The sequence below is a fragment of the Lagopus muta genome, chromosome 36 (genome assembly GCF_023343835.1).
Source record: "Lagopus muta isolate bLagMut1 chromosome 36, bLagMut1 primary, whole genome shotgun sequence".
Lineage (NCBI taxonomy): Eukaryota > Metazoa > Chordata > Aves > Galliformes > Phasianidae > Lagopus > Lagopus muta.
In genome coordinates this window covers 82,715-364,680 of record NC_064468.1, presented here as the reverse complement: position 1 = coordinate 364,680, position 281,966 = coordinate 82,715, and the positions used below count along the sequence as shown (strand labels likewise).

At 57.8% G+C, this 281,966-nt stretch overlaps 10 protein-coding genes across 21 annotated transcripts; 8 read left to right on the top strand and 2 right to left on the bottom strand.

The window, feature by feature from the left end:
• Positions 1-38,780: 38,780 nt before the first annotated feature.
• Positions 38,781-41,540, top strand: LOC125686364 (zinc finger CCCH domain-containing protein 11A-like). Its single transcript, XM_048930268.1, has 7 exons — positions 38,781-38,954; positions 39,229-39,352; positions 39,831-39,893; positions 40,143-40,226; positions 40,509-40,847; positions 41,181-41,257; positions 41,381-41,540. Exons 1-7 carry the CDS (start codon positions 38,901-38,903, stop codon positions 41,435-41,437), a joined length of 798 nt encoding a protein of 265 aa, XP_048786225.1. The 5' UTR covers positions 38,781-38,900; the 3' UTR covers positions 41,438-41,540.
• A 3,319-nt stretch (positions 41,541-44,859) lies between these two features.
• On the bottom strand, positions 44,860-52,578 carry LOC125686363 (uncharacterized). The gene is made up of 9 exons (XM_048930266.1): positions 52,451-52,578; positions 48,336-48,625; positions 48,121-48,182; positions 47,554-47,707; positions 47,097-47,353; positions 46,814-46,899; positions 46,183-46,316; positions 45,727-45,838; positions 44,860-45,454 (listed from the first exon to the last, which is right to left on the bottom strand). The coding sequence occupies exons 1-9, from the start codon at positions 52,576-52,578 to the stop codon at positions 44,860-44,862; spliced, it is 1,818 nt and encodes a 605-aa protein (XP_048786223.1).
• A 14,237-nt stretch (positions 52,579-66,815) lies between these two features.
• LOC125686360 (zinc finger CCCH domain-containing protein 11A-like) lies at positions 66,816-69,546 on the top strand. The gene is made up of 7 exons (XM_048930263.1): positions 66,816-66,962; positions 67,237-67,360; positions 67,839-67,901; positions 68,151-68,234; positions 68,517-68,855; positions 69,187-69,263; positions 69,387-69,546. Exons 1-7 carry the CDS (start codon positions 66,909-66,911, stop codon positions 69,441-69,443), a joined length of 798 nt encoding a protein of 265 aa, XP_048786220.1. The 5' UTR covers positions 66,816-66,908; the 3' UTR covers positions 69,444-69,546.
• A 2,776-nt stretch (positions 69,547-72,322) lies between these two features.
• On the bottom strand, positions 72,323-266,608 carry LOC125686352 (uncharacterized). Of its 2 annotated transcripts, XM_048930243.1 has the most exons (10): positions 266,525-266,608; positions 265,828-266,070; positions 76,086-76,207; positions 75,871-75,932; positions 75,304-75,457; positions 74,847-75,103; positions 74,564-74,649; positions 73,933-74,066; positions 73,477-73,588; positions 72,323-73,204 (listed from the first exon to the last, which is right to left on the bottom strand). In XM_048930243.1, the coding sequence occupies exons 2-10, from the start codon at positions 265,890-265,892 to the stop codon at positions 72,610-72,612; spliced, it is 1,587 nt and encodes a 528-aa protein (XP_048786200.1). In that variant the 5' UTR covers positions 265,893-266,070; positions 266,525-266,608; the 3' UTR covers positions 72,323-72,609. The 2 variants fall into 2 exon arrangements, with proteins under 2 accessions (XP_048786200.1, XP_048786201.1); XM_048930244.1 differs by lacking the exons at positions 73,933-74,066; positions 74,564-74,649; positions 74,847-75,103; ... (3 more) ...; positions 265,828-266,070; positions 266,525-266,608 and adding exons at positions 260,241-260,374; positions 260,872-260,957; positions 261,155-261,411; ... (1 more) ...; positions 262,179-262,240; positions 262,394-262,472.
• Positions 92,682-95,439, top strand: LOC125686359 (zinc finger CCCH domain-containing protein 11A-like). The gene is made up of 7 exons (XM_048930262.1): positions 92,682-92,855; positions 93,130-93,253; positions 93,732-93,794; positions 94,044-94,127; positions 94,410-94,748; positions 95,080-95,156; positions 95,280-95,439. Exons 1-7 carry the CDS (start codon positions 92,802-92,804, stop codon positions 95,334-95,336), a joined length of 798 nt encoding a protein of 265 aa, XP_048786219.1. The 5' UTR covers positions 92,682-92,801; the 3' UTR covers positions 95,337-95,439.
• On the top strand, positions 118,557-121,314 carry LOC125686358 (zinc finger CCCH domain-containing protein 11A-like). Its single transcript, XM_048930261.1, has 7 exons — positions 118,557-118,730; positions 119,005-119,128; positions 119,607-119,669; positions 119,919-120,002; positions 120,285-120,623; positions 120,955-121,031; positions 121,155-121,314. The coding sequence occupies exons 1-7, from the start codon at positions 118,677-118,679 to the stop codon at positions 121,209-121,211; spliced, it is 798 nt and encodes a 265-aa protein (XP_048786218.1). The 5' UTR covers positions 118,557-118,676; the 3' UTR covers positions 121,212-121,314.
• On the top strand, positions 140,326-143,083 carry LOC125686357 (zinc finger CCCH domain-containing protein 11A-like). The gene is made up of 7 exons (XM_048930260.1): positions 140,326-140,499; positions 140,774-140,897; positions 141,376-141,438; positions 141,688-141,771; positions 142,054-142,392; positions 142,724-142,800; positions 142,924-143,083. The coding sequence occupies exons 1-7, from the start codon at positions 140,446-140,448 to the stop codon at positions 142,978-142,980; spliced, it is 798 nt and encodes a 265-aa protein (XP_048786217.1). The 5' UTR covers positions 140,326-140,445; the 3' UTR covers positions 142,981-143,083.
• LOC125686356 (zinc finger CCCH domain-containing protein 11A-like) lies at positions 166,678-169,436 on the top strand. Its single transcript, XM_048930258.1, has 7 exons — positions 166,678-166,852; positions 167,127-167,250; positions 167,729-167,791; positions 168,041-168,124; positions 168,407-168,745; positions 169,077-169,153; positions 169,277-169,436. Exons 1-7 carry the CDS (start codon positions 166,799-166,801, stop codon positions 169,331-169,333), a joined length of 798 nt encoding a protein of 265 aa, XP_048786215.1. The 5' UTR covers positions 166,678-166,798; the 3' UTR covers positions 169,334-169,436.
• LOC125686353 (zinc finger CCCH domain-containing protein 11A-like) lies at positions 182,771-224,795 on the top strand. 11 transcript variants are annotated; one of them, XM_048930254.1, is made up of 9 exons: positions 182,771-182,820; positions 195,087-195,684; positions 198,907-199,088; positions 199,363-199,486; positions 199,965-200,027; positions 200,277-200,360; positions 200,643-200,981; positions 201,313-201,389; positions 201,513-201,672. In XM_048930254.1, exons 3-9 carry the CDS (start codon positions 199,035-199,037, stop codon positions 201,567-201,569), a joined length of 798 nt encoding a protein of 265 aa, XP_048786211.1. In that variant the 5' UTR covers positions 182,771-182,820; positions 195,087-195,684; positions 198,907-199,034; the 3' UTR covers positions 201,570-201,672. The 11 variants fall into 11 exon arrangements, with proteins under 11 accessions (XP_048786211.1, XP_048786213.1, XP_048786212.1 ...); XM_048930256.1 differs by lacking the exon at positions 195,087-195,684 and adding an exon at positions 183,695-184,251; XM_048930250.1 differs by lacking the exons at positions 182,771-182,820; positions 198,907-199,088; positions 199,363-199,486; ... (3 more) ...; positions 201,313-201,389; positions 201,513-201,672 and adding exons at positions 194,095-194,208; positions 222,030-222,211; positions 222,486-222,609; ... (3 more) ...; positions 224,436-224,512; positions 224,636-224,795 and having other exon boundaries at positions 194,955-195,643.
• On the top strand, positions 241,194-255,855 carry LOC125686355 (zinc finger CCCH domain-containing protein 11A-like). Its single transcript, XM_048930257.1, has 8 exons — positions 241,194-241,240; positions 253,090-253,271; positions 253,546-253,669; positions 254,148-254,210; positions 254,460-254,543; positions 254,826-255,164; positions 255,496-255,572; positions 255,696-255,855. Exons 2-8 carry the CDS (start codon positions 253,218-253,220, stop codon positions 255,750-255,752), a joined length of 798 nt encoding a protein of 265 aa, XP_048786214.1. The 5' UTR covers positions 241,194-241,240; positions 253,090-253,217; the 3' UTR covers positions 255,753-255,855.
• Positions 266,609-281,966: the final 15,358 nt, after the last annotated feature.

The window sequence follows — 281,966 nt, the reverse complement described above, 5'->3', positions numbered from 1 at the left end:
AAGTCACCCGGACCAAATGACGTCCGGCGCACCAAATGACGGAGAACGCCCCAAATCATGTAAAAAACCCCATATGACCTCATACAGACCTCATATGAGGTCATAGCGACCAAATGAAGTCACCCGGACCAAATGACGTCCGGCGCACCAAAGGACGGAGAACGCCCCAAATCATGTAAAAAACCCCATATGACCTCATACAGACGTCATATGAGGACATACCGACCAAATGAAGTCACCCGGACCAAATGACGTCCGGCGCACCAAATGACGGAGAACGCCCCAAATCATGTAAAAAACCCCATATGACCTCATACAGACCTCATATGAGGTCATAGCGACCAAATGAAGTCACCCGGACCAAATGACGTCCGGCGCACCAAATGACGGAGAACGCCCCAAATCATGTAAAAAACCCCATATGACCTCATACAGACATCATATGAGGTCATAGCGACCAAATTAACTCACCCGGACCAAATGACGTCCGGCGCACCAAAGGACGGAGAACGCCCCAAATCATGTAAAAAACCCCATATGACCTCATACAGACGTCATATGAGGTCATAGCGACCAAATGAAGTCACCCGGACCAAATGACGTCCGGCGCACCAAAGGACGGAGAACGCCCCAAATCATGTAAAAAACCCCATATGACCTCATACAGACGTCATATGAGGTCATAGCGACCAATTGAAGTCACCCGGAACAAATGACGTCCGGCGCACCGAATGACGGAGAACGCCCCAAATCATGTAAAAAACCCCATATGACCTCATACAGACCTCATATGAGGTCATAGCGACCAAATGAAGTCACCCGGAACAAATGACGTCCGGCGCACCAAATGACGGAGAACGCCCCAAATCATGTAAAAAACCCCATATGACCTCATACAGACCTCATATGGGGACATACCGACCAAATGAAGTCACCCGGACCAAATGACGTCCGGCGCACCAAATGACGGAGAACGCCCCAAATCATGTAAAAAAACCCCATATGACCTCATACAGACGTCATATGAGGTCATAGCGACCAAATGAAGTCACCCGGACCAAATGACGTCCGGCGCACCAAAGGACGGAGAACGCCCCAAATCATGTAAAAAACCCCATATGACCTCATACAGACCTCATATGAGGTCATGGCGACCAAATGAAGTCACCCGGACCAAATGACGTCCGGCGCACCAAATGACGGAGAACGCCCCAAATCATGTAAAAAACCCCATATGACCTCATACAGACGTCATATGATGTCATAGCGAACAAATGAAGTCACCGGGACCAAATGACGTCCGGCGCACCAAATGACGGAGAACGCCCCAAATCATGTAAAAAACCCCATATGACCTCATACAGACCTCATATGAGGTCATAGCGACCAAATGAACTCACCCGGACCAAATGACGTCCGGCGCACCAAAGGACGGAGAACGCCCCAAATCATGTAAAAAACCCCATATGACCTCATACAGACGTCATATGAGCTCATCGCGACCAAATGAAGTCACCCGGACCAAATGACGTCCGGCGCACCAAATGACGGAGAACGCCCCAAATCATGTAAACAACCCCATATGACATCATACAGACCTCATATGAGGTCATAGCGACCAAATGAAGTCACCCGGACCAAATGACGTCCGGCGCACCAAAGGACGGAGAACGCCCCAAATCATGTAAAAAACCCCATATGACCTCATACAGACCTCATATGAGGTCATAGCGACCAAATGAAGTCACCCGGAACAAATGACGTCCGGCGCACCAAATGACGGAGAACGCCCCAAATCATGTAAAAAACCCCATATGACCTCATACAGACGTCATATGGGGACATACCGACCAAATGAAGTCACCCGGACCAAATGACGTCCGGCGCACCAAATGACGGAGAACGCCCCAAATCATGTAAAAAACCCCATATGACCTCATACAGACCTCATATGAGGTCATGGAGACCAAATGAAGTCACCCGGACCAAATGACGTCCGGCGCACCAAATGACGGAGAACGCCCCAAATCATGTAAAAAACCCCATATGACCTCATACAGACGTCATATGAGGTCATAGCGACCAAATGAAGTCACCCGGAACAAATGACGTCCGGCGCACCAAATGACGGAGAACGCCCCAAATCATGTAAAAAACCCCATATGACCTCATACAGACCTCATATGGGGACATACCGACCAAATGAAGTCACCCGGACCAAATGACGTCCGGCGCACCAAATGACGGAGAACGCCCCAAATCATGTAAAAAACCCCATATGACCTCATACAGACCTCATATGAGGTCATAGCGACCAAATGAAGTCACCCGGACCAAATGACGTCCGGTGCACCAAAGGATAGAGAACGCCCCAAATCATGTAAAAAACCCCATATGACCTCATACAGACGTCATATGGGGTCATAGCGACCAAATGAAGTCACCCGGAACAAATGACGTCCGGCGCACCAAATGACGGAGAACTCCCCAAATCATGTAAAAAACCCCATATGACCTCATACAGACCTCATATGAGGTCATAGCGACCAAATGAAGTCACCCGGAACAAATGACGTCCGGCGCACCAAATGACGGAGAACGCCCCAAATCATGTAAAAAACCCCATATGACCTCATACAGACGTTATATGAGGTCATAGCGACCAAATGAAGTCACCCGGACCAAATGACGTCCGGCGCACCAAAGGACGGAGAACGCCCCAAATCATGTAAAAAACCCCATATGACCTCATACAGACGTCATATGAGGTCATAGCGACCAAATGAAGTCACCCGGACCAAATGACGTCCGGCGCACCAAAGGACGGAGAACGCCCCAAATCATGTAAAAAACCCCATATGACCTCATACAGACGTCATATGAGGTCATAGCGACCAATTGAAGTCACCCGGAACAAATGACGTCCGGCGCACCGAATGACGGTGAACGCCCCAAATCATGTAAAAAACCCCATATGACCTCATACAGACCTCATATGAGGTCATAGCGACCAAATGAACTCACCCGGACCAAATGACGTCCGGCGCACCAAATGACGGAGAACGCCCCAAGTCATGTAAAAAACCCCATATGACCTCATACAGACGTCATATGAGGTCATAGCGACCAAATGAAGTCACCCGGACCAAATGACGTCCGGCGCACCAAAGGACGGAGAACGCCCCAAATCATGTAAAAAACCCCATAAGACCTCATACAGACCTCATATGAGGTCATAGCGACCAAATGAAGTCACCCGGAACAAATGACGTCCGGCGCACCAAATGACGGAGAACGCCCCAAATCATGTAAAAAACCCCATATGACCTCATACAGACCTCATATGGGGACATACCGACCAAATGAAGTCACCCGGACCAAATGACGTCCGGCGCACCAAATGACAGAGAACGCCCCAAATCATGTAAAAAACCCCATATGACCTCATACAGACCTCATATGAAGTCATAGCGACCAAATGAAGTCACCCGGACCAAATGACGTCCGGCGCACCAAATGACGGAGAACGCCCCAAATCATGTAAAAAACCCCATATGACCTCATACAGACCTCATATGAGGTCATAGCGACCAAATGAAATCACCCGGACCAAATGACGTCCGGCGCACAAAATGACGGAGAACGCCCCAAATCATGTAAAAAACCCCATATGACCTCATACAGACCTCATATGAGGTCATAGCGACCAAATGAAGTCACCCGGACCAAATGACGTCCGGCGCACAAAATGACGGAGAACGCCCCAAATCATGTAAAAAACCCCATATGACCTCATACAGACCTCATATGAGGTCATAGCGACCAAATGAAGTCACCCGGACCAAATGACGTCCGGCGCACCAAATGACGGAGAACGCCCCAAATCATGTAAAAAACCCCATATGACCTCATACAGACGTCATATGAGGCCATAGCGACCAAATGAAGTCACCCGGACCAAATGACGTCCGGCGCACCAAAGGACGGAGAACGCCCCAAATCATGTAAAAAACCCCATATGACCTCATACAGACCTCATATGAGGTCATAGCGACCAAATGAAGTCACCCGGAACAAATGACGTCCGGCGCACCAAAGGACGGAGAACGCCCCAAATCATGTAAAAAACCCCATATGACCTCATACAGACCTCATATGAGGTCATAGCGACCAAATGAAGTCACCCGGACCAAATGACGTCCGGCGCACCAAATGACGGAGAACGCCCCAAATCATGTAAAAAACCCCATATGACCTCATACAGACCTCATATGAGGTCATAGCGACCAAATGAAGTCACCCGGACCAAATGACGTCCGGCGCACCAAAGGACGGAGAACGCCCCAAATCATGTAAAAAACCCCATATGACCTCATACAGACCTCATATGAGGTCATAGCGACCAAATGAAGTCACCCGGACCAAATGACGTCCGGCGCACCAAATGACGGAGAACGCCCCAAATCATGTAAAAAACCCCATATGACCTCATACAGACGTCATATGGGGACATACCGACCAAATGAAGTCACCCGGACCAAATGACGTCCGGCGTACCAAATGACGGAGAACGCCCCAAATCATGTAAAAAACCCCATATGACCTCATACAGACCTCATATGAGGTCATAGCGACCAAATGAAGTCACCCGGACCAAATGACGTCCGGCGCACCAAAGGACGGAGAACGCCCCAAATCATGTAAAAAACCACATATGACCTCATACAGACCTCATATGAGGTCATAGCGACCAAATGAAGTCACCCGGAACAAATGACGTCCGGCGCACCAAATGACGGAGAACGCCCCAAATCATGTAAAAAACCCCATATGACCTCATACAGACGTCATATGGGGACATACCGACCAAATGAAGTCACCCGGACCAAATGACGTCCGGCGCACCAAATGACGGAGAACGCCCCAAATCATGTAAAAAACCCCATATGACCTCATACAGACGTCATATGGGGACATACCGACCAAATGAAGTCACCCGGACCAAATGACGTCCGGCGCACCAAATGACGGAGAACGCCCCAAATCATGTAAAAAACCCCATATGACCTCATACAGACGTCATATGAGGTCATAGCGACCAAATGAAGTCACCCGGACCAAATGACGTCCGGCGCACCAAAGGACGGAGAACGCCCCAAATCATGTAAAAAACCCCATATGACCTCATACAGACCTCATATGAGGTCATAGCGACCAAATGAAGTCACCCGGACCAAATGACGTCCGGCGCACCAAAGGACGGAGAAAGCCCCAAATCATGTAAAAAACCCCATATGACCTCATACAGACCTCATATGAGGTCATAGCGACCAAATGAAGTCACCCGGAACAAATGACGTCCGGCGCACCAAATGACGGAGAACGCCCCAAATCATGTAAAAAACCCCATATGACCTCATACAGACGTCATATGGGGACATACCGACCAAATGAAGTCACCCGGACCAAATGACGTCCGGCGCACCAAAGGACGGAGAACGCCCCAAATCATGTAAAAAACCCCATATGACCTCATAAAGACGTCATATGAGGTCATAGCGACCAAATGAAGTCACCCGGACCAAATGACGTCCGGCGCACCAAATGACGGAGAACGCCCCAAATCATGTAAAAAACCCCATATGACCTCATACAGACGTCATATGAGGTCATAGCGACCAAATGAAGTCACCCGGAACAAATGACGTCCGGCGCACCAAATGACGGAGAACGCCCCAAATCATGTACAAAACCCCATATGACCTCATACAGACCTCATATGAGGTCATAGCGACCAAATGAAGTCACCCGGAACAAATGACGTCCGGCGCACCAAATGACGGAGAACGCCCCAAATCATGTAAAAAACCCCATATGACCTCATACAGACGTCATATGAGGTCATAGCGACCAAATGAAGTCACCCGGACCAAATGACGTCCGGCGCACCAAAGGACGGAGAACGCCCCAAATCATGTAAAAAACCCCATATGACCTCATACAGACGTCATATGAGGTCATAGCGACCAAATGAAGTCACCCGGACCAAATGACGTCCGGCGCACCAAAGGACGGAGAACGCCCCAAATCATGTAAAAAACCCCATATGACCTCATACAGACCTCATATGAGGTCATAGCGACCAATTGAAGTCACCCGGACCAAATGACGTCCGGCGCACCGAATGACGGAGAACGCCCCAAATCATGTAAAAAACCCCATATGACCTCATACAGACCTCATATGAGGTCATAGCGACCAAATGAAGTCACCCGGACCAAATGACGTCCGGCGCACCAAATGACGGAGAACGCCCCAAATCATGTAAAAAACCCCATATGACCTCATACAGACCTCATATGAGGTCATAGCGACCAAATGAAGTCACCCGGACCAAATGACGTCCGGTGCACCAAAGGACGGAGAACGCCCCAAATCATGTAAAAAACCCCATATGACCTCATACAGACGTCATATGAGGTCATAGCGACCAAATGAAGTCACCCGGACCAAATGATGTCCGGCGCACCAAAGGACGGAGAACGCCCCAAATCATGTAAAAAACCCCATATGACCTCATACAGACGTCATATGAGGTCATAGCGACCAATTGAAGTCACCCGGACCAAATGACGTCCGGCGCACCGAATGACGGAGAACGCCCCAAATCATGTAAAAAACCCCATATGACCTCATACAGACCTCATATGAGGTCATAGCGACCAAATGAACTCACCCGGACCAAATGACGTCCGGCGCACCAAATGACGGAGAACGCCCCAAATCATGTAAAAAAACCCCATATGACCTCATACAGACCTCATATGAGGTCATAGCGACCAAATGAAGTCACCGGGACCAAATGACGTCCGGCGCACCAAATGATGGAGAACGCCCCAAATCATGTAAAAAACCCCATATGACCTCATACAGACGTCATATGGGGACATACCGACCAAATGAAGTCACCCGGACCAAATGACGTCCGGCGCACCAAATGATGGAGAACGCCCCAAATCATGTAAAAAACCCCATATGACCTCATACAGACCTCATATGAGGTCATAGCGACCAAATGAAGTCACCCGGACCAAATGACGTCCGGCGCACCAAATGACGGAGAACGCCCCAATTCATGTAAAAAACCCCATATGACCTCATACAGACCTCATATGAGGTCATAGCGACCAAATGAAGTCACCCGGACCAAATGACGTCCGGCGCACCAAATGACGGAGAACGCCCCAAATCATGTAAACAACCCCATTTGACCTCATACAGACGTCATATGAGGTCATACCGACCAAATGAAGTCACCCGGACCAAATGACGTCCGGCGCACCAAAGGACGGAGAACGCCCCAAATCATGTAAAAAACCCCATATGACCTCATACAGACCTCATATGAGGTCATAGCGACCAAATGAACTCACCCGGACCAAATGACGTCCGGCGCACCAAATGACGGAGAACGCCCCAAATCATGTAAAAAACCCCATATGACCTCATACAGACGTCATATGGGGACATACCGACCAAATGAAGTCACCCGGAACAAATGACGTCCGGCGCACCAAATGACGGAGAACGCCCCAAATCATGTAAAAAACCCCATATGACCTCATACAGACGTCATATGGGGACATACCGACCAAATGAAGTCACCCGGACCAAATGACGTCCGGCGCACCAAAGGACGGAGAACGCCCCAAATCATGTAAAAAAACCCCATATGACCTCATACAGACGTCATATGAGGTCATAGCGACCAAATGAAGTCACCCGGACCAAATGACGTCCGGCGCACCAAATGACGGAGAACGCCCCAAATCATGTAAAAAACCCCATATGACCTCATACAGACGTCATATGAGGTCATAGCGACCAAATGAAGTCACCCGGACCAAATGACGTCCGGCCGCACCAAAGGACGGAGAACGCCCCAAATCATGTAAAAAACCCCATATGACCTCATACAGACCTCATATGAGGTCATAGCGACCAATTGAAGTCACCCGGACCAAATGACGTCCGGCGCACCGAATGACGGAGAACGCCCCAAATCATGTAAAAAACCCCATATGACCTCATACAGACCTCATATGAGGTCATAGCGACCAAATGAAGTCACCCGGACCAAATGACGTCCGGCGCACCAAATGACGGAGAACGCCCCAAATCATGTAAAAAACCCCATATGACCTCATACAGACGTCATATGAGGTCATAGCGACCAAATGAAGTCACCCGGACCAAATGACGTCCGGTGCACCAAAGGACGGAGAACGCCCCAAATCATGTAAAAAACCCCATATGACCTCATACAGACGTCATATGAGGTCATAGCGACCAAATGAAGTCACCCGGACCAAATGACGTCCGGCGCACCAAAGGACGGAGAACGCCCCAAATCATGTAAAAAACCCCATATGACCTCATACAGACGTCATATGAGGTCATAGCGACCAATTGAAGTCACCCGGACCAAATGACGTCCGGCGCACCGAATGACGGAGAACGCCCCAAATCATGTAAAAAACCCCATATGACCTCATACAGACCTCATATGAGGTCATAGCGACCAAATGAACTCACCCGGACCAAATGACGTCCGGCGCACCAAATGACGGAGAACGCCCCAAATCATGTAAAAAACCCCATATGACCTCATACAGACGTCATATGGGGACATACCGACCAAATGAAGTCACCCGGACCAAATGACGTCCGGCGCACCAAATGACGGAGAACGCCCCAAATCATGTAAAAAACCCCATATGACCTCATACAGACGTCATATGAGGTCATAGCGACCAAATGAAGTCACCCGGACCAAATGACGTCCGGCGCACCAAAGGACGGAGAACGCCCCAAATCATGTAAAAAACCCGATAAGACCTCATACAGACCTCATATGAGGTCATAGCGACCAAATGAAGTCACCCGGAACAAATGACGTCCGGCGCACCAAATGACGGAGAACGCCCCAAATCATGTAAAAAACCCCATATGACCTCATACAGACGTCATATGAGGTCATAGCGAGCAAATGAAGTCACCCGGACCAAATGACGTCCGGCGCACCAAATGATGGAGAACGCCCCAAATCATGTAAAAAACCCCATATGACCTCATACAGACGTCATATGGGGACATACCGACCAAATGAAGTCACCCGGACCAAATGACGTCCGGCGCACCAAATGATGGAGAACGCCCCAAATCATGTAAAAAACCCCATATGACCTCATACAGACCTCATATGAGGTCATAGCGACCAAATGAACTCACCCGGACCAAATGACGTCCGGCGCACCAAATGACGGAGAACGCCCCAAATCATGTAAAAAACCCCATATGACCTCATACAGACGTCATATGGGGACATACCGACCAAATGAAGTCACCCGGACCAAATGACGTCCGGCGCACCAAAGGACGGAGAACGCCCCAAATCATGTAAAAAACCCCATATGACCTCATACAGACCTCATATGAGGTCATAGCGACCAAATGAACTCACCCGGACCAAATGACGTCCGGCGCACCAAATGACGGAGAACGCCCCAAATCATGTAAAAAACCCCATATGACCTCATACAGACGTCATATGGGGACATACCGACCAAATGAAGTCACCCGGACCAAATGACGTCCGGCGCACCAAAGGACGGAGAACGCCCCAAATCATGTAAAAAACCCCATATGACCTCATACAGACGTCATATGAGGTCATAGCGACCAATTGAAGTCACCCGGACCAAATGACGTCCGGCGCACCGAATGACGGAGAACGCCCCAAATCATGTAAAAAACCCCATATGACCTCATACAGACCTCATATGAGGTCATAGCGACCAAATGAAGTCACCCGGACCAAATGACGTCCGGCGCACCAAAGGACGGAGAACGCCCCAAATCATGTAAAAAACCCGATAAGACCTCATACAGACCTCATATGAGGTCATAGCGACCAAATGAAGTCACCCGGAACAAATGACGTCCGGCGCACCAAATGACGGAGAACGCCCCAAATCATGTAAAAAACCCCATATGACCTCATACAGACGTCATATGAGGTCATAGCGAGCAAATGAAGTCACCGGGACCAAATGACGTCCGGTTCACCAAATGATGGAGAACGCCCCAAATCATGTAAAAAACCCCATATGACCTCATACAGACGTCATATGGGGACATAACGACCAAATGAAGTCACCCGGACCAAATGACGTCCGGCGCACCAAATGATGGAGAACGCCCCAAATCATGTAAAAAACCCCATATGACCTCATACAGACCTCATATGAGGTCATAGCGACCAAATGAAGTCACCCGGACCAAATGACGTCCGGCGCACCAAATGACGGAGAACGCCCCAATTCATGTAAAAAACCCCATATGACCTCATACAGACCTCATATGAGGTCATAGCGACCAAATGAAGTCACCCGGACCAAATGACGTCCGGCGCACCAAATGACGGAGAACGCCCCAAATCATGTAAACAACCCCATATGACCTCATACAGACGTCATATGAGGTCATACCGACCAAATGAAGTCACCCGGACCAAATGACGTCCGGCGCACCAAAGGACGGAGAACGCCCCAAATCATGTAAAAAACCCCATATGACCTCATACAGACCTCATATGAGGTCATAGCGACCAAATGAAGTCACCCGGAACAAATGACGTCCGGCGCACCAAATGACGGAGAACGCCCAAATCATGTAAAAAACCCCATATGACCTCATACAGACCTCATATGAGGTCATAGCGACCAAATGAAGTCACCCGGAACAAATGACGTCCGGCGCACCAAAGGACGGAGAACGCCCCAAATCATGTAAAAAACCCCATATGACCTCATACAGACCTCATATGAGGTCATAGCGACCAAATGAAGTCACCCGGACCAAATGACGTCCGGCGCACCAAATGACGGAGAACGCCCCAAATCATGTAAAAAACCCCATATGACCTCATACAGACCTCATATGAGGTCATAGCGACCAAATGAAGTCACCCGGAACAAATGACGTCCGGCGCACCAAATGACGGAGAACGCCCCAAATCATGTAAAAAACCCCATATGACCTCATACAGACCTCATATGGGGACATAACGACCAAATGAAGTCACCCGGACCAAATGACGTCCGGCGCACCAAATGACGGAGAACGCCCCAAATCATGTAAAAAACCCCATATGACCTCATACAGACGTCATATGGGGACATACCGACCAAATGAAGTCACCCGGACCAAATAACGTCCGGCGCACCAAATGACGGAGAACGCCCCAAATCATGTAAAAAACCCCATATGACCTCATACAGACCTCATATGAGGTCATAGCGACCAAATGAAGTCACCCGGAACAAATGACGTCCGGCGCACCAAATGACGGAGAACGCCCCAAATCATGTAAAAAACCCCATATGACCTCATACAGACGTCATATGAGGTCATAGCGACCAAATGAAGTCACCCGGACCAAATGACGTCCGGCGCACCAAAGGACGGAGAACGCCCCAAATCATGTAAAAAACCCCATATGACCTCATACAGACGTCATATGAGGTCATAGCGACCAAATGAAGTCACCCGGACCAAATGACGTCCGGCGCACCAAAGGACGGAGAACGCCCCAAATCATGTAAAAAACCCCATATGACCTCATACAGACGTCATATGAGGTCATAGCGACCAATTGAAGTCACCCGGACCAAATGACGTCCGGCGCACCGAATGACGGAGAACGCCCCAAATCATGTAAAAAACCCCATATGACCTCATACAGACCTCATATGAGGTCATAGCGACCAAATGAACTCACCCGGACCAAATGACGTCCGGCGCACCAAATGACGGAGAACGCCCCAAATCATGTAAAAAACCCCATATGACCTCATACAGACGTCATATGAGGTCATACCGACCAAATGAAGTCACCCGGACCAAATGACGTCCGGCGCACCAAATGACGGAGAACGCCCCAAGTCATGTAAAAAACCCCATATGACCTCATACAGACGTCATATGAGGTCATAGCGACCAAATGAAGTCACCCGGACCAAATGACGTCCGGCGCACCAAAGGACGGAGAACGCCCCAAATCATGTAAAAAACCCCATAAGACCTCATACAGACCTCATATGAGGTCATAGCGACCACATGAAGTCACCCGGAACAAATGACGTCCGGCGCACCAAAGGACGGAGAACGCCCCAAATCATGTAAAAAACCCCATATGACCTCATACAGACCTCATATGGGGACATACCGACCAAATGAAGTCACCCGGACCAAATGACGTCCGGCGCACCAAATGATGGAGAACGCCCCAAATCATGTAAAAAACCCCATATGACCTCATACAGACCTCATATGAGGTCATAGCGACCAAATGAACTCACCCGGACCAAATGACGTCCGGCGCACCAAAGGACGGAGAACGCCCCAAATCATGTACAAAACCCCATATGACCTCATACAGACCTCATATGAGGTCATACCGACCAAATGAAGTCACCCGGAACAAATGACGTCCGGCGCACCAAAGGACGGAGAACGCCCCAAATCATGTAAAAAACCCCATATGACCTCATACAGACCTCATATGAGGTCATAGCGACCAAATGAAGTCACCCGGACCAAATGACGTCCGGCGCACCAAATGACGGAGAACGCCCCAAATCATGTAAAAAACCCCATATGACCTCATACAGACCTCATATGAGGTCATAGCGACCAAATGAAGTCACCCGGACCAAATGACGTCCGGCGCAACAAATGACGGAGAACGCCCCAAATCATGTAAAAAACCCCATATGACCTCATACAGACCTCATATGAGGTCATGGCGACCAAATGAAGTCACCCGGACCAAATGACGTCCGGCGCACCAAATGACGGAGAACGCCCCAAATCATGTAAAAAACCCCATATGACCTCATACAGACCTCATATGAGGTCATAGCGACCAAATGAAGTCACCCGGACCAAATGACGTCCGGCGCACCAAATGACGGAGAACGCCCATATTCATGTAAAAAACCCCATATGACCTCATACAGACCTCATATGAGGTCATAGCGACCAAATGAAGTCACCCGGACCAAATGACGTCCGGCGCACCAAATGACGGAGAACGCCCCAAATCATGTACAAAACCCCATATGACCTCATACAGACCTCATATGAGGTCATACCGACCAAATGAAGTCACCCGGACCAAATGACGTCCGGCGCACCAAAGGACGGAGAACGCCCCAAATCATGTAAAAAACCCCATATGACCTCATACAGACCTCATATGAGGTCATAGCGACCAAATGAACTCACCCGGACCAAATGACGTCCGGCGCACCAAATGACGGAGAACGCCCCAAATCATGTAAAAAACCCCATATGACCTCATACAGACCTCATATGAGGTCATAGCGACCAAATGAAGTCACCCGGACCAAATGACGTCCGGCGCACCAAATGACGGAGAACGCCCAAATCATGTAAAAAACCCCATATGACCTCATACAGACGTCATATGAGGTCATAGCGACCAAATGAAGTCACCCGGACCAAATGAGGTCCGGCGCACCAAAGGACGGAGAACGCCCCAAATCATGTAAAAAACCCCATATGACCTCATACAGACCTCATATGAGGTCATAGCGACCAAATGAAGTCACCCGGACCAAATGACGTCCGGCGCACCAAATGACGGAGAACGCCCCAAATCATGTAAAAAACCCCATATGACCTCATACAGACCTCATATGAGGTCATAGCGACCAAATGAAGTCACCCGGAACAAATGACGTCCGGCGCACCAAATGACGGAGAACGCCCCAAATCATGTAAAAAACCCCATATGACCTCATACAGACCTCATATGAGGTCATAGCGACCAAATGAAGTCACCCGGACCAAATGACGTCCGGCGCACCAAATGACGGAGAACGCCCCAAATCATGTAAAAAACCCCATATGACCTCATACAGACCTCATATGAGGTCATAGCGACCAAATGAAGTCACCCGGACCAAATGACGTCCGGCGCACCAAAGGACGGAGAACGCCCCAAATCATGTAAAAAACCCCATATGACCTCATACAGACCTCATATGAGGTCATAGCGACCAAATGAAGTCACCCGGAACAAATGACGTCCGGCGCACCAAATGACGGAGAACGCCCCAAATCATGTAAAAAACCCCATATGACCTCATACAGACCTCATATGGGGACATACCGACCAAATGAAGTCACCCGGACCAAATGACGTCCGGCGCACCAAATGACGGAGAACGCCCCAAATCATGTAAAAAACCCCATATGACCTCATACAGACGTCATATGAGGTCATAGCGACCAAATGAAGTCACCCGGACCAAATGACGTCCGGCGCACCAAAGGACGGAGAACGCCCCAAATCATGTAAAAAACCCCATATGACCTCATACAGACCTCATATGAGGTCATAGCGACCAAATGAAGTCACCCGGAACAAATGACGTCCGGCGCACCAAATGACGGAGAACGCCCAAATCATGTAAAAAACCCCATATGACCTCATACAGACGTCATATGAGGTCATAGCGACCAAATGAAGTCACCCGGAACAAATGACGTCCGGCGCACCAAAGGACGGAGAACGCCCCAAATCATGTAAAAAACCCCATATGACCTCATACAGACCTCATATGAGGTCATAGCGACCAAATGAAGTCACCCGGAACAAATGACGTCCGGCGCACCAAAGGACGGAGAACGCCCCAAATCATGTAAAAAACCCCATATGACCTCATACAGACGTCATATGAGGTCATAGCGACCAAATGAAGTCACCCGGACCAAATGACGTCCGGCGCACCAAATGACGGAGAACGCCCCAAATCATGTAAAAAACCCCATATGACCTCATACAGACCTCATATGAGGTCATAGCGACCAAATGAAGTCACCCGGACCAAATGACGTCCGGCGCACCAAATGACGGAGAACGCCCCAAATCATGTAAAAAACCCCATATGACCTCATACAGACCTCATATGAGGTCATAGCGACCAAATGAACTCACCCGGACCAAATGACGTCCGGCGCACCAAATGACGGAGAACGCCCCAAATCATGTAAAAAACCCCATATGACCTCATACAGACCTCATATGAGGTCATAGCGACCAAATGAAGTCACCCGGACCAAATGACGTCCGGCGCACCAAAGGACGGAGAACGCCCCAAATCATGTAAAAAACCCCATATGACCTCATACAGACCTCATATGAGGTCATAGCGACCAAATGAAGTCACCCGGAACAAATGACGTCCGGCGCACCAAATGACGGAGAACGCCCAAATCATGTAAAAAACCCCATATGACCTCATACAGACGTCATATGAGGTCATAGCGACCAAATGAAGTCACCCGGAACAAATGACGTCCGGCGCACCAAAGGACGGAGAACGCCCCAAATCATGTAAAAAACCCCATATGACCTCATACAGACCTCATATGAGGTCATAGCGACCAAATGAAGTCACCCGGAACAAATGACGTCCGGCGCACCAAAGGACGGAGAACGCCCCAAATCATGTAAAAAACCCCATATGACCTCATACAGACCTCATATGAGGTCATAGCGACCAAATGAAGTCACCCGGACCAAATGACGTCCGGCGCACCAAATGACGGAGAACGCCCCAAATCATGTAAAAAACCCCATATGACCTCATACAGACCTCATATGGGGACATACCGACCAAATGAAGTCACCCGGACCAAATGACGTCCGGCGCACCAAATGACGGAGAACGCCCCAAATCATGTAAAAAACCCCATATGACCTCATACAGACCTCATATGAGGTCATAGCGACCAAATGAAGTCACCCGGACCAAATGACGTCCGGCGCACCAAATGACGGAGAACGCCCCAAATCATGTAAAAAACCCCATATGACCTCATACAGACGTCATATGAGGTCATAGCGACCAAATGAAGTCACCCGGACCAAATGACGTCCGGCGCACCAAAGGACGGAGAACGCCCCAAATCATGTAAAAAACCCCATATGACCTCATACAGACGTCATATGAGGTCATAGCGACCAAATGAAGTCACCCGGACCAAATGACGTCCGGCGCACCAAAGGACGGAGAACGCCCCAAATCATGTAAAAAACCCCATATGACCTCATACAGACGTCATATGAGGTCATAGCGACCAATTGAAGTCACCCGGACCAAATGACGTCCGGCGCACCGAATGACGGAGAACGCCCCAAATCATGTAAAAAACCCCATATGACCTCATACAGACCTCATATGAGGTCATAGCGACCAAATGAACTCACCCGGACCAAATGACGTCCGGCGCACCAAATGACGGAGAACGCCCCAAATCATGTAAAAAACCCCATATGACCTCATACAGACGTCATATGAGGTCATAGCGACCAAATGAAGTCACCCGGACCAAATGACGTCCGGCGCACCAAATGACGGAGAACGCCCCAAGTCATGTAAAAAAACCCCATATGACCTCATACAGACCTCATATGAGGTCATAGCGACCAAATGAAGTCACCCGGACCAAATGACGTCCGGCGCACCAAAGGACGGAGAACGCCCCAAATCATGTAAAAAACCCCATAAGACCTCATACAGACCTCATATGAGGTCATAGCGACCAAATGAAGTCACCCGGACCAAATGACGTCCGGCGCACCAAAGGACGGAGAACGCCCCAAATCATGTAAAAAACCCCATATGACCTCATACAGACCTCATATGGGGACATACCGACCAAATGAAGTCACCCGGACCAAATGACGTCCGGCGCACCAAATGACGGAGAACGCCCCAAATCATGTAAAAAACCCCATATGACCTCATACAGACATCATATGAGGTCATAGCGACCAAATGAAGTCACCCGGACCAAATGACGTCCGGCGCACCAAAGGACGGAGAACGCCCCAAATCATGTAAAAAACCCCATATGACCTCATACAGACGTCATATGAGGTCATAGCGACCAAATGAAGTCACCCGGACCAAATGACGTCCGGCGCACCAAAGGACGGAGAACGCCCCAAATCATGTAAAAAACCCCATATGACCTCATACAGACGTCATATGAGGTCATAGCGACCAATTGAAGTCACCCGGACCAAATGACGTCCGGCGCACCGAATGACGGAGAACGCCCCAAATCATGTAAAAAACCCCATATGACCTCATACAGACGTCATATGAGGTCATAGCGACCAAATGAACTCACCCGGACCAAATGACGTCCGGCGCACCAAATGACGGAGAACGCCCCAAATCATGTAAAAAACCCCATATGACCTCATACAGACGTCATATGAGGTCATAGCGACCAAATGAAGTCACCCGGACCAAATGACGTCCGGCGCACCAAATGACGGAGAACGCCCCAAGTCATGTAAAAAACCCCATATGACCTCATACAGACGTCATATGAGGTCATAGCGACCAAATGAAGTCACCCGGACCAAATGACGTCCGGCGCACCAAAGGACGGAGAACGCCCCAAATCATGTAAAAAACCCCATAAGACCTCATACAGACCTCATATGAGGTCATAGCGACCACATGAAGTCACCCGGAACAAATGACGTCCGGCGCACCAAAGGACGGAGAACGCCCCAAATCATGTAAAAAACCCCATATGACCTCATACAGACCTCATATGGGGACATACCGACCAAATGAAGTCACCCGGACCAAATGACGTCCGGCGCACCAAATGATGGAGAACGCCCCAAATCATGTAAAAAACCCCATATGACCTCATACAGACCTCATATGAGGTCATAGCGACCAAATGAACTCACCCGGACCAAATGACGTCCGGCGCACCAAAGGACGGAGAACGCCCCAAATCATGTACAAAACCCCATATGACCTCATACAGACCTCATATGAGGTCATACCGACCAAATGAAGTCACCCGGACCAAATGACGTCCGGCGCACCAAAGGACGGAGAACGCCCCAAATCATGTAAAAAACCCCATATGACCTCATACAGACCTCATATGAGGTCATAGCGACCAAATGAAGTCACCCGGAACAAATGACGTCCGGCGCACCAAATGACGGAGAACGCCCCAAATCATGTAAAAAACCCCATATGACCTCATACAGACCTCATATGAGGTCATAGCGACCAAATGAACTCACCCGGACCAAATGACGTCTGGCGCAACAAATGACGGAGAACGCCCCAAATCATGTAAAAAACCCCATATGACCTCATACAGACCTCATATGAGGTCATGGCGACCAAATGAAGTCACCCGGACCAAATGACGTCCGGCGCACCAAATGACGGAGAACGCCCCAAATCATGTAAAAAACCCCATATGACCTCATACAGACCTCATATGAGGTCATAGCGACCAAATGAAGTCACCCGGACCAAATGACGTCCGGCGCACCAAAGGACGGAGAACGCCCCAAATCATGCAAACAACCCCATATGACCTCATACAGACGTCATATGGGGACATAGCGACCAAATGAAGTCACCCGGACCAAATGACGTCCGGCGCACCAAATGACGGAGAACGCCCCAAATCATATAAAAAACCCCATATGACCTCATACAGACCTCATATGAGGTCATACCGACCAAATGAAGTCACCCGGACCAAATGACGTCCGGCGCACCAAAGGACGGAGAACGCCCCAAATCATGTAAAAAACCCCATATGACCTCATACAGACCTCATATGAGGTCATAGCGACCAAATGAAGTCACCCGGAACAAATGACGTCCGGCGCACCAAATGACGGAGAACACCCCAAATCATGTAAAAAACCCCATATGACCTCATACAGACGTCATATGGGGACATACCGACCAAATGAAGTCACCCGGACCAAATGACGTCCGGCGCACCAAATGACGGAGAACGCCCCAAATCATGTAAAAAACCCCATATGACCTCATACAGACCTCATATGAGGTCATAGCGACCAAATGAAGTCACCCGGACCAAATGTCGTCCGGCGCACCAAATGACGGAGAACGCCCCAAATCATGTAAAAAACCCCATATGACCTCATACAGACCTCATATGAGGACATACCGACCAAATGAAGTCACCCGGACCAAATGAAGTCACCCGGACCAAATGACGTCCGGCGCACCAAATGACGGAGAACGCCCCAAATCATGTAAAAAACCCCATATGACCTCATACAGACCTCATATGAGGTCATAGCAACCAAATGAAGTCACCCGGACCAAATGACGTCCGGCGCACCAAATGACGGAGAACGCCCCAAATCATGTAAAAAACCCCATATGACCTCATACAGACGTCATATGAGGTCATAGCGACCAAATGAAGTCACCCGGACCAAATGACGTCCGGCGCACCAAAGGACGGAGAACGCCCCAAATCATGTAAAAAACCCCATATGACCTCATACAGACGTCATATGAGGTCATGGCGACCAAATGAAGTCACCCGGACCAAATGACGTCCGGCGCACCAAATGACGGAGAACGCCCCAAATCATGTAAAAAACCCCATATGAATTCATACAGACCTCATATGAGGTCATAGCGAGCAAATGAAGTCACCGGGACCAAATGACGTCCGGCGCACCAAAGGACGGAGAACGCCCCAAATCATGTAAAAAACCCCATATGACCTCATACAGACCTCATATGAGGTCATAGCGACCAAATGAAGTCACCCGGACCAAATGACGTCCGGCGCACCAAATGACGGAGAACGCCCCAAACCATGTAAAAAACCCCATATGACCTCATACAGACCTCATATGAGGTCATAGCGACCAAATGAAGTCACCCGGACCAAATGACATCCGGCGCACCAAAGGACGGAGAACGCCCCAAATCATGTAAAAAACCCCATATGACCTCATACAGACGTCATATGGGGACATACCGACCAAATGAAGTCACCCGGACCAAATGACGTCCGGCGCACCAAATGATGGAGAACGCCCCAATTCATGTAAAAAACCGCATATGACCTCATGCATACCTCATATGGGGACATAGCGACCAAATGAAGTCACCCGGACCAAATGACGTCCGGCGCACCAAAGGACGGAGAACGCCCCAAATCATGTAAAAAACCGCATATGACCTCATGCATACCTCATATGGGGACATAGCGACCAAATGAAGTCACCCGGACCAAATGACGTCCGGCGCACCAAATGACGGAGAACGCCCCAAATCATGTAAAAAACCCCATATGACCTCGTACAGACCTCATATGAGGTCATGGCGACCAAATGAAGTCACCCGGAACAAATGACGTCCGGCGCACCAAATGACGGAGAACGCCCCAAATCATGTAAAAAACCCCATATGACCTCATACAGACGTCATATGAGGTCATAGCGAGCAAATGAAGTCACCGGGACCAAATGACGTCCGGCGCACCAAATGACGGAGAACGCCCCAAATCATGTAAAAAACCCCATATGACCTCATACAGACGTCATATGAGGACATAGCGACCAAATGAAGTCACCCGGAACAAATGACGTCCGGCGCACCAAATGACGGAGAACGCCCCAAATCATGTAAAAAACCCCATATGACCTCATACAGACCTCAGATGAGGTCATGGCGACCAAATGAAGTCACCCGGACCAAATGACGTCCGGCGCACCAAATGACGGAGAACGCCCCAAATCATGTAAAAAACCCCATATGACCTCATACAGACCTCATATGAGGACATACTGACCAAATGAAGTCACCCGGACCAAATGAAGTCACCCGGAACAAATGACGTCCGGCGCACCAAATGACGAAGAACGCCCCAAATCATGTAAAAAACCCCATATGACCTCATACAGACCTCATATGAGGTCATAGCGACCAAATGAAGTCACCCGGACCAAATGACGTCCGGCGCACCAAATGACGGAGAACGCCCCAAATCATGTAAACAACCCCATATGAGCTCATACAGACGTCATATGAGGTCATAGCGACCAAATGAGGTCACCCGGACCAAATGACGTCCGGCGCACCAAATGACGGAGAACGCCCCAAATCATGTAAAAAACCCCATATGACCTCATGCAGACCTCATATGAGGACATACTGACCAAATGAAGTCACCCGGACCAAATGAAGTCACCCGGAACAAATGACGTCCGGCGCACCAAATGACGGAGAACGCCCCAAATCATGTAAAAAACCCCATATGACCTCATACAGACCTCATATGAGGTCATAGCGACCAAATGAAGTCACCCGGAACAAATGACGTCCGACGCACCAAATGACGGAGAACGCCCCAAATCATGTAAAAAACCCCATATGACCTCATACAGACCTCATATGAGGACATACCGACCAAATGAAGTCACCCGGACCAAATGACGTCCGGCGCACCAAATGACTGAGAACGCCCCAAATCATGTAATAAACCCCATATGACCTCATACAGACCTCATATGAGGTCATGGCGACCAATTGAAGTCACCCGGACCAAATGACGTCCGGCGCACCAAATGACGGAGAACGCCCCAAATCATGTAAAAAACCCCATATGACCTCATACAGACCTCATATGTGGACTTACCGACCAAATGAAGTCACCCGGACCAAATGACGTCCGGCGCACCAAATGACGGAGAACGCCCCAAATCATGTAAAAAACCCCATATGACCTCATACAGACCTCATATGAGGACATACCGACCAAATGAAGTCACCCGGACCAAATGACGTCCGGCGCACCAAATGACGGAGAACGCCCCAAATCATGTAAAATACCCCATATGACCTCATACTGACATCATATGAGGTCATAGCGACCAAATGAAGTCACCCAGACCAAATGACGTCCGGCGCACCAAATGACCTAAAACACACCAAAGGACGTCAATCACCCCATATGACCTCATGGGGAGGCCATTGGGAGCCACAGGGAATCACTGGGACCGCATAGTGAAACATAATGCAACACAGAGACCCAAGAGGGATACAGAGAGACCCCAAAGTGGCCCCATAGGGACCCCATAGATAGAGACAGGGACCATATACAGAGAGAGACCCGATAGAGATTCCATAGAGGCACGTGGGGACCCCATAGGGACCCCATAGGGACACATAGAGACCCCATAGAGACCCATTGGGGACCTATTAGCGACCCGACCGGGACCAATATGGACACGTAGACACCCAATAGGGACAGAGTGAGAGCCATTAGAGACCCTACAGTGACCCCTTAGAGGTAAACAGGAACATATGGAAATCCCATAGGGAAACATAGAGACCCCATAGGGACACATAGAGACCCCACAGGGACAGCACAGGGACACATAGAGACAAAGAGGGTCCCCATATGGAACACTCTGAGATCCCATATAGAACCCATTGAGATCCCATACAGAAACCATTGAGATCCAATACAGACCCCAAAAGGACCAATGAGGGACACAGAGGGACCTCACAGGGACACACAGGGACCTCACAGGAACACATAGGGAAACACAGAGACCGAAAACAGACACAGAGAAACCCCATAGAGACACCATAGGAACACAGAGAGTCCCCATAGGGACACAGATAAACCCATTGGAGTTGCCATGGAGGCCCCATAGGAACACAAAAGCCAGAGAGACCCCATCGGGACCCCACAGATTTCCTATAGGGACCCCACAGGGACAAATAGGGACACCATTGGGACACAGAGGGACCCAATAGGGACACAGAGGGACACACAGAGACCCCATAGAGACCCATAGGGACACAGAGAAACCCCATAAAGACCCCATAGGGGCCCCACAGGGACAGATGGAGACGTGATAGGGAACACACAGAGCCCCATAGAGATGCATAGAGACCCCACAGGGAACCACAGGGATTCATAGGGAGAGCATAGTGACACATAAAAAAACACAGAGACCCAAAAGGGACATAGAGAGACCCCAAAGAGAACCCATAGGGACAGACAGAGACCATTCCCGGACAGAGAGAGACCCCATAGAGATTCCAAAGAGACACACAGGGCCTCCATAGGGACACATAGGAACCCCATCGGGATACATAAAGACCCCATAGGGACCCCTCATAGAACACATTGAGACCCCATAGGGACCCCACAGGGAGAAATAGGGACATGGAAGGACACAGAGGGACCGCATAGGGACACAGAGAGCCCCCATTGGGGCACAGAGGGACACATGGGTATCCCATAGGAACACATCGGGACCCCACAGGGAAACACAGAGACCCAAACGGGACACAGAGAAACCCCATAGAGATACCATAGGAACACAGAGAGTCCCCATAGGGACACATAGGGACCCCACAGGGACATGCAGAGACACGCAGGGAGACCCCATAGAGGCCCCATAGGAACACATATGGACCCCATAGGGACAGACAGAGACCATATACAGAGAGAGACCCCATAAAGATTCCATAGAGACACGTGGGGACCCCATAGGGACCCCATGGGGACAGATGCAGACATGACAGGGATCACACAGAGCCCCATAGAGATGCAGAGACCCCACAGAGATGCATAGAGACCCCACAGGGAACCACAGGAACTCATAGGGACCACATAGGAACACAAAGGGAAACACAGAGACCCAAAAGGGACACAGAGAGACCCCAAAGAGACCCCATAAAGAAACAGAGATCCAAAAGGGACCCCATAGAGACCCCATAGGAATACATAGGGACACATAGGGAACCCTTAGGGAATCACCGGGATTCATAGGGAGCGCATAGTGACACATAAGGAAACACAGAGACCCGAAAAGGACACAGAGAGATCGAATGAGACCCCATAGGGACCCAGAGAGGGACCCCATAGGGAACCCATAGGGACAGACAGAGACCATATACAGACAGAGAGAGACCCCATAGAGATTCCACAGAGACACGAGTACTGTGTCCAGTTTTGGGCCCCTCACTGCAAGAAAGACATGGAGGCCCTGGAACGTGTTCAAAGGAGGGCAACAAAGCTGGTGAGGGGTCTGGAACACAGGGCTGCTGAGGAGAGGCTGAAGGAGCTGGGAATGTTCAGCCTGGAGAAGAGGAGGCTCAGGGGAGACCTCACTGCTCTCTATAACTTCTGAAGGGAGGCTGTGGTGAGCTGGGGGTCGGCCTCTGCTCTCGTGTCATTAGTGATGGGAGCAGAGGGAATGGTTTCAAGCTGCGGCAGGGGAGATTCAGGCTGGACATGAGGACGTATTACTTTTCCGAAAGGGTGGTCAGGCACTGGAATGGATGCCCAGGGAGGTGGTGGAGTCACCGACCCTGGGGTGTTCAAGGAAAGGCTGGATGTTGTGTTGAGGGACATGGTTTGGTAGGAGCTATTGGGAATGGGTGAACAGTTGGACTGGGTGATCTTTTAGGTCTTTTCCAACCTTAGTGATTCTATGATTCTATGTAGGGACCCCATAGGGACCCCACAAGGACCAATAGGGACCCGACAGGGACACAGACGAACAGAGTGACACCCCATAGAGACCCCACAGAGATAAACAGGGACACATTGAGACCCCACAGGGACCCCACAGGGACACATAGAGACCCCACAGGAACACATAGGGACACATAGGGAACACAGAGAGTCCGCATAGAGACCCAAAAGGGACACATTGGAGACTCCATAGTGGCCCCATTAGGAACACAGAGAGACCCCATAGGGAACCCACAGGGACCAATAGGAACACATAAGGACTCGATAGGGACACAGAGGGAACCCACAGGGACACAGAGTCCCCATAGGGATACATAAAGACCCCATAGGGACCCCTCATAGAACACAGTGAGACCCCATAGGGACCCCACAGGGTGAAATAGGAACTCGGAAGGACACAAAGGGACCCCATAGGGACATAGAGAGCCCCCATAGGGACACAGAGGGACACATGGGTATCCCATAGGAACACATAGGGACCCCACAGGGAAACATAGAGACCCAAAAGGGACACAGAGAAACCCCATAGAGACACCATAGGAACACAGAGAGTCCCCATAGGGACACATAGGGACCCCACAGGGACATGCAGAGACATGCAAGGAGACCCCATAGAGGTTCCATAGGAACACAAAGAGACCCCATAGAAGCCCCATTGGAACACATGCAGACACAGAGAGACCCCATAGAGACCCATGAGGGACCCATTAGGGACCGCATATAGAGCCCATTGAGACTCCACAGGAACAAATTGGGACCCGACAGGGACACAGAGGGACCATTAAGGGACAAAGACAGAACCCATAGGGACCCCATAGGGACACACAGAGACCCCATAGGGACCACTTTCCCTAAACTTTCCCGTATCCTGGGCTCACTTACGGAACTGCAGCAGAGAGGATCTCTGCCCTTCTGCCTCTCTCTCCTCCCCTCTCTCCTTCTTCCTTTCCTTTCCTTCTTTGCCCGTTGTTCCCCTTTTCCATTTCCCTCCCTCCCTATCACCCTGGCTCTCACTGCTGCCCACATCCCCGCCGTCCTTTGCCCACATCTCCCCTCCTGCCCACCTCCCGCCGTTTCGCCACATCTCCCTGCGGATCTGCCCCCCGCAGCCCCACTCCCCGGCCGCCATCCCCGGAGCTCCGCCCTGCCCCGCTCGCTCCCGCACCTCCGCACCCCATCCCTGACGGCTCTCCGTTGGCCCCCGCTCTTCGCCCCCCTGCGGGCTTCAGGCCGTGCGTGCGGGCCGCGGGCGTCCCTCATTGTGGCGCCTCCGTTGCCGTGGCGCCGCGCCGCACCGCCCCGCTCAGTGACGTCATCACGCCGCGACCCGAGCAGGCGGCCGCGCACGAGCGGAGCGGCGCGGCGCCGGGGCTCCGAGCGCCGCCTCGGCTCCACGCTGAGTGTTGGCGGGCGGCGGGGGCACCGGCGCTGGGCCGTCCCAGCCCTGATGGAATGCATGGCCTCCTGTAAACTGATGGCCGTTGGCTGCTTGTCACAGCCTGCTCCTGTACAGCAGGAGACCCAAATGGGATGGGAGACCCTCCTAAAGAGGGAGAGGAGCCCCCCCACACTGGGAGGAAAGACCCCATAGGGACGCACAGGGACACACAGGGAGACCCCATAGAGACCCCATAGGGGCACATAGGGACCCCATAGGGACAAAGTGTGAGACATAGAGACCCCCTAGGGACCCCCTAGGGATTCCCAGGGATTAATAGAGACACCATAGGGAAACAGAGACACCTCGTATGGACCCCAAAGGGACACACAGGGACAAAGAGAGACCCCATAGGGACACAGAGAGACCCCATAGGGACACAGGGAGATGCCATAAAGACCCCACAGGGACCCATAGGGACACAGAGAGACCCCATAGAATAGGGACCCCATACAGATACATAGGGACCCACAGGAAGACCCCATAGGGAGACATGGGGACCCCATAGGGACCCCATAGGGACACATCGAGCCCCATAGAGATGAATAAAGAACCCATAGAGACCCCAGAGGGACCCCAGGGGGATCCTGTAGGGACACAGAGAGACCCCATAGAATCACAGAATCACCAGGGTTGGAAAAGACCTAAAAGATCATCCAGCCCAAACGTTCACCCATTACCAACAGCTCCCACCAAACCATGTCCCTCAACACAACATCCAGCCTTTCCTTGAACACCCCAGGGTCGGTGACTCCACCACCTCCCTGGGCATCCATTCCAGTGCCTGACCACCCTTTCGGAAAAGTAATACGTCCTCATGTCCAGCCTGAATCTCCCCTGCCGCAGCTTGAAACCATTCCCTCTGCTCCCATCACTAATGACACGAGAGCAGAGGCCGACCCCCAGCTCACCACAGCCTCCCTTCAGAAGTTATAGAGAGCAGTGAGGTCTCCCCTGAGCTGCTCTTCTCCAGGCTGAACATTCCCAGCTCCTTCAGCCTCTCCTCAGCAGCCCTGTGTTCCAGACCCCTCACCAGCTTTGTTGCCCTCCTTTGAACACGTTCCAGGGCCTCCATGTCTTTCTTGCAGTGAGGGGCCCAAAACTGGACACAGCACTCGAGGTGCGGCCTCACCAGTGCTGAATATAGGGGAACAATCACCTCTCTGCTCCTGCTGGCAGCACTGTTTCTGATGCAGGCCAGGATGCCGCTGGCCTTCCTGGCTGCCTGGGCACACTGTGGGCTCCCGTTCAGCCCAGCATTCATCCATACCCCCAGGGCCATTTACGGCATCCTCCAGCCACACCGCCCCAAGCCTGTAGCGTCGCCTGGGGTTGTTGTGGCCAAAGTGCAGGACCCGGCATTTGGCCTTGTTGAAACTCATCCCATTGGCTTCAGCCCAGCTCTCCAGCCTGTCCAGATCCCTCTGCATGGCCTCGCCACCCCCAGGCAGATCCACACTTCCAGCCCATTTGGTACCATCTGCGAATTTACTGAGGGTGCACTCAATGCCCTCCTCCAGGCCATCAATCAAGATCTTGAGCAGGACAGGCCCAGCACCGACCCCTGGGGAACACCGCTCACGACCGGTCGCCAGCTGGATTTCACTCCATTCACCACCACTCTCTGTGCCCGGCCCTCCAGCCAGCTCCTTACCCAGCCAAGAGTGCACCCATCCAAGCCTCGGGCTGCCAGCTTCTGCAGGAGAATGCTGTGGGAGACAGTGCCAAAGGCTTTGCTGGAGTCTAGGTAGAGCACATCAACAGCCTTTCCCTCATCCAGCAGACGGGTCACTAGATCGTAGAAGGAGATCAGGTTGGCCAAACAGAACCTGCCCTTCACGAACCCATGCTGCTGGGCCTGATCCCCTGCTCATCCCGCACGTTCTGCATGATCTCCCTCAAGACAATCTGCTCCATCACCTTCCCTGGCACCGAGGTCAGGCTAACAGGCCTGTAGTTCCCCGGATCCTCCTTACGATCTCTCTTGTCAATGGATGTATGTCAATTATGTGTCACTATGCGCTCCCTATGAGTGCCTGTGGTTCCCTATGGTATACCTCTGTGACCCTATGGGGTCTCTATGCGGTCTCTCTGTGTACCCTATGTGTCTCTGTGTGTTCCTATGGGGTCCCTGTGGGATGTCTCTGTGTCCCTGTGGGGTCTCTATGTGTCCCTATGGTGTCCCTATGGGGTCCCTATATGCCCCTATGGGGTCCCTATGTGCCCCTATGGGGTCTCTGTGTGTCCCTATGGGGTCTTTATGGGGTCCCTATGGGGTCCCTCTGTGTCCTGATGGTGTCCCTATTTGTCCCTGTGGGGTCTCTATGGGGTCTCACTCTGTCCTTATCAAGTCCCTCTGTGTCTCTGTGTCACTATTGGTCCTTGCCGGGTCCCTATGGGGTCTCTCTGTGTGCCTTTTGGGTCTCTGTGTTTCCCTGTGTGCCCCTGTGGGGTCCCTATGTGTTCCTATGGGATACCTACATGTCCCTCTGTGTCCCTATGGGGACTATGTCCCTATGGGGTCCATATGTGTCCCTATGTGGTCCCTACATAGTCTGTCTCCAGGGTCTGTCTGTCTCATTATGGGGTCCCTATCGGGTCCCTCTGTGTCCCTGTCGGTCCCTCTGTGTCTCTATGTGAACCCATTGGTCCCTGTATGGTCCCTATGGGGTCTCTATGTGGTCTCTCTGTGTTCCCTATGTGCTCCTATGTGTTCCTATGGGGTTGCTGTGGGGTCCCTAAGTGTCCCTGTGGGGTCCCTCTGTGACCCAATGGGGTCCCTATGTGTCCATGTGGGGTCCCTATGGGGTCTCTCTGCCGTCTGTGTTCCTATGGGGCCTCCATGGCATCTCCAATGGGTTTCTCTGAGTCCCTGTGGTCCGAATGAGGTCCCTACATGTCCCCATGGGGTCCCTATGGGGTCTCCCTCTGTCTCTATGTGGCCTCTGTGTGTCCATACGTGTCCCTCTGGGGTCCCTAATGGGTCCCTGCGTGTCCCTATGGGGCCTCTACGGAGTCTCCAATGGGTCTCTCTGTGTCCCAGTGGGGTCCATATGTGCCCCTGTGTGTCCCTATGGGGTCCCTATGGAGTCGCTCTGTGACCCTTTTGGGTCTCTGTGGGGTCTCTCTGTGTCCCTCTGTGTCCCTATCGGGTCCCTATGTGTCCCTCTTGGTCCCTGTGGGGTCCCTATGGGGTCCCTGCGTGTCCCTATGGGGTCCCTATGTGCCTGTGTGTGTCTCTATGAGGTGCCTGTGGCGTCTCTGTGTGTCCCTGTGGGGTCCCTGCAAGCAGCAGAGCGCAGAGAGAACCGCGCTCCCTGTTTTCCCCTCTTGCCGACGCTGCTCTCTTTCTCCCCCGGCTCCTCACCGGCTCAGTGCTGCAGGTTCGCCGTCCTTCGCGACGCTTCGCTCCTCGCACGAACGCCAAGTCAACCCGCCCCGAGCCGGCGCTCCGAGTCCCGGGGCCGCGCCACAGGGCCCCGCTCCTCTCCCGCGTCGCCGCCTCCAGGCGTCGCGACGCGATGACGTCACTCGACGGGGACGGCGCCGTCGCTATGGAGACGCCGCCGCGCAAGCGCCGTCGCCGCGGGGGCGGCTTCCCGCGCCGCAACGAGGGAGGCTCGCCGTCGCCACGGCAACGCGGCCGCACGAAGCCCCCGGGGGCGAACGGAGAGCCGTCAGGGATGGGGTGCGGAGGCGCGGGAGCGAGCGGGGCAGGGCGGAGCTCCGGGGATGGCGGCCGGGAGTGGGGCTGCGGGGGGGAGATCCGCAGGGAGATGCGGCGAGGGGAAGGTGGGGGAGGTGCGGGGTGGGAGGGAGGGAAGGGGTGCAGAGAGGTGGGGGGAGGGAGGGGGGAGAAGGGAGGGCTGGTGGTGACAGGACAAGGGGAACGGCTTAAACTGAGCCAGGGGAGGTTGAGGTCAGATGGGAGGGAGGAGGAAGTTTTTCCTCCCGAGGGCGGTGAGGCACTGGCACAGGCTGCCCAAGGAGGCTGTGGGTGCCGCAGCCCTGCAGGCGGTGGAGGCCAGGCTGGATGTGGCTCTGGGCAGCCTGGGCTGCTGGTTGGCGACCTGCACGCAGCAGGGGCTTGGAAGCAGGTGAGCGGTGCGGGGCTTTGCAGCTGGTCGGGGGGCTGCAAAGGCAGGCTGAGGGAGCTGGGCTTGTTCAGCCTGGAGGAAAGAAGGCTGCGGGGTGAACTCGCTGCAGCCTGCAGCAGCTCAAGGGAGCCTGCAGACAGGAGGGGAGGGAAGTCTGGGGAAGGGGAGATGGCAGCAGGACGAGGGGAAATGGTTTGGAGTGGAGGGAGGGGAGATGGAGGTTGGACGTCAGGGGGAAGTTCTGCACCGAGAGATGGAGAGGGGCTGGAACAGCTGCCCAGAGAGGCTGTGGATGCAGAGCAACGGTCCTGTGATGTTGGGTGGTTTCCTTTCAGCTGTGTGTGTGCATCGGTGCCAGGCTGTCTGTGCGGAATCCTTCTCTTGTGGCCTCAGGCAGAATTCCGGGGGGCCCAAGTTTCAGCGCTGAAGGGAAGCGGTGAGCAGCTCAGTTCCTTCTGTCCTCGCAGGCCGTGCCTTCTGCCAGCTGCTTTCTCCTTTTGTGGCCTTCTGGGGTTTGATCGATGGCTGGAAGTGGGAGCCGAGTGGGAATTCTGAGAGGGGATCCTTGGGACGATGGCTGCCAGCACCAGGTATGGCGTGCAGAACTCAGGAGGGCGGTGAAGGTTTGCAAGGCTTCCTTTCGTATTCAGTTCTGGCCGAGGACTTGCTGCGTTGTTCCGGACGCCTTCTTCTCCGTTAAACTCCCAAAGGAACCTGGTGGCACGGATGCTGTGTGTGTTCCTGCTGGAAGCCGGCTGCTGCCTTGAGGATGGCGTCGTATCTGACCCATCTGCCGTGCTCCCGAGGCTCCTCGTGTCCTCAGAGAGCCCCAGTGCATCCATTCCGTCCGGGCTGCTTTATTCCCTGCTGAGACTGGAAGGGGCTTCAGAAAGCTCAGCACAACGGGCTGCTGCTCCAGCGTGGAAAGCAGAGAGCCCCCTGTGTGGGAATGGAACTGGATGATCTCGGGGGTCCCCTCCAACCCAAACCGTTCTACGATGCTGTGCTTTACAGACCCAGCCAGGTGAGAGAGCTGGGTGCCTGCGTTGGAAATGGGGCAGGGAGGTAAGCGTCCCCCTCTGCTCGGCATTAGAGACCACTGGGATCCGCAGGGTGACATGGGGACCGGTAGGGTGCCTTAGGGAGCCATTAGGATCCAAAGGGAGCTATGGGGATCCATTAGAATCCATAGGGTGCCTTAGGAACCCATGAGGATATATAGGGTGCCACGGGGACCCACAGTGTGCCTTAGGGACTCATTAGGATTTGTAGGGTGCCAGGGGGAACCATTAGGATCCATTGGGTGCCAGGAGGACCCATAGGGTGCCTTAGGGAGCCATTAGGATCCTTAGGGTGCCATGAAGACTCCTAGGGTGCCTGAGGGAACCATTAGGATTCATAGGGTGCCATGGGGACCTTTAGGGAGCTTTAGAGACCCATTAGGATCTATAGAATGCCATGGGGTTCCATTAGGATGAATAATGTGCCAGGGAGACCCATTAGGATCCATGGGGTGCCATGGGGATCCCTAGGGTGCTTGAGGGACGCACTAGAATTGTAGGGTGCCATGCGTACCCAAAGTGTGCTTTAGGGACCCATTAGGATTCATAGGGTGCCACAAGGACCCGTAGACTGCCTGAGGGACCTGTTAGGATCCATAAGGTGCAAGGGGGATCCACAGGGTGCCTTAGGAACTCATTAGGATTTGTAGGGTGCTATAGGGACCCATTAGGATCCATAGGGTGCCATGGGGACCCCTAGGGTGCCTTAGGAGCCATTAGGATTCATAGGGTGCCATGGGGACCTGTAGGGTGCCTTAGGGACCCATTAGAATCCGTAGGGTGCCATGGGGACCCATAGAGTGTTATGGGGACCCCTAGGGTGCCTTAGGGACCCACTAGAATTTTAGGATGCCTTGGGGATTCATAGGGTGCCTTAGGGACACTTTAGGAGCCATAGGGTGCCATGGAAACATATAGGGTGCCTTAGGGACCCATTAGAATCCATAGGGTGCTATGGGGACTCATAGGGTGTATTAGGGACCCATTAGGATCCATAGGGTGCCATGAGGACACAGAGGGTGCCTTAGGGACACGTTAGGAGCCATACGGTGCCTTGGAAACATATAGGTTGCCTTAGAGACCCATTAGAATCCATAGGGTGCTATGGGGACCCATAGGGTGTATTAGGGACTCGTTAAGATGCATAGGATTCCATGGGGACACACAGAGTGCCTTAGGGACCCATTAGGATCCATCGGGTGCCATGGGGACCCACAGGGTGCCTTAGGGACTCATTAGGATTTGTAGGGTGCCATGGGGACCCATTAGGATCCATAAGGTGCCATGGGGACCCCTAGGGTGCCTTAGGGAGCCATTAGGATCCGTAGGGTGCCATGGGGACCCATTAGGATCCATATGGTGCCATGGAGACCCGTAGGGTGCCTTATGGACCCACTAGGATTTGTAGGGTGCCAGGGGGACCCATAGGGTGCCTTAGGGACACATGAGGATCCATAGGGTGCCAGGAGGTCCCATAGGTTGCCACGAGAACACACAGGGTGCCTTAGGGACACGTTAGGAACCATAGGGTGCCATGTAAACATATAGGGTGCCTTAGGGATCCATTAGAATCCATAGGGTGCTATTGGGACGTATAGGGTGCCTTAGGGACTTGTTAGGATGCATAGGGTTCCACGGGGACACACAGAGTGCCTTAGGGAGCCATTAGGATGCATCGGGTGCCATGAGGACCCATAGGGTGCCTTAGGGACTCATTCGGATCCGTAGGGTGCCACGGGGACACACAGAGTGCCTTAGGGAGCCATTAGGATCCATCGGGTGCCATGGGGACCCATAGGGTGCCTTAGGGACTCATTAGGATCCATAGGGTGCCACGGGGACACACAGTGTGCCTTAGGGAGCCATTAGGATTCATAGGGTGCCATGGGGACACATTAGGATCCATATGGTGCCATGGGGACCCATGGGGTGCCTTATGGACCCATTAGGAATTGTAGGGTGCCATGGGGACCCATAGGGTGCCTTAGGGACCCATTAGGATCCATAGGGTGCCATGAGGACACAGAGGGTGCCTTAGGGACACGTTAGGAGCCATACGGTGCCTTGGAAACATATAGGGTGCCTTAGAGACCCATTAGAATCCATAGGGTGCTATGGGGACCCATAGGGTGCCTTAGGGACTCGTTCGGATGCATAGGATTCCACGGGGACACACAGAGTGCCTTAGGGACCCATTTGGATCCATAAGGTGCCATGGGGACCCATAGGGTGCCTTAGGGACCCATTAGGATCAATAGGGTGCCACGGGGACCCACAGGGTGCCTTAGTGACTCATTAGGATTAGTAGGGTGCTATGGGGTCCCGTTAGGATCCATATGGTGCAATGGGGACCCCTAGGGTGCCTTAGGGACCCACTAGAATTTTAGGATGCCTTGGGGATTCATAGGGTGCCTTAGGGACACTTTAGGAGCCATAGGGTGCCATGGAAACATATAGGGTGCCTTAGGGACCCATTAGAATCCATAGGGTGCTATGGGGACCCATAGGGTGCCTTAGGGATCAGTTAGGATGCATAGGATTCCATGGGGACACACAGAGTGCCTTAGGGACCCATTAGGATCCATAGGGTGCCATGAGGACACAGAGGGTGCCTTAGGGACACGTTAGGAGCCATACAGTGCCTTGGAAACATATAGGGTGCCTTAGAGACCCATTAGAATCCATAGGGTGCTATGGGGACCCATAGGGTGTATTAGGGACTCGTTAAGATGCATAGGATTCCATGGGGACACACAGAGTGCCTTAGGGACCCATTAGGATCCATCGGGTGCCATGGGGACCCATAGGGCGCCTTAGGGACCAGTTAGGATCCATCGGGTGCCATGGGGACCCACAGGGTGCCTTAGGGACTCATTAGGATTTGTAGGATGCCATGGGGACCCATTAGGATCCATAAGGTGCCATGGGGACCCCTAGGGTGCCTTAGGGAGCCATTAGGATCCGTAGGGTGCCATGGGGACCCATTAGGATCCATATGGTGCCATGGAGACCCGTAGGGTGCCTTATGGACCCACTAGGATTTGTAGGGTTCCAGGGGGACCCATAGGGTGCCTTAGGGACACATGAGGATCCATAGGGTGCCAGGAGGTCCCATAGGTTGCCACGAGAACACATAGGGTGCCTTAGGGACACGTTAGGAACCATAGGGTGCCATGTAAACATATAGGGTGCCTTAGGGATCCATTAGAATCCATAGGGTGCTATTGGGACGTATAGGGTGCCTTAGGGACTTGTTAGGATGCATAGGGTTCCACGGGGACACACAGAGTGCCTTAGGGAGCCATTAGGATGCATCGGGTGCCATGAGGACCCATAGGGTGCCTTAGGGACTCATTCGGATCCATAGGGTGCCACGGGGACACACAGGGTGCCTTAGGGAGCCATTAGGATCCATAGGGTGCCATGGGGACCCCTAGGGTGCCTTATGGACCCATTAGGAATTGTAGGGTGCCATGGGGACCCATAGGGTGCCTTAGGGACCCATTAGGATCCATAGGGTGCCATGAAGACACACAGGGTGCCTTAGGGACACGTTAGGAGCCATACGGTGCCTTGGAATCATATAGGGAGCCTTAGAGACCCATTAGAATCCATAGGGTGCTATGGGGACCCATAGGGTGCCTGAGGGACTCGTTAGGATGCATAGGATTCCACGGGGACACACAGAGTGCCTTAGGGACCCATTTGGATCCATAAGGTGCCATGGGGGACCCATAGGATGCCTTAGAAACCCATTAGGATCAATAGGGTGCCACGGGGACACACAGGGTGCCTTAGTGACTCATTAGGATTTGTAGGGTGCCATGGGGACCCATTAGGATCCATATGGTGCCATGGGGACCCCTAGGGTGCCTTAGGGAGCCATTAGGATTTGTAGGGTGCCAGGGGGACCCATAGGATGCCACAAGAACACACAGGGTGCCTTAGGGACACGTTAGGAGCCACAGGGTGCCATGGGGATCCATTAGAGTCCATATGGTGCCATGGGGACCCCTAGGCTGCCTTATGGACCCATTAGGAATTGTAGGGTGCCATGGGGACCCATAGGGTGCCTTAGGGACCCATTAGGATCTATAGGGTGCCAGGAAGACACACAGGGTGCCTTAGGGACACGTTAGGAGCCATACGGTGCCATGGAAACATATAGGGTGCCTTAGAGAGCCATTAGAATCCATAGGGTGCTATGGGGACCCATAGGGTGCCTTAGGGACCCATTAGGATCAATAGGGTGCCATGGGGACACACAGGGTGCCTTAGTGACTCATTAGAATTTGTAGGGTGCTATGGGGACCCGTTAGGATCCATATGGTGCCATGGGGACCCTTAGGGACCCACTAGAATTTTAGGATGCCTTGGGGATTCATAGGGTGCCTTAGGGACACTTTAGGAGCCATAGGATGCCATGGAAACATATAGGGTGCCTTAGGGACCCATTAGAATCCATAGGGTGCTATGGGGACATATAGGGTGCCTTAGGGACTTGTTAGGATGCATAGGGTTCCACGGGGACACACAGAGTGCCTTAGGGACCCATTTGGATCCATAAGGTGCCATGGGGACCCATAGGGTGCCTTAGGGACCCGTTAGGATCAATAGGGTGCCACGGGGACACACAGGGTGCCTTAGTGACTCATTAGGATTTGTAGGGTGCTATGGGGACCCGTTGGGATCCATATGGTGCCATGGGGACCCCTAGGGTGCCTTAGGGAGCCATTAGGATGCATAGGGTGCCATGGGGACCAATTAGGATCCATATGGTTCCATGGGGACCCGTAGGGTGCCTTATGGACCCATTAGAATGTGTAGGGTTCCAGGGGCACCATAGCATGCCACGAGAACACACAGAGTGCCTTAGGGACACGTTAGGAGCCATAGGGTGCCATGTAAACATATAGGGTGCCTTAGGGACCCATTAGAATCCATAGGGTGCTATGGGGACCCATAGGGTGCCTTAGGGACTTGTTTGGATGCATAGGGTTCCATGGGGACACACAGAGTGCCTTAGGGAGCCATTAGGATCCATAGGGTGCCATGGGGACCCCTAGGGTGCCTTAAGGACCCTTTAAGATCCATAGGGTTCAAGGGGGACCCATAGGGTGCCTTAGGGACACTTTAGGAGCCATAGGGTGCCAGGGGGATTCATAGGGTGCCTCAGGGAGCCATTAGGATCCGTAGGGTGCCATGGGAACCCATTAGAGTCCATATGGTGCCATAGGGACCACTAGCGTGCCTTATGGACCCATTAGGATTTGTAGGGTGCCATGGGGACACATAGGGTGCCCTAGGGACCCATTAGGATTCATTGTGTGCATTCGGAACCCATTAGGATCCCTAGGGTGCCACGGGTACCCAAAGGGTGCCTTAGTGACTCATTAGGATTTGTAGGGTGCCAGGAGGGCCAATCGGGTGCCTTAGGGACACATTAGGATACATAGGGTGTCAGGGGGATTCATAGGGTGCCTCAGGGAGCCATTAGGATACGTAGGGTGCCATGGGGACCCATTAGGATCCATATGGTGCCATGGGGACCCCTAGCGTGCCTTATGGACCCATTAGGAATTGTAGGGTGCCAGGGGGACCCATAGGGTGCCTCAGGGAGCCATTAGGATCCATAGGGTGCCATGAGAACACACAGGGTGCCTTAGGGACACGTTAGGAGCCATACGGTGCCATGGAAACATATATGGTGCCTTAGGGACCCATTAGAATCCATAGGGTGCTATGGGGACCCATAGGGTGCCTTAGGGACTCGTTAGGATGCATAGGATTCCACGGGGACACACAGAGTGCCTTAGGGAGCCATTAGGATCTATAGGGTTCAAGGAGGACCCATAGGGTGCCTTAGGGACCCATTAGGATACATAGGGTGCCACGGGGACACCCAGGGTGACTTAGGGACTCATTAGGAATTGTAGGGTGCTATGGGCACCCATTGGGATCCATATGGTGCCATGGGGACCCCTAGGGTGCCTTATGGACCCATTAGGATTTGTAGGGTGCCAGGGGGACCCATAGGGTGCCTTAGGGACCCATTAGGATCAATAGGGTGCCACGGGGACCCACAGGGTGCCTTAGGGACTCATTAGGATTTGTAGGGTGCCTTAGGGAGCTATTAGGATCCATAGGGTGCCAGGGGGACCCCTAGGGTTCCTTAGGGACACATTAGGATACATAGGGTGCCAGGGGGACCCATAGGGTGCCACGAGGACTCACAGGGAGCCTTAGGGACACGTTAGGAGCCATTGCGTTCCATGTAAACATATAGGGTGCCTTAGGGACCCATTAGAATCTATAGGGTGCTATGGGGACATATAGGGTGCCTTAGGAACCGGTTAGGATGCATAGGGTTCCACGGGGACACACAGAGTGACTTAGGGAGCCATTAGGATCCATCGGGTGCCATGGGGATCAGTTAGGATCCATGGGTGCTTTAGGGACCCGTTAGGATGCATAGGGTTCACTGGGGAAATGCAGAGTGACATAGGGACCCATTAGGATTCATAGGGTGCCATGGGGACTCATTAGGATCTATCGTGTGCCATGGGGACCCACAGCGTGCCTTAGGGACCCACTAGAATTTTAGGGTGGCATTGGGACCCATAGGGTGCCACGAGGACGCACAGGGTGGCTTAGGGACACTTTAGGAGCCATACGGTGCCATGGAAACATATAGGGTGCCTTAGGGCAACATTAGAATCCATAGGGTGCTATGGGGACCCATAGGGTGCCTTAGGGACCCGTTAGGATCCATAGGTTTCCACGGGGATACGCAAAGTTCCTTAGGGAGCCATTAGGATCCATAGTGTGCCATCGGGACCATAGGGTGCTTTAGGGATCTGTTGGGATCCATAGAGTGACATGGGGACCCATTAGGATTCATAGGGTGCCTTAGGAACCCATTAGGATATATAGAGTGCCATGGGGATCCCTAGGGTGCCTGAGAGACCCAATAGAATTTTGGGGTGGCATTGGGACCTATAGGGTGCCACGAGGACACACAGGGTGCCTTAGGGACACGTTAGGAGCCATAGGGTTCCATGAAAACATATAGGGTGCCTTAGGGAGCCATTAGGATCCATAGGGAGCCATGGGGACCCATAGGGTGCCTTAGGGACCCATTAGGATTTGTAGTGTGCCTTAGGGAACCATAGGGTGCCTTAGGGAGCCATTAGGATCCATATGTTGCCTGGGTTACCAGGTGAGCTGGGTTGGTGCCGGCTGGGTGCCGGGAGGTGTCTCAGCAGAAAAGCTGGGCTGGGGAGCAGTTGCCAGCTCCGGCGGTGCCCCTCAGCACGGCTGTTTGCAGGGGAAATGGTTCTTGTTCAGCTTCCATCCCACGTTTCAGTGAGGATGATGAGACGTCCTTCCTCCCCTGGAAATTCACGGCTGAGCCCCGCCTTCACGTTGCACATTGAAAAGCAGGGAGAGCACAAGCTTCTCAGAGCACAGCTCGTGCCCCCTGCCCCACGGGTGGCTGGGTGCAGAGCTGTTGAGGAGATGGAGAAGGGCGCTTGCTGGCACAAGCCGTGGCAGTCAGACCCAAACTGGACGTGGTGGCAGGCAGCTCTGGCAGCCAGCTGACGTCCAGACGCTGCCCTCCTCGAGAGACGCAGAAGAAAGCTGGGAAGATGCTTCTTCCTCCTGATGTTTCACTGGTGGATCCTTTCTGCAGGGTTCCTGTCCAAAAGGAGATTTTGAGAGACCGAGGCAATCAAAGACAGAGGGAAGCAGCTCGATCCAAGAGCAGAGAAGTTCCTGCGCGCAGCCCTCGGAACTTCAGCTTCCCCAGAGACAGCGGCCATGTCTCAGGCAGGGGACGACCGCAGTTCCGCTTCCTGCTCTGGGAGAGGAAAGGTAGGGCTGGGTTTCCTTGGCTTGGCTCTTCTTCCTTTTTCTCATGTTGAAGGGAACGGCTGGAGCAGGGGGAGCCCTGCAGGTGCTTTGGGACCTCAGGAACCAGTTGGATGCTGCGCGCGCTGCTGATGGCGTGGGCACGGCTCAGGCCGTATTTTCCCTTAGTGATGAAGAAGGTGTCAGCACTCTGCCGTCCCAGCTCTGGCCCGACCTGGAAGCTGTCTGCAAACCTTGGCTGCCCGTTCCCTCCAACGTTTCTTCTTTCTCTCCTCAGAAGCAGCGCGGCGCGGTTCCCCGCGTTGGGGAGCAGCAGCCAGCAGGCTGCCAGAGATCCCACGGCGCCTGGCAGCGCACAGAGGGACGCGATGGGGACGGGCCGTCCTCAGTGCCGCGCAAAAGTGAGTTTCTGCAGTCCTCTGTCGTGAAGGATGGAGGGATGAATGTGGAGTGTTACTTCTGAGCGGGTGCAGTGCTGTAGGGATGTCCAGTAACCACGGTGGAAGCATGAGAAAGGCCGACAGCGACAGCCGATGGCAGCAGCGAGACAGAAGTCTGTGTGCAAGTGGTGCTGCTGAGAGCTGAGCGCATTCCCTCTAGGGACAAGAGATCCGTGTCTCGACGTTTGCAGCCGGTAGCGTTTTGTTTGCTGGTGCAGCTTTGCTCTGCATTCTGCAGAGCTGTCAGGCAGTCCGGGGTTCCTCTGCTGCCATCTGACAGGAAGGAGAGCAGTAGTGCTTAGTGTAAGCGCAGTGCAGTTTGAACATCAGTTTCTGCTCTGGCTGTAGAACAGCGTCTTTTGGATTTGGGGGGGGTGTGGGCTGACAGGACAGCGCTGCTCCTGGTGTCTGTGCAGTCAGACTGGATCTGTTGTTGCAGGGACGGAGCCTGCGTGTCCGTGGGATGGTGCTGGGCACGGGGGGAAGCGGAAAGCCTCCGCAGGTAAGGAGCTGCTGTGAGCTGTGCTGCGGGTGCTGCCTCTAAGGAGGGCTGCGTGCAGGGCTGTGTGTGATGGAGGAGAGAGGAAAGGGCGCTGCAGATCTGTGCTGACTGCACAAGTGGCACAACGCTGTAGCAGTGGAAAGGAAATTGAAGAAACTGCGCTTGAAGAGCAGCAGTTTGTGTCTGACTGTGCCCAAGTCTTCCTCCAAGGAGCTGCTCTTCATGTCTTTCCTGCTTTCTTTCTGTCAGAAGCTGAGGCCAGCCTCCCTCTGAAGCGCAGCCATGCGGAAAGGCAGGGCAGGAGCACAGAATGGGACGTGGCAGCCAAGAGAGGTACAGACACCCAGCAGGCATCGGGGCTTGGTGCACTGCCTTTCTAATCAGGCTTTGTGCCTGTTCTTTCCTGGGACTGTTGTCACTGTGTGCTGGCTGTGGTCATAAGCACAGTGAGCATTCCTGCACTGATTAGAAATGGGAGCCCACAGTTCACCTGAGATCCCAAGCTCCGTGACTGTGAACACTCCAGATGAGATGTCCCAGCATCGCGGCCCATTCTGCAGACTGAAAGCAGCAGTGCGCCCTGGTTCAATCTCGTTGCTTCTTGTCTTTTCACAGAGATCGGTGCTGAGCCAAACGGCCATCTCCACGTGAAGGTGGTGCAGCAGGGGCGTTCCGAGAGAGCTTGTCTCCCTGAGAGAGCTCCAGCTCCTCTCCAGGCTGGAGGGCTTCCTGGCAGAGCAGGTCCCAGCACAGGGGGAAGAGCTTCCCCTGCCGCGTGCCCCCGCTCCGTCGGCAAGGCCCAGGCTGGATGCAAACGCAAGGCCTTGGAGGAAGGGACACCAGCAGCAGCGCAGCTGCCTGCCCACAAGAGAGCGAGGGCTGAGAGCGGAGGCAGCGTGCCGGCTCCAGCAGCGCAGCCTGGGCCTGCCGCAGCGCGGAGCTCCGGGCGCAGAGGTGAGCAGGGCTGTGTACCGCTGTGCTGAGCTGCTGCCCTTTGCCAGCACGCTGAGTTTGCTCAGGGTCTGCTTTGCCTTTTCCTTTTGTGTCGAGGGGAAATGGGTTGAAGGCTGCCAAGTCTGAAGGCAGCCAGGTGCCAGAATGTGCAACCCCGTCTCTTTAACTGCATGGTGGTCTTCTGCACGTCCCACTGGAAAGGTCATTCACTGGGGGGTTCCTCGTCCAATTTCCTTTGTCTTTTTTTTCTGCCGTCTGCTTTTACGGTACCCACGTTTCTGCAGTTTTGCTGTTGACAAAAGAAATTCCTCTTTTTTTTTTCTTGCCTGATAGCAAGAAGACAACGCCAGAAACAAAGGAGAGCAGAACTGAAGAAGGCTTCTCTGAGAGCCGCAGCTGCACGTGCAGAGGTGAGTCCTCGGTGAGCACAGACGCGGCTCTTGTTGTTGTCAGGGCCTCCGTCTGTCAGACATGGAAGAGATTTCCCAAGGGAAGCGCTGTCCTGTTTCTACACTCGCTCTGTTTCTTTCCAGTCCTCCGCCATGAACAGCCTGGTGGAGATGATGCAGAAGCTGCAGCTGCACGACTGAGAGGAGGAGCATCAGCAGGCAGCGCTGCAGTGCGCGGCGTTGCAGGGCAGCGCTCCGAGTGCCGCCCAACTCGGCACTCCAACTTTGGTTGTAGTCAATAAAAACATGGCATGCTAACTCAGAGAACGATGCCGTAGAGATTGCTGAGTTTCCCAGGGCAGCGCTGAGTACTTTTTGCTTTATGCTGAGTGTACAATGAGCCAAGTTCCCCAAAAGGACGGCGTTTCCTCTGGGCTGTTGGTCCAGAGCAGCATCTCTGCACTTAGGACCGCCACGCTGCCATCCCGGCACTGCTCTGCCCACAGACAGCGCTCCAGGTCGTGGCGCTCAGAAGGCGCCCCTCTGTCGTGCAGCCCTCCCCAGCGCCTGCCTGCCTGTCCCTGTGTGGGCTGCGATGGAGCTTTTCCTTTGCAGCGCCTGGTGTGACGCCATGTCCTGGTTCCGTCGGTGCCATCCTGCAGGCTGCTGTGCACAGCGCAGTGCTGCGGAGCTGTGCTTCCCGGCCCTGTGCTCTCCGGCACTCTGGTGTGAGTTCTGCCTCTCCCAGGCATCTCCTGTTCCCAGGAACCTCCGCTGCTCCCTTGCACGCAGCTCTGTGTGCACAGCCCTGTGCAGAACCGCACACCCACGTGCAAGGACTTCCCTGCACACACCGCTGTGCATCCACACGCACAAGCACATCCTCGCACGGCCCTGTGTGCACACTCCATCCGTGTGCACACAACCGTGTGCAAAACCACACAGCCTTGTGCAAAGACCTCGATGCACAGCCCCGTGTTCGCGCACACACACACCCGTGTGCAAACCCACCCCTTTGCACAGCAACACGCATGAAGACACGAGCGCAGCTGCAGCCCTGCACACAGCCGTGCGCACACACACACACGTGCAAAAGTGACATTCACGTGCAAACACCCTGCACACACCCTCGTGCAATGCACACTGATATGCAGCATCACCTCTAAGATGATCGGAGGGCTGGAGCACCTCTGCTATGAGGAAAGGCTGAGGGAGCTGGGCTTGTTTAGCTTGGAGCAGACAAGGCTCCAGGGAGACCTCATGGTGGCCTTGCAGTGCTTGAAGGAAGTGTATAAACAGGAGGGGCAACGGCTGTCTGTGAGGGAGGAGAGACCCCATAGGAACACAGAGAGACCCAATAGGGACACACGGACAACCCATAGGGACCCCATAGAGTTCCCATAGGGACACCTAGGGACAAATAGGGACCCCAAAGGTACACATAGGGACACATGGAGCCCCAAAGAGACGCATAGATACCCCATAGGGAACCCATAGGGACCCCATAGGGACGCTGTAGGGACAGAGAGAGACCCTATAGGGACACATAGGGACAAATAGGGACCCCATAGGGTCCCCAGGGGGACACATCGTGCCCCATAGAGATGCATAAAGACCCCTTAGATACCCCATAGGGACCCCATAGGGACACAGAGAGACCTCATAGGGAGCCAGCCGATAGAGATACATGGAGACACATAGGGACAAAGAGAGACCCCATAGAGACCCAATAGGGACCCATAGGGACACACAGTGACACATAGGGATCCCAGAGGGACAAAGGGACAAACCTTAGGGGTCCCATAGAGTCCCCATAGGGACCCCATAGGGACCCCAAGGGACACATAGGGACACAGACAGACCCCATAGCATAGGGACCCCATAGGAAAATACAGGGACCCACAGGAGGACCCCATAGGGAAACATGGGGACCCCATAGGGACACAGAGAGACCCCATAGGGACCCCATAGGGACACATCGAGCCCCATAGAGACACATAAAGAACCCATAGAGACCCCATAGGGACCCCAGAGAGACCCCATAGGGTTCCTGTAGGGACACAGAGAGACCCCATAGTGACAAACAGACAACCCACAGGGACCCCATAGAGATCCGATAGGGACCCACAGGGACCCATAGGGACACAGGGAGCCCCATAGAGATGCATAAAGACCCCCGAGATCCCCCATCGGGACCCCAGAGGAGAAGCAGAGCTGCAGAGCAGGAGCAGAGCTGCGTTCCCAGGGCACTCTGTGCTCACGGAGGCAGCAGAGCTCCTGCAGGTCACCCCGTGCTCTTCTTCGCCCGCTCTTCTTCGTCGGCTCTTCTTCGTCTCCCTGCTGCTCAGCTGCGCTGCGCCTCATGGTGAGGCCTGTCCTGTCGGACGTTCTCCCGTTCCATTGGACTCGCGGCTGCCAATTCTCATGACGCTGCATGGCGACGTGTTACCTGGCGTTCTGAGCAATCCCTTGGCTTCTCCTCAGGCCGTTGCCGCTGCTTTTCATTCTGTTGGGGTCCCCTTTTTCCAGAGGCGCGGATTCTGCGACGTCCCTCCGCCCCGCAGGTCGCAGAACCGGGCCGAAGCAGCCCTCAAAGCGCTGACCTGGGGAACCCTTAGGAGGCCCGAAGCCTCCTGGCAGCCAGCTGGGCCAGGCCGGAAGCCGGCGGGCCGCTCAGGGCAGCGCAGCCAGGCGAAAGGCGGTGGCTGGCCGGCCCGTGTAGCTCTGCTCTTCTGGAGCCCTCCGGGCCGGCCGGGGGACTGTGGCAGGCAAGAGCCGGCTGGCCTGGGTAGCCCGGACAGGCCAGCAGCCACCCGTCCAGGCTAGGAGCCGGCTGCCCGCTCAGGAAGGCAGTGCGAGGCCCAGGCCGCCCTGCCGGAGCAGATCCCGCCTGGCTGCCGTGCCCGAAGCGGCAGCCTGGTTGTCTGCCTATGGGGTCTCTATGGGTGTCTTTCCCTATGGGGGCTCTCTGTGTCCCTGTGTGTCCCTGTGGGGTCTCCATATGATTTCTCTGTGTCCCTACTGGGTCCCTATGTGTCCCTTTGATGTCTCTATGTATCCCTATGGGGTCCCTATGGGGTCCCTGTCTGTCCCTATGCTGTCCCTGTGGGGTCTCTCTGTGTCCCTGTTGGGTCTCTATGTCTCCCTCTTTGTCCCTAGGGGGTCTCTGTGGGGTCCCATGTCTGCCCACAGGCTCTGATGGACGCTCTGATGCCCTCCCGCAATGCTTTCTCCCTCCACCGGCGCAAACAGACGCAGTGACGCCATCGCAGGCAGTGTGGGGATGTTGAAAGGATGTTTATTGATGGTTCTGCCCCTCGACATTTTGCTCCAGGTCTCCTCGGTTGGTCTGCAGAAGGGAAGGCTGCGGGGGTGACGGCGTCGCAGCCTTCCATCCCGAAAGGGAGCCTGCGGACGGGAGGGGAGTCGGCTCTGATGGCGTGGCTGATGGTCAGCCAAGGGAAGTGGTGCCGAGTGGAAGATGGGATGTCGGGTCGGATCGCTGTGCGCAGAGCTGCGGGAACCGAACGCCCAGAGAGGCTGCGGGTGCCCCGTCCCTGGAGGCCGGGTCGGACGGAGCCCTGGGCAGCCCGCTTGCGTCGGAGATGCGCTGCGGCTGGGATTCACGCCTCTGTTCTGCGGCCTCTGCACTGGGCGCACCATGCCTGCATCAGCATGGCCAGCGTGGGGCACCTCCTGTGGGGGGGGGCCTCGCTCTGCGCAGCCTGACTCTCGGGAGCCTCCGTTTCTTCCCGTATGGGCGGCAGCGATCCAGAGCGGCGGACGGGAGGCTCCTCGGGCAGCCTGGGCTCCGCACGAGGCGCTGATGCTGCCGCCCGCTCCAGCGCTTCCTGCGCCGCCCTCTTCTTCATCACCCTCTGCCTGAGGAGCCACACCGAGTCACACGTCAGCGGGAGCCTGGATGCTCTGCCGTGCGGCTCTGTGAACGCAGCCCTGGAGGCAGATCTTCGGGAACCTCCTTGGAACGCTGCTGTCCTCAAGGTGATCTGAGAGGGCGAGTGCTTGGCCACCGGCAGGATTCGCGCCGCACCCGCACGATGGGCTTTTCCTGCTTCCAGTTCCTCGGGGAATCTCACGTGTTTGCCTCCCGGTGCTCGGCGCAGCTCTTCCTGGCTCCACGTTTCTGCCTCCCCCTGCGGCTGGCAGCTCACCGGCTGCTCCTGGGCTTCGGGCAGCGGCCGGATCGGTGGCAGCAGACTGGAAGGACAGAGCGGGAGGGGGCCGCGTGAGTGGCCGATGGCTTTGGGCCGCACGCCGCCAGCCTGAGCCGGGAGCCTGGGCCGCAACATAGCCCTGCCCACAGGCTGCTCGCCGGCTGCCCTGCGGCTCCCGAGACGCGCAGAGGGGCGGCCCTGTGAGCCGGGGGGTCCCGGTCCTCATCCCCACCAACAGGGACCCTTTGGGGCTGGGGAATGGGCTCTCGTCGGGTCGCCCCTGTGCGCACGGCAGCCCGGAGCCTCCAGCCTCACCTGGCCTTGGAGCTCTTCTTCAGCAGCAAGCTCCTGATCCGCCGGAGCCGTTCTCCATCCATGCTGTCCGAGCTCAGCCGCTTGATGAAGGTCGGCCGGGCAGCAAATCTCACTGCAATGGGGAAGGGGAGGCGTCGGCTTTGGGAAAGAGGAGCCGGGGGGCGACGACGAGGTGGCGGGGTGACTTTTGGGGGCCGGATCCTTCCGTCGGGGGAGGGCAGGGCCTGAGATCCGCCCGGGCCAAGCCGGGGCAGGGGGCACGGCACAGCCAGCACCTTCGTTTGGGAGAGGCCGGCAGTCACTGATGGGAAGGGGCCGGGGGCCGATGGCTTCGGGGCCGTGCTGAGCTGGCGGGAAGCTGTGCCGCCATCAGAGCCCTGGGCTGATGGTCAGCGGGGCGTTTCCCAGCTCCGCTTGGCTGCCCGTGCCGCGGGAAGGAGCCGGTGGCTGCTTTACCTGTCTTGCCCTGGTCGCGAGGTGGGAGAGGTGGCAAAGCGTCGTCTTGCTTTGTTTTCTCCCGACCAGAGAGGCTCGCTGAGGCCTTGCGGCGCGTTGTGGGCGGTGCTTTGGGCACCAACTCCATGTGACACCTGCGCGAGAGGAGAAGACGGAGCGGTGTGACGCAGCGCTCCAGCGCTCCTTGCTGCTCTCTGGCCGTCTGCTCCCAGGCATGTTGTCACGCTGCGTGCAGCACGCTGCTTTCTAAAGCCTCGAGCAGGGTTCATCGGGACGGGGGCAGGGGAAATAGCTTCCAAGGGCAGGAGGGAAGGTTTGGGTCGGACGTAAGGAAGGAGCGCTGGACAGAAGGGCGGCGAGGCACCGCAGCATCTTGCCCAGAGAGCTGGTGGACACCCAGACGGGCAGTCGAGGCCTGCTGGACCAGGCTCAGAGCAACCTCCTCTGGGGTCCCTGTTCCCCGCAGGGGGGTGGGCAAAGTGTCCTTCGGGGTTCCGTCCAGCCCAGCTCAGTCTGCGATCCCACGACACACGCTCACGGGCAGGACGGGCACGGACACGAGGAACAAGTGCTGCGCAACGAGAGCTGAGCGGCCGCACCAGGCAGCAGCCACCGCCACCAACGCACTCACATGGGAAAGACGACGAGGCAGCCGGAGAGCGCCAGGGAGGCCACCGGTGCCGCCGGGGACACCACCGCGTTCAGCAGCCAGGGGGCCTGCGGGGGAGAAACAGGGAGGAGGTGGGACGTCCTGGTCACGGCTGAGGCGCCGGGGACGCGGGGAGCCCGAGGCAGGGAGAACCGGCAGCAGCTCGGCACTCGCACGGCCCGAGCGGCCGGCAGCTCCTGGTGGGCCGCATGCGGGCACCGCGAGGTCGCGGCTCCGCCTGGGCCGCGCAGAAACGGCGGCTCACCTTGAGAGCAGCTCTGCTGAGCTCCTCTTTCCCAGACAGCTGCTCCAGGAAGCTGTAGTAGAATCTCATGTGGAACGTCAGCCCGTCTATGAGCAGCACGCCGATGTCCTTCAGCACGACGGCCACGTTCTGCCCGTCCCGCAGGCAGCCGGAGAGCATGGACACGGTGCTCTGGATGCCGGTCTTCACGCTCTCCCAGCTCACGGCGGCGCCTGCGGCCGCTCTGCTGTATCTCAGCGGCTCCAACTTCCTGTGCACTGAAAGATGTGAGGGACAGAATTGACGGCAGGGTTGGTTTCCCACAGGCGCTTCCCTAGAAGAGCTGCTGGTGGACCTCAGCCGGAACGGCCCCGCGTTTGGACAGGCTCCTCAGAGGGGGAGCTTTGCTGGTGGGCACAGAGGTGGTGGCCATCGGCCCCGTCCACGCAGCCGGAAGCAGCGGAATCCCCCCTCCTACCTGGCAGGGGCTCCCTGCGGGCCTTGAGGTGGTGCGTGGCCATGAGGTTGGCGGCCAGGTGGAACACGGGCCACCGCAGAGTCACGGTCCCGTCCTCGGTCCAGACGTCTTTGGAGACGGTGTCAAAGGAGCCGAAGGTGGGAATCCAGACCCCCTGTGGGCGGAAGAGAAAAGCAGGGCAGAAGGGTTACGGGCCGGCCAGGGGGAAGAGCCGCAGGGGCTCCGACGCAGGGACAGAGCTCAGGAGCCTCTGCCGCCGCTCAGAGGCACGAGCCGGGGCGTGGGAACGGCTTTGGGAAGGGCCGCACGGCGCTCTCCTGCCCCTCGCCCTCCCAGATGCGGCACAGCAGGCGGGGTGGAAGCGGCCTCGCGGGATCCAGAGGCTTCCAGAGAGTGGCATCGGCCCCGAGATCCGACAGCGCCCGGCACGAGGGATCGTGCGTCTGCAGGGAGCCCGTGGGACGCCCAGGAGAGAAGTGCGGGGGGAGTCTCCCGCTGCGTATGCAGGGGAAGCCTCAGAGGAAGCCCAGGCCGGACGGGGAGAGGAGGAACCGCCGGCCAACGCACCTTGTGTGCCACGAGCTGCTCCCGGACGTAGGCGGCCACCGCGTCCCAGACGGCGACTCGCACTGCAGGACAGAGGAAAAGCAGGTCACGCTCCGATCCGCCGCTGCCCGGCGCCCCTCCGGCTGCCAGGCGGGAGCGAGGCGGCAGAGCGATGCGCCGTCTCTGCACCAAGGGCGGCCGCAGCCCCGCTCCAAGCTGGCCGCAGCCCTGCACACCTTTGCTGTTCGTGTCCATGGGTCTGGAGGCGCGCCCCGCTGCGGGGCCGGCCTCGCTCCTCCTGTTCCGCCTCGTGCCGGCGGCTCGCTCCTCGTTCGCGCCAGCCATGCTGGAGCTCCTCCTGCAGACGCGTCTGCTCTCGGACAGATGCTCCTCCAGGATGCGGGACCCGCTGCCGCGCTCCGCCTTTATACCCCCCTGGGCGCCCGTGTCACAAACGTCGTCGCGGCGACGCCATGACGGCGCGGCTGGTGCTGGCCGCTGCCCATTGTGATGCTGGCGGTGGCAGCTGCTGCCCGGCCCGGCTGGGAGTGCCGGCCCCCCTCTGCCTGCTCTCCCTTCGTTCCTCTGCTCGCCATGCCATCGGCATCCTCAGCAGCCCTGTGCTCCAGACCCCTCACCACTTTCGTTGCCCTTCTCTGCACACTGGGGCCTCAACATCTTTCCTGCAGTCAGGGGCCCAAAACTGAACACAGCATTTGAGGTGCGGCCTCTACGGGTCCCCATGGCACCCTATGGATACTTATGGCACCCAAGGGTGGACTAGGGAGCCTCGTAGGTCCGCATGGCACCCTATAAATCCTAATGCATCCCTAAGGCACCCTACAGGTCCCCATAGCACTCTATGGATCCTAATGGGTCCCCCTGGTACCCTAAGGATCCTAATGGGTCCCTAAAGCACCCTACAGGTCCCCATGTCACCCTGTGGATCCCAAAGGGTCTCTAAAGCACCCTATGGGTTTCCCTGGCACCCTATGGATCCTAATGGTTCTCTAAAACACCCAATGGGTCCCCGTGGCACCCTATGGGTCCTAACAGGTTCCCCTGGCACCCTATGGATGCTAAAGGGTCCCTAAGACACCCTATGGATCCCTATGGGTCCCCATGGCACCCTAAGGGTCCTAATAGGTCTCTAAGTCACCCTACGGTCCCCATAGCACCCTACGGATTCTAATGGTCCATAAGGCACCCTGAGGATCCTAATGGGACCCTATGGCACCCTATGGATCCTAGTGGGTCCCCATGGCACCCCATGGATTCTAATGAGTCCCCATGGCACCCTATGAATCCTAGTGGGTCCCTAAGACACCCTATGGGTCACCATGGCACCATATTGATCCTAACCGGTTCCCCTGGAACCGTATGAATCCTAATGGGTCCCCATGGCACCCTATGAATCCTAATGGGTCCCTAAGGCACCCTATGGGTCCTAATGGGTCCCTGAGGCACACTACTGTCCCCATAGCACCCTATGGATCCTAATGGGTTTCTAAGACACCCTATAAGTCCTAATGGGTCCCTAAGGCACCCTACGGTCCCCATAGCACCCTACGGATCCTAATGGTTCATGAGGCACCCTGAGGATCCTAATGTGTCCCTAAGGCACCCTATGGATCCTAATGTGTCCCTAAGGTACCCTATGAATCGTAATAGGTCCCTAAGGCACTGAATGGGTCCCCATGGCACCCTATGGATCTTAATGGGTCCCTAAAGCACCCTAAGGGTCCCCATGACACCCTATGCATCCTAATGGGTCCCTAAGGCACTCTGTTGGTCTCTGTTGCACCCTATAAATCCTAACAGGTCCCTAAAGCACCCTAGGGGTGCTGAAGCACCCTAGGGATCCTAATGGTCCTGTGGGTCCCAGTGGGTCCCTAAGGCACCCTATGGATCCTAAAGGGTCCCCATGGCACCCTATGGAACCTAATGGGTCCCTAAAGCACCCTGTGTGTTCCTATGGCACCCTATGAATCCTAAGGGGTCCCTGAGGCACCCTACGAGTCCCCGTGGCACCCTATGGATCCTAATGGGTCCCTAAGGCATCCTACGGATCCCTAAGGCACCCTATGGATCCTAATGGGCCTCCATGGCACCCTATGGTATGCTAGTGGCTGCCTAAGGCACCCTATGTGTCCCCATGGCATCCTACGGATCCTAATGGGTTGCGAACGCCCCCTTCGGGTCCCCATGGCAGCCTACGGATGCTAATAGGTCCCCAAGGCATTCTATGGGTTCCTATGCACCCTAAGGATCCTAATAGGTTCCCTTGGCACCCCATGGATCCTAATGGCTCCCTAAGGCACCCTACAGGTCCCCATGGCACCCTATGGATCCTAATGGGACCCTAAAGCACCCTAAGGGTCCCCATTACACCCTATGGATCCTAGTGGTTCCCTAAGGCACCCTACATTTCCCTGTGGCACCCTATAAATCCAAACAATTCCCTAAGGCACCCTAGAGGTCCTAAGGCGCCTGATGGGTCCTAATGCTCCTAAGGCACCCTGAGGATCCTTATGGGACCTTATGGCACCCTGTGGATCATAGTGGGTCCCTAAGGCATCCAATGGATACTATTGGGTACCTAAGGCACCCTAGAGTCCCCGTGGCACCCTATGGATCCTAATGGGTCTCCATGGCAACCTATGGTATGCTAGTGGCTCCTTAAGGCACCCTATGGGTCCCCATGGCACCCTATGTATCCTAATGGGTTGCGAACGCCCCCTACGGGTCCCCATGTGTTGCAGTATGCGCCCGTTCTGCTCCCCGGGGAGACTGCAGCTTGGCCAGTTACTGAGGTGACACCACTGTGATGAGCAGCAAATGGCGTTTATTACACGTATTCACTAGCTTATATAGCCTAAGTGCTTCGTTTATGCCCCTAAGGGCACGAACCACCCATCTATCATAGAGCAGGGAGAGGGCCTAACGCGTCACACCCCGCGGGGGGGTCTCGCAGCCTCGCAGTTGCTGACAACATCTCCCCCCTCTCCATGCTCAAGAAAGTCTACTACAACTCAAGAGGACCCTAACCCGTACACCCCAAAATCCCCGCACTGCGCCTATACATGCCATTGTCCTCTCGGTTAAGCTTTGCCCCGTTACATCCCGATTCGCAAAATAATCCTACCCTAATAACTCTATAACCTATTAACCTAATGACAACCTCCTAACTTAATTATCCTAATGTCTTCAACCATACTTATATATGTAATATACCCATAAGTATGAAGCGTGTTAATATTAGACTTAGTGCAACTATAACCGAATATAGAATAGAGTTAAGCAGAGTTAAACATTCCCGTCGCTTTGATGGACCATCTCAGAAGCACTTCCCGTCAGTGGTGTTCTCCGTCCTTCTTTGCTCTCAGATGTGATGTCTCTCTCTTGTGTCGTGGTGAACAGTGATCAAGGTTTTCTGTCCATTATCTCTGACGCGTTTTAGCAGTTGGTACAAACCCTCATGTTGCAGAAGCTTCCTTACCAAAGCGAAATTCATTCCACTTGGAGTAGGTGATAGGTCTTGAATCACCGTGTAGGTAGCCTGCAAGAACTGATGTGATGTTACCGACACTTAACAATTAAAGCCTACGATACTGGTGAAGTTATAGACAAAGAGATTAGAGATTACTGATTAGAGTGATTGCTGATAGCTCTAGTGGCACTACCTATGCCCAATATATACCAACATTGTCTCAGGTTCCTGTTGGAACGTACTTCAAAAATAACAAACGTCTGTTCAATATCAAGGCAGACGTCTCAAGCCTTGAGAGCATTGCTCTCACAAACCCGCTGTATGGAATTGCTTGTTCTCCAGGCCTCAATCTGGCCACCTGTCCATGAAGGGAACCCATTCTAATGCCTACACTTAAAGCACGGGCCTTTATCCCTTTCTTCCCCGACCCGAGTAGCTGACATCACCGTGGTCTTAACCGCAGAACTAACCGAAGCGGCCATTCCCTGCATGGCGGCTGCTAGTCCCTCATAAGTTAATGGTGTGGCCCTCTGATGATCTAACACATACTTAATAAGCTCCCCTGGGGTAGTTAGAGTTCCCGGCGCTGCTCTGATGATTTGCTGGATGTCTGGCAACGATTTCTGCTTAAGACAATCCATTATGACTGGGGATTGGACCTCCCGTGGGAGATCAGATCCCTCCACTGCACGGATTCGCAAAGTCAGAAAATGACTCAGAGGGGCCCTGCTTGATGTCTGCCCACGGAAGCACAGGTTCCGCAACCTTAGCCAATTCTCGCAGGGCTTGAAGGGCCGCAGTTGTAACGGCTGCCAGCTCTCCTGCTCTAAGCAATGTTGCTTTGCCCTCCGGGGATCCCACCATTCCATCTGCCAGGCCCTGAAGACGTGCAAGATTAGTTCTATCGCCTCTGCGCTGGCCGTTGGCTGGATGGTGGGGGTCACGGGTGGCAGCAGCCACCACAGCTTGAAGTAGTCTATTCCATTCATCATACCACAGGGTGTATTGTACAGGCTCAAGAATAACATGCATAAGGTTCACCACATCGTGTGGCAAGAGACTAGAAGCCATGAGAGCTTCCACCGCTGCCATGGTAACAGGGGAATGCAGACCTTTGCTTTTAACTAAATCCGAGAGGCGAGTAATCGCTTTGGAATCCAAAGGAGTCCAAGCTGCACCCTCTGGTTTTACCACCACCGGGAGAGTAAGCGCGGTACCTGCCGGATCTGCAGCCCGTATGTCTTCTCTCACACGAGCCCAATCAGTGAGGGTAGGCGGGCCCCATGGAGCTGTCGATATGGGACCACGCCCCTCCTGAGCGGACCCCGGGGCCATCCCCGTCGGAACGCCCCCCCCACAGCAAAGCGGCGCGGGACAATCCACGCCCCTCGGGGGGTGGCCGCCGTAGCAAGCGGAATCGGGCAGTAGGTGAGTCCCGCCCCCGCTGCCGCATTCCACAGGTCGCACCACAACTCCTCCAGACATCTCTCCCTCTCCAAGGACCCTCTTATCAGCTGTGCCAGAAGTTATACCGCATTCCTCCGCAGGCCCCCCTCCCCCTTTATCTTTGAAGGGCTTAAGTGAAGGATATAAGCTGCAAGCCGGGTAAGGAGGTGGGTCCTCCTCTTTATGGTGTGATTGTTCCTGCTCCGCTTCGTTCTTCTTTATCCCCAGGCTCGTTGTTTCTGGTGGGGCCGAAGGAGTCAGCGCCATCTTGCCCTCCAGCGAACCTGTAGGGGAGACAAGACCCCCCCCGGCCCTAACCCCAGCAGATCCCTAGCACGGTCACCTGCAATCTTCTCCTCTTTCGCTTTCCTAAGAGCTGTCAAAATTAATCCCCACACTTTAAACTCCGCAACTTTTTGAGTGGACATTGCCCTCTGTGAGAGCACAGCAGTAAATGAATCCCAATTATCAGGATCATATAAGTCAGAAGGGGATGATAATAGCCCCTCCTTCTCCAGCAACGAGAGTGTCGCTGAAACCTCCTTCTTAGAAGGAACATTTTTCCCGCAATAAATTTTGCATGCATGAACAATCACCTTTATGACGGCTTCCATAACGCCTCTGGCCGAACGTATGTCTGGCCTTCTCCTGCCGTTTCCCCTAGTGCCAGAGGGATCCTGGCTCCTTTTCCCGAGCCTCCTGCCTGACAAGGAGTAATGCGCACTCCTCCCCGTCCCTGGGCTTCCACCACTCCGCGGATTTGAATTTACCGCTCTGCAGTGGGATCCTACAGAACAGCTGACTCACCCCCAGGTATCACGGCGGTCGGGGTCAACACTTGTTGCAGTAAACGCCCGTTCCGCTTCCCTGGGAGACCGTAGCTGGGCCAACTACTGAGGTGACACCAATGTGATGAGCAGCAAATGGCGTTTATTACACGTATACACTAGCTTATATAGCCTAAGTGCTTCGTTTACGCCCCTAAGGGCACGAACCACCCATCTATCATAGAGCAGGGAGAGGGCCTAACGCGTCACACCCCGCGGGGGGGGGGTCTCGCAGTCTCACAGTTGCTGACAACAACGGTGTCCCTATGTGTCCATGTGGGGTCCCTATGGGGTCTCTCTGCCGTCTGTGTTCCTATGGGGCCTCCATGGCGTCTCCAATGGGTTTCTCTGTGTCCCTGTGGTCCGAATGAGGTCCCTACATGTCCCCATGGGGTCCCTATGGGGTCTCCCTCTGTCTCTATGTGGCCTCTGTGTGTCCATACGTGTCCCTCTGGGGTCCCTAATGGGTCCCTGCGTGTCCCTATGGGGCCTCTATGGAGTCTCCAATGGGTCTCTCTGTGTCCCAGTGGGGTCCATATGTGCCCCTGTGTGTCCCTATGGGGTCCCTATAGAGTCGCTCTGTGTCCCTTTAGGGTCTCTGTGGGGTCTCTCTGTGTCCCTCTGTGTCCCTATCGGGTCCCTATGTGTCCCTCTTGGTCCCTGTGGGGTCCCTACGGGGTCCCTGCGTGTCTCTATGGGGTCCCTATGTGCCTGTGTGTGTCTCTATGAGGTGCCTGTGGCATCTCTGTGTGTCCCTGTGGGGTCCCTGCAAGCAGCAGAGCGCAGAGAGAACCGCGCTCCCTGTTTTCCCCTCTTGCCGACGCTGCTCTCTTTCTCCCCCGGCTCCTCACCGGCTCAGTGCTGCAGGTTCGCCGTCCTTCGCGACGCTTCGCTCCTCGCACGAACGCCAAGTCAACCCGCCCCGAGCCGGCGCTCCGAGTCCCGGGGCCGCGCCACAGGGCCCCGCTCCTCTCCCGCGTCGCCGCCTCCAGGCGTCGCGACGCGATGACGTCACTCGACGGGGACGGCGCCGTCGCTATGGAGACGCCGCCGCGCAAGCGCCGTCGCCGCGGGGGCGGCTTCCCGCGCCGCAACGAGGGAGGCTCGCCGTCGCCACGGCAACGCGGCCGCACGAAGCCCCCGGGGGCGAACGGAGAGCCGTCAGGGATGGGGTGCGGAGGCGCGGGAGCGAGCGGGGCAGGGCGGAGCTCCGGGGATGGCGGCCGGGAGTGGGGCTGCGGGGGGGAGATCCGCAGGGAGATGCGGCGAGGGGAAGGTGGGGGAGGGGCGGGGAGGGAGGGAGGGAGGAAGGGAAGGGGTGCAGAGAGGTGGGGGGAGGGAGGGGAGAAGGGAGGGCTGGTGGTGACAGGACAAGGGGAACGGCTTAAACTGAGCCAGGGGAGGTTGAGGTCAGATGGGAGGGAGGAGGAAGTTTTTCCCCCCGAGGGCGGTGAGGCACTGGCACAGGCTGCCCAAGGAGGCTGTGGGTGCCGCAGCCCTGCAGGCGGTGGAGGCCAGGCTGGATGTGGCTCTGGGCAGCCTGGGCTGCTGGTTGGCGACCTGCACGCAGCAGGGGGTTGGAAGCAGGTGAGCGGTGCGGGGCTTTGCAGCTGGTCGGGGGGCTGCAAAGGCAGGCTGAGGGAGCTGGGCTTGTTCAGCCTGGAGGAAAGAAGGCTGCGGGGTGAGCTCCCTGCAGCCTGCAGCAGCTCAAGGGAGCCTGCAGACAGGAGGGGAGGGAAGTCTGGGGAAGGGGAGATGGCAGCAGGACGAGGGGAAACGGTTTGGAGTGGAGGGAGGGGAGATGGAGGTTGGACGTCAGGGGGAAGTTCTGCACCGAGAGATGGAGAGGGGCTGGAACAGCTGCCCAGAGAGGCTGTGGATGCAGAGCAACGGTCCTGTGATGTTGGGTGGTTTCCTTTCAGCTGTGTGTGTGCATCGGTGCCAGACTGTCTGTGCGGAATCCTTCTCTTGTGGCCTCAGGCAGAATTCCGGGGGGCCCAAGTTTCAGCGCTGAAGGGAAGCGGTGAGCAGCTCAGTTCCTTCTGTCCTCGCAGGCCGTGCCTTCTGCCAGCTGCTTTCTCCTTTTGTGGCCTTCTGGGGTTTGATCGATGGCTGGAAGTGGGAGCCGAGTGGGAATTCTGAGAGGGGATCCTTGGGACGATGGCTGCCAGCACCAGGTATGGCGTGCAGAACTCAGGAGGGCGGTGAAGGTTTGCAAGGCTTCCTTTCGTATTCAGTTCTGGCCGAGGACTTGCTGCGTTGTTCCGGACGCCTTCTTCTCCGTTAAACTCCCAAAGGAACCTGGTGGCACGGATGCTGTGTGTGTTCCTGCTGGAAGCCGGCTGCTGCCTTGAGGATGGCGTCGTATCTGACCCATCTGCCGTGCTCCCGAGGCTCCTCGTGTCCTCAGAGAGCCGCAGTGCATCCATTCCGTCCGGGCTGCTTTATTCCCTGCTGAGACTGGAAGGGGCTTCAGAAAGCTCAGCACAACGGGCTGCTGCTCCAGCGTGGAAAGCAGAGAGCCCCCTGTGCGGGAATGGAACTCGATGATCTCGAGGGTCCCCTCCAACCCAAACCATTCTACGATGCTGTGCTTTACAGACCCAGCCAGGTGAGAGAGCTTGACGCCTGTGTTGGAAATGGGGCAGGGAGGTAAGCGTCCCCCTCTGCTCGGCATTAGAGACCACTGGGATCCGCAGGGTGACATGGGGACCGGTAGGGTGCCTTAGGGAGCCATTAGGATCCAAAGGAGCTATGGGGATCCATTAGAATCCATAGGGTGCCTTAGGAACCCATGAGGATATATAGGGTGCCACGGGGACCCACAGTGTGCCTTAGGGACTCATTAGGATTTGTAGGGTGCCAGGGGGAACCATTAGGATCCATTGGGTGCCAGGAGGACCCATAGGGTGCCTTAGGGAGCCATTAGGATCCTTAGGGTGCCATGAAGACTCCTAGGGTGCCTGAGGGAACCATTAGGATTCATAGGGTGCCATGGGGACCTTTAGGGAGCTTTAGAGACCCATTAGGATCTATAGAATGCCATTAGGTTCCATTAGGATGAATAGTGTGCCAGGGAGACCCATTAGGATCCATGGGGTGCCATGGGGATCCCTAGGGTGCTTGAGGGACGCACTAGAATTGTAGGGTGCCATGCGTACCCAAAGTGTGCTTTAGGGACCCATTAGGATTCATAGGGTGCCACAAGGACCCGTAGACTGCCTGAGGGACCTGTTAGGATCCATAAGGTGCAAGGGGGATCCACAGGGTGCCTTAGGAACTCATTAGGATTTGTAGGGTGCTATAGGGACCCATTAGGATCCATAGGGTGCCATGGGGACCCCTAGGGTGCCTTAGGAGCCATTAGGATTCATAGGGTGCCATGGGGACCTGTAGGGTGCCTTAGGGACCATTAGAATCCGTAGGGTGCCTTGGGGACCCATAGAGTGTTATGGGGACCCCTAGGGTGCCTTAGGGACCCACTAGAATTTTAGGATGCCTTGGGGATTCATAGGGTGCCTTAGGGACACTTTAGGAGCCATAGGGTGCCATGGAAACATATAGGGTGCCTTAGGGACCCATTAGAATCCATAGGGTGCTATGGGGACCCATAGGGTGTATTAGCGACTCGTTAGGATGCATAGGATTCCATGGGGACACATACAGTGCCTTAGGGACCCATTAGGATCCATCGGGTGCCATGGGGACCCATAGGGTGCCTTAGGGACCAGTTAGGATCCATCGGGTGCTATGGGGACCCACAGGGTGCCTTAGGGAGCCATTAGGATCCATATGGTGCCATGGGAACCAATTAGAGTCCATATGGTGCCATGGAGACCCGTAGGGTGCCTTATGGACCCCCTAGGATTTGTAGGGTGCCAGGGGGACCCATAGGGTGCCTTAGGGACACATGAGGATCCATAGGGTGCCAGGGGGTCCCATAGGTTGCCACGAGAACACACAGGGTGCCTTAGGGACACGTTAGGAACCATAGGGTGCCATGTAAACATATAGGGTGCCTTAGGGACTTGTTAGGATGCATAGGGTTCCACGGGGACACACAGAGTGCCTTAGGGAGCCATTAGGATGCATCGGGTGCCATGAGGACCCATAGGGTGCCTTAGGGACTCATTCGGATCCATAGGGTGCCATGGGGACACACAGGGTGCCTTAGGGAGCCATTAGGATCCATAGGGTTCCATGAGGACACAGAGGGTGCCTTAGGGACACGTTAGGAGCCATACGGTGCCTTGGAAACATATAGGGTGCCTTAGAGACCCATTAGAATCCATAGGGTGCTATGGGGACCCATAGGGTGCCTGAGGGACTCGTTAGGATGCATAGGATTCCACGGGGACACACAGAGTGCCTTAGGGACCCATTTGGATCCATAAGGTGCCATGGGGGACCCATAGGATGCCTTAGAAACCCATTAGGATCAATAGGGTGCCACGGGGACCCACAGGGTGCCTTAGTGACTCATTAGGATTTGTAGGGTGCCATGGGGACCCATTAGGATCCATATGGTGCCATGGGAACCCCTAGGGTGCCTTAGGGAGCCATTAGGATTTGTAGGGTGCCAGGGGGGCCCATAGGATGCCACAAGAATTCATAGGGATTCATAGGGTGCCTTACGGACACTTTAGGAGCCATAGGGTGCTATGGGGACTTATATAGTGCCTTAGGGACCCATTAGAATCCATAGGGTGCTATGGGGACCCATAGGGTGCCTTAGGGACCAGTTAGGATGCATAGGATTCCATGGGGACACACAGAGTGCCTTAGGGACCCATTAGGATCCATCGGGTGCCATGGGGACCCACAGGGTGCCTTAGGGACACATTAGGATTTGTAGGGTGCTATGGGGACCCATTAGGATCCATAGGGTGCCATGGGGACCCCTAGGGTGCCTTAGGGAGCCATTAGGATCCATCGGGTGCCATGGGGACCCATAGGGTGCCTTAGGGACTCATTAGGATCCATAGGGTGCCACGGGGACACACAGGGTGCCTTAGGGAGCCATTAGGATTCATAGGGTGCCATGGGGACCCATTAGGATCCATATGGTGCCATGGGGACCCATGGGGTGCCTTATGGACCCATTAGGAATTGTAGGGTGCCATGGGGACCCATAGGGTGCCTTTGGGACTCATTAGGATCCATAGGGTGCCATGAGGACACACAGGGTGCCTTAGGGACACGTTAGGAGCCATACGGTGTCATGGAAACATATAGAGTGCCTTAGAGACCCATTAGAATCCATAGGGTGCTATGGGGACCCATAGGGTGCCTTAGGGACTCGTTAGGATGCATAGGATTCCACAGGGACACACAGAGTGCCTTAGGGACCCATTTGGATCCATAAGGTGCCATGGGTACCCATAGGGTGCCTTAGGGACCCATTAGGATCAATAGGGTGCCACGGGGACCCACAGGGTGCCTTAGTGACTCATTAGGATTAGTAGGGTGCTATGGGGTCCCGTTAGGATCCATATGGTGCAATGGGGACCCCTAGGGTGCCCTAGGGACCCACTAGAATTTTAGGATGCCTTGGGGATTCATAGGGTGCCTTAGGGACACTTTAGGAGCCATAGGGTGCCATGGAAACATATAGGGTGCCTTAGGGACCCATTAGAATCCATAGGGTGCTATGGGGACCCATAGGGTGCCTTAGGGACCAGTTAGGATGCATAGGATTCCATGGGGACACACAGAGTGCCTTAGGGACCCATTAGGATCCATAGGGTGCAAGGGGGATCCACAGGGTGCCTTAGTGACTCATTCGGATCCATAGGGTGCCATGGGGACACACAGGGTGCCTTAGGGAGCCATTAGGATCCATAGGGTGCCATGGGGACCCCTAGGGTGCGTTATGGACCCATTAGGAATTGTAGGGTGCCATGGGGACCCATAGGGTGCCTTAGGGACCCATTAGGATCCATAGGGTGCCATGAGGACACACAGGGTGCCTTAGGGACACGTTAGGAGCCATACGGTGCCTTGGAAACATATAGGGTGCCTTAGAGACCCATTAGAATCCATAGGGTGCTATGGGGACCCATAGGGTGTATTAGGGACTCGTTAAGATGCATAGGATTCCATGGGGACACACAGAGTGCCTTAGGGACCCATTAGGATCCATCGGGTGCCATGGGGACCCATAGGGTGCCTTAGGGACCAGTTAGGATCCATCGGGTGCCATGGGAACCCACAGGGTGCCTTAGGGACTCATTAGGATTTGTAGGGTGCCATGGGGACCCATTAGGATCCATAAGGTGCCATGGGGACCCCTAGGGTGCCTTAGGGAGCCATTAGGATCCGTAGGGTGCCATGGGGACCCATTAGGATCCATATGGTGCCATGGAGACCCGTAGGGTGCCTTATGGACCCACTAGGATTTGTAGGGTGCCAGGGGGACCGATAGGGTGCCTTAGGGACACATGAGGATCCATAGGGTGCCAGGAGGTCCCATAGGTTGCCACGAGAACACACAGGGTGCTTTAGGGACACGTTAGGAACCATAGGGTGCCATGTAAACATATAGGGTGCCTTAGGGACCCATTAGAATCCATAGGGTGCTATGGGGACATATAGGGTGCCTTAGGGACTTGTTAGGATGCATAGGGTTCCACGGGGACACATAGAGTGCCTTAGGGAGCCATTAGGATGCATCGGGTGCCATGAGGACCCATAGGGTGCCTTAGGGACTCATTCGGATCCATAGGGTGCCACGGGGACACACAGGGTGCCTTAGGGAGCCATTAGGATCCATAGGGTGCCATGGGGACCCATAGGGTGCCTTAGGGACCCATTAGGATCCATAGGGTGCCATGAGGACACACAGGGTGCCTTAGGGACACGTTAGGAGCCGTACGGTGCCTTGGAAACATATAGGGTGCCTTAGAGACCCATTAGAATCCATAGGGTGCTATGGGGACCCATAGGGTGTATTAGGGACTCGTTAAGATGCATAGGATTCCATGGGGACACACAGAGTGCCTTAGGGACCCATTAGGATCCATCGGGTGCCATGGGGACCCATAGGGTGCCTTAGGGACCAGTTAGGATCCATCGGGTGCCATGGGGACCCACAGGGTGCCTTAGGGACTCATTAGGATTTGTAGGGTGCCATGGGGACCCATTAGGATCCATAGGGTGCCATGGGGACCCCTAGGGTGCCTTAGGGAGCCATTAGGATCCATCGGGTGCCATGGGGACCCATAGGGTGCCTTAGGGACACATGAGGATCCATAGGGTGCCACGGGGACACACAGTGTGCCTTAGGGAGCCATTAGGATTCATAGGGTGCCATGGGGACCCATTAGGATCCATATGGTGCCATGGGGACCCATGGGGTGCCTTATGGACCCATTAGGAATTGTAGGGTGCCATGGGGACCCATAGGGTGCCTTTGGGACTCATTAGGATCCATAGGGTGCCATGAGGACACACAGGGTGCCTTAGGGACACGTTAGGAGCCATACGGTGTCATGGAAACGTATAGAGTGCCTTAGAGACCCATTAGAATCCATAGGGTGCTATGGGGACCCATAGGGTGCCTTAGGGACTCGTTAGGATGCATAGGATTCCACGGGGACACACAGAGTGCCTTAGGGACCCTTTTGGATCCATAAGGTGCCATGGGGACCCATAGGGTGCCTTGGGGACCCATTAGGATCAATAGGGTGCCACGGGGACCCACAGGGTGCCTTAGTGACTCATTAGAATTTGTAGGGTGCTATGGGGACCCGTTAGGATCCATATGGTGCCATGGGGACCCCTAGGGTGCCTTAGGGACCCACTAGAATTTTAGGATGCCTTGGGGATTCATAGGGTGCCTTAGGGACACTTTAGGAGCCATAGGGTGCCATGGAAACATATAGGGTGCCTTAGGGACCCATTAGAATCCATAGGGTGCTATGGGGACCCATAGGGTGCCTTAGGGACCAGTTAGGATGCATAGGATTCCATGGGGACACACAGAGTGCCTTAGGGACCCATTAGGATCCATAGGGTGCAAGGGGGATCCACAGGGTGCCTTAGTGACTCATTAGGATTTGTAGGGTGCTATGGGGACACATTAGGATCCATAGGGTGCCTTGGGGACCCCTAGGGTGCCTTAGGGAGCCATTAGGATCCGTAGGGTGCCATGGGGACCCATTAGGATCCATATGGTGCCATGGAGACCCGTAGGGTGCCTTATGGACCCACTAGGATTTGTAGGGTGCCAGGGGGACCCATAGGGTGCCTTAGGGACACATGAGGATCCATAAAGTGCCAGGGGGTCCCATAGGTTGCCACGAGAACACACAGGGTGCCTTAGGGACACGTTAGGAACCATAGGGTGCCATGTAAACATATAGGGTGCCTTAGGGACCCATTAGAATCCATAGGGTGCTATGGGGACCCATAGGGTGCCTTAGGGACTTGTTAGGATGCATAGGGTTCCACGGGGACACACAGAGTGCCTTAGGGACCCATTAGGATGCATCGGGTGCCATGAGGACCCATAGGGTGCCTTAGGGACTCATTCGGATCCATAGGGTGCCACGGGGACACACAGGGTGCCTTAGGGAGCCATTAGGATCCATAGGGTGCCATGGGGACCCCTAGGGTGCCTTATGGACCCATTAGGAATTGTAGGGTGCCATGGGGACCCATAGGGTGCCTTAGGGACCCATTAGGATCCATAGGGTGCCATGAGGACACACAGGGTGCCTTAGGGACACGTTAGGAGCCATACGGTGACTTGGAATCATATAGGGAGCCTTAGAGACCCATTAGAATCCATAGGGTGCTATGGGGACCCATAGGGTGCCTGAGTGACTCGTTAGGATGCATAGGATTCAACGGGGACACACAGAGTGCCTTAGGGACCCTTTTGGATCCATAAGGTGCCATGGGGACCCATAGGGTGCCTTAGGGACCCATTAGGATCAATAGGGTGCCACGGGGACACACAGGGTGCCTTAGTGACTCATTAGAATTTGTAGGGTGCTATGGGGACCCGTTAGGATCCATATGGTGCCATGGGGACCCCTAGGGTGCCTTAGGGACTCACTAGAATTTTAGGATGCCTTGGGGATTCATAGGGTGCCTTAGGGACACTTTAGGAGCCATAGGATGCCATGGAAACATATAGGGTGCCTTAGGGACCCATTAGAATCCATAGGGTGCTATGGGGACCCATAGGGTGTATTAGGGACTCGTTAGGATGCATAGGATTCCATGGGGACACACAGAGTGCCTTAGGGAGCCATTAGGATCCATCGGGTGCCATGGGGACCCATAGGGTGCCTTAGGGACCAGTTAGGATCCATCGGGTGCCATGGGGACCCACAGGGTGCCTTAGGGACTCATTAGGATTTGTAGGGTGCCATGGGGACCCATTAGGATCCATAAGGTGCCATGGGGACCCCTAGGGTGCCTTAGGGAGCCATTAGGATCCGTAGGGTACCATGGGGACCCATTAGGATCCATATGGTGCCATGGAGACACGTAGGGTGCCTTATGGACCCACTAGGATTTGTAGGGTGCCAGGGGGACCCATAGGGTGCGTTAGGGACACGTTAGGAACCATAGGGTGCCATGTAAACATATAGGGTGCCTTAGGGACCCATTAGAATCCATAGGGTGCTATGGGGACATATAGGGTGCCTTAGGGACTTGTTAGGATGCATAGGGTTCCACGGGGACACACAGAGTGCCTTAGGGAGCCATTAGGATCCATATGGTGCCATGGGGACCCCTAGGGTGCCTTATGGACCCATTAGGAATTGTAGGGTGCCATGAGGACCCATAGGGTGCCTTAGGGACCCATTAGGATCCATAGGGTGCCATGAGGACACACAGGGTGCCTTAGGGACACGTTAGGAGCCATACGGTGCCATGGAAACATATATGGTGCCTTAGAGAGCCAGTAGAATCCATAGGGTGCTATGGGGACCCCTAGGGTGCCTGAGGGACTCATTAGGATGCATAGGGTTCCACGGGGACACACAGAGTGCCTTAGGGACCCATTTGGATCCATAAGGTGCCATGGGGACCCATAGGGTGCCTTAGGGACCCGTTAGGATCAATAGGGTGCCACGGGGACCCACAGGGTGCCTTAGTGACTCATTAGGATTTGTAGTGTGCTATGGGGACCCGTTGGGATCCATATGGTGCCATGGGGACCCCTAGGGTGCCTTGGGGAGCCATTAGGATGCATAGGGTGCCATGGGGACCAATTAGGATCCATATGGTTCCATGGGGACCCGTAGGGTGCCTTATGGACCCATTAGAATGTGTAGGATGCCAGGGGCACCATAGCAGGCCACGAGAACACACAGGGTGCCTTAGGGACACGTTAGGAGCCATAGGGTGCCATGTAAACATATTGGGTGCCTTAGGGACCCATTAGAATCCATAGGGTGCTATGGGGACCCATAGGGTGCCTTAGGGACTTGTTTGGATGCATAGGGTTCCATGGGGACACACAGAGTGCCTTAGGGAGCCATTAGGATCCATAGGGTGCCATGGGGACCCCTAGGGTGCCTTAAGGACCCGTTAGGATCCATAGGGTTCAAGGGGGACCCATAGGGTGCCTTAGGGACACTTTAGGAGCCATAGGGTGCCAGGGGGACCCATAGGGTGCCTCAGGGAGCCATTAGGATCCATAGGGTGCCATGAGGACACACAGGGTGCCTTAGGGAAACGTTAGGAGCCATACGGTGCCATGGAAACATATAGGGTGCCTTAGGGACCCATTAGAATCCATAGGGTGCTATGGGGACCCATAGGGTGCCTTAGGGACCCATTAGGATGCATAGGATTCCACGGGGACACACAGAGTGCCTTAGGGAGCCATTAGGATCTATAGGGTTCAAGGAGGACCCATAGGGTGCCTTAGGGACCCATTAGGATACATAGGGTGCCACGGGGACACACAGGGTGACTTAGGGACTCATTAGGAATTGTAGGGTGCTATGGGCACCCATTGGGATCCATATGGTGCCATGGGGACCCCTAGGGTGCCTTATGGACCCATTAGGATTTCTAGGGTGCCAGGGGGACCCATAGGGTGCCTTAGGGACCAGTTAGGATCAATAGGGTGCCACTGGGACCCACAGGGTGCCTTAGGGACTCATTAGGATTTGTAGGGTGCCTTAGGGAGCTATTAGGATCCATAGGGTGCCAGGGGGACCCATAGGGTTCCTTAGGGACACATTAGGATACATAGGGTGCCAGGGGGACCCATAGGGTGCCACGAGGACTCACTGGGAGCCTTAGGGACACGTTAGGAGCCATTGCGTTCCATGGAAACATATAGGGTGCCTTAGGGACCCATTAGAATCTATAGGGTGCTATGGGGACATATAGGGTGCCTTAGGAACCGGTTAGGATGCATAGGGTTCCACGGGGACACACAGAGTGACTTAGGGAGCCATTAGGATCCATCAGGTGCCATGGGGACCCATAGGGTGCCTTAGGGACCCGTTAGGATCCATAGGGTGCCACGGGGACACACAGGGTGCCTTAGGGAGCCATTAGGATCCATAGGATGCCATGGGGATCAGTTAGGATCCATGGGTGCTTTAGGGATCTCTTAGGATGCATAGGGTTCACCGGGGAAATGCAGAGTGACATGGGGACCCATTAGGATTCATAGGGTGCCATGGGGACTCATTAGGATCTATCGGGTGCCATGGGGACCCACAGTGTGCCTTAGGGACCCACTAGAATTTTAGGGTGGCATTGGGACCCATAGGGTGCCACGAGGACGCACGGGGTGGCTTAGGGACACTTTAGGAGCCATACGGTGCCATGGAAACATATAGGGTGCCTTAGGGCAACATTAGAATCCATAGGGTGCTATGGGGACCCATAGGGTGCCTTAGGGACCCGTTAGGATCCATAGGTTTCCACGGGGATACGCAAAGTTCCTTAGGGAGCCATTAGGATCCATAGTGTGCCATGGGGACCATAGGGTGCTTTAGGGATCTGTTAGGATCCATAGAGTGACATGGGGACCCATTAGGATTCATAGGGTGCCTTAGGAACCCATTAGGATATATAGAGTGCCATGGGGATCCCTAGGGTGCCTGAGAGACCCAATAGAATTTTGGGGTGGCATTGGGACCTATAGGGTGCCACGAGGACACACAGGGTGCCTTAGGGACACGTTAGGAGCCATAGGGTTCCATGAAAACATATAGGGTGCCTTAGGGACCCATTAGAATCCATAGGGTGCTATGGGGACACATAGGGTGCCTTAGGGACTTGTTAGGATGCATAGGGTTCCACGGGGAAATACAGAGTGCCTTAGGGAGCCATTAGGATCCATAGGGAGCCATGGGGACCCATAGGGTGCCTTAGGGACCCATTAGGATTTGTAGTGTGCCTTAGGGAACCATAGGGTGCCTTAGGGAGCCATTAGGATCCATATGTTGCCTGGGTTACCAGGTGAGCTGGGTTGGTGCCGGCTGGGTGCCGGGAGGTGTCTCAGCAGAAAAGCTGGGCTGGGGAGCAGTTGCCAGCTCCGGCGGTGCCCCTCAGCACGGCTGTTTGCAGGGGAAATGGTTCTTGTTCAGCTTCCATCCCACGTTTCAGTGAGGATGATGAGACGTCCTTCCTCCCCTGGAAATTCACGGCTGAGCCCCGCCTTCACGTTGCACATTGAAAAGCAGGGAGAGCACAAGCTTCTCAGAGCACAGCTCGTGCCCCCTGCCCCACGGGTGGCTGGGTGCAGAGCTGTTGAGGAGATGGAGAAGGGCGCTTGCTGGCTCAAGCCGTGGCAGTCAGACCCAAACTGGACGTGGTGGCAGGCAGCTCTGGCAGCCAGCTGACGTCCAGACGCTGCCCTCCTCGAGAGACGCAGAAGAAAGCTGGGAAGATGCTTCTTCCTCCTGATGTTTCACTGGTGGATCCTTTCTGCAGGGTTCCTGTCCAAAAGGAGATTTTGAGAGACCGAGGCAATCAAAGACAGAGGGAAGCAGCTCGATCCAAGAGCAGAGAAGTTCCTGCGCGCAGCCCTCGGAACTTCAGCTTCCCCAGAGACAGCGGCCATGTCTCAGGCAGGGGACGACCGCAGTTCCGCTTCCTGCTCTGGGAGAGGAAAGGTAGGGCTGGGTTTCCTTGGCTTGGCTCTTCTTCCTTTTTCTCATGTTGAAGGGAACGGCTGGAGCAGGGGGAGCCCTGCAGGTGCTTTGGGACCTCAGGAACCAGTTGGATGCTGCGCGCGCTGCTGATGGCGTGGGCACGGCTCAGGCCGTATTTTCCCTTAGTGATGAAGAAGGTGTCAGCACTCTGCCGTCCCAGCTCTGGCCCGACCTGGAAGCTGTCTGCAAACCTTGGCTGCCCGTTCCCTCCAACGTTTCTTCTTTCTCTCCTCAGAAGCAGCGCGGCGCGGTTCCCCGCGTTGGGGAGCAGCAGCCAGCAGGCTGCCAGAGATCCCACGGCGCCTGGCAGCGCACAGAGGGACGCGATGGGGACGGGCCGTCCTCAGTGCCGCGCAAAAGTGAGTTTCTGCAGTCCTCTGTCGTGAAGGATGGAGGGATGAATGTGGAGTGTTACTTCTGAGCGGGTGCAGTGCTGTAGGGATGTCCAGTAACCACGGTGGAAGCATGAGAAAGGCCGACAGCGACAGCCGATGGCAGCAGCGAGACAGAAGTCTGTGTGCAAGTGGTGCTGCTGAGAGCTGAGCGCATTCCCTCTAGGGACAAGAGATCCGTGTCTCGACGTTTGCAGCCGGTAGCGTTTTGTTTGCTGGTGCAGCTTTGCTCTGCATTCTGCAGAGCTGTCAGGCAGTCCGGGGTTCCTCTGCTGCCATCTGACAGGAAGGAGAGCAGTAGTGCTTAGTGTAAGCGCAGTGCAGTTTGAACATCAGTTTCTGCTCTGGCTGTAGAACAGCGTCTTTTGGATTTGGGGGGGGTGTGGGCTGACAGGACAGCGCTGCTCCTGGTGTCTGTGCAGTCAGACTGGATCTGTTGTTGCAGGGACGGAGCCTGCGTGTCCGTGGGATGGTGCTGGGCACGGGGGGAAGCGGAAAGCCTCCGCAGGTAAGGAGCTGCTGTGAGCTGTGCTGCGGGTGCTGCCTCTAAGGAGGGCTGCGTGCAGGGCTGTGTGTGATGGAGGAGAGAGGAAAGGGCGCTGCAGATCTGTGCTGACTGCACAAGTGGCACAACGCTGTAGCAGTGGAAAGGAAATTGAAGAAACTGCGCTTGAAGAGCAGCAGTTTGTGTCTGACTGTGCCCAAGTCTTCCTCCAAGGAGCTGCTCTTCATGTCTTTCCTGCTTTCTTTCTGTCAGAAGCTGAGGCCAGCCTCCCTCTGAAGCGCAGCCATGCGGAAAGGCAGGGCAGGAGCACAGAATGGGACGTGGCAGCCAAGAGAGGTACAGACACCCAGCAGGCATCGGGGCTTGGTGCACTGCCTTTCTAATCAGGCTTTGTGCCTGTTCTTTCCTGGGACTGTTGTCACTGTGTGCTGGCTGTGGTCATAAGCACAGTGAGCATTCCTGCACTGATTAGAAATGGGAGCCCACAGTTCACCTGAGATCCCAAGCTCCGTGACTGTGAACACTCCAGATGAGATGTCCCAGCATCGCGGCCCATTCTGCAGACTGAAAGCAGCAGTGCGCCCTGGTTCAATCTCGTTGCTTCTTGTCTTTTCACAGAGATCGGTGCTGAGCCAAACGGCCATCTCCACGTGAAGGTGGTGCAGCAGGGGCGTTCCGAGAGAGCTTGTCTCCCTGAGAGAGCTCCAGCTCCTCTCCAGGCTGGAGGGCTTCCTGGCAGAGCAGGTCCCAGCACAGGGGGAAGAGCTTCCCCTGCCGCGTGCCCCCGCTCCGTCGGCAAGGCCCAGGCTGGATGCAAACGCAAGGCCTTGGAGGAAGGGACACCAGCAGCAGCGCAGCTGCCTGCCCACAAGAGAGCGAGGGCTGAGAGCGGAGGCAGCGTGCCGGCTCCAGCAGCGCAGCCTGGGCCTGCCGCAGCGCGGAGCTCCGGGCGCAGAGGTGAGCAGGGCTGTGTACCGCTGTGCTGAGCTGCTGCCCTTTGCCAGCACGCTGAGTTTGCTCAGGGTCTGCTTTGCCTTTTCCTTTTGTGTCGAGGGGAAATGGGTTGAAGGCTGCCAAGTCTGAAGGCAGCCAGGTGCCAGAATGTGCAACCCCGTCTCTTTAACTGCATGGTGGTCTTCTGCACGTCCCACTGGAAAGGTCATTCACTGGGGGGTTCCTCGTCCAATTTCCTTTGTCTTTTTTCTGCCGTCTGCTTTTACGGTACCCACGTTTCTGCAGTTTTGCTGTTGACAAAAGAAATTCCTCTTTTTTTTTTCTTGCCTGATAGCAAGAAGACAACGCCAGAAACAAAGGAGAGCAGAACTGAAGAAGGCTTCTCTGAGAGCCGCAGCTGCACGTGCAGAGGTGAGTCCTCGGTGAGCACAGACGCGGCTCTTGTTGTTGTCAGGGCCTCCGTCTGTCAGACATGGAAGAGATTTCCCAAGGGAAGCGCTGTCCTGTTTCTACACTCGCTCTGTTTCTTTCCAGTCCTCCGCCATGAACAGCCTGGTGGAGATGATGCAGAAGCTGCAGCTGCACGACTGAGAGGAGGAGCATCAGCAGGCAGCGCTGCAGTGCGCGGCGTTGCAGGGCAGCGCTCCGAGTGCCGCCCAACTCGGCACTCCAACTTTGGTTGTAGTCAATAAAAACATGGCATGCTAACTCAGAGAACGATGCCGTAGAGATTGCTGAGTTTCCCAGGGCAGCGCTGAGTACTTTTTGCTTTATGCTGAGTGTACAATGAGCCAAGTTCCCCAAAAGGACGGCGTTTCCTCTGGGCTGTTGGTCCAGAGCAGCATCTCTGCACTTAGGACCGCCACGCTGCCATCCCGGCACTGCTCTGCTCACAGACAGCGCTCCAGGTCGTGGCGCTCAGAAGGCGCCCCTCTGTCGTGCAGCCCTCCCCAGCGCCTGCCTGCCTGTCCCTGTGTGGGCTGCGATGGAGCTTTTCCTTTGCAGCGCCTGGTGTGACGCCGTGTCCTGGTTCCGTCGGTGCCATCCTGCAGGCTGCTGTGCACAGCGCAGTGCTGCGGAGCTGTGCTTCCCGGCCCTGTGCTCTCCGGCACTCTGGTGTGAGTTCTGCCTCTCCCAGGCATCTCCTGTTCCCAGGAACCTCCGCTGCTCCCTTGCACGCAGCTCTGTGTGCACAGCCCTGTGCAGAACCGCACACCCACGTGCAAGGACTTCCCTGCACACACCGCTGTGCATCCACACGCACAAGCACATCCTCGCACGGCCCTGTGTGCACACTCCATCCGTGTGCACACAACCGTGTGCAAAACCACACAGCCTTGTGCAAAGACCTCGATGCACAGCCCCGTGTTTGCGCACACACACACCCGTGTGCAAACCCACCCCTTTGCACAGCAACACGCATGAAGACAGGAGCGCAGCTGCAGCCCTGCACACAGCCGTGCACACACACACAAACACGTGCAAAAGTGACATTCACGTGCAAACACCCTGCACACACCCTCGTGCAATGCACACTGATATGCAGCATCACCTCTAAGATGATAGGAGGGCTGAAGCACCTCTGCTACGAGGAAAGGCTGAGGGAGCTGGGCTTGTTTAGCTTGGAGAAGACAAGGCTCCAGGGAGACCTCATGGTGGCCTTGCAGTGGTTGAAGGAAGTGTATAAACAGGAGGGGGAACGGCTGCCTGTGAGGGAGGAGAGACCCCATAGGAACACAGAGAGACCCAATAGGGACACACGGACAACCCATAGGGACCCCATAGAGTTCCCATAGGGACACCTAGGGACAAATAGGGACCCCAAAGGTACACATAGGGACACATGGAGCCCCATAGAGACCCAATAGGGACCCAAAGGGACACACAGTGACACATAGGGATCCCAGAGGGACAAAGGGACAAACCTTAGGGGTCCCATAGAGTCCCCATAGGGACCCCATAGGGACCCCAAGGGACACACAGGGACACAGACAGACCCCATAGCATAGGGACCCCATAGGAAAATACAGGGACCCACAGGAGGACCCCATAGGGAAACATGGGGACCCCATAGGGACACAGAGAGACCCCATAGGGACCCCATAGGGACACATCGAGCCCCATAGAGACACATAAAGAACCCATAGAGACCCCATAGGGACCCCAGAGAGACCCCATAGGGTTCCTGTAGGGACACAGAGAGACCCCATAGTGACAAACAGACAACCCACAGGGACCCCATAGAGATCCGATAGGGACCCACAGGGACCCATAGGGACACAGGGAGCCCCATAGAGACGCATAAAGACCCCCTAGATCCCCCATCGGGACCCCAGAGGAGAAGCAGAGCTGCAGAGCAGGAGCAGAGCTGCGTTCCCAGGGCACTCTGTGCTCACGGAGGCAGCAGAGCTCCTGCAGGTCACCCCGTGCTCTTCTTCGCCCGCTCTTCTTCGTCGGCTCTTCTTCGTCTCCCTGCTGCTCAGCTGCGCTGTGCCTCATGGTGAGGCCTGTCCTGTCGGACGTTCTCCCGTTCCATTGGACTCGCGGCTGCCAATTCTCATGACGCTGCATGGCGGCGTGTTACCTGGCGTTCTGAGCAATCCCTTGGCTTCTCCTCAGGCCGTTGCCGCTGCTTTTCATTCTGTTGGGGTCCCCTTTTTCCGGAGGCGCGGATTCTGCGACGTCCCTCCGCCCCGCAGGTCGCAGAACCGGGCCGAAGCAGCCCTCAAAGCGCTGACCTGGGGAACCCTTAGGAGGCCCGAAGCCTCCTGGCAGCCAGCTGGGCCAGGCCGGAAGCCGGCGGGCCGCTCAGGGCAGCGCAGCCAGGCGAAAGGCGGTGGCCGGCCGGCCCGTGTAGCTCTGCTCTTCTGGAGCCCTCCGGGCCGGCCGGGGGACCGTGGCAGGCAAGAGCCGGCTGGCCTGGGTAGCCCGGACAGGCCAGCAGCCACCCGGCCAGGCTAGGAGCCGGCTGCCCGCTCAGGAAGGCAGTGCGAGGCCCAGGCCGCCCTGCCGGAGCAGATCCCGCCTGGCTGCCGTGCCCGAAGCGGCAGCCTGGTTGTCTGCCTATGGGGTCTCTATGGGTGTCTTTCCCTATGGGGGCTCTCTGTGTCCCTGTGTGTCCCTGTGGGGTCTCCATATGATTTCTCTGTGTCCCTACTGGGTCCCTATGTGTCCCTTTGATGTCTCTATGTATCCCTATGGGGTCCCTATGGGGTCCCTGTCTGTCCCTATGCTGTCCCTGTGGGGTCTCTCTGTGTCCCTGTTGGGTCTCTATGTCTCCCTCTTTGTCCCTAGGGGGTCTCTGTGGGGTCCCATGTCTGCCCACAGGCTCTGATGGACGCTCTGATGCCCTCCCGCAATGCTTTCTCCCTCCACCGGCGCAAACAGACGCAGTGACGCCATCGCAGGCAGTGTGGGGATGTTGAAAGGATGTTTATTGATGGTTCTGCCCCTCGACATTTCGCTCCAGGTCTCCTCGGTTGGTCTGCAGAAGGGAAGGCTGCGGGGTGACGGCGTCGCAGCCTTCCATCCCGAAAGGGAGCCTGCGGACGGGAGGGGAGTCGGCTCTGATGGCGTGGCTGATGGTCAGCCAAGGGAAGTGGTGCCGAGTGGAAGATGGGATGTCGGGTCGGATCGCTGTGCGCAGAGCTGCGGGAACCGAACGCCCAGAGAGGCTGCGGGTGCCCCGTCCCTGGAGGCCGGGTCGGACGGGGCCCTGGGCAGCCCGCTTGCGTCGGAGATGCGCTGCGGCTGGGATTCACGCCTCTGTTCTGCGGCCTCTGCACTGGGCGCACCATGCCCGCATCAGCATGGCCAGCGTGGGGCACCTCCTGTGGGGGGGGGCCTCGCTCTGCGCAGCCTGACTCTCGGGAGCCTCCGTTTCTTCCCGTATGGGCGGCAGCGATCCAGAGCGGCGGACGGGAGGCTCCTCGGGCAGCCTGGGCTCCGCACGAGGCGCTGATGCTGCCGCCCGCTCCAGCGCTTCCTGCGCCGCCCTCTTCTTCCTCACCCTCTGCCTGAGGAGCCACACCGAGTCACACGTCAGCGGGAGCCTGGATGCTCTGCCGTGCGGCTCTGTGAACGCAGCCCTGGAGGCAGATCTTCGGGAACCTCCTTGGAACGCTGCTGTCCTCAAGGTGATCTGAGAGGGCGAGTGCTTGGCCACCGGCAGGATTCGCGCCGCACCCGCACGATGGGCTTTTCCTGCTTCCAGTTCCTCGGGGAATCTCACGTGTTTGCCTCCCGGTGCTCGGCGCAGCTCTTCCTGGCTCCACGTTTCTGCCTCCCCCTGCGGCTGGCAGCTCACCGGCTGCTCCTGGGCTTCGGGCAGCGGCCGGATCGGTGGCAGCAGACTGGAAGGACAGAGCGGGAGGGGGCCGCGTGAGTGGTCGATGGCTTTGGGCCGCACGCCGCCAGCCTGAGCCGGGAGCCTGGGCCGCAACATAGCCCTGCCCACAGGCTGCTCGCCGGCTGCCCTGTGGCTCCCGAGACGCGCAGAGGGGCGGCCCTGTGAGCCGGGGGGTCCCGGTCCTCATCCCCACCAACAGGGACCCTTTGGGGCTGGGGAATGGGCTCTCGTCGGGTCGCCCCTGTGCGCACGGCAGCCCGGAGCCTCCAGCCTCACCTGGCCTTGGAGCTCTTCTTCAGCAGCAAGCTCCTGATCCGCCGGAGCCGTTCTCCATCCATGCTGTCCGAGCTCAGCCGCTTGATGAAGGTCGGCCGGGCAGCAAATCTCACTGCAATGGGGAAGGGGAGGCGTCGGCTTTGGGAAAGAGGAGCCGGGGGGCGACGACGAGGTGGCGGGGTGACTTTTGGGGGCCGGATCCTTCCGTCGGGGGAGGGCAGGGCCTGAGATCCGCCCGGGCCAAGCCGGGGCAGGGGGCACGGCACAGCCAGCGCCTTCGTTTGGGAGAGGCCGGCAGTCACTGATGGGAAGGGGCCGGGGGCCGATGGCTTCGGGGCCGTGCTGAGCTGGCGGGAAGCTGTGCCGCCATCAGAGCCCTGGGCTGATGGTCAGCGGGGCATTTCCCAGCTCCGCTTGGCTGCCCGTGCCACGGGAAGGAGCCGGTGGCTGCTTTACCTGTCTTGCCCTGGTCGAGAGGTGGGAGAGGTGGCAAAGCGTCGTCTTGCTTTGTTTTCTCCCGACCAGAGAGGCTCGCTGAGGCCTTGCGGCGCGTTGTGGGCGGTGCTTTGGGCACCAACTCCATGTGACACCTGCGCGAGAGGAGAAGACGGAGCGGTGTGACGCAGCGCTCCAGCGCTCCTTGCTGCTCTCTGGCCGTCTGCTCCCAGGCATGTTGTCACGCTGCGTGCAGCACGCTGCTTTCTAAAGCCTCGAGCAGGGTTCATCGGGATGGGGGCAGGGGAAATAGCTTCCAAGGGCAGGAGGGAAGGTTTGGGTCGGACGTAAGGAAGGAGCGCTGGACAGAAGGGCGGCGAGGCACCGCAGCATCTTGCCCAGAGAGCTGGTGGACGCCCAGACGGGCAGTCGAGGCCTGCTGGACCAGGCTCAGAGCAACCTCCTCTGGGGTCCCTGTTCCCCGCAGGGGGGTGGGCGAAGTGCCTTTTGGGGTTCCGCCCAGCCCAGCTCAGTCTGCGATCCCACGACACACGCTCACGGGCAGGATGGGCACGGACATGAGGAACAAGCGCTGCGCAACGAGAGCCGAGCGGCCGCACCAGGCAGCAGCCACAGCCACCAATGCACTCACATGGGAAAGACGACGAGGCAGCCGGAGAGCGCCAGGGAGGCCACCGGTGCCGCCGGGGACACCACCGCGTTCAGCAGCCAGGGGGCCTGTGGGGGAGAAACAGGGAGGAGGTGGGACGTCCTGGTCACGGCTGAGGCGCCGGGGATGCGGGGAGCCCGAGGCAGGGAGAGCCGGCAGCAGCTCGGCACTCGCACGGCCCGAGCGGCCGGCAGCTCCTGGTGGGCCGCATGCGGGCACCGCGAGGTCGCGGCTCCGCCTGGGCCGCGCAGAAACGGCGGCTCACCTTGAGAGCAGCTCTGCTGAGCTCCTCTTTCCCAGACAGCTGCTCCAGGAAGCTGTAGTAGAATCTCATGTGGAACGTCAGCCCGTCTATGAGCAGCACGCCGATGTCCTTCAGCACGACGGCCACGTTCTGCCCGTCCCGCAGGCAGCCGGAGAGCATGGACACGGTGCTCTGGATGCCGGTCTTCACGCTCTCCCAGCTCACGGCGGCGCCTGCGGCCACTCTGCTGTATCTCAGCGGCTCCAACTTCCTGTGCACTGAAAGATGTGAGGGACAGAATTGACGGCAGGGTTGGTTTCCCACAGGCGCTTCCCTAGAAGAGCTGCTGGTGGACCTCAGCCGGAACGGCCCCGCGTTTGGACAGGCTCCTCAGAGGGGGAGCTTTGCTGGTGGGCACAGAGGTGGTGGCCGTCGGCCCCGTCCACGCAGCCGGAAGCAGCGGAATCCCCCCTCCTACCTGGCAGGGGCTCCCTGCGGGCCTTGAGGTGGTGCGTGGCCATGAGGTTGGCGGCCAGGTGGAACACGGGCCACCGCAGAGTCACGGTCCCGTCCTCGGTCCAGACGTCTTTGGAGACGGTGTCAAAGGAGCCGAAGGTGGGAATCCAGACCCCCTGTGGGCGGAAGAGAAAAGCAGGGCAGAAGGGTTACGGGCCGGCCAGGGGGAAGAGGCGCAGGGGCTCCGACGCAGGGACAGAGCTCAGGAGCCTCTGCCGCCGCTCAGAGGCACGAGCCGGGGCGTGGGAACGGCTTTGGGAAGGGCCGCACGGCGCTCTCCTGCCCCTCGCCCTCCCAGATGCGGCACAGCAGGCGGGGTGGAAGCGGCCTCGCGGGATCCAGAGGCTTCCAGAGAGTGGCATCGGCCCCAAGATCCGACAGCGCCCGGCACGAGGGATCGTGCGTCTGCAGGGAGCCCGTGGGACGCCCAGGAGAGAAGTGCGGGGGGAGTCTCCCACTGCGTATGCAGGGGAAGCCTCAGAGGAAGCCCAGGCCGGACGGGGAGAGGAGGAACCGCCGGCCAACGCACCCTGTGTGCCACGAGCTGCTCCCGGACGTAGGCGGCCACCGCGTCCCAGACGGCGACTCGCACTGCAGGACAGAGGAAAAGCAGGTCACGCTCCGATCCGCCGCTGCCCGGCGCCCCTCCGGCTGCCAGGCGGGAGCGAGGCGGCAGAGCGATGCGCCGTCTCTGCACCAAGGGCGGCCGCAGCCCCGCTCCAAGCTGGCCGCGGCCCTGCACACCTTTGCTGTTCGTGTCCATGGGTCTGGAGGCGCGCCCCGCTGCGGGGCCGGCCTCGCTCCTCCTGTTCCGCCTCGTGCCGGCGGCTCGCTCCTCGTTCGCGCCAGCCATGCTGGAGCTCCTCCTGCGGACGCGTCTGCTCTCGGACAGATGCTCCTCCAGGATGCGGGACCCGCTGCCGCGCTCCGCCTTTATACCCCCCTGGGCGCCTGTGTCACAAACGTTGTCGCGGCGACGCCATGACGGCGCGGCTGGTGCTGGCCGCTGCCCATTGTGATGCTGGCGGCGGCAGCTGCTGCCCGGCCCGGCTGGGAGTGCCGGCCCCCCTCTGCCTGCTCTCCCTTCGTTCCTCTGCTCGCCATGCCATCGGCATCCTCAGCAGCCCTGTGCTCCAGACCCCTCACCACTTTCGTTGCCCTTCTCTGCACACTGGGGCCTCAACATCTTTCCTGCAGTCAGGGGCCCAAAACTGAACACAGCGTTCGAGGTGCGGCCTCTACGGGTCCCCATGGCACCCTATGGATACTTATGGCACCCAAGCAAGAGTGGACTAGGGAGCCTCGTAGGTCCGCATGGCACCCTATAAATCCTAATGCATCCCTAAGGCACCCTACAGGTCCCCATAGCACTCTATGGATCCTAATGGGTCCCCCTGGTACCCTAAGGATCCTAATGGGTCCCTAAAGCACCCTATGGGTTTCCCTGGCACCCTATGGATCCTAATGGTTCTCTAAAACACCCAATGGGCCCCCGTGGCACCCTATGGGTCCTAACAGGTTCCCCTGGCACCCTATGGATGCTAAAGGGTCCCTAAGACACCCTATGGATCCCTATGGGTCCCCATGGCACCCTAAGGGTCCTAATAGGTCTCTAAGTCACCCTACGGTCCCCATAGCACCCTACGGATTCTAATGGTCCATACGGCACCCTGAGGATCCTAATGGGACCCTATGGCACCCTATGGATCCTAGTGGGTCCCCATGGCACCCTATGGATCCGAATGGGTCCCTATGGCACCCTATGGATCCTAGTGGGTCCCTATGGCACCCTATGGATCGTAATAGTTCCCTAAGGCACCCTAGAAGTCCCCATGGCACCCCATGGATTCTAATGGATCCCCATGGCACCCTATGAATCCTAGTGGGTCCCTAAGACACCCTATGGGTCACCATGGCACCATATTGATCCTAACCGGTTCCCCTGGAACCGTATGAATCCTAATGGGTCACCATAGCACCCTATGAATCCTAATGGGTCCCTAAGGCACCCTAGGGGTCCTGAAGCACCCTAGGGATCCTAATGGTCCCTAGCGCACCCTGTGGGTCCCAGTGGGTCCCTAAGGCACCCTATGGATCCTAAAGGGTCCCCATGGCACCCTATGGAACCTAATGGGTCCCTAAAGCACCCTGTGTGTTCCTATGGCACCCTATGAATCCTAAGGGGTCCCTGAGGCACCCTACGAGTCCCCGTGGCACCCTATGGATCCTAATGGGTCCCTAAGGCATCCTACGGATCCCTAAGGCACCCTATGGATCCTAATGGGCCTCCATGGCACCCTATGGTATGCTAGTGGCTGCCTAAGGCACCCTATGTGTCCCCATGGCATCCTATGGATCCTAATGGGTTGCGAACGCCCCCTTCGGGTCCCCATGGCAGCCTACGGATGCTAATAGGTCCCCAAGGCATTCTATGGGTTCCTATGCACCCTAAGGATCCTAATAGGTTCCCTTGGCACCCCATGGATCCTAATGGCTCCCTAAGGCACCCTACAGGTCCCCATGGCACCCTGTGGATCCTAATGGGACCCTAAAGCACCCTAAGGGTCCCCATTACACCCTATGGATCCTAGTGGTTCCCTAAGGCACCCTACATTTCCCTGTGGCACCCTATAAATCCAAACAATTCCCTAAGGCACCCTAGAGGTCCTAAGGCGCCTGATGGGTCCTAATGCTCCTAAGGCACCCTGAGGATCCTTATGGGACCTTATGGCACCCTGTGGATCATAGTGGGTCCCTAAGGCATCCAATGGATACTATTGGGTACCTAAGGCACCCTAGAGTCCCCGTGGCACCCTATGGATCCTAATGGGTCTCCATGGCAACCTATGGTATGCTAGTGGCTCCTTAAGGCACCCTATGGGTCCCCATGGCGCCCTATGTATCCTAATGGGTTGCGAACGCCCCCTACGGGTCCCCATGTGTTGCAGTATGCGCCCGTTCTGCTCCCCGGGGAGACTGCAGCTTGGCCAGTTACTGAGGTGACACCACTGTGATGAGCAGCAAATGGCGTTTATTACACGTATTCACTAGCTTATATAGCCTAAGTGCTTCGTTTATGCCCCTAAGGGCACGAACCACCCATCTATCATAGAGCAGGGAGAGGGCCTAACGCGTCACACCCCGCGGGGGGGTCTCGCAGCCTCGCAGTTGCTGACAACATCTCCCCCCTCTCCATGCTCAAGAAAGTCTACTACAACTCAAGAGGACCCTAACCCGTACACCCCAAAATCCCCGCACTGCGCCTATACATGCCATTGTCCTCTCGGTTAAGCTTTGCCCCGTTACATCCCGATTCGCAAAATAATCCTACCCTAATAACTCTATAACCTATTAACCTAATGACAACCTCCTAACTTAATTATCCTAATGTCTTCAACCATACTTATATATGTAATATACCCATAAGTATGAAGCGTGTTAATATTAGACTTAGTGCAACTATAACCGAATATAGAATAGTTAAGCAGAGTTAAACATTCCCGTCGCTTTGATGGACCATCTCAGAAGCACTTCCCGTCAGTGGTGTTCTCCGTCCTTCTTTGCTCTCAGATGTGATGTCTCCCTCTTGTGTCGTGGTGAACAGTGATCAAGGTTTTCTGTCCATTATCTCTGACGCGTTTTAGCAGTTGGTACAAACCCTCATGTTGCAGAAGCTTCCTTACCAAAGCGAAATTCATTCCACTTGGAGTAGGTGATAGGTCTTGAATCACCGTGTAGTTAGCCTGCAAGAACTGATGTGATGTTACCGACACTTAACAATTAAAGCCTACGATACTGGTGAAGTTATAGACAAAGAGATTAGAGATTACTGATTAGAGTGATTGCTGATAGCTCTAGTGGCACTACCTATGCCCAATATATACCAACATTGTCTCAGGTACCTGTTGGAACGTACTTCAAAAATAACAAACGTCTGTTCAGTATCAAGGCAGATGTCTCAAGCCTTGAGAGCATTGCTCTCACAAACCCGCTGTATGGAATTGCTTGTTCTCCAGGCCTCAATCTGGCCACCTGTCCATGAAGGGAACCCATTCTAATGCCTACACTTAAAGCACGGGCCTTTATCCCTTTCTTCCCCGACCCGAGTAGCTGACATCACCGTGGTCTTAACCGCAGAACTAACCGAAGCGGCCATTCCCTGCATGGCGGCTGCTAGTCCCTCATAAGTTAATGGTGTGGCCCTCTGATGATCTAACACATACTTAATAAGCTCCCCTGGGGTAGTTAGAGTTCCCGGCGCTGCTCTGATGATTTGCTGGATGTCTGGCAACGATTTCTGCTTAAGACAATCCATTATGACTGGGGATTGGACCTCCCGTGGGAGATCAGATCCCTCCACTGCACGGATTCGCAAAGTCAGAAAATGACTCAGAGGGGCCCTGCTTGATGTCTGCCCACGGAAGCACAGGTTCCGCAACCTTAGCCAATTCTCGCAGGGCTTGAAGGGCCGCAGTTGTAACGGCTGCCAGCTCTCCTGCTCTAAGCAATGTTGCTTTGCCCTCCGGGGATCCCACCATTCCATCTGCCAGGCCCTGAAGACGTGCAAGATTAGTTCTATCGCCTCTGCGCTGGCCGTTGGCTGGATGGTGGGGGTCACGGGTGGCAGCAGCCACCACAGCTTGAAGTAGTCTATTCCATTCATCATACCACAGGGTGTATTGTACAGGCTCAAGAATAACATGCATAAGGTTCACCACATCGTGTGGCAAGAGACTAGAAGCCATGAGAGCTTCCACCGCTGCCATGGTAACAGGGGAATGCAGACCTTTGCTTTTAACTAAATCCGAGAGGCGAGTAATCGCTTTGGAATCCAAAGGAGTCCAAGCTGCACCCTCTGGTTTTACCACCACCGGGAGAGTAAGCGCGGTACCTGCCGGATCTGCAGCCCGTATGTCTTCTCTCACACGAGCCCAATCAGTGAGGGTAGGCGGGCCCCATGGAGCTGTCGATATGGGACCACGCCCCTCCTGAGCGGACCCCGGGGCCATCCCCGTCGGAACGCCCCCCCCACAGCAAAGCGGCGCGGGACAATCCACGCCCCTCGGGGGGTGGCCGCCGTAGCAAGCGGAATCGGGCAGTAGGTGAGTCCCGCCCCCGCTGCCGCATTCCACAGGTCGCACCACAACTCCTCCAGACATCTCTCCCTCTCCAAGGACCCTCTTATCAACTGTGCCAGAAGTTATACCGCATTCCTCCGCAGGCCCCCCTCCCCCTTTATCTTTGAAGGGCTTAAGTGAAGGATATAAGCTGCAAGCCGGGTAAGGAGGTGGGTCCTCCTCTTTATGGTGTGATTGTTCCTGCTCCGCTTCGTTCTTCTTTATCCCCAGGCTCGTTGTTTCTGGTGGGGCCGAAGGAGTCAGCGCCATCTTGCCCTCCAGCGAACCTGTAGGGGAGACAAGACCCCCCCCGGCCCTAACCCCAGCAGATCCCTAGCACGGTCACCTGCAATCTTCTCCTCTTTCGCTTTCCTAAGAGCTGTCAAAATTAATCCCCACACTTTAAACTCCGCAACTTTTTGAGTGGACATTGCCCTCTGTGAGAGCACAGCAGTAAATGAATCCCAATTATCAGGATCATGTAAGTCAGAAGGGGATGATAATAGCCCCTCCTTCTCCAGCAACGAGAGTGTCGCTGAAACCTCCTTCTTAGAAGGAACATTTTTCCCGCAATAAATTTTGCATGCATGAACAATCACCTTTATGACGGCTTCCATAACGCCTCTGGCCGAACGTATGTCTGGCCTTCTCCTGCCGTTTCCCCTAGTGCCAGAGGGATCCTGGCTCCTTTTCCCGAGCCTCCTGCCTGACAAGGAGTAATGCGCACTCCTCCCCGTCCCTGGGCTTCCACCACTCCGCGGATTTGAATTTACCGCTCTGCAGTGGGATCCTACAGAACAGCTGACTCACCCCCAGGTATCACGGCGGTCGGGGTCAACACTTGTTGCAGTAAACGCCCGTTCCGCTTCCCTGGGAGACCGTAGCTGGGCCAACTACTGAGGTGACACCAATGTGATGAGCAGCAAATGGCGTTTATTACACGTATACACTAGCTTATATAGCCTAAGTGCTTCGTTTACGCCCCTAAGGGCACGAACCACCCATCTATCATAGAGCAGGGAGAGGGCCTAACGCGTCACACCCCGCGGGGGGGGTCTCGCAGTCTCACAGTTGCTGACAACAATGGTGTCCCTATGTGTCCATGTGGGGTCCCTATGGGGTCTCTCTGCCGTCTGTGTTCCTATGGGGCCTCCATGGCGTCTCCAATGGGTTTCTCTGTGTCCCTGTGGTCCCTATGAGGTCCCTACGTGTCCCTATGGGGTCTTGCGGGGTCTCTTTCTGTCCCCATGGGGTCCCTATGGGGTCTCCCTCTGTCTCTATGTGGCCTCTGTGTGTCCATACGTGTCCCTCTGGGGTCCCTAATGGGTCTCTATGGGGTCCCTGCGTGTCCCTATGGGGCCTCTATGGAGTCTCCAATGGGTCTCTCTGAGTCCCAGTGGGGTCCCTATGTGCCCCTTTGTGTCCCTATGGGTCCCTATGGAGTCTCTCTGTGTCCCTTTTGGGTCTCTGTGGGGTCTCTCTGTGTCCCTCTGTGTCCCTATCGGGTCCCTATGTGTCCCTCTTGGTCCCTGTGGGGTCCCTATGGGGTCCCTGCGTGTCCCTATGGGGTCCCTATGTGCCTGTGTGTGTCTCTATGAGGTGCCTGTGGCGTCTCTGTGTGCCCCTGTGGGGTCCCTGCAAGCAGCAGAGCGCAGAGAGAACCGCGCTCCCTGTTTTCCCCTCTTGCCGACGCTGCTCTCTTTCTCCCCCGGCTCCTCACCGGCTCAGTGCTGCAGGTTCGCCGTCCTTCGCGACGCTTCGCTCCTCGCACGAACGCCAAGTCAACCCGCTCCGAGTCCCGGGGCCGCGCCACAGGGCCCCGCTCCGCTCCCGCGCCACCGCCTCCTGGCGTCGCGACGCGATGACGTCACTCGGCGGGGACGGCGCCGTCGCTATGGAGACGCCGCCGCGCAAGCGCCGTCGCCGCGGGGGCGGCTTCCCGCGCAGCAACGAGGGAGGCTCGCCGTCGCCACGGCAACGCGGCCGCACGAAGCCCCCGGGGGCGAACGGAGAGCCGTCAGGGATGGGGTGCGGAGGCGCGGGAGCGAGCGGGGCAGGGCGGAGCTCCGGGGATGGCGGCCGGGAGTGGGGCTGCGGGGGGGAGATCCGCAGGGAGATGCGGCGAGGGGAAGGTGGGGGAGGTGCGGGGAGGGAGGGAGGGAGGAAGGGAAGGGGTGCAGAGAGGTGGGGGGAGGGAGGGGAGAAGGGAGGGCTGGTGGTGACAGGACAAGGGGAACGGCTTAAACTGAGCCAGGGGAGGTTGAGGTCAGATGGGGGGGAGGAGGAAGTTTTTCCCCCCGAGGGCGGTGAGGCACTGGCACAGGCTGCCCAAGGAGGCTGTGGGTGCCGCAGCCCTGCAGGCGGTGGAGGCCAGGCTGGATGTGGCTCTGGGCAGCCTGGGCTGCTGGTTGGCGACCTGCACGCAGCAGGGGGTTGGAAGCAGGTGAGCGGTGCGGGGCTTTGCAGCTGGTCGGGGGGCTGCAAAGGCAGGCTGAGGGAGCTGGGCTTGTTCAGCCTGGAGGAAAGAAGGCTGCGGGGTGAGCTCCCTGCCGCCTGCAGCAGCTCAAGGGAGCCTGCAGACAGGAGGGGAGGGAAGTCTGGGGAAGGGGAGATGGCAGCAGGACGAGGGGAAACGGTTTGGAGTGGAGGGAGGGGAGATGGAGGTTGGACGTCAGGGGGAAGTTCTGCACCGAGAGATGGAGAGGGACTGGAACAGCTGCCCAGAGAGGCTGTGGATGCAGAGCAACAGTCCTGTGATGTTGGGTGGTTTCCTTTCAGCTGTGTGTGTGCATCGGTGCCAGGCTGTCTGTGCGGAATCCTTCTCTTGTGGCCTCAGGCAGCAATCCGGGGGGCCCAAGTTTCAGCGCTGAAGGGAAGCGGTGAGCAGCTCAGTTCCTTCTGTCCTCGCAGGCCGTGCCTTCTGCCAGCTGCTTTCTCCTTTTGTGGCCTTCTGGGGTTTGATCGATGGCTGGAAGTGGGAGCCGAGTGGGAATTCTGAGAGGGGATCCTTGGGACGATGGCTGCCAGCACCAGGTATGGCGTGCAGAACTCAGGAGGGCGGTGAAGGTTTGCAAGGCTTCCTTTCGTATTCAGTTCTGGCCGAGGACTTGCTGCGTTGTTCCGGACGCCTTCTTCTCCGTTAAACTCCCAAAGGAACCTGGTGGCACGGATGCTGTGTGTGTTCCTGCTGGAAGCCAGCTGCTGCCTTGAGGATGGCGTCGTATCTGACCCATCTGCCGTGCTCCCGAGTCTCCTCGTGTCCTCAGAGAGCCCCAGTGCATCCATTCCGTCCGGGCTGCTTTATTCCCTGCTGAGACTGGAAGGGGCTTCAGAAAGCTCAGCACAACGGGCTGCTGCTCCAGCGTGGAAAGCAGAGAGCCCCCTCTGCGGGAATGGAACTCGATGATCTCGGGGGTCCCCTCCAACCCAAACCGTTCTATGATGCTGTGCTTTACAGACCCAGCCAGGTGAGAGAGCTGGGTGCCTGCGTTGGAAATGGGGCAGGGAGGTAAGCGTCCCCCTCTGCTCGGCATTAGAGACCACTGGGATCCGCAGGGTGACATGGGGACCGGTAGGGTGCCTTAGGGAGCCATTAGGATCCAAAGGGAGCTATGGGGATCCATTAGAATCCATAGGGTGCCTTAGGAACCCATGAGGATATATAGGGTGCCACGGGGACCCACAGTGTGCCTTAGGGACTCATTAGGATTTGTAGGGTGCCAGGGGGAACCATTAGGATCCATTGGGTGCCAGGAGGACCCATAGGGTGCCTTAGGGAGCCATTAGGATCCTTAGGGTGCCATGAAGACTCCTAGGGTGCCTGAGGGAACCATTAGGATTCATAGGGTGCCATGGGGACCTTTAGAGAGCTTTAGAGACCCATTAGGATCTATAGAATGCCATTAGGTTTCATTAGGATGAATAGTGTGCCAGGGAGACCCATTAGGATCCATGGGGTGCCATGGGGATCCCTAGGGTGCTTGAGGGACGCACAAGAATTGTAGGGTGCTGTGGGTACCCAAAGTGTGCTTTAGGGACCCATTAGGATTCATAGGGTGCCACAAGGACCCGTAGAGTGCCTGAGGGACCTGTTAGGATCCATAAGGTGCAAGGGGGATCCACAGGGTGCCTTAGGAACTCATTAGGATTTGTAGGGTGCTATGGGGACCCATTAGAATCCATTGGGTGCCATGGGGACCCCTAGGGTGCCTTAGGAGCCATTAGGATTCATAGGGTGCCATGGGGACCTGTAGGGTGCCTTAGGGACCCATTAGAATCCGTAGGGTGCCTTGGGGACCCATAGAGTGTTATGGGGACCCCTAGGGTGCCTTAGGGACCCACTAGAATTTTAGGATGCCTTGGGGATTCATAGGGTGCCTTAGGGACACTTTAGGAGCCATAGGGTGCCATGGAAACATATAGGGTGCCTTAGGGACCCATTAGAATCCATAGGGTGCTATGGGGACCCATAGGGTGTATTAGGGACTCGTTAGGATGCATAGGATTCCATGGGGACACACAGAGTGCTTTAGGGACCCATTAGGATCCATCGGGTGCCATGGGGACCCATAGGGTGCCTTAGGGACCAGTTAGGATCCATCGGGTGCCATGGGGACCCACAGGGTGCCGTAGGGACTCATTAGGATTTGTAGGGTGCCATGGGGACCCATTAGGATCCATATGGTGCCATGGAGACCCGTAGGGTGCCTTAGGGACCCACTAGGATTTGTAGGGTGCCAGGGGGACCCATAGGGTGCCTTAGGGACACATGAGGATCCATAGGGTGCCAGGGGGTCCCATAGGTTGCCACGAGAACACACAGGGTGCCTTAGGGACACGTTAGGAACCATAGGGTGCCATGTAAACATATAGGGTGCCTTAGGGACCCATTAGAATCCATAGGGTGCTATGGGGACATATAGGGTGCCTTAGGGACTCATTCGGATCTATAGGGTGCCACGGGGACACACAGGGTGCCTTAGGGAGCCATTAGGATCCATAGGGTGCCATGGGGACCCATAGGGTGCCTTATGGACCCATTAGGAATTGTAGGGTGCCATGGGGACCCATAGGGTGCCTTAGGGACCCATTAGGATCCATAGGGTGCCATGAGGACACAGAAGGTGCCTTAGGGACACGTTAGGAGCCATACGGTGCCTTGGAAACATATAGGGTGCCTTAGAGACCCATTAGAATCCATAGGGTGCTATGGGGACCCATAGGGTGCATGAGGGACTTGTTAGGATGCATAGGATTCCACGGGGACACACAGAGTGCCTTAGGGACCCATTTGGATCCATAAGGTGCCATGGGGGACCCATAGGATGCCTTAGAAACCCATTAGGATCAATAGGGTGCCACGAGGACCCACAGGGTGCCTTAGTGACTCATTAGAATTTGTAGGGTGCTATGGGGACCCGTTAGGATCCATATGGTGCCATGGGGACCCCTAGGGTGCCTTAGGGACCCACTAGAATTTTAGGATGCCTTGGGGATTCATAGGGTGCCTTAGGGACACTTTAGGAGCCATGGGATGCCATGGAAACATATAGGGTGCCTTAGGGACCCATTAGAATCCATAGGGTGCTATGGGGACCCATAGGGTGCCTTAGGGACCAGTTAGGATGCATAGGATTCCATGGGGACACACAGAGTGCCTTAGGGAGCCATTAGGATCCATCGGGTGCCATGGGGACCCATAGGGTGCCTTAGGGACCAGTTAGGATCCATCGGGTGCCATGGGGACCCACAGGGTGCCTTAGGGACTCATTAGGATATGTAGGGTGCCATGGGGACCCATTAGGATCCATATGGTGCCATGGAGACCCGTAGGGTGCCTTAGGGACCCACTAGGATTTGTAGGGTGCCAGGGGGACCCATAGGGTGCCTTAGGGACACATGAGGATCCATAGGGTGCCAGGGGGTCCCATAGGTTGCCACGAGAACACACAGGGTGCCTTAGGGACACGTTAGGAACCATAGGGTGCCATGTAAACATATAGGGTGCCTTAGGGACCCATTAGAATCCATAGGGTGCTATGGGGACATATAGGGTGCCTTAGGGACTTGTTAGGATGCATAGGGTTCCACGGGGACACACAGAGTGCCTTAGGGAGCCATTAGGATGCATCGAGTGCCAAGAGGACCCATAGGGTGCCTTAGGGACTCATTCGGATCCATAGGGTGCCACGGGGACACACAGGGTGCCTTAGGGAGCCATTAGGATCCATAGGGTGCCATGGGGACCCCTAGGGTGCCTTATGGACCCATTAGGAATTGTAGGGTGCCATGGGGACCCATTAGGATCCATATGGTGCCATGGGGACCCATTAGGATCCATATGGTGTCATGGAGACTCGTAGGGTGCCTTAGGGACCCACTAGGATTTGTAGGGTGCCAGGGGGACCCATAGGGTGCCTTACGGACACATTGGGATCCATAGGGTGCCAGGGGGTCCCATAGGTTGCCACGAGAACACACAGGGTGCCTTAGGGACACGTTAGGAACCATAGGGTGCCATGTAAACATATAGGGTGCCTTAGGGACCCATTAGAATCCATAGGGTGCTATGGGGACATATAGGGTGCCTTAGGGACTTGTTAGGATGCATAGGGTTCCACGGGGACACACAGAGTGCCTTAGGGAGCCATTAGGATGCATCGGGTGCCATGAGGACCCATAGGGTGCCTTAGGGACTCATTCGGATCCATAGGGTGCCACGGGGACACACAGGGTGCCTTATGGAGCCATTAGGATCCATCGGGTGCCATGGGGACCCCTAGGGTGCCTTATGGACCCATTAGGAATTGTAGGGTGCCATGGGGACCCATAGGGTGCCTTAGGGACCCATTAGGATCCATAGGGTGCCATGAGGACACAGAGGGTGCCTTAGGGACACATTAGGAGCCATACGGTGCCTTGGAAACATAGGGTTCCTTAGAGACCCATTAGAATCCATAGGGTGCTATGGGGACCCATAGGGTGCCTGAGGGACTCGTTAGGATGCATAGGATTCCACGGGGACACACAGAGTGCCTTAGGGACCCGTTTGGATCCATAAGGTGCCATGGGGACCCATAGGATGCCTTAGAAACCCATTAGGATCCATCGGGTGCCACGGGGACCCACAGGGTGCCTTAGGGACTCATTAGGATTTGTAGGGTGCCATGGGGACCCATTAGGATCCATATGGTGCCATGGGGACCCCTAGGGTGCCTTAGGGAGCCTTTAGGATTTGTAGGGTGCCAGGGGGGCCCATAGTATGCCACAAGAATTCATAGGGATTCATAGGGTGCCTTAGGGACACTTTAGGAGCCATAGGGTGCTATGGGGACTTATATAGTGCCTTAGGGACCCATTAGAATCCATAGGGTGCTATGGGGACCCATAGGGTGCCTTAGGGACCAGTTAGGATGCATAGGATTCCATGGGGACACACAGAGTGCCTTAGGGACCCATTAGGATCCATCGGGTGCCATGGGGACCCAAAGGGTGCCTTAGGGACACATTAGGATTTGTAGGGTGCTATGGGGACCCATTAGGATCCATAGGGTGCCATGGGGACCCCTAGGGTGCCTTAGGGAGCCATTAGGATCCGTAGGGTGCCATGGGGACCCATTAGGATCCATATGGTGCCATGGAGACCCGTAGGGTGCCTTATGGACCCACTAGGATTTGTAGGGTGCCAGGGGGACCCATAGGGTGCCTTACGGACCCATGAGGATCCATAGGGTGCCATGGGGACCCCTAGGGTGCCTTAGGGAGCCATTAGGATTTGTAGGGTGCCAGGGGGGCCCATAGGATGCCACAAGAACACACAGGGTGCCTTAGGGACACGTTAGGAGCCACAGGGTGCCATGGGGATCCATTAGAGTCCATATGGTGCCATGGGGACCCGTAGGGTGCCTTATGGACCCATTAGGAATTGTCGGGTGCCATGGGGACCCATAGGGTGCCTTAGGGACCCATTAGGATCTATAGGGTGCCAGGAAGACACACAGGGTGCCTTAGGGACACGTTAGGAGCCATACGGTGCCATGGAAACATATAGGGTGCCTTAGAGAGCCATTAGAATCCATAGGGTGCTATGGGGACCCATAGGGTGCCTGAGTGACTCGTTAGGATGCATAGGATTCCACGGGGACACACAGAGTGCCTTAGGGACCCATTTGGATCCATAAGGTGCCATGGGGACCCATAGGGTGCCTTAGGGACCCATTAGGATCAATAGGGTGCCATGGGGACACACAGGGTGCCTTAGTGACTCATTAGAATTTGTAGGGTGCTATGGGGACCCGTTAGGATCCATATGGTGCCATGGGGACCCCTAGGGTGCCTTAGGGACCCACTAGAATTTTAGGATGCCTTGGGGATTCATAGGGTGCCTTAGGGACACTTTAGGAGCCATGGGATGCCATGGAAACATATAGGGTGCCTTAGGGACCCATTAGAATCCATAGGGTGCTATGGGGACCCATAGGGTGTATTAGGGACTCGTTAGGATGCATAGGATTCCATGGGGACACACAGAGTGCCTTAGGGAGCCATTAGGATCCATCGGGTGCCATGGGGACCCATAGGGTGCCTTAGGGACCAGTTAGGATCCATCGGGTGCCATGGGGACCCACAGGGTGCCTTAGGGACTCATTAGGATTTGTAGGGTGCCATGGGGACCCATTAGGATCCATAAGGTGCCATGGAGACCCGTAGGGTGCCTTAGGGACCCACTAGGATTTGTAGGGTGCCAGGGGGACCCATAGGGTGCCTTACGGACACATTAGGATCCATAGGGTGCCAGGGGGTCCCATAGGTTGCCACGAGAACACACAGGTTGCCTTAGGGACACGTTAGGAACCATAGGGTGCCATGTAAACATATAGGGTGCCTTAGGGACCCATTAGAATCCATAGGGTGCTATGGGGACATATAGGGTGCCTTAGGGACTTGTTAGGATGCATAGGGTTCCACGGGGACACACAGAGTGCCTTAGGGAGCCATTAGGATCCATAGGGTGCCATGAGGACACACAGGGTGCCTTAGGGACACGTTAGGAGCCATACGGTGCCATGGAAACATATACGGTGCCTTAGAGAGCCATTAGAATCCATAGGGTGCTATGGGGACCCATAGGGTGCCTGAGGGACTCGTTAGGATGCATAGGATTCCACGGGGACACACAGAGTGCCTTAGGGACCCATTTGGATCCATAAGGTGCCATGGGGACCCATAGGGTGCCTTAGGGACCCGTTAGGATCAATAGGGTGCCACGGGGACACACAGGGTGCCTTAGTGACTCATTAGGATTTGTAGGGTGCTATGGGGACCCGTTGGGATCCATATGGTGCCATGGGGACCCCTAGGGTGCCTTAGGGAGCCATTAGGATGCATAGGGTGCCATGGGGACCAATTAGGATCCATATGGTTCCATGGGGACCCGTAGGGTGCCTTATGGACCCATTAGAATGTGTAGGGTGTCAGGGGGACCATAGCGTGCCACAAGAACACACAGGGTGCCTTAGGGACACGTTAGGAGCCATAGGGTGCCATGTAAACATATAGGGTGCCTTAGCGACCCATTAGAATCCATAGGGTGCTATGGGGACCCATAGGGTGCCTTAGGGACTTGTTTGGATGCATAGGGTTCCATGGGGACACACAGAGTGCCTTAGGGAGCCATTAGGATCCATAGGGTGCCATGGGGACCCCTAGGGTGCCTTAAGGACCCGTTAGGATCCATGGGGTTCAAGGGGTACCCATAGGGTGCCTTAGGGACACTTTAGGAGCCATAGGGTGCCAGGGGGATTCATAGGGTGCCTCAGGGAGCCATTAGGATACGTAGGGTGCCATGGGGACCCATTAGGATCCATATGGTGCCATGGGGACCCCTAGCGTGCCTTATGGACCCATTAGTAATTGTAGGGTGCCAGGGGGACCCATAGGGTGCCTCAGGGAGCCATTAGGATCCATAGGGTGCCATGAGAACACATAGGGTGCCTTAGGGACACGTTAGGAGCCATACGGTGCCATGGAAACATATATGGTGCCTTAGGGACCCATTAGAATCCATAGGGTGCTATGGGGACCCATAGGGTGCCTTAGGGACCCATTAGGATGCATAGGATTCCACGGGGACACACAGAGTGCCTTAGGGAGCCATTAGGATCTATAGGGTTCAAGGAGGACCCATAGGGTGCCTTAGGGACCCATTAGGATACATAGGGTGCCACGGGGACACCCAGGGTGACTTAGGGACTCATTAGGAATTGTAGGGTGCTATGGGCACCCATTGGGATCCATATGGTGCCATGGGGACCCCTAGGGTGCCTTATGGACCCATTAGGATTTGTAGGGTGCCAGGGGGACCCATAGGGTGCCTTAGGGACCCATTAGGATCAATAGGGTGCCACGGGGACCCACAGGGTGCCTTAGGGACTCATTAGGATTTGTAGGGTGCCTTAGGGAGCTATTAGGATCCATAGGGTGTCAGGGGGACCCATAGGGTTCCTTAGGGACACATTAGGATACATAGGGTGCCAGGGGGACCCATAGGGTGCCACGAGGACTCACAGGGAGCCTTAGGGACACGTTAGGAGCCATTGCGTTCCATGTAAACATATAGGGTGCCTTAGGGACCCATTAGAATCTATAGGGTGCTATGGGGACATATAGGGTGCCTTAGGAACCGGTTAGGATGCATAGGGTTCCACGGGGACACACAGAGTGACTTAGGGAGCCATTAGGATCCATCAGGTGCCATGGGGACCCATAGGGTGCCTTAGGGACCCGTTAGGATCCATAGGGTGCCACGGGGGCACACAGGGAGCCATTAGGATCCATAGGATGCCATGGGGATCAGTTAGGATCCATGGGTGCTTTAGGGATCTCTTAGGATGCATAGGGTTCACCGGGGAAATGCAGAGTGACATGGGGACCCATTAGGATTCATAGGGTGCCATGGGGACTCATTAGGATCTATCGGGTGCCATGGGGACCCACAGCGTGCCTTAGGGACCCACTAGAATTTTAGGGTGGCATTGGGACCCATAGGGTGCCACGAGGACGCACAGGGTGGCTTAGGGACACTTTAGGAGCCATACGGTGCCATGGAAACATATAGGGTGCCTTAGGGCAACATTAGAATCTATAGGGTGCTATGGGGACCCATAGGGTGCCTTAGGGACCCGTTAGGATCAATAGGTTTCCACGGGGATACGCAGAGTTCCTTAGGGAGCCATTAGGATCCATAGTGTGCCATGGGGACCATAGGGTGCTTTAGGGATCTGTTAGGATCCATAGAGTGACATGGGGACCCATTAGGATTCATAGGGTGCCTTAGGAACCCATTAGGATATATAGAGTGCCATGGGGATCCCTAGGGTGCCTGAGAGACCCAATAGAATTTTGGGGTGGCATTGGGACCTATAGGGTGCCACGAGGACACACAGGGTGCCTTAGGGACACGTTAGGAGCCATAGGGTTCCATGAAAACATATAGGGTGCCTTAGGGACCCATTAGAATCCATAGGGTGCTATGGGGACACATAGGGTGCCTTAGGGACTTGTTAGGATGCATAGGGTTCCACGGGGAAATACAGAGTGCCTTAGGGAGCCATTAGGATCCATAGGGAGCCTTGGGGACCCATAGGGTGCCTTAGGGACCCATTAGGATTTGTAGTGTGCCTTAGGGAACCATAGGGTGCCTTAGGGAGCCATTAGGATCCATATGTTGCCTGGGTTACCAGGTGAGCTGGGTTGGTGCCGGCTGGGTGCCGGGAGGTGTCTCAGCAGAAAAGCTGGGCTGGGGAGCAGTTGCCAGCTCCGGCGGTGCCCCTCAGCACGGCTGTTTGCAGGGGAAATGGTTCTTGTTCAGCTTCCATCCCACGTTTCAGTGAGGATGATGAGACGTCCTTCCTCCCCTGGAAATTCACGGCTGAGCCCCGCCTTCACGTTGCACATTGAAAAGCAGGGAGAGCACAAGCTTCTCAGAGCACAGCTCGTGCCCCCTGCCCCACGGGTGGCTGGGTGCAGAGCTGTTGAGGAGATGGAGAAGGGCGCTTGCTGGCACAAGCCGTGGCAGTCAGACCCAAACTGGACGTGGTGGCAGGCAGCTCTGGCAGCCAGCTGACGTCCAGACGCTGCCCTCCTCGAGAGACGCAGAAGAAAGCTGGGAAGATGCTTCTTCCTCCTGATGTTTCACTGGTGGATCCTTTCTGCAGGGTTCCTGTCCAAAAGGAGATTTTGAGAGACCGAGGCAATCAAAGACAGAGGGAAGCAGCTCGATCCAAGAGCAGAGAAGTTCCTGCGCGCAGCCCTCGGAACTTCAGCTTCCCCAGAGACAGCGGCCATGTCTCAGGCAGGGGACGACCGCAGTTCCGCTTCCTGCTCTGGGAGAGGAAAGGTAGGGCTGGGTTTCCTTGGCTTGGCTCTTCTTCCTTTTTCTCACGTTGAAGGGAACGGCTGGAGCAGGGGGAGCCCTGCAGGTGCTTTGGGACCTCAGGAACCAGTTGGATGCTGCGCGCGCTGCTGATGGCGTGGGCACGGCTCAGGCCGTATTTTCCCTTAGTGATGAAGAAGGTGTCAGCACTCTGCCGTCCCAGCTCTGGCCCGACCTGGAAGCTGTCTGCAAACCTTGGCTGCCCGTTCCCTCCAACGTTTCTTCTTTCTCTCCTCAGAAGCAGCGCGGCGCGGTTCCCCGCGTTGGGGAGCAGCAGCCAGCAGGCTGCCAGAGATCCCACGGCGCCTGGCAGCGCACAGAGGGACGCGATGGGGACGGGCCGTCCTCAGTGCCGCGCAAAAGTGAGTTTCTGCAGTCCTCTGTCGTGAAGGATGGAGGGATGAATGTGGAGTGTTACTTCTGAGCGGGTGCAGTGCTGTAGGGATGTCCAGTAACCACGGTGGAAGCATGAGAAAGGCCGACAGCGACAGCCGATGGCAGCAGCGAGACAGAAGTCTGTGTGCAAGTGGTGCTGCTGAGAGCTGAGCGCATTCCCTCTAGGGACAAGAGATCCGTGTCTCGACGTTTGCAGCCGGTAGCGTTTTGTTTGCTGGTGCAGCTTTGCTCTGCATTCTGCAGAGCTGTCAGGCAGTCCGGGGTTCCTCTGCTGCCATCTGACAGGAAGGAGAGCAGTAGTGCTTAGTGTAAGCGCAGTGCAGTTTGAACATCAGTTTCTGCTCTGGCTGTAGAACAGCGTCTTTTGGATTTGGGGGGGGTGTGGGCTGACAGGACAGCGCTGCTCCTGGTGTCTGTGCAGTCAGACTGGATCTGTTGTTGCAGGGACGGAGCCTGCGTGTCCGTGGGATGGTGCTGGGCACGGGGGGAAGCGGAAAGCCTCCGCAGGTAAGGAGCTGCTGTGAGCTGTGCTGCGGGTGCTGCCTCTAAGGAGGGCTGCGTGCAGGGCTGTGTGTGATGGAGGAGAGAGGAAAGGGCGCTGCAGATCTGTGCTGACTGCACAAGTGGCACAACGCTGTAGCAGTGGAAAGGAAATTGAAGAAACTGCGCTTGAAGAGCAGCAGTTTGTGTCTGACTGTGCCCAAGTCTTCCTCCAAGGAGCTGCTCTTCATGTCTTTCCTGCTTTCTTTCTGTCAGAAGCTGAGGCCAGCCTCCCTCTGAAGCGCAGCCATGCGGAAAGGCAGGGCAGGAGCACAGAATGGGACGTGGCAGCCAAGAGAGGTACAGACACCCAGCAGGCATCGGGGCTTGGTGCACTGCCTTTCTAATCAGGCTTTGTGCCTGTTCTTTCCTGGGACTGTTGTCACTGTGTGCTGGCTGTGGTCATAAGCACAGTGAGCATTCCTGCACTGATTAGAAATGGGAGCCCACAGTTCACCTGAGATCCCAAGCTCCGTGACTGTGAACACTCCAGATGAGATGTCCCAGCATCGCGGCCCATTCTGCAGACTGAAAGCAGCAGTGCGCCCTGGTTCAATCTCGTTGCTTCTTGTCTTTTCACAGAGATCGGTGCTGAGCCAAACGGCCATCTCCACGTGAAGGTGGTGCAGCAGGGGCGTTCCGAGAGAGCTTGTCTCCCTGAGAGAGCTCCAGCTCCTCTCCAGGCTGGAGGGCTTCCTGGCAGAGCAGGTCCCAGCACAGGGGGAAGAGCTTCCCCTGCCGCGTGCCCCCGCTCCGTCGGCAAGGCCCAGGCTGGATGCAAACGCAAGGCCTTGGAGGAAGGGACACCAGCAGCAGCGCAGCTGCCTGCCCACAAGAGAGCGAGGGCTGAGAGCGGAGGCAGCGTGCCGGCTCCAGCAGCGCAGCCTGGGCCTGCCGCAGCGCGGAGCTCCGGGCGCAGAGGTGAGCAGGGCTGTGTACCGCTGTGCTGAGCTGCTGCCCTTTGCCAGCACGCTGAGTTTGCTCAGGGTCTGCTTTGCCTTTTCCTTTTGTGTCGAGGGGAAATGGGTTGAAGGCTGCCAAGTCTGAAGGCAGCCAGGTGCCAGAATGTGCAACCCCGTCTCTTTAACTGCATGGTGGTCTTCTGCACGTCCCACTGGAAAGGTCATTCACTGGGGGGTTCCTCGTCCAATTTCCTTTGTCTTTTTTCTGCCGTCTGCTTTTACGGTACCCACGTTTCTGCAGTTTTGCTGTTGACAAAAGAAATTCCTCTTTTTTTTTTCTTGCCTGATAGCAAGAAGACAACGCCAGAAACAAAGGAGAGCAGAACTGAAGAAGGCTTCTCTGAGAGCCGCAGCTGCACGTGCAGAGGTGAGTCCTCGGTGAGCACAGACGCGGCTCTTGTTGTTGTCAGGGCCTCCGTCTGTCAGACATGGAAGAGATTTCCCAAGGGAAGCGCTGTCCTGTTTCTACACTCGCTCTGTTTCTTTCCAGTCCTCCGCCATGAACAGCCTGGTGGAGATGATGCAGAAGCTGCAGCTGCACGACTGAGAGGAGGAGCATCAGCAGGCAGCGCTGCAGTGCGCGGCGTTGCAGGGCAGCGCTCCGAGTGCCGCCCAACTCGGCACTCCAACTTTGGTTGTAGTCAATAAAAACATGGCATGCTAACTCAGAGAACGATGCCGTAGAGATTGCTGAGTTTCCCAGGGCAGCGCTGAGTACTTTTTGCTTTATGCTGAGTGTACAATGAGCCAAGTTCCCCAAAAGGACAGCGTTTCCTCTGGGCTGTTGGTCCAGAGCAGCATCTCTGCACTTAGGACCGCCACGCTGCCATCCCGGCACTGCTCTGCCCACAGACAGCGCTCCAGGTCGTGGCGCTCAGAAGGCGCCCCTCTGTCGTGCAGCCCTCCCCAGCGCCTGCCTGCCTGTCCCTGTGTGGGCTGCGATGGAGCTTTTCCTTTGCAGCGCCTGGTGTGACGCCGTGTCCTGGTTCCGTCGGTGCCATCCTGCAGGCTGCTGTGCACAGCGCAGTGCTGCGGAGCTGTGCTTCCCGGCCCTGTGCTCTCCGGCACTCTGGTGTGAGTTCTGCCTCTCCCAGGCATCTCCTGTTCCCAGGAACCTCCGCTGCTCCCTTGCACGCAGCTCTGTGTGCACAGCCCTGTGCAGAACCGCACACCCACGTGCAAGGACTTCCCTGCACACACCGCTGTGCATCCACACGCACAAGCACATCCTCGCACGGCCCTGTGTGCACACTCCATCCGTGTGCACACAACCGTGTGCAAAACCACACAGCCTTGTGCAAAGACCTCGATGCACAGCCCCGTGTTCGCGCACACACACACCCGTGTGCAAACCCACCCCTTTGCACAGCAACACGCATGAAGACACGAGCGCAGCTGCAGCCCTGCACACAGCCGTGCACACACACACACATGTGCAAAAGTGACATTCACGTGCAAACACCCTGCACACACCCTCGTGCAATGCACACTGATATGCAGCATCACCTCTAAGATGATAGGAGGGCTGGAGCACCTCTGCTACGAGGAAAGGCTGAGGGAGCTGGGCTTGTTTAGCTTGGAGCAGACAAGGCTCCAGGGAGACCTCATGGTGGCCTTGCAGTGCTTGAAGGAAGTGTATAAACAGGAGGGGGAACGGCTGCCTGTGAGGGAGGAGAGACCCCATAGGAACACAGAGAGACCCAATAGGGACACACGGACAACCCATAGGGACCCCATAGAGTTCCCATAGGGACACCTAGGGACAAATAGGGACCCCAAAGGTACACATAGGGACACATGGAGCCCCATAGAGACCCAATAGGGACCCAAAGGGACACACAGTGACACATAGGGATCCCAGAGGGACAAAGGGACAAACCTTAGGGGTCCCATAGAGTCCCCATAGGGACCCCATAGGGACCCCAAGGGACACACAGGGACACAGACAGACCCCATAGCATAGGGACCCCATAGGAAAATACAGGGACCCACAGGAGGACCCCATAGGGAAACATGGGGACCCCATAGGGACACAGAGAGACCCCATAGGGACCCCATAGGGACACATCGAGCCCCATAGAGACACATAAAGAACCCATAGAGACCCCATAGGGACCCCAGAGAGACCCCATAGGGTTCCTGTAGGGACACAGAGAGACCCCATAGTGACAAACAGACAACCCACAGGGACCCCATAGAGATCCGATAGGGACCCACAGGGACCCATAGGGACACAGGGAGCCCCATAGAGACGCATAAAGACCCCCTAGATCCCCCATCGGGACCCCAGAGGAGAAGCAGAGCTGCAGAGCAGGAGCAGAGCTGCGTTCCCAGGGCACTCTGTGCTCACGGAGGCAGCAGAGCTCCTGCAGGTCACCCCGTGCTCTTCTTCGCCCGCTCTTCTTCGTCGGCTCTTCTTCGTCTCCCTGCTGCTCAGCTGCGCTGTGCCTCATGGTGAGGCCTGTCCTGTCGGACGTTCTCCCGTTCCATTGGACTCGCGGCTGCCAATTCTCATGACGCTGCATGGCGGCGTGTTACCTGGCGTTCTGAGCAATCCCTTGGCTTCTCCTCAGGCCGTTGCCGCTGCTTTTCATTCTGTTGGGGTCCCCTTTTTCCGGAGGCGCGGATTCTGCGACATCCCTCCGCCCCGCAGGTCGCAGAACCGGGCCGAAGCAGCCCTCAAAGCGCTGACCTGGGGAACCCTTAGGAGGCCCGAAGCCTCCTGGCAGCCAGCTGGGCCAGGCCGGAAGCCGGCGGGCCGCTCAGGGCAGCGCAGCCAGGCGAAAGGCGGTGGCCGGCCGGCCCGTGTAGCTCTGCTCTTCTGGAGCCCTCCGGGCTGGCCGGGGGACCGTGGCAGGCAAGAGCCGGCTGGCCTGGGTAGCCCGGACAGGCCAGCAGCCACCCGGCCAGGCTAGGAGCCGGCTGCCCGCTCAGGAAGGCAGTGCGAGGCCCAGGCCGCCCTGCCGGAGCAGATCCCGCCTGGCTGCCGTGCCCGAAGCGGCAGCCTGGTTGTCTGCCTATGGGGTCTCTATGGGTGTCTTTCCCTATGGGGGCTCTCTGTGTCCCTGTGTGTCCCTGTGGGGTCTCCATATGCTTTCTCTGTGTCCCTACTGGGTCCCTATGTGTCCCTTTGATGTCTCTATGTATCCCTATGGGGTCCCTATGGGGTCCCTGTCTGTCCCTATGCTGTCCCTGTGGGGTCTCTCTGTGTCCCTGTTGGGTCTCTATGTCTCCCTCTTTGTCCCTAGGGGGTCTCTGTGGGGTCCCATGTCTGCCCACAGGCTCTGATGGACGCTCTGATGCCCTCCCGCAATGCTTTCTCCCTCCACCGGCGCAAACAGACGCAGTGACGCCATCGCAGGCAGTGTGGGGATGTTGAAAGGATGTTTATTGATGGTTCTGCCCCTCGACATTTTGCTCCAGGTCTCCTCGGTTGGTCTGCAGAAGGGAAGGCTGCGGGGTGACGGCGTCGCAGCCTTCCATCCCGAAAGGGAGCCTGCGGACGGGAGGGGAGTCGGCTCTGATGGCGTGGCTGATGGTCAGCCAAGGGAAGTGGTGCCGAGTGGAAGATGGGATGTCGGGTCGGATCGCTGTGCGCAGCGCTGCGGGAACCGAACGCCCAGAGAGGCTGCGGGTGCCCCGTCCCTGGAGGCCGGGTCGGACGGAGCCCTGGGCAGCCCGCTTGCGTCGGAGATGTGCTGCGGCTGGGATTCACGCCTCTGTTCTGCGGCCTCTGCACTGGGCGCACCATGCCCGCATCAGCATGGCCAGCGTGGGGCACCTCCTGCGGGGGGGGGCCTCGCTCTGCGCAGCCTGACTCTCGGGAGCCTCCGTTTCTTCCCGTATGGGCGGCAGCGATCCAGAGCGGCGGACGGGAGGCTCCTCGGGCAGCCTGGGCTCCGCACGAGGCGCTGATGCTGCCGCCCGCTCCAGCGCTTCCTGCGCCGCCCTCTTCTTCATCACCCTCTGCCTGAGGAGCCACACCGAGTCACACGTCAGCGGGAGCCTGGATGCTCTGCCGTGCGGCTCTGTGAACGCAGCCCTGGAGGCAGATCTTCGGGAACCTCCTTGGAACGCTGCTGTCCTCAAGGTGATCTGAGAGGGCGAGTGCTTGGCCACCGGCAGGATTCGCGCCGCACCCGCACGATGGGCTTTTCCTGCTTCCAGTTCCTCGGGGAATCTCACGTGTTTGCCTCCCGGTGCTCGGCGCAGCTCTTCCTGGCTCCACGTTTCTGCCTCCCCCTGCGGCTGGCAGCTCACCGGCTGCTCCTGGGCTTCGGGCAGCGGCCGGATCGGTGGCAGCAGACTGGAAGGACAGAGCGGGAGGGGGCCGCGTGAGTGGCCGATGGCTTTGGGCCGCACGCCGCCAGCCTGAGCCGGGAGCCTGGGCCGCAACATAGCCCTGCCCACAGGCTGCTCGCCGGCTGCCCTGCGGCTCCCGAGACGCGCAGAGGGGCGGCCCTGTGAGCCGGGGGGTCCCGGTCCTCATCCCCACCAACAGGGACCCTTTGGGGCTGGGGAATGGGCTCTCGTCGGGTCGCCCCTGTGCGCACGGCAGCCCGGAGCCTCCAGCCTCACCTGGCCCTGGAGCTCTTCTTCAGCAGCAAGCTCCTGATCCGCCGGAGCCGTTCTCCATCCATGCTGTCCGAGCTCAGCCGCTTGATGAAGGTCGGCCGGGCAGCAAATCTCACTGCAATGGGGAAGGGGAGGCGTCGGCTTTGGGAAAGAGGAGCCGGGGGGCGACGACGAGGTGGCGGGGTGACTTTTGGGGGCCGGATCCTTCCGTCGGGGGAGGGCAGGGCCTGAGATCCGCCCGGGCCAAGCCGGGGCAGGGGGCACGGCACAGCCAGCGCCTTCGTTTGGGAGAGGCCGGCAGTCACTGATGGGAAGGGGCCGGGGGCCGATGGCTTCGGGGCCGTGCTGAGCTGGCGGGAAGCTGGGCCGCCATCAGAGCCCTGGGCTGATGGTCAGCGGGGCATTTCCCAGCTCCGCTTGGCTGCCCGTGCCGCGGGAAGGAGCCGGTGGCTGCTTTACCTGTCTTGCCCTGGTCGAGAGGTGGGAGAGGCGGCAAAGCGTCGTCTTGCTTTGTTTTCTCCCGACCAGAGAGGCTCGCTGAGGCCTTGCGGCGCGTTGTGGGCGGTGCTTTGGGCACCAACTCCATGTGACACCTGCGCGAGAGGAGAAGACGGAGCGGTGTGACGCAGCGCTCCAGCGCTCCTTGCTGCTCTCTGGCCGTCTGCTCCCAGGCATGTTGTCACGCTGCGTGCAGCACGCTGCTTTCTAAAGCCACGAGCAGGGTCCGTCGGGACGGGGGCAGGGGAAATAGCTTCCAAGGGCAGGAGGGAAGGTTTGGGTCGGACGTAAGGAAGGAGCGCTGGACAGAAGGGCGGCGAGGCACCGCAGCATCTTGCCCAGAGAGCTGGTGGACGCCCAGACGGGCAGTCGAGGCCTGCTGGACCAGGCTCAGAGCAACCTCCTCTGGGGTCCCTGTTCCCCACAGGGGGGTGGGCAAAGTGCCTTTTGGGGTTCCGTCCAGCCCAGCTCAGTCTGCGATCCCACGACACACGCTCACGGGCAGGACGGGCACGGACACGAGGAACAAGTGCTGCGCAACGAGAGCCGAGCGGCCGCACCAGGCAGCAGCCACAGCCACCAATGCACTCACATGGGAAAGACGACGAGGCAGCCGGAGAGCGCCAGGGAGGCCACCGGTGCCGCCGGGGACACCACCGCGTTCAGCAGCCAGGGGGCCTGTGGGGGAGAAACAGGGAGGAGGTGGGACGTCCTGGTCACGGCTGAGGCGCCGGGGATGCGGGGAGCCCGAGGCAGGGAGAGCCGGCAGCAGCTCGGCACTCGCACGGCCCGAGCGGCCGGCAGCTCCTGGTGGGCCGCATGCGGGCACCGCGAGGTCGCGGCTCCGCCTGGGCCGCGCAGAAACGGCGGCTCACCTTGAGAGCAGCTCTGCTGAGCTCCTCTTTCCCAGACAGCTGCTCCAGGAAGCTGTAGTAGAATCTCATGTGGAACGTCAGCCCGTCTATGAGCAGCACGCCGATGTCCTTCAGCACGACGGCCACGTTCTGCCCGTCCCGCAGGCAGCCGGAGAGCATGGACACGGTGCTCTGGATGCCGGTCTTCACGCTCTCCCAGCTCACGGCGGCGCCTGCGGCCACTCTGCTGTATCTCAGCGGCTCCAACTTCCTGTGCACTGAAAGATGTGAGGGACAGAATTGACGGCAGGGTTGGTTTCCCACAGGCGCTTCCCTAGAAGAGCTGCTGGTGGACCTCAGCCGGAACGGCCCCCGCGTTTGGACAGGCTCCTCAGAGGGGGAGCTTTGCTGGTGGGCACAGAGGTGGTGGCCGTCGGCCCCGTCCACGCAGCCGGAAGCAGCGGAATCCCCCCTCCTACCTGGCAGGGGCTCCCTGCGGGCCTTGAGGTGGTGCGTGGCCATGAGGTTGGCGGCCAGGTGGAACACGGGCCACCGCAGAGTCACGGTCCCGTCCTCGGTCCAGACGTCTTTGGAGACGGTGTCAAAGGAGCCGAAGGTGGGAATCCAGACCCCCTGTGGGCGGAAGAGAAAAGCAGGGCAGAAGGGTTACGGGCCGGCCAGGGGGAAGAGGCGCAGGGGCTCCGACGCAGGGACAGAGCTCAGGAGCCTCTGCCGCCGCTCAGAGGCACGAGCCGGGGCGTGGGAACGGCTTTGGGAAGGGCCGCACGGCGCTCTCCTGCCCCTCGCCCTCCCAGATGCGGCACAGCAGGCGGGGTGGAAGCGGCCTCGCGGGATCCAGAGGCTTCCAGAGAGTGGCATCGGCCCCAAGATCCGACAGCGCCCGGCACGAGGGATCGTGCGTCTGCAGGGAGCCCGTGGGACGCCCAGGAGAGAAGTGCGGGGGGAGTCTCCCACTGCGTATGCAGGGGAAGCCTCAGAGGAAGCCCAGGCCGGACGGGGAGAGGAGGAACCGCCGGCCAACGCACCCTGTGTGCCACGAGCTGCTCCCGGACGTAGGCGGCCACCGCGTCCCAGACGGCGACTCGCACTGCAGGACAGAGGAAAAGCAGGTCACGCTCCGATCCGCCGCTGCCCGGCGCCCCTCCGGCTGCCAGGCGGGAGCGAGGCGGCAGAGCGATGCGCCGTCTCTGCACCAAGGGCGGCCGCAGCCCCGCTCCAAGCTGGCCGCGGCCCTGCACACCTTTGCTGTTCGTGTCCATGGGTCTGGAGGCGCGCCCCGCTGCGGGGCCGGCCTCGCTCCTCCTGTTCCGCCTCGTGCCGGCGGCTCGCTCCTCGTTCGCGCCAGCCATGCTGGAGCTCCTCCTGCGGACGCGTCTGCTCTCGGACAGATGCTCCTCCAGGATGCGGGACCCGCTGCCGCGCTCCGCCTTTATACCCCCCTGGGCGCCTGTGTCACAAACGTTGTCGCGGCGACGCCATGACGGCGCGGCCGGTGCTGGCCGCTGCCCATTGTGATGCTGGCGGCGGCAGCTGCTGCCCGGCCCGGCTGGGAGTGCCGGCCCCCCTCTGCCTGCTCTCCCTTCGTTCCTCTGCTCGCCATGCCATCGGCATCCTCAGCAGCCCTGTGCTCCAGACCCCTCACCACTTTCGTTGCCCTTCTCTGCACACTGGGGCCTCAACATCTTTCCTGCAGTCAGGGGCCCAAAACTGAACACAGCGTTCGAGGTGCGGCCTCTACGGGTCCCCATGGCACCCTATGGATACTTATGGCACCCAAGCAAGAGTGGACTAGGGAGCCTCGTAGGTCCGCATGGCACCCTATAAATCCTAATGCATCCCTAAGGCACCCTACAGGTCCCCATAGCACTCTATGGATCCTAATGGGTCCCCCTGGTACCCTAAGGATCCTAATGGGTCCCTAAAGCACCCTATGGGTTTCCCTGGCACCCTATGGATCCTAATGGTTCTCTAAAACACCCAATGGGCCCCCGTGGCACCCTATGGGTCCTAACAGGTTCCCCTGGCACCCTATGGATGCTAAAGGGTCCCTAAGACACCCTATGGATCCCTATGGGTCCCCATGGCACCCTAAGGGTCCTAATAGGTCTCTAAGTCACCCTACGGTCCCCATAGCACCCTACGGATTCTAATGGTCCATACGGCACCCTGAGGATCCTAATGGGACCCTATGGCACCCTATGGATCCTAGTGGGTCCCCATGGCACCCTATGGATCCGAATGGGTCCCTATGGCACCCTATGGATCGTAATAGTTCCCTAAGGCACCCTAGAAGTCCCCATGGCACCCCATGGATTCTAATGGATCCCCATGGCACCCTATGAATCCTAGTGGGTCCCTAAGACACCCTATGGGTCACCATGGCACCATATTGATCCTAACCGGTTCCCCTGGAACCGTATGAATCCTAATGGGTCACCATAGCACCCTATGAATCCTAATGGGTCCCTAAGGCACCCTAGGGGTCCTGAAGCACCCTAGGGATCCTAATGGTCCCTAGCGCACCCTGTGGGTCCCAGTGGGTCCCTAAGGCACCCTATGGATCCTAAAGGGTCCCCATGGCACCCTATGGAACCTAATGGGTCCCTAAAGCACCCTGTGTGTTCCTATGGCACCCTATGAATCCTAAGGGGTCCCTGAGGCACCCTACGAGTCCCCGTGGCACCCTATGGATCCTAATGGGTCCCTAAGGCATCCTACGGATCCCTAAGGCACCCTATGGATCCTAATGGGCCTCCATGGCACCCTATGGTATGCTAGTGGCTGCCTAAGGCACCCTATGTGTCCCCATGGCATCCTATGGATCCTAATGGGTTGCGAACGCCCCCTTCGGGTCCCCATGGCAGCCTACGGATGCTAATAGGTCCCCAAGGCATTCTATGGGTTCCTATGCACCCTAAGGATCCTAATAGGTTCCCTTGGCACCCCATGGATCCTAATGGCTCCCTAAGGCACCCTACAGGTCCCCATGGCACCCTGTGGATCCTAATGGGACCCTAAAGCACCCTAAGGGTCCCCATTACACCCTATGGATCCTAGTGGTTCCCTAAGGCACCCTACATTTCCCTGTGGCACCCTATAAATCCAAACAATTCCCTAAGGCACCCTAGAGGTCCTAAGGCGCCTGATGGGTCCTAATGCTCCTAAGGCACCCTGAGGATCCTTATGGGACCTTATGGCACCCTGTGGATCATAGTGGGTCCCTAAGGCATCCAATGGATACTATTGGGTACCTAAGGCACCCTAGAGTCCCCGTGGCACCCTATGGATCCTAATGGGTCTCCATGGCAACCTATGGTATGCTAGTGGCTCCTTAAGGCACCCTATGGGTCCCCATGGCGCCCTATGTATCCTAATGGGTTGCGAACGCCCCCTACGGGTCCCCATGTGTTGCAGTATGCGCCCGTTCTGCTCCCCGGGGAGACTGCAGCTTGGCCAGTTACTGAGGTGACACCACTGTGATGAGCAGCAAATGGCGTTTATTACACGTATTCACTAGCTTATATAGCCTAAGTGCTTCGTTTATGCCCCTAAGGGCACGAACCACCCATCTATCATAGAGCAGGGAGAGGGCCTAACGCGTCACACCCCGCGGGGGGGTCTCGCAGCCTCGCAGTTGCTGACAACATCTCCCCCCTCTCCATGCTCAAGAAAGTCTACTACAACTCAAGAGGACCCTAACCCGTACACCCCAAAATCCCCGCACTGCGCCTATACATGCCATTGTCCTCTCGGTTAAGCTTTGCCCCGTTACATCCCGATTCGCAAAATAATCCTACCCTAATAACTCTATAACCTATTAACCTAATGACAACCTCCTAACTTAATTATCCTAATGTCTTCAACCATACTTATATATGTAATATACCCATAAGTATGAAGCGTGTTAATATTAGACTTAGTGCAACTACAACCGAATATAGAATAGAGTTAAGCAGAGTTAAACATTCCCGTCGCTTTGATGGACCATCTCAGAAGCACTTCCCGTCAGTGGTGTTCTCCGTCCTTCTTTGCTCTCAGATGTGATGTCTCTCTCTTGTGTCGTGGTGAACAGTGATCAAGGTTTTCTGTCCATTATCTCTGACGCGTTTTAGCAGTTGGTACAAACCCTCATGTTGCAGAAGCTTCCTTACCAAAGCGAAATTCATTCCACTTGGAGTAGGTGATAGGTCTTGAATCACCGTGTAGTTAGCCTGCAAGAACTGATGTGATGTTACCGACACTTAACAATTAAAGCCTACGATACTGGTGAAGTTATAGACAAAGAGATTAGAGATTACTGATTAGAGTGATTGCTGATAGCTCTAGTGGCACTACCTATGCCCAATATATACCAACATTGTCTCAGGTACCTGTTGGAACGTACTTCAAAAATAACAAACGTCTGTTCAGTATCAAGGCAGATGTCTCAAGCCTTGAGAGCATTGCTCTCACAAACCCGCTGTATGGAATTGCTTGTTCTCCAGGCCTCAATCTGGCCACCTGTCCATGAAGGGAACCCATTCTAATGCCTACACTTAAAGCACGGGCCTTTATCCCTTTCTTCCCCGACCCGAGTAGCTGACATCACCGTGGTCTTAACCGCAGAACTAACCGAAGCGGCCATTCCCTGCATGGCGGCTGCTAGTCCCTCATAAGTTAATGGTGTGGCCCTCTGATGATCTAACACATACTTAATAAGCTCCCCTGGGGTAGTTAGAGTTCCCGGCGCTGCTCTGATGATTTGCTGGATGTCTGGCAACGATTTCTGCTTAAGACAATCCATTATGACTGGGGATTGGACCTCCCGTGGGAGATCAGATCCCTCCACTGCACGGATTCGCAAAGTCAGAAAATGACTCACAGGGGCCCTGCTTGATGTCTGCCCACGGAAGCACAGGTTCCGCAACCTTAGCCAATTCTCGCAGGGCTTGAAGGGCCGCAGTTGTAACGGCTGCCAGCTCTCCTGCTCTAAGCAATGTTGCTTTGCCCTCCGGGGATCCCACCATTCCATCTGCCAGGCCCTGAAGACGTGCAAGATTAGTTCTATCGCCTCTGCGCTGGCCGTTGGCTGGATGGTGGGGGTCACGGGTGGCAGCAGCCACCACAGCTTGAAGTAGTCTATTCCATTCATCATACCACAGGGTGTATTGTACAGGCTCAAGAATAACATGCATAAGGTTCACCACATCGTGTGGCAAGAGACTAGAAGCCATGAGAGCTTCCACCGCTGCCATGGTAACAGGGGAATGCAGACCTTTGCTTTTAACTAAATCCGAGAGGCGAGTAATCGCTTTGGAATCCAAAGGAGTCCAAGCTGCACCCTCTGGTTTTACCACCACCGGGAGAGTAAGCGCGGTACCTGCCGGATCTGCAGCCCGTATGTCTTCTCTCACACGAGCCCAATCAGTGAGGGTAGGCGGGCCCCATGGAGCTGTCGATATGGGACCACGCCCCTCCTGAGCGGACCCCGGGGCCATCCCCGTCGGAACGCCCCCCCCACAGCAAAGCGGCGCGGGACAATCCACGCCCCTCGGGGGGTGGCCGCCGTAGCAAGCGGAATCGGGCAGTAGGTGAGTCCCGCCCCCGCTGCCGCATTCCACAGGTCGCACCACAACTCCTCCAGACATCTCTCCCTCTCCAAGGACCCTCTTATCAGCTGTGCCAGAAGTTATACCGCATTCCTCCGCAGGCCCCCCTCCCCCTTTATCTTTGAAGGGCTTAAGTGAAGGATATAAGCTGCAAGCCGGGTAAGGAGGTGGGTCCTCCTCTTTATGGTGTGATTGTTCCTGCTCCGCTTCGTTCTTCTTTATCCCCAGGGTCGTTGTTTCTGGTGGGGCCGAAGGAGTCAGCGCCATCTTGCCCTCCAGCGAACCTGTAGGGGAGACAAGACCCCCCCCGGCCCTAACCCCAGCAGATCCCTAGCACGGTCACCTGCAATCTTCTCCTCTTTCGCTTTCCTAAGAGCTGTCAAAATTAATCCCCACACTTTAAACTCCGCAACTTTTTGAGTGGACATTGCCCTCTGTGAGAGCACAGCAGTAAATGAATCCCAATTATCAGGATCATATAAGTCAGAAGGGGATGATAATAGCCCCTCCTTCTCCAGCAACGAGAGTGTCGCTGAAACCTCCTTCTTAGAAGGAACATTTTTCCCGCAATAAATTTTGCATGCATGAACAATCACCTTTATGACGGCTTCCATAACGCCTCTGGCCGAACGTATGTCTGGCCTTCTCCTGCCGTTTCCCCTAGTGCCAGAGGGATCCTGGCTCCTTTTCCCGAGCCTCCTGCCTGACAAGGAGTAATGCGCACTCCTCCCCGTCCCTGGGCTTCCACCACTCCGCGGATTTGAATTTACCGCTCTGCAGTGGGATCCTACAGAACAGCTGACTCACCCCCAGGTATCACGGCGGTCGGGGTCAACACTTGTTGCAGTAAACGCCCGTTCCGCTTCCCTGGGAGACCGTAGCTGGGCCAACTACTGAGGTGACACCAATGTGATGAGCAGCAAATGGCGTTTATTACACGTATACACTAGCTTATATAGACTAAGTGCTTCGTTTACGCCCCTAAGGGCACGAACCACCCATCTATCATAGAGCAGGGAGAGGGCCTAACGCGTCACACCCCGCGGGGGGGGTCTCGCAGTCTCACAGTTGCTGACAACAATGGTGTCCCTATGTGTCCATGTGGGGTCCCTATGGGGTCTCTCTGCCGTCTGTGTTCCTATGGGGCCTCCATGGCGTCTCCAATGGGTTTCTCTGTGTCCCTGTGGTCCCTATGAGGTCCCTACGTGTCCCTATGGGGTCTTGCGGGGTCTCTTTCTGTCCCCATGGGGTCCCTATGGGGTCTCCCTCTGTCTCTATGTGGCCTCTGTGTGTCCATACGTGTCCCTCTGGGGTCCCTAATGGGTCTCTATGGGGTCCCTGCGTGTCCCTATGGGGCCTCTATGGAGTCTCCAATGGGTCTCTCTGAGTCCCAGTGGGGTCCCTATGTGCCCCTTTGTGTCCCTATGGGTCCCTATGGAGTCTCTCTGTGTCCCTTTTGGGTCTCTGTGGGGTCTCTCTGTGTCCCTCTGTGTCCCTATCGGGTCCCTATGTGTCCCTCTTGGTCCCTGTGGGGTCCCTATGGGGTCCCTGCGTGTCCCTATGGGGTCCCTATGTGCCTGTGTGTGTCTCTATGAGGTGCCTGTGGCGTCTCTGTGTGCCCCTGTGGGGTCCCTGCAAGCAGCAGAGCGCAGAGAGAACCGCGCTCCCTGTTTTCCCCTCTTGCCGACGCTGCTCTCTTTCTCCCCCGGCTCCTCACCGGCTCAGTGCTGCAGGTTCGCCGTCCTTCGCGACGCTTCGCTCCTCGCACGAACGCCAAGTCAACCCGCTCCGAGTCCCGGGGCCGCGCCACAGGGCCCCGCTCCGCTCCCGCGCCACCGCCTCCTGGCGTCGCGACGCGATGACGTCACTCGGCGGGGACGGCGCCGTCGCTATGGAGACGCCGCCGCGCAAGCGCCGTCGCCGCGGGGGCGGCTTCCCGCGCAGCAACGAGGGAGGCTCGCCGTCGCCACGGCAACGCGGCCGCACGAAGCCCCCGGGGGGCGAACGGAGAGCCGTCAGGGATGGGGTGCGGAGGCGCGGGAGCGAGCGGGGCAGGGCGGAGCTCCGGGGATGGCGGCCGGGAGTGGGGCTGCGGGGGGGAGATCCGCAGGGAGATGCGGCGAGGGGAAGGTGGGGGAGGTGCGGGGAGGGAGGGAGGGAGGAAGGGAAGGGGTGCAGAGAGGTGGGGGGAGGGAGGGGAGAAGGGAGGGCTGGTGGTGACAGGACAAGGGGAACGGCTTAAACTGAGCCAGGGGAGGTTGAGGTCAGATGGGGGGGAGGAGGAAGTTTTTCCCCCCGAGGGCGGTGAGGCACTGGCACAGGCTGCCCAAGGAGGCTGTGGGTGCCGCAGCCCTGCAGGCGGTGGAGGCCAGGCTGGATGTGGCTCTGGGCAGCCTGGGCTGCTGGTTGGCGACCTGCACGCAGCAGGGGGTTGGAAGCAGGTGAGCGGTGCGGGGCTTTGCAGCTGGTCGGGGGGCTGCAAAGGCAGGCTGAGGGAGCTGGGCTTGTTCAGCCTGGAGGAAAGAAGGCTGCGGGGTGAGCTCCCTGCCGCCTGCAGCAGCTCAAGGGAGCCTGCAGACAGGAGGGGAGGGAAGTCTGGGGAAGGGGAGATGGCAGCAGGACGAGGGGAAACGGTTTGGAGTGGAGGGAGGGGAGATGGAGGTTGGACGTCAGGGGGAAGTTCTGCACCGAGAGATGGAGAGGGACTGGAACAGCTGCCCAGAGAGGCTGTGGATGCAGAGCAACAGTCCTGTGATGTTGGGTGGTTTCCTTTCAGCTGTGTGTGTGCATCGGTGCCAGGCTGTCTGTGCGGAATCCTTCTCTTGTGGCCTCAGGCAGCAATCCGGGGGGCCCAAGTTTCAGCGCTGAAGGGAAGCGGTGAGCAGCTCAGTTCCTTCTGTCCTCGCAGGCCGTGCCTTCTGCCAGCTGCTTTCTCCTTTTGTGGCCTTCTGGGGTTTGATCGATGGCTGGAAGTGGGAGCCGAGTGGGAATTCTGAGAGGGGATCCTTGGGACGATGGCTGCCAGCACCAGGTATGGCGTGCAGAACTCAGGAGGGCGGTGAAGGTTTGCAAGGCTTCCTTTCGTATTCAGTTCTGGCCGAGGACTTGCTGCGTTGTTCCGGACGCCTTCTTCTCCGTTAAACTCCCAAAGGAACCTGGTGGCACGGATGCTGTGTGTGTTCCTGCTGGAAGCCAGCTGCTGCCTTGAGGATGGCGTCGTATCTGACCCATCTGCCGTGCTCCCGAGTCTCCTCGTGTCCTCAGAGAGCCCCAGTGCATCCATTCCGTCCGGGCTGCTTTATTCCCTGCTGAGACTGGAAGGGGCTTCAGAAAGCTCAGCACAACGGGCTGCTGCTCCAGCGTGGAAAGCAGAGAGCCCCCTCTGCGGGAATGGAACTCGATGATCTCGGGGGTCCCCTCCAACCCAAACCGTTCTATGATGCTGTGCTTTACAGACCCAGCCAGGTGAGAGAGCTGGGTGCCTGCGTTGGAAATGGGGCAGGGAGGTAAGCGTCCCCCTCTGCTCGGCATTAGAGACCACTGGGATCCGCAGGGTGACATGGGGACCGGTAGGGTGCCTTAGGGAGCCATTAGGATCCAAAGGGAGCTATGGGGATCCATTAGAATCCATAGGGTGCCTTAGGAACCCATGAGGATATATAGGGTGCCACGGGGACCCACAGTGTGCCTTAGGGACTCATTAGGATTTGTAGGGTGCCAGGGGGAACCATTAGGATCCATTGGGTGCCAGGAGGACCCATAGGGTGCCTTAGGGAGCCATTAGGATCCTTAGGGTGCCATGAAGACTCCTAGGGTGCCTGAGGGAACCATTAGGATTCATAGGGTGCCATGGGGACCTTTAGAGAGCTTTAGAGACCCATTAGGATCTATAGAATGCCATTAGGTTTCATTAGGATGAATAGTGTGCCAGGGAGACCCATTAGGATCCATGGGGTGCCATGGGGATCCCTAGGGTGCTTGAGGGACGCACAAGAATTGTAGGGTGCTGTGGGTACCCAAAGTGTGCTTTAGGGACCCATTAGGATTCATAGGGTGCCACAAGGACCCGTAGAGTGCCTGAGGGACCTGTTAGGATCCATAAGGTGCAAGGGGGATCCACAGGGTGCCTTAGGAACTCATTAGGATTTGTAGGGTGCTATGGGGACCCATTAGAATCCATTGGGTGCCATGGGGACCCCTAGGGTGCCTTAGGAGCCATTAGGATTCATAGGGTGCCATGGGGACCTGTAGGGTGCCTTAGGGACCCATTAGAATCCGTAGGGTGCCTTGGGGACCCATAGAGTGTTATGGGGACCCCTAGGGTGCCTTAGGGACCCACTAGAATTTTAGGATGCCTTGGGGATTCATAGGGTGCCTTAGGGACACTTTAGGAGCCATAGGGTGCCATGGAAACATATAGGGTGCCTTAGGGACCCATTAGAATCCATAGGGTGCTATGGGGACCCATAGGGTGTATTAGGGACTCGTTAGGATGCATAGGATTCCATGGGGACACACAGAGTGCTTTAGGGACCCATTAGGATCCATCGGGTGCCATGGGGACCCATAGGGTGCCTTAGGGACCAGTTAGGATCCATCGGGTGCCATGGGGACCCACAGGGTGCCGTAGGGACTCATTAGGATTTGTAGGGTGCCATGGGGACCCATTAGGATCCATATGGTGCCATGGAGACCCGTAGGGTGCCTTAGGGACCCACTACGATTTGTAGGGTGCCAGGGGGACCCATAGGGTGCCTTAGGGACACATGAGGATCCATAGGGTGCCAGGGGGTCCCATAGGTTGCCACGAGAACACACAGGGTGCCTTAGGGACACGTTAGGAACCATAGGGTGCCATGTAAACATATAGGGTGCCTTAGGGACCCATTAGAATCCATAGGGTGCTATGGGGACATATAGGGTGCCTTAGGGACTCATTCGGATCCATAGGGTGCCACGGGGACACACAGGGTGCCTTAGGGAGCCATTAGGATCCATAGGGTGCCATGGGGACCCATAGGGTGCCTTATGGACCCATTAGGAATTGTAGGGTGCCATGGGGACCCATAGGGTGCCTTAGGGACCCATTAGGATCCATAGGGTGCCATGAGGACACAGAAGGTGCCTTAGGGACACGTTAGGAGCCATACGGTGCCTTGGAAACATATAGGGTGCCTTAGAGACCCATTAGAATCCATAGGGTGCTATGGGGACCCATAGGGTGCATGAGGGACTTGTTAGGATGCATAGGATTCCACGGGGACACACAGAGTGCCTTAGGGACCCATTTGGATCCATAAGGTGCCATGGGGGACCCATAGGATGCCTTAGAAACCCATTAGGATCAATAGGGTGCCACGAGGACCCACAGGGTGCCTTAGTGACTCATTAGAATTTGTAGGGTGCTATGGGGACCCGTTAGGATCCATATGGTGCCATGGGGACCCCTAGGGTGCCTTAGGGACCCACTAGAATTTTAGGATGCCTTGGGGATTCATAGGGTGCCTTAGGGACACTTTAGGAGCCATAGGATGCCATGGAAACATATAGGGTGCCTTAGGGACCCATTAGAATCCATAGGGTGCTATGGGGACCCATAGGGTGCCTTAGGGACCAGTTAGGATGCATAGGATTCCATGGGGACACACAGAGTGCCTTAGGGACCCATTAGGATCCATCGGGTGCCATGGGGACCCATAGGGTGCCTTAGGGACCAGTTAGGATCCATCGGGTGCCATGGGGACCCACAGGGTGCCTTAGGGACTCATTAGGATATGTAGGGTGCCATGGGGACCCATTAGGATCCATATGGTGCCATGGAGACCCGTAGGGTGCCTTAGGGACCCACTAGGATTTGTAGGGTGCCAGGGGGACCCATAGGGTGCCTTAGGGACACATGAGGATCCATAGGGTGCCAGGGGGTCCCATAGGTTGCCACGAGAACACACAGGGTGCCTTAGGGACACGTTAGGAACCATAGGGTGCCATGTAAACATATAGGGTGCCTTAGGGACCCATTAGAATCCATAGGGTGCTATGGGGACATATAGGGTGCCTTAGGGACTTGTTAGGATGCATAGGGTTCCACGGGGACACACAGAGTGCCTTAGGGAGCCATTAGGATGCATCGAGTGCCAAGAGGACCCATAGGGTGCCTTAGGGACTCATTCGGATCCATAGGGTGCCACGGGGACACACAGGGTGCCTTAGGGAGCCATTAGGATCCATAGGGTGCCATGGGGACCCCTAGGGTGCCTTATGGACCCATTAGGAATTGTAGGGTGCCATGGGGACCCATTAGGATCCATATGGTGCCATGGGGACCCATTAGGATCCATATGGTGTCATGGAGACTCGTAGGGTGCCTTAGGGACCCACTAGGATTTGTAGGGTGCCAGGGGGACCCATAGGGTGCCTTACGGACACATTGGGATCCATAGGGTGCCAGGGGGTCCCATAGGTTGCCACGAGAACACACAGGGTGCCTTAGGGACACGTTAGGAACCATAGGGTGCCATGTAAACATATAGGGTGCCTTAGGGACCCATTAGAATCCATAGGGTGCTATGGGGACATATAGGGTGCCTTAGGGACTTGTTAGGATGCATAGGGTTCCACGGGGACACACAGAGTGCCTTAGGGAGCCATTAGGATGCATCGGGTGCCATGAGGACCCATAGGGTGCCTTAGGGACTCATTCGGATCCATAGGGTGCCACGGGGACACACAGGGTGCCTTATGGAGCCATTAGGATCCATCGGGTGCCATGGGGACCCCTAGGGTGCCTTATGGACCCATTAGGAATTGTAGGGTGCCATGGGGACCCATAGGGTGCCTTAGGGACCCATTAGGATCCATAGGGTGCCATGAGGACACAGAGGGTGCCTTAGGGACACATTAGGAGCCATACGGTGCCTTGGAAACATAGGGTTCCTTAGAGACCCATTAGAATCCATAGGGTGCTATGGGGACCCATAGGGTGCCTGAGGGACTCGTTAGGATGCATAGGATTCCACGGGGACACACAGAGTGCCTTAGGGACCCGTTTGGATCCATAAGGTGCCATGGGGACCCATAGGATGCCTTAGAAACCCATTAGGATCCATCGGGTGCCACGGGGACCCACAGGGTGCCTTAGGGACTCATTAGGATTTGTAGGGTGCCATGGGGACCCATTAGGATCCATATGGTGCCATGGGGACCCCTAGGGTGCCTTAGGGAGCCTTTAGGATTTGTAGGGTGCCAGGGGGGCCCATAGTATGCCACAAGAATTCATAGGGATTCATAGGGTGCCTTAGGGACACTTTAGGAGCCATAGGGTGCTATGGGGACTTATATAGTGCCTTAGGGACCCATTAGAATCCATAGGGTGCTATGGGGACCCATAGGGTGCCTTAGGGACCAGTTAGGATGCATAGGATTCCATGGGGACACACAGAGTGCCTTAGGGACCCATTAGGATCCATCGGGTGCCATGGGGACCCAAAGGGTGCCTTAGGGACACATTAGGATTTGTAGGGTGCTATGGGGACCCATTAGGATCCATAGGGTGCCATGGGGACCCCTAGGGTGCCTTAGGGAGCCATTAGGATCCGTAGGGTGCCATGGGGACCCATTAGGATCCATATGGTGCCATGGAGACCCGTAGGGTGCCTTATGGACCCACTAGGATTTGTAGGGTGCCAGGGGGACCCATAGGGTGCCTTACGGACCCATGAGGATCCATAGGGTGCCATGGGGACCCCTAGGGTGCCTTAGGGAGCCATTAGGATTTGTAGGGTGCCAGGGGGGCCCATAGGATGCCACAAGAACACACAGGGTGCCTTAGGGACACGTTAGGAGCCACAGGGTGCCATGGGGATCCATTAGAGTCCATATGGTGCCATGGGGACCCGTAGGGTGCCTTATGGACCCATTAGGAATTGTCGGGTGCCATGGGGACCCATAGGGTGCCTTAGGGACCCATTAGGATCTATAGGGTGCCAGGAAGACACACAGGGTGCCTTAGGGACACGTTAGGAGCCATACGGTGCCATGGAAACATATAGGGTGCCTTAGAGAGCCATTAGAATCCATAGGGTGCTATGGGGACCCATAGGGTGCCTGAGTGACTCGTTAGGATGCATAGGATTCCACGGGGACACACAGAGTGCCTTAGGGACCCATTTGGATCCATAAGGTGCCATGGGGACCCATAGGGTGCCTTAGGGACCCATTAGGATCAATAGGGTGCCATGGGGACACACAGGGTGCCTTAGTGACTCATTAGAATTTGTAGGGTGCTATGGGGACCCGTTAGGATCCATATGGTGCCATGGGGACCCCTAGGGTGCCTTAGGGACCCACTAGAATTTTAGGATGCCTTGGGGATTCATAGGGTGCCTTAGGGACACTTTAGGAGCCATGGGATGCCATGGAAACATATAGGGTGCCTTAGGGACCCATTAGAATCCATAGGGTGCTATGGGGACCCATAGGGTGTATTAGGGACTCGTTAGGATGCATAGGATTCCATGGGGACACACAGAGTGCCTTAGGGAGCCATTAGGATCCATCGGGTGCCATGGGGACCCATAGGGTGCCTTAGGGACCAGTTAGGATCCATCGGGTGCCATGGGGACCCACAGGGTGCCTTAGGGACTCATTAGGATTTGTAGGGTGCCATGGGGACCCATTAGGATCCATAAGGTGCCATGGAGACCCGTAGGGTGCCTTAGGGACCCACTAGGATTTGTAGGGTGCCAGGGGGACCCATAGGGTGCCTTACGGACACATTAGGATCCATAGGGTGCCAGGGGGTCCCATAGGTTGCCACGAGAACACACAGGTTGCCTTAGGGACACGTTAGGAACCATAGGGTGCCATGTAAACATATAGGGTGCCTTAGGGACCCATTAGAATCCATAGGGTGCTATGGGGACATATAGGGTGCCTTAGGGACTTGTTAGGATGCATAGGGTTCCACGGGGACACACAGAGTGCCTTAGGGAGCCATTAGGATCCATAGGGTGCCATGAGGACACACAGGGTGCCTTAGGGACACGTTAGGAGCCATACGGTGCCATGGAAACATATACGGTGCCTTAGAGAGCCATTAGAATCCATAGGGTGCTATGGGGACCCATAGGGTGCCTGAGGGACTCGTTAGGATGCATAGGATTCCACGGGGACACACAGAGTGCCTTAGGGACCCATTTGGATCCATAAGGTGCCATGGGGACCCATAGGGTGCCTTAGGGACCCGTTAGGATCAATAGGGTGCCACGGGGACACACAGGGTGCCTTAGTGACTCATTAGGATTTGTAGGGTGCTATGGGGACCCGTTGGGATCCATATGGTGCCATGGGGACCCCTAGGGTGCCTTAGGGAGCCATTAGGATGCATAGGGTGCCATGGGGACCAATTAGGATCCATATGGTTCCATGGGGACCCGTAGGGTGCCTTATGGACCCATTAGAATGTGTAGGGTGTCAGGGGGACCATAGCGTGCCACAAGAACACACAGGGTGCCTTAGGGACACGTTAGGAGCCATAGGGTGCCATGTAAACATATAGGGTGCCTTAGCGACCCATTAGAATCCATAGGGTGCTATGGGGACCCATAGGGTGCCTTAGGGACTTGTTTGGATGCATAGGGTTCCATGGGGACACACAGAGTGCCTTAGGGAGCCATTAGGATCCATAGGGTGCCATGGGGACCCCTAGGGTGCCTTAAGGACCCGTTAGGATCCATGGGGTTCAAGGGGTACCCATAGGGTGCCTTAGGGACACTTTAGGAGCCATAGGGTGCCAGGGGGATTCATAGGGTGCCTCAGGGAGCCATTAGGATACGTAGGGTGCCATGGGGACCCATTAGGATCCATATGGTGCCATGGGGACCCCTAGCGTGCCTTATGGACCCATTAGTAATTGTAGGGTGCCAGGGGGACCCATAGGGTGCCTCAGGGAGCCATTAGGATCCATAGGGTGCCATGAGAACACATAGGGTGCCTTAGGGACACGTTAGGAGCCATACGGTGCCATGGAAACATATATGGTGCCTTAGGGACCCATTAGAATCCATAGGGTGCTATGGGGACCCATAGGGTGCCTTAGGGACCCATTAGGATGCATAGGATTCCACGGGGACACACAGAGTGCCTTAGGGAGCCATTAGGATCTATAGGGTTCAAGGAGGACCCATAGGGTGCCTTAGGGACCCATTAGGATACATAGGGTGCCACGGGGACACCCAGGGTGACTTAGGGACTCATTAGGAATTGTAGGGTGCTATGGGCACCCATTGGGATCCATATGGTGCCATGGGGACCCCTAGAGTGCCTTATGGACCCATTAGGATTTGTAGGGTGCCAGGGAGACCCATAGGGTGCCTTAGGGACCCATTAGGATCAATAGGGTGCCACGGGGACCCACAGGGTGCCTTAGGGACTCATTAGGATTTGTAGGGTGCCTTAGGGAGCTATTAGGATCCATAGGGTGCCAGGGGGACCCCTAGGGTTCCTTAGGGACACATTAGGATACATAGGGTGCCAGGGGGACCCATAGGGTGCCACGAGGACTCACAGGGAGCCTTAGGGACACGTTAGGAGCCATTGCGTTCCATGGAAACATATAGGGTGCCTTAGGGACCCATTAGAATCTATAGGGTGCTATGAGGACATATAGGGTGCCTTAGGAACCGGTTAGGATGCATAGGGTTCCACGGGGACACACAGAGTGACTTAGGGAGCCATTAGGATCCATCGGGTGCCATGGGGACCCATAGGGTGCCTTAGGGACCCGTTAGGATCCATAGGGTGCCACGGGGACACACAGGGTGCCTTAGGGAGCCATTAGGATCCATAGGATGCCATGGGGATCAGTTAGGATCCATGGGTGCTTTAGGGACCCGTTAGGATGCATAGGGTTCACCGGGGAAATGCAGAGTGACATGGGGACCCATTAGGATTCATAGTGTGCCATGGGGACTCATTAGGATCTATCGGGTGCCATGGGGACCCACAGCGTGCCTTAGGGACCCACTAGAATTTTAGGGTGGCATTGGGACCCATAGGGTGCCACGAGGACGCACAGGGTGGCTTAGGGACACTTTAGGAGCCATACGGTGCCATGGAAACATATAGGGTGCCTTAGGGCAACATTAGAATCCATAGGGTGCTATGGGGGCCCATAGGGTGCCTTAGGGACCCGTTAGGATCCATAGGTTTCCACGGGGATACGCAAAGTTCCTTAGGGAGCCATTAGGATCCATAGTGTGCCATGGGGACGATAGGGTGCTTTAGGGATCTGTTAGGATCCATAGAGTGACATGGGGACCCATTAGGATTCATAGGGTGCCTTAGGAACCCATTAGGATATATAGAGTGCCATGGGGATCCCTAGGGTGCCTGAGAGACCCAATAGAATTTTGGGGTGGCATTGGGACCTATAGGGTGCCACGAGGACACACAGGGTGCCTTAGGGACACGTTAGGAGCCATAGGGTTCCATGAAAACATATAGGGTGCCTTAGGGACCCATTAGAATCCATAGGGTGCTATGGGGACACATAGGGTGCCTTAGGGACTTGTTAGGATGCATAGGGTTCCACGGGGAAATACAGAGTGCCTTAGGGAGCCATTAGGATCCATAGGGAGCCATGGGGACCCATAGGTTGCCTTAGGGACCCATTAGGATTTGTAGTGTGCCTTAGGGAACCATAGGGTGCCTTAGGGAGCCATTAGGATCCATATGTTGCCTGGGTTACCAGGTGAGCTGGGTTGGTGCCGGCTGGGTGCCGGGAGGTGTCTCAGCAGAAAAGCTGGGCTGGGGAGCAGTTGCCAGCTCCGGCGGTGCCCCTCAGCACGGCTGTTTGCAGGGGAAATGGTTCTTGTTCAGCTTCCATCCCACGTTTCAGTGAGGATGATGAGACGTCCTTCCTCCCCTGGAAATTCACGGCTGAGCCCCGCCTTCACGTTGCACATTGAAAAGCAGGGAGAGCACAAGCTTCTCAGAGCACAGCTCGTGCCCCCTGCCCCACGGGTGGCTGGGTGCAGAGCTGTTGAGGAGATGGAGAAGGGCGCTTGCTGGCACAAGCCGTGGCAGTCAGACCCAAACTGGACGTGGTGGCAGGCAGCTCTGGCAGCCAGCTGACGTCCAGACGCTGCCCTCCTCGAGAGACGCAGAAGAAAGCTGGGAAGATGCTTCTTCCTCCTGATGTTTCACTGGTGGATCCTTTCTGCAGGGTTCCTGTCCAAAAGGAGATTTTGAGAGACCGAGGCAATCAAAGACAGAGGGAAGCAGCTCGATCCAAGAGCAGAGAAGTTCCTGCGCGCAGCCCTCGGAACTTCAGCTTCCCCAGAGACAGCGGCCATGTCTCAGGCAGGGGACGACCGCAGTTCCGCTTCCTGCTCTGGGAGAGGAAAGGTAGGGCTGGGTTTCCTTGGCTTGGCTCTTCTTCCTTTTTCTCACGTTGAAGGGAACGGCTGGAGCAGGGGGAGCCCTGCAGGTGCTTTGGGACCTCAGGAACCAGTTGGATGCTGCGCGCGCTGCTGATGGCGTGGGCACGGCTCAGGCCGTATTTTCCCTTAGTGATGAAGAAGGTGTCAGCACTCTGCCGTCCCAGCTCTGGCCCGACCTGGAAGCTGTCTGCAAACCTTGGCTGCCCGTTCCCTCCAACGTTTCTTCTTTCTCTCCTCAGAAGCAGCGCGGCGCGGTTCCCCGCGTTGGGGAGCAGCAGCCAGCAGGCTGCCAGAGATCCCACGGCGCCTGGCAGCGCACAGAGGGACGCGATGGGGACGGGCCGTCCTCAGTGCCGCGCAAAAGTGAGTTTCTGCAGTCCTCTGTCGTGAAGGATGGAGGGATGAATGTGGAGTGTTACTTCTGAGCGGGTGCAGTGCTGTAGGGATGTCCAGTAACCACGGTGGAAGCATGAGAAAGGCCGACAGCGACAGCCGATGGCAGCAGCGAGACAGAAGTCTGTGTGCAAGTGGTGCTGCTGAGAGCTGAGCGCATTCCCTCTAGGGACAAGAGATCCGTGTCTCGACGTTTGCAGCCGGTAGCGTTTTGTTTGCTGGTGCAGCTTTGCTCTGCATTCTGCAGAGCTGTCAGGCAGTCCGGGGTTCCTCTGCTGCCATCTGACAGGAAGGAGAGCAGTAGTGCTTAGTGTAAGCGCAGTGCAGTTTGAACATCAGTTTCTGCTCTGGCTGTAGAACAGCGTCTTTTGGATTTGGGGGGGGTGTGGGCTGACAGGACAGCGCTGCTCCTGGTGTCTGTGCAGTCAGACTGGATCTGTTGTTGCAGGGACGGAGCCTGCGTGTCCGTGGGATGGTGCTGGGCACGGGGGGAAGCGGAAAGCCTCCGCAGGTAAGGAGCTGCTGTGAGCTGTGCTGCGGGTGCTGCCTCTAAGGAGGGCTGCGTGCAGGGCTGTGTGTGATGGAGGAGAGAGGAAAGGGCGCTGCAGATCTGTGCTGACTGCACAAGTGGCACAACGCTGTAGCAGTGGAAAGGAAATTGAAGAAACTGCGCTTGAAGAGCAGCAGTTTGTGTCTGACTGTGCCCAAGTCTTCCTCCAAGGAGCTGCTCTTCATGTCTTTCCTGCTTTCTTTCTGTCAGAAGCTGAGGCCAGCCTCCCTCTGAAGCGCAGCCATGCGGAAAGGCAGGGCAGGAGCACAGAATGGGACGTGGCAGCCAAGAGAGGTACAGACACCCAGCAGGCATCGGGGCTTGGTGCACTGCCTTTCTAATCAGGCTTTGTGCCTGTTCTTTCCTGGGACTGTTGTCACTGTGTGCTGGCTGTGGTCATAAGCACAGTGAGCATTCCTGCACTGATTAGAAATGGGAGCCCACAGTTCACCTGAGATCCCAAGCTCCGTGACTGTGAACACTCCAGATGAGATGTCCCAGCATCGCGGCCCATTCTGCAGACTGAAAGCAGCAGTGCGCCCTGGTTCAATCTCGTTGCTTCTTGTCTTTTCACAGAGATCGGTGCTGAGCCAAACGGCCATCTCCACGTGAAGGTGGTGCAGCAGGGGCGTTCCGAGAGAGCTTGTCTCCCTGAGAGAGCTCCAGCTCCTCTCCAGGCTGGAGGGCTTCCTGGCAGAGCAGGTCCCAGCACAGGGGGAAGAGCTTCCCCTGCCGCGTGCCCCCGCTCCGTCGGCAAGGCCCAGGCTGGATGCAAACGCAAGGCCTTGGAGGAAGGGACACCAGCAGCAGCGCAGCTGCCTGCCCACAAGAGAGCGAGGGCTGAGAGCGGAGGCAGCGTGCCGGCTCCAGCAGCGCAGCCTGGGCCTGCCGCAGCGCGGAGCTCCGGGCGCAGAGGTGAGCAGGGCTGTGTACCGCTGTGCTGAGCTGCTGCCCTTTGCCAGCACGCTGAGTTTGCTCAGGGTCTGCTTTGCCTTTTCCTTTTGTGTCGAGGGGAAATGGGTTGAAGGCTGCCAAGTCTGAAGGCAGCCAGGTGCCAGAATGTGCAACCCCGTCTCTTTAACTGCATGGTGGTCTTCTGCACGTCCCACTGGAAAGGTCATTCACTGGGGGGTTCCTCGTCCAATTTCCTTTGTCTTTTTTCTGCCGTCTGCTTTTACGGTACCCACGTTTCTGCAGTTTTGCTGTTGACAAAAGAAATTCCTCTTTTTTTTTTCTTGCCTGATAGCAAGAAGACAACGCCAGAAACAAAGGAGAGCAGAACTGAAGAAGGCTTCTCTGAGAGCCGCAGCTGCACGTGCAGAGGTGAGTCCTCGGTGAGCACAGACGCGGCTCTTGTTGTTGTCAGGGCCTCCGTCTGTCAGACATGGAAGAGATTTCCCAAGGGAAGCGCTGTCCTGTTTCTACACTCGCTCTGTTTCTTTCCAGTCCTCCGCCATGAACAGCCTGGTGGAGATGATGCAGAAGCTGCAGCTGCACGACTGAGAGGAGGAGCATCAGCAGGCAGCGCTGCAGTGCGCGGCGTTGCAGGGCAGCGCTCCGAGTGCCGCCCAACTCGGCACTCCAACTTTGGTTGTAGTCAATAAAAACATGGCATGCTAACTCAGAGAACGATGCCGTAGAGATTGCTGAGTTTCCCAGGGCAGCGCTGAGTACTTTTTGCTTTATGCTGAGTGTACAATGAGCCAAGTTCCCCAAAAGGACAGCGTTTCCTCTGGGCTGTTGGTCCAGAGCAGCATCTCTGCACTTAGGACCGCCACGCTGCCATCCCGGCACTGCTCTGCCCACAGACAGCGCTCCAGGTCGTGGCGCTCAGAAGGCGCCCCTCTGTCGTGCAGCCCTCCCCAGCGCCTGCCTGCCTGTCCCTGTGTGGGCTGCGATGGAGCTTTTCCTTTGCAGCGCCTGGTGTGACGCCGTGTCCTGGTTCCGTCGGTGCCATCCTGCAGGCTGCTGTGCACAGCGCAGTGCTGCGGAGCTGTGCTTCCCGGCCCTGTGCTCTCCGGCACTCTGGTGTGAGTTCTGCCTCTCCCAGGCATCTCCTGTTCCCAGGAACCTCCGCTGCTCCCTTGCACGCAGCTCTGTGTGCACAGCCCTGTGCAGAACCGCACACCCACGTGCAAGGACTTCCCTGCACACACCGCTGTGCATCCACACGCACAAGCACATCCTCGCACGGCCCTGTGTGCACACTCCATCCGTGTGCACACAACCGTGTGCAAAACCACACAGCCTTGTGCAAAGACCTCGATGCACAGCCCCGTGTTCGCGCACACACACACCCGTGTGCAAACCCACCCCTTTGCACAGCAACACGCATGAAGACACGAGCGCAGCTGCAGCCCTGCACACAGCCGTGCACACACACACACATGTGCAAAAGTGACATTCACGTGCAAACACCCTGCACACACCCTCGTGCAATGCACACTGATATGCAGCATCACCTCTAAGATGATAGGAGGGCTGGAGCACCTCTGCTACGAGGAAAGGCTGAGGGAGCTGGGCTTGTTTAGCTTGGAGCAGACAAGGCTCCAGGGAGACCTCATGGTGGCCTTGCAGTGCTTGAAGGAAGTGTATAAACAGGAGGGGGAACGGCTGCCTGTGAGGGAGGAGAGACCCCATAGGAACACAGAGAGACCCAATAGGGACACACGGACAACCCATAGGGACCCCATAGAGTTCCCATAGGGACACCTAGGGACAAATAGGGACCCCAAAGGTACACATAGGGACACATGGAGCCCCATAGAGACCCAATAGGGACCCAAAGGGACACACAGTGACACATAGGGATCCCAGAGGGACAAAGGGACAAACCTTAGGGGTCCCATAGAGTCCCCATAGGGACCCCATAGGGACCCCAAGGGACACACAGGGACACAGACAGACCCCATAGCATAGGGACCCCATAGGAAAATACAGGGACCCACAGGAGGACCCCATAGGGAAACATGGGGACCCCATAGGGACACAGAGAGACCCCATAGGGACCCCATAGGGACACATCGAGCCCCATAGAGACACATAAAGAACCCATAGAGACCCCATAGGGACCCCAGAGAGACCCCATAGGGTTCCTGTAGGGACACAGAGAGACCCCATAGTGACAAACAGACAACCCACAGGGACCCCATAGAGATCCGATAGGGACCCACAGGGACCCATAGGGACACAGGGAGCCCCATAGAGACGCATAAAGACCCCCTAGATCCCCCATCGGGACCCCAGAGGAGAAGCAGAGCTGCAGAGCAGGAGCAGAGCTGCGTTCCCAGGGCACTCTGTGCTCACGGAGGCAGCAGAGCTCCTGCAGGTCACCCCGTGCTCTTCTTCGCCCGCTCTTCTTCGTCGGCTCTTCTTCGTCTCCCTGCTGCTCAGCTGCGCTGTGCCTCATGGTGAGGCCTGTCCTGTCGGACGTTCTCCCGTTCCATTGGACTCGCGGCTGCCAATTCTCATGACGCTGCATGGCGGCGTGTTACCTGGCGTTCTGAGCAATCCCTTGGCTTCTCCTCAGGCCGTTGCCGCTGCTTTTCATTCTGTTGGGGTCCCCTTTTTCCGGAGGCGCGGATTCTGCGACATCCCTCCGCCCCGCAGGTCGCAGAACCGGGCCGAAGCAGCCCTCAAAGCGCTGACCTGGGGAACCCTTAGGAGGCCCGAAGCCTCCTGGCAGCCAGCTGGGCCAGGCCGGAAGCCGGCGGGCCACTCAGGGCAGCGCAGCCAGGCGAAAGGCGGTGGCCGGCCGGCCCGTGTAGCTCTGCTCTTCTGGAGCCCTCCGGGCTGGCCGGGGGACCGTGGCAGGCAAGAGCCGGCTGGCCTGGGTAGCCCGGACAGGCCAGCAGCCACCCGGCCAGGCTAGGAGCCGGCTGCCCGCTCAGGAAGGCAGTGCGAGGCCCAGGCCGCCCTGCCGGAGCAGATCCCGCCTGGCTGCCGTGCCCGAAGCGGCAGCCTGGTTGTCTGCCTATGGGGTCTCTATGGGTGTCTTTCCCTATGGGGGCTCTCTGTGTCCCTGTGTGTCCCTGTGGGGTCTCCATATGCTTTCTCTGTGTCCCTACTGGGTCCCTATGTGTCCCTTTGATGTCTCTATGTATCCCTATGGGGTCCCTATGGGGTCCCTGTCTGTCCCTATGCTGTCCCTGTGGGGTCTCTCTGTGTCCCTGTTGGGTCTCTATGTCTCCCTCTTTGTCCCTAGGGGGTCTCTGTGGGGTCCCATGTCTGCCCACAGGCTCTGATGGACGCTCTGATGCCCTCCCGCAATGCTTTCTCCCTCCACCGGCGCAAACAGACGCAGTGACGCCATCGCAGGCAGTGTGGGGATGTTGAAAGGATGTTTATTGATGGTTCTGCCCCTCGACATTTCGCTCCAGGTCTCCTCGGTTGGTCTGCAGAAGGGAAGGCTGCGGGGTGACGGCGTCGCAGCCTTCCATCCCGAAAGGGAGCCTGCGGACGGGAGGGGAGTCGGCTCTGATGGCGTGGCTGATGGTCAGCCAAGGGAAGTGGTGCCGAGTGGAAGATGGGATGTCGGGTCGGATCGCTGTGCGCAGCGCTGCGGGAACCGAACGCCCAGAGAGGCTGCGGGTGCCCCGTCCCTGGAGGCCGGGTCGGACGGAGCCCTGGGCAGCCCGCTTGCGTCGGAGATGTGCTGCGGCTGGGATTCACGCCTCTGTTCTGCGGCCTCTGCACTGGGCGCACCATGCCCGCATCAGCATGGCCAGCGTGGGGCACCTCCTGCGGGGGGGGGCCTCGCTCTGCGCAGCCTGACTCTCGGGAGCCTCCGTTTCTTCCCGTATGGGCGGCAGCGATCCAGAGCGGCGGACGGGAGGCTCCTCGGGCAGCCTGGGCTCCGCACGAGGCGCTGATGCTGCCGCCCGCTCCAGCGCTTCCTGCGCCGCCCTCTTCTTCATCACCCTCTGCCTGAGGAGCCACACCGAGTCACACGTCAGCGGGAGCCTGGATGCTCTGCCGTGCGGCTCTGTGAACGCAGCCCTGGAGGCAGATCTTCGGGAACCTCCTTGGAACGCTGCTGTCCTCAAGGTGATCTGAGAGGGCGAGTGCTTGGCCACCGGCAGGATTCGCGCCGCACCCGCACGATGGGCTTTTCCTGCTTCCAGTTCCTCGGGGAATCTCACGTGTTTGCCTCCCGGTGCTCGGCGCAGCTCTTCCTGGCTCCACGTTTCTGCCTCCCCCTGCGGCTGGCAGCTCACCGGCTGCTCCTGGGCTTCGGGCAGCGGCCGGATCGGTGGCAGCAGACTGGAAGGACAGAGCGGGAGGGGGCCGCGTGAGTGGTCGATGGCTTTGGGCCGCACGCCGCCAGCCTGAGCCGGGAGCCTGGGCCGCAACATAGCCCTGCCCACAGGCTGCTCGCCGGCTGCCCTGCGGCTCCCGAGACGCGCAGAGGGGCGGCCCTGTGAGCCGGGGGGTCCCGGTCCTCATCCCCACCAACAGGGACCCTTTGGGGCTGGGGAATGGGCTCTCGTCGGGTCGCCCCTGTGCGCACGGCAGCCCGGAGCCTCCAGCCTCACCTGGCCCTGGAGCTCTTCTTCAGCAGCAAGCTCCTGATCCGCCGGAGCCGTTCTCCATCCATGCTGTCCGAGCTCAGCCGCTTGATGAAGGTCGGCCGGGCAGCAAATCTCACTGCAATGGGGAAGGGGAGGCGTCGGCTTTGGGAAAGAGGAGCCGGGGGGCGACGACGAGGTGGCGGGGTGACTTTTGGGGGCCGGATCCTTCCGTCGGGGGAGGGCAGGGCCTGAGATCCGCCCGGGCCAAGCCGGGGCAGGGGGCACGGCACAGCCAGCGCCTTCGTTTGGGAGAGGCCGGCAGTCACTGATGGGAAGGGGCCGGGGGCCGATGGCTTCGGGGCCGTGCTGAGCTGGCGGGAAGCTGGGCCGCCATCAGAGCCCTGGGCTGATGGTCAGCGGGGCATTTCCCAGCTCCGCTTGGCTGCCCGTGCCGCGGGAAGGAGCCGGTGGCTGCTTTACCTGTCTTGCCCTGGTCGCGAGGTGGGAGAGGTGGCAAAGCGTCGTCTTGCTTTGTTTTCTCCCGACCAGAGAGGCTCGCTGAGGCCTTGCGGCGCGTTGTGGGCGGTGCTTTGGGCACCAACTCCATGTGACACCTGCGCGAGAGGAGAAGACGGAGCGGTGTGACGCAGCGCTCCAGCGCTCCTTGCTGCTCTCTGGCCGTCTGCTCCCAGGCATGTTGTCACGCTGCGTGCAGCACGCTGCTTTCTAAAGCCACGAGCAGGGTCCGTCGGGACGGGGGCAGGGGAAATAGCTTCCAAGGGCAGGAGGGAAGGTTTGGGTCGGACGTAAGGAAGGAGCGCTGGACAGAAGGGCGGCGAGGCACCGCAGCATCTTGCCCAGAGAGCTGGTGGACGCCCAGACGGGCAGTCGAGGCCTGCTGGACCAGGCTCAGAGCAACCTCCTCTGGGGTCCCTGTTCCCCACAGGGGGGTGGGCAAAGTGCCTTTTGGGGTTCCGTCCAGCCCAGCTCAGTCTGCGATCCCACGACACACGCTCACGGGCAGGACGGGCACGGACACGAGGAACAAGTGCTGCGCAACGAGAGCCGAGCGGCCGCACCAGGCAGCAGCCACCGCCACCAACGCACTCACATGGGAAAGACGATGAGGCAGCCGGAGAGCGCCAGGGAGGCCACCGGTGCCGCCGGGGACACCACCGCGTTCAGCAGCCAGGGGGCCTGTGGGGGAGAAACAGGGAGGAGGTGGGACGTCCTGGTCACGGCTGAGGCGCCGGGGACGCGGGGAGCCCGAGGCAGGGAGAGCCGGCAGCAGCTCGGCACTCGCACGGCCCGAGCGGCCGGCAGCTCCTGGTGGGCCGCATGCGGGCACCGCGAGGTCGCGGCTCCGCCTGGGCCGCGCAGAAACGGCGGCTCACCTTGAGAGCAGCTCTGCTGAGCTCCTCTTTCCCAGACAGCTGCTCCAGGAAGCTGTAGTAGAATCTCATGTGGAACGTCAGCCCGTCTATGAGCAGCACGCCGATGTCCTTCAGCACGACGGCCACGTTCTGCCCGTCCCGCAGGCAGCCGGAGAGCATGGACACGGTGCTCTGGATGCCGGTCTTCACGCTCTCCCAGCTCACGGCGGCGCCTGCGGCCACTCTGCTGTATCTCAGCGGCTCCAACTTCCTGTGCACTGAAAGATGTGAGGGACAGAATTGACGGCAGGGTTGGTTTCCCACAGGCGCTTCCCTAGAAGAGCTGCTGGTGGACCTCAGCCGGAACGGCCCCGCGTTTGGACAGGCTCCTCAGAGGGGGAGCTTTGCTGGTGGGCACAGAGGTGGTGGCCGTCGGCCCCGTCCACGCAGCCGGAAGCAGCGGAATCCCCCCTCCTACCTGGCAGGGGCTCCCTGCGGGCCTTGAGGTGGTGCGTGGCCATGAGGTTGGCGGCCAGGTGGAACACGGGCCACCGCAGAGTCACGGTCCCGTCCTCGGTCCAGACGTCTTTGGAGACGGTGTCAAAGGAGCCGAAGGTGGGAATCCAGACCCCCTGTGGGCGGAAGAGAAAAGCAGGGCAGAAGGGTTACGGGCCGGCCAGGGGGAAGAGGCGCAGGGCTCCGACGCAGGGACAGAGCTCAGGAGCCTCTGCCGCCGCTCAGAGGCACGAGCCGGGGCGTGGGAACGGCTTTGGGAAGGGCCGCACGGCGCTCTCCTGCCCCTCGCCCTCCCAGATGCGGCACAGCAGGCGGGGTGGAAGCGGCCTCGCGGGATCCAGAGGCTTCCAGAGAGTGGCATCGGCCCCAAGATCCGACAACGCCCGGCACGAGGGATCGTGCGTCTGCAGGGAGCCCGTGGGACGCCCAGGAGAGAAGTGCGGGGGGAGTCTCCCGCTGCGTATGCAGGGGAAGCCTCAGAGGAAGCCCAGGCCGGACGGGGAGAGGAGGAACCGCCGGCCAACGCACCTTGTGTGCCACGAGCTGCTCCCGGACGTAGGCGGCCACCGCGTCCCAGACGGCGACTCGCACTGCAGGACAGAGGAAAAGCAGGTCACGCTCCGATCCGCCGCTGCCCGGCGCCCCTCCGGCTGCCAGGCGGGAGCGAGGCGGCAGAGCGATGCGCCGTCTCTGCACCAAGGGTGGCCGCAGCCCCGCTCCAAGCTGGCCGCAGCCCTGCACACCTTTGCTGTTCGTGTCCATGGGTCTGGAGGCGCGCCCCGCTGCGGGGCCGGCCTCGCTCCTCCTGTTCCGCCTCGTGCCGGCGGCTCTCTCCTCGTTCGCGCCAGCCATGCTGGAGCTCCTCCTGCAGACGCGTCTGCTCTCGGACAGATGCTCCTCCAGGATGCGGGACCCGCCGCCGCGCTCTGCCTTTATACCCCCCTGGGCGCCCGTGTCACAAACGTCGTCGCGGCGACGCCATGACGGCGCGGCCGGTGCTGGCCGCTGCCCATTGTGATGCTGGCGGCGGCAGCTGCTGCCCGGCCCGGCTGGGAGTGCCGGCCCCCCTCTGCCTGCTCTCCCTTCGTTCCTCTGCTCGCCATGCCATCGGCATCCTCAGCAGCCCTGTGCTCCAGACCCCTCACCACTTTCGTTGCCCTTCTCTGCACACTGGGGCCTCAACATCTGTCCTGCAGTCAGGGGCCCAAAACTGAACACAGCGTTCAAGGTGCGGCCTCTACGGGTCCCCATGGCACCCTATGGATACTTATGGCACCCAAGCAAGGGTGGACTAGGGAGCCTCGTAGGTCCGCATGGCACCCTATAAATCCTAATGCATCCCTAAGGCACCCTACAGGTCCCCATAGCACTCTATGGATCCTAATGGGTCCCCCTGGTACCCTAAGGATCCTAATGGGTCCCTAAAGCACCCTACAGGTCACCATGTCACCCTGAGGATCCCAAAGGGTCTCTAAAGCACCCTATGGGTTTCCCTGGCACCCTATGGATCCTAATGGTTCTCTAAAACACCCAATGGGTCCCCGTGGCACCCTATGGGTCCTAACAGGTTCCCCTGGCACCCTATGGATGCTAACGGGTCCCTAAGACACCCTATGGATCCCTATGGGTCCCCATGGCACCCTAAGGGTCCTAATAGGTCTCTAAGTCACCCTACGGTCCCCATAGCACCCTACGGATTCTAATGGTCCATAAGGCACCCTGAGGATCCTAATGGGACCCTATGGCACCCTATGGATCCTAGTGGGTCCCCATGGCACCCTATAGATCCGAATGGGTCCCTATGGCACCCTATGGATCATAATAGTTCCCTAAGGCACCCTAGAAGTCCCCATGGCACCCCATGGATTCTAATGAGTCCCCATGGCACCCTATGAATCCTAATGGGTCCCTAAGGCACCCTATGGGTCCTAATGGGTCCCTGAGGCACACTACTGTCCCCATAGCACCCTATGGATCCTAATGGGTTTCTAAGACACCCTATGGGTCCTAATGGGTCCCTAAGGCACCCTACGGTCCCCATAGCACCCTACGGATCCTAATGGTTCATGAGGCACCCTGAGGATCCTAATGTGTCCCTAAGGCACCCTATGGATCCTAATGTGTCCCTAAGGTACCCTATGAATCGCAATAGGTCCCTAAGGCACTGAATGGGTCCCCATGGCACCCTATGGATCCCTATGGGTCCCCATGGCACCCTAGGCATCCTAATGGGTCCCTAAGGCACTCTGTGGGTCTCTGTTGCACCCTATAAATCCTAACAGGTCCCTAAAGCACCCTAGGGGTGCTGAAGCACCCTAGGGATCCTAATGGTCCCTAGGGCACCCTGTGGGTCCCAGTGGGTCCCTAAGGCACCCTATGGATCCTAAAGGGTCCCCATGGCACCCTATGGAACCTAATGGGTCCCTAAAGCACCCTATGTGTTCCTATGGCACCCTATGAATCCTAAGGGGTCCCTGAGGCACCCTACGAGTCCCCGTGGCACCCTATGGATCCTAATGGGTCCCTAAAACATCCTACGGATCCCTAAGGCACCCTATGGATCCTAATGGGCCTCCATGGCACCCTATGGTATGCTAGTGGCTGCCTAAGGCACCCTATGTGTCCCCATGGCATCCTATGGATCCTAATGGGTTGCGAACGCCCCCTACGGGTCCCCATGGCAGCCTACGGATGCTAATAGGTCCCCAAGGCATTCTATGGGTTCCTATGCACCCTAAGGATCCTAATAGGTTCCCTTGGCACCCCATGGATCCTAATGGCTCCCTAAGGCACCCTACAGGTCCCCATGGCACCCTATGGATCCTAATGGGACCCTAAAGCACCCTAAGGGTCCCCATTACACCCTATGGATCCTAGTGGTTCCCTAAGGCACCCTACATTTCCCTGTGGCACCCTATAAATCCAAACAATTCCCTAAGGCACCCTAGAGGTCCTAAGGCACCTGATGGGTCCTAATGCTCCTAAGGCACCCTGAGGATCCTTATGGGACCTTATGGCACCCTGTGGATCATAGTGGGTCCCTAAGGCATCCAATGGATACTATTGGGTACCTAAGGCACCCTAGAGTCCCCGTGGCACCCTATGGATCCTAATGGGTCTCCATGGCAACCTATGGTATGCTAGTGGCTCCTTAAGGCACCCTATGGGTCCCCATGGCACCCTATGTATCCTAATGGGTTGCGAACGCCCTCTACGGGTCCCCATGTGTTGCAGTATGCGCCCGTTCTGCTCCCCGGGGAGACTGCAGCTTGGCCAGTTACTGAGGTGACACCACTGTGATGAGCAGCAAATGGCGTTTATTACACGTATTCACTAGCTTATATAGCCTAAGTGCTTCGTTTATGCCCCTAAGGGCACGAACCACCCATCTATCATAGAGCAGGGAGAGGGCCTAACGCGTCACACCCCGCGGGGGGGTCTCGCAGCCTCGCAGTTGCTGACAACATCTCCCCCCTCTCCATGCTCAAGAAAGTCTACTACAACTCAAGAGGACCCTAACCCGTACACCCCAAAATCCCCGCACTGCGCCTATACATGCCATTGTCCTCTCGGTTAAGCTTTGCCCCGTTACATCCCGATTCGCAAAATAATCCTACCCTAATAACTCTATAACCTATTAACCTAATGACAACCTCCTAACTTAATTATCCTAATGTCTTCAACCATACTTATATATGTAATATACCCATAAGTATGAAGCGTGTTAATATTAGACTTAGTGCAACTATAACCGAATATAGAATAGAGTTAAGCAGAGTTAAACATTCCCGTCGCTTTGATGGACCATCTCAGAAGCACTTCCCGTCAGTGGTGTTCTCCGTCCTTCTTTGCTCTCAGATGTGATGTCTCCCTCTTGTGTCGTGGTGAACAGTGATCAAGGTTTTCTGTCCATTATCTCTGACGCGTTTTAGCAGTTGGTACAAACCCTCATGTTGCAGAAGCTTCCTTACCAAAGCGAAATTCATTCCACTTGGAGTAGGTGATAGGTCTTGAATCACCGTGTAGGTAGCCTGCAAGAACTGATGTGATGTTACCGACACTTAACAATTAAAGCCTACGATACTGGTGAAGTTATAGACAAAGAGATTAGAGATTACTGATTAGAGTGATTGCTGATAGCTCTAGTGGCACTACCTATGCCCAATATATACCAACATTGTCTCAGGTACCTGTTGGAACGTACTTCAAAAATAACAAACGTCTGTTCAGTATCAAGGCAGATGTCTCAAGCCTTGAGAGCATTGCTCTCACAAACCCGCTGTATGGAATTGCTTGTTCTCCAGGCCTCAATCTGGCCACCTGTCCATGAAGGGAACCCATTCTAATGCCTACACTTAAAGCACGGGCCTTTATCCCTTTCTTCCCCGACCCGAGTAGCTGACATCACCGTGGTCTTAACCGCAGAACTAACCGAAGCGGCCATTCCCTGCATGGCGGCTGCTAGTCCCTCATAAGTTAATGGTGTGGCCCTCTGATGATCTAACACATACTTAATAAGCTCCCCTGGGGTAGTTAGAGTTCCCGGCGCTGCTCTGATGATTTGCTGGATGTCTGGCAACGATTTCTGCTTAAGACAATCCATTATGACTGGGGATTGGACCTCCCGTGGGAGATCAGATCCCTCCACTGCACGGATTCGCAAAGTCAGAAAATGACTCAGAGGGGCCCTGCTTGATGTCTGCCCACGGAAGCACAGGTTCCGCAACCTTAGCCAATTCTCGCAGGGCTTGAAGGGCCGCAGTTGTAACGGCTGCCAGCTCTCCTGCTCTAAGCAATGTTGCTTTGCCCTCCGGGGATCCCACCATTCCATCTGCCAGGCCCTGAAGACGTGCAAGATTAGTTCTATCGCCTCTGCGCTGGCCGTTGGCTGGATGGTGGGGGTCACGGGTGGCAGCAGCCACCACAGCTTGAAGTAGTCTATTCCATTCATCATACCACAGGGTGTATTGTACAGGCTCAAGAATAACATGCATAAGGTTCACCACATCGTGTGGCAAGAGACTAGAAGCCATGAGAGCTTCCACCGCTGCCATGGTAACAGGGGAATGCAGACCTTTGCTTTTAACTAAATCCGAGAGGCGAGTAATCGCTTTGGAATCCAAAGGAGTCCAAGCTGCACCCTCTGGTTTTACCACCACCGGGAGAGTAAGCGCGGTACCTGCCGGATCTGCAGCCCGTATGTCTTCTCTCACACGAGCCCAATCAGTGAGGGTAGGCGGGCCCCATGGAGCTGTCGATATGGGACCACGCCCCTCCTGAGCGGACCCCGGGGCCATCCCCGTCGGAACGCCCCCCCCACAGCAAAGCGGCGCGGGACAATCCACGCCCCTCGGGGGGTGGCCGCCGTAGCAAGCGGAATCGGGCAGTAGGTGAGTCCCGCCCCCGCTGCCGCATTCCACAGGTCGCACCACAACTCCTCCAGACATCTCTCCCTCTCCAAGGACCCTCTTATCAGCTGTGCCAGAAGTTATACCGCATTCCTCCGCAGGCCCCCCTCCCCCTTTATCTTTGAAGGGCTTAAGTGAAGGATATAAGCTGCAAGCCGGGTAAGGAGGTGGGTCCTCCTCTTTATGGTGTGATTGTTCCTGCTCCGCTTCGTTCTTCTTTATCCCCAGGGTCGTTGTTTCTGGTGGGGCCGAAGGAGTCAGCGCCATCTTGCCCTCCAGCGAACCTGTAGGGGAGACAAGACCCCCCCCGGCCCTAACCCCAGCAGATCCCTAGCACGGTCACCTGCAATCTTCTCCTCTTTCGCTTTCCTAAGAGCTGTCAAAATTAATCCCCACACTTTAAACTCCGCAACTTTTTGAGTGGACATTGCCCTCTGTGAGAGCACAGCAGTAAATGAATCCCAATTATCAGGATCATATAAGTCAGAAGGGGATGATAATAGCCCCTCCTTCTCCAGCAACGAGAGTGTCGCTGAAACCTCCTTCTTAGAAGGAACATTTTTCCCGCAATAAATTTTGCATGCATGAACAATCACCTTTATGACGGCTTCCATAACGCCTCTGGCCGAACGTATGTCTGGCCTTCTCCTGCCGTTTCCCCTAGTGCCAGAGGGATCCTGGCTCCTTTTCCCGAGCCTCCTGCCTGACAAGGAGTAATGCGCACTCCTCCCCGTCCCTGGGCTTCCACCACTCCGCGGATTTGAATTTACGGCTCTGCAGTGGGATCCTACAGAACAGCTGACTCACCCCCAGGTATCACGGCGGTCGGGGTCAACACTTGTTGCAGTAAACGCCCGTTCCGCTTCCCTGGGAGACCGTAGCTGGGCCAACTACTGAGGTGACACCAATGTGATGAGCAGCAAATGGCGTTTATTACACGTATACACTAGCTTATATAGCCTAAGTGCTTCGTTTACGCCCCTAAGGGCACGAACCACCCATCTATCATAGAGCAGGGAGAGGGCCTAACGCGTCACACCCCGCGGGGGGGGTCTCGCAGTCTCACAGTTGCTGACAACAATGGTGTCCCTATGTGTCCATGTGGGGTCCCTATGGGGTCTCTCTGCCGTCTGTGTTCCTATGGGGCCTCCATGGCGTCTCCAATGGGTTTCTCTGTGTCCCTGTGGTCCCTATGAGGTCCCTACGTGTCCCTATGGGGTCTTGCGGGGTCTCTTTCTGTCCCCATGGGGTCCCTATGGGGTCTCCCTCTGTCTCTATGTGGCCTCTGTGTGTCCATACGTGTCCCTCTGGGGTCCCTAATGGGTCCCTATGGGGTCCCTGCGTGTCCCTATGGGGCCTCTATGGAGTCTCCAATGGGTCTCTCTGAGTCCCAGTGGGGTCCCTATGTGCCCCTTTGTGTCCCTATGGGTCCCTATGGAGTCTCTCTGTGTCCCTTTTGGGTCTCTGTGGGGTCTCTCTGTGTCCCTCTGTGTCCCTATCGGGTCCCTATGTGTCCCTCTTGGTCCCTGTGGGGTCCCTATGGGGTCAGTGCGTGTCCCTATGGGGTTCCTATGTGCCTGTGTGTGTCTCTATGAGGTGCCTGTGGCGTGTCTGTGTGCCCCTGTGGGGACCCTGCAAGCAGCAGAGCGCAGAGAGAACCGCGCTCCCTGTTTTCCCCTCTTGCCGACGCTGCTCTCTTTCTCCCCCGGCTCCTCACCGGCTCAGTGCTGCAGGTTCGCCGTCCTTCGCGACGCTTCGCTCCTCGCACGAACGCCAAGTCAACCCGCTCCGAGTCCCGGGGCCGCGCCACAGGGCCCCGCTCCGCTCCCGCGCCACCGCCTCCTGGCGTCGCGACGCGATGACGTCACTCGGCGGGGACGGCGCCGTCGCTATGGAGACGCCGCCGCGCAAGCGCCGTCGCCGCGGGGGCGGCTTCCCGCGCAGCAACGAGGGAGGCTCGCCGTCGCCACGGCAACGCGGCCGCACGAAGCCCCCGGGGGGCGAACGGAGAGCCGTCAGGGATGGGGTGCGGAGGCGCGGGAGCGAGCGGGGCAGGGCGGAGCTCCGGGGATGGCGGCCGGGAGTGGGGCTGCGGGGGGGAGATCCGCAGGGAGATGCGGCGAGGGGAAGGTGGGGGAGGGGCGGGGAGGGAGGGAGGAAGGGAAGGGGTGCAGAGAGGTGAGGGGAGGGAGGGGAGAAGGGAGGGCTGGTGGTGACAGGACAAGGGGAACGGCTTAAACTGAGCCAGGGGAGGTTGAGGTCAGATGGGAGGGAGGAGGAAGTTTTTCCCCCCGAGGGCGGTGAGGCACTGGCACAGGCTGCCCAAGGAGGCTGTGGGTGCCGCAGCCCTGCAGGCGGTGGAGGCCAGGCTGGATGTGGCTCTGGGCAGCCTGGGCTGCTGGTTGGCGACCTGCACGCAGCAGGGGGTTGGAAGCAGGTGAGCGGTGCGGGGCTTTGCAGCTGGTCGGGGGGCTGCAAAGGCAGGCTGAGGGAGCTGGGCTTGTTCAGCCTGGAGGAAAGAAGGCTGCGGGGTGAGCTCCCTGCCGCCTGCAGCAGCTCAAGGGAGCCTGCAGACAGGAGGGGAGGGAAGTCTGGGGAAGGGGAGATGGCAGCAGGACGAGGGGAAACGGTTTGGAGTGGAGGGAGGGGAGATGGAGGTTGGACGTCAGGGGGAAGTTCTGCACCGAGAGATGGAGAGGGACTGGAACAGCTGCCCAGAGAGGCTGTGGATGCAGAGCAACAGTCCTGTGATGTTGGGTGGTTTCCTTTCAGCTGTGTGTGTGCATCGGTGCCAGGCTGTCTGTGCGGAATCCTTCTCTTGTGGCCTCAGGCAGCAATCCGGGGGGCCCAAGTTTCAGCGCTGAAGGGAAGCGGTGAGCAGCTCAGTTCCTTCTGTCCTCGCAGGCCGTGCCTTCTGCCAGCTGCTTTCTCCTTTTGTGGCCTTCTGGGGTTTGATCGATGGCTGGAAGTGGGAGCCGAGTGGGAATTCTGAGAGGGGATCCTTGGGACGATGGCTGCCAGCACCAGGTATGGCGTGCAGAACTCAGGAGGGCGGTGAAGGTTTGCAAGGCTTCCTTTCGTATTCAGTTCTGGCCGAGGACTTGCTGCGTTGTTCCGGACGCCTTCTTCTCCGTTAAACTCCCAAAGGAACCTGGTGGCACGGATGCTGTGTGTGTTCCTGCTGGAAGCCAGCTGCTGCCTTGAGGATGGCGTCGTATCTGACCCATCTGCCGTGCTCCCGAGTCTCCTCGTGTCCTCAGAGAGCCCCAGTGCATCCATTCCGTCCGGGCTGCTTTATTCCCTGCTGAGACTGGAAGGGGCTTCAGAAAGCTCAGCACAACGGGCTGCTGCTCCAGCGTGGAAAGCAGAGAGCCCCCTCTGCGGGAATGGAACTCGATGATCTCGGGGGTCCCCTCCAACCCAAACCGTTCTATGATGCTGTGCTTTACAGACCCAGCCAGGTGAGAGAGCTGGGTGCCTGCGTTGGAAATGGGGCAGGGAGGTAAGCGTCCCCCTCTGCTCGGCATTAGAGACCACTGGGATCCGCAGGGTGACATGGGGACCGGTAGGGTGCCTTAGGGAGCCATTAGGATCCAAAGGGAGCTATGGGGATCCATTAGAATCCATAGGGTGCCTTAGGAACCCATGAGGATATATAGGGTGCCACGGGGACCCACAGTGTGCCTTAGGGACTCATTAGGATTTGTAGGGTGCCAGGGGGAACCATTAGGATCCATTGGGTGCCAGGAGGACCCATAGGGTGCCTTAGGGAGCCATTAGGATCCTTAGGGTGCCATGAAGACTCCTAGGGTGCCTGAGGGAACCATTAGGATTCATAGGGTGCCATGGGGACTTTTAGGGAGCTTTAGAGACCCATTATGATCTATAGAATGCCATGGGGTTCCATTAGGATGAATAGTGTGCCAGGGAGACCCATTAGGATCCATGGGGTGCCATGGGGATCCCTAGGGTGCTTGAGGGACGCACTAGAATTGTAGGGTGCCATGGGTACCCAAAGTGTGCTTTAGGGACCCATTAGGATTCATAGGGTGCCACAAGGACCCGTAGAGTGCCTGAGGGACCTGTTAGGATCCATAAGGTGCAAGGGGGATCCACAGGGTGCCTTAGGAACTCATTATAATTTGTAGGGTGCTATGGGGACCCATTAGAATCCATAGGGTGCCATGGGGACCCCTAGGGTGCCTTAGGAGCCATTAGGATTCATAGGGTGCCATGGGGACCTGTAGGGTGCCTTAGGGACCCATTAGAATCCGTAGGGTGCCTTGGGGACCCATAGAGTGTTATGGGGACACCTAGGGTGCCTTAGGGACCCACTAGAATTTTAGGATGCCTTGGGGATTCATAGGGTGCCTTAGGGACACTTTAGGAGCCATAGGGTGCCATGGAAACATATAGGGTGCCTTAGGGACCCATTAGAATCCATAGGGTGCTATGGGGACCCATAGGGTGTATTAGGGACTCGTTAGGATGCATAGGATTCCATGGGGACACACAGAGTGCTTTAGGGACCCATTAGGATCCATCGGGTGCCATGGGGACCCATAGGGTGCCTTAGGGACCAGTTAGGATCCATCGGGTGCCATGGGGACCCACAGGGTGCCGTAGGGACTCATTAGGATTTGTAGGGTGCCATGGGGACCCATTAGGATCCATATGGTGCCATGGAGACCCGTAGGGTGCCTTAGGGACCCACTAGGATTTGTAGGGTGCCAGGGGGACCCATAGGGTGCCTTAGGGACACATGAGGATCCATAGGGTGCTATGGGGACCCATTAGGATCCATAGGGTGCCTTAGGGACCCCTAGGGTGCCTTAGGGAGCCATTAGGATCCATCGGGTGCCATGGGGACCCATAGGGTGCCTTAGGGACTCATTAGGATCCATAGGGTGCCACGGGGACACACAGGGTGCCTTAGGGAGCCATTAGGATTCATAGGGTGCCATGGGGACCCATGGGGTGCCTTATGGACCCATTAGGAATTGTAGGGTGCCATGGGGACCCATAGGGTGCCTTAGGGACTCATTAGGATCCATAGGGTGCCATGAGGACACACAGGGTGCCTTAGGGACACGTTAGGAGCCATACGGTGTCATGGAAACATATAGAGTGCCTTAGAGACCCATTAGAATCCATAGGGTGCTATGGGGACCCATAGGGTGCCTTAGGGACTCGTTAGGATGCATAGGATTCCACGGGGACACACAGAGTGCCTTAGGGACCCATTTGGATCCATAAGGTGCCATGGGGACCCATAGGGTGCCTTAGGGACCCATTAGGATCAATAGGGTGCCACGGGGACCCACAGGGTGCCTTAGTGACTCATTAGGATTTGTAGGGTGCCATGGGGACCCCTAGGGTGCCTTAGGGACCCATTAGGATTTTAGGATGCCTTGGGGATTCATAGGGTGCCTTAGGGACATTTTGGGAGCCACAGTGTGCCATGGAAACATATAGGGTGCCTTAGGGACCCATTAGAATCCATAGGGTGCCAGGAGGACCCATAGGGTGCCTCAGGGAGCCATTAGGATCCATAGGGTGCCATGAGGAAACACAGGGTGCCTTAGGGACACGTTAGGAGCCATACGGTGCCATGGAAACATATATGGTGCCTTAGGGACCCATTAGAATCCATAGGGTGCTATGGGGACCCATAGGGTGCCTTAGGGACCCATTAGGATGCATAGGATTCCACGGGGACACACAGAGTGCCTTAGGGAGCCATTAGGATCTATAGGGTTCAAGGAGGACCCATAGGGTGCCTTAGGGACCCATTAGGATACATAGGGTGCCACGGGGACACCCAGGGTGACTTAGGGACTCATTAGGAATTGTAGGGTGCTATGGGCACCCATTGGGATCCATATGGTGCCATGGGGACCCCTAGGGTGCCTTATGGACCCATTAGGATTTGTAGGGTGCCAGGGGGACCCATAGGGTGCCTTAGGGACCCATTAGGATCAATAGGGTGCCACGGGGACCCACAGGGTGCCTTAGGGACTCATTAGGATTTGTAGGGTGCCTTAGGGAGCTATTAGGATCCATAGGGTGTCAGGGGGACCCATAGGGTTCCTTAGGGACACATTAGGATACATAGGGTGCCAGGGGGACCCATAGGGTGCCATGAGGACTCACAGGGAGCCTTAGGGACACGTTAGGAGCCATTGCGTTCCATGTAAACATATAGGGTGCCTTAGGGACCCATTAGAATCTATAGGGTGCTATGGGGACATATAGGGTGCCTTAGGAACCGGTTAGGATGCATAGGGTTCCACGGGGACACACAGAGTGACTTAGGGAGCCATTAGGATCCATCAGGTGCCATGGGGACCCATAGGGTGCCTTAGGGACCCGTTAGGATCCATAGGGTGCCACGGGGGCACACAGGGAGCCATTAGGATCCATAGGATGCCATGGGGATCAGTTAGGATCCATGGGTGCTTTAGGGATCTCTTAGGATGCATAGGGTTCACCGGGGAAATGCAGAGTGACATGGGGACCCATTAGGATTCATAGGGTGCCATGGGGACTCATTAGGATCTATCGGGTGCCATGGGGACCCACAGCGTGCCTTAGGGACCCACTAGAATTTTAGGGTGGCATTGGGACCCATAGGGTGCCACGAGGACGCACAGGGTGGCTTAGGGACACTTTAGGAGCCATACGGTGCCATGGAAACATATAGGGTGCCTTAGGGCAACATTAGAATCTATAGGGTGCTATGGGGACCCATAGGGTGCCTTAGGGACCCGTTAGGATCAATAGGTTTCCACGGGGATACGCAGAGTTCCTTAGGGAGCCATTAGGATCCATAGTGTGCCATGGGGACCATAGGGTGCTTTAGGGATCTGTTAGGATCCATAGAGTGACATGGGGACCCATTAGGATTCATAGGGTGCCTTAGGAACCCATTAGGATATATAGAGTGCCATGGGGATCCCTAGGGTGCCTGAGAGACCCAATAGAATTTTGGGGTGGCATTGGGACCTATAGGGTGCCACGAGGACACACAGGGTGCCTTAGGGACACGTTAGGAGCCATAGGGTTCCATGAAAACATATAGGGTGCCTTAGGGACCCATTAGAATCCATAGGGTGCTATGGGGACACATAGGGTGCCTTAGGGACTTGTTAGGATGCATAGGGTTCCACGGGGAAATACAGAGTGCCTTAGGGAGCCATTAGGATCCATAGGGAGCCTTGGGGACCCATAGGGTGCCTTAGGGACCCATTAGGATTTGTAGTGTGCCTTAGGGAACCATAGGGTGCCTTAGGGAGCCATTAGGATCCATATGTTGCCTGGGTTACCAGGTGAGCTGGGTTGGTGCCGGCTGGGTGCCGGGAGGTGTCTCAGCAGAAAAGCTGGGCTGGGGAGCAGTTGCCAGCTCCGGCGGTGCCCCTCAGCACGGCTGTTTGCAGGGGAAATGGTTCTTGTTCAGCTTCCATCCCACGTTTCAGTGAGGATGATGAGACGTCCTTCCTCCCCTGGAAATTCACGGCTGAGCCCCGCCTTCACGTTGCACATTGAAAAGCAGGGAGAGCACAAGCTTCTCAGAGCACAGCTCGTGCCCCCTGCCCCACGGGTGGCTGGGTGCAGAGCTGTTGAGGAGATGGAGAAGGGCGCTTGCTGGCACAAGCCGTGGCAGTCAGACCCAAACTGGACGTGGTGGCAGGCAGCTCTGGCAGCCAGCTGACGTCCAGACGCTGCCCTCCTCGAGAGACGCAGAAGAAAGCTGGGAAGATGCTTCTTCCTCCTGATGTTTCACTGGTGGATCCTTTCTGCAGGGTTCCTGTCCAAAAGGAGATTTTGAGAGACCGAGGCAATCAAAGACAGAGGGAAGCAGCTCGATCCAAGAGCAGAGAAGTTCCTGCGCGCAGCCCTCGGAACTTCAGCTTCCCCAGAGACAGCGGCCATGTCTCAGGCAGGGGACGACCGCAGTTCCGCTTCCTGCTCTGGGAGAGGAAAGGTAGGGCTGGGTTTCCTTGGCTTGGCTCTTCTTCCTTTTTCTCACGTTGAAGGGAACGGCTGGAGCAGGGGGAGCCCTGCAGGTGCTTTGGGACCTCAGGAACCAGTTGGATGCTGCGCGCGCTGCTGATGGCGTGGGCACGGCTCAGGCCGTATTTTCCCTTAGTGATGAAGAAGGTGTCAGCACTCTGCCGTCCCAGCTCTGGCCCGACCTGGAAGCTGTCTGCAAACCTTGGCTGCCCGTTCCCTCCAACGTTTCTTCTTTCTCTCCTCAGAAGCAGCGCGGCGCGGTTCCCCGCGTTGGGGAGCAGCAGCCAGCAGGCTGCCAGAGATCCCACGGCGCCTGGCAGCGCACAGAGGGACGCGATGGGGACGGGCCGTCCTCAGTGCCGCGCAAAAGTGAGTTTCTGCAGTCCTCTGTCGTGAAGGATGGAGGGATGAATGTGGAGTGTTACTTCTGAGCGGGTGCAGTGCTGTAGGGATGTCCAGTAACCACGGTGGAAGCATGAGAAAGGCCGACAGCGACAGCCGATGGCAGCAGCGAGACAGAAGTCTGTGTGCAAGTGGTGCTGCTGAGAGCTGAGCGCATTCCCTCTAGGGACAAGAGATCCGTGTCTCGACGTTTGCAGCCGGTAGCGTTTTGTTTGCTGGTGCAGCTTTGCTCTGCATTCTGCAGAGCTGTCAGGCAGTCCGGGGTTCCTCTGCTGCCATCTGACAGGAAGGAGAGCAGTAGTGCTTAGTGTAAGCGCAGTGCAGTTTGAACATCAGTTTCTGCTCTGGCTGTAGAACAGCGTCTTTTGGATTTGGGGGGGGTGTGGGCTGACAGGACAGCGCTGCTCCTGGTGTCTGTGCAGTCAGACTGGATCTGTTGTTGCAGGGACGGAGCCTGCGTGTCCGTGGGATGGTGCTGGGCACGGGGGGAAGCGGAAAGCCTCCGCAGGTAAGGAGCTGCTGTGAGCTGTGCTGCGGGTGCTGCCTCTAAGGAGGGCTGCGTGCAGGGCTGTGTGTGATGGAGGAGAGAGGAAAGGGCGCTGCAGATCTGTGCTGACTGCACAAGTGGCACAACGCTGTAGCAGTGGAAAGGAAATTGAAGAAACTGCGCTTGAAGAGCAGCAGTTTGTGTCTGACTGTGCCCAAGTCTTCCTCCAAGGAGCTGCTCTTCATGTCTTTCCTGCTTTCTTTCTGTCAGAAGCTGAGGCCAGCCTCCCTCTGAAGCGCAGCCATGCGGAAAGGCAGGGCAGGAGCACAGAATGGGACGTGGCAGCCAAGAGAGGTACAGACACCCAGCAGGCATCGGGGCTTGGTGCACTGCCTTTCTAATCAGGCTTTGTGCCTGTTCTTTCCTGGGACTGTTGTCACTGTGTGCTGGCTGTGGTCATAAGCACAGTGAGCATTCCTGCACTGATTAGAAATGGGAGCCCACAGTTCACCTGAGATCCCAAGCTCCGTGACTGTGAACACTCCAGATGAGATGTCCCAGCATCGCGGCCCATTCTGCAGACTGAAAGCAGCAGTGCGCCCTGGTTCAATCTCGTTGCTTCTTGTCTTTTCACAGAGATCGGTGCTGAGCCAAACGGCCATCTCCACGTGAAGGTGGTGCAGCAGGGGCGTTCCGAGAGAGCTTGTCTCCCTGAGAGAGCTCCAGCTCCTCTCCAGGCTGGAGGGCTTCCTGGCAGAGCAGGTCCCAGCACAGGGGGAAGAGCTTCCCCTGCCGCGTGCCCCCGCTCCGTCGGCAAGGCCCAGGCTGGATGCAAACGCAAGGCCTTGGAGGAAGGGACACCAGCAGCAGCGCAGCTGCCTGCCCACAAGAGAGCGAGGGCTGAGAGCGGAGGCAGCGTGCCGGCTCCAGCAGCGCAGCCTGGGCCTGCCGCAGCGCGGAGCTCCGGGCGCAGAGGTGAGCAGGGCTGTGTACCGCTGTGCTGAGCTGCTGCCCTTTGCCAGCACGCTGAGTTTGCTCAGGGTCTGCTTTGCCTTTTCCTTTTGTGTCGAGGGGAAATGGGTTGAAGGCTGCCAAGTCTGAAGGCAGCCAGGTGCCAGAATGTGCAACCCCGTCTCTTTAACTGCATGGTGGTCTTCTGCACGTCCCACTGGAAAGGTCATTCACTGGGGGGTTCCTCGTCCAATTTCCTTTGTCTTTTTTCTGCCGTCTGCTTTTACGGTACCCACGTTTCTGCAGTTTTGCTGTTGACAAAAGAAATTCCTCTTTTTTTTTTCTTGCCTGATAGCAAGAAGACAACGCCAGAAACAAAGGAGAGCAGAACTGAAGAAGGCTTCTCTGAGAGCCGCAGCTGCACGTGCAGAGGTGAGTCCTCGGTGAGCACAGACGCGGCTCTTGTTGTTGTCAGGGCCTCCGTCTGTCAGACATGGAAGAGATTTCCCAAGGGAAGCGCTGTCCTGTTTCTACACTCGCTCTGTTTCTTTCCAGTCCTCCGCCATGAACAGCCTGGTGGAGATGATGCAGAAGCTGCAGCTGCACGACTGAGAGGAGGAGCATCAGCAGGCAGCGCTGCAGTGCGCGGCGTTGCAGGGCAGCGCTCCGAGTGCCGCCCAACTCGGCACTCCAACTTTGGTTGTAGTCAATAAAAACATGGCATGCTAACTCAGAGAACGATGCCGTAGAGATTGCTGAGTTTCCCAGGGCAGCGCTGAGTACTTTTTGCTTTATGCTGAGTGTACAATGAGCCAAGTTCCCCAAAAGGACAGCGTTTCCTCTGGGCTGTTGGTCCAGAGCAGCATCTCTGCACTTAGGACCGCCACGCTGCCATCCCGGCACTGCTCTGCCCACAGACAGCGCTCCAGGTCGTGGCGCTCAGAAGGCGCCCCTCTGTCGTGCAGCCCTCCCCAGCGCCTGCCTGCCTGTCCCTGTGTGGGCTGCGATGGAGCTTTTCCTTTGCAGCGCCTGGTGTGACGCCGTGTCCTGGTTCCGTCGGTGCCATCCTGCAGGCTGCTGTGCACAGCGCAGTGCTGCGGAGCTGTGCTTCCCGGCCCTGTGCTCTCCGGCACTCTGGTGTGAGTTCTGCCTCTCCCAGGCATCTCCTGTTCCCAGGAACCTCCGCTGCTCCCTTGCACGCAGCTCTGTGTGCACAGCCCTGTGCAGAACCGCACACCCACGTGCAAGGACTTCCCTGCACACACCGCTGTGCATCCACACGCACAAGCACATCCTCGCACGGCCCTGTGTGCACACTCCATCCGTGTGCACACAACCGTGTGCAAAACCACACAGCCTTGTGCAAAGACCTCGATGCACAGCCCCGTGTTCGCGCACACACACACCCGTGTGCAAACCCACCCCTTTGCACAGCAACACGCATGAAGACACGAGCGCAGCTGCAGCCCTGCACACAGCCGTGCACACACACACACATGTGCAAAAGTGACATTCACGTGCAAACACCCTGCACACACCCTCGTGCAATGCACACTGATATGCAGCATCACCTCTAAGATGATAGGAGGGCTGGAGCACCTCTGCTACGAGGAAAGGCTGAGGGAGCTGGGCTTGTTTAGCTTGGAGCAGACAAGGCTCCAGGGAGACCTCATGGTGGCCTTGCAGTGCTTGAAGGAAGTGTATAAACAGGAGGGGGAACGGCTGCCTGTGAGGGAGGAGAGACCCCATAGGAACACAGAGAGACCCAATAGGGACACACGGACAACCCATAGGGACCCCATAGAGTTCCCATAGGGACACCTAGGGACAAATAGGGACCCCAAAGGTACACATAGGGACACATGGAGCCCCATAGAGACCCAATAGGGACCCAAAGGGACACACAGTGACACATAGGGATCCCAGAGGGACAAAGGGACAAACCTTAGGGGTCCCATAGAGTCCCCATAGGGACCCCATAGGGACCCCAAGGGACACACAGGGACACAGACAGACCCCATAGCATAGGGACCCCATAGGAAAATACAGGGACCCACAGGAGGACCCCATAGGGAAACATGGGGACCCCATAGGGACACAGAGAGACCCCATAGGGACCCCATAGGGACACATCGAGCCCCATAGAGACACATAAAGAACCCATAGAGACCCCATAGGGACCCCAGAGAGACCCCATAGGGTTCCTGTAGGGACACAGAGAGACCCCATAGTGACAAACAGACAACCCACAGGGACCCCATAGAGATCCGATAGGGACCCACAGGGACCCATAGGGACACAGGGAGCCCCATAGAGACGCATAAAGACCCCCTAGATCCCCCATCGGGACCCCAGAGGAGAAGCAGAGCTGCAGAGCAGGAGCAGAGCTGCGTTCCCAGGGCACTCTGTGCTCACGGAGGCAGCAGAGCTCCTGCAGGTCACCCCGTGCTCTTCTTCGCCCGCTCTTCTTCGTCGGCTCTTCTTCGTCTCCCTGCTGCTCAGCTGCGCTGTGCCTCATGGTGAGGCCTGTCCTGTCGGACGTTCTCCCGTTCCATTGGACTCGCGGCTGCCAATTCTCATGACGCTGCATGGCGGCGTGTTACCTGGCGTTCTGAGCAATCCCTTGGCTTCTCCTCAGGCCATTGCCGCTGCTTTTCATTCTGTTGGGGTCCCCTTTTTCCGGAGGCGCGGATTCTGCGACATCCCTCCGCCCCGCAGGTCGCAGAACCGGGCCGAAGCAGCCCTCAAAGCGCTGACCTGGGGAACCCTTAGGAGGCCCGAAGCCCCCTGGCAGCCAGCTGGGCCAGGCCGGAAGCCGGCGGGCCGCTCAGGGCAGCGCAGCCAGGCGAAAGGCGGTGGCCGGCCGGCCCGTGTAGCTCTGCTCTTCTGGAGCCCTCCGGGCCGGCCGGGGGACCGTGGCAGGCAAGAGCCGGCTGGCCTGGGTAGCCCGGACAGGCCAGCAGCCACCCGGCCAGGCTAGGAGCCGGCTGCCCGCTCAGGAAGGCAGTGCGAGGCCCAGGCCGCCCTGCCGGAGCAGATCCCGCCTGGCTGCCGTGCCCGAAGCGGCAGCCTGGTTGTCTGCCTATGGGGTCTCTATGGGTGTCTTTCCCTATGGGGGCTCTCTGTGTCCCTGTGTGTCCCTGTGGGGTCTCCATATGCTTTCTCTGTGTCCCTACTGGGTCCCTATGTGTCCCTTTGATGTCTCTATGTATCCCTATGGGGTCCCTATGGGGTCCCTGTCTGTCCCTATGCTGTCCCTGTGGGGTCTCTCTGTGTCCCTGTTGGGTCTCTATGTCTCCCTCTTTGTCCCTAGGGGGTCTCTGTGGGGTCCCATGTCTGCCCACAGGCTCTGATGGACGCTCTGATGCCCTCCCGCAATGCTTTCTCCCTCCACCGGCGCAAACAGACGCAGTGACGCCATCGCAGGCAGTGTGGGGATGTTGAAAGGATGTTTATTGATGGTTCTGCCCCTCGACATTTCGCTCCAGGTCTCCTCGGTTGGTCTGCAGAAGGGAAGGCTGCGGGGTGACGGCGTCGCAGCCTTCCATCCCGAAAGGGAGCCTGCGGACGGGAGGGGAGTCGGCTCTGATGGCGTGGCTGATGGTCAGCCAAGGGAAGTGGTGCCGAGTGGAAGATGGGATGTCGGGTCGGATCGCTGTGCGCAGCGCTGCGGGAACCGAACGCCCAGAGAGGCTGCGGGTGCCCCGTCCCTGGAGGCCGGGTCGGACGGAGCCCTGGGCAGCCCGCTTGCGTCGGAGATGCGCTGCGGCTGGGATTCACGCCTCTGTTCTGCGGCCTCTGCACTGGGCGCACCATGCCTGCATCAGCATGGCCAGCGTGGGGCACCTCCTGCGGGGGGGGGCCTCGCTCTGCGCAGCCTGACTCTCGGGAGCCTCCGTTTCTTCCCGTATGGGCGGCAGCGATCCAGAGCGGCGGACGGGAGGCTCCTCGGGCAGCCTGGGCTCCGCACGAGGCGCTGATGCTGCCGCCCGCTCCAGCGCTTCCTGCGCCGCCCTCTTCTTCATCACCCTCTGCCTGAGGAGCCACACCGAGTCACACGTCAGCGGGAGCCTGGATGCTCTGCCGTGCGGCTCTGTGAACGCAGCCCTGGAGGCAGATCTTCGGGAACCTCCTTGGAACGCTGCTGTCCTCAAGGTGATCTGAGAGGGCGAGTGCTTGGCCACCGGCAGGATTCGCGCCGCACCCGCACGATGGGCTTTTCCTGCTTCCAGTTCCTCGGGGAATCTCACGTGTTTGCCTCCCGGTGCTCGGCGCAGCTCTTCCTGGCTCCACGTTTCTGCCTCCCCCTGCGGCTGGCAGCTCACCGGCTGCTCCTGGGCTTCGGGCAGCGGCCGGATCGGTGGCAGCAGACTGGAAGGACAGAGCGGGAGGGGGCCGCGTGAGTGGTCGATGGCTTTGGGCCGCACGCCGCCAGCCTGAGCCGGGAGCCTGGGCCGCAACATAGCCCTGCCCACAGGCTGCTCGCCGGCTGCCCTGCGGCTCCCGAGACGCGCAGAGGGGCGGCCCTGTGAGCCGGGGGGTCCCGGTCCTCATCCCCACCAACAGGGACCCTTTGGGGCTGGGGAATGGGCTCTCGTCGGGTCGCCCCTGTGCGCACGGCAGCCCGGAGCCTCCAGCCTCACCTGGCCCTGGAGCTCTTCTTCAGCAGCAAGCTCCTGATCCGCCGGAGCCGTTCTCCATCCATGCTGTCCGAGCTCAGCCGCTTGATGAAGGTCGGCCGGGCAGCAAATCTCACTGCAATGGGGAAGGGGAGGCGTCGGCTTTGGGAAAGAGGAGCCGGGGGGCGACGACGAGGTGGCGGGGTGACTTTTGGGGGCCGGATCCTTCCGTCGGGGGAGGGCAGGGCCTGAGATCCGCCCGGGCCAAGCTGGGGCAGGGGGCACGGCACAGCCAGCGCCTTCGTTTGGGAGAGGCCGGCAGTCACTGATGGGAAGGGGCCGGGGGCCGATGGCTTCGGGGCCGTGCTGAGCTGGCGGGAAGCTGTGCCGCCATCAGAGCCCTGGGCTGATGGTCAGCGGGGCATTTCCCAGCTCCGCTTGGCTGCCCGTGCCGCGGGAAGGAGCCGGTGGCTGCTTTACCTGTCTTGCCCTGGTCGCGAGGTGGGAGAGGTGGCAAAGCGTCGTCTTGCTTTGTTTTCTCCCGACCAGAGAGGCTCGCTGAGGCCTTGCGGCGCGTTGTGGGCGGTGCTTTGGGCACCAACTCCATGTGACACCTGCGCGAGAGGAGAAGACGGAGCGGTGTGACGCAGCGCTCCAGCGCTCCTTGCTGCTCTCTGGCCGTCTGCTCCCAGGCATGTTGTCACGCTGCGTGCAGCACGCTGCTTTCTAAAGCCACGAGCAGGGTCCGTCGGGACGGGGGCAGGGGAAATAGCTTCCAAGGGCAGGAGGGAAGGTTTGGGTCGGACGTAAGGAAGGAGCGCTGGACAGAAGGGCGGCGAGGCACCGCAGCATCTTGCCCAGAGAGCTGGTGGACGCCCAGACGGGCAGTCGAGGCCTGCTGGACCAGGCTCAGAGCAACCTCCTCTGGGGTCCCTGTTCCCCACAGGGGGGTGGGCAAAGTGCCTTTTGGGGTTCCGTCCAGCCCAGCTCAGTCTGTGATCCCACGACACACGCTCACGGGCAGGACGGGCACGGACACGAGGAACAAGTGCTGCGCAACGAGAGCCGAGCGGCCGCACCAGGCAGCAGCCACCGCCACCAATGCACTCACATGGGAAAGACGACGAGGCAGCCGGAGAGCGCCAGGGAGGCCACCGGTGCCGCCGGGGACACCACCGCGTTCAGCAGCCAGGGGGCCTGTGGGGGAGAAACAGGGAGGAGGTGGGACGTCCTGGTCACGGCTGAGGCGCCGGGGACGCGGGGAGCCCGAGGCAGGGAGAGCCGGCAGCAGCTCGGCACTCGCACGGCCCGAGCGGCCGGCAGCTCCTGGTGGGCCGCATGCGGGCACCGCGAGGTCGCGGCTCCGCCTGGGCCGCGCAGAAACGGCGGCTCACCTTGAGAGCAGCTCTGCTGAGCTCCTCTTTCCCAGACAGCTGCTCCAGGAAGCTGTAGTAGAATCTCATGTGGAACGTCAGCCCGTCTATGAGCAGCACGCCGATGTCCTTCAGCACGACGGCCACGTTCTGCCCGTCCCGCAGGCAGCCGGAGAGCAGGGACACGGTGCTCTGGATGCCGGTCTTCACGCTCTCCCAGCTCACGGCGGCGCCTGCGGCCACTCTGCTGTATCTCAGCGGCTCCAACTTCCTGTGCACTGAAAGATGTGAGGGACAGAATTGACGGCAGGGTTGGTTTCCCACAGGCGCTCCCCTAGAAGAGCTGCTGGTGGACCTCAGCCGGAACGGCCCCGCGTTTGGACAGGCTCCTCAGAGGGGGAGCTTTGCTGGTGGGCACAGAGGTGGTGGCCGTCGGCCCCGTCCACGCAGCCGGAAGCAGCGGAATCCCCCCTCCTACCTGGCAGGGGCTCCCTGCGGGCCTTGAGGTGGTGCGTGGCCATGAGGTTGGCGGCCAGGTGGAACACGGGCCACCGCAGAGTCACGGTCCCGTCCTCGGTCCAGACGTCTTTGGAGACGGTGTCAAAGGAGCCGAAGGTGGGAATCCAGACCCCCTGTGGGCGGAAGAGAAAAGCAGGGCAGAAGGGTTACGGGCCGGCCAGGGGGAAGAGGCGCAGGGGCTCCGACGCAGGGACAGAGCTCAGGAGCCTCTGCCGCCGCTCAGAGGCACGAGCCGGGGCGTGGGAACGGCTTTGGGAAGGGCCGCACGGCGCTCTCCTGCCCCTCGCCCTCCCAGATGCGGCACAGCAGGCGGGGTGGAAGCGGCCTCGCGGGATCCAGAGGCTTCCAGAGAGTGGCATCGGCCCCGAGATCCGACAACGCCCGGCACGAGGGATCGTGCGTCTGCAGGGAGCCCGTGGGACGCCCAGGAGAGAAGTGCGGGGGGAGTCTCCCGCTGCGTATGCAGGGGAAGCCTCAGAGGAAGCCCAGGCCGGACGGGGAGAGGAGGAACCGCCGGCCAACGCACCTTGTGTGCCACGAGCTGCTCCCGGACGTAGGCGGCCACCGCGTCCCAGACGGCGACTCGCACTGCAGGACAGAGGAAAAGCAGGTCACGCTCCGATCCGCCGCTGCCCGGCGCCCCTCCGGCTGCCAGGCGGGAGCGAGGCGGCAGAGCGATGCGCCGTCTCTGCACCAAGGGTGGCCGCAGCCCCGCTCCAAGCTGGCCGCAGCCCTGCACACCTTTGCTGTTCGTGTCCATGGGTCTGGAGGCGCGCCCCGCTGCGGGGCCGGCCTCGCTCCTCCTGTTCCGCCTCGTGCCGGCGGCTCGCTCCTCGTTCGCGCCAGCCATGCTGGAGCTCCTCCTGCAGACGCGTCTGCTCTCGGACAGATGCTCCTCCAGGATGCGGGACCCGCCGCCGCGCTCCGCCTTTATACTCCCCTGGGCGCCCGTGTCACAAACGTTGTCGCGGCGACGCCATGACGGCGCGGCCGGTGCTGGCCGCTGCCCATTGTGATGCTGGCGGCGGCAGCTGCTGCCCGGCCCGGCTGGGAGTGCCGGCCCCCCTCTGCCTGCTCTCCCTTCGTTCCTCTGCTCGCCATGCCATCGGCATCCTCAGCAGCCCTGTGCTCCAGACCCCTCACCACTTTCGTTGCCCTTCTCTGCACACTGGGGCCTCAACATCTGTCCTGCAGTCAGGGGCCCAAAACTGAACACAGCGTTCAAGGTGCGGCCTCTACGGGTCCCCATGGCACCCTATGGATACTTATGGCACCCAAGCAAGGGTGGACTAGGGAGCCTCGTAGGTCCGCATGGCACCCTATAAATCCTAATGCATCCCTAAGGCACCCTACAGGTCCCCATAGCACTCTATGGATCCTAATGGGTCCCCCTGGTACCCTAAGGATCCTAATGGGTCCCTAAAGCACCCTACAGGTCACCATGTCACCCTGAGGATCCCAAAGGGTCTCTAAAGCACCCTATGGGTTTCCCTGGCACCCTATGGATCCTAATGGTTCTCTAAAACACCCAGTGGGTCCCCGTGGCACCCTATGGGTCCTAACAGGTTCCCCAGGCACCCTATGGATGCTAACGGGTCCCTAAGACACCCTATGGATCCCTATGGGTCCCCATGGCACCCTAAGGGTCCTAATAGGTCTCTAAGTCACCCTACGGTCCCCATAGCACCCTACGGATTCTAATGGTCCATAAGGAACCCTGAGGATCCTAATGGGACCCTATGGCACCCCATGGATCCTAGTGAGACCCCATGGCACCCTATAGATCCGAATGGGTCCCTATGGCACCCTATGGATCATAATAGTTCCCTAAGGCACCCTAGAAGTCCCCATGGCACCCCATGGATTCTAATGGGTCCCCATGGCACCCTATGAATCCTAGTGGGTCCCTAAGACACCCTATGGGTCACCATGGCACCATATTGATCCTAACCGGTTCCCCTGGAACCGTATGAATCCTAATGGGTCACCATATTACCCTATGAATCCTAATGGGTCCCTAAGGCACCCTATGGGTCCTAATGGGTCCCTGAGGCACACTACTGTCCCCATAGCACCCTATGGATCCTAATGGGTTTCTAAGACACCCTATGGGTCCTAATGGGTCCCTAAGGCACCCTAAGTTCCCCATAGCACCCTACGGATCCTAATGGTTCATGAGGCACCCTGAGGATCCTAATGTGTCCCTAAGGCACCCTATGGATCCTAATGTGTCCCTAAGGTACCCTATGAATCGCAATAGGTCCCTAAGGCACTGAATGGGTCCCCATGGCACCCTATGGATCCCTATGGGTCCCCATGGCACCCTATGGATCTTAATGGGTCCCTAAAGCACCCTAAGGGTCCCCATGACACCCTATGCATCCTAATGGGTCCCTAAGGCACTCTGTGGGTCTCTGTTGCACCCTATAAATGCTAACAGGTCCCTAAAGCACCCTAGGGGTGCTGAAGCACCCTAGGGATCCTAATGGTCCCTAGGGCACCCTGTGGGTCCCAGTGGGTCCATAAGGCACCCTAGGGATCCTAAAGGGTCCCCATGGCACCCTATGGAACCTAATGGGTCCCTAAAGCACCCTATGTGTTCCTATGGCACCCTATGAATCCTAAGGGGTCCCTGAGGCACCCTACGAGTCCCCGTGGCACCCTATGGATCCTAATGGGTCCCTAAGGCATCCTACGGATCCCTAAGGCACCCTATGGATCCTAATGGGCCTCCATGGCACCCTATGGTATGCTAGTGGCTGCCTAAGGCATCCTATGTGTCCCCATGGCATCCTATGGATCCTAATGGGTTGCGAACGCCCCCTACGGGTCCCCATGGCATCCTATGGATGCTAATAGGTCCCCAAGGCATTCTATGGGTTCCTATGCACCCTAAGGATCCTAATAGGTTCCCTTGGCACCCCATGGATCCTAATGGCTCCCTAAGGCACCCTACAGGTCCCCATGGCACCCTATGGATCCTAATGGGACCCTAAAGCACCCTAAGGGTCCCCATTACACCCTATGGATCCTAGTGGTTCCCTAAGGCACCCTACATTTCCTTGTGGCACCCTATAAATCCAAACAATTCCCTAAGGCACCCTAGAGGTCCTAAGGCGCCTGATGGGTCCTAATGCTCCTAAGGCACCCTGAGGATCCTTATGGGACCTTATGGCACCCTGTGGATCATAGTGGGTCCCTAAGGCATCCAATGGATACTATTGGGTACATAAGGCACCCTAGAGTCCCCGTGGCACCCTATGGATCCTAATGGGTCTCCATGGCAACCTATGGTATGCTAGTGGCTCCTTAAGGCACCCTATGGGTCCCCATGGCACCCTATGTATCCTAATGGGTTGCGAACGCCCTCTACGGGTCCCCATGTGTTGCAGTATGCGCCCGTTCTGCTCCCCGGGGAGACTGCAGCTTGGCCAGTTACTGAGGTGACACCACTGTGATGAGCAGCAAATGGCGTTTATTACACGTATTCACTAGCTTATATAGCCTAAGTGCTTCGTTTATGCCCCTAAGGGCACGAACCACCCATCTATCATAGAGCAGGGAGAGGGCCTAACGCGTCACACCCCGCGGGGGGGTCTCGCAGCCTCGCAGTTGCTGACAACATCTCCCCCCTCTCCATGCTCAAGAAAGTCTACTACAACTCAAGAGGACCCTAACCCGTACACCCCAAAATCCCCGCACTGCGCCTATACATGCCATTGTCCTCTCGGTTAAGCTTTGCCCCGTTACATCCCGATTCGCAAAATAATCCTACCCTAATAACTCTATAACCTATTAACCTAATGACAACCTCCTAACTTAATTATCCTAATGTCTTCAACCATACTTATATATGTAATATACCCATAAGTATGAAGCGTGTTAATATTAGACTTAGTGCAACTATAACCGAATATAGAATAGAGTTAAGCAGAGTTAAACATTCCCGTCGCTTTGATGGACCATCTCAGAAGCACTTCCCGTCAGTGGTGTTCTCCGTCCTTCTTTGCTCTCAGATGTGATGTCTCTCTCTTGTGTCGTGGTGAACAGTGATCAAGGTTTTCTGTCCATTATCTCTGACGCGTTTTAGCAGTTGGTACAAACCCTCATGCTGCAGAAGCTTCCTTACCAAAGCGAAATTCATTCCACTTGGAGTAGGTGATAGGTCTTGAATCACCGTGTAGGTAGCCTGCAAGAACTGATGTGATGTTACCGACACTTAACAATTAAAGCCTACGATACTGGTGAAGTTATAGACAAAGAGATTAGAGATTACTGATTAGAGTGATTGCTGATAGCTCTAGTGGCACTACCTATGCCCAATATATACCAACATTGTCTCAGGTACCTGTTGGAACGTACTTCAAAAATAACAAACGTCTGTTCAGTATCAAGGCAGATGTCTCAAGCCTTGAGAGCATTGCTCTCACAAACCCGCTGTATGGAATTGCTTGTTCTCCAGGCCTCAATCTGGCCACCTGTCCATGAAGGGAACCCATTCTAATGCCTACACTTAAAGCACGGGCCTTTATCCCTTTCTTCCCCGACCCGAGTAGCTGACATCACCGTGGTCTTAACCGCAGAACTAACCGAAGCGGCCATTCCCTGCATGGCGGCTGCTAGTCCCTCATAAGTTAATGGTGTGGCCCTCTGATGATCTAACACATACTTAATAAGCTCCCCTGGGGTAGTTAGAGTTCCCGGCGCTGCTCTGATGATTTGCTGGATGTCTGGCAACGATTTCTGCTTAAGACAATCCATTATGACTGGGGATTGGACCTCCCGTGGGAGATCAGATCCCTCCACTGCACGGATTCGCAAAGTCAGAAAATGACTCAGAGGGGCCCTGCTTGATGTCTGCCCACGGAAGCACAGGTTCCGCAACCTTAGCCAATTCTCGCAGGGCTTGAAGGGCCGCAGTTGTAACGGCTGCCAGCTCTCCTGCTCTAAGCAATGTTGCTTTGCCCTCCGGGGATCCCACCATTCCATCTGCCAGGCCCTGAAGACGTGCAAGATTAGTTCTATCGCCTCTGCGCTGGCCGTTGGCTGGATGGTGGGGGTCACGGGTGGCAGCAGCCACCACAGCTTGAAGTAGTCTATTCCATTCATCATACCACAGGGTGTATTGTACAGGCTCAAGAATAACATGCATAAGGTTCACCACATCGTGTGGCAAGAGACTAGAAGCCATGAGAGCTTCCACCGCTGCCATGGTAACAGGGGAATGCAGACCTTTGCTTTTAACTAAATCCGAGAGGCGAGTAATCGCTTTGGAATCCAAAGGAGTCCAAGCTGCACCCTCTGGTTTTACCACCACCGGGAGAGTAAGCGCGGTACCTGCCGGATCTGCAGCCCGTATGTCTTCTCTCACACGAGCCCAATCAGTGAGGGTAGGCGGGCCCCATGGAGCTGTCGATATGGGACCACGCCCCTCCTGAGCGGACCCCGGGGCCATCCCCGTCGGAACGCCCCCCCCACAGCAAAGCGGCGCGGGACAATCCACGCCCCTCAGGGGGTGGCCGCCATAGCAAGCGGAATCGGGCAGTAGGTGAGTCCCGCCCCCGCTGCCGCATTCCACAGGTCGCACCACAACTCCTCCAGACATCTCTCCCTCTCCAAGGACCCTCTTATCAACTGTGCCAGAAGTTATACCGCATTCCTCCGCAGGCCCCCCTCCCCCTTTATCTTTGAAGGGCTTAAGTGAAGGATATAAGCTGCAAGCCGGGTAAGGAGGTGGGTCCTCCTCTTTATGGTGTGATTGTTCCTGCTCCGCTTCGTTCTTCTTTATCCCCAGGGTCGTTGTTTCTGGTGGGGCCGAAGGAGTCAGCGCCATCTTGCCCTCCAGCGAACCTGTAGGGGAGACAAGACCCCCCCCGGCCCTAACCCCAGCAGATCCCTAGCACGGTCACCTGCAATCTTCTCCTCTTTCGCTTTCCTAAGAGCTGTCAAAATTAATCCCCACACTTTAAACTCCGCAACTTTTTGAGTGGACATTGCCCTCTGTGAGAGCACAGCAGTAAATGAATCCCAATTATCAGGATCATATAAGTCAGAAGGGGATGATAATAGCCCCTCCTTCTCCAGCAACGAGAGTGTCGCTGAAACCTCCTTCTTAGAAGGAACATTTTTCCCGCAATAAATTTTGCATGCATGAACAATCACCTTTATGACGGCTTCCATAACGCCTCTGGCCGAACGTATGTCTGGCCTTCTCCTGCCGTTTCCCCTAGTGCCAGAGGGATCCTGGCTCCTTTTCCCGAGCCTCCTGCCTGACAAGGAGTAATGCGCACTCCTCCCCGTCCCTGGGCTTCCACCACTCCGCGGATTTGAATTTACCGCTCTGCAGTGGGATCCTACAGAACAGCTGACTCACCCCCAGGTATCACGGCGGTCGGGGTCAACACTTGTTGCAGTAAACGCCCGTTCCGCTTCCCTGGGAGACCGTAGCTGGGCCAACTACTGAGGTGACACCAATGTGATGAGCAGCAAATGGCGTTTATTACACGTATACACTAGCTTATATAGCCTAAGTGCTTCGTTTACGCCCCTAAGGGCACGAACCACCCATCTATCATAGAGCAGGGAGAGGGCCTAACGCGTCACACCCCGCGGGGGGGGTCTCGCAGTCTCACAGTTGCTGACAACAATGGTGTCCCTATGTGTCCATGTGGGGTCCCTATGGGGTCTCTCTGCCGTCTGTGTTCCTATGGGGCCTCCATGGCGTCTCCAATGGGTTTCTCTGTGTCCCTGTGGTCCCTATGAGGTCCCTACGTGTCCCTATGGGGTCTTGCGGGGTCTCTTTCTGTCCCCATGGGGTCCCTATGGGGTCTCCCTCTGTCTCTATGTGGCCTCTGTGTGTCCATACGTGTCCCTCTGGGGTCCCTAATGGGTCTCTATGGGGTCCCTGCGTGTCCCTATGGGGCCTCTATGGAGTCTCCAATGGGTCTCTCTGAGTCCCAGTGGGGTCCCTATGTGCCCCTTTGTGTCCCTATGGGTCCCTATGGAGTCTCTCTGTGTCCCTTTTGGGTCTCTGTGGGGTCTCTCTGTGTCCCTCTGTGTCCCTATCGGGTCCCTATGTGTCCCTCTTGGTCCCTGTGGGGTCCCTATGGGGTCAGTGCGTGTCCCTATGGGGTCCCTATGTGCCTGTGTGTGTCTCTATGAGGTGCCTGTGGCGTCTCTGTGTGCCCCTGTGGGGTCCCTGCAAGCAGCAGAGCGCAGAGAGAACCGCGCTCCCTGTTTTCCCCTCTTGCCGACGCTGCTCTCTTTCTCCCCCGGCTCCTCACCGGCTCAGTGCTGCAGGTTCGCCGTCCTTCGCGACGCTTCGCTCCTCGCACGAACGCCAAGTCAACCCGCTCCGAGTCCCGGGGCCGCGCCACAGGGCCCCGCTCCGCTCCCGCGCCACCGCCTCCTGGCGTCGCGACGCGATGACGTCACTCGGCGGGGACGGCGCCGTCGCTATGGAGACGCCGCCGCGCAAGCGCCGTCGCCGCGGGGGCGGCTTCCCGCGCAGCAACGAGGGAGGCTCGCCGTCGCCACGGCAACGCGGCCGCACGAAGCCCCCGGGGGCGAACGGAGAGCCGTCAGGGATGGGGTGCGGAGGCGCGGGAGCGAGCGGGGCAGGGCGGAGCTCCGGGGATGGCGGCCGGGAGTGGGGCTGCGGGGGGGAGATCCGCAGGGAGATGCGGCGAGGGGAAGGTGGGGGAGGTGCGGGGAGGGAGGGAGGGAGGAAGGGAAGGGGTGCAGAGAGGTGGGGGGAGGGAGGGGAGAAGGGAGGGCTGGTGGTGACAGGACAAGGGGAACGGCTTAAACTGAGCCAGGGGAGGTTGAGGTCAGATGGGGGGGAGGAGGAAGTTTTTCCCCCCGAGGGCGGTGAGGCACTGGCACAGGCTGCCCAAGGAGGCTGTGGGTGCCGCAGCCCTGCAGGCGGTGGAGGCCAGGCTGGATGTGGCTCTGGGCAGCCTGGGCTGCTGGTTGGCGACCTGCACGCAGCAGGGGGTTGGAAGCAGGTGAGCGGTGCGGGGCTTTGCAGCTGGTCGGGGGGCTGCAAAGGCAGGCTGAGGGAGCTGGGCTTGTTCAGCCTGGAGGAAAGAAGGCTGCGGGGTGAGCTCCCTGCAGCCTGCAGCAGCTCAAGGGAGCCTGCAGACAGGAGGGGAGGGAAGTCTGGGGAAGGGGAGATGGCAGCAGGACGAGGGGAAACGGTTTGGAGTGGAGGGAGGGGAGATGGAGGTTGGACGTCAGGGGGAAGTTCTGCACCGAGAGATGGAGAGGGACTGGAACAGCTGCCCAGAGAGGCTGTGGATGCAGAGCAACAGTCCTGTGATGTTGGGTGGTTTCCTTTCAGCTGTGTGTGTGCATCGGTGCCAGGCTGTCTGTGCGGAATCCTTCTCTTGTGGCCTCAGGCAGCAATCTGGGGGGCCCAAGTTTCAGCGCTGAAGGGAAGCGGTGAGCAGCTCAGTTCCTTCTGTCCTCGCAGGCCGTGCCTTCTGCCAGCTGCTTTCTCCTTTTGTGGCCTTCTGGGGTTTGATCGATGGCTGGAAGTGGGAGCCGAGTGGGAATTCTGAGAGGGGATCCTTGGGACGATGGCTGCCAGCACCAGGTATGGCGTGCAGAACTCAGGAGGGCGGTGAAGGTTTGCAAGGCTTCCTTTCGTATTCAGTTCTGGCCGAGGACTTGCTGCGTTGTTCCGGACGCCTTCTTCTCCGTTAAACTCCCAAAGGAACCTGGTGGCACGGATGCTGTGTGTGTTCCTGCTGGAAGCCGGCTGCTGCCTTGAGGATGGCGTCGTATCTGACCCATCTGCCGTGCTCCCGAGTCTCCTCGTGTCCTCAGAGAGCCCCAGTGCATCCATTCCGTCCGGGCTGCTTTATTCCCTGCTGAGACTGGAAGGGGCTTCAGAAAGCTCAGCACAACGGGCTGCTGCTCCAGCGTGGAAAGCAGAGAGCCCCCTGTGCAGGAATGGAACTCGATGATCTCGGGGGTCCCCTCCAACCCAAACCGTTCTACGATGCTGTGCTTTACAGACCCAGCCAGGTGAGAGAGCTGGGTGCCTGCGTTGGAAATGGGGCAGGGAGGTAAGCGTCCCCCTCTGCTCGGCATTAGAGACCACTGGGATCCGCAGGGTGACATGGGGACCGGTAGGGTGCCTTAGGGAGCCATTAGGATCCAAAGGGAGCTATGGGGATCCATTAGAATCCATAGGGTGCCTTAGGAACCCATGAGGATATATAGGGTGCCACGGGGACCCACAGTGTGCCTTAGGGACTCATTAGGATTTGTAGGGTGCCAGGGGGAACCATTAGGATCCATTGGGTGCCAGGAGGACCCATAGGGTGCCTTAGGGAGCCATTAGGATCCTTAGGGTGCCATGAAGACTCCTAGGGTGCCTGAGGGAACCATTAGGATTCATAGGGTGCCATGGGGACCTTTAGGGAGCTTTAGAGACCCATTATGATCTATAGAATGCCATGGGGTTCCATTAGGATGAATAGTGTGCCAGGGAGACCCATTAGGATCCATGGGGTGCCATGGGGATCCCTAGGGTGCTTGAGGGACGCACTAGAATTGTAGGGTGCCATGGGTACCCAAAGTGTGCTTTAGGGACCCATTAGGATTCATAGGGTGCCACAAGGACCCGTAGAGTGCCTGAGGGACCTGTTAGGATCCATAAGGTGCAAGGGGGATCCACAGGGTGCCTTAGGAACTCATTATAATTTGTAGGGTGCTATGGGGACCCATTAGAATCCATAGGGTGCCATGGGGACCCCTAGGGTGCCTTAGGAGCCATTAGGATTCATAGGGTGCCATGGGGACCTGTAGGGTGCCTTAGGGACCCATTAGAATCCGTAGGGTGCCTTGGGGACCCATAGAGTGTTATGGGGACCCCTAGGGTGCCTTAGGGACCCACTAGAATTTTAGGATGCCTTGGGGATTCATAGGGTGCCTTAGGGACACTTTAGGAGCCATAGGGTGCCATGGAAACATATAGGGTGCCTTAGGGACCCATTAGAATCCATAGGGTGCTATGGGGACCCATAGGGTGTATTAGGGACTCGTTAGGATGCATAGGATTCCATGGGGACACACAGAGTGCTTTAGGGACCCATTAGGATCCATCGGGTGCCATGGGGACCCATAGGGTGCCTTAGGGACCAGTTAGGATCCATCGGGTGCCATGGGGACCCACAGGGTGCCGTAGGGACTCATTAGGATTTGTAGGGTGCCATGGGGACCCATTAGGATCCATATGGTGCCATGGAGACCCGTAGGGTGCCTTAGGGACCCACTACGATTTGTAGGGTGCCAGGGGGACCCATAGGGTGCCTTAGGGACACATGAGGATCCATAGGGTGCCAGGGGGTCCCATAGGTTGCCACGAGAACACACAGGGTGCCTTAGGGACACGTTAGGAACCATAGGGTGCCATGTAAACATATAGGGTGCCTTAGGGACCCATTAGAATCCATAGGGTGCTATGGGGACATATAGGGTGCCTTAGGGACTCATTCGGATCCATAGGGTGCCACGGGGACACACAGGGTGCCTTAGGGAGCCATTAGGATCCATAGGGTGCCATGGGGACCCATAGGGTGCCTTATGGACCCATTAGGAATTGTAGGGTGCCATGGGGACCCATAGGGTGCCTTAGGGACCCATTAGGATCCATAGGGTGCCATGAGGACACAGAAGGTGCCTTAGGGACACGTTAGGAGCCATACGGTGCCTTGGAAACATATAGGGTGCCTTAGAGACCCATTAGAATCCATAGGGTGCTATGGGGACCCATAGGGTGCATGAGGGACTTGTTAGGATGCATAGGATTCCACGGGGACACACAGAGTGCCTTAGGGACCCATTTGGATCCATAAGGTGCCATGGGGGACCCATAGGATGCCTTAGAAACCCATTAGGATCAATAGGGTGCCACGAGGACCCACAGGGTGCCTTAGTGACTCATTAGAATTTGTAGGGTGCTATGGGGACCCGTTAGGATCCATATGGTGCCATGGGGACCCCTAGGGTGCCTTAGGGACCCACTAGAATTTTAGGATGCCTTGGGGATTCATAGGGTGCCTTAGGGACACTTTAGGAGCCATAGGATGCCATGGAAACATATAGGGTGCCTTAGGGACCCATTAGAATCCATAGGGTGCTATGGGGACCCATAGGGTGCCTTAGGGACCAGTTAGGATGCATAGGATTCCATGGGGACACACAGAGTGCCTTAGGGAGCCATTAGGATCCATCGGGTGCCATGGGGACCCATAGGGTGCCTTAGGGACCAGTTAGGATCCATCGGGTGCCATGGGGACCCACAGGGTGCCTTAGGGACTCATTAGGATATGTAGGGTGCCATGGGGACCCATTAGGATCCATATGGTGCCATGGAGACCCGTAGGGTGCCTTAGGGACCCACTAGGATTTGTAGGGTGCCAGGGGGACCCATAGGGTGCCTTAGGGACACATGAGGATCCATAGGGTGCCAGGGGGTCCCATAGGTTGCCACGAGAACACACAGGGTGCCTTAGGGACACGTTAGGAACCATAGGGTGCCATGTAAACATATAGGGTGCCTTAGGGACCCATTAGAATCCATAGGGTGCTATGGGGACATATAGGGTGCCTTAGGGACTTGTTAGGATGCATAGGGTTCCACGGGGACACACAGAGTGCCTTAGGGAGCCATTAGGATGCATCGAGTGCCAAGAGGACCCATAGGGTGCCTTAGGGACTCATTCGGATCCATAGGGTGCCACGGGGACACACAGGGTGCCTTAGGGAGCCATTAGGATCCATAGGGTGCCATGGGGACCCCTAGGGTGCCTTATGGACCCATTAGGAATTGTAGGGTGCCATGGGGACCCATTAGGATCCATATGGTGCCATGGGGACCCATTAGGATCCATATGGTGTCATGGAGACTCGTAGGGTGCCTTAGGGACCCACTAGGATTTGTAGGGTGCCAGGGGGACCCATAGGGTGCCTTACGGACACATTAGGATCCATAGGCTGCCAGGGGGTCGCATAGGTTGCCACGAGAACACACAGGGTGCCTTAGGGACACGTTAGGAACCATAGGGTGCCATGTAAACATATAGGGTGCCTTAGGGACCCATTAGAATCCATAGGGTGCTATGGGGACATATAGGGTGCCTTAGGGACTTGTTAGGATGCATAGGGTTCCATGGGGACACACAGAGTGCCTTAGGGAGCCATTAGGATGCATCGGGTGCCATGAGGACCCATAGGGTGCCTTAGGGACTCATTCGGATCCATAGGGTGCCACGGGGACACACAGGGTGCCTTATGGAGCCATTAGGATCCATCGGGTGCCATGGGGACCCCTAGGGTGCCTTATGGACCCATTAGGAATTGTAGGGTGCCATGGGGACCCATAGGGTGCCTTAGGGACCCATTAGGATCCATAGGGTGCCATGAGGACACAGAGGGTGCCTTAGGGACACATTAGGAGCCATACGGTGCCTTGGAAACATATAGGGTTCCTTAGAGACCCATTAGAATCCATAGGGTGCTATGGGGACCCATAGGGTGCCTGAGGGACTCGTTAGGATGCATAGGATTCCACGGGGACACACAGAGTGCCTTAGGGACCCGTTTGGATCCATAAGGTGCCATGGGGGACCCATAGGATGCCTTAGAAACCCATTAGGATCCATCGGGTGCCACGGGGACCCACAGGGTGCCTTAGTGACTCATTAGGATTTGTAGGGTGCCATGGGGACCCATTAGGATCCATATGGTGCCATGGGGACCCCTAGGGTGCCTTAGGGAGCCTTTAGGATTTGTAGGGTGCCAGGGGGGCCCATAGTATGCCACAAGAATTCATAGGGATTCATAGGGTGCCTTAGGGACACTTTAGGAGCCATAGGGTGCTATGGGGACTTATATAGTGCCTTAGGGACCCATTAGAATCCATAGGGTGCTATGGGGACCCATAGGGTGCCTTAGGGACCAGTTAGGATGCATAGGATTCCATGGGGACACACAGAGTGCCTTAGGGACCCATTAGGATCCATCGGGTGCCATGGGGACCCAAAGGGTGCCTTAGGGACACATTAGGATTTGTAGGGTGCTATGGGGACCCATTAGGATCCATAGGGTGCCATGGGGACCCCTAGGGTGCCTTAGGGAGCCATTAGGATCCGTAGGGTGCCATGGGGACCCATTAGGATCCATATGGTGCCATGGAGACCCGTAGGGTGCCTTATGGACCCACTAGGATTTGTAGGGTGCCAGGGGGACCCATAGGGTGCCTTACGGACCCATGAGGATCCATAGGGTGCCATGGGGACCCCTAGGGTGCCTTAGGGAGCCATTAGGATTTGTAGGGTGCCAGGGGGGCCCATAGGATGCCACAAGAACACACAGGGTGCCTTAGGGACACGTTAGGAGCCACAGGGTGCCATGGGGATCCATTAGAGTCCATATGGTGCCATGGGGACCCGTAGGGTGCCTTATGGACCCATTAGGAATTGTCGGGTGCCATGGGGACCCATAGGGTGCCTTAGGGACCCATTAGGATCTATAGGGTGCCAGGAAGACACACAGGGTGCCTTAGGGACACGTTAGGAGCCATACGGTGCCATGGAAACATATAGGGTGCCTTAGAGAGCCATTAGAATCCATAGGGTGCTATGGGGACCCATAGGGTGCCTGAGTGACTCGTTAGGATGCATAGGATTCCACGGGGACACACAGAGTGCCTTAGGGACCCATTTGGATCCATAAGGTGCCATGGGGACCCATAGGGTGCCTTAGGGACCCATTAGGATCAATAGGGTGCCATGGGGACACACAGGGTGCCTTAGTGACTCATTAGAATTTGTAGGGTGCTATGGGGACCCGTTAGGATCCATATGGTGCCATGGGGACCCCTAGGGTGCCTTAGGGACCCACTAGAATTTTAGGATGCCTTGGGGATTCATAGGGTGCCTTAGGGACACTTTAGGAGCCATGGGATGCCATGGAAACATATAGGGTGCCTTAGGGACCCATTAGAATCCATAGGGTGCTATGGGGACCCATAGGGTGTATTAGGGACTCGTTAGGATGCATAGGATTCCATGGGGACACACAGAGTGCCTTAGGGAGCCATTAGGATCCATCGGGTGCCATGGGGACCCATAGGGTGCCTTAGGGACCAGTTAGGATCCATCGGGTGCCATGGGGACCCACAGGGTGCCTTAGGGACTCATTAGGATTTGTAGGGTGCCATGGGGACCCATTAGGATCCATAAGGTGCCATGGAGACCCGTAGGGTGCCTTAGGGACCCACTAGGATTTGTAGGGTGCCAGGGGGACCCATAGGGTGCCTTACGGACACATTAGGATCCATAGGGTGCCAGGGGGTCCCATAGGTTGCCACGAGAACACACAGGGTGCCTTAGGGACACGTTAGGAACCATAGGGTGCCATGTAAACATATAGGGTGCCTTAGGGACCCATTAGAATCCATAGGGTGCTATGGGGACATATAGGGTGCCTTAGGGACTTGTTAGGATGCATAGGGTTCCACGGGGACACACAGAGTGCCTTAGGGAGCCATTAGGATCCATAGGGTGCCATGAGGACACACAGGGTGCCTTAGGGACACGTTAGGAGCCATACGGTGCCATGGAAACATATACGGTGCCTTAGAGAGCCATTAGAATCCATAGGGTGCTATGGGGACCCATAGGGTGCCTGAGGGACTCGTTAGGATGCATAGGATTCCACGGGGACACACAGAGTGCCTTAGGGACCCATTTGGATCCATAAGGTGCCATGGGGACCCATAGGGTGCCTTAGGGACCCGTTAGGATCAATAGGGTGCCACGGGGACACACAGGGTGCCTTAGTGACTCATTAGGATTTGTAGGGTGCTATGGGGACCCGTTGGAATCCATATGGTGCCATGGGGACCCCTAGGGTGCCTTAGGGAGCCATTAGGATGCATAGGGTGCCATGGGGACCAATTAGGATCCATATGGTTCCATGGGGACCCGTAGGGTGCCTTATGGACCCATTAGAATGTGTAGGGTGTCAGGGGGACCATAGCGTGCCACAAGAACACACAGGGTGCCTTAGGGACACGTTAGGAGCCATAGGGTGCCATGTAAACATATAGGGTGCCTTAGCGACCCATTAGAATCCATAGGGTGCTATGGGGACCCATAGGGTGCCTTAGGGACTTGTTTGGATGCATAGGGTTCCATGGGGACACACAGAGTGCCTTAGGGAGCCATTAGGAACCATAGGGTGCCATGGGGACCCCTAGGGTGCCTTAAGGACCCGTTAGGATCCATAGGGTTCAAGGGGGACCCATAGGGTGCCTTAGGGACACTTTAGGAGCCATAGGGTGCCAGGGGGATTCATAGGGTGCCTCAGGGAGCCATTAGGATACGTAGGGTGCCATGGGGACCCATTAGGATCCATATGGTGCCATGGGGACCCCTAGCGTGCCTTATGGACCCATTAGTAATTGTAGGGTGCCAGGGGGACCCATAGGGTGCCTCAGGGAGCCATTAGGATCCATAGGGTGCCATGAGAACACATAGGGTGCCTTAGGGACACGTTAGGAGCCATACGGTGCCATGGAAACATATATGGTGCCTTAGGGACCCATTAGAATCCATAGGGTGCTATGGGGACCCATAGGGTGCCTTAGGGACCCATTAGGATGCATAGGATTCCACGGGGACACACAGAGTGCCTTAGGGAGCCATTAGGATCTATAGGGTTCAAGGAGGACCCATAGGGTGCCTTAGGGACCCATTAGGATACATAGGGTGCCACGGGGACACCCAGGGTGACTTAGGGACTCATTAGGAATTGTAGGGTGCTATGGGCACCCATTGGGATCCATATGGTGCCATGGGGACCCCTAGAGTGCCTTATGGACCCATTAGGATTTGTAGGGTGCCAGGGAGACCCATAGGGTGCCTTAGGGACCCATTAGGATCAATAGGGTGCCACGGGGACCCACAGGGTGCCTTAGGGACTCATTAGGATTTGTAGGGTGCCTTAGGGAGCTATTAGGATCCATAGGGTGCCAGGGGGACCCCTAGGGTTCCTTAGGGACACATTAGGATACATAGGGTGCCAGGGGGACCCATAGGGTGCCACGAGGACTCACAGGGAGCCTTAGGGACACGTTAGGAGCCATTGCGTTCCATGGAAACATATAGGGTGCCTTAGGGACCCATTAGAATCTATAGGGTGCTATGAGGACATATAGGGTGCCTTAGGAACCGGTTAGGATGCATAGGGTTCCACGGGGACACACAGAGTGACTTAGGGAGCCATTAGGATCCATCGGGTGCCATGGGGACCCATAGGGTGCCTTAGGGACCCGTTAGGATCCATAGGGTGCCACGGGGACACACAGGGTGCCTTAGGGAGCCATTAGGATCCATAGGATGCCATGGGGATCAGTTAGGATCCATGGGTGCTTTAGGGACCCGTTAGGATGCATAGGGTTCACCGGGGAAATGCAGAGTGACATGGGGACCCATTAGGATTCATAGTGTGCCATGGGGACTCATTAGGATCTATCGGGTGCCATGGGGACCCACAGCGTGCCTTAGGGACCCACTAGAATTTTAGGGTGGCATTGGGACCCATAGGGTGCCACGAGGACGCACAGGGTGGCTTAGGGACACTTTAGGAGCCATACGGTGCCATGGAAACATATAGGGTGCCTTAGGGCAACATTAGAATCCATAGGGTGCTATGGGGGCCCATAGGGTGCCTTAGGGACCCGTTAGGATCCATAGGTTTCCACGGGGATACGCAAAGTTCCTTAGGGAGCCATTAGGATCCATAGTGTGCCATGGGGACGATAGGGTGCTTTAGGGATCTGTTAGGATCCATAGAGTGACATGGGGACCCATTAGGATTCATAGGGTGCCTTAGGAACCCATTAGGATATATAGAGTGCCATGGGGATCCCTAGGGTGCCTGAGAGACCCAATAGAATTTTGGGGTGGCATTGGGACCTATAGGGTGCCACGAGGACACACAGGGTGCCTTAGGGACACGTTAGGAGCCATAGGGTTCCATGAAAACATATAGGGTGCCTTAGGGACCCATTAGAATCCATAGGGTGCTATGGGGACACATAGGGTGCCTTAGGGACTTGTTAGGATGCATAGGGTTCCACGGGGAAATACAGAGTGCCTTAGGGAGCCATTAGGATCCATAGGGAGCCATGGGGACCCATAGGTTGCCTTAGGGACCCATTAGGATTTGTAGTGTGCCTTAGGGAACCATAGGGTGCCTTAGGGAGCCATTAGGATCCATATGTTGCCTGGGTTACCAGGTGAGCTGGGTTGGTGCCGGCTGGGTGCCGGGAGGTGTCTCAGCAGAAAAGCTGGGCTGGGGAGCAGTTGCCAGCTCCGGCGGTGCCCCTCAGCACGGCTGTTTGCAGGGGAAATGGTTCTTGTTCAGCTTCCATCCCACGTTTCAGTGAGGATGATGAGACGTCCTTCCTCCCCTGGAAATTCACGGCTGAGCCCCGCCTTCACGTTGCACATTGAAAAGCAGGGAGAGCACAAGCTTCTCAGAGCACAGCTCGTGCCCCCTGCCCCACGGGTGGCTGGGTGCAGAGCTGTTGAGGAGATGGAGAAGGGCGCTTGCTGGCACAAGCCGTGGCAGTCAGACCCAAACTGGACGTGGTGGCAGGCAGCTCTGGCAGCCAGCTGACGTCCAGACGCTGCCCTCCTCGAGAGACGCAGAAGAAAGCTGGGAAGATGCTTCTTCCTCCTGATGTTTCACTGGTGGATCCTTTCTGCAGGGTTCCTGTCCAAAAGGAGATTTTGAGAGACCGAGGCAATCAAAGACAGAGGGAAGCAGCTCGATCCAAGAGCAGAGAAGTTCCTGCGCGCAGCCCTCGGAACTTCAGCTTCCCCAGAGACAGCGGCCATGTCTCAGGCAGGGGACGACCGCAGTTCCGCTTCCTGCTCTGGGAGAGGAAAGGTAGGGCTGGGTTTCCTTGGCTTGGCTCTTCTTCCTTTTTCTCATGTTGAAGGGAACGGCTGGAGCAGGGGGAGCCCTGCAGGTGCTTTGGGACCTCAGGAACCAGTTGGATGCTGCGCGCGCTGCTGATGGCGTGGGCACGGCTCAGGCCGTATTTTCCCTTAGTGATGAAGAAGGTGTCAGCACTCTGCCGTCCCAGCTCTGGCCCGACCTGGAAGCTGTCTGCAAACCTTGGCTGCCCGTTCCCTCCAACGTTTCTTCTTTCTCTCCTCAGAAGCAGCGCGGCGCGGTTCCCCGCGTTGGGGAGCAGCAGCCAGCAGGCTGCCAGAGATCCCACGGCGCCTGGCAGCGCACAGAGGGACGCGATGGGGACGGGCCGTCCTCAGTGCCGCGCAAAAGTGAGTTTCTGCAGTCCTCTGTCGTGAAGGATGGAGGGATGAATGTGGAGTGTTACTTCTGAGCGGGTGCAGTGCTGTAGGGATGTCCAGTAACCACGGTGGAAGCATGAGAAAGGCCGACAGCGACAGCCGATGGCAGCAGCGAGACAGAAGTCTGTGTGCAAGTGGTGCTGCTGAGAGCTGAGCGCATTCCCTCTAGGGACAAGAGATCCGTGTCTCGACGTTTGCAGCCGGTAGCGTTTTGTTTGCTGGTGCAGCTTTGCTCTGCATTCTGCAGAGCTGTCAGGCAGTCCGGGGTTCCTCTGCTGCCATCTGACAGGAAGGAGAGCAGTAGTGCTTAGTGTAAGCGCAGTGCAGTTTGAACATCAGTTTCTGCTCTGGCTGTAGAACAGCGTCTTTTGGATTTGGGGGGGGTGTGGGCTGACAGGACAGCGCTGCTCCTGGTGTCTGTGCAGTCACACTGGATCTGTTGTTGCAGGGACGGAGCCTGCGTGTCCGTGGGATGGTGCTGGGCACGGGGGGAAGCGGAAAGCCTCCGCAGGTAAGGAGCTGCTGTGAGCTGTGCTGCGGGTGCTGCCTCTAAGGAGGGCTGCGTGCAGGGCTGTGTGTGATGGAGGAGAGAGGAAAGGGCGCTGCAGATCTGTGCTGACTGCACAAGTGGCACAACGCTGTAGCAGTGGAAAGGAAATTGAAGAAACTGCGCTTGAAGAGCAGCAGTTTGTGTCTGACTGTGCCCAAGTCTTCCTCCAAGGAGCTGCTCTTCATGTCTTTCCTGCTTTCTTTCTGTCAGAAGCTGAGGCCAGCCTCCCTCTGAAGCGCAGCCATGCGGAAAGGCAGGGCAGGAGCACAGAATGGGACGTGGCAGCCAAGAGAGGTACAGACACCCAGCAGGCATCGGGGCTTGGTGCACTGCCTTTCTAATCAGGCTTTGTGCCTGTTCTTTCCTGGGACTGTTGTCACTGTGTGCTGGCTGTGGTCATAAGCACAGTGAGCATTCCTGCACTGATTAGAAATGGGAGCCCACAGTTCACCTGAGATCCCAAGCTCCGTGACTGTGAACACTCCAGATGAGATGTCCCAGCATCGCGGCCCATTCTGCAGACTGAAAGCAGCAGTGCGCCCTGGTTCAATCTCGTTGCTTCTTGTCTTTTCACAGAGATCGGTGCTGAGCCAAACGGCCATCTCCACGTGAAGGTGGTGCAGCAGGGGCGTTCCGAGAGAGCTTGTCTCCCTGAGAGAGCTCCAGCTCCTCTCCAGGCTGGAGGGCTTCCTGGCAGAGCAGGTCCCAGCACAGGGGGAAGAGCTTCCCCTGCCGCGTGCCCCCGCTCCGTCGGCAAGGCCCAGGCTGGATGCAAACGCAAGGCCTTGGAGGAAGGGACACCAGCAGCAGCGCAGCTGCCTGCCCACAAGAGAGCGAGGGCTGAGAGCGGAGGCAGCGTGCCGGCTCCAGCAGCGCAGCCTGGGCCTGCCGCAGCGCGGAGCTCCGGGCGCAGAGGTGAGCAGGGCTGTGTACCGCTGTGCTGAGCTGCTGCCCTTTGCCAGCACGCTGAGTTTGCTCAGGGTCTGCTTTGCCTTTTCCTTTTGTGTCGAGGGGAAATGGGTTGAAGGCTGCCAAGTCTGAAGGCAGCCAGGTGCCAGAATGTGCAACCCCGTCTCTTTAACTGCATGGTGGTCTTCTGCACGTCCCACTGGAAAGGTCATTCACTGGGGGGTTCCTCGTCCAATTTCCTTTGTCTTTTTTCTGCCGTCTGCTTTTACGGTACCCACGTTTCTGCAGTTTTGCTGTTGACAAAAGAAATTCCTCTTTTTTTTTTCTTGCCTGATAGCAAGAAGACAACGCCAGAAACAAAGGAGAGCAGAACTGAAGAAGGCTTCTCTGAGAGCCGCAGCTGCACGTGCAGAGGTGAGTCCTCGGTGAGCACAGACGCGGCTCTTGTTGTTGTCAGGGCCTCCGTCTGTCAGACATGGAAGAGATTTCCCAAGGGAAGCGCTGTCCTGTTTCTACACTCGCTCTGTTTCTTTCCAGTCCTCCGCCATGAACAGCCTGGTGGAGATGATGCAGAAGCTGCAGCTGCACGACTGAGAGGAGGAGCATCAGCAGGCAGCGCTGCAGTGCGCGGCGTTGCAGGGCAGCGCTCCGAGTGCCGCCCAACTCGGCACTCCAACTTTGGTTGTAGTCAATAAAAACATGGCATGCTAACTCAGAGAACGATGCCGTAGAGATTGCTGAGTTTCCCAGGGCAGCGCTGAGTACTTTTTGCTTTATGCTGAGTGTACAATGAGCCAAGTTCCCCAAAAGGACAGCGTTTCCTCTGGGCTGTTGGTCCAGAGCAGCATCTCTGCACTTAGGACCGCCACGCTGCCATCCCGGCACTGCTCTGCCCACAGACAGCGCTCCAGGTCGTGGCGCTCAGAAGGCGCCCCTCTGTCGTGCAGCCCTCCCCAGCGCCTGCCTGCCTGTCCCTGTGTGGGCTGCGATGGAGCTTTTCCTTTGCAGCGCCTGGTGTGACGCCGTGTCCTGGTTCCGTCGGTGCCATCCTGCAGGCTGCTGTGCACAGCGCAGTGCTGCGGAGCTGTGCTTCCCGGCCCTGTGCTCTCCGGCACTCTGGTGTGAGTTCTGCCTCTCCCAGGCATCTCCTGTTCCCAGGAACCTCCGCTGCTCCCTTGCACGCAGCTCTGTGTGCACAGCCCTGTGCAGAACCGCACACCCACGTGCAAGGACTTCCCTGCACACACCGCTGTGCATCCACACGCACAAGCACATCCTCGCACGGCCCTGTGTGCACACTCCATCCGTGTGCACACAACCGTGTGCAAAACCACACAGCCTTGTGCAAAGACCTCGATGCACAGCCCCGTGTTCGCGCACACACACACCCGTGTGCAAACCCACCCCTTTGCACAGCAACACGCATGAAGACACGAGCGCAGCTGCAGCCCTGCACACAGCCGTGCACACACACACACATGTGCAAAAGTGACATTCACGTGCAAACACCCTGCACACACCCTCGTGCAATGCACACTGATATGCAGCATCACCTCTAAGATGATAGGAGGGCTGGAGCACCTCTGCTACGAGGAAAGGCTGAGGGAGCTGGGCTTGTTTAGCTTGGAGCAGACAAGGCTCCAGGGAGACCTCATGGTGGCCTTGCAGTGCTTGAAGGAAGTGTATAAACAGGAGGGGGAACGGCTGCCTGTGAGGGAGGAGAGACCCCATAGGAACACAGAGAGACCCAATAGGGACACACGGACAACCCATAGGGACCCCATAGAGTTCCCATAGGGACACCTAGGGACAAATAGGGACCCCAAAGGTACACATAGGGACACATGGAGCCCCATAGAGACCCAATAGGGACCCAAAGGGACACACAGTGACACATAGGGATCCCAGAGGGACAAAGGGACAAACCTTAGGGGTCCCATAGAGTCCCCATAGGGACCCCATAGGGACCCCAAGGGACACACAGGGACACAGACAGACCCCATAGCATAGGGACCCCATAGGAAAATACAGGGACCCACAGGAGGACCCCATAGGGAAACATGGGGACCCCATAGGGACACAGAGAGACCCCATAGGGACCCCATAGGGACACATCGAGCCCCATAGAGACACATAAAGAACCCATAGAGACCCCATAGGGACCCCAGAGAGACCCCATAGGGTTCCTGTAGGGACACAGAGAGACCCCATAGTGACAAACAGACAACCCACAGGGACCCCATAGAGATCCGATAGGGACCCACAGGGACCCATAGGGACACAGGGAGCCCCATAGAGACGCATAAAGACCCCCTAGATCCCCCATCGGGACCCCAGAGGAGAAGCAGAGCTGCAGAGCAGGAGCAGAGCTGCGTTCCCAGGGCACTCTGTGCTCACGGAGGCAGCAGAGCTCCTGCAGGTCACCCCGTGCTCTTCTTCGCCCGCTCTTCTTCGTCGGCTCTTCTTCGTCTCCCTGCTGCTCAGCTGCGCTGTGCCTCATGGTGAGGCCTGTCCTGTCGGACGTTCTCCCGTTCCATTGGACTCGCGGCTGCCAATTCTCATGACGCTGCATGGCGGCGTGTTACCTGGCGTTCTGAGCAATCCCTTGGCTTCTCCTCAGGCCGTTGCCGCTGCTTTTCATTCTGTTGGGGTCCCCTTTTTCCGGAGGCGCGGATTCTGCGACGTCCCTCCGCCCCGCAGGTCGCAGAACCGGGCCGAAGCAGCCCTCAAAGCGCTGACCTGGGGAACCCTTAGGAGGCCCGAAGCCTCCTGGCAGCCAGCTGGGCCAGGCCGGAAGCCGGCGGGCCACTCAGGGCAGCGCAGCCAGGCGAAAGGCGGTGGCCAGCCGGCCCGTGTAGCTCTGCTCTTCTGGAGCCCTCCGGGCCGGCCGGGGGACCGTGGCAGGCAAGAGCCGGCTGGCCTGGGTAGCCCGGACAGGCCAGCAGCCACCCGGCCAGGCTAGGAGCCGGCTGCCCGCTCAGGAAGGCAGTGCGAGGCCCAGGCCGCCCTGCCGGAGCAGATCCCGCCTGGCTGCCGTGCCCGAAGCGGCAGCCTGGTTGTCTGCCTATGGGGTCTCTATGGGTGTCTTTCCCTATGGGGGCTCTCTGTGTCCCTGTGTGTCCCTGTGGGGTCTCCATATGCTTTCTCTGTGTCCCTACTGGGTCCCTATGTGTCCCTTTGATGTCTCTATGTATCCCTATGGGGTCCCTATGGGGTCCCTGTCTGTCCCTATGCTGTCCCTGTGGGGTCTCTCTGTGTCCCTGTTGGGTCTCTATGTCTCCCTCTTTGTCCCTAGGGGGTCTCTGTGGGGTCCCATGTCTGCCCACAGGCTCTGATGGACGCTCTGATGCCCTCCCGCAATGCTTTCTCCCTCCACCGGCGCAAACAGACGCAGTGACGCCATCGCAGGCAGTGTGGGGATGTTGAAAGGATGTTTATTGATGGTTCTGCCCCTCGACATTTCGCTCCAGGTCTCCTCGGTTGGTCTGCAGAAGGGAAGGCTGCGGGGGTGACGGCGTCGCAGCCTTCCATCCCGAAAGGGAGCCTGCGGACGGGAGGGGAGTCGGCTCTGATGGCGTGGCTGATGGTCAGCCAAGGGAAGTGGTGCCGAGTGGAAGATGGGATGTCGGGTCGGATCGCTGTGCGCAGCGCTGCGGGAACCGAACGCCCAGAGAGGCTGCGGGTGCCCCGTCCCTGGAGGCCGGGTCGGACGGAGCCCTGGGCAGCCCGCTTGCGTCGGAGATGCGCTGCGGCTGGGATTCACGCCTCTGTTCTGCGGCCTCTGCACTGGGCGCACCATGCCTGCATCAGCATGGCCAGCGTGGGGCACCTCCTGTGGGGGGGGGCCTCGCTCTGCGCAGCCTGACTCTCGGGAGCCTCCGTTTCTTCCCGTATGGGCGGCAGCGATCCAGAGCGGCGGACGGGAGGCTCCTCGGGCAGCCTGGGCTCCGCACGAGGCGCTGATGCTGCCGCCCGCTCCAGCGCTTCCTGCGCCGCCCTCTTCTTCATCACCCTCTGCCTGAGGAGCCACACCGAGTCACACGTCAGCGGGAGCCTGGATGCTCTGCCGTGCGGCTCTGTGAACGCAGCCCTGGAGGCAGATCTTCGGGAACCTCCTTGGAACGCTGCTGTCCTCAAGGTGATCTGAGAGGGCGAGTGCTTGGCCACCGGCAGGATTCGCGCCGCACCCGCACGATGGGCTTTTCCTGCTTCCAGTTCCTCGGGGAATCTCACGTGTTTGCCTCCCGGTGCTCGGCGCAGCTCTTCCTGGCTCCACGTTTCTGCCTCCCCCTGCGGCTGGCAGCTCACCGGCTGCTCCTGGGCTTCGGGCAGCGGCCGGATCGGTGGCAGCAGACTGGAAGGACAGAGCGGGAGGGGGCCGCGTGAGTGGTCGATGGCTTTGGGCCGCACGCCGCCAGCCTGAGCCGGGAGCCTGGGCCGCAACATAGCCCTGCCCACAGGCTGCTCGCCGGCTGCCCTGTGGCTCCCGAGACGCGCAGAGGGGCGGCCCTGTGAGCCGGGGGGTCCCGGTCCTCATCCCCACCAACAGGGACCCTTTGGGGCTGGGGAATGGGCTCTCGTCGGGTCGCCCCTGTGCGCACGGCAGCCCGGAGCCTCCAGCCTCACCTGGCCCTGGAGCTCTTCTTCAGCAGCAAGCTCCTGATCCGCTGGAGCCGTTCTCCATCCATGCTGTCCGAGCTCAGCCGCTTGATGAAGGTCGGCCGGGCAGCAAATCTCACTGCAATGGGGAAGGGGAGGCGTCGGCTTTGGGAAAGAGGAGCCGGGGGGCGACGACGAGGTGGCGGGGTGACTTTTGGGGGCCGGATCCTTCCGTCGGGGGAGGGCAGGGCCTGAGATCCGCCCGGGCCAAGCCGGGGCAGGGGGCACGGCACAGCCAGCGCCTTCGTTTGGGAGAGGCCGGCAGTCACTGATGGGAAGGGGCCGGGGGCCGATGGCTTCGGGGCCGTGCTGAGCTGGCGGGAAGCTGTGCCGCCATCAGAGCCCTGGGCTGATGGTCAGCGGGGCGTTTCCCAGCTCCGCTTGGCTGCCCGTGCCGCGGGAAGGAGCCGGTGGCTGCTTTACCTGTCTTGCCCTGGTCGCGAGGTGGGAGAGGTGGCAAAGCGTCGTCTTGCTTTGTTTTCTCCCGACCAGAGAGGCTCGCTGAGGCCTTGCGGCGCGTTGTGGGCGGTGCTTTGGGCACCAACTCCATGTGACACCTGCGCGAGAGGAGAAGACGGAGCGGTGTGACGCAGCGCTCCAGCGCTCCTTGCTGCTCTCTGGCCGTCTGCTCCCAGGCATGTTGTCACGCTGCGTGCAGCACGCTGCTTTCTAAAGCCACGAGCAGGGTCCGTCGGGACGGGGGCAGGGGAAATAGCTTCCAAGGGCAGGAGGGAAGGTTTGGGTCGGACGTAAGGAAGGAGCGCTGGACAGAAGGGCGGCGAGGCACCGCAGCATCTTGCCCAGAGAGCTGGTGGACGCCCAGACGGGCAGTCGAGGCCTGCTGGACCAGGCTCAGAGCAACCTCCTCTGGGGTCCCTGTTCCCCACAGGGGGGTGGGCAAAGTGCCTTTTGGGGTTCCGTCCAGCCCAGCTCAGTCTGCGATCCCACGACACACGCTCACGGGCAGGACGGGCACGGACACGAGGAACAAGTGCTGCGCAACGAGAGCCGAGCGGCCGCACCAGGCAGCAGCCACCGCCACCAACGCACTCACATGGGAAAGACGATGAGGCAGCCGGAGAGCGCCAGGGAGGCCACCGGTGCCGCCGGGGACACCACCGCGTTCAGCAGCCAGGGGGCCTGTGGGGGAGAAACAGGGAGGAGGTGGGACGTCCTGGTCACGGCTGAGGCGCCGGGGACGCGGGGAGCCCGAGGCAGGGAGAGCCGGCAGCAGCTCGGCACTCGCACGGCCCGAGCGGCCGGCAGCTCCTGGTGGGCCGCATGCGGGCACCGCGAGGTCGCGGCTCCGCCTGGGCCGCGCAGAAACGGCGGCTCACCTTGAGAGCAGCTCTGCTGAGCTCCTCTTTCCCAGACAGCTGCTCCAGGAAGCTGTAGTAGAATCTCATGTGGAACGTCAGCCCGTCTATGAGCAGCACGCCGATGTCCTTCAGCACGACGGCCACGTTCTGCCCGTCCCGCAGGCAGCCGGAGAGCATGGACACGGTGCTCTGGATGCCGGTCTTCACGCTCTCCCAGCTCACGGCGGCGCCTGCGGCCACTCTGCTGTATCTCAGCGGCTCCAACTTCCTGTGCACTGAAAGATGTGAGGGACAGAATTGACGGCAGGGTTGGTTTCCCACAGGCGCTTCCCTAGAAGAGCTGCTGGTGGACCTCAGCCGGAACGGCCCCGCGTTTGGACAGGCTCCTCAGAGGGGGAGCTTTGCTGGTGGGCACAGAGGTGGTGGCCGTCGGCCCCGTCCACGCAGCCGGAAGCAGCGGAATCCCCCCTCCTACCTGGCAGGGGCTCCCTGCGGGCCTTGAGGTGGTGCGTGGCCATGAGGTTGGCGGCCAGGTGGAACACGGGCCACCGCAGAGTCACGGTCCCGTCCTCGGTCCAGACGTCTTTGGAGACGGTGTCAAAGGAGCCGAAGGTGGGAATCCAGACCCCCTGTGGGCGGAAGAGAAAAGCAGGGCAGAAGGGTTACGGGCCGGCCAGGGGGAAGAGGCGCAGGGCTCCGACGCAGGGACAGAGCTCAGGAGCCTCTGCCGCCGCTCAGAGGCACGAGCCGGGGCGTGGGAACGGCTTTGGGAAGGGCCGCACGGCGCTCTCCTGCCCCTCGCCCTCCCAGATGCGGCACAGCAGGCGGGGTGGAAGCGGCCTCGCGGGATCCAGAGGCTTCCAGAGAGTGGCATCGGCCCCGAGATCCGACAGCGCCCGGCACGAGGGATCGTGCGTCTGCAGGGAGCCCGTGGGACGCCCAGGAGAGAAGTGCGGGGGGAGTCTCCCGCTGCGTATGCAGGGGAAGCCTCAGAGGAAGCCCAGGCCGGACGGGGAGAGGAGGAACCGCCGGCCAACGCACCTTGTGTGCCACGAGCTGCTCCCGGACGTAGGCGGCCACCGCGTCCCAGACGGCGACTCGCACTGCAGGACAGAGGAAAAGCAGGTCACGCTCCGATCCGCCGCTGCCCGGCGCCCCTCCGGCTGCCAGGCGGGAGCGGGGCGGCAGAGCGATGCGCCGTCTCTGCACCAAGGGCGGCCGCAGCCCCGCTCCAAGCTGGCCGCAGCCCTGCACACCTTTGCTGTTCGTGTCCATGGGTCTGGAGGCGCGCCCCGCTGCGGGGCCGGCCTCGCTCCTCCTGTTCCGCCTCGTGCCGGCGGCTCTCTCCTCGTTCGCGCCAGCCATGCTGGAGCTCCTCCTGCAGACGCGTCTGCTCTCGGACAGATGCTCCTCCAGGATGCGGGACCCGCCGCCGCGCTCCGCCTTTATACCCCCCTGGGCGCCCGTGTCACAAACGTCGTCGCGGCGACGCCATGACGGCGCGGCCGGTGCTGGCCGCTGCCCATTGTGATGCTGGCGGCGGCAGCTGCTGCCCGGCCCGGCTGGGAGTGCCGGCCCCCCTCTGCCTGCTCTCCCTTCGTTCCTCTGCTCGCCATGCCATCGGCATCCTCAGCAGCCCTGTGCTCCAGACCCCTCACCACTTTCGTTGCCCTTCTCTGCACACTGGGGCCTCAACATCTGTCCTGCAGTCAGGGGCCCAAAACTGAACACAGCGTTCAAGGTGCGGCCTCTACGGGTCCCCATGGCACCCTATGGATACTTATGGCACCCAAGCAAGGGTGGACTAGGGAGCCTCGTAGGTCCGCATGGCACCCTATAAATCCTAATGCATCCCTAAGGCACCCTACAGGTCCCCATAGCACTCTATGGATCCTAATGGGTCCCCCTGGTACCCTAAGGATCCTAATGGGTCCCTAAAGCACCCTACAGGTCACCATGTCACCCTGAGGATCCCAAAGGGTCTCTAAAGCACCCTATGGGTTTCCCTGGCACCCTATGGATCCTAATGGTTCTCTAAAACACCCAGTGGGTCCCCGTGGCACCCTATGGGTCCTAACAGGTTCCCCTGGCACCCTATGGATGCTAACGGGTCCCTAAGACACCCTATGGATCCCTATGGGTCCCCATGGCACCCTAAGGGTCCTAATAGGTCTCTAAGTCACCCTACGGTCCCCATAGCACCCTACGGATTCTAATGGTCCATAAGGAACCCTGAGGATCCTAATGGGACCCTATGGCACCCCATGGATCCTAGTGAGACCCCATGGCACCCTATAGATCCGAATGGGTCCCTATGGCACCCTATGGATCATAATAGTTCCCTAAGGCACCCTAGAAGTCCCCATGGCACCCCATGGATTCTAATGGGTCCCCATGGCACCCTATGAATCCTAGTGGGTCCCTAAGACACCCTATGGGTCACCATGGCACCATATTGATCCTAACCGGTTCCCCTGGAACCGTATGAATCCTAATGGTTCACCATATTACCCTATGAATCCTAATGGGTCCCTAAGGCACCCTATGGGTCCTAATGGGTCCCTGAGGCACACTACTGTCCCCATAGCACCCTATGGATCCTAATGGGTTTCTAAGACACCCTATGGGTCCTAATGGGTCCCTAAGGCACCCTAAGTTCCCCATAGCACCCTACGGATCCTAATGGTTCATGAGGCACCCTGAGGATCCTAATGTGTCCCTAAGGCACCCTATGGATCCTAATGTGTCCCTAAGGTACCCTATGAATCGCAATAGGTCCCTAAGGCACTGAATGGGTCCCCATGGCACCCTATGGATCCCTATGGGTCCCCATGGCACCCTATGGATCTTAATGGGTCCCTAAAGCACCCTAAGGGTCCCCATGACACCCTATGCATCCTAATGGGTCCCTAAGGCACTCTGTGGGTCTCTGTTGCACCCTATAAATGCTAACAGGTCCCTAAAGCACCCTAGGGGTGCTGAAGCACCCTAGGGATCCTAATGGTCCCTAGGGCACCCTGTGGGTCCCAGTGGGTCCATAAGGCACCCTAGGGATCCTAAAGGGTCCCCATGGCACCCTATGGAACCTAATGGGTCCCTAAAGCACCCTATGTGTTCCTATGGCACCCTATGAATCCTAAGGGGTCCCTGAGGCACCCTACGAGTCCCCGTGGCACCCTATGGATCCTAATGGGTCCCTAAGGCATCCTACGGATCCCTAAGGCACCCTATGGATCCTAATGGGCCTCCATGGCACCCTATGGTATGCTAGTGGCTGCCTAAGGCATCCTATGTGTCCCCATGGCATCCTATGGATCCTAATGGGTTGCGAACGCCCCTACGGGTCCCCATGGCATCCTACGGATGCTAATAGGTCCCCAAGGCATTCTATGGGTTCCTATGCACCCTAAGGATCCTAATAGGTTCCCTTGGCACCCCATGGATCCTAATGGCTCCCTAAGGCACCCTACAGGTCCCCATGGCACCCTATGGATCCTAATGGGACCCTAAAGCACCCTAAGGGTCCCCATTACACCCTATGGATCCTAGTGGTTCCCTAAGGCACCCTACATTTCCCTGTGGCACCCTATAAATCCAAACAATTCCCTAAGGCACCCTAGAGGTCCTAAGGCGCCTGATGGGTCCTAATGCTCCTAAGGCACCCTGAGGATCCTTATGGGACCTTATGGCACCCTGTGGATCATAGTGGGTCCCTAAGGCATCCAATGGATACTATTGGGTACCTAAGGCACCCTAGAGTCCCCGTGGCACCCTATGGATCCTAATGGGTCTCCATGGCAACCTATGGTATGCTAGTGGCTCCTTAAGGCACCCTATGGGTCCCCATGGCACCCTATGTATCCTAATGGGTTGCGAACGCCCCCTACGGGTCCCCATGTGTTGCAGTATGCGCCCGTTCTGCTCCCCGGGGAGACTGCAGCTTGGCCAGTTACTGAGGTGACACCACTGTGATGAGCAGCAAATGGCGTTTATTACACGTATTCACTAGCTTATATAGCCTAAGTGCTTCGTTTATGCCCCTAAGGGCACGAACCACCCATCTATCATAGAGCAGGGAGAGGGCCTAACGCGTCACACCCCGCGGGGGGGTCTCGCAGCCTCGCAGTTGCTGACAACATCTCCCCCCTCTCCATGCTCAAGAAAGTCTACTACAACTCAAGAGGACCCTAACCCGTACACCCCAAAATCCCCGCACTGCGCCTATACATGCCATTGTCCTCTCGGTTAAGCTTTGCCCCGTTACATCCCGATTCGCAAAATAATCCTACCCTAATAACTCTATAACCTATTAACCTAATGACAACCTCCTAACTTAATTATCCTAATGTCTTCAACCATACTTATATATGTAATATACCCATAAGTATGAAGCGTGTTAATATTAGACTTAGTGCAACTATAACCGAATATAGAATAGTTAAGCAGAGTTAAACATTCCCGTCGCTTTGATGGACGATCTCAGAAGCACTTCCCGTCAGTGGTGTTCTCCGTCCTTCTTTGCTCTCAGATGTGATGTCTCTCTCTTGTGTCGTGGTGAACAGTGATCAAGGTTTTCTGTCCATTATCTCTGACGCGTTTTAGCAGTTGGTACAAACCCTCATGTTGCAGAAGCTTCCTTACCAAAGCGAAATTCATTCCACTTGGAGTAGGTGATAGGTCTTGAATCACCGTGTAGGTAGCCTGCAAGAACTGATGTGATGTTACCGACACTTAACAATTAAAGCCTACGATACTGGTGAAGTTATAGACAAAGAGATTAGAGATTACTGATTAGAGTGATTGCTGATAGCTCTAGTGGCACTACCTATGCCCAATATATACCAACATTGTCTCAGGTACCTGTTGGAACGTACTTCAAAAATAACAAACGTCTGTTCAATATCAAGGCAGATGTCTCAAGCCTTGAGAGCATTGCTCTCACAAACCCGCTGTATGGAATTGCTTGTTCTCCAGGCCTCAATCTGGCCACCTGTCCATGAAGGGAACCCATTCTAATGCCTACACTTAAAGCACGGGCCTTTATCCCTTTCTTCCCCGACCCGAGTAGCTGACATCACCGTGGTCTTAACCGCAGAACTAACCGAAGCGGCCATTCCCTGCATGGCGGCTGCTAGTCCCTCATAAGTTAATGGTGTGGCCCTCTGATGATCTAACACATACTTAATAAGCTCCCCTGGGGTAGTTAGAGTTCCCGGCGCTGCTCTGATGATTTGCTGGATGTCTGGCAACGATTTCTGCTTAAGACAATCCATTATGACTGGGGATTGGACCTCCCGTGGGAGATCAGATCCCTCCACTGCACGGATTCGCAAAGTCAGAAAATGACTCAGAGGGGCCCTGCTTGATGTCTGCCCACGGAAGCACAGGTTCCGCAACCTTAGCCAATTCTCGCAGGGCTTGAAGGGCCGCAGTTGTAACGGCTGCCAGCTCTCCTGCTCTAAGCAATGTTGCTTTGCCCTCCGGGGATCCCACCATTCCATCTGCCAGGCCCTGAAGACGTGCAAGATTAGTTCTATCGCCTCTGCGCTGGCCGTTGGCTGGATGGTGGGGGTCACGGGTGGCAGCAGCCACCACAGCTTGAAGTAGTCTATTCCATTCATCATACCACAGGGTGTATTGTACAGGCTCAAGAATAACATGCATAAGGTTCACCACATCGTGTGGCAAGAGACTAGAAGCCATGAGAGCTTCCACCGCTGCCATGGTAACAGGGGAATGCAGACCTTTGCTTTTAACTAAATCCGAGAGGCGAGTAATCGCTTTGGAATCCAAAGGAGTCCAAGCTGCACCCTCTGGTTTTACCACCACCGGGAGAGTAAGCGCGGTACCTGCCGGATCTGCAGCCCGTATGTCTTCTCTCACACGAGCCCAATCAGTGAGGGTAGGCGGGCCCCATGGAGCTGTCGATATGGGACCACGCCCCTCCTGAGCGGACCCCGGGGCCATCCCCGTCGGAACGCCCCCCCCACAGCAAAGCGGCGCGGGACAATCCACGCCCCTCGGGGGGTGGCCGCCGTAGCAAGCGGAATCGGGCAGTAGGTGAGTCCCGCCCCCGCTGCCGCATTCCACAGGTCGCACCACAACTCCTCCAGACATCTCTCCCTCTCCAAGGACCCTCTTATCAGCTGTGCCAGAAGTTATACCGCATTCCTCCGCAGGCCCCCCTCCCCCTTTATCTTTGAAGGGCTTAAGTGAAGGATATAAGCTGCAAGCCGGGTAAGGAGGTGGGTCCTCCTCTTTATGGTGTGATTGTTCCTGCTCCGCTTCGTTCTTCTTTATCCCCAGGGTCGTTGTTTCTGGTGGGGCCGAAGGAGTCAGCGCCATCTTGCCCTCCAGCGAACCTGTAGGGGAGACAAGACCCCCCCCGGCCCTAACCCCAGCAGATCCCTAGCACGGTCACCTGCAATCTTCTCCTCTTTCGCTTTCCTAAGAGCTGTCAAAATTAATCCCCACACTTTAAACTCCGCAACTTTTTGAGTGGACATTGCCCTCTGTGAGAGCACAGCAGTAAATGAATCCCAATTATCAGGATCATATAAGTCAGAAGGGGATGATAATAGCCCCTCCTTCTCCAGCAACGAGAGTGTCGCTGAAACCTCCTTCTTAGAAGGAACATTTTTCCCGCAATAAATTTTGCATGCATGAAGAATCACCTTTATGACGGCTTCCATAACGCCTCTGGCCGAACGTATGTCTGGCCTTCTCCTGCCGTTTCCCCTAGTGCCAGAGGGATCCTGGCTCCTTTTCCCGAGCCTCCTGCCTGACAAGGAGTAATGCGCACTCCTCCCCGTCCCTGGGCTTCCACCACTCCGCGGATTTGAATTTACGGCTCTGCAGTGGGATCCTACAGAACAGCTGACTCACCCCCAGGTATCACGGCGGTCGGGGTCAACACTTGTTGCAGTAAACGCCCGTTCCGCTTCCCTGGGAGACCGTAGCTGGGCCAACTACTGAGGTGACACCAATGTGATGAGCAGCAAATGGCGTTTATTACACGTATACACTAGCTTATATAGCCTAAGTGCTTCGTTTACGCCCCTAAGGGCACGAACCACCCATCTATCATAGAGCAGGGAGAGGGCCTAACGCGTCACACCCCGCGGGGGGGGTCTCGCAGTCTCACAGTTGCTGACAACAATGGTGTCCCTATGTGTCCATGTGGGGTCCCTATGGGGTCTCTCTGCCGTCTGTGTTCCTATGGGGCCTCCATGGCGTCTCCAATGGGTTTCTCTGTGTCCCTGTGGTCCCTATGAGGTCCCTACGTGTCCCTATGGGGTCTTGCGGGGTCTCTTTCTGTCCCCATGGGGTCCCTATGGGGTCTCCCTCTGTCTCTATGTGGCCTCTGTGTGTCCATACGTGTCCCTCTGGGGTCCCTAATGGGTCTCTATGGGGTCCCTGCGTGTCCCTATGGGGCCTCTATGGAGTCTCCAATGGGTCTCTCTGAGTCCCAGTGGGGTCCCTATGTGCCCCTTTGTGTCCCTATGGGTCCCTATGGAGTCTCTCTGTGTCCCTTTTGGGTCTCTGTGGGGTCTCTCTGTGTCCCTCTGTGTCCCTATCGGGTCCCTATGTGTCCCTCTTGGTCCCTGTGGGGTCCCTATGGGGTCAGTGCGTGTCCCTATGGGGTTCCTATGTGCCTGTGTGTGTCTCTATGAGGTGCCTGTGGCGTGTCTGTGTGCCCCTGTGGGGACCCTGCAAGCAGCAGAGCGCAGAGAGAACCGCGCTCCCTGTTTTCCCCTCTTGCCGACGCTGCTCTCTTTCTCCCCCGGCTCCTCACCGGCTCAGTGCTGCAGGTTCGCCGTCCTTCGCGACGCTTCGCTCCTCGCACGAACGCCAAGTCAACCCGCTCCGAGTCCCGGGGCCGCGCCACAGGGCCCCGCTCTGCTCCCGCGCCACCGCCTCCTGGCGTCGCGACGCGATGACGTCACTCGGCGGGGACGGCGCCGTCGCTATGGAGACGCCGCCGCGCAAGCGCCGTCGCCGCGGGGGCGGCTTCCCGCGCAGCAACGAGGGAGGCTCGCCGTCGCCACGGCAACGCGGCCGCACGAAGCCCCCGGGGGCGAACGGAGAGCCGTCAGGGATGGGGTGCGGAGGCGCGGGAGCGAGCGGGGCAGGGCGGAGCTCCGGGGATGGCGGCCGGGAGTGGGGCTGCGGGGGGGAGATCCGCAGGGAGATGCGGCGAGGGGAAGGTGGGGGAGGGGCGGGGAGGGAGGGAGGGAAGGGGTGCAGAGAGGTGGGGGGAGGGAGGGGAGAAGGGAGGGCTGGTGGTGACAGGACAAGGGGAACGGCTTAAACTGAGCCAGGGGAGGTTGAGGTCAGATGGGAGGGAGGAGGAAGTTTTTCCCCCCGAGGGCGGTGAGGCACTGGCACAGGCTGCCCAAGGAGGCTGTGGGTGCCGCAGCCCTGCAGGCGGTGGAGGCCAGGCTGGATGTGGCTCTGGGCAGCCTGGGCTGCTGGTTGGCGACCTGCACGCAGCAGGGGGTTGGAAGCAGGTGAGCGGTGCGGGGCTTTGCAGCTGGTCGGGGGGCTGCAAAGGCAGGCTGAGGGAGCTGGGCTTGTTCAGCCTGGAGGAAAGAAGGCTGCGGGGTGAGCTCCCTGCCGCCTGCAGCAGCTCAAGGGAGCCTGCAGACAGGAGGGGAGGGAAGTCTGGGGAAGGGGAGATGGCAGCAGGACGAGGGGAAACGGTTTGGAGTGGAGGGAGGGGAGATGGAGGTTGGACGTCAGGGGGAAGTTCTGCACCGAGAGATGGAGAGGGACTGGAACAGCTGCCCAGAGAGGCTGTGGATGCAGAGCAACAGTCCTGTGATGTTGGGTGGTTTCCTTTCAGCTGTGTGTGTGCATCGGTGCCAGGCTGTCTGTGCGGAATCCTTCTCTTGTGGCCTCAGGCAGCAATCCGGGGGGCCCAAGTTTCAGCGCTGAAGGGAAGCGGTGAGCAGCTCAGTTCCTTCTGTCCTCGCAGGCCGTGCCTTCTGCCAGCTGCTTTCTCCTTTTGTGGCCTTCTGGGGTTTGATCGATGGCTGGAAGTGGGAGCCGAGTGGGAATTCTGAGAGGGGATCCTTGGGACGATGGCTGCCAGCACCAGGTATGGCGTGCAGAACTCAGGAGGGCGGTGAAGGTTTGCAAGGCTTCCTTTCGTATTCAGTTCTGGCCGAGGACTTGCTGCGTTGTTCCGGACGCCTTCTTCTCCGTTAAACTCCCAAAGGAACCTGGTGGCACGGATGCTGTGTGTGTTCCTGCTGGAAGCCAGCTGCTGCCTTGAGGATGGCGTCGTATCTGACCCATCTGCCGTGCTCCCGAGTCTCCTCGTGTCCTCAGAGAGCCCCAGTGCATCCATTCCGTCCGGGCTGCTTTATTCCCTGCTGAGACTGGAAGGGGCTTCAGAAAGCTCAGCACAACGGGCTGCTGCTCCAGCGTGGAAAGCAGAGAGCCCCCTCTGCGGGAATGGAACTGGATGATCTCGGGGGTCCCCTCCAACCCAAACCGTTCTATGATGCTGTGCTTTACAGACCCAGCCAGGTGAGAGAGCTGGGTGCCTGCGTTGGAAATGGGGCAGGGAGGTAAGCGTCCCCCTCTGCTCGGCATTAGAGACCACTGGGATCCGCAGGGTGACATGGGGACCGGTAGGGTGCCTTAGGGAGCCATTAGGATCCAAAGGGAGCTATGGGGATCCATTAGAATCCATAGGGTGCCTTAGGAACCCATGAGGATATATAGGGTGCCACGGGGACCCACAGTGTGCCTTAGGGACTCATTAGGATTTGTAGGGTGCCAGGGGGAACCATTAGGATCCATTGGGTGCCAGGAGGACCCATAGGGTGCCTTAGGGAGCCATTAGGATCCTTAGGGTGCCATGAAGACTCCTAGGGTGCCTGAGGGAACCATTAGGATTCATAGGGTGCCATGGGGACCTTTAGGGAGCTTTAGAGACCCATTATGATCTATAGAATGCCATGGGGTTCCATTAGGATGAATAGTGTGCCAGGGAGACCCATTAGGATCCATGGGGTGCCATGGGGATCCCTAGGGTGCTTGAGGGACGCACTAGAATTGTAGGGTGCCATGGGTACCCAAAGTGTGCTTTAGGGACCCATTAGGATTCATAGGGTGCCACAAGGACCCGTAGAGTGCCTGAGGGACCTGTTAGGATCCATAAGGTGCAAGGGGGATCCACAGGGTGCCTTAGGAACTCATTATAATTTGTAGGGTGCTATGGGGACCCATTAGAATCCATAGGGTGCCATGGGGACCCCTAGGGTGCCTTAGGAGCCATTAGGATTCATAGGGTGCCATGGGGACCTGTAGGGTGCCTTAGGGACCCATTAGAATCCGTAGGGTGCCTTGGGGACCCATAGAGTGTTATGGGGACCCCTAGGGTGCCTTAGGGACCCACTAGAATTTTAGGATGCCTTGGGGATTCATAGGGTGCCTTAGGGACACTTTAGGAGCCATAGGGTGCCATGGAAACATATAGGGTGCCTTAGGGACCCATTAGAATCCATAGGGTGCTATGGGGACCCATAGGGTGTATTAGGGACTCGTTAGGATGCATAGGATTCCATGGGGACACACAGAGTGCTTTAGGGACCCATTAGGATCCATCGGGTGCCATGGGGACCCATAGGGTGCCTTAGGGACCAGTTAGGATCCATCGGGTGCCATGGGGACCCACAGGGTGCCGTAGGGACTCATTAGGATTTGTAGGGTGCCATGGGGACCCATTAGGATCCATATGGTGCCATGGAGACCCGTAGGGTGCCTTAGGGACCCACTACGATTTGTAGGGTGCCAGGGGGACCCATAGGGTGCCTTAGGGACACATGAGGATCCATAGGGTGCCAGGGGGTCCCATAGGTTGCCACGAGAACACACAGGGTGCCTTAGGGACACGTTAGGAACCATAGGGTGCCATGTAAACATATAGGGTGCCTTAGGGACCCATTAGAATCCATAGGGTGCTATGGGGACATATAGGGTGCCTTAGGGACTCATTCGGATCCATAGGGTGCCACGGGGACACACAGGGTGCCTTAGGGAGCCATTAGGATCCATAGGGTGCCATGGGGACCCATAGGGTGCCTTATGGACCCATTAGGAATTGTAGGGTGCCATGGGGACCCATAGGGTGCCTTAGGGACCCATTAGGATCCATAGGGTGCCATGAGGACACAGAAGGTGCCTTAGGGACACGTTAGGAGCCATACGGTGCCTTGGAAACATATAGGGTGCCTTAGAGACCCATTAGAATCCATAGGGTGCTATGGGGACCCATAGGGTGCATGAGGGACTTGTTAGGATGCATAGGATTCCACGGGGACACACAGAGTGCCTTAGGGACCCATTTGGATCCATAAGGTGCCATGGGGGACCCATAGGATGCCTTAGAAACCCATTAGGATCAATAGGGTGCCACGAGGACCCACAGGGTGCCTTAGTGACTCATTAGAATTTGTAGGGTGCTATGGGGACCCGTTAGGATCCATATGGTGCCATGGGGACCCCTAGGGTGCCTTAGGGACCCACTAGAATTTTAGGATGCCTTGGGGATTCATAGGGTGCCTTAGGGACACTTTAGGAGCCATAGGATGCCATGGAAACATATAGGGTGCCTTAGGGACCCATTAGAATCCATAGGGTGCTATGGGGACCCATAGGGTGCCTTAGGGACCAGTTAGGATGCATAGGATTCCATGGGGACACACAGAGTGCCTTAGGGACCCATTAGGATCCATCGGGTGCCATGGGGACCCATAGGGTGCCTTAGGGACCAGTTAGGATCCATCGGGTGCCATGGGGACCCACAGGGTGCCTTAGGGACTCATTAGGATATGTAGGGTGCCATGGGGACCCATTAGGATCCATATGGTGCCATGGAGACCCGTAGGGTGCCTTAGGGACCCACTAGGATTTGTAGGGTGCCAGGGGGACCCATAGGGTGCCTTAGGGACACATGAGGATCCATAGGGTGCCAGGGGGTCCCATAGGTTGCCACGAGAACACACAGGGTGCCTTAGGGACACGTTAGGAACCATAGGGTGCCATGTAAACATATAGGGTGCCTTAGGGACCCATTAGAATCCATAGGGTGCTATGGGGACATATAGGGTGCCTTAGGGACTTGTTAGGATGCATAGGGTTCCACGGGGACACACAGAGTGCCTTAGGGAGCCATTAGGATGCATCGAGTGCCAAGAGGACCCATAGGGTGCCTTAGGGACTCATTCGGATCCATAGGGTGCCACGGGGACACACAGGGTGCCTTAGGGAGCCATTAGGATCCATAGGGTGCCATGGGGACCCCTAGGGTGCCTTATGGACCCATTAGGAATTGTAGGGTGCCATGGGGACCCATTAGGATCCATATGGTGCCATGGGGACCCATTAGGATCCATATGGTGTCATGGAGACTCGTAGGGTGCCTTAGGGACCCACTAGGATTTGTAGGGTGCCAGGGGGACCCATAGGGTGCCTTACGGACACATTGGGATCCATAGGGTGCCAGGGGGTCCCATAGGTTGCCACGAGAACACACAGGGTGCCTTAGGGACACGTTAGGAACCATAGGGTGCCATGTAAACATATAGGGTGCCTTAGGGACCCATTAGAATCCATAGGGTGCTATGGGGACATATAGGGTGCCTTAGGGACTTGTTAGGATGCATAGGGTTCCACGGGGACACACAGAGTGCCTTAGGGAGCCATTAGGATGCATCGGGTGCCATGAGGACCCATAGGGTGCCTTAGGGACTCATTCGGATCCATAGGGTGCCACGGGGACACACAGGGTGCCTTATGGAGCCATTAGGATCCATCGGGTGCCATGGGGACCCCTAGGGTGCCTTATGGACCCATTAGGAATTGTAGGGTGCCATGGGGACCCATAGGGTGCCTTAGGGACCCATTAGGATCCATAGGGTGCCATGAGGACACAGAGGGTGCCTTAGGGACACATTAGGAGCCATACGGTGCCTTGGAAACATAGGGTTCCTTAGAGACCCATTAGAATCCATAGGGTGCTATGGGGACCCATAGGGTGCCTGAGGGACTCGTTAGGATGCATAGGATTCCACGGGGACACACAGAGTGCCTTAGGGACCCGTTTGGATCCATAAGGTGCCATGGGGGACCCATAGGATGCCTTAGAAACCCATTAGGATCCATCGGGTGCCACGGGGACCCACAGGGTGCCTTAGTGACTCATTAGGATTTGTAGGGTGCCATGGGGACCCATTAGGATCCATATGGTGCCATGGGGACCCCTAGGGTGCCTTAGGGAGCCTTTAGGATTTGTAGGGTGCCAGGGGGGCCCATAGTATGCCACAAGAATTCATAGGGATTCATAGGGTGCCTTAGGGACACTTTAGGAGCCATAGGGTGCTATGGGGACTTATATAGTGCCTTAGGGACCCATTAGAATCCATAGGGTGCTATGGGGACCCATAGGGTGCCTTAGGGACCAGTTAGGATGCATAGGATTCCATGGGGACACACAGAGTGCCTTAGGGACCCATTAGGATCCATCGGGTGCCATGGGGACCCAAAGGGTGCCTTAGGGACACATTAGGATTTGTAGGGTGCTATGGGGACCCATTAGGATCCATAGGGTGCCATGGGGACCCCTAGGGTGCCTTAGGGAGCCATTAGGATCCGTAGGGTGCCATGGGGACCCATTAGGATCCATATGGTGCCATGGAGACCCGTAGGGTGCCTTATGGACCCACTAGGATTTGTAGGGTGCCAGGGGGACCCATAGGGTGCCTTACGGACCCATGAGGATCCATAGGGTGCCATGGGGACCCCTAGGGTGCCTTAGGGAGCCATTAGGATTTGTAGGGTGCCAGGGGGGCCCATAGGATGCCACAAGAACACACAGGGTGCCTTAGGGACACGTTAGGAGCCACAGGGTGCCATGGGGATCCATTAGAGTCCATATGGTGCCATGGGGACCCGTAGGGTGCCTTATGGACCCATTAGGAATTGTCGGGTGCCATGGGGACCCATAGGGTGCCTTAGGGACCCATTAGGATCTATAGGGTGCCAGGAAGACACACAGGGTGCCTTAGGGACACGTTAGGAGCCATACGGTGCCATGGAAACATATAGGGTGCCTTAGAGAGCCATTAGAATCCATAGGGTGCTATGGGGACCCATAGGGTGCCTGAGTGACTCGTTAGGATGCATAGGATTCCACGGGGACACACAGAGTGCCTTAGGGACCCATTTGGATCCATAAGGTGCCATGGGGACCCATAGGGTGCCTTAGGGACCCATTAGGATCAATAGGGTGCCATGGGGACACACAGGGTGCCTTAGTGACTCATTAGAATTTGTAGGGTGCTATGGGGACCCGTTAGGATCCATATGGTGCCATGGGGACCCCTAGGGTGCCTTAGGGACCCACTAGAATTTTAGGATGCCTTGGGGATTCATAGGGTGCCTTAGGGACACTTTAGGAGCCATGGGATGCCATGGAAACATATAGGGTGCCTTAGGGACCCATTAGAATCCATAGGGTGCTATGGGGACCCATAGGGTGTATTAGGGACTCGTTAGGATGCATAGGATTCCATGGGGACACACAGAGTGCCTTAGGGAGCCATTAGGATTCATCGGGTGCCATGGGGACCCATAGGGTGCCTTAGGGACCAGTTAGGATCCATCGGGTGCCATGGGGACCCACAGGGTGCCTTAGGGACTCATTAGGATTTGTAGGGTGCCATGGGGACCCATTAGGATCCATAAGGTGCCATGGAGACCCGTAGGGTGCCTTAGGGACCCACTAGGATTTGTAGGGTGCCAGGGGGACCCATAGGGTGCCTTACGGACACATTAGGATCCATAGGGTGCCAGGGGGTCCCATAGGTTGCCACGAGAACACACAGGGTGCCTTAGGGACACGTTAGGAACCATAGGGTGCCATGTAAACATATAGGGTGCCTTAGGGACCCATTAGAATCCATAGGGTGCTATGGGGACATATAGGGTGCCTTAGGGACTTGTTAGGATGCATAGGGTTCCACGGGGACACACAGAGTGCCTTAGGGAGCCATTAGGATCCATAGGGTGCCATGAGGACACACAGGGTGCCTTAGGGACACGTTAGGAGCCATACGGTGCCATGGAAACATATACGGTGCCTTAGAGAGCCATTAGAATCCATAGGGTGCTATGGGGACCCATAGGGTGCCTGAGGGACTCGTTAGGATGCATAGGATTCCACGGGGACACACAGAGTGCCTTAGGGACCCATTTGGATCCATAAGGTGCCATGGGGACCCATAGGGTGCCTTAGGGACCCGTTAGGATCAATAGGGTGCCACGGGGACACACAGGGTGCCTTAGTGACTCATTAGGATTTGTAGGGTGCTATGGGGACCCGTTGGGATCCATATGGTGCCATGGGGACCCCTAGGGTGCCTTAGGGAGCCATTAGGATGCATAGGGTGCCATGGGGACCAATTAGGATCCATATGGTTCCATGGGGACCCGTAGGGTGCCTTATGGACCCATTAGAATGTGTAGGGTGTCAGGGGGACCATAGCGTGCCACAAGAACACACAGGGTGCCTTAGGGACACGTTAGGAGCCATAGGGTGCCATGTAAACATATAGGGTGCCTTAGCGACCCATTAGAATCCATAGGGTGCTATGGGGACCCATAGGGTGCCTTAGGGACTTGTTTGGATGCATAGGGTTCCATGGGGACACACAGAGTGCCTTAGGGAGCCATTAGGAACCATAGGGTGCCATGGGGACCCCTAGGGTGCCTTAAGGACCCGTTAGGATCCATAGGGTTCAAGGGGGACCCATAGGGTGCCTTAGGGACACTTTAGGAGCCATAGGGTGCCAGGGGGATTCATAGGGTGCCTCAGGGAGCCATTAGGATACGTAGGGTGCCATGGGGACCCATTAGGATCCATATGGTGCCATGGGGACCCCTAGCGTGCCTTATGGACCCATTAGTAATTGTAGGGTGCCAGGGGGACCCATAGGGTGCCTCAGGGAGCCATTAGGATCCATAGGGTGCCATGAGAACACATAGGGTGCCTTAGGGACACGTTAGGAGCCATACGGTGCCATGGAAACATATATGGTGCCTTAGGGACCCATTAGAATCCATAGGGTGCTATGGGGACCCATAGGGTGCCTTAGGGACCCATTAGGATGCATAGGATTCCACGGGGACACACAGAGTGCCTTAGGGAGCCATTAGGATCAACATTGTCTCAGGTACCTGTTGGAACGTACTTCAAAAATAACAAACGTCTGTTCAGTATCAAGGCAGATGTCTCAAGCCTTGAGAGCATTGCTCTCACAAACCCGCTGTATGGAATTGCTTGTTCTCCAGGCCTCAATCTGGCCACCTGTCCATGAAGGGAACCCATTCTAATGCCTACACTTAAAGCACGGGCCTTTATCCCTTTCTTCCCCGACCCGAGTAGCTGACATCACCGTGGTCTTAACCGCAGAACTAACCGAAGCGGCCATTCCCTGCATGGCGGCTGCTAGTCCCTCATAAGTTAATGGTGTGGCCCTCTGATGATCTAACACATACTTAATAAGCTCCCCTGGGGTAGTTAGAGTTCCCGGCGCTGCTCTGATGATTTGCTGGATGTCTGGCAACGATTTCTGCTTAAGACAATCCATTATGACTGGGGATTGGACCTCCCGTGGGAGATCAGATCCCTCCACTGCACGGATTCGCAAAGTCAGAAAATGACTCAGAGGGGCCCTGCTTGATGTCTGCCCACGGAAGCACAGGTTCCGCAACCTTAGCCAATTCTCGCAGGGCTTGAAGGGCCGCAGTTGTAACGGCTGCCAGCTCTCCTGCTCTAAGCAATGTTGCTTTGCCCTCCGGGGATCCCACCATTCCATCTGCCAGGCCCTGAAGACGTGCAAGATTAGTTCTATCGCCTCTGCGCTGGCCGTTGGCTGGATGGTGGGGGTCACGGGTGGCAGCAGCCACCACAGCTTGAAGTAGTCTATTCCATTCATCATACCACAGGGTGTATTGTACAGGCTCAAGAATAACATGCATAAGGTTCACCACATCGTGTGGCAAGAGACTAGAAGCCATGAGAGCTTCCACCGCTGCCATGGTAACAGGGGAATGCAGACCTTTGCTTTTAACTAAATCCGAGAGGCGAGTAATCGCTTTGGAATCCAAAGGAGTCCAAGCTGCACCCTCTGGTTTTACCACCACCGGGAGAGTAAGCGCGGTACCTGCCGGATCTGCAGCCCGTATGTCTTCTCTCACACGAGCCCAATCAGTGAGGGTAGGCGGGCCCCATGGAGCTGTCGATATGGGACCACGCCCCTCCTGAGCGGACCCCGGGGCCATCCCCGTCGGAACGCCCCCCCCACAGCAAAGCGGCGCGGGACAATCCACGCCCCTCAGGGGGTGGCCGCCATAGCAAGCGGAATCGGGCAGTAGGTGAGTCCCGCCCCCGCTGCCGCATTCCACAGGTCGCACCACAACTCCTCCAGACATCTCTCCCTCTCCAAGGACCCTCTTATCAACTGTGCCAGAAGTTATACCGCATTCCTCCGCAGGCCCCCCTCCCCCTTTATCTTTGAAGGGCTTAAGTGAAGGATATAAGCTGCAAGCCGGGTAAGGAGGTGGGTCCTCCTCTTTATGGTGTGATTGTTCCTGCTCCGCTTCGTTCTTCTTTATCCCCAGGGTCGTTGTTTCTGGTGGGGCCGAAGGAGTCAGCGCCATCTTGCCCTCCAGCGAACCTGTAGGGGAGACAAGACCCCCCCCGGCCCTAACCCCAGCAGATCCCTAGCACGGTCACCTGCAATCTTCTCCTCTTTCGCTTTCCTAAGAGCTGTCAAAATTAATCCCCACACTTTAAACTCCGCAACTTTTTGAGTGGACATTGCCCTCTGTGAGAGCACAGCAGTAAATGAATCCCAATTATCAGGATCATATAAGTCAGAAGGGGATGATAATAGCCCCTCCTTCTCCAGCAACGAGAGTGTCGCTGAAACCTCCTTCTTAGAAGGAACATTTTTCCCGCAATAAATTTTGCATGCATGAAGAATCACCTTTATGACGGCTTCCATAACGCCTCTGGCCGAACGTATGTCTGGCCTTCTCCTGCCGTTTCCCCTAGTGCCAGAGGGATCCTGGCTCCTTTTCCCGAGCCTCCTGCCTGACAAGGAGTAATGCGCACTCCTCCCCGTCCCTGGGCTTCCACCACTCCGCGGATTTGAATTTACCGCTCTGCAGTGGGATCCTACAGAACAGCTGACTCACCCCCAGGTATCACGGCGGTCGGGGTCAACACTTGTTGCAGTAAACGCCCGTTCCGCTTCCCTGGGAGACCGTAGCTGGGCCAACTACTGAGGTGACACCAATGTGATGAGCAGCAAATGGCGTTTATTACACGTATACACTAGCTTATATAGCCTAAGTGCTTCGTTTACGCCCCTAAGGGCACGAACCACCCATCTATCATAGAGCAGGGAGAGGGCCTAACGCGTCACACCCCGCGGGGGGATCTCGCAGTCTCACAGTTGCTGACAACAATGGTGTCCCTATGTGTCCATGTGGGGTCCCTATGGGGTCTCTCTGCCGTCTGTGTTCCTATGGGGCCTCCATGGCGTCTCCAATGGGTTTCTCTGTGTCCCTGTGGTCCCTATGAGGTCCCTACGTGTCCCTATGGGGTCTTGCGGGGTCTCTTTCTGTCCCCATGGGGTCCCTATGGGGTCTCCCTCTGTCTCTATGTGGCCTCTGTGTGTCCATACGTGTCCCTCTGGGGTCCCTAATGGGTCCCTATGGGGTCCCTGCGTGTCCCTATGGGGCCTCTATGGAGTCTCCAATGGGTCTCTCTGAGTCCCAGTGGGGTCCCTATGTGCCCCTTTGTGTCCCTATGGGTCCCTATGGAGTCTCTCTGTGTCCCTTTTGGGTCTCTGTGGGGTCTCTCTGTGTCCCTCTGTGTCCCTATCGGGTCCCTATGTGTCCCTCTTGGTCCCTGTGGGGTCCCTATGGGGTCAGTGCGTGTCCCTATGGGGTTCCTATGTGCCTGTGTGTGTCTCTATGAGGTGCCTGTGGCGTGTCTGTGTGCCCCTGTGGGGACCCTGCAAGCAGCAGAGCGCAGAGAGAACCGCGCTCCCTGTTTTCCCCTCTTGCCGACGCTGCTCTCTTTCTCCCCCGGCTCCTCACCGGCTCAGTGCTGCAGGTTCGCCGTCCTTCGCGACGCTTCGCTCCTCGCACGAACGCCAAGTCAACCCGCTCCGAGTCCCGGGGCCGCGCCACAGGGCCCCGCTCCGCTCCCGCGCCACCGCCTCCTGGCGTCGCGACGCGATGACGTCACTCGGCGGGGACGGCGCCGTCGCTATGGAGACGCCGCCGCGCAAGCGCCGTCGCCGCGGGGGCGGCTTCCCGCGCAGCAACGAGGGAGGCTCGCCGTCGCCACGGCAACGCGGCCGCACGAAGCCCCCGGGGGGCGAACGGAGAGCCGTCAGGGATGGGGTGCGGAGGCGCGGGAGCGAGCGGGGCAGGGCGGAGCTCCGGGGATGGCGGCCGGGAGTGGGGCTGCGGGGGGGAGATCCGCAGGGAGATGCGGCGAGGGGAAGGTGGGGGAGGGGCGGGGAGGGAGGGAGGAAGGGAAGGGGTGCAGAGAGGTGAGGGGAGGGAGGGGAGAAGGGAGGGCTGGTGGTGACAGGACAAGGGGAACGGCTTAAACTGAGCCAGGGGAGGTTGAGGTCAGATGGGAGGGAGGAGGAAGTTTTTCCCCCCGAGGGCGGTGAGGCACTGGCACAGGCTGCCCAAGGAGGCTGTGGGTGCCGCAGCCCTGCAGGCGGTGGAGGCCAGGCTGGATGTGGCTCTGGGCAGCCTGGGCTGCTGGTTGGCGACCTGCACGCAGCAGGGGGTTGGAAGCAGGTGAGCGGTGCGGGGCTTTGCAGCTGGTCGGGGGGCTGCAAAGGCAGGCTGAGGGAGCTGGGCTTGTTCAGCCTGGAGGAAAGAAGGCTGCGGGGTGAGCTCCCTGCAGCCTGCAGCAGCTCAAGGGAGCCTGCAGACAGGAGGGGAGGGAAGTCTGGGGAAGGGGAGATGGCAGCAGGACGAGGGGAAACGGTTTGGAGTGGAGGGAGGGGAGATGGAGGTTGGACGTCAGGGGGAAGTTCTGCACCGAGAGATGGAGAGGGACTGGAACAGCTGCCCAGAGAGGCTGTGGATGCAGAGCAACAGTCCTGTGATGTTGGGTGGTTTCCTTTCAGCTGTGTGTGTGCATCGGTGCCAGGCTGTCTGTGCGGAATCCTTCTCTTGTGGCCTCAGGCAGCAATCCGGGGGGCCCAAGTTTCAGCGCTGAAGGGAAGCGGTGAGCAGCTCAGTTCCTTCTGTCCTCGCAGGCCGTGCCTTCTGCCAGCTGCTTTCTCCTTTTGTGGCCTTCTGGGGTTTGATCGATGGCTGGAAGTGGGAGCCGAGTGGGAATTCTGAGAGGGGATCCTTGGGACGATGGCTGCCAGCACCAGGTATGGCGTGCAGAACTCAGGAGGGCGGTGAAGGTTTGCAAGGCTTCCTTTCGTATTCAGTTCTGGCCGAGGACTTGCTGCGTTGTTCCGGACGCCTTCTTCTCCGTTAAACTCCCAAAGGAACCTGGTGGCACGGATGCTGTGTGTGTTCCTGCTGGAAGCCAGCTGCTGCCTTGAGGATGGCGTCGTATCTGACCCATCTGCCGTGCTCCCGAGTCTCCTCGTGTCCTCAGAGAGCCCCAGTGCATCCATTCCGTCCGGGCTGCTTTATTCCCTGCTGAGACTGGAAGGGGCTTCAGAAAGCTCAGCACAACGGGCTGCTGCTCCAGCGTGGAAAGCAGAGAGCCCCCTCTGCGGGAATGGAACTGGATGATCTCGGGGGTCCCCTCCAACCCAAACCGTTCTATGATGCTGTGCTTTACAGACCCAGCCAGGTGAGAGAGCTGGGTGCCTGTGTTGGAAATGGGGCAGGGAGGTAAGCGTCCCCCTCTGCTCGGCATTAGAGACCACTGGGATCCGCAGGGTGACATGGGGACCGGTAGGGTGCCTTAGGGAGCCATTAGGATCCAAAGGGAGCTATGGGGATCCATTAGAATCCATAGGGTGCCTTAGGAACCCATGAGGATATATAGGGTGCCACGGGGACCCACAGTGTGCCTTAGGGACTCATTAGGATTTGTAGGGTGCCAGGGGGAACCATTAGGATCCATTGGGTGCCAGGAGGACCCATAGGGTGCCTTAGGGAGCCATTAGGATCCTTAGGGTGCCATGAAGACTCCTAGGGTGCCTGAGGGAACCATTAGGATTCATAGGGTGCCATGGGGACCTTTAGGGAGCTTTAGAGACCCATTATGATCTATAGAATGCCATGGGGTTCCATTAGGATGAATAGTGTGCCAGGGAGACCCATTAGGATCCATGGGGTGCCATGGGGATCCCTAGGGTGCTTGAGGGACGCACTAGAATTGTAGGGTGCCATGGGTACCCAAAGTGTGCTTTAGGGACCCATTAGGATTCATAGGGTGCCACAAGGACCCGTAGAGTGCCTGAGGGACCTGTTAGGATCCATAAGGTGCAAGGGGGATCCACAGGGTGCCTTAGGAACTCATTATAATTTGTAGGGTGCTATGGGGACCCATTAGAATCCATAGGGTGCCATGGGGACCCCTAGGGTGCCTTAGGAGCCATTAGGATTCATAGGGTGCCATGGGGACCTGTAGGGTGCCTTAGGGACCCATTAGAATCCGTAGGGTGCCTTGGGGACCCATAGAGTGTTATGGGGACACCTAGGGTGCCTTAGGGACCCACTAGAATTTTAGGATGCCTTGGGGATTCATAGGGTGCCTTAGGGACACTTTAGGAGCCATAGGGTGCCATGGAAACATATAGGGTGCCTTAGGGACCCATTAGAATCCATAGGGTGCTATGGGGACCCATAGGGTGTATTAGGGACTCGTTAGGATGCATAGGATTCCATGGGGACACACAGAGTGCTTTAGGGACCCATTAGGATCCATCGGGTGCCATGGGGACCCATAGGGTGCCTTAGGGACCAGTTAGGATCCATCGGGTGCCATGGGGACCCACAGGGTGCCGTAGGGACTCATTAGGATTTGTAGGGTGCCATGGGGACCCATTAGGATCCATATGGTGCCATGGAGACCCATAGGGTGCCTTAGGGACCCACTAGGATTTGTAGGGTGCCAGGGGGACCCATAGGGTGCCTTAGGGACACATTAGGATTTGTAGGGTGCTATGGGGACCCATTAGGATCCATAGGGTGCCTTAGGGACCCCTAGGGTGCCTTAGGGAGCCATTAGGATCCATCGGGTGCCATGGGGACCCATAGGGTGCCTTAGGGACTCATTCGGATCCATAGGGTGCCACGGGGACACACAGGGTGCCTTAGGGAGCCATTAGGATTCATAGGGTGCCATGGGGACCCATGGGGTGCCTTATGGACCCATTAGGAATTGTAGGGTGCCATGGGGACCCATAGGGTGCCTTAGGGACTCATTAGGATCCATAGGGTGCCATGAGGACACACAGGGTGCCTTAGGGACACGTTAGGAGCCATACGGTGTCATGGAAACATATAGAGTGCCTTAGAGACCCATTAGAATCCATAGGGTGCTATGGGGACCCATAGGGTGCCTTAGGGACTCGTTAGGATGCATAGGATTCCACGGGGACACACAGAGTGCCTTAGGGACCCATTTGGATCCATAAGGTGCCATGGGGACCCATAGGGTGCCTTAGGGACCCATTAGGATCAATAGGGTGCCACGGGGACCCACAGGGTGCCTTAGTGACTCATTAGGATTTGTAGGGTGCCATGGGGACCCCTAGGGTGCCTTAGGGACCCATTAGGATTTTAGGATGCCTTGGGGATTCATAGGGTGCCTTAGGGACATTTTGGGAGCCACAGTGTGCCATGGAAACATATAGGGTGCCTTAGGGACCCATTAGAATCCATAGGGTGCCAGGAGGACCCATAGGGTGCCTCAGGGAGCCATTAGGATCCATAGGGTGCCATGAGGAAACACAGGGTGCCTTAGGGACACGTTAGGAGCCATACGGTGCCATGGAAACATATATGGTGCCTTAGGGACCCATTAGAATCCATAGGGTGCTATGGGGACCCATAGGGTGCCTTAGGGACCCATTAGGATGCATAGGTTTCCACGGGGATACGCAAAGTTCCTTAGGGAGCCATTAGGATCCATAGTGTGCCATGGGGACGATAGGGTGCTTTAGGGATCTGTTAGGATCCATAGAGTGACATGGGGACCCATTAGGATTCATAGGGTGCCTTAGGAACCCATTAGGATATATAGAGTGCCATGGGGATCCCTAGGGTGCCTGAGAGACCCAATAGAATTTTGGGGTGGCATTGGGACCTATAGGGTGCCACGAGGACACACAGGGTGCCTTAGGGACACGTTAGGAGCCATAGGGTTCCATGAAAACATATAGGGTGCCTTAGGGACCCATTAGAATCCATAGGGTGCTATGGGGACACATAGGGTGCCTTAGGGACTTGTTAGGATGCATAGGGTTCCACGGGGAAATACAGAGTGCCTTAGGGAGCCATTAGGATCCATAGGGAGCCATGGGGACCCATAGGTTGCCTTAGGGACCCATTAGGATTTGTAGTGTGCCTTAGGGAACCATAGGGTGCCTTAGGGAGCCATTAGGATCCATATGTTGCCTGGGTTACCAGGTGAGCTGGGTTGGTGCCGGCTGGGTGCCGGGAGGTGTCTCAGCAGAAAAGCTGGGCTGGGGAGCAGTTGCCAGCTCCGGCGGTGCCCCTCAGCACGGCTGTTTGCAGGGGAAATGGTTCTTGTTCAGCTTCCATCCCACGTTTCAGTGAGGATGATGAGACGTCCTTCCTCCCCTGGAAATTCACGGCTGAGCCCCGCCTTCACGTTGCACATTGAAAAGCAGGGAGAGCACAAGCTTCTCAGAGCACAGCTCGTGCCCCCTGCCCCACGGGTGGCTGGGTGCAGAGCTGTTGAGGAGATGGAGAAGGGCGCTTGCTGGCACAAGCCGTGGCAGTCAGACCCAAACTGGACGTGGTGGCAGGCAGCTCTGGCAGCCAGCTGACGTCCAGACGCTGCCCTCCTCGAGAGACGCAGAAGAAAGCTGGGAAGATGCTTCTTCCTCCTGATGTTTCACTGGTGGATCCTTTCTGCAGGGTTCCTGTCCAAAAGGAGATTTTGAGAGACCGAGGCAATCAAAGACAGAGGGAAGCAGCTCGATCCAAGAGCAGAGAAGTTCCTGCGCGCAGCCCTCGGAACTTCAGCTTCCCCAGAGACAGCGGCCATGTCTCAGGCAGGGGACGACCGCAGTTCCGCTTCCTGCTCTGGGAGAGGAAAGGTAGGGCTGGGTTTCCTTGGCTTGGCTCTTCTTCCTTTTTCTCATGTTGAAGGGAACGGCTGGAGCAGGGGGAGCCCTGCAGGTGCTTTGGGACCTCAGGAACCAGTTGGATGCTGCGCGCGCTGCTGATGGCGTGGGCACGGCTCAGGCCGTATTTTCCCTTAGTGATGAAGAAGGTGTCAGCACTCTGCCGTCCCAGCTCTGGCCCGACCTGGAAGCTGTCTGCAAACCTTGGCTGCCCGTTCCCTCCAACGTTTCTTCTTTCTCTCCTCAGAAGCAGCGCGGCGCGGTTCCCCGCGTTGGGGAGCAGCAGCCAGCAGGCTGCCAGAGATCCCACGGCGCCTGGCAGCGCACAGAGGGACGCGATGGGGACGGGCCGTCCTCAGTGCCGCGCAAAAGTGAGTTTCTGCAGTCCTCTGTCGTGAAGGATGGAGGGATGAATGTGGAGTGTTACTTCTGAGCGGGTGCAGTGCTGTAGGGATGTCCAGTAACCACGGTGGAAGCATGAGAAAGGCCGACAGCGACAGCCGATGGCAGCAGCGAGACAGAAGTCTGTGTGCAAGTGGTGCTGCTGAGAGCTGAGCGCATTCCCTCTAGGGACAAGAGATCCGTGTCTCGACGTTTGCAGCCGGTAGCGTTTTGTTTGCTGGTGCAGCTTTGCTCTGCATTCTGCAGAGCTGTCAGGCAGTCCGGGGTTCCTCTGCTGCCATCTGACAGGAAGGAGAGCAGTAGTGCTTAGTGTAAGCGCAGTGCAGTTTGAACATCAGTTTCTGCTCTGGCTGTAGAACAGCGTCTTTTGGATTTGGGGGGGGTGTGGGCTGACAGGACAGCGCTGCTCCTGGTGTCTGTGCAGTCAGACTGGATCTGTTGTTGCAGGGACGGAGCCTGCGTGTCCGTGGGATGGTGCTGGGCACGGGGGGAAGCGGAAAGCCTCCGCAGGTAAGGAGCTGCTGTGAGCTGTGCTGCGGGTGCTGCCTCTAAGGAGGGCTGCGTGCAGGGCTGTGTGTGATGGAGGAGAGAGGAAAGGGCGCTGCAGATCTGTGCTGACTGCACAAGTGGCACAACGCTGTAGCAGTGGAAAGGAAATTGAAGAAACTGCGCTTGAAGAGCAGCAGTTTGTGTCTGACTGTGCCCAAGTCTTCCTCCAAGGAGCTGCTCTTCATGTCTTTCCTGCTTTCTTTCTGTCAGAAGCTGAGGCCAGCCTCCCTCTGAAGCGCAGCCATGCGGAAAGGCAGGGCAGGAGCACAGAATGGGACGTGGCACCCAAGAGAGGTACAGACACCCAGCAGGCATCGGGGCTTGGTGCACTGCCTTTCTAATCAGGCTTTGTGCCTGTTCTTTCCTGGGACTGTTGTCACTGTGTGCTGGCTGTGGTCATAAGCACAGTGAGCATTCCTGCACTGATTAGAAATGGGAGCCCACAGTTCACCTGAGATCCCAAGCTCCGTGACTGTGAACACTCCAGATGAGATGTCCCAGCATCGCGGCCCATTCTGCAGACTGAAAGCAGCAGTGCGCCCTGGTTCAATCTCGTTGCTTCTTGTCTTTTCACAGAGATCGGTGCTGAGCCAAACGGCCATCTCCACGTGAAGGTGGTGCAGCAGGGGCGTTCCGAGAGAGCTTGTCTCCCTGAGAGAGCTCCAGCTCCTCTCCAGGCTGGAGGGCTTCCTGGCAGAGCAGGTCCCAGCACAGGGGGAAGAGCTTCCCCTGCCGCGTGCCCCCGCTCCGTCGGCAAGGCCCAGGCTGGATGCAAACGCAAGGCCTTGGAGGAAGGGACACCAGCAGCAGCGCAGCTGCCTGCCCACAAGAGAGCGAGGGCTGAGAGCGGAGGCAGCGTGCCGGCTCCAGCAGCGCAGCCTGGGCCTGCCGCAGCGCGGAGCTCCGGGCGCAGAGGTGAGCAGGGCTGTGTACCGCTGTGCTGAGCTGCTGCCCTTTGCCAGCACGCTGAGTTTGCTCAGGGTCTGCTTTGCCTTTTCCTTTTGTGTCGAGGGGAAATGGGTTGAAGGCTGCCAAGTCTGAAGGCAGCCAGGTGCCAGAATGTGCAACCCCGTCTCTTTAACTGCATGGTGGTCTTCTGCACGTCCCACTGGAAAGGTCATTCACTGGGGGGTTCCTCGTCCAATTTCCTTTGTCTTTTTTCTGCCGTCTGCTTTTACGGTACCCACGTTTCTGCAGTTTTGCTGTTGACAAAAGAAATTCCTCTTTTTTTTTTCTTGCCTGATAGCAAGAAGACAACGCCAGAAACAAAGGAGAGCAGAACTGAAGAAGGCTTCTCTGAGAGCCGCAGCTGCACGTGCAGAGGTGAGTCCTCGGTGAGCACAGACGCGGCTCTTGTTGTTGTCAGGGCCTCCGTCTGTCAGACATGGAAGAGATTTCCCAAGGGAAGCGCTGTCCTGTTTCTACACTCGCTCTGTTTCTTTCCAGTCCTCCGCCATGAACAGCCTGGTGGAGATGATGCAGAAGCTGCAGCTGCACGACTGAGAGGAGGAGCATCAGCAGGCAGCGCTGCAGTGCGCGGCGTTGCAGGGCAGCGCTCCGAGTGCCGCCCAACTCGGCACTCCAACTTTGGTTGTAGTCAATAAAAACATGGCATGCTAACTCAGAGAACGATGCCGTAGAGATTGCTGAGTTTCCCAGGGCAGCGCTGAGTACTTTTTGCTTTATGCTGAGTGTACAATGAGCCAAGTTCCCCAAAAGGACAGCGTTTCCTCTGGGCTGTTGGTCCAGAGCAGCATCTCTGCACTTAGGACCGCCACGCTGCCATCCCGGCACTGCTCTGCCCACAGACAGCGCTCCAGGTCGTGGCGCTCAGAAGGCGCCCCTCTGTCGTGCAGCCCTCCCCAGCGCCTGCCTGCCTGTCCCTGTGTGGGCTGCGATGGAGCTTTTCCTTTGCAGCGCCTGGTGTGACGCCGTGTCCTGGTTCCGTCGGTGCCATCCTGCAGGCTGCTGTGCACAGCACAGTGCTGCGGAGCTGTGCTTCCCGGCCCTGTGCTCTCCGGCACTCTGGTGTGAGTTCTGCCTCTCCCAGGCATCTCCTGTTCCCAGGAACCTCCGCTGCTCCCTTGCACGCAGCTCTGTGTGCACAGCCCTGTGCAGAACCGCACACCCACGTGCAAGGACTTCCCTGCACACACCGCTGTGCATCCACACGCACAAGCACATCCTCGCACGGCCCTGTGTGCACACTCCATCCGTGTGCACACAACCGTGTGCAAAACCACACAGCCTTGTGCAAAGACCTCGATGCACAGCCCCGTGTTCGCGCACACACACACCCGTGTGCAAACCCACCCCTTTGCACAGCAACACGCATGAAGACACGAGCGCAGCTGCAGCCCTGCACACAGCCGTGCACACACACACACATGTGCAAAAGTGACATTCACGTGCAAACACCCTGCACACACCCTCGTGCAATGCACACTGATATGCAGCATCACCTCTAAGATGATAGGAGGGCTGGAGCACCTCTGCTACGAGGAAAGGCTGAGGGAGCTGGGCTTGTTTAGCTTGGAGCAGACAAGGCTCCAGGGAGACCTCATGGTGGCCTTGCAGTGCTTGAAGGAAGTGTATAAACAGGAGGGGGAACGGCTGCCTGTGAGGGAGGAGAGACCCCATAGGAACACAGAGAGACCCAATAGGGACACACGGACAACCCATAGGGACCCCATAGAGTTCCCATAGGGACACCTAGGGACAAATAGGGACCCCAAAGGTACACATAGGGACACATGGAGCCCCATAGAGACCCAATAGGGACCCAAAGGGACACACAGTGACACATAGGGATCCCAGAGGGACAAAGGGACAAACCTTAGGGGTCCCATAGAGTCCCCATAGGGACCCCATAGGGACCCCAAGGGACACACAGGGACACAGACAGACCCCATAGCATAGGGACCCCATAGGAAAATACAGGGACCCACAGGAGGACCCCATAGGGAAACATGGGGACCCCATAGGGACACAGAGAGACCCCATAGGGACCCCATAGGGACACATCGAGCCCCATAGAGACACATAAAGAACCCATAGAGACCCCATAGGGACCCCAGAGAGACCCCATAGGGTTCCTGTAGGGACACAGAGAGACCCCATAGTGACAAACAGACAACCCACAGGGACCCCATAGAGATCCGATAGGGACCCACAGGGACCCATAGGGACACAGGGAGCCCCATAGAGACGCATAAAGACCCCCTAGATCCCCCATCGGGACCCCAGAGGAGAAGCAGAGCTGCAGAGCAGGAGCAGAGCTGCGTTCCCAGGGCACTCTGTGCTCACGGAGGCAGCAGAGCTCCTGCAGGTCACCCCGTGCTCTTCTTCGCCCGCTCTTCTTCGTCGGCTCTTCTTCATCTCCCTGCTGCTCAGCTGCGCTGTGCCTCATGGTGAGGCCTGTCCTGTCGGACGTTCTCCCGTTCCATTGGACTCGCGGCTGCCAATTCTCATGACGCTGCATGGCGGCGTGTTACCTGGCGTTCTGAGCAATCCCTTGGCTTCTCCTCAGGCCGTTGCCGCTGCTTTTCATTCTGTTGGGGTCCCCTTTTTCCGGAGGCGCGGATTCTGCGACATCCCTCCGCCCCGCAGGTCGCAGAACCGGGCCGAAGCAGCCCTCAAAGCGCTGACCTGGGGAACCCTTAGGAGGCCCGAAGCCTCCTGGCAGCCAGCTGGGCCAGGCCGGAAGCCGGCGGGCCACTCAGGGCAGCGCAGCCAGGCGAAAGGCGGTGGCCGGCCGGCCCGTGTAGCTCTGCTCTTCTGGAGCCCTCCGGGCCGGCCGGGGGACCGTGGCAGGCAAGAGCCGGCTGGCCTGGGTAGCCCGGACAGGCCAGCAGCCACCCGGCCAGGCTAGGAGCCGGCTGCCCGCTCAGGAAGGCAGTGCGAGGCCCAGGCCGCCCTGCCGGAGCAGATCCCGCCTGGCTGCCGTGCCCGAAGCGGCAGCCTGGTTGTCTGCCTATGGGGTCTCTATGGGTGTCTTTCCCTATGGGGGCTCTCTGTGTCCCTGTGTGTCCCTGTGGGGTCTCCATATGCTTTCTCTGTGTCCCTACTGGGTCCCTATGTGTCCCTTTGATGTCTCTATGTATCCCTATGGGGTCCCTATGGGGTCCCTGTCTGTCCCTATGCTGTCCCTGTGGGGTCTCTCTGTGTCCCTGTTGGGTCTCTATGTCTCCCTCTTTGTCCCTAGGGGGTCTCTGTGGGGTCCCATGTCTGCCCACAGGCTCTGATGGACGCTCTGATGCCCTCCCGCAATGCTTTCTCCCTCCACCGGCGCAAACAGACGCAGTGACGCCATCGCAGGCAGTGTGGGGATGTTGAAAGGATGTTTATTGATGGTTCTGCCCCTCGACATTTCGCTCCAGGTCTCCTCGGTTGGTCTGCAGAAGGGAAGGCTGCGGGGGTGACGGCGTCGCAGCCTTCCATCCCGAAAGGGAGCCTGCGGACGGGAGGGGAGTCGGCTCTGATGGCGTGGCTGATGGTCAGCCAAGGGAAGTGGTGCCGAGTGGAAGATGGGATGTCGGGTCGGATCGCTGTGCGCAGCGCTGCGGGAACCGAACGCCCAGAGAGGCTGCGGGTGCCCCGTCCCTGGAGGCCGGGTCGGACGGAGCCCTGGGCAGCCCGCTTGCGTCGGAGATGCGCTGCGGCTGGGATTCACGCCTCTGTTCTGCGGCCTCTGCACTGGGCGCACCATGCCTGCATCAGCATGGCCAGCGTGGGGCACCTCCTGCGGGGGGGGGCCTCGCTCTGCGCAGCCTGACTCTCGGGAGCCTCCGTTTCTTCCCGTATGGGCGGCAGCGATCCAGAGCGGCGGACAGGAGGCTCCTCGGGCAGCCTGGGCTCCACACGAGGCGCTGATGCTGCCGCCCGCTCCAGCGCTTCCTGCGCCGCCCTCTTCTTCATCACCCTCTGCCTGAGGAGCCACACCGAGTCACACGTCAGCGGGAGCCTGGATGCTCTGCCGTGCGGCTCTGTGAACGCAGCCCTGGAGGCAGATCTTCGGGAACCTCCTTGGAACGCTGCTGTCCTCAAGGTGATCTGAGAGGGCGAGTGCTTGGCCACCGGCAGGATTCGCGCCGCACCCGCACGATGGGCTTTTCCTGCTTCCAGTTCCTCGGGGAATCTCACGTGTTTGCCTCCCGGTGCTCGGCGCAGCTCTTCCTGGCTCCACGTTTCTGCCTCCCCCTGCGGCTGGCAGCTCACCGGCTCCTCCTGGGCTTCGGGCAGCGGCCGGATCGGTGGCAGCAGACTGGAAGGACAGAGCGGGAGGGGGCCGCGTGAGTGGTCGATGGCTTTGGGCCGCACGCCGCCAGCCTGAGCCGGGAGCCTGGGCCGCAACATAGCCCTGCCCACAGGCTGCTCGCCGGCTGCCCTGCGGCTCCCGAGACGCGCAGAGGGGCGGCCCTGTGAGCCGGGGGGTCCCGGTCCTCATCCCCACCAACAGGGACCCTTTGGGGCTGGGGAATGGGCTCTCGTCGGGTCGCCCCTGTGCGCACGGCAGCCCGGAGCCTCCAGCCTCACCTGGCCCTGGAGCTCTTCTTCAGCAGCAAGCTCCTGATCCGCCGGAGCCGTTCTCCATCCATGCTGTCCGAGCTCAGCCGCTTGATGAAGGTCGGCCGGGCAGCAAATCTCACTGCAATGGGGAAGGGGAGGCGTCGGCTTTGGGAAAGAGGAGCCGGGGGGCGACGACGAGGTGGCGGGGTGACTTTTGGGGGCCGGATCCTTCCGTCGGGGGAGGGCAGGGCCTGAGATCCGCCCGGGCCAAGCCGGGGCAGGGGGCACGGCACAGCCAGCGCCTTCGTTTGGGAGAGGCCGGCAGTCACTGATGGGAAGGGGCCGGGGGCCGATGGCTTCGGGGCCGTGCTGAGCTGGCGGGAAGCTGTGCCGCCATCAGAGCCCTGGGCTGATGGTCAGCGGGGCGTTTCCCAGCTCCGCTTGGCTGCCCGTGCCGCGGGAAGGAGCCGGTGGCTGCTTTACCTGTCTTGCCCTGGTCGCGAGGTGGGAGAGGTGGCAAAGCGTCGTCTTGCTTTGTTTTCTCCCGACCAGAGAGGCTCGCTGAGGCCTTGCGGCGCGTTGTGGGCGGTGCTTTGGGCACCAACTCCATGTGACACCTGCGCGAGAGGAGAAGACGGAGCGGTGTGACGCAGCGCTCCAGCGCTCCTTGCTGCTCTCTGGCCGTCTGCTCCCAGGCATGTTGTCACGCTGCGTGCAGCACGCTGCTTTCTAAAGCCACGAGCAGGGTCCGTCGGGACGGGGGCAGGGGAAATAGCTTCCAAGGGCAGGAGGGAAGGTTTGGGTCGGACGTAAGGAAGGAGCGCTGGACAGAAGGGCGGCGAGGCACCGCAGCATCTTGCCCAGAGAGCTGGTGGACGCCCAGACGGGCAGTCGAGGCCTGCTGGACCAGGCTCAGAGCAACCTCCTCTGGGGTCCCTGTTCCCCACAGGGGGGTGGGCAAAGTGCCTTTTGGGGTTCCGTCCAGCCCAGCTCAGTCTGCGATCCCACGACACACGCTCACGGGCAGGACGGGCACGGACACGAGGAACAAGTGCTGCGCAACGAGAGCCGAGCGGCCGCACCAGGCAGCAGCCACCGCCACCAACGCACTCACATGGGAAAGACGATGAGGCAGCCGGAGAGCGCCAGGGAGGCCACCGGTGCCGCCGGGGACACCACCGCGTTCAGCAGCCAGGGGGCCTGTGGGGGAGAAACAGGGAGGAGGTGGGACGTCCTGGTCACGGCTGAGGCGCCGGGGACGCGGGGAGCCCGAGGCAGGGAGAGCCGGCAGCAGCTCGGCACTCGCACGGCCCGAGCGGCCGGCAGCTCCTGGTGGGCCGCATGCGGGCACCGCGAGGTCGCGGCTCCGCCTGGGCCGCGCAGAAACGGCGGCTCACCTTGAGAGCAGCTCTGCTGAGCTCCTCTTTCCCAGACAGCTGCTCCAGGAAGCTGTAGTAGAATCTCATGTGGAACGTCAGCCCGTCTATGAGCAGCACGCCGATGTCCTTCAGCACGACGGCCACGTTCTGCCCGTCCCGCAGGCAGCCGGAGAGCAGGGACACGGTGCTCTGGATGCCGGTCTTCACGCTCTCCCAGCTCACGGCGGCGCCTGCGGCCACTCTGCTGTATCTCAGCGGCTCCAACTTCCTGTGCACTGAAAGATGTGAGGGACAGAATTGACGGCAGGGTTGGTTTCCCACAGGCGCTCCCCTAGAAGAGCTGCTGGTGGACCTCAGCCGGAACGGCCCCGCGTTTGGACAGGCTCCTCAGAGGGGGAGCTTTGCTGGTGGGCACAGAGGTGGTGGCCGTCGGCCCCGTCCACGCAGCCGGAAGCAGCGGAATCCCCCCTCCTACCTGGCAGGGGCTCCCTGCGGGCCTTGAGGTGGTGCGTGGCCATGAGGTTGGCGGCCAGGTGGAACACGGGCCACCGCAGAGTCACGGTCCCGTCCTCGGTCCAGACGTCTTTGGAGACGGTGTCAAAGGAGCCGAAGGTGGGAATCCAGACCCCCTGTGGGCGGAAGAGAAAAGCAGGGCAGAAGGGTTACGGGCCGGCCAGGGGGAAGAGGCGCAGGGGCTCCGACGCAGGGACAGAGCTCAGGAGCCTCTGCCGCCGCTCAGAGGCACGAGCCGGGGCGTGGGAACGGCTTTGGGAAGGGCCGCACGGCGCTCTCCTGCCCCTCGCCCTCCCAGATGCGGCACAGCAGGCGGGGTGGAAGCGGCCTCGCAGGATCCAGAGGCTTCCAGAGAGTGGCATCGGCCCCAAGATCCGACAACGCCCGGCACGAGGGATCGTGCGTCTGCAGGGAGCCCGTGGGACGCCCAGGAGAGAAGTGCGGGGGGAGTCTCCCGCTGCGTATGCAGGGGAAGCCTCAGAGGAAGCCCAGGCCGGACGGGGAGAGGAGGAACCGCCGGCCAACGCACCTTGTGTGCCACGAGCTGCTCCCGGACGTAGGCGGCCACCGCGTCCCAGACGGCGACTCGCACTGCAGGACAGAGGAAAAGCAGGTCACGCTCCGATCCGCCGCTGCCCGGCGCCCCTCCGGCTGCCAGGCGGGAGCGAGGCGGCAGAGCGATGCGCCGTCTCTGCACCAAGGGCGGCCGCAGCCCCGCTCCAAGCTGGCCGCAGCCCTGCACACCTTTGCTGTTCGTGTCCATGGGTCTGGAGGCGCGCCCCGCTGCGGGGCCGGCCTCGCTCCTCCTGTTCCGCCTCGTGCCGGCGGCTCTCTCCTCGTTCGCGCCAGCCATGCTGGAGCTCCTCCTGCAGACGCGTCTGCTCTCGGACAGATGCTCCTCCAGGATGCGGGACCCGCCGCCGCGCTCTGCCTTTATACCCCCCTGGGCGCCCGTGTCACAAACGTCGTCGCGGCGACGCCATGACGGCGCGGCCGGTGCTGGCCGCTGCCCATTGTGATGCTGGCGGCGGCAGCTGCTGCCCGGCCCGGCTGGGAGTGCCGGCCCCCCTCTGCCTGCTCTCCCTTCGTTCCTCTGCTCGCCATGCCATCGGCATCCTCAGCAGCCCTGTGCTCCAGACCCCTCACCACTTTCGTTGCCCTTCTCTGCACACTGGGGCCTCAACATCTGTCCTGCAGTCAGGGGCCCAAAACTGAACACAGCGTTCAAGGTGCGGCCTCTACGGGTCCCCATGGCACCCTATGGATACTTATGGCACCCAAGCAAGGGTGGACTAGGGAGCCTCGTAGGTCCGCATGGCACCCTATAAATCCTAATGCATCCCTAAGGCACCCTACAGGTCCCCATAGCACTCTATGGATCCTAATGGGTCCCCCTGGTACCCTAAGGATCCTAATGGGTCCCTAAAGCACCCTACAGGTCACCATGTCACCCTGAGGATCCCAAAGGGTCTCTAAAGCACCCTATGGGTTTCCCTGGCACCCTATGGATCCTAATGGTTCTCTAAAACACCCAGTGGGTCCCCGTGGCACCCTATGGGTCCTAACAGGTTCCCCTGGCACCCTATGGATGCTAACGGGTCCCTAAGACACCCTATGGATCCCTATGGGTCCCCATGGCACCCTAAGGGTCCTAATAGGTCTCTAAGTCACCCTACGGTCCCCATAGCACCCTACGGATTCTAATGGTCCATAAGGAACCCTGAGGATCCTAATGGGACCCTATGGCACCCCATGGATCCTAGTGAGACCCCATGGCACCCTATAGATCCGAATGGGTCCCTATGGCACCCTATGGATCATAATAGTTCCCTAAGGCACCCTAGAAGTCCCCATGGCACCCCATGGATTCTAATGGGTCCCCATGGCACCCTATGAATCCTAGTGGGTCCCTAAGACACCCTATGGGTCACCATGGCACCATATTGATCCTAACCGGTTCCCCTGGAACCGTATGAATCCTAATGGTTCACCATATTACCCTATGAATCCTAATGGGTCCCTAAGGCACCCTATGGGTCCTAATGGGTCCCTGAGGCACACTACTGTCCCCATAGCACCCTATGGATCCTAATGGGTTTCTAAGACACCCTATGGGTCCTAATGGGTCCCTAAGGCACCCTAAGTTCCCCATAGCACCCTACGGATCCTAATGGTTCATGAGGCACCCTGAGGATCCTAATGTGTCCCTAAGGCACCCTATGGATCCTAATGTGTCCCTAAGGTACCCTATGAATCGCAATAGGTCCCTAAGGCACTGAATGGGTCCCCATGGCACCCTATGGATCCCTATGGGTCCCCATGGCACCCTATGGATCTTAATGGGTCCCTAAAGCACCCTAAGGGTCCCCATGACACCCTAGGCATCCTAATGGGTCCCTAAGGCACTCTGTGGGTCTCTGTTGCACCCTATAAATGCTAACAGGTCCCTAAAGCACCCTAGGGGTGCTGAAGCACCCTAGGGATCCTAATGGTCCCTAGGGCACCCTGTGGGTCCCAGTGGGTCCATAAGGCACCCTAGGGATCCTAAAGGGTCCCCATGGCACCCTATGGAACCTAATGGGTCCCTAAAGCACCCTGTGTGTTCCTATGGCACCCTATGAATCCTAAGGGGTCCCTGAGGCACCCTACGAGTCCCCGTGGCACCCTATGGATCCTAATGGGTCCCTAAGGCATCCTACAGATCCCTAAGGCACCCTATGGATCCTAATGGGCCTCCATGGCACCCTATGGTATGCTAGTGGCTGCCTAAGGCATCCTATGTGTCCCCATGGCATCCTATGGATCCTAATGGGACCCTAAAGCACCCTAAGGGTCCCCATTACACCCTATGGATCCTAGTGGTTCCCTAAGGCACCCTACATTTCCCTGTGGCACCCTATAAATCCAAACAATTCCCTAAGGCACCCTAGAGGTCCTAAGGCACCTGATGGGTCCTAATGCTCCTAAGGCACCCTGAGGATCCTTATGGGACCTTATGGCACCCTGTGGATCATAGTGGGTCCCTAAGGCATCCAATGGATACTATTGGGTACCTAAGGCACCCTAGAGTCCCCGTGGCACCCTATGGATCCTAATGGGTCTCCATGGCAACCTATGGTATGCTAGTGGCTCCTTAAGGCACCCTATGGGTCCCCATGGCACCCTATGTATCCTAATGGGTTGCGAACGCCCCCTACGGGTCCCCATGTGTTGCAGTATGCGCCCGTTCTGCTCCCCGGGGAGACTGCAGCTTGGCCAGTTACTGAGGTGACACCACTGTGATGAGCAGCAAATGGCGTTTATTACACGTATTCACTAGCTTATATAGCCTAAGTGCTTCGTTTATGCCCCTAAGGGCACGAACCACCCATCTATCATAGAGCAGGGAGAGGGCCTAACGCGTCACACCCCGCGGGGGGGTCTCGCAGCCTCGCAGTTGCTGACAACATCTCCCCCCTCTCCATGCTCAAGAAAGTCTACTACAACTCAAGAGGACCCTAACCCGTACACCCCAAAATCCCCGCACTGCGCCTATACATGCCATTGTCCTCTCGGTTAAGCTTTGCCCCGTTACATCCCGATTCGCAAAATAATCCTACCCTAATAACTCTATAACCTATTAACCTAATGACAACCTCCTAACTTAATTATCCTAATGTCTTCAACCATACTTATATATGTAATATACCCATAAGTATGAAGCGTGTTAATATTAGACTTAGTGCAACTACAACCGAATATAGAATAGAGTTAAGCAGAGTTAAACATTCCCGTCGCTTTGATGGACCATCTCAGAAGCACTTCCCGTCAGTGGTGTTCTCCGTCCTTCTTTGCTCTCAGATGTGATGTCTCCCTCTTGTGTCGTGGTGAACAGTGATCAAGGTTTTCTGTCCATTATCTCTGACGCGTTTTAGCAGTTGGTACAAACCCTCATGCTGCAGAAGCTTCCTTACCAAAGCGAAATTCATTCCACTTGGAGTAGGTGATAGGTCTTGAATCACCGTGTAGGTAGCCTGCAAGAACTGATGTGATGTTACCGACACTTAACAATTAAAGCCTACGATACTGGTGAAGTTATAGACAAAGAGATTAGAGATTACTGATTAGAGTGATTGCTGATAGCTCTAGTGGCACTACCTATGCCCAATATATACCAACATTGTCTCAGGTACCTGTTGGAACGTACTTCAAAAATAACAAACGTCTGTTCAGTATCAAGGCAGATGTCTCAAGCCTTGAGAGCATTGCTCTCACAAACCCGCTGTATGGAATTGCTTGTTCTCCAGGCCTCAATCTGGCCACCTGTCCATGAAGGGAACCCATTCTAATGCCTACACTTAAAGCACGGGCCTTTATCCCTTTCTTCCCCGACCCGAGTAGCTGACATCACCGTGGTCTTAACCGCAGAACTAACCGAAGCGGCCATTCCCTGCATGGCGGCTGCTAGTCCCTCATAAGTTAATGGTGTGGCCCTCTGATGATCTAACACATACTTAATAAGCTCCCCTGGGGTAGTTAGAGTTCCCGGCGCTGCTCTGATGATTTGCTGGATGTCTGGCAACGATTTCTGCTTAAGACAATCCATTATGACTGGGGATTGGACCTCCCGTGGGAGATCAGATCCCTCCACTGCACGGATTCGCAAAGTCAGAAAATGACTCAGAGGGGCCCTGCTTGATGTCTGCCCACGGAAGCACAGGTTCCGCAACCTTAGCCAATTCTCGCAGGGCTTGAAGGGCCGCAGTTGTAACGGCTGCCAGCTCTCCTGCTCTAAGCAATGTTGCTTTGCCCTCCGGGGATCCCACCATTCCATCTGCCAGGCCCTGAAGACGTGCAAGATTAGTTCTATCGCCTCTGCGCTGGCCGTTGGCTGGATGGTGGGGGTCACGGGTGGCAGCAGCCACCACAGCTTGAAGTAGTCTATTCCATTCATCATACCACAGGGTGTATTGTACAGGCTCAAGAATAACATGCATAAGGTTCACCACATCGTGTGGCAAGAGACTAGAAGCCATGAGAGCTTCCACCGCTGCCATGGTAACAGGGGAATGCAGACCTTTGCTTTTAACTAAATCCGAGAGGCGAGTAATCGCTTTGGAATCCAAAGGAGTCCAAGCTGCACCCTCTGGTTTTACCACCACCGGGAGAGTAAGCGCGGTACCTGCCGGATCTGCAGCCCGTATGTCTTCTCTCACACGAGCCCAATCAGTGAGGGTAGGCGGGCCCCATGGAGCTGTCGATATGGGACCACGCCCCTCCTGAGCGGACCCCGGGGCCATCCCCGTCGGAACGCCCCCCCCACAGCAAAGCGGCGCGGGACAATCCACGCCCCTCGGGGGGTGGCCGCCGTAGCAAGCGGAATCGGGCAGTAGGTGAGTCCCGCCCCCGCTGCCGCATTCCACAGGTCGCACCACAACTCCTCCAGACATCTCTCCCTCTCCAAGGACCCTCTTATCAGCTGTGCCAGAAGTTATACCGCATTCCTCCGCAGGCCCCCCTCCCCCTTTATCTTTGAAGGGCTTAAGTGAAGGATATAAGCTGCAAGCCGGGTAAGGAGGTGGGTCCTCCTCTTTATGGTGTGATTGTTCCTGCTCCGCTTCGTTCTTCTTTATCCCCAGGGTCGTTGTTTCTGGTGGGGCCGAAGGAGTCAGCGCCATCTTGCCCTCCAGCGAACCTGTAGGGGAGACAAGACCCCCCCCGGCCCTAACCCCAGCAGATCCCTAGCACGGTCACCTGCAATCTTCTCCTCTTTCGCTTTCCTAAGAGCTGTCAAAATTAATCCCCACACTTTAAACTCCGCAACTTTTTGAGTGGACATTGCCCTCTGTGAGAGCACAGCAGTAAATGAATCCCAATTATCAGGATCATATAAGTCAGAAGGGGATGATAATAGCCCCTCCTTCTCCAGCAACGAGAGTGTCGCTGAAACCTCCTTCTTAGAAGGAACATTTTTCCCGCAATAAATTTTGCATGCATGAAGAATCACCTTTATGACGGCTTCCATAACGCCTCTGGCCGAACGTATGTCTGGCCTTCTCCTGCCGTTTCCCCTAGTGCCAGAGGGATCCTGGCTCCTTTTCCCGAGCCTCCTGCCTGACAAGGAGTAATGCGCACTCCTCCCCGTCCCTGGGCTTCCACCACTCCGCGGATTTGAATTTACGGCTCTGCAGTGGGATCCTACAGAACAGCTGACTCACCCCCAGGTATCACGGCGGTCGGGGTCAACACTTGTTGCAGTAAACGCCCGTTCCGCTTCCCTGGGAGACCGTAGCTGGGCCAACTACTGAGGTGACACCAATGTGATGAGCAGCAAATGGCGTTTATTACACGTATACACTAGCTTATATAGCCTAAGTGCTTCGTTTACGCCCCTAAGGGCACGAACCACCCATCTATCATAGAGCAGGGAGAGGGCCTAACGCGTCACACCCCGCGGGGGGGGTCTCGCAGTCTCACAGTTGCTGACAACAATGGTGTCCCTATGTGTCCATGTGGGGTCCCTATGGGGTCTCTCTGCCGTCTGTGTTCCTATGGGGCCTCCATGGCGTCTCCAATGGGTTTCTCTGTGTCCCTGTGGTCCCTATGAGGTCCCTACGTGTCCCTATGGGGTCTTGCGGGGTCTCTTTCTGTCCCCATGGGGTCCCTATGGGGTCTCCCTCTGTCTCTATGTGGCCTCTGTGTGTCCATACGTGTCCCTCTGGGGTCCCTAATGGGTCCCTATGGGGTCCCTGCGTGTCCCTATGGGGCCTCTATGGAGTCTCCAATGGGTCTCTCTGAGTCCCAGTGGGGTCCCTATGTGCCCCTTTGTGTCCCTATGGGTCCCTATGGAGTCTCTCTGTGTCCCTTTTGGGTCTCTGTGGGGTCTCTCTGTGTCCCTCTGTGTCCCTATCGGGTCCCTATGTGTCCCTCTTGGTCCCTGTGGGGTCCCTATGGGGTCAGTGCGTGTCCCTATGGGGTTCCTATGTGCCTGTGTGTGTCTCTATGAGGTGCCTGTGGCGTGTCTATGTGCCCCTGTGGGGACCCTGCAAGCAGCAGAGCGCAGAGAGAACCGCGCTCCCTGTTTTCCCCTCTTGCCGACGCTGCTCTCTTTCTCCCCCGGCTCCTCACCGGCTCAGTGCTGCAGGTTCGCCGTCCTTCGCGACGCTTCGCTCCTCGCACGAACGCCAAGTCAACCCGCTCCGAGTCCCGGGGCCGCGCCACAGGGCCCCGCTCCGCTCCCGCGCCACCGCCTCCTGGCGTCGCGACGCGATGACGTCACTCGGCGGGGACGGCGCCGTCGCTATGGAGACGCCGCCGCGCAAGCGCCGTCGCCGCGGGGGCGGCTTCCCGCGCAGCAACGAGGGAGGCTCGCCGTCGCCACGGCAACGCGGCCGCACGAAGCCCCCGGGGGCGAACGGAGAGCCTTCAGGGATGGGGTGCGGAGGCGCGGGGAGCGAGCGGGGCAGGGCGGAGCTCCGGGGATGGCGGCCGGGAGTGGGGCTGCGGGGGGGAGATCCGCAGGGAGATGCGGCGAGGGGAAGGTGGGGGAGGGGCGGGGAGGGAGGGAGGAAGGGAAGGGGTGCAGAGAGGTGGGGGGAGGGAGGGGGGAGAAGGGAGGGCTGGTGGTGACAGGACAAGGGGAACGGCTTAAACTGAGCCAGGGGAGGTTGAGGTCAGATGGGAGGGAGGAGGAAGTTTTTCCCCCCGAGGGCGGTGAGGCACTGGCACAGGCTGCCCAAGGAGGCTGTGGGTGCCGCAGCCCTGCAGGCGGTGGAGGCCAGGCTGGATGTGGCTCTGGGCAGCCTGGGCTGCTGGTTGGCGACCTGCACGCAGCAGGGGGTTGGAAGCAGGTGAGCGGTGCGGGGCTTTGCAGCTGGTCGGGGGGCTGCAAAGGCAGGCTGAGGGAGCTGGGCTTGTTCAGCCTGGAGGAAAGAAGGCTGCGGGGTGAGCTCCCTGCCGCCTGCAGCAGCTCAAGGGAGCCTGCAGACAGGAGGGGAGGGAAGTCTGGGGAAGGGGAGATGGCAGCAGGACGAGGGGAAATGGTTTGGAGTGGAGGGAGGGGAGATGGAGGTTGGACGTCAGGGGGAAGTTCTGCACCGAGAGATGGAGAGGGACTGGAACAGCTGCCCAGAGAGGCTGTGGATGCAGAGCAACAGTCCTGTGATGTTGGGTGGTTTCCTTTCAGCTGTGTGTGTGCATCGGTGCCAGGCTGTCTGTGCGGAATCCTTCTCTTGTGGCCTCAGGCAGCAATCCGGGGGGCCCAAGTTTCAGCGCTGAAGGGAAGCGGTGAGCAGCTCAGTTCCTTCTGTCCTCGCAGGCCGTGCCTTCTGCCAGCTGCTTTCTCCTTTTGTGGCCTTCTGGGGTTTGATCGATGGCTGGAAGTGGGAGCCGAGTGGGAATTCTGAGAGGGGATCCTTGGGACGATGGCTGCCAGCACCAGGTATGGCGTGCAGAACTCAGGAGGGCGGTGAAGGTTTGCAAGGCTTCCTTTCGTATTCAGTTCTGGCCGAGGACTTGCTGCGTTGTTCCGGACGCCTTCTTCTCCGTTAAACTCCCAAAGGAACCTGGTGGCACGGATGCTGTGTGTGTTCCTGCTGGAAGCCAGCTGCTGCCTTGAGGATGGCGTCGTATCTGACCCATCTGCCGTGCTCCCGAGTCTCCTCGTGTCCTCAGAGAGCCCCAGTGCATCCATTCCGTCCGGGCTGCTTTATTCCCTGCTGAGACTGGAAGGGGCTTCAGAAAGCTCAGCACAACGGGCTGCTGCTCCAGCGTGGAAAGCAGAGAGCCCCCTCTGCGGGAATGGAACTCGATGATCTCGGGGGTCCCCTCCAACCCAAACCGTTCTATGATGCTGTGCTTTACAGACCCAGCCAGGTGAGAGAGCTGGGTGCCTGCGTTGGAAATGGGGCAGGGAGGTAAGCGTCCCCCTCTGCTCGGCATTAGAGACCACTGGGATCCGCAGGGTGACATGGGGACCGGTAGGGTGCCTTAGGGAGCCATTAGGATCCAAAGGGAGCTATGGGGATCCATTAGAATCCATAGGGTGCCTTAGGAACCCATGAGGATATATAGGGTGCCACGGGGACCCACAGTGTGCCTTAGGGACTCATTAGGATTTGTAGGGTGCCAGGGGGAACCATTAGGATCCATTGGGTGCCAGGAGGACCCATAGGGTGCCTTAGGGAGCCATTAGGATCCTTAGGGTGCCATGAAGACTCCTAGGGTGCCTGAGGGAACCATTAGGATTCATAGGGTGCCATGGGGACCTTTAGGGAGCTTTAGAGACCCATTATGATCTATAGAATGCCATGGGGTTCCATTAGGATGAATAGTGTGCCAGGGAGACCCATTAGGATCCATGGGGTGCCATGGGGATCCCTAGGGTGCTTGAGGGACGCACTAGAATTGTAGGGTGCCATGGGTACCCAAAGTGTGCTTTAGGGACCCATTAGGATTCATAGGGTGCCACAAGGACCCGTAGAGTGCCTGAGGGACCTGTTAGGATCCATAAGGTGCAAGGGGGATCCACAGGGTGCCTTAGGAACTCATTATAATTTGTAGGGTGCTATGGGGACCCATTAGAATCCATAGGGTGCCATGGGGACCCCTAGGGTGCCTTAGGAGCCATTAGGATTCATAGGGTGCCATGGGGACCTGTAGGGTGCCTTAGGGACCCATTAGAATCCGTAGGGTGCCTTGGGGACCCATAGAGTGTTATGGGGACCCCTAGGGTGCCTTAGGGACCCACTAGAATTTTAGGATGCCTTGGGGATTCATAGGGTGCCTTAGGGACACTTTAGGAGCCATAGGGTGCCATGGAAACATATAGGGTGCCTTAGGGACCCATTAGAATCCATAGGGTGCTATGGGGACCCATAGGGTGTATTAGGGACTCGTTAGGATGCATAGGATTCCATGGGGACACACAGAGTGCTTTAGGGACCCATTAGGATCCATCGGGTGCCATGGGGACCCATAGGGTGCCTTAGGGACCAGTTAGGATCCATCGGGTGCCATGGGGACCCACAGGGTGCCGTAGGGACTCATTAGGATTTGTAGGGTGCCATGGGGACCCATTAGGATCCATATGGTGCCATGGAGACCCGTAGGGTGCCTTAGGGACCCACTAGGATTTGTAGGGTGCCAGGGGGACCCATAGGGTGCCTTAGGGACACATTAGGATTTGTAGGGTGATATGGGGACCCATTAGGATCCATAGGGTGCCTTAGGGACCCCTAGGGTGCCTTAGGGAGCCATTAGGATCCATCGGGTGCCATGGGGACCCATAGGGTGCCTTAGGGACTCATTAGGATCCATAGGGTGCCACGGGGACACACAGGGTGCCTTAGGGAGCCATTAGGATTCATAGGGTGCCATGGGGACCCATGGGGTGCCTTATGGACCCATTAGGAATTGTAGGGTGCCATGGGGACCCATAGGGTGCCTTAGGGACCCATTAGGATCTATAGGGTGCCAGGAAGACACACAGGGTGCCTTAGGGACACGTTAGGAGCCATACGGTGCCATGGAAACATATAGGGTGCCTTAGAGAGCCATTAGAATCCATAGGGTGCTATGGGGACCCATAGGGTGCCTGAGTGACTCGTTAGGATGCATAGGATTCCACGGGGACACACAGAGTGCCTTAGGGACCCATTTGGATCCATAAGGTGCCATGGGGACCCATAGGGTGCCTTAGGGACCCATTAGGATCAATAGGGTGCCATGGGGACACACAGGGTGCCTTAGTGACTCATTAGAATTTGTAGGGTGCTATGGGGACCCGTTAGGATCCATATGGTGCCATGGGGACCCCTAGGGTGCCTTAGGGACCCACTAGAATTTTAGGATGCCTTGGGGATTCATAGGGTGCCTTAGGGACACTTTAGGAGCCATGGGATGCCATGGAAACATATAGGGTGCCTTAGGGACCCATTAGAATCCATAGGGTGCTATGGGGACCCATAGGGTGTATTAGGGACTCGTTAGGATGCATAGGATTCCATGGGGACACACAGAGTGCCTTAGGGAGCCATTAGGATCCATTGGGTGCCATGGGGACCCATAGGGTGCCTTAGGGACCAGTTAGGATCCATCGGGTGCCATGGGGACCCACAGGGTGCCTTAGGGACTCATTAGGATTTGTAGGGTGCCATGGGGACCCATTAGGATCCATAAGGTGCCATGGAGACCCGTAGGGTGCCTTAGGGACCCACTAGGATGTGTAGGGTGCAAGGGGGACCCATAGGGTGCCTTACGGACACATTAGGATCCATAGGGTGCCAGGGGGTCCCATAGGTTGCCACGAGAACACACAGGGTGCCTTAGGGACACGTTAGGAACCATAGGGTGCCATGTAAACATATAGGGTGCCTTAGGGACCCATTAGAATCCATAGGGTGCTATGGGGACATATAGGGTGCCTTAGGGACTTGTTAGGATGCATAGGGTTCCACGGGGACACACAGAGTGCCTTAGGGAGCCATTAGGATCCATAGGGTGCCATGAGGACACACAGGGTGCCTTAGGGACACGTTAGGAGCCATACGGTGCCATGGAAACATATACGGTGCCTTAGAGAGCCATTAGAATCCATAGGGTGCTATGGGGACCCATAGGGTGCCTGAGGGACTCGTTAGGATGCATAGGATTCCACGGGGACACACAGAGTGCCTTAGGGACCCATTTGGATCCATAAGGTGCCATGGGGACCCATAGGGTGCCTTAGGGACCCGTTAGGATCAATAGGGTGCCACGGGGACACACAGGGTGCCTTAGTGACTCATTAGGATTTGTAGGGTGCTATGGGGACCCGTTGGGATCCATATGGTGCCATGGGGACCCCTAGGGTGCCTTAGGGAGCCATTAGGATGCATAGGGTGCCATGGGGACCAATTAGGATCCATATGGTTCCATGGGGACCCGTAGGGTGCCTTATGGACCCATTAGAATGTGTAGGGTGTCAGGGGGACCATAGCGTGCCACAAGAACACACAGGGTGCCTTAGGGACACGTTAGGAGCCATAGGGTGCCATGTAAACATATAGGGTGCCTTAGCGACCCATTAGAATCCATAGGGTGCTATGGGGACCCATAGGGTGCCTTAGGGACTTGTTTGGATGCATAGGGTTCCATGGGGACACACAGAGTGCCTTAGGGAGCCATTAGGAACCATAGGGTGCCATGGGGACCCCTAGGGTGCCTTAAGGACCCGTTAGGATCCATAGGGTTCAAGGGGGACCCATAGGGTGCCTTAGGGACACTTTAGGAGCCATAGGGTGCCAGGGGGATTCATAGGGTGCCTCAGGGAGCCATTAGGATACGTAGGGTGCCATGAGAACACATAGGGTGCCTTAGGGACACGTTAGGAGCCATACGGTGCCATGGAAACATATATGGTGCCTTAGGGACCCATTAGAATCCATAGGGTGCTATGGGGACCCATAGGGTGCCTTAGGGACCCATTAGGATGCATAGGATTCCACGGGGACACACAGAGTGCCTTAGGGAGCCATTAGGATCTATAGGGTTCAAGGGGGACCCATAGGGTGCCTTAGGGACCCATTAGGATACATAGGGTGCCACGGGGACACCCAGGGTGACTTAGGGACTCATTAGGAATTGTAGGGTGCTATGGGCACCCATTGGGATCCATATGGTGCCATGGGGACCCCTAGAGTGCCTTATGGACCCATTAGGATTTGTAGGGTGCCAGGGAGACCCATAGGGTGCCTTAGGGACCCATTAGGATCAATAGGGTGCCACGGGGACCCACAGGGTGCCTTAGGGACTCATTAGGATTTGTAGGGTGCCTTAGGGAGCTATTAGGATCCATAGGGTGCCAGGGGGACCCCTAGGGTTCCTTAGGGACACATTAGGATACATAGGGTGCCAGGGGGACCCATAGGGTGCCACGAGGACTCACAGGGAGCCTTAGGGACACGTTAGGAGCCATTGCGTTCCATGGAAACATATAGGGTGCCTTAGGGACCCATTAGAATCTATAGGGTGCTATGAGGACATATAGGGTGCCTTAGGAACCGGTTAGGATGCATAGGGTTCCACGGGGACACACAGAGTGACTTAGGGAGCCATTAGGATCCATCGGGTGCCATGGGGACCCATAGGGTGCCTTAGGGACCCGTTAGGATCCATAGGGTGCCACGGGGACACACAGGGTGCCTTAGGGAGCCATTAGGATCCATAGGATGCCATGGGGATCAGTTAGGATCCATGGGTGCTTTAGGGACCCGTTAGGATGCATAGGGTTCACCGGGGAAATGCAGAGTGACATGGGGACCCATTAGGATTCATAGTGTGCCATGGGGACTCATTAGGATCTATCGGGTGCCATGGGGACCCACAGCGTGCCTTAGGGACCCACTAGAATTTTAGGGTGGCATTGGGACCCATAGGGTGCCACGAGGACGCACAGGGTGGCTTAGGGACACTTTAGGAGCCATACGGTGCCATGGAAACATATAGGGTGCCTTAGGGCAACATTAGAATCCATAGGGTGCTATGGGGGCCCATAGGGTGCCTTAGGGACCCGTTAGGATCCATAGGTTTCCACGGGGATACGCAAAGTTCCTTAGGGAGCCATTAGGATCCATAGTGTGCCATGGGGACGATAGGGTGCTTTAGGGATCTGTTAGGATCCATAGAGTGACATGGGGACCCATTAGGATTCATAGGGTGCCTTAGGAACCCATTAGGATATATAGAGTGCCATGGGGATCCCTAGGGTGCCTGAGAGACCCAATAGAATTTTGGGGTGGCATTGGGACCTATAGGGTGCCACGAGGACACACAGGGTGCCTTAGGGACACGTTAGGAGCCATAGGGTTCCATGAAAACATATAGGGTGCCTTAGGGACCCATTAGAATCCATAGGGTGCTATGGGGACACATAGGGTGCCTTAGGGACTTGTTAGGATGCATAGGGTTCCACGGGGAAATACAGAGTGCCTTAGGGAGCCATTAGGATCCATAGGGAGCCATGGGGACCCATAGGTTGCCTTAGGGACCCATTAGGATTTGTAGTGTGCCTTAGGGAACCATAGGGTGCCTTAGGGAGCCATTAGGATCCATATGTTGCCTGGGTTACCAGGTGAGCTGGGTTGGTGCCGGCTGGGTGCCGGGAGGTGTCTCAGCAGAAAAGCTGGGCTGGGGAGCAGTTGCCAGCTCCGGCGGTGCCCCTCAGCACGGCTGTTTGCAGGGGAAATGGTTCTTGTTCAGCTTCCATCCCACGTTTCAGTGAGGATGATGAGACGTCCTTCCTCCCCTGGAAATTCACGGCTGAGCCCCGCCTTCACGTTGCACATTGAAAAGCAGGGAGAGCACAAGCTTCTCAGAGCACAGCTCGTGCCCCCTGCCCCACGGGTGGCTGGGTGCAGAGCTGTTGAGGAGATGGAGAAGGGCGCTTGCTGGCACAAGCCGTGGCAGTCAGACCCAAACTGGACGTGGTGGCAGGCAGCTCTGGCAGCCAGCTGACGTCCAGACGCTGCCCTCCTCGAGAGACGCAGAAGAAAGCTGGGAAGATGCTTCTTCCTCCTGATGTTTCACTGGTGGATCCTTTCTGCAGGGTTCCTGTCCAAAAGGAGATTTTGAGAGACCGAGGCAATCAAAGACAGAGGGAAGCAGCTCGATCCAAGAGCAGAGAAGTTCCTGCGCGCAGCCCTCGGAACTTCAGCTTCCCCAGAGACAGCGGCCATGTCTCAGGCAGGGGACGACCGCAGTTCCGCTTCCTGCTCTGGGAGAGGAAAGGTAGGGCTGGGTTTCCTTGGCTTGGCTCTTCTTCCTTTTTCTCATGTTGAAGGGAACGGCTGGAGCAGGGGGAGCCCTGCAGGTGCTTTGGGACCTCAGGAACCAGTTGGATGCTGCGCGCGCTGCTGATGGCGTGGGCACGGCTCAGGCCGTATTTTCCCTTAGTGATGAAGAAGGTGTCAGCACTCTGCCGTCCCAGCTCTGGCCCGACCTGGAAGCTGTCTGCAAACCTTGGCTGCCCGTTCCCTCCAACGTTTCTTCTTTCTCTCCTCAGAAGCAGCGCGGCGCGGTTCCCCGCGTTGGGGAGCAGCAGCCAGCAGGCTGCCAGAGATCCCACGGCGCCTGGCAGCGCACAGAGGGACGCGATGGGGACGGGCCGTCCTCAGTGCCGCGCAAAAGTGAGTTTCTGCAGTCCTCTGTCGTGAAGGATGGAGGGATGAATGTGGAGTGTTACTTCTGAGCGGGTGCAGTGCTGTAGGGATGTCCAGTAACCACGGTGGAAGCATGAGAAAGGCCGACAGCGACAGCCGATGGCAGCAGCGAGACAGAAGTCTGTGTGCAAGTGGTGCTGCTGAGAGCTGAGCGCATTCCCTCTAGGGACAAGAGATCCGTGTCTCGACGTTTGCAGCCGGTAGCGTTTTGTTTGCTGGTGCAGCTTTGCTCTGCATTCTGCAGAGCTGTCAGGCAGTCCGGGGTTCCTCTGCTGCCATCTGACAGGAAGGAGAGCAGTAGTGCTTAGTGTAAGCGCAGTGCAGTTTGAACATCAGTTTCTGCTCTGGCTGTAGAACAGCGTCTTTTGGATTTGGGGGGGGTGTGGGCTGACAGGACAGCGCTGCTCCTGGTGTCTGTGCAGTCAGACTGGATCTGTTGTTGCAGGGACGGAGCCTGCGTGTCCGTGGGATGGTGCTGGGCACGGGGGGAAGCGGAAAGCCTCCGCAGGTAAGGAGCTGCTGTGAGCTGTGCTGCGGGTGCTGCCTCTAAGGAGGGCTGCGTGCAGGGCTGTGTGTGATGGAGGAGAGAGGAAAGGGCGCTGCAGATCTGTGCTGACTGCACAAGTGGCACAACGCTGTAGCAGTGGAAAGGAAATTGAAGAAACTGCGCTTGAAGAGCAGCAGTTTGTGTCTGACTGTGCCCAAGTCTTCCTCCAAGGAGCTGCTCTTCATGTCTTTCCTGCTTTCTTTCTGTCAGAAGCTGAGGCCAGCCTCCCTCTGAAGCGCAGCCATGCGGAAAGGCAGGGCAGGAGCACAGAATGGGACGTGGCAGCCAAGAGAGGTACAGACACCCAGCAGGCATCGGGGCTTGGTGCACTGCCTTTCTAATCAGGCTTTGTGCCTGTTCTTTCCTGGGACTGTTGTCACTGTGTGCTGGCTGTGGTCATAAGCACAGTGAGCATTCCTGCACTGATTAGAAATGGGAGCCCACAGTTCACCTGAGATCCCAAGCTCCGTGACTGTGAACACTCCAGATGAGATGTCCCAGCATCGCGGCCCATTCTGCAGACTGAAAGCAGCAGTGCGCCCTGGTTCAATCTCGTTGCTTCTTGTCTTTTCACAGAGATCGGTGCTGAGCCAAACGGCCATCTCCACGTGAAGGTGGTGCAGCAGGGGCGTTCCGAGAGAGCTTGTCTCCCTGAGAGAGCTCCAGCTCCTCTCCAGGCTGGAGGGCTTCCTGGCAGAGCAGGTCCCAGCACAGGGGGAAGAGCTTCCCCTGCCGCGTGCCCCCGCTCCGTCGGCAAGGCCCAGGCTGGATGCAAACGCAAGGCCTTGGAGGAAGGGACACCAGCAGCAGCGCAGCTGCCTGCCCACAAGAGAGCGAGGGCTGAGAGCGGAGGCAGCGTGCCGGCTCCAGCAGCGCAGCCTGGGCCTGCCGCAGCGCGGAGCTCCGGGCGCAGAGGTGAGCAGGGCTGTGTACCGCTGTGCTGAGCTGCTGCCCTTTGCCAGCACGCTGAGTTTGCTCAGGGTCTGCTTTGCCTTTTCCTTTTGTGTCGAGGGGAAATGGGTTGAAGGCTGCCAAGTCTGAAGGCAGCCAGGTGCCAGAATGTGCAACCCCGTCTCTTTAACTGCATGGTGGTCTTCTGCACGTCCCACTGGAAAGGTCATTCACTGGGGGGTTCCTCGTCCAATTTCCTTTGTCTTTTTTCTGCCGTCTGCTTTTACGGTACCCACGTTTCTGCAGTTTTGCTGTTGACAAAAGAAATTCCTCTTTTTTTTTTCTTGCCTGATAGCAAGAAGACAACGCCAGAAACAAAGGAGAGCAGAACTGAAGAAGGCTTCTCTGAGAGCCGCAGCTGCACGTGCAGAGGTGAGTCCTCGGTGAGCACAGACGCGGCTCTTGTTGTTGTCAGGGCCTCCGTCTGTCAGACATGGAAGAGATTTCCCAAGGGAAGCGCTGTCCTGTTTCTACACTCGCTCTGTTTCTTTCCAGTCCTCCGCCATGAACAGCCTGGTGGAGATGATGCAGAAGCTGCAGCTGCACGACTGAGAGGAGGAGCATCAGCAGGCAGCGCTGCAGTGCGCGGCGTTGCAGGGCAGCGCTCCGAGTGCCGCCCAACTCGGCACTCCAACTTTGGTTGTAGTCAATAAAAACATGGCATGCTAACTCAGAGAACGATGCCGTAGAGATTGCTGAGTTTCCCAGGGCAGCGCTGAGTACTTTTTGCTTTATGCTGAGTGTACAATGAGCCAAGTTCCCCAAAAGGACAGCGTTTCCTCTGGGCTGTTGGTCCAGAGCAGCATCTCTGCACTTAGGACCGCCACGCTGCCATCCCGGCACTGCTCTGCCCACAGACAGCGCTCCAGGTCGTGGCGCTCAGAAGGCGCCCCTGTGTCGTGCAGCCCTCCCCAGCGCCTGCCTGCCTGTCCCTGTGTGGGCTGCGATGGAGCTTTTCCTTTGCAGCGCCTGGTGTGACGCCGTGTCCTGGTTCCGTCGGTGCCATCCTGCAGGCTGCTGTGCACAGCGCAGTGCTGCGGAGCTGTGCTTCCCGGCCCTGTGCTCTCCGGCACTCTGGTGTGAGTTCTGCCTCTCCCAGGCATCTCCTGTTCCCAGGAACCTCCGCTGCTCCCTTGCACGCAGCTCTGTGTGCACAGCCCTGTGCAGAACCGCACACCCACGTGCAAGGACTTCCCTGCACACACCGCTGTGCATCCACACGCACAAGCACATCCTCGCACGGCCCTGTGTGCACACTCCATCCGTGTGCACACAACCGTGTGCAAAACCACACAGCCTTGTGCAAAGACCTCGATGCACAGCCCCGTGTTCGCGCACACACACACCCGTGTGCAAACCCACCCCTTTGCACAGCAACACGCATGAAGACACGAGCGCAGCTGCAGCCCTGCACACAGCCGTGCACACACACACACATGTGCAAAAGTGACATTCACGTGCAAACACCCTGCACACACCCTCGTGCAATGCACACTGATATGCAGCATCACCTCTAAGATGATCGGAGGGCTGGAGCACCTCTGCTATGAGGAAAGACTGAGGGAGCTGGGCTTGTTTAGCTTGGAGAAGACAAGGCTCCAGGGAGACCTCATGGTGGCCTTGCAGTGCTTGAAGGAAGTGTATAAACAGGAGGGGGAACGGCTGCCTGTGAGGGAGGAGAGACCCCATAGGAACACAGAGAGACCCAATAGGGACACACGGACAACCCATAGGGACCCCATAGAGTTCCCATAGGGACACCTAGGGACAAATAGGGACCCCAAAGGTACACATAGGGACACATGGAGCCCCAAAGAGACGCATAGGTACCCCATAGGGAACCCATAGGGACCCCATAGGGACGCTGTAGGGACAGAGAGAGACCCTATAGGGACACATAGGGACAAATAGGGACCCCATAGGGTCCCCAGGGGGACACATCGTGCCCCATAGAGATGCATAAAGACCCCTTAGATACCCCATAGGGACCCCATAGGGACACAGAGAGACCTCATAGGGAGCCAGCCAATAGAGATACATGGAGACACATAGGGACAAAGAGAGACCCCATAGAGACCCAATAGGGACCCATAGAGACACACAGTGACACATAGGGATCCCAGAGGGACAAAGGGACAAACCTTAGGGGTCCCATAGAGTCCCCATAGGGACTCCATAGGGACCCCAAGGGACACATAGGGACACAGACAGACCCCATAGCATAGGGACCCCATAGGAAAATACAGGGACCCACAGGAGGACCCCATAGGGAAACATGGGGACCCCATAGGGACACAGAGAGACCCCATAGGGACCCCATAGGGACACATCGAGCCCCATAGAGACACATAAAGAACCCATAGGGACCCCATAGGGACCCCAAAGAGACCCCATAGGGTTCCTGTAGGGACACAGAGAGACCCCATAGTGACAAACAGACAACCCACAGGGACCCCATAGAGATCCGATAGGGACCCACAGGGACCCATAGGGACACAGGGAGCCCCATAGAGACGCATAAAGACCCCCAAGATCCCCCATTGGGACCCCAGAGGAGAAGCAGAGCTGCAGAGCAGGAGCAGAGCTGCGTTCCCAGGGCACTCTGTGCTCACGGAGGCAGCAGAGCTCCTGCAGGTCACCCCGTGCTCTTCTTCGCCCGCTCTTCTTCGTCGGCTCTTCTTCGTCTCCCTGCTGCTCAGCTGCGCTGTGCCTCATGGTGAGGCCTGTCCTGTCGGACGTTCTCCCGTTCCATTGGACTCGCGGCTGCCAATTCTCATGACGCTGCATGGCGGCGTGTTACCTGGCGTTCTGAGCAATCCCTTGGCTTCTCCTCAGGCCGTTGCCGCTGCTTTTCATTCTGTTGGGGTCCCCTTTTTCCGGAGGCGCGGATTCTGCGACGTCCCTCCGCCCCGCAGGTCGCAGAACCGGGCCGAAGCAGCCCTCAAAGCGCTGACCTGGGGAACCCTTAGGAGGCCCGAAGCCCCCTGGCAGCCAGCTGGGCCAGGCCGGAAGCCGGCGGGCCGCTCAGGGCAGCGCAGCCAGGCGAAAGGCGGTGGCCGGCCGGCCCGTGTAGCTCTGCTCTTCTGGAGCCCTCCGGGCCGGCCGGGGGACCGTGGCAGGCAAGAGCCGGCTGGCCTGGGTAGCCCGGACAGGCCAGCAGCCACCCGGCCAGGCTAGGAGCCGGCTGCCCGCTCAGGAAGGCAGTGCGAGGCCCAGGCCGCCCTGCCGGAGCAGATCCCGCCTGGCTGCCGTGCCCGAAGCGGCAGCCTGGTTGTCTGCCTATGGGGTCTCTATGGGTGTCTTTCCCTATGGGGGCTCTCTGTGTCCCTGTGTGTCCCTGTGGGGTCTCCATATGATTTCTCTGTGTCCCTACTGGGTCCCTATGTGTCCCTTTGATGTCTCTATGTATCCCTATGGGGTCCCTATGGGGTCCCTGTCTGTCCCTATGCTGTCCCTGTGGGGTCTCTCTGTGTCCCTGTTGGGTCTCTATGTCTCCCTCTTTGTCCCTAGGGGGTCTCTGTGGGGTCCCATGTCTGCCCACAGGCTCTGATGGACGCTCTGATGCCCTCCCGCAATGCTTTCTCCCTCCACCGGCGCAAACAGACGCAGTGACGCCATCGCAGGCAGTGTGGGGATGTTGAAAGGATGTTTATTGATGGTTCTGCCCCTCGACATTTTGCTCCAGGTCTCCTCGGTTGGTCTGCAGAAGGGAAGGCTGCAGGGTGACGGTGTCGCAGCCTTCCATCCCGAAAGGGAGCCTGCGGACGGGGGGGAAGTCGGCTCTGATGGCGTGGCTGATGGTCAGCCAAGGGAAATGGTGCCGAGTGGAAGATGGGATGTCGGGTCGGATCGCTGTGCGCAGAGCTGCGGGAACCGAACGCCCAGAGAGGCTGCGGGTGCCCCGTCCCTGGAGGCCGGGTCGGACGGGGCCCTGGGCAGCCCGCTTGCGTCGGAGATGCGCTGCGGCTGGGATTCACGCCTCTGTTCTGCGGCCTCTGCACTGGGCGCACCATGCCCGCATCAGCATGGCCAGCGTGGGGCACCTCCTGTGGGGGGGGGCCTCGCTCTGCGCAGCCTGACTCTCGGGAGCCTCCGTTTCTTCCCGTATGGGCGGCAGCGATCCAGAGCGGCGGACGGGAGGCTCCTCGGGCAGCCTGGGCTCCGCACGAGGCGCTGATGCTGCTGTCCGCTCCAGCGCTTCCTGCGCCGCCGCCCTCTTCTTCATCACCCTCTGCCTGAGGAGCCACACCGAGTCACACGTCAGCGGGAGCCTGGATGCTCTGCCGTGCGGCTCTGTGAACGCAGCCCTGGAGGCAGATCTTCGGGAACCTCCTTGGAACGCTGCTGTCCTCAAGGTGATCTGAGAGGGCGAGTGCTTGGCCACCGGCAGGATTCGCGCCGCACCCGCACGATGGGCTTTTCCTGCTTCCAGTTCCTCGGGGAATCTCACGTGTTTGCCTCCCGGTGCTCGGCGCAGCTCTTCCTGGCTCCACGTTTCTGCCTCCCCCTGCAGCTGGCAGCTCACCGGCTGCTCCTGGGCTTCGGGCAGCGGCCGGATCGGTGGCAGCAGACTGGAAGGACAGAGCGGGAGGGGGCCGCGTGAGTGGTCGATGGCTTTGGGCCGCACGCCGCCAGCCTGAGCCGGGAGCCTGGGCCGCAACATAGCCCTGCCCACAGGCTGCTCGCCGGCTGCCCTGCGGCTCCCGAGACGCGCAGAGGGGCGGCCCTGTGAGCCGGGGGGTCCCGGTCCTCATCCCCACCAACAGGGACCCTTTGGGGCTGGGGAATGGGCTCTCGTCGGGTCGCCCCTGTGCACACGGCAGCCCGGAGCCTCCAGCCTCACCTGGCCTTGGAGCTCTTCTTCAGCAGCAAGCTCCTGATCCGCCGGAGCCGTTCTCCATCCATGCTGTCCGAGCTCAGCCGCTTGATGAAGGTCGGCCGGGCAGCAAATCTCACTGCAATGGGGAAGGGGAGGCGTCGGCTTTGGGAAAGAGGAGCCGGGGGGCGACGACGAGGTGGCGGGGTGACTTTTGGGGGCCGGATCCTTCCGTCGGGGGAGGGCAGGGCCTGAGATCCGCCCGGGCCAAGCTGGGGCAGGGGGCACGGCACAGCCAGCGCCTTCGTTTGGGAGAGGCCGGCAGTCACTGATGGGAAGGGGCCGGGGGCCGATGGCTTCGGGGCCGTGCTGAGCTGGCGGGAAGCTGTGCCGCCATCAGAGCCCTGGGCTGATGGTCAGCGGGGCATTTCCCAGCTCCGCTTGGCTGCCCGTGCCGCGGGAAGGAGCCGGTGGCTGCTTTACCTGTCTTGCCCTGGTCGCGAGGTGGGAGAGGTGGCAAAGCGTCGTCTTGCTTTGTTTTCTCCCGACCAGAGAGGCTCGCTGAGGCCTTGCGGCGTGTTGTGGGCGGTGCTTTGGGCACCAACTCCATGTGACACCTGCGCGAGAGGAGAAGACGGAGCGGTGTGACGCAGCGCTCCAGCGCTCCTTGCTGCTCTCTGGCCGTCTGCTCCCAGGCATGTTGTCACGCTGCGTGCAGCACGCTGCTTTCTAAAGCCACGAGCAGGGTCCGTCGGGACGGGGGCAGGGGAAATAGCTTCCAAGGGCAGGAGGGAAGGTTTGGGTCGGACGTAAGGAAGGAGCGCTGGACAGAAGGGCGGCGAGGCACCGCAGCATCTTGCCCAGAGAGCTGGTGGACGCCCAGACGGGCAGTCGAGGCCTGCTGGACCAGGCTCAGAGCAACCTCCTCTGGGGTCCCTGTTCCCCACAGGGGGGTGGGCAAAGTGCCTTTTGGGGTTCCGTCCAGCCCAGCTCAGTCTGCGATCCCACGACACACGCTCACGGGCAGGACGGGCACGGACACGAGGAACAAGTGCTGCGCAACGAGAGCCGAGCGGCCGCACCAGGCAGCAGCCACCGCCACCAACGCACTCACATGGGAAAGACGATGAGGCAGCCGGAGAGCGCCAGGGAGGCCACCGGTGCCGCCGGGGACACCACCGCGTTCAGCAGCCAGGGGGCCTGTGGGGGAGAAACAGGGAGGAGGTGGGACGTCCTGGTCACGGCTGAGGCGCCGGGGACGCGGGGAGCCCGAGGCAGGGAGAGCCGGCAGCAGCTCGGCACTCGCACGGCCCGAGCGGCCGGCAGCTCCTGGTGGGCCGCATGCGGGCACCGCGAGGTCGCGGCTCCGCCTGGGCCGCGCAGAAACGGCGGCTCACCTTGAGAGCAGCTCTGCTGAGCTCCTCTTTCCCAGACAGCTGCTCCAGGAAGCTGTAGTAGAATCTCATGTGGAACGTCAGCCCGTCTATGAGCAGCACGCCGATGTCCTTCAGCACGACGGCCACGTTCTGCCCGTCCCGCAGGCAGCCGGAGAGCAGGGACACGGTGCTCTGGATGCCGGTCTTCACGCTCTCCCAGCTCACGGCGGCGCCTGCGGCCACTCTGCTGTATCTCAGCGGCTCCAACTTCCTGTGCACTGAAAGATGTGAGGGACAGAATTGACGGCAGGGTTGGTTTCCCACAGGCGCTTCCCTAGAAGAGCTGCTGGTGGACCCCAGCCGGAACGGCCCCGCGTTTGGACAGGCTCCTCAGAGGGGGAGCTTTGCTGGTGGGCACAGAGGTGGTGGCCGTCAGCCCCGTCCACGCAGCCGGAAGCAGCGGAATCCCCCCTCCTACCTGGCAGGGGCTCCCTGCGGGCCTTGAGGTGGTGCGTGGCCATGAGGTTGGCGGCCAGGTGGAACACGGGCCACCGCAGAGTCACGGTCCCGTCCTCGGTCCAGACGTCTTTGGAGACGGTGTCAAAGGAGCCGAAGGTGAGAATCCAGACCCCCTGTGGGCGGAAGAGAAAAGCAGGGCAGAAGGGTTACGGGCCGGCCAGGGGGAAGAGGCGCAGGGGCTCCGACGCAGGGACAGAGCTCAGGAGCCTCTGCCGCCGCTCAGAGGCACGAGCCGGGGCGTGGGAACGGCTTTGGGAAGTGCCGCACGGCGCTCTCCTGCCCCTCGCCCTCCCAGATGCGGCACAGCAGGCGGGGTGGAAGCGGCCTCGCGGGATCCAGAGGCTTCCAGAGAGTGGCATCGGCCCCGAGATCCGACAGCGCCCGGCACGAGGGATCGTGCGTCTGCAGGGAGCCCGTGGGACGCCCAGGAGAGAAGTGCGGGGGGAGTCTCCCGCTGCGTATGCAGGGGAAGCCTCAGAGGAAGCCCAGGCCGGACGGGGAGAGGAGGAACCGCCGGCCGACGCACCTTGTGTGCCACGAGCTGCTCCCGGACGTAGGCGGCCACCGCGTCCCAGACGGCGACTCGCACTGCAGGACAGAGGAAAAGCAGGTCACGCTCCGATCCGCCGCTGCCCGGCGCCCCTCCGGCTGCCAGGCGGGAGCGAGGCGGCAGAGCGATGTGCCGTCTCTGCACCAAGGGCGGCCGCAGCCCCGCTCCAAGCTGGCCGCGGCCCTGCACACCTTTGCTGTTCGTGTCCATGGGTCTGGAGGCGCGCCCCGCTGCGGGGCCGGCCTCGCTCCTCCTGTTCCGCCTCGTGCCGGCGGCTCTCTCCTCGTTCGCGCCAGCCATGCTGGAGCTCCTCCTGCAGACGCGTCTGCTCTCGGACAGATGCTCCTCCAGGATGCGGGACCCGCCGCCGCGCTCCGCCTTTATACTCCCCTGGGCGCCCGTGTCACAAACGTTGTCGCGGCGACGCCATGACGGCGCGGCCGGTGCTGGCCGCTGCCCATTGTGATGCTGGCGGCGGCAGCTGCTGCCCGGCCCGGCTGGGAGTGCCGGCCCCCCTCTGCCTGCTCTCCCTTCGTTCCTCTGCTCGCCATGCCATCGGCATCCTCAGCAGCCCTGTGCTCCAGACCCCTCACCACTTTCGTTGCCCTTCTCTGCACACTGGGGCCTCAACATCTGTCCTGCAGTGAGGGGCCCAAAACTGAATACAGCATTCGAGGTGTGGCCTCTACGGGTCCCCATGGCACCCTATGGATACTTATGGCACCCAAGGGTGGACTAGGGAGCCTTGTAGGTCCGCATGGCACCCTATAAATCCTAATGCATCCCTAAGGCACCCTACAGGTCCCCATAGCACTCTATGGATCCTAATGGGTCCCCCTGGTACCCTAAGGATCCTAATGGGTCCCTAAAGCACCCTACAGGTCACCATGTCACCCTGAGGATCCCAAAGGGTCTCTAAAGCACCCTATGGCTTTCCCTGGCACCCGATGGATCCTAATGGTTCTCCAAAACACCCAATGGGTCCCTGTGGCACCCTATGGGTTCTAACAGGTTCCCCTGGCACCCTATGGATGCTAAAGGGTCCCTAAGACACCCTATGGATCCCTATGGGTCCCCATGGCACCCTAAGGGTCCTAATAGGTCTCTAAGTCACCCTACGGTCCCCATAGCACCCTACGGATTCTAATGGTCCATAAGGCACCCGGAGGATCCTAACGGGAACCTATGGCACCCCATGGATCCTAGTGAGACCCCATGGCACCCTATGGATCCGAATGGGTCCCTATGGCACCCTATGGATCGTAATAGTTCCCTAAGGCACCCTAGAAGTCCCCATGGCACCCCATGGATTCTAATGGATCCCCATGGCACCCTATGAATCCTAGTGGGTCCCTAAGACACCCTATGGGTCACCATGGTACCATATTGATCCTAACCGGTTCCCCTGGAACGGTATGAATCCTAATGGTTCACCATATTACCCTATGAATCCTAATGGGTCCCTTAGGCACCCTATGGGTCCTAATGGGTCCCTGAGGCACACTACTGTCCCCATAGCACCCTATGGAACCTAATGGGTTTCTAAGACACCCTATGGGTCCTAATGGGTCCCTAAGGCATCCTACGGTCCGCATAGCACCCTACGAATCCTAATGGCTCATGAGGCACCCTGAGGATCCCAATGTGTCCCTAAGGCACCCTATGGATCCTAATGTGTCCCTAAGGTACCCTATGAATCGCAATAGGTCCCTAAGGCACCGAATGTGTCCCCATGGCACCCTATGGATCCCTATGGGTCCCCATGGCACCCTATGGATCTTAATGGGTCCCTAAAGCACCCTAAGGGTCCCCATGACACCCTAGGCATCCTAATGGGTCCCTAAGGCACTCTGTGGGTCTCTGTTGCACCCTATAAATCCTAACAGGTCCCTAAGGCACCCTAGGGGTCCTGCAGCACCCTAGGGATCCTAATGGTCCCTAGGGCACCCTGTGGGTCCCAGTGGGTCCCTAAGGCACCCTATGGATCCTAAAGGGTCCCCATGGCACCCTATGGAACCTAATGGGTCCCTAAAGCACCCTGTGTGTTCCTATGGCACCCTATGAATCCTAAGGGGTCCCTGAGGCACCCTACGAGTCCCCGTGGCACCCTATGGATCCTAATGGGTCCCTAAGGCATCCTACGGATCCCTAAGGCACCCTATGGATCCTAATGGGCCTCCATGGCACCCTATGGTATGCTAGTGGCTGCCTAAGGCACCCTATGTGTCCCCATGGCATCCTACGGATCCTAATGGGTTGCGAACGCCCCCTTCGGGTCCCCATGGCAGCCTACGGATGCTAATAGGTCCCCAAGGCATTCTATGGGTTCCGATGCACCCTAAGGATCCTAATAGGTTCCCTTGGCACCCCATGGATCCTAATGGCTCCCTAAGGCACCCTACAGGTCCCCATGGCACCCTATGGATCCTAATGGGACCCTAAAGCACCCTAAGGGTCCCCATTACACCCTATGGATCCTAGTGGTTCCCTAAGGCACCCTACATTTCCTTGTGGCACCCTATAAATCCAAACAATTCCCTAAGGCACCCTAGAGGTCCTAAGGCGCCTGATGGGTCCTAATGCTCCTAAGGCACCCTGAGGATCCTTATGGGACCTTATGGCACCCTGTGGATCATAGTGGGTCCCTAAGGCATCCAATGGATACTATTGGGTACCTAAGGCACCCTAGAGTCCCCGTGGCACCCTATGGATCCTAATGGGTCTCCATGGCAACCTATGGTATGCTAGTGGCTCCTTAAGGCACCCTATGGGTCCCCATGGCACCCTATGTATCCTAATGGGTTGCGAACGCCCCCTACGGGTCCCCATGTGTTGCAGTATGCGCCCGTTCTGCTCCCCGGGGAGACTGCAGCTTGGCCAGTTACTGAGGTGACACCACTGTGATGAGCAGCAAATGGCGTTTATTACACGTATTCACTAGCTTATATAGCCTAAGTGCTTCGTTTATGCCCCTAAGGGCACGAACCACCCATCTATCATAGAGCAGGGAGAGGGCCTAACGCGTCACACCCCGCGGGGGGGTCTCGCAGCCTCGCAGTTGCTGACAACATCTCCCCCCTCTCCATGCTCAAGAAAGTCTACTACAACTCAAGAGGACCCTAACCCGTACACCCCAAAATCCCCGCACTGCGCCTATACATGCCATTGTCCTCTCGGTTAAGCTTTGCCCCGTTACATCCCGATTCGCAAAATAATCCTACCCTAATAACTCTATAACCTATTAACCTAATGACAACCTCCTAACTTAATTATCCTAATGTCTTCAACCATACTTATATATGTAATATACCCATAAGTATGAAGCGTGTTAATATTAGACTTAGTGCAACTATAACCGAATATAGAATAGAGTTAAGCAGAGTTAAACATTCCCGTCGCTTTGATGGACCATCTCAGAAGCACTTCCCGTCAGTGGTGTTCTCCGTCCTTCTTTGCTCTCAGATGTGATGTCTCTCTCTTGTGTCGTGGTGAACAGTGATCAAGGTTTTCTGTCCATTATCTCTGACGCGTTTTAGCAGTTGGTACAAACCCTCATGTTGCAGAAGCTTCCTTACCAAAGCGAAATTCATTCCACTTGGAGTAGGTGATAGGTCTTGAATCACCGTGTAGGTAGCCTGCAAGAACTGATGTGATGTTACCGACACTTAACAATTAAAGCCTACGATACTGGTGAAGTTATAGACAAAGAGATTAGAGATTACTGATTAGAGTGATTGCTGATAGCTCTAGTGGCACTACCTATGCCCAATATATACCAACATTGTCTCAGGTACCTGTTGGAACGTACTTCAAAAATAACAAACGTCTGTTCAATATCAAGGCAGATGTCTCAAGCCTTGAGAGCATTGCTCTCACAAACCCGCTGTATGGAATTGCTTGTTCTCCAGGCCTCAATCTGGCCACCTGTCCATGAAGGGAACCCATTCTAATGCCTACACTTAAAGCACGGGCCTTTATCCCTTTCTTCCCCGACCCGAGTAGCTGACATCACCGTGGTCTTAACCGCAGAACTAACCGAAGCGGCCATTCCCTGCATGGCGGCTGCTAGTCCCTCATAAGTTAATGGTGTGGCCCTCTGATGATCTAACACATACTTAATAAGCTCCCCTGGGGTAGTTAGAGTTCCCGGCGCTGCTCTGATGATTTGCTGGATGTCTGGCAACGATTTCTGCTTAAGACAATCCATTATGACTGGGGATTGGACCTCCCGTGGGAGATCAGATCCCTCCACTGCACGGATTCGCAAAGTCAGAAAATGACTCAGAGGGGCCCTGCTTGATGTCTGCCCACGGAAGCACAGGTTCCGCAACCTTAGCCAATTCTCGCAGGGCTTGAAGGGCCGCAGTTGTAACGGCTGCCAGCTCTCCTGCTCTAAGCAATGTTGCTTTGCCCTCCGGGGATCCCACCATTCCATCTGCCAGGCCCTGAAGACGTGCAAGATTAGTTCTATCGCCTCTGCGCTGGCCGTTGGCTGGATGGTGGGGGTCACGGGTGGCAGCAGCCACCACAGCTTGAAGTAGTCTATTCCATTCATCATACCACAGGGTGTATTGTACAGGCTCAAGAATAACATGCATAAGGTTCACCACATCGTGTGGCAAGAGACTAGAAGCCATGAGAGCTTCCACCGCTGCCATGGTAACAGGGGAATGCAGACCTTTGCTTTTAACTAAATCCGAGAGGCGAGTAATCGCTTTGGAATCCAAAGGAGTCCAAGCTGCACCCTCTGGTTTTACCACCACCGGGAGAGTAAGCGCGGTACCTGCCGGATCTGCAGCCCGTATGTCTTCTCTCACACGAGCCCAATCAGTGAGGGTAGGCGGGCCCCATGGAGCTGTCGATATGGGACCACGCCCCTCCTGAGCGGACCCCGGGGCCATCCCCGTCGGAACGCCCCCCCCCACAGCAAAGCGGCGCGGGACAATCCACGCCCCTCGGGGGGTGGCCGCCGTAGCAAGCGGAATCGGGCAGTAGGTGAGTCCCGCCCCCGCTGCCGCATTCCACAGGTCGCACCACAACTCCTCCAGACATCTCTCCCTCTCCAAGGACCCTCTTATCAACTGTGCCAGAAGTTATACCGCATTCCTCCGCAGGCCCCCCTCCCCCTTTATCTTTGAAGGGCTTAAGTGAAGGATATAAGCTGCAAGCCGGGTAAGGAGGTGGGTCCTCCTCTTTATGGTGTGATTGTTCCTGCTCCGCTTCGTTCTTCTTTATCCCCAGGGTCGTTGTTTCTGGTGGGGCCGAAGGAGTCAGCGCCATCTTGCCCTCCAGCGAACCTGTAGGGGAGACAAGACCCCCCCCTGGCCCTAACCCCAGCAGATCCCTAGCACGGTCACCTGCAATCTTCTCCTCTTTCGCTTTCCTAAGAGCTGTCAAAATTAATCCCCACACTTTAAACTCCGCAACTTTTTGAGTGGACATTGCCCTCTGTGAGAGCACAGCAGTAAATGAATCCCAATTATCAGGATCATGTAAGTCAGAAGGGGATGATAATAGCCCCTCCTTCTCCAGCAACGAGAGTGTCGCTGAAACCTCCTTCTTAGAAGGAACATTTTTCCCGCAATAAATTTTGCATGCATGAAGAATCACATTTATGACGGCTTCCATAACGCCTCTGGCCGAACATATGTCTGGCCTTCTCCTGCCGTTTCCCCTAGTGCCAGAGGGATCCTGGCTCCTTTTCCCGAGCCTCCTGCCTGACAAGGAGTAATGCGCACTCCTCCCCGTCCCTGGGCTTCCACCACTCCGCGGATTTGAATTTACGGCTCTGCAGTGGGATCCTACAGAACAGCTGACTCACCCCCAGGTATCACGGCGGTCGGGGTCAACACTTGTTGCAGTAAACGCCCGTTCCGCTTCCCTGGGAGACCGTAGCTGGGCCAACTACTGAGGTGACACCAATGTGATGAGCAGCAAATGGCGTTTATTACACGTATACACTAGCTTATATAGACTAAGTGCTTCGTTTATGCCCCTAAGGGCACGAACCACCCATCTATCATAGAGCAGGGAGAGGGCCTAACGCGTCACACCCCGCGGGGGGTTCTCGCAGTCTCACAGTTGCTGACAACAATGGTGTCCCTATGTGTCCATGTGGGGTCCCTATGGGGTCTCTCTGCCGTCTGTGTTCCTATGGGGCCTCCATGGCGTCTCCAATGGGTTTCTCTGTGTCCCTGTGGTCCCTATGAGGCCCCTACGTGTCTCTATGGGGTCTTGCGGGGTCTCTTTCTGTCCCCATGGGGTCCCTATGGGGTCTCCCTCTGTCTCTATGTGGCCTCTGTGTGTCCATACGTGTCCCTCTGGGGTCCCTAATGGGTCTCTATGGGGTCCCTGCGTGTCCCTATGGGGCCTCTATGGAGTCTCCAATGGGTCTCTCTGAGTCCCAGTGGGGTCCCTATGTGCCCCTTTGTGTCCCTATGGGGTCCCTATGGAGTCGCTCTGTGACCCTTTTGGGTCTCTGTGGGGTCTCTCTGTGTCCCTCTGTGTCCCTATCGGGTCCCTATGTGTCCCTCTTGGTCCCTGTGGGGTCCCTATGGGGTCCCTGCGTGTCCCTATGGGGTCCCTATGTGCCTGTGTGTGTCTCTATGAGGTGCCTGTGGCGTCTCTGTGTGCCCCTGTGGGGTCCCTGCAAGCAGCAGAGCGCAGAGAGAACCGCGCTCCCTGTTTTCCCCTCTTGCCGACGCTGCTCTCTTTCTCCCCCGGCTCCTCACCGGCTCAGTGCTGCAGGTTCGCCGTCCTTCGCGACGCTTCGCTCCTCGCACGAACGCCAAGTCAACCCGCCCCGAGCCGGCGCTCCGAATCCCGGGGCCGCGCCACAGGGCCCCGCTCCTCTCCCGCGCCACCGCCTCCTGGCGTCGCGACGCGATGACGTCACTCGGCGGGGACGGCGCCGTCGCTATGGAGACGCCGCCGCGCAAGCGCCGTCGCCGCGGGGGCGGCTTCCCGCGCCGCAACGAGGGAGGCGCGCCGTCGCCACGGCAACGCGGCCGCACGAAGCCCCCGGGGGGCGAACGGAGAGCCTCCGCAGGGAGATGCGGCGAGGGGAAGGTGGGGGAGGGGCGGGGAGGGAGGGAGGGAAGGGGTGCAGAGAGGTGGGGGGAGGGAGGGGGGAGAAGGGAGGGCTGGTGGTGACAGGACAAGGGGAACGGCTTAAACTGAGCCAGGGGAGGTTGAGGTCAGATGGGGGGGAGGAGGAAGTTTTTCCCCCCGAGGGCGGTGAGGCACTGGCACAGGCTGCCCAAGGAGGCTGTGGGTGCCGCAGCCCTGCAGGCGGTGGAGGCCAGGCTGGATGTGGCTCTGGGCAGCCTGGGCTGCTGGTTGGCGACCTGCACGCAGCAGGGGGTTGGAAGCAGGTGAGCGGTGCGGGGCTTTGCAGCTGGTCGGGGGGCTGCAAAGGCAGGCTGAGGGAGCTGGGCTTGTTCAGCCTGGAGGAAAGAAGGCTGCGGGGTGAGCTCCCTGCCGCCTGCAGCAGCTCAAGGGAGCCTGCAGACAGGAGGGGAGGGAAGTCTGGGGAAGGGGAGATGGCAGCAGGACGAGGGGAAATGGTTTGGAGTGGAGGGAGGGGAGATGGAGGTTGGATGTCAGGGGGAAGTTCTGCACCGAGAGATGGAGAGGGGCTGGAACAGCTGCCCAGAGAGGCTGTGGATGCAGAGCAACTGTCCTGTGATGTTGGGTGGTTTCCTTTCAGCTGTGTGTGTGCATCGGTGCCAGGCTGTCTGTGCGGAATCCTTCTCTTGTGGCCTCAGGCAGCAATCCGGGGGGCCCAAGTTTCAGCGCTGAAGGGAAGCGGTGAGCAGCTCAGTTCCTTCTGTCCTCGCAGGCCGTGCCTTCTGCCAGCTGCTTTCTCCTTTTGTGGCCTTCTGGGGTTTGATCGATGGCTGGAAGTGGGAGCCGAGTGGGAATTCTGAGAGGGGATCCTTGGGACGATGGCTGCCAGCACCAGGTATGGCGTGCAGAACTCAGGAGGGCGGTGAAGGTTTGCAAGGCTTCCTTTCGTATTCAGTTCTGGCCGAGGACTTGCTGCGTTGTTCCGGACGCCTTCTTCTCCGTTAAACTCCCAAAGGAACCTGGTGGCACGGATGCTGTGTGTGTTCCTGCTGGAAGCCGGCTGCTGCCTTGAGGATGGTGTCGTATCTGACCCATCTGCCGTGCTCCCGAGTCTCCTCGTGTCCTCAGAGAGCCCCAGTGCATCCATTCCGTCCGGGCTGCTTTATTCCCTGCTGAGACTGGAAGGGGCTTCAGAAAGCTCAGCACAACGGGCTGCTGCTCCAGCGTGGAAAGCAGAGAGCCCCCTCTGCGGGAATGGAACTCGATGATCTCGGGGGTCCCCTCCAACCCAAACCGTTCTACGATGCTGTGCTTTACAGACCCAGCCAGGTGAGAGAGCTGGGTGCCTTATGGCACGGCGTGCTTGGCCACAGGGAGCTTTGGCAGCAGAGGTTTGCTGTCAGGAGGCACGAAGGCCTCCTTCCTGACCATCGCAAGTCTCTCTGCTGCTTCACGAAGGTCAGCTCGTCCATGTGGACACCAACAGTGGGATTTTCCGAGTGCCTTTAAGGACTGATCCCCCCTTGACGCCTGTTGGGTATCTCAGAGCAGCTGGGAGGAAGCAGACCGTACAGAAACGTCCTGAAAATGTTCCTGAATGTCCCTGAACTGTCGAGCTGCAACAAGAAATCTGCCTTAAGAAGAATTTGACTTCAGCAGAACTCAGGAATGATTCCTCTTCCTTTTATTTCTCTTCTCAGTAACACCGTTTGCTCTGGCCTCTCTTCCTCTCCTCTGTGTCTTGTGTGTCTTGTGGGTGAGAGTCCAACCCACTGATGGAAGTGCTGTGATCCTCTTACAGCAGATGCTGTAAGCTGGCCGGACCCCCCAGACTCACACGAGCCCCCCCTGGACACCCCAGGACACCTCTGGGACCCTTCTGGATGACTCCGCCACCGCTGAGACCCACATGAGGACTGCCTGGACCCTACCAGACCCTCCTGGGACGGCTCCAGACTCTTCTGGTTGAGTCCTGAACCCCCTGGAGGCCCACCAACCTCTCTAGGACTTCTCCTGCAGATCCTTCTGCATGATTGCGAGGGGGGATAAGGAGGGTTGGGGGGGGGAGCAAGGGGTCAGTAGGGCTTCTGTGGGCTGGAAAGGGGGGTGGTGTGGAAGCAGTGGGGAGGGGTGTGGGGTGGAAAGTGGGTCTGGTGATGGAGGAAGGGGTGGGAGGGGAAAATGGGGAGTTGTGGGGAGCTTCTGTGGGGTGTAAAGGGGGTGTGGGGGTTGTGGGGGGTGGAGGAAAGGAGAATGAGGCTTCCATGAGCGGAAAGGGGGGCTGGGGGATGGAGGGAGGGGAGCAGGGAGGTGTGCAGGGAGGAAGTTAGGAAGGCGAAAGCCCAGCTTGAGCTCAGGTTGGCCACTGCAGGAAAAGACAATCCAAAATCCTTTTCTCAATGTATCAATGGCAAAAGAAGACCCAGAGATAATTCTCATCCTCTCCTGGATGCAGCAGGGAATGCGGTCGCTGAGGACAAGGAGAGGGCTGAGCTCCTCAATGCCTTCTTTCCATCTGCCTTTCACAGCCAGGCCAGTCGTCCTCTGGGCTTTGATGCCCCGATCTGGCAGTCTGGGACGCTGCTCCGAATTTGCCCCCAGCGATTCCGGGGAGGACAGTCAGAGAGCTGGGGACGAGCGGCTGGAGGAGTGTGGAGAGGAGAAGGACCTGGCGGTGCTGGTTGGTGCTCGGCTCAACAGGAGCCGACGGCGTGCCCAGGTGGCCAAAGGGCCAACGGCATCCTGGCCTGCGTTGGAAATGGGGCATGGAGGTGAGCGTCCCCCTCTGCTCGGTATTAGGACCATTGGGATCCTTAGGGTGACATGGGGACCGTTAGGGTGCCTTAGGGAGCCATTAGGATCCATAGGGTACAATGGGGACCCATAGAGTGCCATAGGGAGCCATTAGGATCCATAGGGTGCCAGGGGAACATAGGGTTCCACGGGGACCCACAGGGTGCTATGGGGACCCATTAGAATCCATAGGGTGCCTTAGGAACCCATTAGGATCAATAGGGTGCCACCGGAACCCACAGTGTGCCTTAAGGACTCATTAGGATTAGTAGGGTGCCTTAGGGACCCATTAGGATACATGGGGTGCCATGAGGACCCATAGGGTGCCTTAGGGACCCATTAGGATCCATAGTGTGCCATGGGCAGCCATTGGGTTTCTTAGGGACCCATTAGGATCCATAGGGTGCCACGGGGACCCATGAAGACCCACAGGGTTCCACGGAGACCCTCAGGGTGCCTTAGGGACCAATTAGGATCCATAGGGTGCCATAGAGACCCATTAGGACCCACAGGGTGCCACTGAGACCCTCAGGGTGCCTCAGGGACCCATTAGGATCCATAGTGTGCCATGGGGACCCCTAGGGTGCCTGAGGGACCCACTAGAATTTTCGGGTGGCATTGTGTCACATAGTGTGCTTTAGGGACCTGTTAGGATCGATAGGGTGCCACAAGGACCCGTAGAGTGCCTGAGGGACCTGTTAGTATCCATAGGGTACCTTAGGGACCCATTAGGATCCATGGGGTGCCATGAGGACCCATAGGGTGCCTTAGGCACACACTAGGATCCATAGGGTGCCAGGGGGACTCATAGCGTGCCTTTCAGACCATTAGGATCCACAGAATCATAGAATCATAGAATCATAGAATCACTAAGGTTGGAAGAGACCTAAAAGATCACCCAGTCCAACCGTTCACCCATTCCCAACAGCTCCTACCAAACCATGTCCCTCAACACAACATCCAGCCTTTCCTTGAACACCCCAGGGTCGGTGACTCCACCACCTCCCTGGGCATCCATTCCAGTGCCTGACCACCCTTTCGGAAAAGTAATACGTCCTCATGTCCAGCCTGAATCTCCCCTGCCGCAGCTTGAAACCATTCCCTCTGCTCCCATCACTACTGACACGAGAGCAGAGGCCGACCCCCAGCTCACCACAGCCTCCCTTCAGAAGTTATAGAGAGCAGTGAGGTCTCCCCTGAGCTGCTCTTCTCCAGGCTGAACATTCCCAGCTCCTTCAGCCTCTCCTCAGCAGCCCTGTGTTCCAGCCCCCTCACCAGCTTTGTTGCCCTCCTTTGAACACGTTCCAGGGCCTCCATGTCTTTCTTGCAGTGAGGGGCCCAAAACTGGACACAGCACTCGAGGTGCGGCCTCACGAGTGCTGAATATAGGGGAACAATCACCTCTCTGCTCCTGCTGGCAGCACTGTTTCTGATGCAGGCCAGGATGCCGCTGGCCTTCCTGGCTGCCTGGGCACACTGTGGGCTCCCGTTCAGCCCAGCATCCATCCATACCCCCAGGGCCATTTACGCCATCCTCCAGCCACACCGCCCCAAGCCTGCAGCGTCGCCTGGGGTTGTTGTGGCCGAAGTGCAGGACCCGGCATTTGGCCTTGTTGAAACTCATCCCATTGGCTCCAGCCCAGCTCTCCAGCCTGTCCAGATCCCTCTGTAGGGCCTTGCTACCCCCAGGCAGATCCACACTTCCAGCCCATTTGGTGCCATCTGCGAATGTACTGAGGGTGCACTCGATGCCCTCATCGAGGTCATCAATAAAGATATTGAAGAGGACAGGCCCCAGCACCGACCCCTGGGGAACACCGCTCACGACTGGTCGCCAGCTGGATTTCACTCCATTCACCACCACTCTCTGTGCCCGGCCCTCCAGCCAGCTCCTTACCCAGCCAAGAGTGCACCCATCCAAGCCTCGGGCTGCCAGCTTCTGCAGGAGAATGCTGTGGGAGACAGTGCCAAAGGCTTTGCTGGAGTCTAGGTAGAGCACATCAACAGCCTTTCCCTCATCCACCAGATGGGTCACTAGATCATAGAAGGAGATCAGGTTGGTCAAACAGGACCTGCCCTTCACGAACCCATGCTGGCTAGGCCTGATCCCCCGCTCATCCCACACGTGCTGCATGATCTCCCTCAAGACAGTCTGCTCCATCACCTTCCCTGGCACCGAGGTCAGGCTGACAGGCCTGTAGTTCCCCGGATCCTCCTTACGACCTTTCTTATAAATGGGAGTCACATTGGCAAGCCTCCAGTCTTCTGGGACCTCACCAGTCAACAAGGAGCGCTGACAGATGATGGAAAGCGGCTTGGCTCTCACCTCCGCCAGTTCCCTCAGCACTCTCGGGTGGATCTCATCTGGCCCCATCGACTTGTGACAGTCCAGCTGGAGCAGTAGGTCTCTGACTGTTTCTTTCAGAATCACAGGGGGGTTAGTGTGCTCCCCAACCGAGATTACCAGGTCAGAGAGAGGGGTATCCTGAGGATAACTGGTCTGACTTTTAAAGACAGACGTAAAGAAGGCATTCAGAACCTCCGCCTTTTCCTTATCCTCAGTGGTCACATTCCCAGCCTCATCCAGCAAAGAGTGGAAATTCTCCTTTGTCCTCCACTCACTGTTAATGTATTTATAAAAGAGTTTCTTATTCCTTTCCACACCAGCGGCTAGGTTAAATTCAAGCGGGGCTTCTGCCTTTCTGATTTCACCTCTACACATCCTAACAACTTCCTTGTATTTATTGTGAGTGGCCTGTCCCTCTTTCCACAGGCGGTAGATTCTCTTTTTCTCCCGGAGCCTCAGGAATAGCTCCCTCTTCATCCACGCCGGTCTTCTTCCCCGCCGGCTCACTTTGCAGCTCAGGGGGACTGCCTGCTCCTGCGCCCTTAAGACTTCCTTCTTGAAGAGCAACCAGCTCTCTTGGACCCCTTTACTCGCTAAGACTGAATGCCAGGGGACTCCCCCTATTAGTCCCTTGAACAATTCAAAGTCCGCCCTCCTGAAGTCCAAGGTAGCAGTATTACTATTCCCCCTCCAGGCTCCACCATGAATCACGAAGTCTATCATTTCATGATCACTCTGTCCAAGACAGCCTCCAACCTCCACATCTCCCACCAAACCTTCCCTGTTTGTGAACAGCAGGTCTAGTGGGGCAGTTCCTCTCGTGGGCAGGTTGCCACAGGGACCCACAGAGTGCCTTAGGGACCCATTAGGATTCATAGGGTGCCATGGGAACCCCTAGGATGCCATAGGGTCCCATTAGGATCCATGGGGTGCCACGAGAACCTGTAGAGTGCCTGAGGGACCCATTAAGATCTATAGGGTGCCATAGGGACCCATTAGGATCCATAAGGTGCCATGGGAACCCGTAGGGTGCCTTGGGGACCCGTTTGGATCCATAGGGTGCCAGGGGGACCCGTTAGGTTCCATAGGGTGCCAGGGGGACTCATTAGGATCCATTGGGTGCCTTGGGGTTCCATAGGGTGCCTTAGGGACCTAGTAGGATCCATAGGGTGCCATGTGCATCCATCGGGTGCCTTAGGGGTCCACTAATATACATAGGGTGTCTTAGGGGCCCAATAGGATCCGTAGGGTGCCATGGAAACTCATGGGATGTGTTAGGGACCCATAATGATCCATAGGGTGCCATGAGGACCCATAGGGTGCCTTAAGGACCCATTAGGATCCATAGGGTGCCATGGGCACCCATAGGGTGTCTTAGGGGCCCATTAGGATCCATAGGGTGCCACGGGGACCCATTAGGACCCACAGGGTGCCACTGAGACCTTCAGGGTGCCTTAGGGATCCATTAGGATCTCTAGGGTGCCATGAAGACCCCTAGGGTGCCTGAGGGACCCACTAGCATTTTAGGGTGCGTTAGGGACCTATAGGGAGCGTTAGAGACCCATTAGGATCTATAGAATGCTATGGGGTCTCGTTAGGATGAATAAGGTGCCTGGGGGACACATTAGGATCCATAGGGTGCCATGGGGATCCATAGGGTGCCTTAGGAGTCGATTAAGATACACAGGGTGTCTTAGCAACCCACTAGGATCCATAGGGTGCCATGGGGACCCATAGGGTGCCTTATGTCTCCTTTAGGATCCATAGGGTGCCATGGGGATCCCTAGGGTGCTTGAGGGACGCACTAGAATTGTAGGGTGCCATGGGTACCTATACTGTGCTTTAAGGACCCATTAAAATTCATAGGGTGCCACAAGGACCTATAGAGTGTCTGAGGGACCCGTTAGGATCCATAAGGTGAAATGGGGATCCATAGTGTGCCTTAGAGATCCATTTGGACCCATAGGGTGCCATGGGGACACATTAGGATCCATAGGGTGCCATGGGGACGTGTAGGGTGCCTTAAGGAGCCATCAGGATGTGTAGGGTGCCTTGGGGAGTCACAGGGTGCCTTAGGGACCCAGGAGGATCCATAGGGAGCCACAAAGACCCGTAGGGCGCCTAAAGGACACATTAGGATTCATAGGGTGCCATGGGGACCCATTAGGACCCATAGGGTGTGTTAGGGACCCATTAGAATCTGTGGGGTGCCATGGGGACTCATAGGGTGCCTTAGGGATTCATTATGATACATAGGGTGCCACGGGGACCCACAGGGTGCCTTAGGGACCCATTAGGACCCATAGGGTGCCATGGGGACCCATTAGGACCCATAGGGTGCCATGGGGACCCGTAGGGTGCCATAGGTACCCATAGTGTGCCTTAGGGACCAACTATGATACATAGTTTGCTATGGGGACCCATTAGGATCCTTAGGGTGCCAAGGGAACACATTAGGATCTATCGGGTGCTTTAGGGATCCATCAGGATCCCTAGGGTGCTATGGGGACCCATTAGGATCCGTACGGTGCCTTAGGGATCCATAGGGTGTCATGGGCACCCATCAGGTGCCTTAGGGACCCATTAGGATTCATAGGGTGCCAGGGGGATCTGTAGGATGCCTTAGGGACCCGTTAGGATGCATAGGGTTCCACGGGGACACACAGGGTGCCTTAGGGAGCCATTAGGATCCATAGGGTGCCGTGGGGACCCATTAGGATCCATTGGGTGCCTTGGGGACCCGTAGGGTGCCTTAGGGACCCATTATGATTCATAGGGTGCCATGGGGACCCGTAGGGTGCCTTAGGGACCCATTAGGATCTGCAGGGTGCCATGGGGACCATAGGGTGCTTTAGGGATCTGTTAGGATCCATAGAGTGACATGGGGACCCATTAGGGTTCATACGTTGCCTTAGGAACCACTTAGGATATATAGGGTGCCACGGGGACCCACAGGATGCCTTAGGGACTCATTAGGATATGTAGGGTGCCAGGGGGACCCGTAGGGTGCCTGAGAGACCCAGTAGAATTTTAGGTTGGCATTGGGACCCATAGGGTGCCACGAGGACACACAGGGTGCCTTAGGGATACTTTAGGAGCCATAGGGTGCCATGTAAACATATAGGGTGCCTTAGGGACCCGTTAGGATGCATAGGGTTCCACGGGGACACACAGAGTGCCTTAAGGGACCCATTAGGATCCATTGGGTGCCTTGGGAACCCGTAGGGTGCCTTAGGGACCCTTTAGGATCCATAGGGTGCCACAAAGACCCGTAGAGTGTCTGAGGGACCCGTTAGGATCCATAGGGTGCCGTGGGGACCCATTAGGATACATGGGGTGCCATGAGGACCCATAGGGTGCCTTAGGGACCCATTAGGATCCATAGTGTGCCATGGGCAGCCATTGGGTGTCTTAGGGGCCCATTAGGATCCATAGGGTGCCACGGGGACCCATGAAGACCCACAGGGTTCCACGGAGACCCTCAGGGTGCCTTAGGGACCAATTAGGATCCATAGGGTGCCATAGAGACCCATTAGGACCCACAGGGTGCCACTGAGACCCTCAGGGTGCCTCAGGGACCCATTAGGATCCATAGTGTGCCATGGGGACCCCTAGGGTGCCTGAGGGACCCACTAGAATTTTCGGGTGGCATTGTGTCACATAGTGTGCTTTAGGGACCTGTTAGGATCGATAGGGTGCCACAAGGACCCGTAGAGTGCCTGAGGGACCTGTTAGTATCCATAGGGTACCTTAGGGACCCATTAGGATCCATGGGGTGCCATGAGGACCCATAGGGTGCCTTAGGCACACACTAGGATCCATAGGGTGCCAGGGGGACTCATAGCGTGCCTTTCAGACCATTAGGATCCACAGAATCATAGAATCATAGAATCACTAAGGTTGGAAAAGACCTAAAAGATCACCCAGTCCAACCGTTCACCCATTCCCAACAGCTCCTACCAAACCATGTCCCTCAACACAACATCCAGCCTTTCCTTGAACACCCCAGGGTCGGTGACTCCACCACCTCCCTGGGCATCCATTCCAGTGCCTGACCACCCTTTCGGAAAAGTAATACGTCCTCATGTCCAGCCTGAATCTCCCCTGCCACAGCTTGAAACCATTCCCTCTGCTCCCATCACTACTGACACGAGAGCAGAGGCTGACCCCCAGCTCACCACAGCCTCCCTTCAGAAGTTATAGAGAGCAGTGAGGTCTCCCCTGAGCTGCTCTTCTCCAGGCTGAACATTCCCAGCTCCTTCAGCCTCTCCTCAGCAGCCCTGTGTTCCAGCCCCCTCACCAGCTTTGTTGCCCTCCTTTGAACACGTTCCAGGGCCTCCATGTCTTTCTTGCAGTGAGGGGCCCAAAACTGGACACAGCACTCGAGGTGCGGCCTCACGAGTGCTGAATATAGGGGAACAATCACCTCTCTGCTCCTGCTGGCAGCACTGTTTCTGATGCAGGCCAGGATGCCGCTGGCCTTCCTGGCCGCCTGGGCACACTGTGGGCTCCCGTTCAGCCCAGCATCCATCCATACCCCCAGGGCCATTTACGCCATCCTCCAGCCACACCGCCCCAAGCCTGCAGCGTCGCCTGGGGTTGTTGTGGCCGAAGTGCAGGACCCGGCATTTGGCCTTGTTGAAACTCATCCCATTGGCTCCAGCCCAGCTCTCCAGCCTGTCCAGATCCCTCTGTAGGGCCTTGCTACCCCCAGGCAGATCCACACTTCCAGCCCATTTGGTGCCATCTGCGAATGTACTGAGGGTGCACTCGATGCCCTCATCGAGGTCATCAATAAAGATATTGAAGAGGACAGGCCCCAGCACCGACCCCTGGGGAACACCGCTCACGACTGGTCGCCAGCTGGATTTCACTCCATTCACCACCACTCTCTGTGCCCGGCCCTCCAGCCAGCTCCTTACCCAGCCAAGAGTGCACCCATCCAAGCCTCGGGCTGCCAGCTTCTGCAGGAGAATGCTGTGGGAGACAGTGCCAAAGGCTTTGCTGGAGTCTAGGTAGAGCACATCAACAGCCTTTCCCTCATCCACCAGATGGGTCACTAGATCGTAGAAGGAGATCAGGTTGGTCAAACAGGACCTGCCCTTCACGAACCCATGCTGGCTAGGCCTGATCCCCCGCTCATCCCACACGTGCTGCATGATCTCCCTCAAGACAGTCTGCTCCATCACCTTCCCTGGCACCGAGGTCAGGCTGACAGGCCTGTAGTTCCCCGGATCCTCCTTACGACCTTTCTTATAAATGGGAGTCACATTGGCAAGCCTCCAGTCTTCTGGGACCTCACCAGTCAACAAGGAGCGCTGACAGATGATGGAAAGCGGCTTGGCTCTCACCTCCGCCAGTTCCCTCAGCACTCTCGGGTGGATCTCATCTGGCCCCATCGACTTGTGACAGTCCAGCTGGAGCAGTAGGTCTCTGACTGTTTCTTTCAGAATCACAGGGGGGTTAGTGTGCTCCCCAACCGAGATTACCAGGTCAGAGAGAGGGGTATCCTGAGGATAACTGGTCTGACTTTTAAAGACAGACGTAAAGAGGGCATTCAGAACCTCCGCCTTTTCCTTATCCTCAGTGGTCACATTCCCAGCCTCATCCAGCAAAGAGTGGAAATTCTCCTTTGTCCTCCTCTTACTGTTAATGTATTTATAAAAGAGTTTCTTATTCCTTTCCACACCAGCGGCTAGGTTAAATTCAAGCTGGGCTTTTGCCTTTCTGATTTCACCTCTACACATCCTAACAACTTCCTTGTATTCATTGTGAGTGGCCTGTCCCTCTTTCCACAGGCGGTAGATTCTCTTTTTCTCCCGGAGCCTCAGGAATAGCTCCCTATTCATCCACGCCGGTCTTCTTCCCCGCCGGCTCACTTTGCAGCTCAGGGGGACTGCCTGCTCCTGCGCCCTTAAGACTTCCTTCTTGAAGAGCAACCAGCTCTCTTGGACCCCTTTACTCGCTAAGACTGAATGCCAGGGGACTCCCCCTATTAGTCCCTTGAACAATTCAAAGTCCGCCCTCCTGAAGTCCAAGGTAGCAGTATTACTATTCCCCCTCCAGGCTCCACCATGAATCACGAAGTCTATCATTTCATGATCACTCTGTCCAAGACAGCCTCCAACCTCCACATCTCCCACCAAACCTTCCCTGTTTGTGAACAGCAGGTCTAGTGGGGCAGTTCCTCTCGTGGGCAGGTTGCCACAGGGACCCACAGAGTGCCTTAGGGACCCATTAGGATCCATAAGGTGCCATGGGAACCCCTAGGATGCCATAGGGTCCCATTAGGATCCATGGGGTGCCACGAGAACCTGTAGAGTGCCTGAGGGACCCATTAAGATCTATAGGGTGCCATAGGGACCCATTAGGATCCATAAGGTGCCATGGGAACCCGTAGGGTGCCTTGGGGACCCGTTTGGATCCATAGGGTGCCAGGGGGACCCGTTAGGTTCCATAGGGTGCCAGGGGGACTGATTAGGATCCATTGGGTGCCTTGGGGTTCCATAGGGTGCCTTAGGGACCTAGTAGGATCCATAGGGTGCCATGTGCATCCATCGGGTGCCTTAGGGGTCCATTAATATACATAGGGTGTCTTAGGGGCCCAATAGGATCCGTAGGGTGCCATGGAAACTCATGGGATGTGTTAGGGACCCATAATGATCCATAGGGTGCCATGAGGACCCATAGGGTGCCTTAAGGACCCATTAGGATCCATAGGGTGCCATGGGCACCCATAGGGTGTCTTAGGGGCCCATTAGGATCCATAGGGTGCCACGGGGACCCATTAGGACCCACAGGGTGCCACTGAGACCTTCAGGGTGCCTTAGGGATCCATTAGGATCTCTAGGGTGCCATGAAGACCCCTAGGGTGCCTGAGGGACCCACTAGCATTTTAGGGTGCGTTAGGGACCTATAGGGAGCGTTAGAGACCCATTAGGATCTATAGAATGCTATGGGGTCTCGTTAGGATGAATAGGGTGCCTGGGGGACTCATTAGGATCCATAGGGTGCCTTAGGAGCCGATTAAGATACACAGGGTGTCTTAGCAAACCCACTAGGATCCATAGGGTGCCATGGGGACCCATAGGGTGCCTTAGGTCTCCTTTAGGATTCATAGGGTGCCATGGGGACCCATTAGGATTCATAGGGTGCCATGGGGATCCATTAGGATCCATAGGGTGCCATGGGGACCCATTAGGACCCATAAGGTGTGTTAGGGACCCATTAGAATCCATGGGGTGCAATGGGGACTCATAGGGTGCCTTAGGGATTCATTATGATACATAGGGTGCCACGGGGACCCACAGGGTGCCTTAGGGACCCCTTAGGACCCATAGGGTGCCATGGGGACCCGTAGGGTGCCATAGGTACCCATAGTGTGCCTTAGGGACCAACTATGATACATAGTTTGCTATGGGGACCCATTAGGATCCTTAGGGTGCCAAGGGAACACATTAGGATCTATCGGGTGCTTTAGGGATCCATCAGGATCCCTAGGGTGCTATGGGGACCCATTAGGATCCGTACGGTGCCTTAGGGATCCATAGGGTGTCATGGGCACCCATCAGGTGCCTTAGGGACCCATTAGGATTCATAGGGTGCCAGGGGGATCTGTAGGATGCCTTAGGGACCCGTTAGGATGCATAGGGTTCCACGGGGACACACAGGGTGCCTTAGGGAGCCATTAGGATCCATAGGGTGCCGTGGGGACCCATTAGGATCCATTGGGTGCCTTGGGGACCCGTAGGGTGCCTTAGGGACCCATTATGATTCATAGGGTGCCATGGGGACCCGTAGGGTGCCTTAGGGACCCATTAGGATCTGCAGGGTGCCATGGGGACCATAGGGTGCTTTAGGGATCTGTTAGGATCCATAGAGTGACATGGGGACCCATTAGGGTTCATACGTTGCCTTAGGAACCACTTAGGATATATAGGGTGCCACGGGGACCCACAGGATGCCTTAGGGACTCATTAGGATTTGTAGGGTGCCTTAGGGACCCATTAGGATTTGTAGGGTGCCAGGGGGACCCGTAGGGTGCCTGAGAGACCCACTAGAATTTTAGGTTGGCATTGGGACCCGTAGGGTGCCACGAGGACACACAGGGTGCCTTAGGGATACTTTAGGAGCCATAGGGTGCCATGGAAACATATAGGGTGCCTTAGGGACCCATTAGAATCCATAGGGTGCTATGGGGACCCATAGGGTGCCTTAGGGACCCGTTAGGATGCATAGGGTTCCACGGGGACAAACAGAGTGCCTTAAGGGACCCATTAGGATCCATTGGGTGCCTTGGGAACCCGTAGGGTGCCTTAGGGACCCTTTAGGATCCATAGGGTGCCACAAAGACCCGTAGAGTGTCTGAGGGACCCGTTAGGATCCATAAGGTGCCATGGGGACCCATAGGGCCTAGAGCCAGAGGCAGAGGCCGGCACTGGCCCTGGGCACAGCTGTGCCTTCCTGTTGCTTTCTGCTGATTCCTGTAGGGCTGCACTGACCGCTTGGAGGCCATGCTGCTCCATACTGGTTGTCACTTGGCCATGCTGCACGTTTCTGGTCCGTACTGCTGGGCACTCCTCCCAGCTCCTACTTGTTCCTCTGGGACCCCGCTGACCACTACGAGGCCATACTGCGTTTTTACTGGGCTGCACAAGGGTCATCTTCACTTCTCTGTTGCTTTACTTCAATTAAGGCCCATTCCATGAACCCCATTCACCCCATAGGTGAATCTCCTGTTTCCTACACTTTGGATGTGGGAGGTGACCACTCCTTTGCCTATGATGCAAGTGCAGCGGTGATGCAGGCACTCGCTGAGGTCACAGTGGTGGCCGGGCTGGGAGCGTTTGTGGCCCAGCTGGGAGGAGAGCTGGTGGTCTGGCGAGCGTGGTGCACACGGAGACTGAGCTCTGTGCTTTCATTGAGAGATCTTCCTTGAGAGCCCGCTGGGAGCAGCGCTGCGGCGTGTGCATCAGCTGGGCAGCGCTCCGGCAGGGCAGTGACCAGGTGAGCTGGGTTGGTGCCGGCTGGGTGCCGGGAGGTGTCTCAGCAGAAAAGCTGGGCTGGGGAGCAGTTGCCAGCTCCGGCGGTGCCCCTCAGCACGGCTGTTTGCAGGGGAAATGGTTCTTGTTCAGCTTCCATCCCACGTTTCAGTGAGGATGATGAGACGTCCTTCCTCCCCTGGAAATTCACGGCTGAGCCCCGCCTTCACGTTGCACATTGAAAAGCAGGGAGAGCACAAGCTTCTCAGAGCACAGCTCGTGCCCCCTGCCCCACGGGTGGCTGGGTGCAGAGCTGTTGAGGAGATGGAGAAGGGCGCTTGCTGGCTCAAGCCGTGGCAGTCAGACCCAAACTGGACGTGGTGGCAGGCAGCTCTGGCAGCCAGCTGACGTCCAGACGCTGCCCTCCTCGAGAGACGCAGAAGAAAGCTGGGAAGATGCTTCTTCCTCCTGATGTTTCACTGGTGGATCCTTTCTGCAGGGTTCCTGTCCAAAAGGAGATTTTGAGAGACCGAGGCAATCAAAGACAGAGGGAAGCAGCTCGATCCAAGAGCAGAGAAGTTCCTGCGCGCAGCCCTCGGAACTTCAGCTTCCCCAGAGACAGCGGCCATGTCTCAGGCAGGGGACGACCGCAGTTCCGCTTCCTGCTCTGGGAGAGGAAAGGTAGGGCTGGGTTTCCTTGGCTTGGCTCTTCTTCCTTTTTCTCATGTTGAAGGGAACGGCTGGAGCAGGGGGAGCCCTGCAGGTGCTTTGGGACCTCAGGAACCAGTTGGATGCTGCGCGCGCTGCTGATGGCGTGGGCACGGCTCAGGCCGTATTTTCCCTTAGTGATGAAGAAGGTGTCAGCACTCTGCCGTCCCAGCTCTGGCCCGACCTGGAAGCTGTCTGCAAACCTTGGCTGCCCGTTCCCTCCAACGTTTCTTCTTTCTCTCCTCAGAAGCAGCGCGGCGCGGTTCCCCGCGTTGGGGAGCAGCAGCCAGCAGGCTGCCAGAGATCCCACGGCGCCTGGCAGCGCACAGAGGGACGCGATGGGGACGGGCCGTCCTCAGTGCCGCGCAAAAGTGAGTTTCTGCAGTCCTCTGTCGTGAAGGATGGAGGGATGAATGTGGAGTGTTACTTCTGAGCGGGTGCAGTGCTGTAGGGATGTCCAGTAACCACGGTGGAAGCATGAGAAAGGCCGACAGCGACAGCCGATGGCAGCAGCGAGACAGAAGTCTGTGTGCAAGTGGTGCTGCTGAGAGCTGAGCGCATTCCCTCTAGGGACAAGAGATCCGTGTCTCGACGTTTGCAGCCGGTAGCGTTTTGTTTGCTGGTGCAGCTTTGCTCTGCATTCTGCAGAGCTGTCAGGCAGTCCGGGGTTCCTCTGCTGCCATCTGACAGGAAGGAGAGCAGTAGTGCTTAGTGTAAGCGCAGTGCAGTTTGAACATCAGTTTCTGCTCTGGCTGTAGAACAGCGTCTTTTGGATTTGGGGGGGGTGTGGGCTGACAGGACAGCGCTGCTCCTGGTGTCTGTGCAGTCACACTGGATCTGTTGTTGCAGGGACGGAGCCTGCGTGTCCGTGGGATGGTGCTGGGCACGGGGGGAAGCGGAAAGCCTCCGCAGGTAAGGAGCTGCTGTGAGCTGTGCTGCGGGTGCTGCCTCTAAGGAGGGCTGCGTGCAGGGCTGTGTGTGATGGAGGAGAGAGGAAAGGGCGCTGCAGATCTGTGCTGACTGCACAAGTGGCACAACGCTGTAGCAGTGGAAAGGAAATTGAAGAAACTGCGCTTGAAGAGCAGCAGTTTGTGTCTGACTGTGCCCAAGTCTTCCTCCAAGGAGCTGCTCTTCATGTCTTTCCTGCTTTCTTTCTGTCAGAAGCTGAGGCCAGCCTCCCTCTGAAGCGCAGCCATGCGGAAAGGCAGGGCAGGAGCACAGAATGGGACGTGGCACCCAAGAGAGGTACAGACACCCAGCAGGCATCGGGGCTTGGTGCACTGCCTTTCTAATCAGGCTTTGTGCCTGTTCTTTCCTGGGACTGTTGTCACTGTGTGCTGGCTGTGGTCATAAGCACAGTGAGCATTCCTGCACTGATTAGAAATGGGAGCCCACAGTTCACCTGAGATCCCAAGCTCCGTGACTGTGAACACTCCAGATGAGATGTCCCAGCATCGCGGCCCATTCTGCAGACTGAAAGCAGCAGTGCGCCCTGGTTCAATCTCGTTGCTTCTTGTCTTTTCACAGAGATCGGTGCTGAGCCAAACGGCCATCTCCACGTGAAGGTGGTGCAGCAGGGGCGTTCCGAGAGAGCTTGTCTCCCTGAGAGAGCTCCAGCTCCTCTCCAGGCTGGAGGGCTTCCTGGCAGAGCAGGTCCCAGCACAGGGGGAAGAGCTTCCCCTGCCGCGTGCCCCCGCTCCGTCGGCAAGGCCCAGGCTGGATGCAAACGCAAGGCCTTGGAGGAAGGGACACCAGCAGCAGCGCAGCTGCCTGCCCACAAGAGAGCGAGGGCTGAGAGCGGAGGCAGCGTGCCGGCTCCAGCAGCGCAGCCTGGGCCTGCCGCAGCGCGGAGCTCCGGGCGCAGAGGTGAGCAGGGCTGTGTACCGCTGTGCTGAGCTGCTGCCCTTTGCCAGCACGCTGAGTTTGCTCAGGGTCTGCTTTGCCTTTTCCTTTTGTGTCGAGGGGAAATGGGTTGAAGGCTGCCAAGTCTGAAGGCAGCCAGGTGCCAGAATGTGCAACCCCGTCTCTTTAACTGCATGGTGGTCTTCTGCACGTCCCACTGGAAAGGTCATTCACTGGGGGGTTCCTCGTCCAATTTCCTTTGTCTTTTTTCTGCCGTCTGCTTTTACGGTACCCACGTTTCTGCAGTTTTGCTGTTGACAAAAGAAATTCCTCTTTTTTTTTTCTTGCCTGATAGCAAGAAGACAACGCCAGAAACAAAGGAGAGCAGAACTGAAGAAGGCTTCTCTGAGAGCCGCAGCTGCACGTGCAGAGGTGAGTCCTCGGTGAGCACAGACGCGGCTCTTGTTGTTGTCAGGGCCTCCGTCTGTCAGACATGGAAGAGATTTCCCAAGGGAAGCGCTGTCCTGTTTCTACACTCGCTCTGTTTCTTTCCAGTCCTCCGCCATGAACAGCCTGGTGGAGATGATGCAGAAGCTGCAGCTGCACGACTGAGAGGAGGAGCATCAGCAGGCAGCGCTGCAGTGCGCGGCGTTGCAGGGCAGCGCTCCGAGTGCCGCCCAACTCGGCACTCCAACTTTGGTTGTAGTCAATAAAAACATGGCATGCTAACTCAGAGAACGATGCCGTAGAGATTGCTGAGTTTCCCAGGGCAGCGCTGAGTACTTTTTGCTTTATGCTGAGTGTACAATGAGCCAAGTTCCCCAAAAGGACGGCGTTTCCTCTGGGCTGTTGGTCCAGAGCAGCATCTCTGCACTTAGGACCGCCACGCTGCCATCCCGGCACTGCTCTGCCCACAGACAGCGCTCCTGGTCGTGGCGCTCAGAAGGTGCCCCTCTGTCGTGCAGCCCTCCCCAGCGCCTGCCTGCCTGTCCCTGTGTGGGCTGCGATGGAGCTTTTCCTTTGCAGCGCCTGGTGTGACGCCGTGTCCTGGTTCCGTCGGTGCCATCCTGCAGGCTGCTGTGCACAGCGCAGTGCTGCGGAGCTGTGCTTCCCGGCCCTGTGCTCTCCGGCACTCTGGTGTGAGTTCTGCCTCTCCCAGGCATCTCCTGTTCCCAGGAACCTCCGCTGCTCCCTTGCACGCAGCTCTGTGTGCGCAGCCCTGTGCAGAACCGCACACCCACGTGCAAGGACTTCCCTGCACACACCGCTGTGCATCCACACGCACAAGCACATCCTCGCACGGCCCTGTGTGCACACTCCATCCGTGTGCACACAACCGTGTGCAAAACCACACAGCCTTGTGCAAAGACCTCGATGCACAGCCCCGTGTTCGCGCACACACACACCCGTGTGCAAACCCACCCCTTTGCACAGCAACACGCATGAAGACACGAGCGCAGCTGCAGCCCTGCACACAGCCGTGCGCACACACACACACGTGCAAAAGTGACATTCACGTGCAAACACCCTGCACACACCCTCGTGCAATGCACACTGATATGCAGCATCACCTCTAAGATGATCGGAGGGCTGGAGCACCTCTGCTATGAGGAAAGGCTGAGGGAGCTGGGCTTGTTTAGCTTGGAGCAGACAAGGCTCCAGGGAGACCTCATGGTGGCCTTGCAGTGCTTGAAGGAAGTGTATAAACAGGAGGGGGAACGGCTGCCTGTGAGGGAGGAGAGACCCCATAGGAACACAGAGAGACCCAATAGGGACACACGGACAACCCATAGGGACCCCATAGAGTTCCCATAGGGACACCTAGGGACAAATAGGGACCCCAAAGGTACACATAGGGACACATGGAGCCCCATAGAGACCCAATAGGGACCCAAAGGGACACACAGTGACACATAGGGATCCCAGAGGGACAAAGGGACAAACCTTAGGGGTCCCATAGAGTCCCCATAGGCACCCCATAGGGACCCCAAGGGACACATAGGGACACAGACAGACCCCATAGCATAGGGACCCGATAGGAAAATACAGGGACCCACAGGAGGACCCCCTAGGGAAACATGGGGACCCCATAGGGACACAGAGAGACCCCATAGGGACCCCATAGGGACACATCGAGCCCCATAGAGACACATAAAGAACCCGTAGAGACCCCATAGGGACCCCAGAGAGACCCCATAGGGTTCCTGTAGGGACACAGAGAGACCCCATAGTGACAAACAGACAACCCACAGGGACCCCATAGATATCCGATAGGGACCCACAGGGACCCATAGGGACACAGGGAGCCCCATAGAGACGCATAAAGACCCCCTAGATCCCCCATCGGGACCCCAGAGGAGAAGCAGAGCTGCAGAGCAGGAGCAGAGCTGCGTTCCCAGGGCACTCTGTGCTCACGGAGGCAGCAGAGCTCCTGCAGGTCACCCCGTGCTCTTCTTCGCCCGCTCTTCTTCGTCGGCTCTTCTTCGTCTCCCTGCTGCTCAGCTGCGCTGTGCCTCATGGTGAGGCCTGTCCTGTCGGACGTTCTCCCGTTCCATTGGACTCGCGGCTGCCAATTCTCATGACGCTGCATGGCGGCGTGTTACCTGGCGTTCTGAGCAATCCCTTGGCTTCTCCTCAGGCCGTTGCCGCTGCTTTTCATTCTGTTGGGGTCCCCTTTTTCCGGAGGCGCGGATTCTGCGACGTCCCTCCGCCCCGCAGGTCGCAGAACCGGGCCGAAGCAGCCCTCAAAGCGCTGACCTGGGGAACCCTTAGGAGGCCCGAAGCCTCCTGGCAGCCAGCTGGGCCAGGCCGGAAGCCGGCGGGCCGCTCAGGGCAGCGCAGCCAGGCGAAAGGCGGTGGCCGGCCGGCCCGTGTAGCTCTGCTCTTCTGGAGCCCTCCGGGCCGGCCGGGGGACCGTGGCAGGCAAGAGCCGGCTGGCCTGGGTAGCCCGGACAGGCCAGCAGCCACCCGGCCAGGCTAGGAGCCGGCTGCCCGCTCAGGAAGGCAGTGCGAGGCCCAGGCCGCCCTGCCGGAGCAGATCCCGCCTGGCTGCCGTGCCCGAAGCGGCAGCCTGGTTGTCTGCCTATGGGGTCTCTATGGGTGTCTTTCCCTATGGGGGCTCTCTGTGTCCCTGTGTGTCCCTGTGGGGTCTCCATATGATTTCTCTGTGTCCCTACTGGGTCCCTATGTGTCCCTTTGATGTCTCTATGTATCCCTATGGGGTCCCTATGGGGTCCCTGTCTGTCCCTATGCTGTCCCTGTGGGGTCTCTCTGTGTCCCTGTTGGGTCTCTATGTCTCCCTCTTTGTCCCTAGGGGGTCTCTGTGGGGTCCCATGTCTGCCCACAGGCTCTGATGGACGCTCTGATGCCCTCCCGCAATGCTTTCTCCCTCCACCGGCGCAAACAGACGCAGTGACGCCATCGCAGGCAGTGTGGGGATGTTGAAAGGATGTTTATTGATGGTTCTGCCCCTCGACATTTCGCTCCAGGTCTCCTCGGTTGGTCTGCAGAAGGGAAGGCTGCGGGGGTGACGGCGTCGCAGCCTTCCATCCCGAAAGGGAGCCTGCGGACGGGGGGGGAGTCGGCTCTGATGGCGTGGCTGATGGTCAGCCAAGGGAAGTGGTGCCGAGTGGAAGATGGGATGTCGGGTCGGATCGCTGTGCGCAGAGCTGCGGGAACCGAACGCCCAGAGAGGCTGCGGGTGCCCCGTCCCTGGAGGCCGGGTCGGACGGGGCCCTGGGCAGCCCGCTTGCGTCGGAGATGCGCTGCGGCTGGGATTCACGCCTCTGTTCTGCGGCCTCTGCACTGGGCGCACCATGCCTGCATCAGCATGGCCAGCGTGGGGCACCTCCTGTGGGGGGGGGCCTCGCTCTGCGCAGCCTGACTCTCGGGAGCCTCCGTTTCTTCCCGTATGGGCGGCAGCGATCCAGAGCGGCGGACGGGAGGCTCCTCGGGCAGCCTGGGCTCCGCACGAGGCGCTGATGCTGCCGCCCGCTCCAGCGCTTCCTGCGCCGCCCTCTTCTTCATCACCCTCTGCCTGAGGAGCCACACCGAGTCACACGTCAGCGGGAGCCTGGATGCTCTGCCGTGCGGCTCTGTGAACGCAGCCCTGGAGGCAGATCTTCGGGAACCTCCTTGGAACGCTGCTGTCCTCAAGCTGATCTGAGAGGGCGAGTGCTTGGCCACCGGCAGGATTCGCGCCGCACCCGCACGATGGGCTTTTCCTGCTTCCAGTTCCTCGGGGAATCTCACGTGTTTGCCTCCCGGTGCTCGGCGCAGCTCTTCCTGGCTCCACGTTTCTGCCTCCCCCTGCGGCTGGCAGCTCACCGGCTGCTCCTGGGCTTCGGGCAGCGGCCGGATCGGTGGCAGCAGACTGGAAGGACAGAGCGGGAGGGGGCCGCGTGAGTGGCCGATGGCTTTGGGCCGCACGCCGCCAGCCTGAGCCGGGAGCCTGGGCCGCAACATAGCCCTGCCCACAGGCTGCTCGCCGGCTGCCCTGCGGCTCCCGAGACGCGCAGAGGGGCGGCCCTGTGAGCCGGGGGGTCCCGGTCCTCATCCCCACCAACAGGGACCCTTTGGGGCTGGGGAATGGGCTCTCGTCGGGTCGCCCCTGTGCGCACGGCAGCCCGGAGCCTCCAGCCTCACCTGGCCTTGGAGCTCTTCTTCAGCAGCAAGCTCCTGATCCGCCGGAGCCGTTCTCCATCCATGCTGTCCGAGCTCAGCCGCTTGATGAAGGTCGGCCGGGCAGCAAATCTCACTGCAATGGGGAAGGGGAGGCGTCGGCTTTGGGAAAGAGGAGCCGGGGTGCGACGACGAGGTGGCGGGGTGACTTTTGGGGGCCGGATCCTTCCGTCGGGGGAGGGCAGGGCCTGAGATCCGCCCGGGCCAAGCCGGGGCAGGGGGCACGGCACAGCCAGCGCCTTCGTTTGGGAGAGGCCGGCAGTCACTGATGGGAAGGGGCCGGGGGCCGATGGCTTCGGGGCCGTGCTGAGCTGGCGGGAAGCTGTGCCGCCATCAGAGCCCTGGGCTGATGGTCAGCGGGGCATTTCCCAGCTCCGCTTGGCTGCCCGTGCCGCGGGAAGGAGCCGGTGGCTGCTTTACCTGTCTTGCCCTGGTCGAGAGGTGGGAGAGGTGGCAAAGCGTCGTCTTGCTTTGTTTTCTCCCGACCAGAGAGGCTCGCTGAGGCCTTGCGGCGTGTTGTGGGCGGTGCTTTGGGCACCAACTCCATGTGACACCTGCGCGAGAGGAGAAGACGGAGCGGTGTGACGCAGCGCTCCAGCGCTCCTTGCTGCTCTCTGGCCGTCTGCTCCCAGGCATGTTGTCACGCTGCGTGCAGCACGCTGCTTTCTAAAGCCTCGAGCAGGGTTCATCGGGACGGGGGCAGGGGAAATAGCTTCCAAGGGCAGGAGGGAAGGTTTGGGTCGGACGTAAGGAAGGAGCGCTGGACAGAAGGGCGGCGAGGCACCGCAGCATCTTGCCCAGAGAGCTGCTGGACGCCCAGACGGGCAGTCGAGGCCTGCTGGACCAGGCTCAGAGCAACCTCCTCTGGGGTCCCTGTTCCCCGCAGGGGGGTGGGCGAAGTGCCTTTTGGGGTTCCGTCCAGCCCAGCTCAGTCTGTGATCCCACGACACACGCTCACGGGCAGGACGGGCACGGACACGAGGAACAAGTGCTGCGCAACGAGAGCCGAGCGGCCGCACCAGGCAGCAGCCACCGCCACCAACGCACTCACATGGGAAAGACGATGAGGCAGCCGGAGAGCGCCAGGGAGGCCACCGGTGCCGCCGGGGACACCACCGCGTTCAGCAGCCAGGGGGCCTGCGGGGGAGAAACGGGGAGGAGGTGGGACGTCCTGGTCACGGCTGAGGCGCCGGGGACGCGGGGAGCCCGAGGCAGGGAGAGCCGGCAGCAGCTCGGCACTCGCACGGCCCGAGCGGCCAGCAGCTCCTGGTGGGCCGCGTGCGGGCACCGCGAGGTCGCGGCTCCGCCTGGGCCGCGCAGAAACGGCGGCTCACCTTGAGAGCAGCTCTGCTGAGCTCCTCTTTCCCAGACAGCTGCTCCAGGAAGCTGTAGTAGAATCTCATGTGGAACGTCAGCCCGTCTATGAGCAGCACGCCGATGTCCTTCAGCACGACGGCCACGTTCTGCCCGTCCCGCAGGCAGCCGGAGAGCATGGACACGGTGCTCTGGATGCCGGTCTTCACGCTCTCCCAGCTCACGGCGGCGCCTGCGGCCGCTCTGCTGTATCTCAGCGGCTCCAACTTCCTGTGCACTGAAAGATGTGAGGGACAGAATTGACGGCAGGGTTGGTTTCCCACAGGCGCTTCCCTAGAAGAGCTGCTGGTGGACCCCAGCCGGAACGGCCCCGCGTTTGGACAGGCTCCTCAGAGGGGGAGCTTTGCTGGTGGGCACAGAGGTGGTGGCCGTCGGCCCCGTCCACGCAGCCGGAAGCAGCGGAATCCCCCCTCCTACCTGGCAGGGGCTCCCTGCGGGCCTTGAGGTGGTGCGTGGCCATGAGGTTGGCGGCCAGGTGGAACACGGGCCACCGCAGAGTCACGGTCCCGTCCTCGGTCCAGACGTCTTTGGAGACGGTGTCAAAGGAGCCGAAGGTGGGAATCCAGACCCCCTGTGGGCGGAAGAGAAAAGCAGGGCAGAAGGGTTACGGGCCGGCCAGGGGGAAGAGGCACAGGGGCTCCGACGCAGGGACAGAGCTCAGGAGCCTCTGCCGCCGCTCAGAGGCACGAGCCGGGGCGTGGGAACGGCTTTGGGAAGGGCCGCACGGCGCTCTCCTGCCCCTCGCCCTCCCAGATGCGGCACAGCAGGCGGGGTGGAAGCGGCCTCGCGGGATCCAGAGGCTTCCAGAGAGTGGCATCGGCCCCGAGATCCGACAGCGCCCGGCACGAGGGATCGTGCGTCTGCAGGGAGCCCGTGGGACGCCCAGGAGAGAAGTGCGGGGGGAGTCTCCCGCTGCGTATGCAGGGGAAGCCTCAGAGGAAGCCCAGGCCGGACGGGGAGAGGAGGAACCGCCGGCCAACGCACCTTGTGTGCCACGAGCTGCTCCCGGACGTAGGCGGCCACCGCGTCCCAGACGGCGACTCGCACTGCAGGACAGAGGAAAAGCAGGTCACGCTCCGATCTGCCGCTGCCCGGCGCCCCTCCGGCTGCCAGGCGGGAGCGAGGCGGCAGAGCGATGCGCCGTCTCTGCACCAAGGGTGGCCGCAGCCCCGCTCCAAGCTGGCCGCAGCCCTGCACACCTTTGCTGTTCGTGTCCATGGGTCTGGAGGCGCGCCCCGCTGCGGGGCCGGCCTCGCTCCTCCTGTTCCGCCTCGTGCCGGCGGCTCTCTCCTCGTTCGCGCCAGCCATGCTGGAGCTCCTCCTGCAGACGCGTCTGCTCTCGGACAGATGCTCCTCCAGGATGCGGGACCCGCCGCCGCGCTCCGCCTTTATACCCCCCTGGGCGCCCGTGTCACAAACGTCGTCGCGGCGACGCCATGACGGCGCGGCCGGTGCTGGCCGCTGCCCATTGTGATGCTGGCGGCGGCAGCTGCTGCCCGGCCCGGCTGGGAGTGCCGGCCCCCCTCTGCCTGCTCTCCCTTCGTTCCTCTGCTCGCCATGCCATCGGCATCCTCAGCAGCCCTGTGCTCCAGACCCCTCACCACTTTCGTTGCCCTTCTCTGCACACTGGGGCCTCAACATCTTTCCTGCAGTGAGGGGCCCAAAACTGAACACAGCGTTCGAGGTGCGGCCTCTACGGGTCCCCATGGCACCCTATGGATACTTATGGCACCCAAGGGTGGACTAGGGAGCCTCGTAGGTCCGCATGGCACCCTATAAATCCTAATGCATCCCTAAGGCACCCTACAGGTCCCCATAGCACTCTATGGATCCTAATGGGTCCCCCTGGTACCCTAAGGATCCTAATGGGTCCCTAAAGCACCCTACAGGTCACCATGTCACCCTGAGGATCCCAAAGGGTCTCTAAAGCACCCTATGGCTTTCCCAGGCACCCTATGGATCCTAATGGTTCTCCAAAACATCCAATGGGTCCCCGTGGCACTCTATGGGTCCTAACAGGTTCCCCTGGCACCCTATGGATGCTAACAGGTCCCTAAGGCACCCTATGGATCCTAATGGGTCCCCATGGCACGCTATGGGTTTTAATGGGTCTCTAAGTCACCCTACGGTCCCCATAGCACCCTACGGATCCTAATGGTCCATAAGGCACCCGGGGGATCCTAATGGGACCCTATGGCACCCCATGGATCCTAGTGGGTCCCCATGGCACCCTATGAATCCTAGTGGGTCCCTAAGACACCCTATGGGTCACCATGGCACCGTATTGATCCTAACCGGTTCCCCTGGAACCGTATGAATCCTAATGGGTCCCCATGGCCCCCTATGAATCCTAATGGGTCCCTAAGGCACCCTATGGGTCCTAATGGGTCCCAGAGGCACACTACTGTCCCCATAGCACCCTATGGATCCTAACGGGTTTCTAAGACACCCTATGGGTCCTAAAGGGTCCCTAAGGCACCCTACGGTCCCCATAGCACCCTCTGGATCCTAATGGTTCATGAGGCACCTTGAGGATCCTAATGTGTCCCTAAGGTACCCTATGAATCGTAATAGGTCCCTAAGGCACTGAATGGGTCCCCATGGCACCCTATGGATCCATATGGGTCCCCATGACACCCTATGCATCCTAATGGGTCCCCAAGGCACCCAATAGAACCTAATGGGTCCCCATGGCACTCTATGGATCCTAGAGGTTCCCTAAGGCACCCTATGAATCCCCAAAGCATCCTAAAATTCTAGTGGGTCCCTAAGGCACCCTAGGGGTCCCCATGGCACCTTATGGATTCTAATGGGTCCCTATGGCACCCTACAATTCCCCATGGCACCCTATGGATCATAATGGGTCCCCATGGCACCCTATGGATATTAGCGGGTCCCTAAAGCACCCTGTGTGTTCCTGTGGCTCCCCATGGATTCTAATGGGTTCCTAAGGAACCCTATGAATCCTAATGGGTTCCCATGGCACCTTATGGGTTCTAATGGGTCCCCATGGCACCCTATGAATCCTAATGGGTCCCAATGGGACCCTATGGATCCCAATGGGTTCCTAAGGCACACTATAGGTCTTTATGGCACCCTATGGGTCCTAATGTGTCCCTAAGGCCCCCTATGGGTCCCTGTGGCACCCAATGGATCCTAATGTGTCCTTAAGGCACCCTACGGGTGTTCGTGGCACCCTATGGATCCTCCTGGGTCCCTAAGGCACCCTGTTAATCCCCAAGGCACCCTACAGATCCTAATGGCTCCCCAAGGCACCCTACATGTCCCCATGGCACCCTATGGATCCTAGCTGGTCCCTAAGGCACCCTATGGGTCCTCATGGCACCCTATGGCTCCTAATAGGTCCCTATGGCACCCTACGAATCCTAATGAGTCAGTCCCTAAGACACCCTGTATGTCCCCGTGGCACTGTATAGATCCTGATGTATCCCTAAGGCACACTATGGATCCTAGTTGGTCCCTAAGGCACACTATGGGTCCCTGTGGCACCCTATAGATCCTGATGTATCCCTAAGGCACACTATGGATCCTAGTTGGTCTCTAAGGCACACTATGGGTCCCTAAGGCACCCTATGGGTCCTAATGTGTCCCCAAGGCCCCCTACAGGTCCCCATGGCACCATATGGATCCTAATAGTTCCCTAAGGCACCCGATGGATCCCCCTGGCACCCTATGGATCCTAATGGGTCCCCATGGCACCCGACGGATCCAAATGGATCCATAAGGCACATTATGGGTCCCCATGGCACTTTATGAATCCTAACGGGTAACTCAGACACTCTACAGGTCCTTGTGGCACCCTATGAATCCTAATGGATCCCTAAAGCACACTATGGGTACCCATGGCACCCTACAATTCTAGTGCGTCCCTCAAGCACCCTAGGGATCCTCGTGGCACCCTATGGATCCTAAGGGGGCCCTAAGGCACCCTATGGGTCCCCATGGCACCCTATGGATCCTAATGGGTTTCCCTGGCACCCTATTCATCCTAATGGGAACCCATCGCATTCTATAGATCCTAATGGGTCTCTAAAGCTCCCTATAGGTCCCCAAGGCACCCTAAAGTGCTAGTGGGTCCCTCAGGCTCCCTAGGGGTCTTCATGGCACCCTATGGGTCCTAATGGGTCCCTAAGGCACCCTGAGGGTCTCCGTGGCTCCCTATGGGTCCTCATGGGTCCCCGTGGCACCCTATTTATCATAATGGGCCCCTAAGACACCCGATGGGTGCCCATGGCACACTATGGATCCTAATAGGTCCCTAAGGCACCCGATGGGTGCCCATGGCACCCCATGTATCCTAACGGGGACCTAAGGCACCCTACTAATCCTAATGAGTCCCTAAGGCACACTGTGGGTCCCGGTGGCACCCTATTGATCCTAATGGGTTCCTAAGGCACCCTATGGATTCTAATGGGTCCCCATAGCACCCTGTGGGTCCCCGTGGAACCCTATGTTCCCCTGGCACCCTATGGATCCTAATGGCTCCCTATGGCACTCTATGGGTCCCCATTGCACCCTATGGATCCTAATGGCTCCCTAAGGCACCCTACCGGTCCCCATGTCACCCTACGGATCGCAATGGTCCTAATGCCGAGCAGAGGGGGACGCTCACCTCCATGCCCCATTTCCAACGCAGGCCAGGATGCCGTTGGCCCTTTGGCCACCTGGGCACGCCATCGGCTCCTGTTGAGCCGAGCACCAACCAGCACCGCCAGGTCCTTCTCCTCTCCACACTCCTCCAGCCGCTTGTCCCCAGCTCTCTGACTGTCCTCCCCGGAATCGCTGGGGGCAAATTCGGAGCAGCGTCCCAGACTGCCAGATCGGGGCATCAAAGCCCAGAGGACGACTGGCCTGGCTGTGAAAGGCAGATGGAAAGAAGGCATTGAGGAGCTCAGCCCTCTCCTTGTCCTCAGCGACCGCATTCCCTGCTGCATCCAGGAGAGGATGAGAATTATCTCTCGGTCTTCTTTTGCCGTTGATACATTGAGAAAAGGATTTTGGATTGTCTTTTCCTGCAGTGGCCAACCTGAGCTCAAGCTGGGCTTTCGCCTTCCTAACTTCCTCCCTGCACACCTCCCTGCTCCCCTCCCTCCATCCCCCAGCCCCCCTTTCCGCTCATGGAAGCCTCATTCTCCTTTCCTCCACCCCCCACAACCCCCACACCCCCTTTACACCCCACAGAAGCTCCCCACAACTCCCCGTTTTCCCCTCCCACCCCTTCCTCCATCACCAGACCCACTTTCCACCCCACACCCCTCCCCACTGCTTCCACACCACCCCCCTTTCCAGCCCACAGAAGCCCTACTTACCCCTTGCTCCCCCCCGCAACCCTCCTTATCCCCCCTCGCAATCATGCAGAAGGATCTGCAGGAGAAGTCCTAGAGAGGTTGGTGGGCCTCCAGGGGGTTCAGGACTCAACCAGAAGAGTCTGGAGCCGTCCCAGGAGGGTCTGGTAGGGTCCAGGCAGTCCTCATGTGGGTTCCAGTCGTGGCGGAGTCATCCAGAAGGGTCCCAAAGGTGTCCTGGGGTGTCCAGGGGGGGCTCGTGTGAGTCTGGGGGGTCCGGCCAGCTTACAGCATCTGCTGTAAGAGGATCACAGCACTTCCATCAGTGGGTTGGACTCTCACCCACAAGACACAAAAGACACAGAGGAGAGGAAGAGAGGCCAGAGCAAACGGAGTTACTGAGAAGACAAATAAAAGGAAGAGGAATCATTCCTGAGTTCTGCTGAAGTCAAATTCTTCTTAAGGCAGATTTCTTGTTGCAGCTCGACAGTTCAGGGACATTCAGGAACATTTTCAGGACGTTTCTGTACGGTCTGCTTCCTCCCAGCTGCTCTGAGATACCCAACAGGCGTCAAGGGGGGATCAGTCCTTAAAGGCACTCGGAAAATCCCACTGTTGGTGTCCACATGGACGAGTTGACCTTCGTGAAGCAGCAGAGAGACTTGCGATGGTCAGGAAGGAGGCCTTCGTGCCTCCTGACAGCAAACCTCTGCTGCCAAAGCTCCCTGTGGCCAAGCACGCCGTGCCATAAGGCACCCAGCTCTCTCACCTGGCTGGGTCTGTAAAGCACAGCATCGTAGAACGGTTTGGGTTGGAGGGGACCCCCGAGATCATCCAGTTCCATTCCCGCACAGGGGGCTCTCTGCTTTCCACGCTGGAGCAGCAGCCCGTTGTGCTGAGCTTTCTGAAGCCCCTTCCAGTCTCAGCAGGGAATAAAGCAGCCCGGACGGAATGGATGCACTGGGGCTCTCTGAGGACACGAGGAGCCTCGGGAGCACGGCAGATGGGTCAGATACGACGCCATCCTCAAGGCAGCAGCCGGCTTCCAGCAGGAACACACACAGCATCCGTGCCACCAGGTTCCTTTGGGAGTTTAACGGAGAAGAAGGCGTCCGGAACAACGCAGCAAGTCCTCGGCCAGAACTGAATACGAAAGGAAGCCTTGCAAACCTTCACCGCCCTCCTGAGTTCTGCACGCCATACCTGGTGCTGGCAGCCATCGTCCCAAGGATCCCCTCTCAGAATTCCCACTCGGCTCCCACTTCCAGCCATCGATCAAACCCCAGAAGGCCACAAAAGGAGAAAGCAGCTGGCAGAAGGCACGGCCTGCGAGGACAGAAGGAACTGAGCTGCTCACTGCTTCCCTTCAGCGCTGAAACTTGGGCCCCCCGGATTGCTGCCTGAGGCCACAAGAGAAGGATTCTGCACAGACAGCCTGGCACCGATGCACACACACAGCTGAAAGGAAACCACCCAACATCACAGGACCGTTGCTCTGCATCCACAGCCTCTCTGGGCAGCTGTTCCAGCCCCTCTCCATCTCTCGGTGCAGAACTTCCCCCTGACGTCCAACCTCCATCTCCCCTCCCTCCACTCCAAACCATTTCCCCTCGTCCTGCTGCCATCTCCCCTTCCCCAGACTTCCCTCCCCTCCTGTCTGCAGGCTCCCTTGAGCTGCTGCAGGCTGCAGCGAGTTCACCCCGCAGCCTTCTTTCCTCCAGGCTGAACAAGCCCAGCTCCCTCAGCCTGCCTTTGCAGCCCCCCGACCAGCTGCAAAGCCCCGCACCGCTCACCTGCTTCCAACCCCCTGCTGCGTGCAGGTCGCCAACCAGCAGCCCAGGCTGCCCAGAGCCACATCCAGCCTGGCCTCCACCGCCTGCAGGGCTGCGGCACCAACAGCCTCCTTGGGCAGCCTGTGCCAGTGCCTCACCGCCCTCGGGGGGAAAAACTTCCTCCTCCCTCCCATCTGACCTCAACCTCCCCTGGCTCAGTTTAAGCCGTTCCCCTTGTCCTGTCACCACCAGCCCTCCCTTCTCCCCCCTCCCTCCCCCCACCTCTCTGCACCCCTTCCCTTCCTCCCTCCCTCCCTCCCCGCCCCTCCCCCACCTTCCCCTCGCCGCATCTCCCTGCGGATCTCCCCCCCGCAGCCCCACTCCCGGCCGCCATCCCCGGAGCTCCGCCCTGCCCCGCTCGCTCCCGCGCCTCCGCACCCCATCCCTGACGGCTCTCCGTTCGCCCCCGGGGGCTTCGTGCGGCCGCGTTACCGTGGCGACGGCGAGCCTCCCTCGTTGCTGCGCGGGAAGCCGCCCCCGCGGCGACGGCGCTTGCGCGGCGGCGTCTCCATAGCGACGGCGCCGTCCCCGTCGAGTGACGTCATCGCGTCGCGACGCCAGGAGGCGGCGGCGCGGGAGAGGAGCGGGGCCCTGTGGCGCGGCCCCGGGACTCGGAGCGCCGGCTCGGGGCGGGTTGACTTGGCGTTCGTGCGAGGAGCGAAGCGTCGCGAAGGACGGCGAACCTGCAGCACTGAGCCGGTGAGGAGACAGGGGAGAAAGAGAGCAGCGTCGGCAAGAGGGGAAAACAGGGAGCGCGGTTCTCTCTGCGCTCTGCTGCTTGCAGGGTCCCCACAGGGGCACACAGAGACGCCACAGGCACCTCATAGAGACACACACAGGCACATAGGGACCCCATAGGGACACGCACTGACCCCATAGGGACCCCACAGGGACCAAGAGGGACACATAGGTACCCGATAGGGACACAGAGGGACACAGAGAGACCCCACAGAGACCCTAAAGGGACACAGAGCGACTCCATAGGGACCCCATAGGGACACACAGGGGCACATATGGACCCCACTGGGACACAGAGAGACCCATTGGAGACTCCGTAGAGGCCCCATAGGGACACGCAGGGACCCATTAGGGACCCCAGAGGGACACGTATGGACACACAGAGGCCACATAGAGACAGAGGGAGACCCCATAGGGACCCCATGGGGACATGTAGGGACCTCATTCGGACCACAGGGACACAGAGAAACCCATTGGAGACGCCATGGAGGCCCCATAGGAACACAGACGGCAGAGAGACCCCATAGGGACCCCACATGGACACATAGGGACACCATTGTTGTCAGCAACTGTGAGACTGCGAGATCCCCCCGCGGGGTGTGACGCGTTAGGCCCTCTCCCTGCTCTATGATAGATGGGTGGTTCGTGCCCTTAGGGGTGTAAACGAAGCACTTAGGCTATATAAGCTAGTGTATACGTGTAATAAACGCCATTTGCTGCTCATCACATTGGTGTCACCTCAGTAGTTGGCCCAGCTACGGTCTCCCAGGGAAGCGGAACGGGCGTTTACTGCAACAAGTGTTGACCCCGACCGCCGTGATACCTGGGGGTGAGTCAGCTGTTCTGTAGGATCCCACTGCAGAGCCGTAAATTCAAATCCGCGGAGTGGTGGAAGCCCAGGGACGGGGAGGAGTGCGCATTACTCCTTGTCAGGCAGGAGGCTCGGGAAAAGGAGCCAGGATCCCTCTGGCACTAGGGGAAACGGCAGGAGAAGGCCAGACATATGTTCGGCCAGAGGCGTTATGGAAGCCGTCATAAATGTGATTCTTCATGCATGCAAAATTTATTGCGGGAAAAATGTTCCTTCTAAGAAGGAGGTTTCAGCGACACTCTCGTTGCTGGAGAAGGAGGGGCTATTATCATCCCCTTCTGACTTACATGATCCTGATAATTGGGATTCATTTACTGCTGTGCTCTCACAGAGGGCAATGTCCACTCAAAAAGTTGCGGAGTTTAAAGTGTGGGGATTAATTTTGACAGCTCTTAGGAAAGCGAAAGAGGAGAAGATTGCAGGTGACCGTGCTAGGGATCTGCTGGGGTTAGGGCCGGGGGGGGTCTTGTCTCCCCTACAGGTTCGCTGGAGGGCAAGATGGCGCTGACTCCTTCGGCCCCACCAGAAACAACGACCCTGGGGATAAAGAAGAACGAAGCGGAGCAGGAACAATCACACCATAAAGAGGAGGACCCACCTCCTTACCCGGCTTGCAGCTTATATCCTTCACTTAAGCCCTTCAAAGATAAAGGGGGAGGGGGGCCTGCGGAGGAATGCGGTATAACTTCTGGCACAGTTGATAAGAGGGTCCTTGGAGAGGGAGAGATGTCTGGAGGAGTTGTGGTGCGACCTGTGGAATGCGGCAGCGGGGGCGGGACTCACCTACTGCCCGATTCCGCTTGCTATGGCGGCCACCCCCTGAGGGGCGTGGATTGTCCCGCGCCGCTTTGCTGTGGGGGGGGCGTTCCGACGGGGATGGCCCCGGGGTCCGCTCAGGAGGGGCGTGGTCCCATATCGACAGCTCCATGGGGCCCGCCTACCCTCACTGATTGGGCTCGTGTGAGAGAAGACATACGGGCTGCAGATCCGGCAGGTACCGCGCTTACTCTCCCGGTGGTGGTAAAACCAGAGGGTGCAGCTTGGACTCCTTTGGATTCCAAAGCGATTACTCGCCTCTCGGATTTAGTTAAAAGCAGAGGTCTGCATTCCCCTGTTACCATGGCAGCGGTGGAAGCTCTCATGGCTTCTAGTCTCTTGCCACACGATGTGGTGAACCTTATGCATGTTATTCTTGAGCCTGTACAATACACCCTGTGGTATGATGAATGGAATAGACTACTTCAAGCTGTGGTGGCTGCTGCCACCCGTGACCCCCACCATCCAGCCAACGGCCAGCGCAGAGGCGATAGAACTAATCTTGCACGTCTTCAGGGCCTGGCAGATGGAATGGTGGGATCCCCGGAGGGCAAAGCAACATTGCTTAGAGCAGGAGAGCTGGCAGCCGTTACAACTGCGGCCCTTCAAGCCCTGCGAGAATTGGCTAAGGTTGCGGAACCTGTGCTTCCGTGGGCAGACATCAAGCAGGGCCCCTCTGAGTCATTTTCTGACTTTGCGAATCCGTGCAGTGGAGGGATCTGATCTCCCACGGGAGGTCCAATCCCCAGTCATAATGGATTGTCTTAAGCAGAAATCGTTGCCAGACATCCAGCAAATCATCAGAGCAGCGCCGGGAACTCTAACTACCCCAGGGGAGCTTATTAAGTATGTGTTAGATCATCAGAGGGCCACACCATTAACTTATGAGGGACTAGCAGCCGCCATGCAGGGAATGGCCGCTTCGGTTAGTTCTGCGGTTAAGACCACGGTGATGTCAGCTACTCGGGTCGGGGAAGAAAGGGATAAAGGCCCGTGCTTTAAGTGTAGGCATTAGAATGGGTTCCCTTCATGGACAGGTGGCCAGATTGAGGCCTGGAGAACAAGCAATTCCATACAGCGGGTTTGTGAGAGCAATGCTCTCAAGGCTTGAGACATCTGCCTTGATACTGAACAGACGTTTGTTATTTTTGAAGTACGTTCCAACAGGTACCTGAGACAATGTTGGTATATATTGGGCATAGGTAGTGCCACTAGAGCTATCAGCAATCACTCTAATCAGTAATCTCTAATCTCTTTGTCTATAACTTCACCAGTATCGTAGGCTTTAATTGTTAAGTGTCGGTAACATCACATCAGTTCTTGCAGGCTACCTACACGGTGATTCAAGACCTATCACCTACTCCAAGTGGAATGAATTTCGCTTTGGTAAGGAAGCTTCTGCAACATGAGGGTTTGTACCAACTGCTAAAACGCGTCAGAGATAATGGACAGAAAACCTTGATCACTGTTCACCACGACACAAGAGGGAGACATCACATCTGAGAGCAAAGAAGGACGGAGAACACCACTGACGGGAAGTGCTTCTGAGATGGTCCATCAAAGCGACGGGAATGTTTAACTCTGCTTAACTATTCTATATTCGGTTATAGTTGCACTAAGTCTAATATTAACACGCTTCATACTTATGGGTATATTACATATATAAGTATGGTTGAAGACATTAGGATAATTAAGTTAGGAGGTTGTCATTAGGTTAATAGGTTATAGAGTTATTAGGGTAGGATTATTTTGCGAATCGGGATGTAACGGGGCAAAGCTTAACCGAGAGGACAATGGCATGTATAGGCGCAGTGCGGGGATTTTGGGGTGTACGGGTTAGGGTCCTCTTGAGTTGTAGTAGACTTTCTTGAGCATGGAGAGGGGGGAGATGTTGTCAGCAACTGCGAGGCTGCGAGACCCCCCCGCGGGGTGTGACGCGTTAGGCCCTCTCCCTGCTCTATGATAGATGGGTGGTTCGTGCCCTTAGGGGCATAAACGAAGCACTTAGGCTATATAAGCTAGTGAATACGTGTAATAAACGCCATTTGCTGCTCATCACAGTGGTGTCACCTCAGTAACTGGCCAAGCTGCAGTCTCCCCGGGGAGCAGAACGGGCGCATACTGCAACACATGGGGACCCGTAGAGGGCGTTCGCAACCCATTAGGATACATAGGGTGCCATGGGGACCCATAGGGTGCCTTAAGGAGCCACTAGCATACCATAGGTTGCCATGGAGACCCATTAGGATCCATAGGGTGCCACGGGGACTCTAGGGTGCCTTAGGTACCCAATAGTATCCATTGGATGCCTTAGGGACCCACTATGATCCACAGGGTGCCATAAGGTCCCATAAGGATCCTCAGGGTGCCTTAGGAGCATTAGGACCCATCAGGCGCCTTAGGACCTCTAGGGTGCCTTAGGGAATTGTTTGGATTTATAGGGTGCCACAGGGAAATGTAGGGTGCCTTAGGGAACCACTAGGATCCATAGGGTGTAATGGGGACCCTTAGGGTGCTTTAGGGTCCCATTAGGATCCATAGGGTGCCATGGGGACCTGTAGGGTGCCTTAGGGAGCCATTAGGATCCATGGGGTGCCAAGGGAACCTATTAGGATCCTTAGGGTGCATAGGAACCCATAGAATGCCTTGGGGACCTATTAGCATCCGTAGGCTGCCATGGGGACCCGAAGGGGGCGTTCGCAACCCATTAGGATCTGTAGGATGCCATGGGGACACATAGGGTGCCTTAGGCAGCCACTAGCATACCATAGGGTGCCATGGAGGCCCATTAGGATCCATAGGGTGCCTTAGGGATCCGTAGGATGCCTTAGGGACCCATTAGGATCCATAGGGTGCCACGGGGACTCGTAGGGTGCCTCAGGGACCCCTTAGGATTCATAGGGTGCCATAGGAACACACAGGGTGCTTTAGGGACCCATTAGGTTCCATAGGGTGCCATGGGGACCCTTTAGGATCCATAGGGTGCCTTAGGGACCCACTGGGACCCACAGGGTGCCCTAGGGACCATTAGGATCCCTAGGGTGCTGCAGGACCCCTAGGGTGCCTTAGGGACCTGTTAGGATTTATAGGGTGCAACAGAGACCCACAGAGTGCCTTAGGGACCCATTAGGATGCCTAGGGTGTCATGGGGACCCTTAGGGTGCTTTAGGGACCCATTAAGATCCATAGGGTGCCATGGGGACCCATAGGGATCCATAGGGTGCCATGGGGACACATTCGGTGCCTTAGGGACCTATTGCGATTCATAGGGTACCTTAGGGACACATTAGGATCCATAGGGTGCCTTAGGGACACATTGGGATCCTCAGGGTGCCTCATGAACCATTAGGATCCGGAGGGTGCTATGCGGACCGTAGGATGCCTTAGGGACCCATTAGGACCCATAGGGTGTCTTAGAAACCCATTAGGTTCCATAGGGTGCTATGGGGACAGTAGTGTGCCTAAGGGACCCATTAGGATTCATAGGGTGCTATGGTGACCCATTAGGATTCATACCGTTCCAGGGGAACCGGTTAGGATCAATATGGTACCATGGTGACCCATAGGGTGTCTTAGGGACCCACTAGGATTCATAGGGTGCCATGGGGATCCATTAGAATCCATGGGGTGCCATGGGGACTTCTAGGGTGCCTTAGGGAACTATTACGATCCATAGGGTGCCATAGGGACCCATTCGGATCCATAGGGTGCCATGGGGACCCACTAGGATCCATGGGGTGCCATAGGGTCCCGTTAGGATCCTCCGGGTGCCTTATGGACCATTAGAATCCGTAGGGTGTTATGGGGACCGTAGGGTGACTTAGAGACCTATTAGGACCCTTAGGGTGCCATGGGGACCCATAGGGATCCATAGGGTGTCTTAGGGACCCTTTAGCATCCATAGGGTGCCAGGGGAACCTGTTAGGACCCATAGGGTGCCACAGGGACCCATTGCGTGTTTTGGAGAACCATTAGGATCCATAGGGTGCCAGGGAAAGCCATAGGGTGCTTTAGAGACCCTTTGGGATCCTCAGGGTGACATGGTGACCTGTAGGGTGCTTTAGGGACCCATTAGGATCCTTAGGGTACCAGGGGGACCCATTAGGATCCATAGAGTGCTATGGGGACCTGTAGGGTGCCTTAGGGATGCATTAGGATTTATAGGGTGCCATGCGGACCTACGAGGCTCCCTAGTCCACCCTTGGGTGCCATAAGTATCCATAGGGTGCCATGGGGACCCGTAGAGGCCGCACCTCGAACGCTGTGTTCAGTTTTGGGCCCCTCACTGCAGGAAAGATGTTGAGGCCCCAGTGTGCAGGGAAGGGCAACGAAAGGGGTGAGGGGTCTGGAGCACAGGGCTGCTGAGGATGCCGATGGCATGGCGAGCAGAGGAACGAAGGGAGAGCAGGCAGAGGGGGGCCGGCACTCCCAGCCGGGCCGGGCAGCAGCTGCCGCCGCCAGCATCACAATGGGCAGCGGCCAGCACCGGCCGCGCCGTCATGGCGTCGCCGCGACAACGTTTGTGACACGGGCGCCCAGGGGAGTATAAAGGCGGAGCGCGGCGGCGGGTCCCGCATCCTGGAGGAGCATCTGTCCGAGAGCAGACGCGTCCGCAGGAGGAGCTCCAGCATGGCTGGCGCGAACGAGGAGCGAGCCGCCGGCACGAGGCGGAACAGGAGGAGCGAGGCTGGCCCCGCAGCGGGGCGCGCCTCCAGACCCATGGACACGAACAGTAAAGGTGTGCAGGGCTGCGGCCAGCTTGGAGCGGGGCTGCGGCCGCCCTTGGTGCAGAGACGGCGCATCGCTCTGCCGCCCCGCTCCCGCCTGGCAGCCGGAGGGGCGCCGGGCAGCGGCGGATCGGAGCGTGACCTGCTTTTCCTCTGTCCTGCAGTGCGAGTCGCCGTCTGGGACGCGGTGGCCGCCTACGTCCGGGAGCAGCTCGTGGCACACAAGGTGCGTTGGCCGGCGGTTCCTCCTTTCCCCGTCCGGCCTGGGCTTCCTCTGAGGCTTCCCCTGCATACGCAGCGGGAGACTCCCCCCGCACTTCTCTCCTGGGCGTCCCATGGGCTCCCTGCAGACGCATGATCCCTCGTGCCGGGCGCTGTCGGATCTCGGGGCCGATGCCACTCTCTGGAAGCCTCTGGATCCTGCGAGGCCGCTTCCACCCCGCCTGCTGTGCCGCATCTGGGAGGGCGAGGGGCAGGAGAGCGCCGTGCGGCCCTTCCCAAAGCCGTTCCCACGCCCCGGCTCGTGCCTCTGAGCGGCGGCAGAGGCTCCTGAGCTCTGTCCCTGCGTCGGAGCCCCTGCGCCTCTTCCCCCTGGCCGGCCCATAACCCTTCTGCCCTGCTTTTCTCTTCCGCCCACAGGGGGTCTGGATTCCCACCTTCGGCTCCTTTGACACCGTCTCCAAAGACGTCTGGACCGAGGACGGGACCGTGACTCTGCGGTGGCCCGTGTTCCACCTGGCCGCCAACCTCATGGCCACGCACCACCTCAAGGCCCGCAGGGAGCCCCTGCCAGGTAGGAGGGGGGATTCCGCTGCTTCCGGCTGCGTGGACGGGGCCGACGGCCACCACCTCTGTGCCCACCAGCAAAGCTCCCCCTCTGAGGAGCCTGTCCAAACGCGGGGCCGTTCCGGCTGGGGTCCACCAGCAGCTCTTCTAGGGAAGCGCCTGTGGGAAACCAACCCTGCCGTCAATTCTGTCCCTCACATCTTTCAGTGCACAGGAAGTTGGAGCCGCTGAGATACAGCAGAGTGGCCGCAGGCGCCGCCGTGAGCTGGGAGAGCGTGAAGACCGGCATCCAGAGCACCGTGTCCATGCTCTCCGGCTGCCTGCGGGACGGGCAGAACGTGGCCGTCGTGCTGAAGGACATCGGCGTGCTGCTCATAGACGGGCTGACGTTCCACATGAGATTCTACTACAGCTTCCTGGAGCAGCTGTCTGGGAAAGAGGAGCTCAGCAGAGCTGCTCTCAAGGTGAGCCGCCGTTTCTGCGCGGCCCAGGCGGAGCCGCGACCTCGCGGTGCCCGCATGCGGCCCACCAGGAGCTGCTGGCCGCTCGGGCCGTGCGAGTGCCGAGCTGCTGCCGGCTCTCCCTGCCTCGGGCTCCCCGCGTCCCCGGCGCCTCAGCCGTGACCAGGACGTCCCACCTCCTCCCTGTTTCTCCCCCACAGGCCCCCTGGCTGCTGAACGCGGTGGTGTCCCCGGCGGCACCGGTGGCCTCCCTGGCGCTCTCCGGCTGCCTCGTCGTCTTTCCCATGTGAGTGCATTGGTGGCGGTGGCTGCTGCCTGGTGCGGCCGCTCGGCTCTCGTTGCGCAGCACTTGTTCCTCGTGTCCGTGCCCGTCCTGCCCGTGAGCGTGTGTCGTGGGATCACAGACTGAGCTGGGCTGGACGGAACCCCAAAAGGCACTTTGCCCACCCCCCCTGTGGGGAACAGGGACCCCAGAGGAGGTTGCTCTGAGCCTGGTCCAGCAGGCCTCGACTGCCCGTCTGGGCGTCCACCAGCTCTCTGGGCAAGATGCTGCGGTGCCTCGCCGCCCTTCTGTCCAGCGCTCCTTCCTTACGTCCGACCCAAACCTTCCCTCCTGCCCTTGGAAGCTATTTCCCCTGCCCCCGTCCCGACGGACCCTGCTCGAGGCTTTAGAAAGCAGCGTGCTGCACGCAGCGTGACAACATGCCTGGGAGCAGACGGCCAGAGAGCAGCAAGGAGCGCTGGAGCGCTGCGTCACACCGCTCCGTCTTCTCCTCTCGCGCAGGTGTCACATGGAGTTGGTGCCCAAAGCACCGCCCACAACGCGCCGCAAGGCCTCAGCGAGCCTCTCTGGTCGGGAGAAAACAAAGCAAGACGACGCTTTGCCACCTCTCCCACCTCTCGACCAGGGCAAGACAGGTAAAGCAGCCACCGGCTCCTTCCCGCGGCACGGGCAGCCAAGCGGAGCTGGGAAATGCCCCGCTGACCATCAGCCCAGGGCTCTGATGGCGGCACAGCTTCCCGCCAGCTCAGCACGGCCCCGAAGCCATCGGCCCCCGGCCCCTTCCCATCAGTGACTGCCGGCCTCTCCCAAACGAAGGCGCTGGCTGTGCCGTGCCCCCTGCCCCGGCTTGGCCCGGGCGGATCTCAGGCCCTGCCCTCCCCCGACGGAAGGATCCGGCCCCCAAAAGTCACCCCGCCACCTCGTCGTCGCACCCCGGCTCCTCTTTCCCAAAGCCGACGCCTCCCCTTCCCCATTGCAGTGAGATTTGCTGCCCGGCCGACCTTCATCAAGCGGCTGAGCTCGGACAGCATGGATGGAGAACGGCTCCGGCGGATCAGGAGCTTGCTGCTGAAGAAGAGCTCCAAGGCCAGGTGAGGCTGGAGGCTCCAAGCTGCCGTGCGCACAGGGGTGACCCGACGAGAGCCCATTCCCCAGCCCCAAAGGGTCCCTGTTGGTGGGGATGAGGACCGGGACCCCCCGGCTCACAGGGCCGCCCCTCTGCGCGTCTCGGGAGCCGCAGGGCAGCCGGCGAGCAGCCTGTGGGCAGGGCTATGTTGCGGCCCAGGCTCCCGGCTCAGGCTGGCGGCGTGCGGCCCAAAGCCATCGACCACTCACGCGGCCCCCTCCCGCTCTGTCCTTCCAGTCTGCTGCCACCGATCCGGCCGCTGCCCGAAGCCCAGGAGCAGCCGGTGAGCTGCCAGCCGCAGGGGGAGGCAGGAACGTGGAGCCAGGAAGAGCTGCGCCGAGCACCGGGAGGCAAACACGTGAGATTCCCCGAGGAACTGGAAGCAGGAAAAGCCCATCGTGCGGGTGCGGCGCGAATCCTGCCGGTGGCCAAGCACTCGCCCTCTCAGATCACCTTGAGGACAGCAGCGTTCCAAGGAGGTTCCCGAAGATCTGCCTCCAGGGCTGCGTTCACAGAGCCGCACGGCAGAGCATCCAGGCTCCCGCTGACGTGTGACTCGGTGTGGCTCCTCAGGCAGAGGGTGATGAAGAAGAGGGCGGCGGCGCAGGAAGCGCTGGAGCGGGCGGCAGCATCAGCGCCTCGTGCGGAGCCCAGGCTGCCCGAGGAGCCTCCCGTCCGCCGCTCTGGATCGCTGCCGCCCATACGGGAAGAAACGGAGGCTCCCGAGAGTCAGGCTGCGCAGAGCGAGGCCCCCCCCCACAGGAGGTGCCCCACGCTGGCCATGCTGATGCAGGCATGGTGCGCCCAGTGCAGAGGCCGCAGAACAGAGGCGTGAATCCCAGCCGCAGCGCATCTCCGACGCAAGCGGGCTGCCCAGGGCCCCGTCCGACCCGGCCTCCAGGGACGGGGCACCCGCAGCCTCTCTGGGCGTTCGGTTCCCGCAGCGCTGCGCACAGCGATCCGACCCGACATCCCATCTTCCACTCGGCACCACTTCCCTTGGCTGACCATCAGCCACGCCATCAGAGCCGACTCCCCTCCCGTCCGAAGGCTCCCTTTCGGGATGGAAGGCTGCGACGCCGTCACCCCCGCAGCCTTCCCTTCTGCAGACCAACCGAGGAGACCTGGAGCAAAATGTCGAGGGGCAGAACCATCAATAAACATCCTTTCAACATCCCCACACTGCCTGCGATGGCGTCACTGCGTCTGTTTGCGCCGGTGGAGGGAGAAAGCATTGCGGGAGGGCATCAGAGCGTCCATCAGAGCCTGTGGGCAGACATGGGACCCCACAGAGACCCCCTAGGGACAAAGAGGGAGACATAGAGACCCAACAGGGACACAGAGAGACCCCACAGGGACAGCATAGGGACAGACAGGGACCCCATAGGGACCCCATAGGGATACATAGAGACATCAAAGGGACACATAGGGACCCAGTAGGGACACAGAGAAATCATATGGAGACCCCACAGGGACACACAGGGACACAGAGAGCCCCCATAGGGAAAGACACCCATAGAGACCCCATAGGCAGACAACCAGGCTGCCGCTTCGGGCACGGCAGCCAGGCGGGATCTGCTCCGGCAGGGCGGCCTGGGCCTCGCACTGCCTTCCTGAGCGGGCAGCCGGCTCCTAGCCTGGCCGGGTGGCTGCTGGCCTGTCCGGGCTACCCAGGCCAGCCGGCTCTTGCCTGCCACGGTCCCCCGGCCGGCCCGGAGGGCTCCAGAAGAGCAGAGCTACACGGGCCGGCCGGCCACCGCCTTTCGCCTGGCTGCGCTGCCCTGAGCGGCCCGCCGGCTTCCGGCCTGGCCCAGCTGGCTGCCAGGGGGCTTCGGGCCTCCTAAGGGTTCCCCAGGTCAGCGCTTTGAGGGCTGCTTCGGCCCGGTTCTGCGACCTGCGGGGCGGAGGGATGTCGCAGAATCCGCGCCTCCGGAAAAAGGGGACCCCAACAGAATGAAAAGCAGCGGCAACGGCCTGAGGAGAAGCCAAGGGATTGCTCAGAACGCCAGGTAACACGCCGCCATGCAGCGTCATGAGAATTGGCAGCCGCGAGTCCAATGGAACGGGAGAACGTCCGACAGGACAGGCCTCACCATGAGGCACAGCGCAGCTGAGCAGCAGGGAGATGAAGAAGAGCCGACGAAGAAGAGCGGGCGAAGAAGAGCACGGGGTGACCTGCAGGAGCTCTGCTGCCTCCGTGAGCACAGAGTGCCCTGGGAACGCAGCTCTGCTCCTGCTCTGCAGCTCTGCTTCTCCTCTGGGGTCCCGATGGGGGATCTCGGGGGTCTTTATGCGTCTCTATGGGGCTCCCTGTGTCCCTATGGGTCCCTGTGGGTCCCTATCGGATCTCTATGGGGTCCCTGTGGGTTGTCTGTTTGTCACTATGGGGTCTCTCTGTGTCCCTACAGGAACCCTATGGGGTCTCTTTGGGGTCCCTATGGGGTCCCTATGGGTTCTTTATGTGTCTCTATGGGGCTCGATGTGTCCCTATGGGGTCCCTATGGGGTCTCTCTGTGTCCCTATGGGGTCCCCGTGTTTCCCTATGGGGTCCTCCTGTGGGTCCCTGTATTTTCCTATGGGGTCCCTATGCTATGGGGTCTGTCTGTGTCCCTATGTGTCCCTTGGGGTCCCTATGGGGTCCCTATGGGGACTCTATGGGACCCCTAAGGTTTGTCCCTTTGTCCCTCTGGGATCCCTATGTGTCACTGTGTGTCCCTTTGGGTCCCTATTGGGTCTCTATGGGGTCTCTCTTTGTCCCTATGTGTCTCCATGTATCTCTATCGGCTGGCTCCCTATGAGGTCTCTCTGTGTCCCTATGGGGTCCCTATGGGGTATCTAAGGGGTCTTTATGCATCTCTATGGGGCACGATGTGTCCCCCTGGGGACCCTATGGGGTCCCTATTTGTCCCTATGTGTCCCTATAGGGTCTCTCTCTGTCCCTACAGCGTCCCTATGGGGTCCCTATGGGTTCCCTATGGGGTATCTATGCGTCTCTTTGGGGCTCCATGTGTCCCTATGTGTACCTTTGGGGTCCCTATTTGTCCCTAGGTGTCCCTATGGGAACTCTATGGGGTCCCTATGGGTTGTCCGTGTGTCCCTATTGGGTCTCTCTGTGTTCCTATGGGGTCTCTCCTCCCTCACAGGCAGCCGTTCCCCCTCCTGTTTATACACTTCCTTCAAGCACTGCAAGGCCACCATGAGGTCTCCCTGGAGCCTTGTCTTCTCCAAGCTAAACAAGCCCAGCTCCCTCAGCCTTTCCTCGTAGCAGAGGTGCTCCAGCCCTCCTATCATCTTAGAGGTGGTGCTGCATATCAGTGTGCATTGCACGAGGGTGTGTGCAGGGTGTTTGCACGTGAATGTCACTTTTGCACATGTGTGTGTGTGTGCACGGCTGTGTGCAGGGCTGCAGCTGCGCTCGTGTCTTCATGCGTGTTGCTGTGCAAAGGGGTGGGTTTGCACACGGGTGTGTGTGTGCGCGAACACGGGGCTGTGCATCGAGGTCTTTGCACAAGGCTGTGTGGTTTTGCACACGGTTGTGTGCACACGGATGGAGTGTGCACACAGGGCCGTGCGAGGATGTGCTTGTGCGTGTGGATGCACAGCGGTGTGTGCAGGGAAGTCCTTGCACGTGGGTGTGCGGTTCTGCACAGGGCTGTGCACACAGAGCTGCGTGCAAGGGAGCAGCGGAGGTTCCTGGGAACAGGAGATGCCTGGGAGAGGCAGAACTCACACCAGAGTGCCGGAGAGCACAGGGCCGGGAAGCACAGCTCCGCAGCACTGCGCTGTGCACAGCAGCCTGCAGGATGGCACCGACGGAACCAGGACA

Bases quoted from the DNA above. Each gene is read 5' to 3' on its own strand.
- LOC125686357 (XM_048930260.1), top strand. From the start codon at position 140,446: ATGTCTCAGGCAGGGGACGACCGCAGTTCCGCTTCCTGCTCTGGGAGA. The intron at 141,439-141,687 runs GTAAGGAGCTGC...TCTTTCTGTCAG, and splicing joins GAAGCGGAAAGCCTCCGCAG to AAGCTGAGGCCAGCCTCCCT. The intron at 142,393-142,723 runs GTGAGCAGGGCT...CTTGCCTGATAG, and splicing joins GCGGAGCTCCGGGCGCAGAG to CAAGAAGACAACGCCAGAAA.
- LOC125686353 (XM_048930255.1), top strand. From the start codon at position 222,158: ATGTCTCAGGCAGGGGACGACCGCAGTTCCGCTTCCTGCTCTGGGAGA. The intron at 223,151-223,399 runs GTAAGGAGCTGC...TCTTTCTGTCAG, and splicing joins GAAGCGGAAAGCCTCCGCAG to AAGCTGAGGCCAGCCTCCCT. The intron at 224,105-224,435 runs GTGAGCAGGGCT...CTTGCCTGATAG, and splicing joins GCGGAGCTCCGGGCGCAGAG to CAAGAAGACAACGCCAGAAA.
- LOC125686355 (XM_048930257.1), top strand. From the start codon at position 253,218: ATGTCTCAGGCAGGGGACGACCGCAGTTCCGCTTCCTGCTCTGGGAGA. The intron at 254,544-254,825 runs GTACAGACACCC...GTCTTTTCACAG, and splicing joins GGACGTGGCACCCAAGAGAG to AGATCGGTGCTGAGCCAAAC. The intron at 255,573-255,695 runs GTGAGTCCTCGG...GTTTCTTTCCAG, and splicing joins CCGCAGCTGCACGTGCAGAG to TCCTCCGCCATGAACAGCCT.
- LOC125686360 (XM_048930263.1), top strand. From the start codon at position 66,909: ATGTCTCAGGCAGGGGACGACCGCAGTTCCGCTTCCTGCTCTGGGAGA. The intron at 67,902-68,150 runs GTAAGGAGCTGC...TCTTTCTGTCAG, and splicing joins GAAGCGGAAAGCCTCCGCAG to AAGCTGAGGCCAGCCTCCCT. The intron at 68,235-68,516 runs GTACAGACACCC...GTCTTTTCACAG, and splicing joins GGACGTGGCAGCCAAGAGAG to AGATCGGTGCTGAGCCAAAC.
- LOC125686363 (XM_048930266.1), bottom strand. From the start codon at position 52,578: ATGAATGGAATAGACTACTTCAAGCTGTGGTGGCTGCTGCCACCCGTG. The intron at 48,183-48,335 runs GTGTGCAGGGCT...TCTGTCCTGCAG, and splicing joins CATGGACACGAACAGCAAAG to TGCGAGTCGCCGTCTGGGAC. The intron at 45,839-46,182 runs GTAAAGCAGCCA...TCCCCATTGCAG, and splicing joins TCGCGACCAGGGCAAGACAG to TGAGATTTGCTGCCCGGCCG.
- LOC125686364 (XM_048930268.1), top strand. From the start codon at position 38,901: ATGTCTCAGGCAGGGGACGACCGCAGTTCCGCTTCCTGCTCTGGGAGA. The intron at 38,955-39,228 runs GTAGGGCTGGGT...TTCTCTCCTCAG, and splicing joins CCTGCTCTGGGAGAGGAAAG to AAGCAGCGCGGCGCGGTTCC. The intron at 39,353-39,830 runs GTGAGTTTCTGC...CTGTTGTTGCAG, and splicing joins GTCCTCAGTGCCGCGCAAAA to GGACGGAGCCTGCGTGTCCG.
- LOC125686356 (XM_048930258.1), top strand. From the start codon at position 166,799: ATGTCTCAGGCAGGGGACGACCGCAGTTCCGCTTCCTGCTCTGGGAGA. The intron at 166,853-167,126 runs GTAGGGCTGGGT...TTCTCTCCTCAG, and splicing joins CCTGCTCTGGGAGAGGAAAG to AAGCAGCGCGGCGCGGTTCC. The intron at 168,746-169,076 runs GTGAGCAGGGCT...CTTGCCTGATAG, and splicing joins GCGGAGCTCCGGGCGCAGAG to CAAGAAGACAACGCCAGAAA.
- LOC125686352 (XM_048930243.1), bottom strand. From the start codon at position 265,892: ATGGCGTGCCCAGGTGGCCAAAGGGCCAACGGCATCCTGGCCTGCGTT. The intron at 75,933-76,085 runs GTGTGCAGGGCC...TCTGTCCTGCAG, and splicing joins CATGGACACGAACAGCAAAG to TGCGAGTCGCCGTCTGGGAC. The intron at 75,104-75,303 runs GTAGGAGGGGGG...CACATCTTTCAG, and splicing joins CCGCAGGGAGCCCCTGCCAG to TGCACAGGAAGTTGGAGCCG.
- LOC125686359 (XM_048930262.1), top strand. From the start codon at position 92,802: ATGTCTCAGGCAGGGGACGACCGCAGTTCCGCTTCCTGCTCTGGGAGA. The intron at 93,254-93,731 runs GTGAGTTTCTGC...CTGTTGTTGCAG, and splicing joins GTCCTCAGTGCCGCGCAAAA to GGACGGAGCCTGCGTGTCCG. The intron at 93,795-94,043 runs GTAAGGAGCTGC...TCTTTCTGTCAG, and splicing joins GAAGCGGAAAGCCTCCGCAG to AAGCTGAGGCCAGCCTCCCT.
- LOC125686358 (XM_048930261.1), top strand. From the start codon at position 118,677: ATGTCTCAGGCAGGGGACGACCGCAGTTCCGCTTCCTGCTCTGGGAGA. The intron at 118,731-119,004 runs GTAGGGCTGGGT...TTCTCTCCTCAG, and splicing joins CCTGCTCTGGGAGAGGAAAG to AAGCAGCGCGGCGCGGTTCC. The intron at 121,032-121,154 runs GTGAGTCCTCGG...GTTTCTTTCCAG, and splicing joins CCGCAGCTGCACGTGCAGAG to TCCTCCGCCATGAACAGCCT.